This window comes from Helicoverpa armigera, chromosome 10 (genome assembly GCF_030705265.1).
Source record: "Helicoverpa armigera isolate CAAS_96S chromosome 10, ASM3070526v1, whole genome shotgun sequence".
NCBI classification, from domain to species: domain Eukaryota; kingdom Metazoa; phylum Arthropoda; class Insecta; order Lepidoptera; family Noctuidae; genus Helicoverpa; species Helicoverpa armigera.
In genome coordinates, this window is record NC_087129.1 from 4,185,727 (window position 1) to 4,473,426 (window position 287,700).

General features: G+C 36.1%; 25 protein-coding genes, 4 long non-coding RNA genes and 2 other non-coding genes across 41 annotated transcripts; 14 read left to right on the top strand and 17 right to left on the bottom strand.

The window, feature by feature from the left end:
- Nucleotides 1-9,733: 9,733 nt before the first annotated feature.
- On the top strand, nt 9,734-33,144 carry LOC110371840 (liprin-beta-1). The gene is given in 14 exon segments (XM_049841027.2): nt 9,734-10,297; nt 10,602-10,646; nt 10,649-11,229; nt 11,670-11,843; nt 16,629-16,790; nt 17,090-17,249; nt 18,135-18,261; nt 18,702-18,921; nt 19,277-19,487; nt 19,878-20,078; nt 21,440-21,551; nt 21,730-21,826; nt 29,852-29,948; nt 31,032-33,144. Coding segments are annotated over 14 exon segments (2,523 nt in total). The 5' UTR covers nt 9,734-10,020; the 3' UTR covers nt 31,091-33,144.
- LOC135117391 (uncharacterized) lies at nt 28,708-29,710 on the bottom strand. 3 transcript variants are annotated; one of them, XR_010276872.1, is made up of 2 exons: nt 29,499-29,710; nt 28,708-29,174 (listed from the first exon to the last, which is right to left on the bottom strand). It is a non-coding gene; the product is annotated as an uncharacterized LOC135117391 (long non-coding RNA). The 3 variants fall into 3 exon arrangements; XR_010276871.1 differs by having other exon boundaries at nt 28,708-29,192; XR_010276870.1 differs by having other exon boundaries at nt 28,708-29,192; nt 29,380-29,710.
- Nucleotides 33,145-33,148: 4 nt separating the features above from the next.
- LOC110371844 (testis-specific serine/threonine-protein kinase 6) lies at nt 33,149-35,592 on the bottom strand. The gene is made up of 5 exons (XM_049841031.2): nt 35,007-35,592; nt 34,320-34,928; nt 33,771-33,930; nt 33,435-33,563; nt 33,149-33,248 (listed from the first exon to the last, which is right to left on the bottom strand). The coding sequence occupies exons 1-5, from the start codon at nt 35,118-35,120 to the stop codon at nt 33,178-33,180; spliced, it is 1,083 nt and encodes a 360-aa protein (XP_049696988.2). The 5' UTR covers nt 35,121-35,592; the 3' UTR covers nt 33,149-33,177.
- LOC135116549 (testis-specific serine/threonine-protein kinase 6-like) lies at nt 34,579-39,654 on the bottom strand. 5 transcript variants are annotated; one of them, XM_021328256.3, is made up of 7 exons: nt 37,554-37,904; nt 37,293-37,377; nt 37,079-37,186; nt 36,151-36,928; nt 35,881-36,052; nt 35,649-35,711; nt 34,582-34,717 (listed from the first exon to the last, which is right to left on the bottom strand). In XM_021328256.3, the coding sequence occupies exons 2-6, from the start codon at nt 37,308-37,310 to the stop codon at nt 35,681-35,683; spliced, it is 1,107 nt and encodes a 368-aa protein (XP_021183931.1). In that variant the 5' UTR covers nt 37,311-37,377; nt 37,554-37,904; the 3' UTR covers nt 34,582-34,717; nt 35,649-35,680. The 5 variants fall into 5 exon arrangements, with proteins under 5 accessions (XP_021183932.1, XP_021183931.1, XP_063892793.1 ...); XM_021328257.3 differs by lacking the exon at nt 35,649-35,711 and having other exon boundaries at nt 34,579-34,717; XM_064036723.1 differs by lacking the exons at nt 34,582-34,717; nt 35,649-35,711 and adding an exon at nt 35,112-35,244.
- Nucleotides 39,655-39,785: 131 nt separating this feature from the next.
- Nucleotides 39,786-47,740, bottom strand: LOC110371842 (ER degradation-enhancing alpha-mannosidase-like protein 2). The gene is made up of 8 exons (XM_021328254.3): nt 47,534-47,740; nt 47,060-47,356; nt 46,595-46,838; nt 46,253-46,403; nt 45,699-45,878; nt 41,785-42,041; nt 41,294-41,538; nt 39,786-40,663 (listed from the first exon to the last, which is right to left on the bottom strand). The coding sequence occupies exons 1-8, from the start codon at nt 47,629-47,631 to the stop codon at nt 39,970-39,972; spliced, it is 2,166 nt and encodes a 721-aa protein (XP_021183929.3). The 5' UTR covers nt 47,632-47,740; the 3' UTR covers nt 39,786-39,969.
- Nucleotides 47,741-48,694: 954 nt separating this feature from the next.
- On the top strand, nt 48,695-53,714 carry LOC110371781 (cyclin-A2). Its single transcript, XM_021328167.3, has 7 exons — nt 48,695-49,075; nt 49,145-49,431; nt 49,677-49,881; nt 50,486-50,709; nt 51,290-51,494; nt 51,716-52,023; nt 52,162-53,714. Exons 1-7 carry the CDS (start codon nt 48,932-48,934, stop codon nt 52,274-52,276), a joined length of 1,488 nt encoding a protein of 495 aa, XP_021183842.3. The 5' UTR covers nt 48,695-48,931; the 3' UTR covers nt 52,277-53,714.
- Nucleotides 53,715-54,034: 320 nt separating this feature from the next.
- LOC110371782 (tumor necrosis factor receptor superfamily member wengen) lies at nt 54,035-63,813 on the bottom strand. 3 transcript variants are annotated; one of them, XM_049841034.2, is made up of 5 exons: nt 63,317-63,813; nt 62,495-62,972; nt 60,924-61,052; nt 58,098-58,232; nt 54,035-54,232 (listed from the first exon to the last, which is right to left on the bottom strand). In XM_049841034.2, exons 1-4 carry the CDS (start codon nt 63,329-63,331, stop codon nt 58,147-58,149), a joined length of 708 nt encoding a protein of 235 aa, XP_049696991.2. In that variant the 5' UTR covers nt 63,332-63,813; the 3' UTR covers nt 54,035-54,232; nt 58,098-58,146. The 3 variants fall into 3 exon arrangements, with proteins under 3 accessions (XP_049696991.2, XP_049696993.1, XP_049696992.1); XM_049841036.2 differs by lacking the exon at nt 58,098-58,232 and having other exon boundaries at nt 60,942-61,052; nt 63,317-63,810; XM_049841035.2 differs by lacking the exon at nt 58,098-58,232 and having other exon boundaries at nt 63,317-63,793.
- A 711-nt stretch (nt 63,814-64,524) lies between these two features.
- LOC110371821 (transmembrane protein 41 homolog) lies at nt 64,525-66,678 on the top strand. 2 transcript variants are annotated; one of them, XM_064036670.1, is made up of 5 exons: nt 64,525-65,082; nt 65,249-65,381; nt 65,472-65,600; nt 65,725-66,062; nt 66,291-66,678. In XM_064036670.1, the coding sequence occupies exons 1-5, from the start codon at nt 64,914-64,916 to the stop codon at nt 66,458-66,460; spliced, it is 939 nt and encodes a 312-aa protein (XP_063892740.1). In that variant the 5' UTR covers nt 64,525-64,913; the 3' UTR covers nt 66,461-66,678. The 2 variants fall into 2 exon arrangements, with proteins under 2 accessions (XP_063892740.1, XP_021183896.3); XM_021328221.3 differs by having other exon boundaries at nt 64,532-64,965.
- On the bottom strand, nt 65,725-68,992 carry LOC110371820 (uncharacterized). The gene is made up of 5 exons (XM_021328219.3): nt 67,622-68,992; nt 67,398-67,546; nt 67,108-67,274; nt 66,764-67,023; nt 65,725-66,652 (listed from the first exon to the last, which is right to left on the bottom strand). The coding sequence occupies exons 1-5, from the start codon at nt 68,214-68,216 to the stop codon at nt 66,564-66,566; spliced, it is 1,260 nt and encodes a 419-aa protein (XP_021183894.3). The 5' UTR covers nt 68,217-68,992; the 3' UTR covers nt 65,725-66,563.
- A 1,069-nt stretch (nt 68,993-70,061) lies between these two features.
- LOC110371809 (uncharacterized) lies at nt 70,062-74,317 on the top strand. The gene is made up of 5 exons (XM_021328208.3): nt 70,062-70,370; nt 71,887-72,010; nt 72,131-72,283; nt 72,368-73,561; nt 73,827-74,317. Exons 1-5 carry the CDS (start codon nt 70,299-70,301, stop codon nt 74,174-74,176), a joined length of 1,893 nt encoding a protein of 630 aa, XP_021183883.3. The 5' UTR covers nt 70,062-70,298; the 3' UTR covers nt 74,177-74,317.
- An 894-nt stretch (nt 74,318-75,211) lies between these two features.
- On the top strand, nt 75,212-82,304 carry LOC126054622 (mucin-2). The gene is made up of 2 exons (XM_049840875.2): nt 75,212-75,419; nt 75,499-82,304. The coding sequence occupies exons 1-2, from the start codon at nt 75,354-75,356 to the stop codon at nt 82,174-82,176; spliced, it is 6,744 nt and encodes a 2,247-aa protein (XP_049696832.2). The 5' UTR covers nt 75,212-75,353; the 3' UTR covers nt 82,177-82,304.
- Nucleotides 81,546-83,830, bottom strand: LOC110371830 (uncharacterized). The gene is made up of 2 exons (XR_010276865.1): nt 83,610-83,830; nt 81,546-83,158 (listed from the first exon to the last, which is right to left on the bottom strand). It is a non-coding gene; the product is annotated as an uncharacterized LOC110371830 (long non-coding RNA).
- Nucleotides 83,831-87,621: 3,791 nt separating this feature from the next.
- Nucleotides 87,622-88,491, bottom strand: LOC135117403 (uncharacterized). The gene has a single exon (XM_064036626.1). It carries the CDS (start codon nt 88,489-88,491, stop codon nt 87,622-87,624), a length of 870 nt encoding a protein of 289 aa, XP_063892696.1.
- Nucleotides 88,492-91,136: 2,645 nt separating this feature from the next.
- LOC110371833 (small ribosomal subunit protein mS39) lies at nt 91,137-103,230 on the bottom strand. The gene is made up of 15 exons (XM_064036562.1): nt 103,047-103,230; nt 102,787-102,969; nt 102,379-102,607; nt 101,961-102,184; nt 101,698-101,794; nt 98,829-98,990; nt 98,437-98,611; nt 97,970-98,100; nt 97,645-97,763; nt 97,476-97,560; nt 93,800-93,941; nt 93,348-93,456; nt 92,727-92,925; nt 92,204-92,385; nt 91,137-91,291 (listed from the first exon to the last, which is right to left on the bottom strand). The coding sequence occupies exons 1-15, from the start codon at nt 103,070-103,072 to the stop codon at nt 91,201-91,203; spliced, it is 2,154 nt and encodes a 717-aa protein (XP_063892632.1). The 5' UTR covers nt 103,073-103,230; the 3' UTR covers nt 91,137-91,200.
- LOC126053670 (uncharacterized) lies at nt 94,710-97,347 on the bottom strand. Its single transcript, XR_010276866.1, has 2 exons — nt 96,496-97,347; nt 94,710-95,520 (listed from the first exon to the last, which is right to left on the bottom strand). It is a non-coding gene; the product is annotated as an uncharacterized LOC126053670 (long non-coding RNA).
- Trnal-caa (transfer RNA leucine (anticodon CAA)) lies at nt 97,234-97,349 on the top strand. Its single transcript has 2 exons — nt 97,234-97,271; nt 97,305-97,349. It is a non-coding gene; the product is annotated as a tRNA-Leu (tRNA).
- Nucleotides 103,231-103,675: 445 nt separating the features above from the next.
- On the bottom strand, nt 103,676-104,941 carry LOC110371805 (uncharacterized). The gene is made up of 2 exons (XR_002429312.3): nt 104,717-104,941; nt 103,676-104,204 (listed from the first exon to the last, which is right to left on the bottom strand). It is a non-coding gene; the product is annotated as an uncharacterized LOC110371805 (long non-coding RNA).
- A 4,575-nt stretch (nt 104,942-109,516) lies between these two features.
- LOC110371810 (uncharacterized) lies at nt 109,517-110,463 on the top strand. The gene is made up of 2 exons (XM_064036502.1): nt 109,517-109,599; nt 109,753-110,463. Exons 1-2 carry the CDS (start codon nt 109,570-109,572, stop codon nt 110,356-110,358), a joined length of 636 nt encoding a protein of 211 aa, XP_063892572.1. The 5' UTR covers nt 109,517-109,569; the 3' UTR covers nt 110,359-110,463.
- Nucleotides 110,464-113,863: 3,400 nt separating this feature from the next.
- On the top strand, nt 113,864-121,988 carry LOC135117378 (serine-rich adhesin for platelets-like). The gene is made up of 2 exons (XM_064036501.1): nt 113,864-114,015; nt 114,717-121,988. Exons 1-2 carry the CDS (start codon nt 113,983-113,985, stop codon nt 118,404-118,406), a joined length of 3,723 nt encoding a protein of 1,240 aa, XP_063892571.1. The 5' UTR covers nt 113,864-113,982; the 3' UTR covers nt 118,407-121,988.
- Nucleotides 121,989-126,852: 4,864 nt separating this feature from the next.
- LOC110371797 (mucin-12) lies at nt 126,853-143,043 on the top strand. The gene is made up of 4 exons (XM_021328186.3): nt 126,853-127,260; nt 138,433-141,550; nt 141,628-141,713; nt 142,571-143,043. Exons 1-4 carry the CDS (start codon nt 127,246-127,248, stop codon nt 142,607-142,609), a joined length of 3,258 nt encoding a protein of 1,085 aa, XP_021183861.3. The 5' UTR covers nt 126,853-127,245; the 3' UTR covers nt 142,610-143,043.
- Nucleotides 143,044-143,085: 42 nt separating this feature from the next.
- LOC110371798 (monocarboxylate transporter 9) lies at nt 143,086-148,287 on the bottom strand. Its single transcript, XM_021328188.3, has 6 exons — nt 147,924-148,287; nt 145,892-146,150; nt 145,466-145,807; nt 144,788-145,384; nt 143,939-144,130; nt 143,086-143,297 (listed from the first exon to the last, which is right to left on the bottom strand). The coding sequence occupies exons 1-6, from the start codon at nt 148,002-148,004 to the stop codon at nt 143,137-143,139; spliced, it is 1,632 nt and encodes a 543-aa protein (XP_021183863.3). The 5' UTR covers nt 148,005-148,287; the 3' UTR covers nt 143,086-143,136.
- A 2,207-nt stretch (nt 148,288-150,494) lies between these two features.
- On the bottom strand, nt 150,495-158,168 carry LOC110371836 (uncharacterized). 2 transcript variants are annotated; one of them, XM_021328243.3, is made up of 7 exons: nt 158,011-158,168; nt 155,736-155,978; nt 153,712-153,838; nt 153,133-153,276; nt 151,518-153,056; nt 151,125-151,316; nt 150,495-150,686 (listed from the first exon to the last, which is right to left on the bottom strand). In XM_021328243.3, exons 2-7 carry the CDS (start codon nt 155,841-155,843, stop codon nt 150,541-150,543), a joined length of 2,256 nt encoding a protein of 751 aa, XP_021183918.3. In that variant the 5' UTR covers nt 155,844-155,978; nt 158,011-158,168; the 3' UTR covers nt 150,495-150,540. The 2 variants fall into 2 exon arrangements, with proteins under 2 accessions (XP_021183918.3, XP_049697026.2); XM_049841069.2 differs by having other exon boundaries at nt 155,736-155,908; nt 158,011-158,167.
- A 2,881-nt stretch (nt 158,169-161,049) lies between these two features.
- On the top strand, nt 161,050-195,591 carry LOC110371837 (uncharacterized). Its single transcript, XM_021328246.3, has 8 exons — nt 161,050-161,402; nt 172,395-172,529; nt 174,757-175,027; nt 189,724-190,007; nt 190,205-190,570; nt 190,663-191,032; nt 191,802-191,993; nt 192,393-195,591. Exons 2-8 carry the CDS (start codon nt 172,416-172,418, stop codon nt 192,527-192,529), a joined length of 1,734 nt encoding a protein of 577 aa, XP_021183921.1. The 5' UTR covers nt 161,050-161,402; nt 172,395-172,415; the 3' UTR covers nt 192,530-195,591.
- A 5,918-nt stretch (nt 195,592-201,509) lies between these two features.
- LOC110371779 (monocarboxylate transporter 9) lies at nt 201,510-215,494 on the top strand. The gene is made up of 9 exons (XM_021328161.3): nt 201,510-201,876; nt 210,254-210,377; nt 211,528-211,671; nt 211,777-212,049; nt 212,130-212,274; nt 212,494-212,641; nt 212,872-213,016; nt 213,263-213,451; nt 214,110-215,494. The coding sequence occupies exons 1-9, from the start codon at nt 201,763-201,765 to the stop codon at nt 214,235-214,237; spliced, it is 1,410 nt and encodes a 469-aa protein (XP_021183836.3). The 5' UTR covers nt 201,510-201,762; the 3' UTR covers nt 214,238-215,494.
- Nucleotides 215,495-215,618: 124 nt separating this feature from the next.
- On the bottom strand, nt 215,619-221,891 carry LOC110371778 (cytochrome P450 4g15). The gene is made up of 11 exons (XM_021328160.3): nt 221,792-221,891; nt 221,287-221,495; nt 220,776-220,973; nt 220,230-220,412; nt 219,585-219,654; nt 219,191-219,317; nt 218,284-218,470; nt 217,755-217,867; nt 217,303-217,540; nt 216,765-216,950; nt 215,619-215,903 (listed from the first exon to the last, which is right to left on the bottom strand). Exons 2-11 carry the CDS (start codon nt 221,489-221,491, stop codon nt 215,725-215,727), a joined length of 1,686 nt encoding a protein of 561 aa, XP_021183835.1. The 5' UTR covers nt 221,492-221,495; nt 221,792-221,891; the 3' UTR covers nt 215,619-215,724.
- A 4,483-nt stretch (nt 221,892-226,374) lies between these two features.
- LOC110371777 (cytochrome P450 4g15) lies at nt 226,375-233,153 on the bottom strand. The gene is made up of 11 exons (XM_049840819.2): nt 233,022-233,153; nt 231,215-231,426; nt 230,785-230,982; nt 230,190-230,372; nt 229,033-229,102; nt 228,674-228,800; nt 228,373-228,559; nt 228,146-228,258; nt 227,590-227,827; nt 227,014-227,199; nt 226,375-226,827 (listed from the first exon to the last, which is right to left on the bottom strand). Exons 2-11 carry the CDS (start codon nt 231,420-231,422, stop codon nt 226,637-226,639), a joined length of 1,701 nt encoding a protein of 566 aa, XP_049696776.2. The 5' UTR covers nt 231,423-231,426; nt 233,022-233,153; the 3' UTR covers nt 226,375-226,636.
- Nucleotides 233,154-239,076: 5,923 nt separating this feature from the next.
- On the top strand, nt 239,077-242,344 carry LOC110371802 (cytochrome P450 4g15-like). Its single transcript, XM_021328194.3, has 10 exons — nt 239,077-239,251; nt 239,457-239,654; nt 239,779-239,961; nt 240,100-240,169; nt 240,241-240,367; nt 240,579-240,759; nt 240,988-241,100; nt 241,202-241,439; nt 241,523-241,708; nt 241,996-242,344. Exons 1-10 carry the CDS (start codon nt 239,077-239,079, stop codon nt 242,175-242,177), a joined length of 1,653 nt encoding a protein of 550 aa, XP_021183869.3. The 3' UTR covers nt 242,178-242,344.
- A 512-nt stretch (nt 242,345-242,856) lies between these two features.
- On the bottom strand, nt 242,857-249,807 carry LOC110371849 (cytochrome P450 4g15). Its single transcript, XM_021328265.3, has 11 exons — nt 249,700-249,807; nt 246,243-246,451; nt 245,793-245,990; nt 245,334-245,516; nt 245,190-245,259; nt 244,983-245,109; nt 244,577-244,763; nt 244,171-244,283; nt 243,816-244,053; nt 243,514-243,699; nt 242,857-243,208 (listed from the first exon to the last, which is right to left on the bottom strand). Exons 1-11 carry the CDS (start codon nt 249,792-249,794, stop codon nt 243,027-243,029), a joined length of 1,788 nt encoding a protein of 595 aa, XP_021183940.3. The 5' UTR covers nt 249,795-249,807; the 3' UTR covers nt 242,857-243,026.
- Nucleotides 249,808-251,151: 1,344 nt separating this feature from the next.
- Nucleotides 251,152-256,770, top strand: LOC110371807 (facilitated trehalose transporter Tret1). Its single transcript, XM_021328200.3, has 3 exons — nt 251,152-251,564; nt 254,591-254,726; nt 254,809-256,770. The coding sequence occupies exons 1-3, from the start codon at nt 251,406-251,408 to the stop codon at nt 256,059-256,061; spliced, it is 1,548 nt and encodes a 515-aa protein (XP_021183875.2). The 5' UTR covers nt 251,152-251,405; the 3' UTR covers nt 256,062-256,770.
- Nucleotides 256,771-269,340: 12,570 nt separating this feature from the next.
- Nucleotides 269,341-271,133, bottom strand: LOC110371839 (uncharacterized). The gene has a single exon (XM_021328248.3). The coding sequence runs from the start codon at nt 270,965-270,967 to the stop codon at nt 269,756-269,758; it is 1,212 nt and encodes a 403-aa protein (XP_021183923.3). The 5' UTR covers nt 270,968-271,133; the 3' UTR covers nt 269,341-269,755.
- Nucleotides 271,134-281,010: 9,877 nt separating this feature from the next.
- Trnam-cau (transfer RNA methionine (anticodon CAU)) lies at nt 281,011-281,082 on the top strand. The gene has a single exon. It is a non-coding gene; the product is annotated as a tRNA-Met (tRNA).
- The last annotated feature ends 6,618 nt before the right edge of the window (nt 281,083-287,700 follow it).

Genomic DNA, 287,700 nt, shown 5'->3' on the forward strand with positions numbered 1-287,700 from the left:
TTTATTTATCTAATGGAAACATCAGTTTTTAAATAATAAATGTCGAAATGGTCCTGAAAAGCTAACTTTTCAAGTCAGTCACTGAAAACAGTTATCAACGCATGATATATGTAAGCGGCATCGTGTCTTTGTCACAGCTGTTCCATTCATCTTGTTTTACATAATAAAAGGAAATAAATATCAATATAAAATGCTCGCTTGGATGTTGTTTCTCAACTCACTTCCTACGACTGCGTCTGTGGACTTTTTATTTATGGCGTAACGGAAAACTCGATTAATTAAACTTTTGGATAATGGGGTAAATTTAGATACGTCAGGCGGCTTGGTTGTGGGAACTTGAGATTTAAGATTAGATTTTTCGATTGTTTTGTCATTTTTCGTTTAGTGATCTGGATCTTTAAAGAGGAAATAAATGAAATTCTGTCTTAGATCGTTTAGCAGGCTAGAGACATTTGCCCCATAGTGGAGTGTGAATACTACGAGTTCGCAATGGTTTCAAACATGAGGTTGTTGTAAGATAATTTTAAGAGTAAGGGCCTAATTCAATCACCATGTATGCCAGACTGTTTTGGCCCGACCGTGTTTATGGGCCAGTGGATTTAAGCAAGTTGCCGACTGATGTAAAGTCGTTAAGAAAATTTCGACATTCCCTTTCTTAGATCATACGGATAATGGTTCCTTTTATAAATGTTTCCTCATGGCGCACTTTATGTGTGAAATAAATTACTGACACAGTTCTTTTTGTGCTATAGTTTCTTAAAATAGTTCGTGTAGTAATATGGCGCGCTTCTGTGCTGTAAATTTTATCTCCCAAATTCATAAACAAAGAAGCGATTAACCTACATATTTCAGTATCCCTCGGAAAACATTAGGTTTCTCTGTTTCAACAGGCAATAATTAAGTGGCACAGTATATTATAGTAACAAGTGATATTTATAGTCACCGCCCGCCCATGAGTCCATTTGCCGCCCACCGGCCCGCAAGGGTGTCGAACCCGCGTTTTGCACACTGGGCTTGTTACATTTTACCGTGAACAAAAACACAGTAAAATATGGCCATTATTTTCTCATGCTTCTTTTCTATTTGTGTAATCCGCATTTACATTTCTTGCATTTTTTTTTGTTAATACACTCGGAAGAAAGGAAACACAAAAGATTTGAAATTAAGATTTAGAAAAGTAAAGTAAAGTAAAGTAATCTTTATTGTATTGACTGTGTAGGTTACAGGTGTTAGGTACATAGTTATAGTACAACAATCAGCCCGTTTGGGCATACAATAATTAAAGCCCATGCGGGCAGCTACATTATTATTTATTACATTTAACAAATTAAATAAATTACAATTTATCATTAAATCTGGAAATTTTGTTATTATTATAATTTATTACATACATTCTAATTACTTATTTTCTAAGAAATCCTTAATTGTATAATAACATTTTTCTGCTAACCATTGCTTTAGTTTTATTTTAAACAATCGTAGTGGAAGTTGTCTGAAAGTTTGGGGTATTCTATTATATATTTTTACACACATAAACATACAATTTCTGTGGAACAGAGTGGTTCTGCATTTTGGTAAAACAATCTTGCTAGGATCTCTTTTGCTGAATACACTCTTTTCTGACACTTTTTCGAACAATTGTGGGTGCTTTCTTACGAAGAGACCAATTTCGATGATGTAAAGGGAAAAAATTGTGAGTATTTTAGTTTTCTGAAATAGGGGTTTGCAAGAATCAAGGGGACTGGCATTACATATTGCTCTTAAGCAACGTTTCTGTGCCAGGAAAACTTCATTTATTAAAGTTGAGTTGCCCCATAATAATAAACCATATCGTAATACTGATCCTATATAACCATGGTAAGCAGCAATGGCTGTGGATTGTGTAGCCGTTTTGTTAAGCTGTCTTAGTGCGTAGACAAACTTATTTATTTTTGAACATACGTAATTAATATGTGATTTCCAATTGCAGTAATTGTCTACAGTTATACCTAAGAATTTAATGTCAGTGGTTGGACTGATTACTGTATTATTATATTGCAAAATCATTTTTTTGGTTACGGTTTGATAATTAGAAAATTGTATATATTTAGTTTTAGATAAGTTAGCCTGTAGGTCGTTGTATGTTAGCCATTGTATTACATGTCCTAGGGTTTTATTAACCTCGTCTTCGTGTTGATTGTCAGCTCGGTCAGTGTTGGGGATAATGATACATATGTCATCTGCGAATAAGATACATTGGTGTGGTGTTATATTGGGAATGTCATTAATGTATAATAAGAATAAAAGGGGTCCCATAACACTACCTTGTGGGACTCCTGATCTATTATGTCGGTAAGTGGATTTGCATGGTACGGATACTAGATTTGAGTCGAGGTGGTTTATTTCAACACATTGGGTTCTGTCTGAAAGGTAACTTTGTATCCAGTCTAGGGCAGGTCCTCTTATACCATAGCGTTGACATTTGTTAATTAGGACTGAATGGTTAACATAATCAAATGCCTTCGACATGTCTAGGAATAGTACTGTAACTGGAATTTTGTTATCAATATTTTCTGTTATGGTCTTCATTAAAGAAAATCCGGCGAGTGTAGTCGACTTGTTTTTTTGGAAACCATTTTGTTCTTCCTTGATGACCTTAAATTTATTTAAAAATGTAGTAATACGGTTATGCATAAGCTTTTCATAGATCTTGGAGAAAACAGGTATTAGAGTTATTGGTCTATAATTGGTTAATTCAAGGAGGTCATCCTTTTTGTAAAGAGGTTTAACAATGGAAATTTTTAATTTTGTTGGAAACATCCCTTGAACAAAAGATAGATTTATGACATGTGCAAGAGGTAATGCTATAATATCTGCACACACTTTTAAAATTTTTGTACAGACTTGATCATATCCGACCGATTTGGTGTCGTTAAGAGTTTTGATTGCTTTAATTACTTCTGTCGGTGTGCATGGTTTCAAAAATATGGAAGAGTTTATGTTTTCAACACTGTTATAATTTGCATTGCATTTGGTACCGTTTTTTGAAGTATTAAGCGTAGTATAGTACTCATTAAAGATATCTGCTATCTTATTTGGATCACTTACGATCTTATTTTTATGTTTGATATTTTTAATACTCTGAAAGCTTTTCATGTCATCATTTTTTTTCTTGATAATGTCCCATGCCGCCTTGCACTTATTTTTAGCTTTATTTACGTATATATTATTTATTCGCTTTTTAGACATAGTTATACACTTTTTTAGTACCTTATCAAATTCTTTGTATTTTTTTTATTTTTATATCTGATTTTGTCGTGTAACTTTCATACCTTAATTTTCTCTTTGTTGCGCAGGACTTTCTGATGCCTTTTGTTATCCAATTTGGACCTATAGCGTTAGCATTTATTTTCGTTTTTATAATGGGGAAACAAAGATTATAGAACATACAAAAAGTGTCATAAAAAACATTGAATGCGTTATTACTATCGATCTCATTGTATACATCAGACCAACTGAGACTAGACAGACAGTTAATGAATTTCTGAATATTTTCGTCGTGGTAGCAATTTTTTAGTACATACCAGAATTTAAGTCTATTTGTTTCTGTTGAAGTTGAGAATTTTAGTACTTGACACGTGTTATGATCTGATAATTGATGATTATGAATTTCGCTTGTAGTGTTTTTAATATTACTATAAATATGATCAATACATGACTTCTGTCTAGTTGGGGAATCAATGTGTGATATTAGATTGTAATTAGAAAGTATATTTTTTAGTTCTATTGTATTTTTTGTAAGTTTAAGAGTATCAATGTTGACATCGCCTGCTATTATGATTCTTTTATTTTTATTTCTGTAGGTTAATTTGTGTAAAAGTAGGGTTAAGTTTTCAAAGAATTTAGTTGCGTTTGTATTTGGGATTCTATAAACACAAATAATTAAACAATTTAGCAAGGGTATTTCGACCCCGCAACATTCGAAAAATTTTTCAATAGCCATGTCTTTACAAATTTTAATAGGTTTCATATCTAAATTTTTACGCAGTAGGATACATACGCCTCCACGCTTTTGATTTTCCCTAGAAAAATTACCGGCTAATTTAAAGTTTTTTAGGTATAGGTTTTGCTCATCTCCTTGTTTTATAAAGGTTTCAGAAAGACAAATAATATCAATGGGGTTATTCTTTGACAATTCTTCAATACTTAATTCTAGAAGGCTAAGTTTGTTCAGTACTCCGGCGATATTCTGATGAAAGACACTAATAATATCGAGTTTTCTTTTTTTATTATTGACGAAAAAATGGCTCTGTTTTGTTTTTGTCTATGTTATTTACTGATTTAGCAGATGAGGTTATTTTTGAAAAATAATAAGGTATAGTACCTTTCTTAAAGGGTGTGTCCACTGATGAGGTAGGCTGTTTATGAGGGGAATTTATTACGGGGGAATGCATGGTGTGTTTAAAATAATACGGAATTGTACCTTTTCCGTTTGTACATAATTTCGCTTTAGATACAGTATTTTCAACAACACATTTTTTCATGGGCAAATTATTAGTTTTACACAAATATTGCTTTTTATAATCATTGCAATCTATAAAGAAATTAATTTTATTACAAATCTGATGCAAGTATGAGTTATAATTATAAAGGTTGGAATTATAATATTGAAGCTTTGTATCATCAATATGTGTACAATTTGGTAAGTATTTACAGTAGTTTCTTAACATATTATTGAGTTTGTCCTCATTGAGATATTTATTTTTTAATACACTTAGAATAAGGATATTTATATTTTTAAACTGTTTTAAAATCGTTGTTAATTCAATAGATAGATGAGTGGGGTCGCTATCGTTCTCACCTACACATACAATCATATAGTCATTACAGTTATCATCTATGCTATTACAATTCTTCAAAATTTCTTGAGCAGAAGCGTTGGGTTTTATTGTTGAGAACACTCCGTATTTATTATTATTACATACTGATGTTTGTCTCGAGGATAGTAACAACGAAGCAAGATTTCTGCATTGTGCTCCACCAAAAATATGTATTTTATGTTTCACATCTAGTTTTCCTTTCGTTTGTTGTTTAGCGCCATCTAGTGTAAAGCGTTGGTATTCTATAGCGGGATTTTGTTCTTCGGTCAATTGCTGCTGCTGTTGTCGCGTAGTGGTAGAATTTGGTTTACCAGCGCCATCTATCGGTAATGTTGTTGTATCTGTACATTCGACCACAGTTTGCAAGGAATGTTGATCTTCAATGTTGTTAATAAGTGATGGGGCCGTAAATGTAATAATTCTGTTAACAGTCTTAGGTTTCGTTTTTGGAGCAGATTTCGGAGTTTTTGAGATATTGGGAGATTCGGTACATATCTTTTTAAATTGTGATATAACATTCTGATCGTTGCTCACTTGTTTTTTTAGTTGACTATTTTCAAGAAGCAATTTTTCTATTTCCAAATGGCTACTTTCAAGTTCACTCTTAAGAATTTTTATTTCATTCTTGAGTTCTTCAATGCGGCTGTGTGATACTATTGAGAGATCTGGTAAACTTTTTGCAAGATAATCTGACGGTGTTGAATGCTGTGATAGGTTCAAGTGGTTCAGTGAGTCGAAGGAATAGTTAAATCCTGATTTCCCTCTCAGAATAGTAATATTGTCCCCTGAATCCATTTTCTTTCCAATAATTATCAAACAAAGTGGAGAAAAATAAAAAAAAAGGCTTGTAATAAGAATATTATGCAGTTGTTAAAAGCAAAAATTAAAAAGCGCGGGTCGGTTTCGAACCAGCGATCAATAGCCAAATTTCATAGAGCGTGCAGTGTTTCTCCATGCGCCATCCAAGCACAGGTGCCAAGCGTGAATATTGCATATACGTTGTAAGCGTAAAGTTCGTTAAAATTCTTAGCGTCGTTTCTGGTAATTCAAATTTGACTTATGACTTGCACAAAACAAAATTTACTTTGCTCACTTATTAATGTTAGTTTACTCACAGTTGTTTATGGGTTTGTTTATTTACACTCATTTTAGTTCTTCTTAACACGAAATATTGCTGGATTTTGTACTTAATCACTTGAAAAGTTTTGTTATTCACTGGATGAAGAAAATACTTAAAAAGTCACTTTCCGTGGGAGTTTTTTTCTGCGAACACTGTCACTGTATATTTGGACACTATAGAACTTATTTATATAGTTTGTTGTTGAACTTTGCACGATTAACTATTTTAAATGAATTTTTATTACGGAGGTGATGTTTACGTGTATGGCAGCGCCATCTATTATAAAAAAAGGAAACATAAAGAGTGACAAGACAAACGTTTATTTGAAATATCTAAGCATTATTGAGAAAATGAAAATTAATGTTTTAAGTCATTATTCTTCATTTATCCAAATAATATGCAACGGGAACTGTGTCTGACCAGGGAAGAAAGTGTGATAGATTTAGCAAGGTAGATGAAATAGTTCCCCAAGTTTGCAGATATTACTTACATATTGCAGACCATGCTAAACAAAAAGTTATTTAGTATGTTTTATGCTTAGATGCAAACTATTTATCGTTCAGTAAATATTGGTTAAGTACCTACCTATAATCTACATATATGTATTGCAGTGTAGCACAAAATTCAGACATAAATATTATTTTGTTCAGATAGCGCATGTTTCGCTCCACTAATGACCGAAAGCGTTTACATAGTGATGTGACGAATTTTTAGCATCAGTCGGAAACATACGGTCGTTACGTTAATAGTTTGATTGTGAGAGCGAAATTGTGATATGTGATACAGTAAAGTGCTTCCGTAATTTATTTCACAGAATTGGTGTAAAGATATCATCTTAAGATCTCATATTGTCCTAGATATAGTTTATTATAAAACCGTGAGTATTGCAGCACTATTTTCTTAGAACTAGGTAATGTGAGTCACACAGCATAACAGACAGGGCTAATCGATTGGATACAAAGTATAAAAGAATGATAAAAGTTGCGTCTCCGCTACCCAGACTGTTCCGCGGCAGCCAGTCACTCGCTGTCAACTTCAGGCTAACTTGCCATTAAGTTTTATATTTTCTTTTTTGAACACACGCCGCAACGCAGACTTCCACTGAACCGTTTACTAAGTTACAAAAGACAAGCTTGTTAAAAAAAATAACGGGTTGTAGTCGCTAACTGAGCCCTTTCTGAACAAAACTGTGAGCGAATGAGCAACTTTTAATTACAAGAGCGATTAGAGTGAAGTGCGCCACCGTGTAACGTGAGTGACATCATTTTTCCTTGTTGCAAAAGCCATTCATTGATTAAATTTATGACTTGAAATGATCGGTTATGAATAACCACGTTGTTATATCCTCCTGGGTATAATGCAGGCAGCTAAAGGATAACATATTTAAGCAAAGTAGTTCAACATTCTTCAACGTGTAACGGTAGAAGTACAGAACCAATATATTTATCTGTATATTAAATTAAATAACAACTACCAAATTATCCTTCTTTAAGGTTTCTTTTTAAGTAAATAATCGATTCCCATCATGTATTAGAAATAATATACCTTGGCCTTTTGGGCTTAGAATCCAATTTATCTAATAAGCTGGTGTGAGCTTATTCTTAAGTGATTCTGAGTATAATGTAATACATTTTGCTACATGATACTCTTCCTTACAAAAAGAACAAAGAAATGAAATTGTGAAAAATGGGTTCTTGTGTTGTAATTTATATTAAGTACACGTAGATTCTCAGATGTAAAATTTGTTTAGTAGGACCGAATTAGGACACTTTTCATAAATTACAAAAGATATTTCGTGAAAAAATTGTGGCCAAATATGAAATTCGAATTTCTAGAGACAAGTACCGCTGAGAATTATGCAATGTCAGTATTCCGGAATCGTTTGAGAGATGTTTGCTTCAGTGCGCCCGTGTCACGATTACAACGACATTCGGTGCCTCGTCTCCTCCACCAATTTATTGAATCTCAACTTTACCCCCAGTTTTGTGCTTTTCATGACATCCTTTTCTTATCGTGACATTTTATTTCGGATAAGATCTTTTCAATTCCAATTTTCGGCGTCTCATCTGAATATAGGAAAATGAATTTTCAGTAATTGTGTTTTTTATTCAGATAATTTATTGATGTTCTGAAACTCGACACGCACGTTACTGATCATGTTTCATTATAAGACACAACATAATGTCTAACGCATACATTATGTGGCATATTGATTATGATACACGTTTTCTAACCGATTTGTATCAATTACTCTCACACGCATGACTTGATTCAGTTTCGTTATAGTTTTTTAATCGGTTGTAATGGTAAAGTATTATGCTATGAATTGCTATAGCATAATATAAGTATTTCAAATAAAATCGCTGTGTTTCTAATAGTCTCTAGCCATTAAAAGTGTAATTAATATTAATTGTGGGCTTTATATCCTTAATCTTAGGTACAAGTAACTAGACCTTTATGTTTCAAAATATCATGTAGACTGAAAGTGACTCATCATGTGCATCTCATTATCTCAAAAGGCTTTTAACGAAATTGCTGGTATTTGGCTACTCTACAAAATTTGTACGTTCCTTACATTACAAATTCTTTTAGATTTTCTTCAGGACGCATATAAATGATCCATCAAAATCTGAAGCTGGAAATACCAGCACATTCCTCAGGTTTCTATAATAAACCATTCTCGGTTGTAGTGGTTCGCCTGTGGAATGCTTTGCTAGTACTAACAATACGGTCAAGGAGAACTATCTGTCCTGGCGGTAATATAAATCTTATTGAATAATAAAAATACGGATAAACCTGCTTCTGTTTGCATATTTTAAAGAATGAATGAAGAGTTTATGAAACTATACTGAAAGAAACCTGAAATAAAATATATACCTAGTGATAAAAGTGAAATCTAAAACAAACTATTCCCGGCGCATTCAATATTCAAGGAAATCTTACAAACTAACATTTCCTACATTATGAATCATCACCCAAGTGATGTTGTTTATGTTAGTAACAACAATTGCTTCATGCAGGCAAAACTTTTCAACATGTGTCTATTTTTAGGGCATCGGTACACGTGCTCGCCCTAAGGAACATTAAAATGGCTCTTTTGTCGGATATTCTCCACGGAACAGCTGTCGAGCTATTTCCGACGACTAGGGGAGTTGTCTTATTTTCAAGATGAATTTAGTTTGATGTTGTTGATAACAAATTCATAAATCAGGATAAATAATGAATGTTGTAAATAATTTCGTGTCGTTTGGTTATCTTGGTAAACGATTAATCTAAGAAACAGTCTGTGTCAATCGAGAATGGCATGCTGTGAATGTAGACGATTGTTACAATTATTTACATTTAGTTTGCTTTTCCAAAATTCTAAGTAAACCCTAACCAAGTCTGTACACCAAATTGAATGTTTTTCCGTTAATAACAACAATATTTTAGGACTGCTTAAACGGAGAGGAATCAATATGAATTGTCTGAGTTCGTGTAATGGGGGCTATGAATTTAATCTGACGGAGACAAACGACCCCCTTGAATACCCACCGCAATTACCTTACAACCCTGATTTTACCGAGGAACACATGGAACGTGAAGCAGTTAATTTTGATCCTGGAAACGTGTGGAGCACCTACTATGGCGAGTTTTACGTTAGAAATACTTTCGAAAACTATGACGTGGGGGGGCGAGCCCGCTGCTCCCTGTACGAAGGCGTCAACTGTACGGTGAGTGCGCCAGCTTGTGTGCATCGCGCCGCACGCCGCCTACTATAACTACTGTAACGCCTTGCCGCCGTGTGTTGTGTGTACATAGACAGAATGCTGTACATTTCATCATTCCCTTGTGAAAATAACAGACTATGCATTTGTGACTGACGTATAAAATAGTATGGGTTTGTTTACATAATAAAACCCAAATTTTTGTTCAACCCAATAAAACTCGGATCAAAGCGAGAAGGGTGTCCAGAATGCATCAGGCGCATATACCGCGATCTATTTCCGGGCGCGGGCGTCGGCCCTATTCGTGTAAGCCTCGTTCATTTTGAACTAAAACATGCGCGAGCTCGGCCGCGGGGGCTCACTCGTGGCTGCCACCATCGCGGCATTACACAATCGTACCGTAGTCGAAGAGAAGCCTCGGTCGGTCAAATCACGATCGACCTCCGCGGAGATAAGAAATGTTGCACGGTCCATAAGAGAAGAAAATTTTGGTGAGAATCGGTCGCGAAGAGCTTCCGGTGGTAGTGAACGTCCTTTGTCAACTGCGTCCGAAGCCTCGGAACGTGACTCTGCTTCCGTGCAGTCCAGTGAGGAGCCGCCCCCACAGGAGAGTACGTAATTCGCGATCTGCGGACGAGTCACTGACGTAGCATATTACTGGAACTTAGCCAAACTTTAAATAGAGACACGTAGGTGACTCGTGCCGAGAGCTTGTCGCGCAGTGTCGCATTAGCGGAGCCTCATGTCCGACTGCGAATATCTTACGGAGCCCTTCGATGAGGAGCAGGAGCGCGCGGCGGCGGGTTTCGTACACCCCGCCGTGCGCTCTTATATGTACTCCCCGATGGGTGAGTTTGCGTCGCTCATGAGGCTCCAACGCGTTTTATATACTCTTTATCGCTTATCTCGTGACAGGCGGTGATTCGGACAGCCCTGATGAGGCGACAGTAAAATGCACTACAGGTCAGACGGAGCTGTGGCTGCAGCTCGCACTGGAGGATCATCTGACACAGAGTCGAGCTCTTCTAGTGCTGACGATTCTGACGAACAAGAGTACGACACTCGCGGTTGTGATGGAGAATACCGGACACTGACGCCTAGCAGGCGTCTTGATAATTCTACTAGACGCGATGATGATTTTACTTGGATGCCAACCGGAAATATGGTCGACGAGGGAGAAGAGCATGTCTCAGACGCGAGAGGAGATGATTATTCAGCAGCGAGCTTGGAAAGACGTCGACGTACACCTGGCGATAGGCAAGACCGTGATCGCAAATCAAGGTCGTCAGTGACATCTAAGCCCCCTCAACACCCGACTAGTGTACGTGCATCTCCGCGGCCGCGACGGTCACGGAATGAAGATACACCTCCAGAGCTGCAAAGGCGTTGGAACTCTTACGAGCACTTCCGATGGCCTGAAGGCGGGTGGTGGCCGCCGATGTGTTGGTGTCACGGACCTCCAGTGCCGCCGCCGTGTTACATGCACGATAGAGCTTGGCCTTCAAATCCCTCGCTTCCTCCCATGCCCACACGAACTTATAAGGTACGAGAATTCAGACCAGAAAAAAAAACCTATTCAGTCAATTTGAAAATCTACAGAGGAAATTACTTAAATCGTTGTTGTTCTCGTTTCGCTCTCATACAATTCACTATTACTCCTACTCACTAGTTCGTGTCACTAAACCTAGGACTTCGAAGGAGTTCAACAAATCAAATGTGCTCTAATTTTAATTAACTTTATTGTGCATCGTAGAAAGTGTACAAAAACAATTATATTGTGTTTATTAATATTGAAGCTGATTAACCTTACGAAAATAACTGATTAAATAATGAATAACGTCTAACACGTTGTTTTCTAAACGTTCTGTTAAACAAGATCAGAATCATGAAGCAGAACTATAAATTAAATCGCACGGCTGATTCATTCTGTGTTATGTGTAGCTTTGTTTGGTTGTGACTGTATTGGTGTTATGAACATTACAGAACGATGCGGAGGATCGCGTTCGTAGACTCGAGGCAGACAAGGAAAGTTTGCATCTACAGGTGCAAGTGCTATCGGAACAAATCGCCGCGCAGACCGAGAAGATGACGGATCTGGAGCGAGCGCTGCAGGACGCAAGGCAGAGACTTGACGATGCTGAACAAAGATTGCAGAAGGTAAATACTATTACTTTATTTATTTACTATACGAAAACGAAAGCAGATATATTAAATCCGGGTCCTCGAGTTGTGTTGAAAATACTGGGTTAACAAAATAATATGTTACGTTGAGTCTGGGCTTGTATTCAGCCTCGGCCTCGTGCAAAATTCCATTTAAAAACGCGTGAAAATTTAACTGGGCCAAGATTTAACACCAGTACATTTGTTTCTTGTTTTGCTTGTCCTATAAAACACTGACTCGTTGTTTTATTTTTGTGTTCGCATGGAACGTAATTGTATTGAAGTTTGCCTGGAATTCAACAAAATAGTCCTTAAATCCCCACTTTGCACCATTTAAGTTTGAAACTAGGCGCTACAAAGGTCACGCTAGTTCTAACAGACTTGCTTGTTTTACAACTCCGCTGTGCGCTTGTCTTGTTACTTTACAAAGTTTGGCGTTTGTCGCCCATTATTTACTGAGAGAGTTTACGATCTTATTTACTTTCTAAACAATACTTAAATTAAAATGCCCGCCTTCTATTGATTTGATTAATTTGAGTTCCAAAAACTGTTGGAGTAAATCCAGGAAGAGTGAGACATTGTTAGCTCGTTTGGATTTGCAGTTGAATTTATGAATATGATAGCAAGACGGTAAACTGCTTAACATTCAGCACGGCCTAGATCCCGGTGGAACGGGGCTATTGAATAATCATGATCGGTGTGGGCCGCACAATTTCTAGCGCGCGCCTCAGGCGGTACCCGATCTCTTTATCGCATTCAGCTCAGCGTGCCCGTCACACAATCACTTGCTTCTGAAGATTAAGTAATAGCTCGTATCATACGATCCAAACATACACGATCAGTTGAATAATTTCAATGAAAACTCCATTTAGGCTCAATTGCTACTTGTTAATGTTATCTTGATGTTGTGGAACGTATCAGGCTAGTTAGCTTCGGTGGAGCTTGTTAGTTGTATGACGGGTATTGTCAGTTGTAATCCCAGGATTACCTTTGTTATGGCCTACCTGTACCCAAACCCAGTCATATTCAATTAAGGTAATGGAATGGATGAACGAAATCCTCCTTCACTGTTTCTACTTTGAGTAAACGTATCGTCTATGTGTTCCTACATTAAAAAAAAAACAAATTGTTTAAAATTAGCATAATAAAATTCGTAGTAAAATTAATAACATTCTTTCTATAATAAATAAATAGTTACATTTGCAGTGTGGGCCAAACAAGTAACTGAGAACCGGGCATCTGGTATTCCGGTATTAAATTTTATCTATAGATTCGTATTAGTTGCGTTAGGCGTTCCATTGGAATTGGTGTTATATCTGAGGGCACGGCAGTGCCCCAGCCAAGACTCGAGCAAAGCGGGCACGGCCGTACCATCTTTTCTCGAAGCGTTTCGCGGCTATTTCAGCCCCCTGTATCTTCCATGTGAACAAAGCTAGGAGTTTAGGTTTTCGATGACCAAGAGTAAGTATTAGAACAAGCTCAGTCCCAAAATTACAAGAAATTTGAATAAATAGTTTACGAGTTATGAGCGATCAAAGTTACACCATTTTGTCACTGACTCACTCACTGACCGATCATCAAAAGTCTAAGGTACTTCTAGCAAACTTAGAACCTTCAAATTTGGCACCAAGGTAGGTTATTGGCTACATATAAAGGGAAAATTATAAAAACCTTAAAACTTAATAAAAAAATAGGAAACAAATTTATATTTGCGGATTTTCAAGAACATTGTGTATGACTTTTGACTGCATTGATAACTTTGTTATTTATTTATGTACAAAATGTTACTATTTGTTTTATTGTTACGTAGTGTGGTATATTGTTATTATGTATTAAATATACATACATATGAATAAAAAAGCTAGGTTAAAATAAAATGAATAATGATAAAATCTTTCATATTAATTCAGTGCGATAGATACTGCATGCTCGCTCGATAGATGGCCTTGTCCTGGTCTAAATCACGCTACGGTTTTTAGTAAAAAAAAAAAAAAACAAATAATTTCATGTGATAGCGCCATCTACCTCTGAAATAAATCTCTTTTATTCTAAAAGATATTCCATTAAAAAATTCGACAATTTCGAAATTGTTTAATTTATTTAAAAAAAAATTTTGTTTACGTGCTAGTTTAGGTCTACATATTTAGTTTGTTATATATTTAGTTAGTTGCATGTAAGTTAATTTAATTTGTTATATACTTAGAGAAGAAGGAGACCTACAAAAAATAAATTAGATCCCACCAAAAACATTAAATGTAAAAAAAGCCAATCCTCTACGCAATTCCTCCACCGTAAAAAGTTTTGAGATCGCATAGAAGCCAAGTCCTGTTCAACTTTATTTGTAATAATAAATCAATATTTTGTGACTATATCAATAGTTTTGTTCACATTACAATAATATTGTCTTGGCCATGAGCACAAGTTAATAGTCGCTCCCTGAAATAATGTGTAAATACCATTGAATTGATACATTCTATATGGACATGATTTTACGATTGGACTGATTGGAATTTGAGATCACCATGGACCAAACATGCGCCATAGTACATGTGCAGTTCATGATTTTGGATGATACTGACTGTCGGTCATTTAGTAACAATTGAAAAAACTAAAAGTATTTAATTCTGTGATATTAAACTTCATGATTGACTTTCACCTCTCCAAGATATGCTGTATTAATTTGTAGTTTATTGTGCTCATGGCCAAGTCAATATTATTGTAAAGTGAACGAAACTATTGATATGGTCACAAAATATTGATTTATTATTACAAATAAAGTTGAACAGGACTTGGCTTCTATGCGATCTCAAAACTTTTTACGGTGGAGGAATTGCGTAGAGGATTGGCTTTTTTTACATTTAATGTTTTTGGTGGGATATTTCATACTACACACGTACTGGTTAAATATAGAAAACAGTTATATTGTACGTAACACAACAGATGACGTGTGATTTACTATTACTATGCGTATTATATGAACGAATTACTGCCGTTGCGTGTCTTGTAGATGCAAATTACGCGAATGGCGTTGTCAAGTCGCCTGAGCGTGCGAGAATGTTGTTCGCTGTCGAGATGTATGACAAGCAAAGACGACAAGAGATTTATGTCTCCCCTGATCTTGCTCCAATAACCGTTACACATTATACAGAAAATAATGTAAGAGCACCACCCGAACATCAGGCTGTTTGGGCCGATGTAGATAGGGGCTAATGTGCATGAATCGATAATTGATTTTTATTTATTAAAATGCTATTACTAACACCTTCAAAGTTGAATGGAATTCAATCGCGTAGTGAAGCTAAAAGAAACGATGCGTCACATCCAGGCCTGGAGTTCGATAAAATAGTCGCTCCACAGAAAATAATGATTGCTTCACCTACACACATGGCCACCCGCGAGTGCCAACGGATCAATCAACGTGATAGATTACGATAGGAAAACAGTTTAACTCACAAGTAGTTTATAAAATGTTCCAAATAGAGATGTTATTGCTCTAAGTACCTATCGTATTGAAATGGAAAGCAATGTAAATTCTAAGGGTTCAGAACATACTTGAACAAAGAGCTCTTATAATTTCGTGATGTCCTTCCGTATGTCAAACCCTCATCGAATCTGTAAAAGGCATTAAATTTAGGTTTGTTTATTGTTTGTTTTGGGTGTACTGTAGTATTTCATTCCATTCGGGCCGAATTTTGGACATGAACAGTTTTATTACAAAAAGAGGTTTCATAAAAAAATATGCACACGTTCAACAATAGTTTGTAACCTCGAAGCTATTATATAAGATGACATGTCTTAAAATCGTTGAGGAGGGTATTGAGTGGTTGTAGGTGTCGTATTAACTCGTCCTTTAAACATGTCAGTAAGTGTGATTGATCATTCGCAAAATATAAACTACTTTTAGGACCTTATATTATTTCCTATCAACTACCACCAGCCGCATATTTTTATCTACAAAATGTGTGAATATAAATACTTTCCTGACTGAAACTAATAAGATTTAGCTCAGAACGTGGTCAGGTACGATAGCAATCAACGTGTTTATGGTAAATAAAATAAACTGTTCGTTAAATTCGTTCTAATTCTGTACTTCATTTACGCCCCGGGCAATGTGTAGCGCGTGTGTATCGCACGAACTACACCAGATACTCGTTTTTATTAACAGGCAACAAACGAGTAAAGACAGCTTCGTACTATAAAATTCCTATCGGATTGAACTTTAATTTCAAACAGGTCAATGCTGTTTAGACGTTTCGATTTAGAGATCCTATTAGAGGCACAGTTGGAGGAGACAGATCCAGTCCGTGTTTTATTTATTTTAGAATGGACGCTGAAATATATTTATTCCTTTAGACGTCTTGCTTTTATAGTTTTCCTATGATTGTGTTTACTGAACTTCGTATTTCCAATAAAATGCTGTTCGCCGAGCAGTCATTAGCGTCATCGCTCGTCTGCAGAAAATAAAACGAATGCTTTAGTGATGACAAAGAATTCTCGCTCATTTTATAAATTGTTTGGACTTTGAAAACGAAGCTAATGGACTGTAATTGAATTTCTAAACACTTCATTGAGTTAATACCCTTGAGCTTTGCACTGGCGTGAATTAGCGCATTGCAGCAGACTTACAACTTAGTCTGATACAATTATTCTTTCGTCTTGTTTTATACCTAAGTTGTAGGTACTGTTCAGCCAAAACTCTAGGTCTTTCGAGCGCTCGTATCCATCCGTTGCCTCTTAGCACCCATAAAAATGATGATGATGAAATTAAATTAACTTTTGCAGGAAATGCTCCAACGTTCGTCCCTCGAGACGCAGAAGTTGGAGTTGTTATCGAAATTAAGTGAAGTGAGGCTGCGTGCAGCGGAACGCGGTATTCTGGAGCGATCGCCGCCACCACCGGAGCCTGTTAACGCTATGCCTGTGGCCCGACCTGCGCCTCCAAGAGTATGTAAAGCTTTGTTACATTCAAAAAGAACTTACGGAAATGTCTTTTTAAATTGAAATCTACTGAAAAAGGCATGTTTATTTACAATAAATATGTACAAGAAAAGAAAAAAATTGTATAGTATCAGAAATAATGTCTGCATCACAGCTGCGCCAAATAGGGTCATTTCAGCAACATGCCAGACTGATTTGATATTACCATTGTATACAAAGGCTTATCGCTCTTTACTGCCAATCCAGTATAACTGGTGATATACTTAGTAATCTTTTATTACATCATCAAAATATTATTTTTTCAGACGCCACCAGCAAACTACGGTCGTCAGATCGAGCGCAACACGCACATGTACTCGTCGCTGCCGCGCTCGTCGGTGGTGACGTCAGAGGCCCGCGTGGCGTTCGGTAAACAGAACAACATGGTGGTGGCGCGCGGCCGCGGACACTCTGTGCCGAACCTAGGTCTCTGGGCACTCGCAACACGATCGCGCATGCGCATGGTTCCCGCCTTATGCCTTTAACATAGACAAAATATTACTCTAAAAAAATAAAAATTGGCCCTTTTTGTGTATTTATTGGTCGATTATTCTAAATTCACCGACAACGTAAATGCCAGTTTTCTTAAGACACTGTTTACTTTTATTTTTCAAGTACATAGGTACAATTTAAAAGTTAACAATTGTTTTAAAAACAAACATGTTTTTTTTTGTCAGTGAACTTGGTCTTAAGATAAACAAATTCCTACTTAAAGGCCTATGGAACCTAATGCAAATTGATAAATTAACCCTTTTGTGGACGATTATTTATCTATGACTGTTCTTGTCAGCCTTTGAGAACAAACAACTGACGATGTCATAGACAAGCTTTCCCGCGCTTTCCCTGGCTACGTCGATGTCGTGATTCGATGTTGTATTTAAATAGAAATTAATGTTTTAGATGTTATCCCAGCATGTGTTGCGTACTGCCTAAGCCTTGGATTATAAATTCGTTAAAAATGCATGTTGATGTATTTTAATTTTTTTTTTTTTTTCTTGTAAATTGGCTATATCGTTTGCTTCCATTTTTAAATGATATTAGAATGTGTTTTCTGTTCTCATATTATTATGCAGATACTATTCAAAATATAATGCATTCGTAGACCGGATTTGCCAAGATTCGAAAGTCAATTTAAAGATTCTTTATAGTCATTGTTACCGTAGGTGCAGCAATGAAAATGCTACAAGTGAAAACTTATAAAAGTAGGAGAGGCCTACACTTGTCCCAGTAGAAGTAATTTAACCAACCAGTATCTGTATAATAACCCCCCAACCAAGTACAAATCTTCAATCCTTTGTAAATATTTGATAGCGGAGAAGGAAGAGAGTGGTCACGGCAGCCCGGCGGGTACCGCGGCACTGCGCGCGAGGCTGGAGGGAGGCGACGCGCCAAGACAGAGAAGTACTACACCAAGACCGAGGACACATCCTATGCCATGGTATGTCTACGTTCACTAGCTCTTTTCTTTTTTATTCTTATTATTTCTTGGCTTTATAGCTTTCTTCTATGAATATACGCTTCTTAACAGACTTCCTGTTACCTATTTTACTCTTAACATGTTGTGTGTCTTCTTTTTGAATCTTACTTCCTCCCATTTTTTTGGGCCCCTATGTGCGAAGCGAACATTTTCTCTGTTTATTGCCGCCATAAGGGGGTCCCCTTTTTTCTGAGTGCCCAGGCTTTTAAGAGAATAAAGATGAACTTGTGTGTGTGTTATATCAAAAATGGTATAAAAGTCAGAGAGTAGACTGTGGGAACCTGATCTTCAAATATTGTAACACCTAAAAGTATGACAAATTGTAAAAAAACCTGTTAATAATTCCTATACGAAGACCAGCTTTTTTTACGAAACAATAGTCAACGACATTTACATTCCAGGGAAACGACAGACGTCCGCGAATGGGACTGCGAGACCACCTGCGGCTGGTTAGAGAGCCTCGGCCTTGAAGTGTACGTGGCCGGCGCCCGCGCATGGCTCAGCGGTACTAGCGAGCGCGGGGTACTGGCCGCCGCATCTCATAATACTATTGAAAAGGAGCTGGCTATTAAACATCCGCTGCATAAGAAGAAGATATTGCTTGCTCTTACAGATTTACTGGTAAGAAATGTAGACTTATTTGTTTATGGCCATATAAACTGAGTAAGCTAAAGTAGCTAGAGGCAAATCTTCGGTCTGTCAGGTATATACCTAGCTCCGCCAAAAATGGCGGCTTGGCCATAACCTTTTTACCCCTCCTACGAGTGGCTGATACTTAATAGTTTCTATGTAGTACAGTAACCCGCGTGACGTTCCAAGCTACCAGCGCCAAGCTCAGTATCAACTATAGGTCGTACGTAAGTAATCGAACTTTTGCTTCCCGAACAAAATTACAGACCGCCGACCGAGACGCAGAGTTTTCTTATACATACTTTAGGAAACATAAAAATGCAACTTTCTTTATTTTTTTTGCCAGGGCGGGCACGGAGACCCACTCCTAACCCTCGCAGGTCAGCTGGACACAGCATGGACCCTACGCTGGCTAGAAGACGTGGGTGCTTGCGGCACTCGGGCGGCGGCCGCCGACGCCGCGCTTGATGCTAGACTGCTGCATCGCTTGACGCATGCCGATCTACATGCACATCTACGTGTCACACATGCGCTACATGCCCTGTCTATACGCAGAGGTAATGTATTGGTGGTTTTGTCATTTTGTCAAATGCGGTCTAGAAAAGTAGCAGGTTTATGTGCTAGGTCCAAATAATGGTTTCTGAATAAAGTAAATGGTCTAAAGAAAAATAGCTTAGTTGGCCAGTCGGGTTGCCGTTCCACCGGACTAGAATATATTATGAAAAGAAAGTGCAGCAGGAATTGCGCGTCAAGTGTTGTCGTTCAAACCACAACGGTCAATGAAGTATGGGTCTCGGCGCGGGCAGCTGCCGGCAGCGCGCGCACGCCGCTGGACGCGTCGCACTCGTGCGGGCAGCGCGCCCTGCTGGCCGCTCACTGCACTGCCCGCTCTCTACACGATAGCAGCCGCCATAGCCCAGCTTCTACAACTATTTTGATATCCATAGGTATCCAAGTGCTCCGCGACAACAAGTTCGACCCGGAGACGATGATCCGGCGCGCGGCGGAGGGCGAGTCGGTGGGCGCGGAGGGCTCGGCCGACGCCTGCGTGCCCGCCCCGCGCCTGGCCCGCTGGTCCTCGCACCGCGTCATGCAGTGGCTCAAGGAGATCGACCTCGCCGAGTACGCGCCCAACCTGCGCGGAGCTGGTGAGTGTACTGTGGCAGTAGGCGCCGGTCCTCGCACCGCGTCATGCAGTGGCTCAAGGAGATCGACCTCGCCGAGTACGCGCCCAACCTGCGCGGAGCTGGTGAGTGTACTGTGGCAGTAGGCGCCGGTCCTCGCACCGCGTCATGCAGTGGCTCAAGGAGATCGACCTCGCCGAGTACGCGCCCAACCTGCGCGGAGCTGGTGAGTGTACTGTGGCAGTAGGCGCCGGTCCTCGCACCGCGTCATGCAGTGGCTCAAGGAGATCGACCTCGCCGAGTACGCGCCCAACCTGCGCGGAGCTGGTGAGTGTACTGTGGCAGTAGGCGCCGGTCCTCGCACCGCGTCATGCAGTGGCTCAAGGAGATCGACCTCGCCGAGTACGCGCCCAACCTGCGCGGAGCTGGTGAGTGTACTGTGGCAGTAGGCGCCGGTCCTCGCACCGCGTCATGCAGTGGCTCAAGGAGATCGACCTCGCCGAGTACGCGCCCAACCTGCGCGGAGCTGGTGAGTGTACTGTGGCAGTAGGCGCCGGTCCTCGCACCGCGTCATGCAGTGGCTCAAGGAGATCGACCTCGCCGAGTACGCGCCCAACCTGCGCGGAGCTGGTGAGTGTACTGTGGCAGTAGGCGCCGGTCCTCGCACCGCGTCATGCAGTGGCTCAAGGAGATCGACCTCGCCGAGTACGCGCCCAACCTGCGCGGAGCTGGTGAGTGTACTGTGGCAGTAGGCGCCGGTCCTCGCACCGCGTCATGCAGTGGCTCAAGGAGATCGACCTCGCCGAGTACGCGCCCAACCTGCGCGGAGCTGGTGAGTGTACTGTGGCAGTAGGCGCCGGTCCTCGCACCGCGTCATGCAGTGGCTCAAGGAGATCGACCTCGCCGAGTACGCGCCCAACCTGCGCGGAGCTGGTGAGTGTACTGTGGCAGTAGGCGCCGGTCCTCGCACCGCGTCATGCAGTGGCTCAAGGAGATCGACCTCGCCGAGTACGCGCCCAACCTGCGCGGAGCTGGTGAGTGTACTGTGGCAGTAGGCGCCGGTCCTCGCACCGCGTCATGCAGTGGCTCAAGGAGATCGACCTCGCCGAGTACGCGCCCAACCTGCGCGGAGCTGGTGAGTGCTGTACTGTGGCAGTAGGCATGGAGAAACGACGGAGGCAACTCTGTATCATGATGTCTACACCAACTCCTCTTACAGGTACATTGGACACTAGGAGTACTGCCCCAGTGCCTCTCAATAGGGCCTGCTACATGGCCCCAAGATTCTTATTTTCGACCAAACATCGAGCAATCATATAAAATATATATATTCATAGTGTCTAGTTATTCGGAGCATAATTTCTGTATTTTGATGATATTTACAGGTGTTCACGGAGGTCTTATGTTGCTGGAGCCGCGATTCACGGCGGAACTCCTGGCTGCTCTACTCAACATTCCAGCTAACAAGACGCTATTGCGGCGACATCTTACGCAAAGGTAATTTTTTAGGAACAGAAATTCGCACATCCCCAGTAAGAACAAAAAATCTTTTAGTTACTTTATTTTGCCAAAAATATCAAGATTATTGTAAATTAGGTAGTATATGAGGCAGTCAGTTTACCCCAAATAAATAACGTGACAGTCGAAACGATAAAATCTTGATGTGTTATTTCAGATTTAACGATCTACTGGGCCGTGACGTGATCCAGCAAAAGCGTAACGCCGAACAAACGCTCGGCTATCAACCACTGACTGCAACCACCAAATACAAGGTGCGTATACATTTTTATCATATACCCATACAAAATAGTCACGATTTTGTAACATAGCCAATATAGCCATGGAATAAGTTTGATTACACATAGGTCATGAATCATTTTATGAAAAACGAATTATTAAATCAAGCCGGAAGTATAAATATGAATTTCTAACCGTGGCTTCTAATTAATTCATCTTCAGTCATCACAAAATATTGGTTAAGATATAATGCAGTAAAGTTAATTATGCCCGTTTTCACCAACGAATACCTAAATTTAGGGAGCATTTACGGAACACTTAATAAGAATTTCATTTTCACCAAAGCCTAGGTGTCAAATTATAAAGCGTGTAGCTAAAGAAGTGACAGACAGCGATATTGCTGACTACATTCTGGCAAAGACACAAACGGCAGTAACATTAAAGAAAATAAATATGCAAAAGGAAAGAAATTATAATGCTTTTAAAATCTTTGTACCACACCACAAACTCGCAATGTTTTTGGATGATAGCTTGTGGCCAGAAGGTGTGTCATTTAGACGCTTTGTTTACATAAATAAAACTAAGCAGTTTTCAAAAAATGTTATGAATAGTGATGTGATTCAAAACAATCAATAATGGGTACACAAACACATAAAACTGCAACTACTTTATCTAAATTCGTCAGTTTTAATTGTAAGTCAATAAAAAGGTCAATTGATTGTGTTAGAAATTTGTGTCTTTCGGCGGATATCATAGCCTTACAGGAGACCTGGCTACTCCCCTATGACATACCGATACTGGGCACTATTGACCTTGATTTTGCATACACGGGCACGTCAGCAGTGGATATTTCGATTGATGTTTTTAAAGGAAGACCTTACGGCGGCGTCGCAATACTGTGGCGTAAAAGTGTGTTCAAAGAGGTGACTGTCATTGAGTGCAATAATCCACGTATCAGTGCAATAAAAGTGTCTATGAAAGACCGCGCATTTCTAGTGTTTAGTATTTACATGCCGACAAATGGAATAGACAATTTGGAGGAGTTTACGTCTTGTTTTGGCGAGGTATGTGCGATAGTTGATCATTACGCTATAGAATCTGTGTACGTACTAGGAGATTTTAATGCTCATCCGGGAGAACTGTTCGGTAATGAGCTAATTAATTTATGTATGGACCAACAATGGACCTGTGTGGATATGGATGTGTTAGGAAGTGTATTAAATAATTATACATTTATAAGCGAGGCTCACGGGTGTGTGAGATGGCTCGATCACTGTGTTACTAGTCATTCTGCCAAACAGACTATTAAGAATGTATTTATTAATTATGACACTTTTTGGTCAGATCATCTGCCCCTAGTCATTGAGTGTGAATTAAGTGCAATAATATGTAAAAATAATAATTTTAGTGCTAATAGAAAAAATAAAGCTATTTGGGGCTATAGAACTAAGGAACAGATAAAAAGCTATACCAAATTGTGCAATAGTAAACTCAAAATGATAGATTTTCCTGTTGAGTTAAGGCAATGTAGTTGTGATATTTGTAATTGTAAGGAACATAGAAACTATTTAGATAAATTATATAAGGATATAATAATAGCATTAACAGACTCAGCCATAAACACTTGTGAAACTCAGTCTCATACGCGTAAGAAAAAGCATGTGATAGGATGGAATAAGCATGTATGTGAAGCTCACAGGGACGCCAGGAATAAATTTTTATACTGGGTTTCTCAGAATAGGCCTCAGTCCGGTACTATATACGAAGAAATGTGTGAAAGTCGCAAATTATTTAAAAATAGATTAAAATGGTGTTACAATAATAAAGAACGGCTAAAAATGGACATTATTTCAGAATGTCGTGCCTCCAAAAACTTTAGTGACTTTTGGAAAGCAACCAACAGTTTAAACCATAAGACTGGCCTTCCAGTGAGCGTGGGAGGTGCGAGTGATAGCAGAGACATAGCGGAACTGTTTAGAGAACATTTTACCACTAAGTCTCCACTGGGTCCCTCGTCTGCAGATCCTGGGTCCACCGTGACTGGTGATTTGTATAGGGTTACTGCTAAACAAGTACGACAAATTGTGAGTAGCATGTCTAGGGGCAAGTCACCGGGTCATGATGGACTCAGTATCGAGCATTTAAAACATGCTGGTGTTCATTTACCACGTGTGCTCGCAATGTTTTATACTTTGTGTCTAAATCACTCGTACTTGCCTATGGATCTTATGAAAACCATCGTGGTACCAATTGTAAAGAATAAAACTGGAGATTTGTCTGATAAGAACAATTACCGACCGATTTCATTGGCTACAATCTTAGCCAAGGTGTTGGACAGTGTGCTCGACTCAGAACTTGATAAACATCTCAATATGCATGACGCTCAGTTTGGTTTTCGCGCGGGACTTTCCACTGAAAGCGCAATTCTGAGTCTGAAGCACACTGTTCAATACTATACGGAAAGAAGTACACCTGTGTATGCATGCTTTCTTGACCTCTCCAAGGCATTCGACCTTGTGTCTTATGACGTGTTGTGGGAGAAACTCAAGAAAACTGGCGTGCCTACACAGGTGCAAAGAATTTTTCACTTCTGGTACCAAAACCAGAATAATTTTGTAAGATGGGCAAACACCTGCTCAGACACGTACAGGTTGGAGTGTGGGGTGAGACAAGGTGGTTTAAGTTCTCCCAAGCTCTTCAACCTGTACGTTAATGAGCTTATAGTTGGGCTCAGCAGCACTCGAGTAGGATGCTGGATTGACAACATTTGTATGAACAACTTTAGTTACGCGGACGACATGGTGCTGCTGACCCCAACTGTAAGTGCAATGAGGCAGTTGCTTGCAATATGTGAAGCATATAGCATTCAACATGGTTTGATGTACAATGCTAAGAAGAGCGAGTACATGGTCTTCAAGGCCCCCGGTAAATGTACACTAAATGTGCCCGCAATAAAGCTAAATGGCATTGAACTAAAGCGGGTTGACAAGTTCAAATATCTCGGACATTACGTTACTGAGGACCTTGAGGACAAAGTTGACATGGAAAGGGAACGTAGGGCATTGGCGGTTCGAAGTAACATGCTGGCCCGCAGGTTTGTGCGTTGTAGTGAACAAGTTAAAGTCACACTTTTTAAAGCCTACTGCCAGACTTTCTACACGTGCAGCCTGTGGTTCAGATATACACAGAGAACGCTCAATGCCCTACGTGTCCAATATAATAACGGATTTAGGATGTTGTTGGGGTTGCCCCGTTTCTGCAGTGCCTCCGGTATGTTTGCGGAAGCCAGGGTAGACGGCTTCCATGCTATAATACGCAAGCGGCTCGCATCATTACTGAGCAGAGTCAGGAGCAGCACCAACAGCATCCTACAGGTTATTGCGGAAAAGCAAGACTCAAACGTCCTGAAAGCATTTATACGTGCTCAAATTTTGTAAACTGGTTTTTGTATGTTTTTATGTATGGACATTAGTCTGAAATAAAGATTATATTATTATTATTTCTCGTTATTATTAAAATATCTCACATCTATGTGTGGCTTGAGATTGTACGGGCCGAAGCCAAGTGCGTATAAGTATCTTGAATTTTACTAAATTATGTGTTTAAAAATTTTCGGGTTAATCTACATGTGTTAAGAATTACCGCTTTTTGTAGTAAAAGATAAGTAGACGGACTAATGTTTAATGAGTTCAGGCTATTGTGTAGAGTCTTTGGAATGACTCCTGTGCCGGACAATATGATGGGGATAGTTTTGGTATGGGTTACATTCCACTGCGTTTTAATCTCTATGGATAAATCTGTGTATTTTGCAATTTTTTCGGTGTGTGTGCTAGTAAGGTTATGAGTGTTGCATATGGCTATGTCTATTATGTATACTAATTTCTTTTGTTTATCTAACAAAGTTATATCTGGTCTATTGTTGTAAATGGTTTTATCGGTGATTATGGTCCTATCCCAGTACAATTTGAAATTATCGTTCTCTGAAACTGTTTGTGGTTTGTATTTATAGTAGGGTACTTTATCTGTAAGAAGTTTTGTTTGAATGGCTAGTGACTGGTGAATTATTGCAGCTACTTGGTCATGGCGGTGTTTGTAGTCAGTTTGGGCTATGGCTCTACACGCACCCGTGATGTGCTGGATGGTCTCGGACGCGCCATGACATCGCCTGCAGGAGTCGTTGTAATTGGGTCGGCGTATAATGAACTTTTGGTAGTTGGCTGTATCAATAACCTGATCCTGGATGGCGATCATAAATCCCTCCGTCTCAGGGAAGTATTATTATTATAACCTTAAAATTTGACTTCAACTTGGGGGCCCGATTGATGCCTGCTTAAACAACCCCTATCATTATCATTACAGAATACAAACATATTTTGAACCGTGGATAGTGAAATGTACCTTTATATGTTATGTAACACCAAAAATACCATGTTTAAAAAGCAAAAAAATACAAAAAAAAAATGAAACGTAAACTTTTAGAAAGTTTAGAAGCTGTGGAGGTTGTGGATATGTAAAATAATAATCATTAGAAGACCACGTACCTATCTTACGTGAAAGAGCAGATGACTGAGAAATAAGTACGATGATCATGACTTTTTTATAAGACTAGCCGTTTTCCCGCGGTTTCACCCGCGTCCCGTGGGAGCTACTGCCCGCACCGGGATAAAATATAGCCTATGTTACTCGCAGATAATATAGCTTTCTAATGGTGAAAGAATATTTAAAATCGGTCCAGTAGTTTTTGAGTTTATCAATTACAACCAAACAAACAAACATTTTCCTCTTTATAATATTAGTATAGATATAGATTATAGGTTATCACTTGCTATGAATGCACTTGCTAGGTCGTGATGTCGCTGAATTATTCAAAAATAGGTAGTCCTGCATGTCCATAATATACAGACCATAACAGATGCAAATCTGGTAATCACTGATGTAGTTTCGCGGTGGCCGGGACATCTATAGGCCTATTCAGACCTAAGCGATATTCGCTACCGTCTACGGCAGAGAAAACCCTGTGGGTATGCGGTAATATGACTGTTCAGACCTAAGCGGTATTCGCTACCACCTGCGACAGAGAAAACCCAGTGGGTATGCGATAATATTACTGTTGATGTTCGGGACGTATGCCGCTGCTGCCGCGCGGTATGTACTTCTACCCACAGCGGCAGTGAATATCGCTCAGGTCGCTCTAGCCGCGGTAGGTATAGTTATTGGCACGGATATTGAGCCCTGACCTTAACCTGCGCAGAAGCCATTTATTGGTTTATTGCCTTGTGTACAGTGCGCAAAGCGATCCCCACTCTTCCGCCGAGAGCTCAATATCCGTGCCGGTAACTATACTTGATACTAAATACCTGAGCGAAACCCGTGCGGTATCTACCTCTACCCACAGCGGCAGCGAATATCGCTCAGGTTTGAATTGGCCTTAAATACCAAAACTGCAGTAGATACCAATGATTCGAAAATGGTGAATATGGAGGCAGTGGCGGCCCTAGGGGTGTGCGAACTGTGCCATCGCACAGGGCCTCGCGCTTGGGGGGGCCTCGCGCTACAACCCACACTAATATAAAAAAATATAATTAAAATATATATATCTGGTCCAAGAAAAAAAATGTGATTTTTTTATTTATTTCTAATTCATTCTGCGTTTACTTTTTGAGTCCTCAATTTAACAAAAAGTTGGAACACCAAAGTAACAAAAACAACTGGCTCTCGATCCAGTCACGGATTCTTTTTATTTGTGCTTAATTCCGAGTTTAATTTGAGAGTCCTTAAACAAAAATAAAAATAAAAATTCGCGCTCGCTACGCTCGCGGCTGTTCACTTAACAGTGCCTTTCCTTCTAACTTGATTAGAGTAATATTATGTCCCAAAACTCAAACATTTTCGCGCTCGCTACGCTCGCGACTTCACCTTGCACTGTTGTCTATTATACAAGTTTAGCTGCTTTAGTGACCCAAAACTCAAAAATTTTCGCGCTCGCTACGCTCGCGACTTCACCTTGCACTGTTGTCTATTATACAACATTAGCTGCTTTAATAACCCAAAATTCAAAAATTTTCGCGCTCGCTACGCTCGCGACTTCACCTAACAAGTTTACACATTATTATACAAGTTTAGGTGCTTTAGTGACCCAGTCAAAATTTTTTGCGCTCGCTACGCTCGCGGTTGCTTTACTTCCCACTTGTTTTATTTTTTTCATCCTTTTTTTAGGCGAACCTAGAAGGTAACGCCACTTTTAAGTCCTTTTATTAACAAGAAAATAACTCCTAGTTTCCGTATGAACTTTCTTTTTTAAGACGTACGGACTACTCAAGTCACAATCTTTCAATACCTAGGGGGCGCTTGGGTCATGATTGCACCCCGGCCGCTACATGAGCTAGAGACGGCCCTGAATCAGTTATACGAAGAACTGAATATTACCGAAATAGTCATGAGAATTCGAATAATAAAATAATAATATCGAAAAAGCAGTTTTTCGAGGCTTAAAATTATTAAAACATGTTTAGGGAATTCGATGACAAAAGATCGACTTTCAGCCCTTGCTATTCTTTCGATCGAAAATGACGTTTCTCGTTCATTCGATTATTCTGCTTTAGTTAAAGATTTTAGTCTTAATTTTGTGATTCTTTAAATATAAACTGTATAAACAATACATTTTATTAATTTATTTAACTTGAGCATTTCTCCTCAAACATGACGTTTAGCTAAATCAAAACACCAGGTTACTCTCGCAACACATACTTTTCACGTAGGACAAAGGGCCTCGCATAGACCTGCCGCACGTAGCCTCGCAATGGCTAGGGCCGCCGCTGTATGGAGGAGCCTATCTCCTAGGTGATAGGGGATACCCTCTGGAGGTAAGAAGTAGGCTAATATTGAACATAATAAAATATATAAATTAAAACAAAGATAGTAAACAAATATTTTAATATTAGTCCTCATATGATGTACCAAACATTATCATCATCCTCCTGCACCAATTCAATTTGAGGTGGGCTGGGCGCAGCATGTTTTTACACGTCTTTCCAATTTCTCGCACCACCTGAAACTAAATAAATATAATAAATGTATAATTTTAACCCCATACTTAAATCCATCAACTCATGGAGAACAAAAATACAATGAAGTCGACAGTAAAACAAGGAACACAGTTGAACGGCAATATCTTATATTATTATACACAGATATTATTCACATTTACCTGTAAACGGTTCCTATCGCATTAAAACTATTTGTAACTGGATCCAAGCTTTGTTTTTGGATTCGTTCGTGGTCCCATCCGTTTTTTGTTTAATATTGTGTATCTATGAGACGTCAGCAATTTCACTAGCTTGTCTTTTTCTTCTGCAAGAAAGGTTTATCCTCGTTTTCTCTTCTCTGCCAAAATAAACTTATCTATTCAACAATAATAAACCCAAAATTAACCTCACTCTACACATACACATCAGTCAATTTGACAAACGCGCGAATGACATAGGTAAAAATTCACCTATAGAAAACCTCTTTACTGTTTTATTGCATAAAACATAGCGTAATGTAGTTTAAGTTAAATTAAAATAACATCACAAGAAAAAAAACTCACAGGCTTTAGTAATATATACTCGATAGACGTTTATTTCTTAAGAAGTAGAGAAAAATCATTTTATCGATAAAATATCGACTTTGCATTATCGTTTGTAGAACTAGTAATCTGTCACTTACTTAAGGGATCCATGTACAAGTGTGGTGAAAATGAATTTAGGTAGGTGTCAAATTGGGAGGGGTCCTTATTAAAAGTAGCTTTTAGATAGGGAAACGGTAAGAGGTTGTTGGTGAAAACGGGCATTAGAGAGTGGGGGGTTTGCGACATAATTTCTTAGTATTTGTAGATAGAAGTGACGTCCCACGATCGTGGAATCTCCGGTCCCTTAGTACAAGGAGCAAACTTAATTAGGGCAATTTGTAAACTTTTAAATAAGTTTCCTTTAAAAGTTTCACCTTTCAGTATTTTGTAAAGTCGGTTTCAATTTAAAGTTTTTTTTTTTTATAAATCCTTATTTGTTCGTTATCATCAGGTACCAAAGAAAAGCCAGTTCTCACTGAAGCGCAAGAAGAGTAAGGACGACCTGGATCTCGGCGACCTCGTGTGTCCGCTGCACGATGACTGCTCAGGTGACATTACCAACTCGCCAGTAAGTCGCCTACTAACATCACTAATCTGTAATACTGTAGCACTTAGCTTATGGAATCATCAATAATAATAATTGAGAAGATTTTTTTTAATTAAAGTTACATTTAATACAAAATATGATATGGGTATGGGGACCCATGGGTAAGGGTTTATATCTTTTTTGTTGTATATAACATATACTTACATATGTTAGTATAAGGTATTTATCTATGGGCCATTGATGCCTGATGATACAGTTCAAATAAAAAATAATAAAATAAATAAGTAAACTGATTCTTGCACAAAATTGTTATTGATGATTTCAGGTATTGTTTTTTTTTATACGCTTTTTGTCGTAATGGGAAGCAACAGTAGAGCGATTCCGTGAGTCGCACTTAATTTTGGTAATAATGAGATATTTACAGGAAAATGATCACTGGAATTTATATGTATTTAAATCCTATGATATGCCGAGCAACATAAAATCGCCTACGTATTTCGTGTACAGTGTGCACTTACTGAGTAAATAGCAACAACACAGTAGGTAAGGTTGTGAAATTAAAATAAATCTATTTCTTACCAATTTCTATGGGGTATATTTTTATCGATACTTCTTTAGACGATGCGGCAAAGGTATGTTTGTTTGACTGCACTATTTTATATCGAGTGTGCACCGTAGTTTGGTGGTTGTGAACTTTCTTAACAAACTTTAACACGGCAATAATCGGGCTTCCAGGCTTTTGGTGGTTTGGGTTACCAAGTAGAAAAAACTTTATGATGAAATTATTTTTTCATTTTGTTGTAAATATTAATAATTCATTCAATTGCAAACACGTAAGGGATGAAAGTTTTATAATGGCAAACTAATATATAGTCGCTGCAACTTAAATCAAGTTTCTAATGGAGATAGAACCGACAAAAGTTTTTTTTTCAAAAACAAAATTCAGTTGAGAAAAAAATTAATATAGTTTCATTCAAAACATGACAAAATATTTATATCAAATAGTGTCTGTTGGTCCTACATCCACATAGAAAACTATCCAAAATCTCTTCCAGTTACTAAACAGTGTTGCCAACTATTTCAGACGATGAAAGTAAAATCAGCAACAGCGGACGTCGCGTCGGCTGTCTCTCCCCCGCGTGACGAGGCGCGGGCGCAGTAACACTACACACTACTATAAACATGGAATTACATGAGCGGAGATGCCATAATGCAGGTAGGTCAGGCGCCTTCTTCTGGGTCAAATAGATACGGTGAGCATGACCAAAACAATCACTTAGAGAAAGTGAACTAACGAGGCATTCTTTGTCAAAGATTTTGTTGTCGGGTCCAAAGAAAGCGTGTAAGGAAGAAGACAGTAACGTTCCTCGTTTTGGCACACCCGCATTTTGGCGCGCTACTTTCTTAAGAGATTTTCCGTTATGGCACCTCCGCTTGTCATTTTGTTCTCCTTGATACTAACGCTGTAGGTATGTGCGATCGATCAATAATTTATAACTAAAAATATAAGAAACTGACTGTAAAGAATAACCAATTAAAAACATGTGTAAGGTCTAGCAACAATATTTTGAGAATTGCCTTCTAAAAAATCTTAATAATTTCATGTTCATGTACTGCATTATCAACAATTAATTTATTGTTAGTAGGTAATCATGGTGTTCTAAAATTATTGTATTTTTTTATTCTACTATAATTAGAATTTTAAACAATTGTTGCTAGATCTTTTTGCGACCTTAAAGATTCTGTAAGGTACCTATTTAAAGTTAACTCTGGCAAATCTATAAAGTAGTTGCCTTTTATTAAAAGGGCACGACTTTGATAATTGCATTTTATTATGGAATTCAGAGGAGTCAAAAGGGTGTAATTAAATTCATTAAAATCTGTTAAGTATGTTTAAAAATGTATAAGTATGTAATAAGAAAATATCCGTTGTGGTAAATGTTTTAACGGTAGTTAAAGTTTTAATTGAGGTCTTTATCTTATTTCGAGAGTGTGTTGGTGCTAAATTATATATTTTGGCGAATCGGCCCTAAAAATGGATATTTAAGATTTAGTCCTCAAAGTTAAAATTATGTCCAAGGTATACATTCAAATATAAATATACCTAATGTAGTTTTTTAAATGGATTAATGTGTATTGAATACAACTGCCAAAAATCATGAAAAATCAACTTCTTGCTGTAAGTTTTATTCAGGTCATCAATATATAATTATCAGTATCTGTTTTCTTGTTAGTGAAGGAAATAAGAATTGAAGCATAAAAGATACCATTAGTAAATGGCGATCAAGACAACATACATAACTGTTAATGTAATTCATGTTTCAATAAAAATATTTATTTTAACTATAATTTTATAGCTAAGTCATTATTGTTGAAGACTTATGTGCTGATTGAGATAATATTGATCGAAAATAAAGGACTTCACATTATCAAGCGAGCAATAGACATTCCATGAGTTTGTTTCATAATGAAATCCTTTTTAGAAGTGAACATAATCAACTGACTTTTCAATATAATAAGTATTATACAGTTGTTAAAAGTTTTGCAGTACTTAGAGCTTTTTACAAGTAATTAAGTAGCTTATTAGGAATCGACTGAAAGGCGACAATATTAATCTGGTCTCTTTTCCATTTCCTTGGAAGTAATGTACTATGTAAGAGATTATATACCGGTTTATAATATATTTACTTAGATAGAATTGAGGCGGCTTAAATAGTTGTTTCTTATAAGTCTTCATGTTTGTTTAAGAAATGTATTATAAATAATAATATAAATATATTATTATAAGCAGTTATCTGGTTACAGACAGCCTCTTGTTACGTATATTACAAATAAAGCATTTGTTTATATCGATTTGAGTAAAGTAATCCCTAATTTATGTTTCTGATTACGCACAATGTTCAAGATGAAATTTAAAACCGTTAACAAATTTTCTCAGGCAATAGTATAGTCCACAATCCTGTTCCTACCACGTTGTGCCAAATATTATAAATGTTGTAAGCCCTTTACGATAGTCCCTCGTCTTCCATAGGCTTTATAAATACGAGTTAAAAACTAGTGAGTGAATAATTTCACTAATGTATATCATTAAAACAACAAAGTCTTTGTACAATTACGTATTAAAACATTTTTACAATATCTTAAAAAATATAAAAATAAAGAATTTTAAAAGTTTAATAAATATAGAATGAACACAATTACTGATTTTCATTTTTTTTAATATTTGAAAATTATTGCGCATCGAATAACTGTTGTGATTTGACATATAGTTGTTCGACGTTCTTTAATATCTTCAGGCCCTCTGAAATGAAAATGACAATTAATGTTTAAAACTATATCGTATTTATGCTATGTATATCACCTAACTTTCAACTTGCGCCAATATTTTTAATTAAGTTAGTCGATGTAAGTATTGGTTGACAATATTCATTAAAGGATCCCTCTTATAAGAAACATACATAAAATAGGAGTATAATGTCGATTATACCTTTACCACGTCCCTTGCGCCGCAGCTCAGCGATTCTCTCCACCTCACTTTCTTCCTCTGCCTCCTTATCTCTCTTTTGTGCCTCTTCGTGTGCCTGCTTCAGTAACGAATCTTCTAGAAATGTTAACTCTGAAAACATATTAGACAACTTGTATTTATTTATGTTTATGCCGTTGATCTCTGCCATCAAGTCCTCATGTGTAGATCTTTGACAGTCATTCGTGGTTCACCAGAATTAAATGAATATTGAGTAAGTGAACTAAGAACCCGACTTGTATGTAGTTAATAACATGGCTGGGTGGGCAGGATGGATGATGAAATATTAAGGTGTATTACTTGTGAGCCTCGGATCCATCCCCATCCACGGTCCATTGAAGATGCTCCCAGCATTAGGCCGGGACTTGGGGTCAGGCTCCATCAAAGCAGTTACTTGATGTTTGCACTCAGTCGACAGTTGATTAACTACGCTTGTACGAAATCGCCATTTACGCATCACCTGGTGGATAACATTGTTCAATTCATATTTTATGTATAGGTAGCAAGTTCTGAACTACATTGGTCAGTATTTTTTGGGGAATTTTGCAAACAACCTGACAAAGGTTTGGTCTTCTTTATCTTATTAAAAACTCGAGAATGGCTGGACCGATTTGGGTTATTTTGGTTGTAAAATGTCCGTAGAGGTCCAGGGAAGGTTACGATACGAAGTTTGTTGGGTCAGCTAGTCTTATACATAAAAAAGAATTGCTGTTCGTTAGTCTTACTAAAACTCTAGAATGGCAGGACCGATTTGGTTTATTTTGGTTTTGAAATGTTTGTAGAGTTCCAGGGAAGGTTTAAACGATACGAAGTTCGCGGGATCAGCTAGTCAACAATATTTATAAGTACCTGCTTTTCATAGAGTTTTTTAACTGACGTTTCATTGAAAGGCAATGCTTTGTTAAGCATGGTGTACAGGATGATGCCAATGGACCACATGTCCGCGTGCTTGGGCAGATACGGCACTCCTTTCAACACTTCGGGAGCTGCGTAGGACAAGGAACCACAGTACGTCTCGCTCAATATGTCGTGGCCGCGAGAACGCACAGCGCGAGCGAAACCGAAATCAGTAATCTTCACATTATAATTTGATGTGATCAATATATTTTCACATTTTAAATCTCTATGTGCTATGTTCATCGTGTGTATGTAGTGAATTCCTGATAAAATCTGCCTCATCCATAGTCTGCTTTGGTTCTCTGGCACAGCGCCGTTTTGTGTCAAAAAATCTAGTAAATCGCCGTTTTCTGCGAAACGTAGAAAAATGAAGTATTTAGCTCGCCGTTGGAAAATATTTGACACGTGAACAATGTGAGGATGGTTTATTCGTATTAAGACATCTAATTCGCGTGGTAAGAACTTAGTGAGGTAGTCGCGCGGAGCTTGCGCCGTGTCTATCACTTTACAGGCCATTACAGCGTGCCGTGTCTCATCGACCATATGTGTTGATTTGTAAACCTGCAAAGAGTTTTATATTTCAAGACTTGTTCCACTAGTTGTACCTGAGCACATAATTATTCGGTGTATTAATATTACCTTAGCGTAAGAACCTTCTCCGATCATTTTCTCTAATATAAATCCTTTTTCTTGTAACACCATAAGATCAGATTGTGTTGTGCTAAGGTCTACCTTGTCTGTAGCAGGACCCATTTATATTACAGCATTCTTGAATATTTTACTTCATTTTCACTTTTATAGGTAGCATAATTATATACGGTAGGAAAAGTGTTATGGATTATAGATATTCATTTTTATTGGACTGTTGTGGGTTGTACTGTAAATTTTAATGTTGAAATTGTGTTTATGTATTTAAATGACATTTGTATTTTTTATGTCATTACTTAAGATACCAGTATTTTAATGACAACTCATACATATGTACCTACGTAAAACCTACTTTTTCGACGTACCAAATATGCAAACTCACAAGTATTCTCGATTTTAATTTATGCCCTTGGATACGACTAGCCGTTTTCCTGCGGTTTCCCCGCGTCCCGTGGAAGCTACTCTGTACCAGGATAAAATATAGCCTGTCACTGGCAGCTCATGTAGCTTTCTAATGGTGAAAGAATTTTTAAAATCGGTTCAGTCGTTTTTGCGTACATTACAACCAAACAAACATAAATGTTTTTTTAAATTATTATTATCATAATACTACGAATCAAATGATGTTAGTACCATTCCTACTTCCCAGAAAAGTCCCTCATTCCTCATTCCGTAGTCCTTTGAAGCCGTTCAAACCTAAGATGACAATGTTTTATAAAGATCTGTTTTAGAAACCGTCGATATAACATATTTGTAGAACAAAGTAAATGTCAACCCCTTAGGAATTTGCTGTGGTGACCCACCGTCTTCGCGAGTTTGTCGCGTATAGCAGGAAAAATATTAAATGATAAATGAAAATGAATACCAGGACGTTGACGAAGCGTTTACGTCAACATTGGCCTTCACTATAGATGTTTCAGGTATATTGGAAATATCTTTATCTGATTTGCCCCCCTCTGCGTTCTCCAGTTCCTTTCTTAACTGTTGTTTTTCTTCTTTGGCCTTTTTGTACGCTAATGTCTCTTGAGGTGTCCATTCTGCAAAATTAATGCCGAAAGTTTATCCACATTAAAAAGAGTGAGATTTTAAGCCTTGACTTATTTTTTATTTTACAAATATCCGATCTAAATCTTACCTAATAATCTTGAGTCCATGGCTATCCATTCGCTGTTTATAATATGGTCGATTTTTATCCTATTTTGATAGTTTGGTTCCAACATTAGGGTAACTAAACGTTTACAATTTTCTGAAAGAGAATCTATGTACCGCGAACGGAATTTCCAATTTCTGTTTATTTGTGCTTGAAACAATTGCTTGATATGTTTGTCTTCGAACGGCATTGCTCTATTCAGCATAACATAGACTACGATTCCCAGCGACCACACATCTGTCGGCTTAGGATAGTACGGAGCACCTTGCAGTATTTCTGGAGCAGTATATGATAGCGAGCCACAAAACGTTTCACTGTGAATATCTTTAAGCGATTTATCGACACAACTACGAGCAAAGCCAAAGTCGGACAACTTAGCATTTTGGTTAGCAGTAAGCAGAACATTTTCACACTTTATATCCCGGTGAGCTATTTCAAGCTCGTGCATGTATTGAACGGCTAGAGCGAGCTGTCTTGCCCATATCCGCGCCTGGTCTTCCTGGACGGCGCCCTTCTGGAGAATGTACTCGAGCAAGTCTCCGTGCTCCATATACCGCATGAAAATGAAATATTTGTATCTTCTTTGAAATATGCTGTGAGTATGTACGAGGTGTGGGTGGTTTAACTTGATCAACATATCGATTTCTCTGGGTAGAAACTTCTTGACGAAGTCCTTGGGTGCCGTGTTAGTGTCAATTACTTTGCATGCTAATATCGATAGTTTATCGTTTTTGGTCGGATTCCTGTATTCGGCCAGATACACCTGTTTATTTGATTAAAAGATTTAAATAAAATTTTTCTTTTTTAAATATTTAGTAGGTGAGGTACCTAGTCCGTCACGGACACCTAAGCTTAACTAACTGGTAGCCTAAAAGTAAACCGTTTCTGATCCCTAAGTACAAAATTAAATTACCTTCGCATACGACCCTTCGTTAACTTTCTTTATCATCTTGTAACCTCGTGTAGCAAGTGTTAGTTGTTCAGATCCGGTAAGTTTCAATTCTTCCTCCATGTGATGAAACTATAGAACAATGGAAAGTAAAAGCAAGAGTATTCATCGATTATGCCCGTAAATGTAAACGTAAAGTATTCAGCGATTATGACAACAAAAGAAAGAAAAAAATCACCTTTGATTTTCCCTCCATCAAAAACTTAAACTGATTGTTTGTGTTTTGAAGTTAAGGTAGCAAGAGACTTTATCATTTCACTCGCCTGAAAACAAAAAGTACACCTATAATATCGGTTTATTTTAATAAACATGAAAGGCTCTTAGACTGTTATGAATAATAAATTAGGTGACGCTGAGAGTGATGCCGAAAATCAATATACCTCTACCAATATTATTTTATTTACGACGTAGATTTTCTTAACAAGTGAATGGTGATCACCTTATACACAGTGCTCCTTCCCGTATGGTCGAGGATGTCACCGTGCTTCGGACCTCTGTCCTCCGAGTATCGTCGGTGGTCCTCTCTGGCTCGTTTCAGTGCTGATGCTTCTACTGCGTTCAAAGCTATTAAGATTTTAATATTCAACATTCTTTTCATGTTTAGTTATTTTTAATTTGTAACTTTTCAGTCGGTTGGTCCCTACCTAAGTACCTACATATAAACTGGCCCTCAAAAAAGAAACAACAGATAAACAAAACTACATTATTATCAGCATGGTGGAATTCCTAAATATCGACCGAAAAATTGCAAGCTATCATTAATGTATCATAAAAGTACCTAATTATCAGTAGCCTGATGGATTCTTACAAATTAAGACTTCGTTTTCAACTCACTGGTAAGCCTACTGTCCATAGCAATCCAATCGGAACTGAGCACTTGTTGGGCGGAGTGGCGCAGTCCTGGATCAGGTTCCAATAGATGTTTGACAATAGTCTTACACTCGACTGAGACAGAGCTGCCTACTCGAGATCTGAATCGATATTTCTTGCCCATCTGCTGCTCGTACAATTTTCGCATTCGCGTGTCGTCAAATGGCATAGACTTATTCAGCATCACAAATAACACCACCCCTAAAGACCAAAGATCGGTTGGTTTAGGCAGGTAGGGTTTTCCACGAAGAATTTCTGGCGCTGCATATGACATCGACCCGCAGTATGTCTCACTTAACACAGGTGAGTCGTGTTCGTCCACACAAAATCGGGCGAAACCAAAGTCAGAAATTTTAACGTTAAAATTCGCTGTCAGGAGCACGTTCTCGCACTTAATATCACGATGTGTTATCTCCAACTCGTGTAGGTATTGTATGCCTAATGATAGTTGGCGAAACCACACTCTGGACTGATTTTCGGATACGCAGCCGTTCTTCAAAATGTAGCTCAGCAAGTCTCCGTTTTCAGTAAATCTCATAAAAATATAATACTTCGTTTTTCTTTGAAATATACTATGCACGTGTATAAGGTGAGGATGATTCAAGCGCACAAGCACGTCTATTTCGCGTGGCAAAAACTTGATGACGAAATCTCTTGGAGCTTTCGACGTCTCTATAACCTTACACGCGAGCGTAGCCTTATGAGCGTCGTCTTTTCCCGAGTACTCAGTTAAATATACCTGTTGAACAATACCATAAGAATATTACGTACAAAATAGGTATTAAGTAGGAAAGAAGTTAGACTAGGCGCAGTTAACCAAGCGCAAGGGGCGCCTAGTAGGTAATACACCTTACAAACAATGCATATAATGTTATCCACCTTAGCATAGGCTCCTTCACCTACGAATTTTTGTAATTTATATCCCTTTGAAGACAAAGTAATTTCTTCTGAGGCTGTAGTTTTCAATTCTGACATGTTAACATAAACATGTGGTAAAACATCGAGCACTGTGTTTTCCACAAAGCACCTTTCAACGCACCCTTTCGATTCGCTGGTCGGCTGCTCATATTCGAAGGGAACGTATGCATTTTTATAATTTTTATTATAAATATGTTACTTCGATCACTAGAATTTATATTTATTGTTCTTCATTGTGTTACATGTCGAAAGACGTCATCGTGAATCCGTCATTGACGGATGCGACTTCCTTCTTATTTCTTCATAAAGTCTGTCAGATTTAGACTACAGAGGTAGATGTTACATCGACATGACTGCATGAACTGCACCCGGGTCTCCGGACATTGCCGTAAATAATGGCACAGAATTATCTTGCGGCCTAGTGAGATCCCTAGCGTTTATCGAAACTCTGTCAAGACATCAACAATAAAGAATACGCAGAATACGCTGACCACTGGGGTTCCATTATGTCCCAACTTCAAAATCTGTAATAAATTGATAAAGAAGAAATGGGTGCCTTTTAGGCTCAATTTTTAAACTATGTACTAGCTATTTTAAGCGGTTTCACCCGCGTTCCGTGAAAACTACTTTCCATATCCGGACAAAAAATTGCCCTTTTAAAAAGAGAATGTGTAGCTTCCCACCAGTGAAAGAATTTTTCACACAGCGGAGTTTCTGTTACGTAGGTCCGTGTAATCACTCTCATTGCTTACGACCCCGTCATTCACGGCCAGTTGAATTACCGCAAACATCTCTGCAGCATCTGGCTAGAAAGCTAAACAAGCTGCAGGTGTTTATACCTACTTATATAAATAATAGGTTTATAAATAAACTAAAAACCATGTAGTAACAGCTTAAACTTTACTGTATCAACTAACACAGAATGCTTAACAAATAAATAAAAGGTAATGTGGAATGAAATAGGTATCTACCACACACTTCCAATTACAAAAAAATAAGGAATGAAGTATCGTGAGATTTGAAGAGAATGTTACAGACATTCTTTAATTTAAAAAAATAACAAATAATTACATTTCTAATTGCTTTTTGTTTAGAAATTCGCCAGCTAACGATATCCTCTGCAGAAAAGAGGGTGCTGGGGTTAATAACAACTCATATTTGCCGACATCCGGATGAGGTGGGTACCTCTTCTCTTTACGTATTCTCTCCAACATGTGTTGCGGTTCACATTTAGTCTTAGATTTCCAGTCGCTGTTCAAAAAGTCTTGGATAACCTTTGGTAATATTTTAAAAGTTTCCTTTGCTTTAGTTTCGCTGGGTGTTTGTAATGGCTCTGGATTTTGTGGGACAATGATATCATCAACGTCGAATTGTGTCGTTGGCGTATTATTATCTGTTGAGAACGCTACGTCATCACTGGATTCTTGATTTGTACCACTGTTATTATAGTAGTTATTGATACGTTCTTTAACTATATCACTTAGACTAGATTCATTCTTTGTTTTCTCTCTCTCAGTTCCATCAATATTGACGTAACCCGTCCTTGTTTCAGTCTTAATTAAAACTTGGTTCTGATCAATTTTTTCAACAGTACCAGTTTTAGCATCTTCCGATGCATTGGGTTCTGCCTCCGATTTAGGGGTTTCAACAGTTTTATTTGCTACATTGTTCTTAGTAGAACCTTCAATCGTTGTCATGAATTTTATATTGTCTTCTTCTTCTAGAATTTGGTACATTCTGTGAACTTCACTTATGTTAATGCTGGAAGTAAGTAAATAATGATTTAATCATCAGAACTGGACTGGCAGGTTCCTGCGAAGGTGGAGGGATGCGCAAAGAAAGATTGTAGAGAGATGTTTGTTGCATCAGTTTGAGCTCAGGGCTACAAAATATTGTAAGGGAAATTATATGTCCAACAGAGTTCTACTAATCCCGGTTTTAGTAATTATGAAAACAAAATATGTACAACCCTCCAGTAAATTAAAATATACTAAGTACTTTGTTAAATTAAAATTCGAAAAAAAGTCGTGGTGGCCTAGTGGGCAAAGATTTCGATCCCAGGGCAGGCAAGTACCAATGCAACTTTTCTAAGTTTGTATGTACTTTCTAAGTATATCTTAGACACCAATGACTGTGTTTCGGATGGCACGTTAAACTGTAGGTCCCGGCTGTCATTGAACATCCTTGGCAGTCGTTACGGGTAGTCAGAAGCCAGTACATAAGTCTGACACCAGTTTAACCAAGGGGTATCGGGTTGCCCGGGTAACTGGGTTGAGGAGGTCAGATAGGCAGTCGCTTCTTGTAAAGCACTGGTACTCAGCTGAATCCGGTTAGACTGGAAGCCGACCCCAACATAGTTTGGGAAAAAGGCTCGGAGGATGGGATGCTTACCCTTGTCTGGCTTCGTGGCAACAGTAAAGCATCGTTGGATCAATTGGGTGAGCCTCTGTATTGAAGATATAGCCACCCATATCCACCACACATTCTCCGTTAGGCGTGTTGATAACCGTGCCGTGTACGCCGGGGTTGTGAATAAAGTTATCCGGGTCAAATAATAAGTACAAGTACTTCGTTGTTTCGGCGAGGAAGAATGACTCCATACGGTCCTCTTTGCGGTGGTCACGTACGTCTTTGATCTGAAAGACATAAAGAGATAAGCTAATAGGTGATCTGCAATATACTAGGACGAATTCCGGGCATACATAATAGACAATAGGGGATACATTTTATGAGAGCTGTGGATGAAGCTCTAAGCAGAAGGTATCACAGCAAAATGTGGTTTCATTAATTCTTTAGTATACTTTAGCTAGATCAGATTTAGCAGTATCATCATATTAAAAGGGCTTAATAGGTTCATTTCTATTTTTGTACTTAGTACTTACCGTAGCATAACCGCAAGGCGTCCTTGCTGAATGCTGTATACTCCTAAGAATATCTTCGCCCATCTGCAGCAGTATTGGATCTCTAGTATCTCTGTACAAGTACATTATCGACTCAATAAGTTCCGGGCGTAAGGGGTAGCTCTCTCTTGACGAGGAAGCTTCGCCAGTGCCGAGGTTGTATACCTCGGGCGTGAATCCATATTGCCTCCATACGCTGTGGTAGTTGTGTATTATACGCATTGCTGTGTCGCTTTCACCTGAAAGTCCAAGGTTGTGTAAAAATAAAAATAATGATTATTTGTGGCGCCATTGACGTATCCAACAACTTTTACCAAATTAGTTTTATCTTGCGACAAATTATGCCGCATAAGTTGTATATAGCCTGAGTAGATAGATAGATAGGGTAAAGGTGGGATAGATGCCGCAGTGGGATAGATGCCCCATTTTTAAAAAACCTAACTTCCCATGCTCGCGATTAAGAAACAACCGTTTAACTAGAAGCCGCAAGCACCCCGCACCTTAGTTAGCCACGCGCCGTCGAGGGGTGAGGTCGCGTTTCGCTCGTGTGTGGATTCATCTCCGCGACGCGACGAATTTAAAGCGAGCGTAAAATTTTTGAAGGTGAGTATTTGCTGTTGTATAACTTTATAAGTAGATATTAATTCCGTCTAATTTTTTATTACGCATGTATATAGTTTCATGAAGTATACATTTTGATGTAAATGGTTGCTCTATTGTATTCATTTATTTTAAAAAAATACTAGGGCATCTATCCCTGTCAAAAAAGATAGTTGCCCTGATTTTTCACGGTATAGGTAAAGGCCAGGGGCATCTATCCCTCCATACACCACGTATGCCCTGAATGTATTATAAGTGCTTTGAATATATATATTTAATTTATATTTGTGTTTTTTTTTTTTATATTTTTCATTTGTTTATGTATAGGTATTTACACTTTTTATTGATAACTTTTGATTAAGTTACTGAATATAGCAGAACTATGCCACAAAAATACCAAGCAAAATACCAGTGCAAGCTCGAGTATGTTCTTGGACTACAGAACAACTGCAGTCAGCTATGGAGGAAATGGACAGAAAAACCATGGGGACAAATGAAATATCCCTAAATTTTGGCATTCCACCAAGAACATTACGTAGACGATATGCTGCTAAGAATGCAGTAAAACAGTTAACAGACACTGGGTATGTAATGTAATGATTGAATGTATGTAATGAAAAAAGGCTAGTAAAGCACATTTTAAAGCTTGGAGATGCAGGATTTCCCCCAAATAGACAGCCATTCGTATGTTTGCTTATCATTTTGCTGAAAAGCTAGAGCTAAAACATAATTTTGACCACGAAAACGAAACGGCTGGAGCTGCATGGTTCAAAAGTTTTATTGACAGAAATCCAGAGCTGTCTGTTAGACAAGCTGAAGGCCTATCTGTAGCTAGAGCAAAGGGTTTGAGTAGAGAAGAAGTAAATAACTTCTATGATCTTTTGATTAAAGTCTTGACTGAAAATGATCTGCTAGACAAACCGGAAAGATTATACAACATGGATGAATCCGGAATCCAATTAAAATAAAAATTTAAATTATAAACCCGGGAAAGTCATAGCGACGAAAGGTGCCAAAGTCGTCAATTCAGTAACATCTGCCGAGAAAGGTGAAACAATGTCAATCGTAGCCTGTTGCAATGCCATTGGTAATTTTCTTCCACCTGTTCTGATAATATGAATTTGAAGATGGATTTCCAATGGGCTCAAAAGTATTTATGAATAAGAAATCTGCATACATAAATACTGCGCTTTTCTATAAATGGCTACTAGAACATGTCATCTCTGAAGCCGCTTCTTTCTTTCTTTCTTCTTTCAGATAATGACATTATTTTGTTGTGTTTGCCAAGTCATACTACTTCAGCTTTACAGCCCCTAGACAGGGCAGTATTTGGTCCATTTAAAACCTATTTAAATCAAGAGACCAATCAATTCATGCGCCTAAATCCAAACAAAAAAATCAGCCGCTATAATGCAGGAAAGCTTATCCGCAATGCTTGGCTTCGCTCTGCTACTCCTTCAAATGCTCTTGCTGGCTTTAGAGGCAGCGGTATTTATCCAGTTGACCGAAATGCGTTGCCAGACACTACATTCCTGATATCAGATACTGCACTTGATAGCGAAAATCCTGGCACATCTGGTGCACCTCATCAAGTTGATCAACCAGGCACATCTCTTACACCTCATCAAGTTGATCAACCTGGCACATCCCGTTCAGTTCATCAAGTTGATCAACCTGGCACATCTCGTGCACTTCATCAAGTTGATCAAACGTCAACAACCGAGGTTCAAACGTCTTGTTCGTTAGATCAGCAACCAGAGCTTATCAATGTCTCAGAAAGCACTGTAGGTATCTCGTGCGTGAACCTATTGAACAAAGAAACCTGTTTGCCTCAGACTTCTGCTTCTGTAGTTGGTCGAATAGAGCTCGATAATCAAGAGAAAAATATTTCTCAATATGAACATGATCATACACCACCAAATCTGAAGCAAATTCAAATAGACAGAGAATCCCCTAGTCTCTTGATGGATTTCAATATTTTAGAAGATATTAGCATTTGTGAAATTGGTGATTCTACAATTTTAGAGATTTTAGAAGCAGAAACACTTTCGAAAATTCTAATAGAAGCATCTCCTATACCAAAAATTCCTTTGACCATGTCTAAGAGAGCAAAACAGTCCGCAGATATTTTGAATTCAATAGAAAATATAAAACAAAAGAAGGACGTCGCTGAAAAGAAAGTTAAGCAAATTATATATAAGTTAGACAAGAAAAACAAGACTGAAACTACTAAAGAGAAAAGAGAACTTAAGAAACCAAAGAAAAGAACTAGCATTAAAGAAAGACAACAAAAAAAAACATTATTTTAGTGACAACGACGATGATGACCTAGCTGATTTCTGTGATAAAGAAAATGATCATTACCTGAAAGTTAAACAAGGCCGCGAACTACGAAAACGACTAATGATTTACAGTTCAAACAGTGAAGATGAAGACAATTCACCTAAAAACAAAGTCAAGGGAAAGAAAACTAAAGGTTTGCCGGTAAAGAAGACTAAAAGAGACGGACAGGATGAGCCTAAAGATACAAATAAAAATAACTGAATAGAATGCTTTGAAAACTATGAACAAACAAAGTCTAAATCCGACTGGATTCAATGTGTAATGTGTCAGTACTGGTTACATGAAACCTGTACACTTTTCAGAATTATTTGCTCGAGATGTGGAAAACTTAAAGCACTGTCCGGTTAAATATTATGATGCTAAATATAGTGTTATTTTAGTTTTTAAGAAAGACTGATTTTTATGATTTTGCATGTTGAAACTTAATAATTAATATTTTATAATAAGGGTTTAAAAATTTTCGTGAACAAATACTTTTAGAATTTTATTGTGTTAATTTTAATTAATCTGATAATGAATATAAAAAGATTTAAAAAACTGAAAAATACTTTTAATTTCAAATAAATTAAAGTAAAAAAATATATAAATATTATTAATATAATATACTTATACAGTATGAAGGGCATCTATCCCGCACCGTAAGCATCTATCCTTGCTAGTATTTTCAAGGGGGGGCAACTATCCATAGGGGTAGGCATCTATCCCCAAAAATTGAGTTCTACAAAAAGCTAAAATCTGCAAAACGTGAAGTCTATAGGTCCAAAAAGACAAATCAAAAATAAACATAAAGGATTAAACTAGTTACATTCATAGGTGTTATTAATGTAGAACCAATATTTATTAAATTAGAAGCATATTTCAAAAAGTGGGCATCTATCCCGCATTTACCCTATAAACTCTTTTGCAAAAAAGCGGGTATGATGCGAAATCTTAATTATAAATAATTGCCTTACCTACAAGGCTTAGGACACCGGGCCAGTAGGACTCGAGAGACTGGAATACAGGTAATGTAACATGTCCTCGCAACATCGTCGCCCAAACGAACCAGTCGTCTTTCTTCAAGTACTTCTCTATGGCTTCCCGCGCTTCCACAAACATTGACATCAGTTCTGGTCTCTCTAATAGAATAGAACCTACAAGAATGTTTAAATGAATAAATATGATTAAACAATATACAGGAAGAGCTAGCAGCTAACTTTTAGCTGCGCAGGTTCATCAGTCAAAATGCTGGTTGTGTTCTTTTTGTGGATGGGTTAGCATCTATTTCTTATAGGAGCAGATTTAGCTCTCAAAAAAGGTTGTGGGCCACCTCATATGCATGAGAATCAGGTATGTAAGGGAGGCATCAGGGTACATAATATGTATACAGTGGTAAGTAAGTACTCCTTATGTATGTACTTCTCTTATGTACAGCCTTATATACTTCCTTGGTTATGTATAGAAATATGTATATAGAGAGAGTACATAAGACGACAGATGATGATACAGGCTACAAAACTGTACATACCTTTAACTAAATACTCATAATAAGAGTCAACACCACCTCCAATACCAGCATCTTGTGCTGTCCATCTGCCCGTCATTACATCTATGTGATTACCAACTAGTCCTATTGGTGATTTGTGATGGTATAATGCTTGGAGAGCATTGTAGGCTATCTGCAATATAAATAATATGCTTCAAAACTTAAAATAGTGTATGCAGTACAAAAAGGTGATTTTTTATTATATTCTGTGAGGCTCATGTCAAATAGCTACCATCCATAAGCAAGACACATTGTTTCTCATAAGAGAAACCAGACATAAGTCAAACTAGATAAATCATTGAAGTAATATTTGGGTCATCATACCTCTTCATATAAAGGATCTCCAGTTAACCGACTTAATGTTCCAAATTCTATAATAAATGTTCCAACTCCAGCGGTGCATGTGACGCTGGTCTCTCCCGGTGGCACTCCAGACCTCAGGTTTATAGTACCGTAAGGCATACCAGTTGTGGTGTCAAAAGCAGCTATTAATCTTTGAGCTACATCCTCTGCCAGTCTCAGTAGTGGGCCATTACAGGGCCAGCCTGGTTCTAACTTCATGCCCGTTCTGAAATAATTATATTTATCTTGGATTTTCAAGTAAGTAGAAATTGTAAGTGAAGGGGACATAATACTGCCTCATGTGTGTGGTAAGTGGTACTATGCCATTTCGAGTGTACAGCAACATTCAGTTTACTGAAGTAAACATTTGAAAGCCCAACAGCAACCACCTAATTAAATAAAATCAAAAATAAAAAGCAATAGATACTTGTATTACACTGAACTTACTTATGGGAGAGCAGATGAGCACTCAACAGTCCTCCAATAATTCTAATATTAGTTTCAAACACTGATACATTAATATCTGCATCAAAGTTCTTCTTCTGTAGTACTATATCAACAACTCTGTTGAACTCTGTATAGTTCCCCATGATGGCTAATGTGTCTAGTGCATCTATGAGTGTGAGGGAGTAACTTCCCCAAGTGTCCACGCCATCACAGCTCAGCGGCCTCAACTCGTCGTAAGGATATGCATATCGTAAGTAACTGTCGTAGGCATGTTGAAACATATCCCGTACTTCCTCCCTTTAAAAGGAAACTAGCATTTAGTGAAGTCGTAAACAATGGTCAACACGAATATTATCATGTAACGCAGTAATGATTTAAAAGTATTCTGACACAAGGTATAGGTTTATACAATTATGGAAGGGAAATAGAAAAGTTTATGATAGAAAAGTTGTTCTTAGGGGTGGTCTTTCGTACCTGAGTTTCAAGATATCAGACTTTTTGTACACTCGAACTCCATAACACGTATCACAGCCATAAGAGAAAATAAATAATAATATAATCGACTTTATCATAGTTACTTCACAACTTGGTGGATTACTGATAATAGAAAATATTGATCTAAAAGATCTTTTAAAGATTTTTTCTGTCTGGATTGCTGTTCTTACGACTGTGAAATTCTGTTTACGTTTATGTGTCAATGTCATTGTCACATCATGACACCACTTCATTGTCAATGATCTAAAATGACAATTTTGACCCTTCGCCGCCCAACGCGCGAGTTAAGAATAGGCTGAAAATTATAAATATCTTTGTATTTGTTACATTTTATATTCCTGATTAATCTAAAAATAATTACATTGATACTTTCTCTTATATTCGGGTACACAACAAAAAAGAAAAAAAAATCTTGATGCATATAATCCTTTATAAACATAAACCAACAACCTAGGTATTTAAGTTCTAGGAATTAGAAAAGGGTAATTAAAGATAAAGATATATTTATTTTGCAAATATGGGTACAAAGTAAATGGTGTTATAAAATAAACAGGTTCTGCCATATTTTGCCATTCGGCGTGCAAACATTTACAAGTTGTTGTTATTACAATCTAAATTAAACACACTAAATTATACATCAAAACTAAGCAATTAAATTATACAAATAAGTAGCATTAAAGAAAACTAGATGAAACTCTAAACATAATATAAATAAATTAAAATAATGCTTAACAGTATACAATTAAATAGGTACCTACTTAAACTACTTAGCGACTAGTTTAATGTCTTTGTCAGATAGAAATTCTCCTATATTATAGTATGCTTTAGTAACTAAATATTGCTTTAACTTATTTTTAAACATTTTAGTAGGTAATTCTTTCCATGACTTAGGAATATTATTGTAAATGATCGGAGCCATGCAGAAGACACTTAATAAATAAGCAATCCTTTCTTGGCCGTTGGTCGGTTTGTTTTGCAATATAATTTATTTGGCATAAAGTAATAAAAAAGAGAGGAATTTGCCAGTTAAACGGTTAAAAACCATAAACTATCACGGGCGCATAGATTACAGACCACCTAATTTGCATCTCGCATTTTCATTGGTTCAAATTCAAATAAACATAGACAACAGAATAACGTAAACTGCAACAGCTGAAACTTCTAAAATGTCTGTTGTCCGTTGACGCTTCACTTGCGTTTTGAGGGTGTATTTTAACAAAATCGGTGTTTAAATCTAAATCTACTCACAATTTAACTGACAAAATGTGCTTTTAGTTCAATAATTTGCACATTTCCGCTTCGGTTGCCATTATAGCATTCGCTAGACCCGCGTAAAGCTGATCTGGTATTTTGTTAGTGTTTACGGAAGCGGGTGCAATGGCTTTTAGAATACACGAAGATCAAGAAAATGCCTCTTTGGGGTTACGAAAAGACAGCGCAGATGTATTTGCTGCAAACCAACGTCGCGCCCTCGGCGACCTCAGTCAATTTGCGTGCAACCAAAGTCGGAACCTAAAACTTGTGAGTATGGTCCGGTAAGTGTTAACTTGTATATTTTGTTCAGTTGTCCTCATCCAAAACTGTTTCTAGCCTGGATTGACGAATGGACCTTGTAAAGTTCAAGATGAGAACAGGACTATGCGCCAAATTAAGAATGAAAAGAACATCGTACCACCCGTGGCGCAATTTCGCGCCTTTAGCGTTTATGAAGACAAGCCAACTGAGGCGGAGGTCAAGAAACGAGAGCATACTTTTAAGCCTTTTGTTGTCAAAGAGACGAAGAAGGATAGCATATTTGTCAGTAACGAGAATTCAAAAGCACTGTGTCTTCAAGCTGAAAAGAAACCAGATCGGCTTATAGAACCGCCTTCAGTTCGGTAAGTTGAGAGTTCTTTGCCTGTACTTCATAACCTAACTCTTTACTTCTGCTTTAAGACCAAAAATAGGTGCTGAAATTAGTTAGAATTCCATATGACAATTATTATTACATTTTGGTAAAGTTCCTTTTTTTTAATGATTCTGTAGTAATATATACACTAAGGAAAGGTTTTATCATAGCTTTTTGGTCATAGTCAGGCTTCCAGCTTGACTTTGTCATATTCAAACTGTTACCTACTTTTAGGCCTTTGCAAGAAAAGAAAAATGTGGTGGAATCCCCTATGTCAGTTGTGGACACTAGTGTGCTCTCTATGTCCATATCTAAGAATGAGAGTCAGATTATTGATGATGAGGATGATGATGCAACCACTGCCCAGACTGACCGCGAGATGTTCTTCCATGTGGTTGAGTACCGACAGGACATCTATGAGTACATGAAGGAGATTGAGGTACTATTCTTGCTATATTTTTTTGTTGAGGATGTTCTTATGGGCATTATCTGCCTGAAGAGAGGCAATTGTAACTTTTAAGCTGCTATCAGTACTGAGATATCAATGAATTAAAGAAGGTCAACTCAAAAATAGGTCAAGATGCAGTAGTTCATTATTTTTATTAATCTCAAATGGATTTAACTAAAAGATCCACAATAATGTCCCTTATAACTTTGTTGCTAAAGTATTCTGCATTGCAAATTACCAAAACTTTATGCTTATGTAGACAACTATGCCATTATGTACAACATACTGCTAACTAGAACATTGCTTAGATTGTGAGTTTTCTATTTCTACATTAAATGTGAAATGGTGTCAATGACCAGTAAGCACATTCCATGGCCTCTTAGAATTGAAAATAAAATGCTGATGCTATTATTTCAAACTATAAACCAAGTTATAAGTAATTTAAGTTATAAGTAATATTGGAAATCAAATTCATACTTTAATGTAAATGAAGCTCAAAAACCATGTATAGTATAGTAAACACAACTTGATTATCTTAGTTTTAAATTCTACAATTTGTGTCTTTGAATATAGAACACACATTTACCAATTTTAGGCAAAGAATAGAGCCAACCCCTGCTACATGCGTAAGCAGCCTGACATCACCCATCTAATGCGCTCCATCCTCATCGACTGGCTGGTAGAAGTATGTGACGAGTACAACCAGCAGAATGAGACCTTGCATCTGGCTGTCTCATATGTAGATAGATTCCTCTCCTACATGAGTGTGGTACGCACTAAACTGCAGCTTGTGGGCACGGCTGCAACTTATATTGCTGCGTGAGTATCATTGAATTGGTTTTTACCTTTTTGCTGACAAAATTTAATGGAAATAAATAATTATAATAAATTGTAGGTAGACAAAAAAATAATTGAACTTTATATTGTACTAGCTGGTGCCCGCGACTTCGTCTGCGCAGGTTTAGTATTTCGAACAATATGTTTACAAATTGTAGCCTATGTGTTATTCTGATGTATAAGGTATATTATTGTAAAGTTTCATTAAAATCCATTCAGTAGTTTTTGCGTGAAAGAGTAACGAACATCCATACATACAAACTTTCGCGTTTATAATATTAGTAGGATGTGTTTAAGATTGCATGTACTAATTGCATGTAACTGTCTAATGAGAATCATTCGTTTGAACCATGGCTTGACTATGGATTGTTATTATGACTGTTTGTAAAATATGTAGGTATGTGACAAAGATAAAAGGTAGACTCGTAGAAAACTCCTAAAGCGTTAAGTCCGCCGTTGTGCACAAACTGGGTATTCAATAAATAAAAGCAACATTTTTGACGTCTATGGAATAGTGAAGTATTAAATCATCTAATTCAGGAAATTCTTGTTTTGTATACAGGAAATATGAAGAAGTTTATCCACCAGAAGTGTCAGAGTTTGTGTACATCACAGACGACACGTACACGAAGCGCGAAGTACTTCGTATGGAACATCTCATCCTGAAGGTTTTATCATTCGACCTGTCGACGCCAACTTCTCTTGCATTCCTGTCTCATTACTGCATATCCAATGGTCTTTCAAAGAGGACATTCCATCTTGCTTCTGTAAGTATCGCCTTACCTTGTGGCTCTACCTACGAAAATCTTCGATATCTGTTGAGTTTAGTCTTTAAGCAACTACCGCTATACAAAATTCTAGAGTTTCGTACATATACACGCGTCGCTAACATGTTTAACGATATCAAATAAAGAGAGATTGCGTGGTTTTAAAAACAATTATTTATCGTGATTTATCATGTTTCTGAAATGGTATGTTTCCCCAACAGTATCTTGCCGAGCTTTGCTTGTTGGAAGCGGATCCTTACCTTCAATACAAGCCATCGGTGATCGCGGCGAGTGCGTTGGCAACAGCCCGTCACTGTCTTCTGTGCTCGAGTTGTACAGAGGACGCGAAGTCTGATAGCAAAGAGGTTGATGCTCAGTGCGCCGCCGCCGCGTGGCCAGCCACCCTCGTCGCTTGCTCCGGCTACTCGCTCACAGACCTGGATTCTTGTCTGCGAGAGCTGGCCCGCACACATTCACATGCTTCTATGCAGCCGTACCAGGCGGTGCCAGATAAATACAAGAATAACAAGTGAGTGTCATGTAATTCAATTATCCTACTATCCTCCTATTAGTTGTTTTTATATATCAATTTACTAGGCCATCAAGAAAAGCAAATGAGCTGTCTGTAAGTACGCAATTAATTAAACAAGCATTTATTTTCCTTTAGATTCGACGCTGTATCGACGATCGAGCCCAGACCGATGTTCTCCGTGCCGAAGTACCAGCCACCGGCTCCCGCGAACAGCACCCGCCCGGCGGCTGACAATACCCGAAGCAGCTAGTAAATTCCCCAATATGATCCAATGCGTTACTTAGAATTAGACGAATTGACCGTGTGTGATCGGATGATGGACCCGAATTAGTGTTAATGCAGCCCTCGTGCTCGAATGTTATTTGCTCAGTGGCTATTTCAATCTCCCGATAAGATCAATATCGTAGAATACGTGCAAATCCCTTGGTCGCCTAAGAAAGTACAAACCAACCAAATCGTGGCCAGTAGGATACAGAATACATATTTTTTGTTGTTATATTTGTACGGCCAAAGATGTACATAATCAAATAAATACATAAGCAATTCCGCCTTTCCCGCAAGTCAAAAAGAAACTCAAGAAGCATTACATGACACATCCCTTAAAATATCTAACCTACCTCCACAACATCTGAGTGAGAGATAACCGCAGAGGCATTGTTTAGGATTTTAGATAAAAATAAGCACTGGGTTTTAGGTCCTTTGCATCCATGTTTACATTCAATGCTACTTTATATTTAACAGCCAATGCAGTAAAACACTAAAGGTGAGTACAAAACGTTCCTGAGTATTTCCAATTCGAATCTTAAGACTTGTTACATTTGTTCTAATTTCTATTATAAGGAATAGACTTCAACTAATAAATATGAGAGATTGGAATCCTGTGTAAGTTGTTATGCTAGTTTTAGATTTAACATTTTCCTATGGAAATAAAAATACTTCGACTTCTGTTAGCATGCAAGATCTTTTTACTTCTTAATGTGTATTGTGGTTTATGGTTGCATGACGAGTGGTCTGGACACGCTTCAAAATTCGTATAATTGTTACTCAATTTGCAAGATAATAAATGTTCACATTTCGCATTACCATTAATAAATATTTAATTTACTCTTCTCCCAAAGAATCTCACCTCAACAGTATTTCTAACCATTTTATAACAGCACTCGCCTAGACCATAATGAATGTACAAATTAATGTATACTTAAGTTGGTATCTATTATAAATCGTAATCATAACATTAACCCTAACTGTGTTCATTTTATCTTCGGAGGTCTTCCGCATTTTCCAGATTATACAGATTTTTTACTTTTTGCCGCTGCTTTCAACGCTTTTATTTTTATAGATTAAGTAGGTATACATACCAGAAGGACTAGGCTTCACAGTGAATCAAGATATCACATAAATTCTACAGGGTTTAATTATCTATCTCTTAGAAATTTACATTTGCAACGCTTTTGAGTTCGAGACACTTCCTATAGGAACATTAGTGCATAATTTGATTCCGATTGATAGCATTTCAGTGCGATGTTTGTTAGTAAATTATTATTTTTGAGATGTAAGGTATGTTTTTAATATTGGATAGTAGTTTTTAATGTAATTTAATATAATAATATAATCGCTATTTTTCTCCAGTTTTGTAAATGGAGGTAAGTTCGAGTACCTTTATTGGTAATTATAGTATTTTAAATAAACTTTATTGTTTTATTTAATAATGCCATTCATACATAGAATGTGGATGTTCTCCGCATATTCGAGTGTCTAGAATGTCCAAAGAAAGGGAAACCTTGAATGTTTGCCTTCCAATTATCCACATATTCCCCAGTGCTTATTACTGTGTTTACTGGCTGTCATATAGCTGGTTATATTAGTGGTGGTATAAAATGTGTGCTAGACGAGGTACGGTCAAATCTATTTGGAGCACGTCTGCGTCAGCGAGCGACGCAGCGTCGCGCAGCGCCCCAGAATGCGCAGCGACGTACAAACTGTACGGCTAAATAATTAAAATAATGAGTATCTTTGAATTCGTATATTTTATCTTAAGAAAATATATTTTCCTTAATCTTTAAAAATCTTGAAAGTGCGAGGTCATTTAGAATTATTAAGAATTATTTGTACTGTTGACTTGTTGATGAACTATTTCGGTGGTTCTAAGAGTTGTGCTTCTCCTGTGTGTACACATTGCCCAATCCTTTTTTAGTTGAATTCGGACCTGAAACAAAAACACCGTTAAATTAATATACACTTACAGAATTTGCAATTACTCTTGCGTAACGAACTATCCATTTGTGATATAAAAAGTTTCTCTGCATATAGGCAATGCTAATTGCGGTTTGTAGCAGCCATATTTGAATTTACGGCTTGTGCGCGTGCGCATGGCATTCTAAACGTTCCCCAGCTGCAGATATTATTCGCGGGCAACCTGTCGTAAAATCTTGCGGATATAAAACACTCCTTGTACGGTAGCCGAGTTACCTATCTGAATAAATTAGGGAAATATGTCTTTGGTTTCAACAGTATGTTATCATGTCGATTAGGAGCACACCTGGCTCCTGGCAGTCTAATTTTCTGCGGTTAATAATTTTCCACGTTTATTTTTAAGCTTCGGTTCATTTGTGTACAATATAAACAGTAATGTTGGCAAGTAACAAGAAACGTGCGGGAAACGTCTACAAGCTGCTCCGTATTTCCAGGAAGCTTCCAACTAAACAACTCGCTAATATTCCCATTTCAATTTGATTTAACCTTCAAACGTTCGCCAATTCTTCGTTCCGACTGATGCGCGAGACTAACAATTTAAATCTTGTTTGAAAATGAGTAGTTGCTTGTGAGACGAAAGACGCGGTGCATAAACATAATAAATCATGTGCCATTCAGTCTGCGTCTCGAGTTTGCGACGAGATATTTGTAGCGCGATAACAGCAACGTAGAGGAATCACACACCCTTTTGTTTTTGTTGTCATAAATATAGACACGTGTTTTATTATGCCATTTCAATACCAACTTTTTAAAATACCGTTTCTTCTATTTAGGAACGCTACAACACGGAAATATCGTAACGTTTTATTAGCCATGACTTCCTCCCACTAGGTCTAGACACACGGCAGTGTGTCCGCCAAGTTCGAGCAAAAAAGGCGACACACCGGCCGTGGGTTATATTACACGAACCATTTCGGGCCAAATTCGACCCCCCTGTAACTTAAAATCTATTTTATTTACGCATATCAAATTTCTAGTATCTGTTGAGACCCCCTCACTTATCTAAAATACAAAATTTCATTAATATACCTATTGTAGGTCTTGAGATATTGACGTCAGAAAATCGCTATTTTTACTATACACTGATTCACTGATTCACTTATTCACTGACTCACTCATCAAAAACCTAGACCACTTCCAATGGTCGTATTGACTTGAAATTTGGCATGGAGGTAGGTCTTTATGTCAAGGTAAAGGAAAAAATCTGAAAATGGCCAAGTGTGAGTCGGTTTCAAAATAATGAAGGTGTTTTATACCCGGTGTAAATTTATACCCCTAAGGAACTAAAACGAACTAAATTTATCTATATTTATATAATATATCTTCGAATGGTACAAAGGTTTGTATTTAGTCAAAGTAAAGTAAAAATCTGAAAACGGCCAAGTGTGAATCACTTTCGAAAATTACGAATGTGTAACTTTGATCCACGAACATAATATATGATAACATGTCATGTCAGTCAGTTGGTAAATCTAGTCATAGTTAATCTAGTTCATTTCTTTGTAAGAAACATAGTGCATATTAAAAATCTAAAAGATAGTATAAATGAGACATTTCTTTAACTAACTTCATCATAAGAAAAAATAAAATAAACAACCTTACAAAAATAAATGAAATCCCACCCAAAACAAAATGTGAAAGACTGCCAAGTTCGATAATATGGGAATGCTTCGCCTATAAAAGAAGTGAGATCTGAATAAGTACCAAGTTCCATACACATACCTCAGTTAAAAATAGTTACTTTTTAATGATGATTACTTGGCAAGTTTTAATAGAAAATTAAATACTTGATTCATTGCGTTTAGTAGGTTTATAACAAGGTGTATGAAAACTTGCCAAGTAACATCATTAAAAAGTAACTATTTTTAACTGAGGTATGTGTATGGAACTTGGTACTTATTCAGATCTCACTTCTTTTATAGGCGAAGCATTCCCATATTATCGAACTTGGCAGTCTTTCACATTTTTGTTTTGGGTGGGATAGTAGATACTCTGCTTGCTATATTATATTGATCTTGTCGTTATTATATACGAACGTGTTCAGAAAATTAATAAACTTGTACGCATCTACGATTTAATGCATCCAGCATACAAAGCCATAACACCTTGAATTAGAGTTCAGTTTACTTGCCGTCAAACCGAAGGCTACAGGAGACCTTCAAAAGTAAACCTCTATGTACAAGCATAGTAAGCCTTATTAAATAAGGTACCTATCTAAGCCCTTGGATTAATTAAATTCACCCGTTCAATTAGTATTCAGTCTCGAGTTCTCGACTGATCCGGTTAGTAATTTTCGTACTAATCGGCTAGCATTTTCACATTTCAGTCTATCGCCACCATGGGTGCCATGCCATAATGCTGTGTGTGATAGATACGGAAACTTCCATTGCGAATAAAATAAACTTGATGTCCGATGTACCCAAAATATTTAATTATAGGAATTTTCGAAGACAATATAATAGTGTTATTGACATCGTGCTCGTGAATGTTAAAGAATAAGCACCATAACAAGCGTACGAGCCACTTCCGGAGCCCCGAAAGGAAAGGAAATTCACTCGCAGATTTGCCATTCCGTGCACGATCGTGACATTGTCCCGAGTGCTCCACTGTTCCCATGCTATCTGGTTATTAATATCCAACCATGCAACACATTTAACGCTTCTGTTTGATCATAAAATGCCATTATTATGGCCACTAACGAAATCTACTTCTATTGGCTTTTAGAAAGCTTGTTGTGTTATGTGTTGCCTATTTTCTAGCAAATCCTAAAGGGATGGTATTAAGGTACTTTGAGTCAATTACAATGATTTACGAAAATCCATAATTGAAATGATGCATCATTTGCACATTAATTTCCAGGTGTGCAATGTGCATAGACTACGACCCGCAAATTGATTGCTGTGTATTTTTGTTAGGATTTTTTCTCTATAAATAAATACAGTGTTGTAAGATTCTTATGAGAAACTTACGCTGCCCGTCATTTTTTTATAATTTTTAAATTAACACAGTAGGTAAGTATTATGTAGATTGTTGCCCATTCGATAGAACGTATGTAGACTGAGATATAACGGTGGGTTCCTACCTAGTTACTACGTAAGTACGTTTCCCGCTCTGCTCTGGTGTAAATTCGGTTCGCTTCGTCTAGTTGATGTTATATTTATGATAGATGTATAAAACAGATAGCTCGGAATCTGATGAAATCTATTTATTGACTGCGCAAACATCGTGTGAAAGGAAGCTTTTGGGCCATTTCCTGGCGCTGAGTGAAATGAGGCCGGGCGTGCCGTGACGCATGTTTTTACCTCTGCATCCGTTTATAATTATAAGTTTTTTTTTTATAATAGAGTTTTACAAATGAAACCCTGCTGCTGAACCTTCAATGAACCACAGATGTCTATCAAAATTATTTGGCGAATTACTGAAAGTCTACTGACTAACACGGACTGGTTAAAAAAAGGACTAATTAGTTAGGTTCTTAATGATAAGGGATAAAATTCTCTCGCAGTTACTAACTAGGTAATTATTATTTTGCATGCTCATAAAATCCTGTTCGTCTAGGAACATAAACAAAACGTTGATTCGAAACCAGAACAAATTAACTAGCAATACTTAATTACACAAACGTTTCGTAGGTCTACCTAACTAGATCATGCTGACTGTTTAAATAGGTACAGGCACTAAAACAGTTCCTAATTAACACGTTTCAAAACAAGGAAACCATAAACTTTTACTAGTCGCTAGCGCTTTATGTTAATCTAGCTACTACATAGTCGATTTGAGCCAAACAAGAACGTTCCATTGTAGTTTTAATTACTCACGTAGTTAGCATTTCCTATGTAGAACCTAGACTTTTGTATGGAGACTTCTTTAAATAATCTTCCTGTCCCAAAAGTGTGGAAACTTAGTTCTGTCCAAGCATTCCTTATTGTCAGTTTGATAGAAAGGTGATGTATCTAAAAAAGATTGGACATTTAATTAATGTTTTTCGTTAATATTCATCGAGCTTATTCATAGGGTGTAAAATAAAAATAAAATTAGGAAGGCAAAGTGCTATGGAACAGTATATTTGCCTTATAAATTAGGTCGCGAATACTGTCAGTATCGAAAACAACTCATTATGCCCAGGTATGTAGTATTGTTGTTCGAGTAAAATGTCTGCTAACATAAATCATGTCTGTTAGTAAGAAATCCCAAACAACAATAATGATTTAACCGTGATCACGATCTTTCTAACGTGACTTGACTTTAAATTCTAAACGTTTCCATTGTAATAAAGCTGCTATTAACGACTTTTTTTATTATAGGATTTTAAATACTTCATTTATTGTGTCTATTTAATGAGTTAGGTAAAGATTCTTCAGAGAATTTAATTAGATTAAAAAATTCCATTTTCTAGGATGTTCCGAAAGGTGGTTATTAAGTGATATACAATCTTTTATCACTATACAATCTTCTATACAATTTAATAGCTAAAATACCATATATATTTTTTAATTCTCATGAAAGTAAATAGGAATTTATTTGTATTGTTTGTAGAAAAGAAACGCATTTATTTTGAAAATAACCATTAGATACACAGAAAGGCGAAACGAATCGAACCTCGGACCAATAAGTTAGGCCACACCGCTGATCCTTTATCCCACGACGCGCGCGCACCCTATAGAATACCTAATAGGTTAGCTATCGAGTTCAATGCACAAGGTTGCTGCGACCACTAGCCCGCATCTTTATTCTACTAGTTCGTCTGTAGATGCGTGTCGAAATTCTTAGATGTAGCGCTGAGCTGCATCGCTCAATAGTTTTTGCAAGCGACGTCTTACGTATCTCGCGTTTCTGGCGATTTTGCTAGTCAAGCTAAAAATAGATGCTGCTTGTAAGAAAAAGCTATCGGATTGAATGAAGCATGACACGGAAAAAAACTAAAGTGAATCAAATTTTTGCAGACGGCATTTGGCACGCTCTTTTCGCTTCGCTTTTTACCATTTGTCTAGACTTTTCCATTAGTGATGGTACCGAATAATAAAATTAAATAACAGTTCAACACACAATAAATTATCTATCGAAAGGGCTCTTTAGTATTTATTGTTGTCAAAAATCGGTATAAGCAGGAAGTGTGGGCCTTCCCGGCGGCTCGAGTGAAGCCCTGGGGCGGAAGCAGCGGCGGTCGCCTCGGCGACAAGCTTGCATTACAAATAACCCCCTAATGAACACACGTGCGTTAGTTACTGCCAGATTGGGTCGATTACCTGCCTTCCGAAGCGGCCAAGATAATCCTAGTTGGCATTGCACTTTTACCACCACTTCATAGTAACGTATCGTATACGGTAGGTGAGTATACCGTTTCGTTTGATGTTAGTGAAAATACAACTCGGTTACGAAAATGTTCGTTAGAAAATCCTCAATCAAAATAAAACGCAGAATACATATCAATTGGCATTGATTGCGTTTGCAAACAGAAATTACGTTTGTTACGTACGACACGAATAGAACATTATGCATTCAGTCAGCTCTAGTGTTCAGAAAAACATGGATTAGAATGTTGCTACGGTAGTGAAGAAGCAAAGGGCGAGAACTATAAAAAATATACTTGGCTGCTTTTACGCAAAGAAAATACTGAATGTAAACAAAAAATAAACGTTTGTTTACGCAAGGGGCCCAGGTGCTAGCACGCGTTGCTTGGATGGTCGACCTTTAAATCTTGTTGAACATCGGTTATTATGTTCATACTATTTACAGTGAAGAAATAACACTAGGTGCGTTATTGGTTATGAATAGGACCTTCTAATTTCTTGAAAAACTTTCTAGGAATCCTTTCTGTTACTTTCTAGATGGATTTATTAATAACCCCGCGTTTCACTTGGGCTGAAGGTACTCATCGCAATTTGGAAAGCGTGCATTGAAACACTAATACCGTTGTCGAAGGTATCAAGTACAGAATGGTGATGTATCGACAGAGCCATTAAAATTTGATCGACATCGAGCACACGTACGTGACGGCATCCCGTGGCCTCCATGCAGCGTATCGTGGATCCATATAGCAACAATTAGGAACAAGGCTCTTGGATACTGACCGGCTATTGTAGGACAGTGGTCAGTGGTTGTGTAGCTGTAGATACCTACGTGATATCGCATCAAGCTCCTATGTTAGTAATAATAACTATAACCTTCTGCATGTAAAGCTCATACTCAACTAGCCAAATCTTTCAGCAAAGCCTACCTACTTTCTTTCGAATAGGTAGGCACGTGATTTATGGAATTTTGTTTTAAGGTTATCAGTTTCATCTTATAGGGAGAAAATATTTTATAAGGCAACAGATTTGACCTCGAGGACGTCCCGATCAAAAATAAATAATATGCTGGCGCCATTGCCAGACAGACGCAAGCGCAGCCCACGCCCACGTAAGACCGTATTTTAAACTTGACTGGAATGGCGCCAGACGCCGTACCGAGAGGATCCCACTCTCTCGACCAGCCCGTTAATGAAAGTTATGACCGCGTAAATATTCCTTTTTCGGGAACGCTTTTGTTCTCCCAGAATCATGCAGTTAATTTGTAACCAAAATAACAGAAGCTTTTTAATTACTTGAGTCAGAACGTTCATAGCGCTTTTCTAATGCAGAGTACAAACAACAATTAGCACGTACCAAGTAACGCCTCCTTGCCTAAGTTGTGAATGTTGCAGTAGATGTGGTGGTCAGCTGCCACAACCGGCTCTGCTGTCGTTTCGCCTCCAGCTTCCATTAATTTTAATTTCGCCGTCAAATCTTGTACATCTGTAAAATTAATAAACACTTTTACAAACTGAATTTCGAATTTATAACGACTGCTTGCGTACCTACTTCATGAACCAATCGTATCATGGTCAACGTCATGGTAAAGTGAGTAGTTAATGAAAGTAACTGAATCTATATTACAGTTCTAATTTTGGAATAGTCGAATGCAACCAAAACCGTTAGCTATTGTTACGCGTGCGGTCCGCTACGCAGGTCAAAATTAGTAGCGCACATGTTCAAACAAACTGGTATTGTTTACATGGGATCGGTGCGCGCGCGCTGCCACAGAATTGGGTCTACGCCTACGCCTGCAAGCTTAGATTTATGACTTTTACATAGCTAGATAGATCTATTATTTTGATTGAACATGTCGCCTCGACTGCTGCAGTTTGAAATGTTGTCGATTTTTAACAGTCTCGCTCTTGCGGTTTTATGTCCTAACCATTGCAGTATCCGGCTAACAGTACTTTTTCTAGCCAACCGTCATAAAAGTCTCAGAACGAGCATACCACAGCTTAAGAGACGTAATGTAGATAAACACAAGTCGTTTTGTCTGTATTTACATTTCATAAACATACATAAAATAAGTTCCTACTCCTGCCTGCATAATTTCCACCAACAAGAACCAAACTTTAAATAAATAATTCGCATGGTGTAAACACGTTGGACGCGGTATAATTTGTGGTTTATTTATTCAGGATGAACGATCAGCTCGCGCGACCTCCGTGTAGTGTCGTTTTTATTATCCAGACGGCGATGACGTCTTACGAATATCAACAGTAGTATAACGAACTTTGTGGGTCGTCTAGTATTAGTTTCGGATCCAATGCAGTGGCGAGACAGCCAATAAAATCATGTTCAACAACAATAACAGCTTTGTTGTGGCGTTCACACATTACAGTAAAAATAACAAGGCGTAAATAACTGGGTGTCGCAAATATACAAGGAACCCTTTTATGATTTTGCAAAGTTCTCTATCGATACGGTAGCAGTTTCAATGAGAATGAGGTATAATTAGCAATCAAGACTTTGATAAAATTTTGGATGATCTGACTAGACTGAAACAACATCCCAATAAGAACTGAAACCAATTTTTCCGGGTAGGTATGGGCCACTATTGATTAGATTCTGTAGACTTATTTATCCTACCGATAAGGATACCGATACCTTTTCCAGATACCGATATCTGGATAAGGTTAATTAAATCGCGTTCATGTAGGTGTTTGCAAGTGCAAAGGCGAATGTAAAATCTCCATTTTATGAAGTGGCATCACATCGCTGACCTGTGAAAACTAGCGACCTCCGGACTGCGAAATTGCCATCCCACTGTCTAGTTTGAATTATTCTAATAATGTAGACGTGGCAAGTAATGTTGATGCTAACAACCGGTCTCGTCGTGATGAGATGTCAGTGTGTAAAGAGTATATCTACTAGTATCGTACCTGACTTAAGCGCTCGCTTGATGACCCTCCACTGCCTGGCATGGTACAGCGACATCACCAGCACCACGACGAAGAACACGATACAGCCACTCGCGGCCACGCTGAGGCTGGTCGTCTGCAGGTCCCACGACACATCGTTTCTAGACGTCACTTCACTATCGTAGTCCACATATTCGTACTCGTCATCACTGGATAGCAGTTCACTGATTTCATTGTTTTTTTTAAGCACCTGTTTCGGTGTATTGAAAGGAGAGATTTGGGCCTCGTACAACGACTGGCAGATAGTGTCCCTGTGGATTTCGCAGGGGTATCTGACGACAAGTCTCTTGGCGGGGTCGCATCGGGTGCAGGGCACACAGGTGCCGCGCTGCCGGTCCCACCAGCTCAGCCCGCGCTCGCAGGCGCCGCTCCCCGCCACAGACCCAAGTGCCAGTGTAGCTACCAGCAAACACAACTTGGGTATATCTCCTAGCATTACCTGGAATGTGTAATGAATATGAATATGTAAATGATAACAATCAGTAGGAACAGTGGATCTATTAATTGCCACTTATCAATGTTTGAGTCTATAAGGTAATAGATTTGTGATACTGGTACGCTCAGCAGATAACTCATGCACTAGAATAGAATACTGGCAATTAAGGACTCTCAATCAAGTGGTGTTTATTTAAAATTCAGTTAATTTTCAAAATGATAAAAATGCGATGCTTATGTAAGAAGCATCTATCTTTTTTGTGCAAGTAGGTAAATTTTCAACTCAATGTTTCTCTTATTATCAAGCTACAAATTCAATTAAATGAACGAATATATTATTGTCATTACCTCCTTCCTACTCATGTATGCTGCCTAAGTATTCATGAAGGACCACATCTCAGTACGGAATAATTATGGTCGTTTAGAAAGCTCACTTTCACCAGTGTCACTGTTGAATGATTTGTGGCCACAATTTGTATTAAACTTCTGTGTTAAATCCATTAACACTGGTTTATCACTCACACACTCACAGTCGTTGTTTTTGATAATATATGCTAATAAGAGTCGGGCACACGATGCGCTGTGGCTTGGCCGCGATCGCAGTGCGTTCTGCGCTGCGCGGGAGACGCGGCATCACACTCGACTGTTCTGAGCGGTCCCCTATCCCTCCTCCCACGCAGGATGCGCACGCGTTGCCCGCCGATACAATCGTACGGTAGATCTATTCCAAGTTGCTTTTGAGGATTTAACAATTTGTCCGCGTCAATGATAGTTGAAGCGTTTTTCGATCGGCTACTCAGATTCAATATTGGGCCTAAATAAACCGATGATTTTATTCAAATTCATTTGTTTAGACTAGGATAAACATTACCTATACCTTCTGCTTTAAGCTAAATGCCAATAAGTCTGAAAGAAAAAGATTTCTTAAATATTGGCTGAAGTGTAGAAATATGAACAGGTATAAAAGGTAGATAGCTATGTATTATATATACTTGGTGATACTTACGTCTAAATGCTAGCAGCTTTGGCTATAGGCACATAGGGCATAAATTCAGATTCCAGACATTAAGATTCGATATTCCAAAAGGTCAATGCTTAAAACACTGGTCAGTCCAGGAATTGAACTACACTAGCAACCAATTAATTGAAACGTCTATGGGCAATTCAAAAAAGTAGGTACTTTAATATTTTCTGTTCTGTAAGGTAAATAATGAATACCTATACCTATCTTAAAACATATCACAACCTAAAAGCACATTGTGAAGCTCAGATAACGATCATTCATTTTGTAATATTTATCATGAAATTAATGGATCATAGATTTTATTTTGATATAGGTATTTAGCTTCCTGGAACCTGGTTAAATTATAAAAATCAAATCATGGCTTCGTTCACAGTTAAAAGTATGATTGTTATGTTTTATTTTTATAAACAAAATGTTTTCTACTCAGGTTGACATAGCTTTCTTAGCTTTTAAATTCATTAAAAACATATAACTAAGTATTACATTGGAAATATCTGCGTAAAACATAACGTAACCTTCAGCCTCCTTCAGCAACGTCAATGTGTCAACTGTCATTAATCATAGTCACTAGTCAAGCTTTGTTCCAATTCCAAAACCAAAAATTATGCATAGATTAGCATTATTTTTATCTGCTACTCTGTCTAAAACCCTTAAGTAGAAAGAAATAAAGGATTTACTAAAACCTTACTCAAACTAATAAATTTCCAATCTGCCGATCCATCAATTTTAATGAGACTGTTTCGAATTCCGAATCTTCTTGTCACGGGGTGAATTCGTAAAATTTTAGATTAACATTTAAGTTTTTTTTTGTTAACTGTGTGATATTATATTAAACAAATAGGATATTTAGTGGAGGTAGGATCTACGGATTCTCATAATCTGTTGTGAATATAATAATTCGATTTTATTTAAGCAATAAATATGAGCGCAACTAATTCAAGAAGACGAAATTCTCGTGTGCGAAACATTCAAGGTGATATTCAAGACCCCTATATTTCCTCCACGGTCCATATCCCTCACCACACCATCACTAAACCAAGAATAAGAAATATAAGACCCGATTGTATTGGATTGTTTCATCCTCTATCAAGTACCTATCCCTCATGTTCCTTTGTTGTTTATAAGCTGTTGTAATGCGTAGTTAGATGTCTTATTTATGAAGTTCCTATTCCTTTCCTATTACCATTAAGTGTGTAGTTTTTTCAATTTTATAACCTCAACCACATAAAAGTACAAAACATTTGAAAATATTCCAGGTTCCACAGCTAATGTGACATCTACTGCTGAAGATTTGTCGACATCTAAAGCTTTAGTTATAGTTGCCATAATATTTGTATCGTCACTGCTAGCTTTGGGGCTGTTATACAGACAATTCCCAGATCTAGAAGAGTGAGTAACAATTAATATTTTAATCTAAGACTATAGTTTTGTAAGTGGCAGCTGAATGCTGTGTCGATTTTATGCTATTTTTTGTTGCAGGCATGAGAAGCAACATTTGCACTTACCATGGGACCTTGAAGATGCTAAACACTTAGGTTTAGTGCTAGACCGATATAAGGAAAAATATTTTTATGAAGTTTTATTTGGAGTCTTCCTAGTTTACATTTTGTATCCTTTACACATTTTCTGCTATTTCTTCATCAGGCAGGTTTCTGATTCTTTCAGGCATCATCTGAATTTTACAAAAAGTTATACATAAATACATCTGGATTTCCTTAACTCTTTTTTTCAGTTTGCAAACATTTGCAATACCTGGATCTATTTTTCTAAGTATTCTTTCAGGGTTCTTGTTCCCATTTTATTTAGCATTACTTTTAGTTTGCTGCTGTTCAGCCATTGGTGCAAGTTTATGTTTCTTCCTGTCAAACCTGCTTGGAAAGAAACTAGTGAAGAAGTTTTTCCCGGAGAGGGCTGCACAGTGGTCTAAGGCAGTCACAAAGCACAGAAATAATTTGCTCAACTATATAATTTTTATGAGAGTGACACCTTTTTTACCAAACTGGTTTATTAATATGTCAGCACCTGTAATTGGAGTGCCATTAGTACCATTTGCTTTAGGAACATTCATTGGTGAGTTGATAATTATCTACTTGACATACTCAAATAGTGAGTTGTTATGAAGTTTACGGCTAGAGATAACAGATCTAGTTCTGTTTATGTTGATTAACCTCGTCTATGTAAAAGCCATAAAGAAAATAAATAAACTTGAGATAAAGATCTATGTGATACACAAATGGGTACACACACATTACAGTATGTAAAAAAAATGTTTTTCAATTCAAATTTTTTTCCTTCCAGGTGTAGCACCACCATCTTTTGTGGCTATCCAGGCTGGACAAACTCTGCACACATTGACTTCCACAAGTGATGCCTGGTCATGGACTTCAGTCACAGTCCTCAGTGTATTCGCACTTGTCTCATTAGTACCAGTATTCCTCAAAGAAAAGTTGAAAGAAAAGTTTGAATGAATGCATTAGTTGATTTTTAGTTAATTTTATTTATTTATTTAATGAATGAATTGGTGTTTTGTACATTCCATTCTTGTGTTTTATTTGTATTGTGAAGCCATTGTCAGCAGTATGACCCAACATGTGCAATGAAAGTGTTGTTTCCCATAGAGTGCTGGACTGTAGGTCTCCAGTACCACCAATTGTACCAAACTGAAATAAAGTTACAAACATTTTTATTAGGTCTTTTTCTCAGTCTAGAATTAATTCTATTACCATGCCTAATCTTGTTATAACTTTATGCTATAAAAGAGTTTAACTTACGCAAGTAAGATTCTTTCAGGTCAACTTTCAATGATTTGCACTGGTGTTTACATTCTTCAGCTGGTACTAAATGTATTTCTCTAGAACCACTTAGGGCTAACAGAAATGAGAAACTGCATTCTGTGTCAGGTATACTAAATGTATTCTGGCTTGTGTCAATGATTATAAACCTTTCAGTGCTTTGCCCAAACTTGGGCACTACTTTTGGTCTAGGAACAATTTGTCGTAATATCTTGGCTACATTCATGTTATTGAATTTCCTGAAATAATATAAGAAAGAAAATTTGTTTTGGCAGGCAGTGTGAATTTTTTTTATTCACAGTTCTAATTATTTTATAACTTACCAGATGTAAAAACTCTTGTCTCTCAATGGTTTGTCAATAAACAAGTCATGGGGGCTAATATAATATTTATGATTAGTTAAAATCTTTGGAGATTCTTTGTCAAATGTGTCTTGATTCCTAAGGTACATTGTTTTTAGAGCATCCATATTAATTACTGGCTGTTCAGTCTGAAAGAAAAAACCGGTCAATTGGTTATGCAATACAGTGAAGTAAAAAAAAAAATATTTTAAATTCAGAATGTTAGCATTCAAGGGCAAATATTGTGTCCATTGTATGATGTGACCTCTGACCTCATAAATAAATGGTGCGGTTTGTTGCTGACTGACAGGATTTGGATCATTAACCTCCCTGACATTACTGACTGTGCTACAAGGCCAGCAGTCCATGTCCACTACGGAGAAGTAAGGATTTTGGATCAAGCATGTTTCATGATAATAATCTGAAAAGAAACTCAAGTTAGGAAGCCGTCCAAATGTCACTAGCTTTTTCTTCAAATTCATATTAGAATATTTACCAGTTAGGGAGGGGAATAATGATATAAATGGTATCGATAATTTTCTTAGTAGCTTCAAACCAGGATAAATATACTCTTGTAAGTTACAAACAATACTGCTGTAAATAGATTTGTAATTGTATACTACACACACTCCTATAATTATTACTACTAATATAATTCTAAATTTGGTTGCAGGTCGTCGTGGAGTGTTAGTCTCTGGGCTTCCAGTATTTTCTAGTGATTTAAGAGACTTAAAATACATTCTTTTAAATTCCTCTTCGGTCATCCCGGCGTCAGTACACTGTTTCTTGAGATTTTTTATGGAGTTTGAATATTCTTGTATGATTTCTTGGTTCGACATGACTGTAAGGTACTCATTAATGCTACATGAAGTATAATTAGGGACACGAAAAAAGTATCGATGCTTTGTGGTATCGAGTACATTCCAGTTCGATACCGATACTTTTGTACTCGATACTTTGCATTCGATACTTTTACTCAATAAGTACTTTTTCCCAGGTATCGTATCGAATGAAGAATTTAATTTAACTGCGCGTTCTAGCTCACTCGTTGAAAATAATAAAGACGAATGTCTTAAAAAAAGAAACGACATTTGATTTCTGGAGCCACCATAAGAAGTTGGCACACACTAAAAAACAAAATAATAAAGCAAGTTCTTCATCTTCATCACAGCCTGAAATTTAAGGATGAATTAAGCTACTACTTATCGGCACAGGTTTCGCCACTTTCAGTAGATCCCTTAAAACAATGGGAAGATATGAAAGTAGTATTCCCAAAATTATATAAATTGGCACGAGAATGAATATATATATCAATCCCTGCGACGTCAGTACCTTCAGAACGATTATTTTCTGAAGCACGAAGTACCATCACAAAAATTCGAAACCAAAAGGCTCAACAAACTTCTATTTTTAAGCGACTATGGAGGAGGAATGGGATCTTTAATCTACTACGCGGGTGAAACTGTGGGACACTGCTAGTATTTAGCATACCTCAAATAACTTAATATTGTTTCCTTTTGCTACATTTTCGATTTGTTTCATTCATTCCATTTTCTATTATTCTATTAAATTTGTGTACCAATACCATTTGTTTTTTATGTCCTGCTGAACTGAAGTAAAACGGACATTATTTACTGACTGACATTGACCTAGCAAATTTTGATCTAAAAAGTACTCGATACCTTGAAGTATCGATACTTTTGTTTCGATACTTTAATGAGTACGATACTTTGTTATCGATTCTACTCATGAGTACGGTATCGATACTTTTGCTTCGATACCGTGTCCCTAAGTATAATTTCAGTCGCAAAAAGCTGAAACTTTATAAGATTCAATAGATCCACGACAACAACACAACAGCTGATTTGTTTGCTTTTATGGCTTTTGCTGTCATTGCGGCTGTCATCAATGTCTTTTTGACAGATGCTGACACTTGTAATAAAAGTTGCCAGTCTCTGTCCTCATCGTTGGATGCAAGGGATGTGCAAGGGCCGATTGATTCAGGATTTCAGCTTACCTCTCTAAATGATGTAGTACAGGTCTCGCAAAACTCATCTTAATGCCATATCACTAGTCCGCATTTACATTCCGACCATAAGTAGGGGCATGCATCTCATATACTCGGTTTCTGTGCAGCAACTCAATGTGTTCCGTGACGACAAAACGTTTGGCGAGAACTTTTTAATAGTTCTTTTATGCATTTTAGGTACTTGCCTCATTTATCTAGGAGAAACCTATTACCTATCGAAGTTTTACAAATCTTTTTTTTTCTTTTCTGACACTTCAAGGTACGGTCAGCAACAAAAATCCATTTTAAAAAACACTTTCAACAAAGGCTCAACTTGCAGAACTTGTGTTCATAACTCTCCGGTGTCCAGGTAATTTCTATCCGTAGTTGTGACAGAAAATAACTAAGATAACATAGATAGAAGGTATGTACATATATCAACGTAAATGATCTTGAATCTGTACATCGTACCTATCTACGCAATTCAATATCTTGAAGCAAACGGTCTTGTATCGTACATTATCACGCACCGCAATCAAGTGGCAAGTTGATAAAGCCTTCTATGTAAGAAAATTATTAAATTCGCACATGGTATATATTTCTTGCTCGACTTTTTTGTGTGGACAGTTCGGTCGGCTCGTCTTCCGTTGACTGTACCCATTTGATGATAGGACGGACATATCAACTTTAGATAGAGAATATAGGTATGCTGTGGATATGACGGTTATTTCAATACTTGGTCCTAATCTGAAACCCACGCCTTGACCTACGGTAGGGTTCGCAACACAGGCACTTATCTAATGCAGTTTTGATTGCATCCGAAAAAGTAAACTATATTCCGTTAGACAAAAACAATTAGAAGCTAATATTGGTTTCTTTCACTGAGTCGATAAGATAAGACAAAGTAACTACGTGTTGAGGCCTTCTGATAACACGGCTGATGTATAGAATGCTGTCAATACGACGATATGCTCTCTTACGACTACAAGTTTTAAAATAAACAACATATTTTTTTCACTCCAAAACATTGTTAGTGCGGTTAAAGTTTAGTGGTGTTCGTGACTCAGTATTGCTGAATCATGTGATGTAATGACTGCAAAGTTAAGTGCAATTTTACATGGATAATGTCAATAAAATTCGGAAAATGCAGGAAAAAGGAGAATAGATGGAATTTGGTGCAAGAGCGCATGGCGCGACGTGGCGCTGGCCTCTACTGCTATCGGTCGTGTTATTGAACGTGAGTTTGTGAACCTTAGCAAATATTACTTTTGATTTCTTGAATAATATTTGCTGAAAACATTTTATTTGACATAATATTGCCATTATCGGTTATGTAACTATTCACTAAGAAGATGTAATCCTTTTAAATGGTTACTCAGCCTATGGAAGTTTACCATGTCATAAGTTACCCTTAGAGATCATTGATTTCAAGTGTCCATGAATTGATATCAATGCTATTGTGACGTCACTCGCTATCGCGACTGAGAAAACACTTAGGTTACTAGATGCACAGGTGTGTGATAAGGAACTGCGTGATTTGTTCGAACGTCACGCGATTTAAGAAGTATCTTAGACGTGTTATTAAAAAGGTGTTTTATTAATAATGCAGGCGCTTGGTATTTAGTGCTTTATTTGTTGCATAGAGGTAGCCTTGAAAGTACATAAGCATTGTCTAACAAAGGCTTTTAAATTTTTTAAAATCTTTGCAAATTCTGCAGCAAATTCTTTCTAGTTTTCCTTGTTTTTTTCCTAATTATCAAAACTAAAGTGCTTGTTAATATTGAATCATTATTTAAATAACTAATTAAGAATAATTGTCAAACAGCTGATGTGGTTTCCCAATTAGTCGTACGTACAGTTAGGTCGGTATGTAGGTAGTGTAGATACATAGGTACTTATTTCAATTTATTAATGGTAGTGACATAGTTACTTATGTATGTAAAGGTATCATGGACGCACTCAGTTGATAGTAAATATAAAATTAAATGAGCATGAGTATAAAAGTCTCGTGAATGGGGAGAGTTGTATGTTTCATTCATTGATTAGGTGCCCATTTTGGAGGTAGGTATTTCACAACTTTTTGATAGAGATCTCTGCAAAACACGTTTAAAGTGATAACAACCTGGTTTTGATGTGATTGTGCCGATGCATGATGCAGAAATAGCCAGAGAAAGATAAGCAGAAATACAGTAAGTAATCACGATAGATTTTAATCAGTCCGAAAAATAGCTTGATCCAGTACATGGGCACTTAGTTCGTTGATTTAGCCTTGAAGTGATTAAAGTATGCACATGTCAATCGCGAAATTACGTTGAACAATGTTATCTCTGCATCACCTTAAGGTTGACTGGAGAGAATGCCCATGGCATTAAGTCCGCCTTTGTAATTGTAAGATTGCATAAAGTTAAATAAATAAACAATAAAATCTGCAAAAGGTGCTCATAATTATTGAACACACCTTAGGTAAGCACTCTGAAAATAAGAACTAGATTATTACAAAGGATTATCAACCAGGTTACTGATAAAATAATGCAATTGGCGTGGTCACCTACTCTGCGCTATAAATGGTCATAAAGCTATCAAGGATTCGATAAGTATTTGCCGTGGACAATATTGGTCGCAATTCAAGAATTAAGACACCGATAGTATAGTTGCAGTAACGACTTGGAACCACGACATTGAGATAGACCTCCCGAACGATACCCCTAACCACGGGTTATCTATCGCCTCTATAAAGTTTATTATCTTTTCAGATCTGCCTGCCGAGTCTCGTGTACGCTTATGGAGTGATATTAGTATATTTGAATGAACTACAAGTGCCAATCTGGCTTGGGCTCTCCACTCCAGCAATTTATATACTCACCTACAATCTTACACGTGAGATTTTTGTAATTTCTTTAAAATCACCATCCTCGTCTAAAATTGGGATGTGTGCTTTGAATGTTCTAATGTTAAAATGTATATTGTCGACTAACGAATAATAAAATATGGTTCCAGAATGTTGGTGCAGGGAAGCAGCAGACTCTTGGGGAGGGCCTGTAGGCTACCGCGTCATGGCGGCTCTGGGCCTAGTCATGGTCGTGGTAAGCCTAATCGTCTGCGCATTCATTCCATTTCGGGCGCAGCCGTTGGTGTACGGAATCCTCGGAGGTAACAACTACCTATCAATAAACTGCTATTTTTTAAACACTGAATGGAGAGATTTCTAACAAATATTTCCTTTGTTCTCTACAGGATTTGGGTCATCACTGATATCAGCTCAAGTGGATGCAGTAGTATTTGACACCTACGACTCGCGACTGGGAATCATCCGAGGCGTATGTTACGCCGGCCAAGCAGTCGGACAGTCTCTTTTCCCGCATATCATAGCAGCACTGATAGACGCATATGGATATTCTTTCTCATACATAGTGCTCGCAGGCATAATCCTTCAGACGTTACCAGCTATTATGTTACTGAGAGTCGACGAAACTGTAAGCAGACCAATTTCTTTCTCGAGATACAGCGATGTTGCCAAAACATACGCGGTATTTAGTAATGAAGGCATGGACAAGAACTTTTACACGACTGAGTTGCAACTACATGACATGAGCCAAAAATGTTGGAAAAGTCCTTCAGATGATAACCTGCACAGGGAACCAGATTTTACTAGTGATTTTGATGACGAGGGCGATATAGTCGCTACAATTACGCCACCACCTAGTCCAGAAGAAAAGAGAAGAAATATATTTGGCGTAGAAATACTTCCAGAAATTCCGGAAGAGAGTGAAGAAAGTGAAAATGAGGAGCCGTCAGAAAAAGATAAGAATTCTACTATGAATAAAAAGCGACTAAGTGTTGCTATCAAGAGACTGAGTACATTAGGCGATAGTTTTGATGATTGTATATCCAAACAAATAAGACGAGATTCGCAAACTGATGGTGACAGTATTGAACACAAGGAGTATTCTGAGGTCGAAGTAACTTATGAGACCGTATCGCCAGTAACAGATATCCAAAGAGAAAAAATATTTAATTCATTTAGTTTTCGTTGTCAGTCTGCCTATGCCAGTATGAGAAGAAGAATATGGATGCCTTCGTATAGAGTTTATACGTTACGAAGAAGACTGACATTTTTCATGTACAACATAAATGATACGTTTATCAAGCCTTTGACGAGATCCTTGACATGTTGGAAGTTTTATCCGTCATTACTGTTGTATTTCTCTCGCCTAAGCTTAACGTCTGTGACAATGGTATCGTTATCAATGATTGCTTCTGAAATGCACCCAAAGATATCAATTTCCGATGCGAACTTCTTAATGACATTATACGGATTTACTTGGATATGTTTCTTGTTGAGTACACCGTGGCTGGCTCAAACGCCCAAAAGGAATTTTAAGTACGTCGCACTCATTGGCTTAATCATTTCATCATTAGGATGCTTTGGTACGTTCCATTTTATTTATTTATACAATTTATATAGTTTGGAAGCATGCTAAATTAAACTAATACTATCTTGTTATCATTTAATCAACCTTACTACCCGGTTGCCTTTCCTATAGGTTTGGCTGTTCCAAATATTTTAAGGCAGGTTAATGGTTAATCAAAGACTGGTTAGTTGTTAAATAAATTGTACCTAAATCCCTTATGTATTTGCACTACTTTTCTATTTTCTTTACTCTTAGTTATCAGACTTCTTTATTTGTTACAGTCTTAGCGGACGCAGACAACCATGACTCTTTCTCTATTGGCTGCGTGATAGCTGGTTTTGGATACGGAGCAATATCTTGTTGCTGGGAGACAGCTGTCCAAGACTTTGTTGGTGCCAGAAAGTGGCCGAAACTTCACAGCCCTCTAGAAACGATCTCGGGTACTCTACTAGCTGTATTTGTATTTGGAATATCTTTCATTGTGGATCATGAAAGAGGATTACAGTTCGCTATGTTTATTTTAGCCATAATATTATCTATTATAAGTTTTCTATGGTTAATAATAGCGGTGACGTATATCTACAGAACGAAATTGAAATCCGTAAGGATAGGAAAACGGTGGATGTTTTAAAATGTTTGAGTTTCGACTCTTTGGTATTGTGGAACAAGTTCTTAAATCATTAAGCTCGTGAGATGCAGTTGTGATATATAACATTAGGCGAATAAGTTATTGTAATGCAAAATAAATCTTAAATTATATTTTATAAATAAGTCTGCTTTTCTTTGTCCTTAAGTAACCCAATATGTATTTGCAGTAATTGCATCTTGGGACGAGAAAGGGCGATACAATACTTAAAAAGTACTGTACCTTTGTGTGCTTAGTATTTAGGGACTATACTGTCATATGTTTTCCATACCTGGTCAAGAGATAATCTTAAGGTCAAGTTGAATACGTGATTATAAATTTTACATTGTAATTTAAGGGATTATAAAATCGAGTTATAAACAATTCCATGTGCGGATATAGATACATACCTCTATGTGGTATATAAATACAGGTATTTGAGAGAAACAATACAATTAGGCTTTATTTAGACAGATATCAAAAAGTGTCGTCAAATGTGGTGCAAGTACGCAGTCCGCATTTTTTTAATGAATCACCTTTCAGAAGAATTCAGAATATTTCCGTATATTATCTACAATGTTGTTATAATATTATGTATGAGTTATGACTACATGTGACTCAAATATTTTATAATGCTGACGTTTGAAAAGAGGAACGTGTCAACAAGGTGTGTTTTTGTGGACTTATTTTCGCCCAGAAAACGCTTTCCCAACAAGAAGCCATAAGTCCAACTTTACCTAATTTATTATAATAGATGATGAGAATGATCTTTTAAATGAACACATTACTTTTCATCACCTCATTTTTCAATAATAAACATGTAAACATGATAAAATTTTGCACACAGTTCAATTTATACCAATCAATCGAGATGAATCTCGTTCCATTTCTGGGTCTCATAAATGCAATTTCGAGAGCACAAATAAACATATTTCTCGAAGAATACTTTATCTTAATAACAATACGTACTGAAAACCCGCAGGAAATAAGGTGTCAACATTATTTGTCTTCTGTCGGCCTAATCTACTTCGTGATGTAAGTAAACGAATCGTTCTTATGTTAACAAAGCTCGTTTTATGCCGTCATTCATATTTGTTGGGAGAAACACAAGACCGACATTCGCGAGAAAACCTCATGAGATAAACGACAAGCGTAAACGAAATTAAAACGACTAGACTTTGCCATGTTTCGAATTAAATTATCGAAGATGGCTTACGAAATGAACGACCTTAAAGGAATTTTATTTCTGGTGAGTGTAAAAGTTTTGTTATATCTATAGAGCAGTCATGAAAAGAATGTTCACCTTAAACAAAGTGCTTTTCTTTTAGGTACTGTTCGCTATGCCAATGGTAGCGCCCCTAAACATAAACTGCCACGGCAAAGCCTTCCACTGCGTCAACTCCACACATTTCATGATATGCGTGGATTTGGGAGGGGGCGTGTCTACAACCATAGATGATTTCGTCATACCATGCCCAGCCACAACAGTGTGCCATGAAGAAAATACTTTTGAGTGTGATTTTCCTAAAATAGAAGTGGTACCTCCACTTCAAGTTCTTGGTGTTTATGAACAAAGTGAAAATAGTGGAACTAATTCAGTGACCGATAGTGTAACAATACCAACGACAACAAGTGATATAATAAGTGAGTTCATAGAAAATATTACTGCAACAACTTTGCCGACACCTGAAGAAGTAAAGCCTGAATTGATATTGGAAGAGCATATTCAACAACCCACGCAAGTTGATAATGGTAATACCACAGACACTAGTTTGCAAGCGACTTCTACTTTTGTTAATAGAACTAATGTCACTACAAGTAATAACCAAACAAATATTAATACAATAATTACTTCAACATCAGCTTATTCTAGCTTTGACAGTGTAACAGAAACTTTGCCTGATAATTTAACCGATGCGGTCACAGGAGCTACTGATTTAATTTCTGTTTTACCAGAAAATGTAACTATTACTACATCAGTACCCGATGTTTCTACTTTAAATTATTTAAATGCTAACATATCTCCTACAAATTACCAAAATGAAACTCAAGAAATAAAACAAGATGTCAATGCTAAAAATTTGACAAATACAATTAATATTGTCCCCGAAGCAAACAGCAATAAATCTGTTCAAAACCTTACAAAATCAAATTCTACTACTGAAAGTTTAACAAAAAGTTCCATTTATATAGTATCCACTGAGAGTGTGAATATTTCGGAATCAGTTACGGAAGGTGGAATCGTCCAAACTACGACTGATATGTCTTCACTAGGATTGGTGGATTTAATTTTAGGCACCCAGACCACAAATGCTATCATGGATACTGCGAACAATAGTACAAGTAATTTTGATAACGATGTAACAACAGTGGACCCATACACTAAGCAAGACACCAATGATAGTGGTAGTACATTATTTTCAAAAGCCGCTATGCCTACAGAAACAATATTAACGGACATGCTTATTTCTAATGAGCAAATAAGCACGACTCCTTCAATAAATACGAATTTAGAAGCTTTAAATAATACTGACATAAATTACAATTCTTCTACGGAATTTAATTTTAGTGATCAGATTACAACAACTGAAAACGTTCCAGAAATTTCTACAACTGCTACACAATTCTTCGATTTACAACAGGAGACAGTTTCAAGAACGCAAATATCTACGACTCCAACTTTTGTTGAAGTTCCCACCACCATTGACCAAACTAAGGAAATAATTTCAACTGAAGATTTACCAATAGTCTTTAATAATAATTCGTATCAGATAAATACTGATAAAAACCAATCATTACTATCAGAAAACAATAAGAGCGATGTTATAAATACTACTGAAATGATAAAGACCCAATTCGGTGTTTCAAGTACAGAGCCAACTTTGTTTCTGTCAACTAGTGCTAAATATCCTGCAATTGAGACGCCCACTGCAGAAAAGCCTCTACAAGTATCACGTAATGAAGTCTCACCGCATGTTATAAAAGTAACAAATGAGTCATCAGTTACTGAGGGCCCGTACATTACTATTAATGAGCCTAAAACAGACATTGTTCAGAACAATACAATTTTATTAATTTCTACAACTACATTCCCAAATACGGTTCCAGAAGCCGCATTAGTCACAGAAGATAACCCTATGTTTTCAACACAGTTCACTGAACTAATAAGAAAGTCACCAGTAACAGACATGCCCCATACTCTTGTGAATATGCCCAAGCAAGAAACTGTTAAGAACACTTCACCTGTTCTAAGTAAAACAACAGAGACCGCAAATGATATGAGGTCAAATTCAGCCACAGAAGCAAGAGATAACTTTGTATTTTCAAAACAGTTCACAGAAGTATCAAATAAACCTACGAAAAAAACTATTCAAAATAACATAGATATTACAATGGATAAAATAGAGATCGCTAATGATGTGATGATTAATACAGCCACAGAAGCAGTAGATTCCTCTATGCTTTCAACGCAGCTTACTGAAGCAACAAAAACGTTCCAAGTAACAGTAAAGCCTACTCTTGTGAATGAACCCAAGCCAGAGACTGTTGAAAACGATACAGTTGTCACAATAAGTACTACAGAGGCAGCAAATGATGTGACGTCAAATTCAGCCACAGAAGCAATGGTTAACTCTATGTTTTCAATACAATTTACCGATGTCCCTAATAAGTCACCAGTAACAGGCAAACCTCCTATAGTAAATGAACCCAAGAAAGACATTATTGAAAACAAAACAGATGTCACAATGAATCCGTCAGATGTCTCAAATAATGAGAGGACGAATTCAGCCTCAGGAGCAGTAGATTATTCTACGTTATCAACACAATTTATCCAAGTCACTAATAAGTCCCCAGTAACCGACAAACCTAACACTGTTAATGAATCCAAGCGGACAACTGTTGAGAACAATTCAGTTTTAAAAACAACGGCTTCTTATGACACAAAGCTAACTTCAGTCACAGAACTCATAAATATTTCGACAGATACAGAGTCCCCTAATATTGTTAATGAACCCAAGCATGACACTTATGTTATGAAGAAATATTCAGACACAGAAGCCAAAATTAACTCCACATTTTCTGTACATTTAAATGAAGCAACCAATGAGTCACCGGTAGCAGATTACATAGATATTAGGAATGGGTCTAATCAAGATGGTGCTGAAAACAATCAACTTATAATAATTCACACAACAACAGTTTCTGGTATCCTTAAGAAAGAATCAGTAAAAAATGCCACGGATAGTTCCGCATTTTCTAATCATTTTACTACAACTGAGTCACCAGTAACAGCCTATCCTAATATTGTTGATGGACTTCAGCAAGTAATTATTGAAAGCAGTACAGTTTTATCGGCCTCTACAACAACGGCTCCTAATGACATAGGATCAAATCCTCATACTATCAAGCAAAATATTGTTGTAAGTGATAGACTTTTGACAAGTTACGCAACGGCTCCTGAAAGCGTGAGGATAGAATCAGTCAAAGAAGCCAAAGATAATTCTGAATTTTCTTTAGTGACAACTGAGTCGATCTATCCTAGTAATATCGCTGTACGCAAGCAAACAATTGTTGATAATAGTAAAATTTTGATGATTCATACAACTACAGCTCCTGATATCGTGATGAAGAAATCGGATACAGGGGCCATAGATAATTCTGCAGATTTTGCACATTCAAATGTTAATGAACCCAAGAAAGAGAGTGTTAATACAAGTGCAATTTCACCAATATATACAACATCGGCTAACAATTACGGTACAGAACCCAATGTCAAGGACTCAACAACAGTATCAGATCTGGTTACAAATGAACCAGCAGGACTGATAACTGAAAAGAATACACGTATCGACCATGTAACAGCTAAAATAGGAAAAACTAACCAAGAAAATATAACTACGGATTTCACGAATCCTCCGAAGAATTTAGAGACGACTACGTTAGGGCAGGTTTCTACTACTAATGAAAGGGTCGCCACATTCCAAGATGCAGTTGCAACCACTGCCAATGAAAATAATTTAAAAAATAGTGTGTCTAAACTATTTCGACTCAAAGTTGCCGACATCAATAAACCTAATAATATTGCATTTGTAAATAAGGATATTGGCACCGCTTCTAATACGGCCATGAATCCTGACGCATTACCAATAATAAATCTACACGAAATGCCTTCTTCAAATAAGTTTGTGGGTGCACCTACCAGTAGCTTGCCAGAAATCGTCGATACAGTTTCTAGAAAAGATTCCACAAAGGTGTATGAAAAACTATTAATGGATGGCCCACAAAATGCTGATATTAATGGACACGCTACGACGGAGTACGTACCCGAAACTAGTACTACACATGCCATAGATGGTATCGATTATACTAACATTAAAAAAATATCGAGTTTTGGGGTGAATACACAATCTATTATCAGCGTGACTACTGAAACAGCGTTTGCATCCCTTGGAACATCTGTTGATTGGAGTGTGTCAGATAAGACGGACAGAGTCAATACGGAAACAGTACTTTCTGAAATTTCTACCAAAACTGATACTGAACCGACAAGGTATACAACCGATAAAATTGCATCATCAACAGTAATAAACAATACAGATAAAAGTATCAAGATAGTGTCAGAATCCGATTTAGTGAATTCCTCATATGCAATACCAAGTAGGAAGTTGGAACCATCGAATTTAAATCCATTATTATCGCCTGATTATATAAAAACAACAAGGCCACAAGACTCAAGCATTTACATCACAACCTCTGATTATAATCCTGCGGATTTCACTCAAGTTGAGCAGCCGATATCGAAGAAGTTTGAAGTTTTACAACAGAAACCGACAACGATTGTGGATTTATTAAAGTCTGTAACTAATACGTATACATTACCAACGGTAAAAGAAAAAACTGCTAATATTAACCGCGTGTCAGTGACTGAGGCAACACTGCCCAGAGACACAGTCTTCAAAGGGATAAATCCAACAAATCAAGATTTTAATTACGTGACTGAAAAAAATATCATTTACGTTCCCTCGCAGGACCCAATATTAAGTAAATTAAACAAAATACCTAAAGTGGATCCTCAATCTTCAATAAATAAAGGTATGGCTAGCAAAACTATTTTGCCTAAAACATTTAAGACAAATGTGATAGGAAACAACGATATGATAATAACTGACGCTAGTATATTTACAATGAGTTCAACATCACCGGTACCAGCAGAAAATAACTTAAAAATAAATAAAGAATTGCCAATTTCAAGTCCAAAACCAACGGAGACAAGAACAACAGAATATTATAGTGTAAAGCCAGTGCTACCAATAACAGAAGTTCCATTTGTTAAAACCACTACTGTTGCCAGTCAACCACGCAAAATTGCAACCCAAACTATACCTAAATTAGTTGGTGAAACCAACAGTGATATACTCAAAACTACAGATTTTCCAAAATTAACGATTCAGATAGAAAATAACAAGTCTACCCGGTCGATAACAGGCAAAACAACTGAAACGGTCAATTTAGTAACGGAACCAGATTCAATGGTAGAAACTATCAAGGTGGAAGCAATTCCGAACCCAGTTATTTCTTACACTCTTACAGACAATAAGTCGACTGATGGAATTAAAACAGGGAAAAGCAAAATTGATCATGAAAGCATAGTAATTGGAAATGTTTACAAAAATAATGGAGCATCTAAAACCACTGATTTTAAGTTACTAGAGGACAATTCTAAAGTAGAAGCTCTAAATCCAAAAAGTGATTGGATAAAATCAGATATCGACGTGGATATCGCCAAAATAAAAGAAACATCTATTGAAGACACCACTAAGTCATCAGGCTTCGCATCCAAATCAGGTCCTGCAATTAAGACGTTATTACCGATACCTACCGCAACCGTACTGGTTAGGCCTAAGGTAAATCAAACAGCCAATTCCATTCAGCTCTCATCGGTAGCAATTCATCCTACAATTGCGACTCAAATCGAGTCAACCATTCCCAAAACAGAACCGAAACCTATCACTAAAGAAAATCAAAAAACAGTGACAAATGCTTTCATAACAGCAAATAATAACACTTCAGATGGGGAATTACAATTCCAAGAACCTTTAAGAAATACGACTGATAGTTATCACATGAATAATGCAAAAGCAAACGTTACTACATCATATCATAAGTTATCACTTCAAAACAATACGTTCAATGACGATTTAGCAGAACATTTAATATCAACGAATCACACTATTACGACAGAAGTACAAAATCATTTGAATGAAAGTGATAAACAAAGTAATAAAACTAATTATTCAGTAACGTCAAATATAACGAGTACGCTCTATCAAAACATTACTGCTTTAAAAATAAATTCAGGAGATAAAGGCAATAGTTCTATTTCCGTATCTACTCCACAAGTTTTTAGTTGTTTAAATCGTACTCGCGGTAAATACTCTGATAAAAGAGATTGTAGAAAATTCTATACTTGTATAGGCAATCTCCAGCCTATGATAGGAACTTGTCCAAACAACACCGTGTTTAGCGAAATTAATAAACAGTGTACGAGAAATTTATCGCATTGCGTGCGAAACAATCAGTTCCGATGTTTATTAGAGGGAAGGTTTAGTGACTTCTTCAAAGATAATATTTATTACATTTGTGTTAAAAATAATATCCATGGTTTTATCCGGTATAAACTAAAATGCCAGAGTGGTTATCATTTAAACAAGGAAACAGTTAAATGCGAAAAAGACGAAGAGATATCAACTCAATCAGCATCTTCTATTAGCGAAGCAAATAATGAAGAGAGTACTACAGTCAAAATTAAAACTGATAAAATTACCAAAACAGCTTTTGAATGTGAGAGTGAAGGTAAATTTCCATACGATAAGGATTGCAAAAAATATTACGTTTGTACTAAAATTAAAAGTGATTATCAATGGAAAATCAAGAAATGTCCCACTGACGAAGTGTACGATAAAAAGAAGAAAAAGTGCGTAGAATCTGATAGCGGGGAATGTTAATTGTTCAAATACAGGATTACTTTATTTTTGAAGTATTTCAAGCTTGTCCGTCTTATGTAGATATTGTAAAATAAACTAATGTATTTTTAAATTTACTTTAATTGATTTAACCTTAAGTTTTTTTTTTATATAAAATAAATGTACCTGTTTACAACTTATATATTTACATAAATGCAGATCTTTTATTTTCTCCAAACAGTAAATACTGCAGGCGTGTATTCAGTCTTCGTGTGATGAAGTATTGATTGTATAGTTACATTCGTGGTCTTCGGGATGGTGCGCCGCTGTCTACGATGAACTGGTCCTCATCATCTCTTTCTAAGGTGACGCAGAAATTATTAGAAAATATTGTGCATCGAATTGATGATTCACCTCTCACAGGTCGTGGAGGGCAGAAATACGTTACAGTATTGGGAGTATCCTCTTGTGTCACTCTAAACTTATAATTCTTGCATTCGATAGGCATGGGTCGCTGTCCTGAGAATCGATTGCTCAAGCTTTGTTTGTCATCGCTAAACAGGGGATCCTTTCGGTTATCAGATCCAAACAATTCGGGATTCGTTTTCGTAGAGTTGCTTACGGGACACTTGTATTTTTGTGGTGATGTGCAAGTTCTGGTAAATCCGTTAAAAATTGTATTTCCTGAACACTTGAAGTTTATGCCTTGGAAACGACTTCCATTGGGGACGCAGAGGATGTATCCTTTACATCCTGGGACGTTGGGATTAGCGATTCTTTCGTTTCGATGGCAGCGGAGGCTTCTGGTTAACGCTGGGTCAATGAAGTTGATGGCATCTTCGCAAACCGAAGTGGACTCTTCGTTGCAGAAAGTTCCGAGTGGACAGACAAACGCAGGTCCAACTAATTTAGTTCCTTCACATATTCTCACCCTATTGTTTCGTTCGCACGTGAACCCGTACTGACCACATTCATAGTTCGGGTTTAGATAATACGCTTCTGTTAAGCTGGAGAAGAGGGATATCTGAAAGATAAAAATATGATTCTATAGTTCAAATTATACTCCGTGCTAAGTTATAAGGATATATATTACTTTTCCCTCGTGCCTACACACGTGAAAACAACAATCTCGCATGACTTTTTCGGTAAATCGTCGTAATCTCAAACTCAAATAACATAATCCCAGTTTACATTTCGAATGGAAAAACAGGATTCCTCAGCAACACTAGACTATCACTTTATCAGTGTAAAAAAAAATAAGATAGCTCGTAATATTTTATTGCGTGTCATAATTTTTATATTGAAGGTGAAGATCGAGTAAAAGACAAATTCTTCTATAAAGAACACACAGCGTGTTACTGGGATGTTTGTTTCACCATTTAAGGATAGCCGTTAGAATCTTTATTATCGAAAATTATTCACCCTAGTGGACATTAAATGTATTAGCTGAATAAATAATGAAGAAAAGTACTTACCGCTAACAAAGCTTTAATAAGTTGTGCACTAAACATTTTGAATTTTGACCACAGTGTCCTATGTTGCTTTTCTGAAGTTCGGAACACGACTAACGGGCAATAACTACTTTCTTTGTGCTACGTGAAGAGTCAATTAGCGTATTTCACACCTCTGGGTAATGTGGAGAAATGGGTGACACATTGTCACGGATACCTTGACAAATTCGAGTGTTTTTAACGGTACTCGTTTGTATGGGGGCTTCGAAGTAGGCGACAGTGATAAATGATATCTTTGTTTTGTGACATTTTTGTATATATGGATGACCTGTTTTTAGGGTGTGGGAATTCGTTTAGTAAGTTTTCAACACTATTGGAATCTTAGAGTTTTCGCAGTCCTGGGTAGCAGCGTCTTAAACTACTTTTCTTAAGCTCCATCCTTAAAAAGGGGCATTTTCACATCCAAATAGTCGGTGTTGCTTCAATGACTATTTACTACTTTTTTCCGTCCTCAAGCTAAGATCAGCTGACCGTACTCTTTAACAGGTGTGATATATTAATAACATGTACTTACTTACTGGTTTAGTCAAACAAATATATCACTTGCATTTTTCACTATGCGTCATGTGTAACGGCAATGGGATCTATACTTGGAAACATTACTGTGTAAACAGTACCTACTATGTTCTAAGTATTTACCTACCGATTGTAATTTGTAGTATGATAACTGTCAGTGACAGTGTAAATTTATTTATTTTTTTTTTTATTTTATGTATCTGGTTCACCAACAATTGTTTATACAAGAAACAAGAACTTACGAGCTAGTACAGTAGAATAGCGGTTGTACAACAATTACTTATAGGTAAACTCAACATTTCAGTATAGACATGCACGTAATTACTAATTTACAAGTACAGTGAAATTAAATAAGCCAAACAGTATATATAAAAGTGATAATGTACATAATTACAAAAGGAAGAAAGCGATAAAAGTTAACAAATTTAAAACAACATCAATTGACATTACAATAAATTATCATCAATAAAAAATAATAAGTACGAACAGAAAAACTAATACAGAAAAACTAAAAACTGTCAGAATTCAGTCAGGCCCGAGAGAATAGACTTTTTACTTTTGTGTGAATGCAAGTCGAGTCTATCGCTACAGCCATTGATGACCTTACAGAGCCTTGCGCAGGGAGAATTAGCGCCCAAAACTGTTTTTCGCTGGGGTGCATACAAGGGTGTGATAGGACTGCGTGGAATTCTCGACGGCACACGAAGCCTAAACAGAGCCAGCAGCTGAGATGACTCAATTTTGTGAGAAAAAATTTTGCACGCAAAAATAGCATCATTGAGTTTACGACGCGTATCTAAAGATTTCATTCTGAAATACTTCAATCTCTCCTCATAAGAACGTATTTTTTTGACTAGGCCATTTGAAAACGCTAAATGCCAAAGAAAACGTTTTTGAACCCGCTCGAGTCGCAAAGAATGCACGGCATAGTGAGGTCGCCATATCACACTACAGTACTCTAAAATACTCCGGATTAAACTATTGTACAGTAATATTTTTGTGCTATTGTTTTTGAATGATCTGCAAGTTCGTAAGACAAATCCCATCATTTTGGAAGCTTTTTTGGTTATGGAGTTGACATGTGGTACGAATGTTAATTTTTTGTCATATATTACACCGAGATCACGCATGGTATCAGCTTCTTTTAAAACAATGCCGTTAATTAAGTATTCAGATGCAACAACATTTTTCGCATTTTTTCTTGTAAATGTCATTTGGTGACACTTTTTAACATTTAGGTGCATACAATTTTTATGACACCATTCAACAAGCCTATCAAGATCACTCTGAAGTGCTTTAACATCATCAGGACCAGTAATTATCTTAACAGCTTTTAAGTCATCAGCGTACATAAATATCTCAGAGTGATGGAAACAATTGGAAATGTCATTAATAAAATAATTAAATAAAACCGGACCCAAATGCGAACCCTGAGGAACTCCGGAAGTGACTCCCCTGAGAGATGATTGATAGCCATTAACCGCAACAAAAAAGTATCTTTGCTGCAAATATGAATTCAACCATTGTAACATTAAACCAGATATACCGTAAGCGTGCATTTTTGAAACTAGAATATTGTGTGAGACTTTGTCGAACGCTTTACTAAAATCTGTATAGATAACGTCAGCTTGTTGACCGGAATCTACCGCAGCTATTAACATTTCAGTGAATGGCACTAGATTAGTACTGGTGGAGCGTTGTTTTACAAACCCATGCTGATTTTCATTTAAGTATAGTTTAAGATGGTTATGTACATATGGGCAAACTAGTGATTCAATAATTTTTGAAAATGCTGATAAAATCGAGATAGGTCTGTAGTTAGATACAATTTCTGTTTCGTCTGATTTATAAACAGGAACAATCTTAGCTATTTTCCACTCTGAAGGAAATGTACCGGTACACAACGACTTATTATAAATTAACATAAGAGGAAAAGCTAATTCAGATGAACACATTGCTATAAATTTAGGGGGTATACCATCCGGACCTGCACCTTTATTAGTATCAATGTTTTTTAATTTAGTGTGTATGGTTTCGAGGTCTAAAAAGAGTTTATTAAATTCTAAGCTGTAATTTTCCAGCATCTGTAACTCTGCTGACTTGTGTTCATTGGAATCATTCATGTTAGGGCTATATACGGAAGAGAAATGGGTAGCAAAGAGATCACAGATAACAGTCGGATCCGACGAGCTCATGTTACCATCCGACATGGTGTTTGGAAATACACTGGCTCCTCCCCTTTTACTTTTAACGAATGTCCAAAAGAGTTTGGGATTTCTCAGAAGGTCTTGTTCTATTTTTTTTGTGTAATCATTGTAACAATTAGTGGCCACTCTATCGCATTGCTTTCCGATAAATTTCATTTCAATGGCATCTAGTGGGTTTTTATATTTATTGAAACGCTGCCTAATTTTGTTTTTTTTATTTAAAAGTTTTATTAAATAGCGACTAAACCACGGTGGGTACTTTTGACATTTAGGCACACTAAAGGGTACATATTTTACAATGGCTGTATTCAAAATTGCATAAAATACCTTGACCATTTCATTCACATCGCTTAGTTCCTGAAATAACTCATCCCATTTCTGTTCCTTTAAATATTCCCGAATAGACAGATAATCAGCTTTGTGAAAATTACGCTTTTTGTACACTTTGTTATAAGGTAATCCAGCTTGTTTATTGAAATACATAATAATTTCAATAGGCGGATGGTGACTATCAATAATACTCAAAGGAGTCATGCACTCATTTACACTTGTTACTGGATTTGTTGAGAGGACCAAATCTAAAATGCGACCCGCAGTGTTTGTGACGTAGTTGAATTGATTGAGTTTGTTAACAAGAACAAAGTCAATCAAAACATCAGTCATGATTGAATTTGACTGAGATACGTGCTTATCTAATTTCCAGTCTATTTTGCCTAGGTTGAAATCACCAATTATATTAATGTGTGAATTTTGAATTTGTTCAATGACTGAGTTGCAGTTATCCAAAAATGATTCCAAGGAGAACCGTCCCACTGGGGGTGGCAAGTAAACCGCACAGAATACAATACGACTAATGTCACGTGACCCTGGCTTTTCTATGATCACCCACAAATCCTCGCAGCTACTTTCCCAATTAGAAATGCGTTTGGATTTCAGATAATTCCTGACAGCGATCAGGACGCCTCCGCCCTCCCTACGACCTCGAGCACAGTTTTCCCTATCCCTTCTGTAAACTACATACCTATTATCAAAAAGCTCTCCATCCAATACTGAATTATTAAGCCAGGTTTCAGTGAGGATGATCACATCGTAATTGTTGCAGCGGATGTTACGATAAAATGTGTGAGTTTTAGTCCTCAGGCCTCGACAGTTCTGGTAATAAATTTGCAGATTATTGAATTTACAGTAAATTATTTACAAATACAAGACAACGAAATCAGAATATATAAATATGTTTAAATGTGAATGTTGCCTCAGACCAATTTGCTCAAAGTGTCCGAGTTCTTTATGTGAAAGTGCTCTGCATTGTCATCCTTTTTGACGTAGATCCTGCCGCTCCTTACCCACACGTACTTGTATCCTACCTCCCTTGCCCTGATCCTCGTAGCCGCGTGGAGAGATTTGTTACTTGCTGACAGATGTTCAGTTACATAAACCGGGGTTTTGCTACCGCCGATGCCGAGATCAGAGCTGTTAAGTTTATTGTCCTTATTCTTTTTGTTGTAATTTATGACCGCAGCTAAGAGCTGATCCCGTACTCTTGGGTTCGCGAGCTGGACAACAATTGATCTCGGGCGGGGACTAGAGGTGTTGAGCTTGGCAACACGAGTTACATGTGCTATATCGTTATCCTTTAGGACACAGCCGACCACTGAACCAAGTTGCTTTGTTACTGTATACAAGTTTTCCTGCTTGTGCTCGGGCAAACACTGGAGTTCAAGGTTGTTTGATCTAGCTTGCTGTTCAAGATAATTCAACTTGAAAGTAAGATCTGCTACTGTACTCTTTAGTTGCACATTTTCATTATTTAGGGATTTTAAGGTATTCTTTATCGTCACATGTTCAGTGTTCAGCTCATCAAAAACCTCCGTATGAAATGTAAGGGCAGTCTTCAGCTCATCCATGTCTTTTTTTATAGGTTCGAGTTTGCTGTTGATGAAACTGACAATTGTGCTTTTAAATTCCTTGAGTATTACATCACAATGTTTCATGACGACCTCTTCCACAATGGATCGCACCTCCTCTGCAGTGACGGATTTTACTTCCGGGGGAGAGTTTAATGCCGGGCGTTTGCTACCCCTCGTGGAAGACACATTACGAATCGGAGTGCAATCTTTTTTCATTGATTTAGGCAGGAGACTTAGACATTCCGGACATTTCCAGTTGCGATATTCATCTGACTCGCTATCAATCGGGGGAAGAGTAAGACAGTGGAAATGAAATAATTTATTGCATTTAACGCAATTTGACGACGTAAACAGTGCACTCTCAACAGTTACGCACTGGTTTACAACAAACAATTTAGTACTAAATGCTAAAAAAACAAAATGCATTAAGTTCACTTTGCCTAATGTAAAAAACCTAGGTCCTAATGTTATCCTTAACAACGAAGTTCTTCAAACCGTTGCATCTACCGTGTTTCTGGGTATAACAGTTGATACAAAACTTCAGTGGGGTTCACATATTTCTAGCCTCGCGGGAAGGCTTAGTTCTGCTGCCTATGCCGTCAGAAAAGTCAGGCAGTTCACTGACGTCGACACTGCGCGATTAGTGTATTTCAGCTATTTTCACTGCGTCATGTCCTACGGTATTCTATTGTGGGGCAAAGCCGCTGATATACAGAACATATTTATTATCCAAAAACGTGCTATTCGTGCAATATACAAGTTAGGTACCAGAACTTCCCTCAGAGAGTTGTTTAAAGAGATTGGTATTCTCACTGTGGCATCACAGTTCATCTTTGCCAACATTCTGTATATTAGACAGAACCTACATTTATATACCAAGAAAAGTGAAGTCCATAGCATTAATACTAGAAATAAGCATAAACTGTGTGTACCCTATCACCGGCTTCATAAAGTGCATGACTCATTTCTGGGTTTAGGTATTCGTTTTTATAATAAGCTCCCTCTGCCCTTACTAGAACTGCCGTTTAATAAATTCAAAGTACAAATTAAGGCTGTTCTTATAAAAGGCATACTACACCATCAATGATTATTTGAATGATAAAAATAGTTGGTCGCCATGATGAACGCAAGACAGCTATATTATTTGGATAATTTTAATTTCTCCCATTTAATCTCTTTGACTCAATGACATTTATTTTGTTTTTATTTATTATTATTTTTTTAATGTTTTTACATTATTGACAAGATACATTCTTTGTATTAATTCTTTGTTTTGGATTTTAGTAAATAAGGACCACTACTTCGCGAGAACTGATAATTTGATCTTGATATTGAGTTGTGTAGCAGTGAGTACGTCATGCTCCCTTAGACGGCACTGCTTGCGGTAGCGTCGGCGGACGGTTGCCTCCCTCCCTCAAAATGCGCGAGGGGGCGATGGCTGATCCTCGCGTTATGCTCGTGAACGGGTGCTGCTTGTGGTGCCAGGTCGTCTTACTGACTATATATTAGTTTTTTTTTTTAATTTTGTAAACTCATTTTATTTTGCTTATGTTCTGGCTGAGCGGTCTAATTTACTAATTTACTAGTTTACAAAAGAATAGCACATGTAGGTGGGCACTCCCTTAAATCCTATTCAGTGTAAATAATTAGAGGCTATAATTTTATTTTCATCAAACTTATTAAATGCTTGAGTTAGTTAAGGTATGTAGGGTGAGTGCTAGCTAGCATGTGGTGTATAAATAATTTTTACTGTAATTTTGTGTCAATATTGCATATTGTCCTCTATTGTGGAATACAAATTACATTGTATACAAATGTACATATCAAACATTGTTTAAGGTTCTTCTAACCTACAGACAGACATGTGTTGCTGGGGAGTTTGTTGCGCCACTTCTTCTTCCCAGCAAAAACACATAGGAAGTGGTGAAGGGTGGGCGTTTTGGGGGCTGTCTATTGTTAATTCCTGACGTTCAAAAAGTGCTGTCTTGCAGCCAAGTTTGAATAAACGATTTTTGATTTTTGATTTTTTGATTTTGCAAATTATTTTTTGCTCATTTTCATTCGCGCTTTCATTAGAGCAGCAACCCCACGAGCCTTTCATTGAGGACATTTTTAAAACGGTCTTTCACAGTAATTATTTTCAATAAAAAATATATAATTAATAATATGACTTAGTGCACACGAACAAAGTCCCAGTGCAGAAATCGCACGCTAATCAATGCCCACAGTGAGTGAGCGTAGCTGTATGTCGCGACCAAAAGGTCGTAAGCGCCGTGTAATGAGTGTCGCTTACGCGTTTATATCGTGCGTTCCAATATAATTTGTGACGGGTGGGTAGGCGATTAGAATATTGCTTAATCAATACTCAAATTGATTGTTCCAGGCCTTATTTATCACTTTAGATCACAGTATTGTCCAGTCACTAATTTAGTTTGTGTCCAATGTCACTTTTCACTGTCATTTGCGTTTAAAATTTCACTATTAACACCAAAATAATTTATTTCTTAGGAGCGTTGTAACTACGTGACTATATCTGTTACCTCCGAAAAACGTAGGATGTAGGAAAAAATTGCTTATACTTTTATTATTGCTCAACTGCACAACACTGCATGATTTTTTTTTCAGTACTCGAATTTTATTTACTTCACTATGATTTTTTAAAATGGAACATTAAGAGCCGATTTTCCAATGGCCAGATAAATTTTATCCCAAGAATATGTTTCAGGTTTTGGCAGCTTATGTACAGAAAATGTATCAATTTGACATTTTTATTCCTTTGATAGAAGATAACTAATGGTTGAAAAATCGGCCCTTGAATAACTGGCAATTTATCTGGATTCATATATAAATAAAAAATATAATTGTAAATATTAACTAAATGCATTTAATAATCTAATCATACTGGTATATACAAATAACATAACACTACTCATCATCGGACGAAGAGTCGCTGTCACTATCTGAACTCGAAGATGTTCTTTCTGAATCTTGAATCACTGGAGCACCGGTTTTTGCTCTGCAAATAAATCAGTTAATTATAACTCACAGTTAGGGTTCTTTTTTTGTTTTTGGGGGCACGGGGAGGGGGTGAGGTTTCCATTTGTACGTTTAATAGAATATCGGGTTTTCATCGAAGTAACAAAAGAAAAAAAAACAGTCTGTGGTATCTACAACGTAGGTAAAACATACGAGCAAAATAGCCCATGTGTGTCTTTTCTTGGGACCGCCCGATTATTTTACTTTTCTTGAGTTTAGAAAAAAAAATTAAAATGTTACAGAAAAGTCATTCATATTGTTTGTCCTAGCTAGAGCAAGGAGCGTCGTTTATTTATGACATAAAATACAGGTAGGTATTAAAAATACTACATAAATAACCAACAAAATGCTTACCATTTGTAAGGAAGTAGGGGATGGGGAGGGGAAGGTTTTGAACGTTGGAGCGCCCTGGATAGTATAGTTTAAAATAAATTCCAGTAAAATTGGATCTTCGTTCATGAGTTCTACTTTACATAATATTAGGATAGTAGATAGGGGGAGGTATAAAATAAATAATCTTTAAAACCAATATATGTATGAAAACATTAAAAAAATGCAGGTGATATCATCCTCCTTAATAAATAATGCATTTAAGCAATAATGAGTACGCATAAACAAATGTACGAACGCCATTCTTTTATACTTTTTATAACCTGATGGAAAGATGGAGTTTTCAGGTTTTTTCCCAATTTCTATTTCAGAAGTATATTGTCCAAATGCCCACCCTGTATAAAAACTATGTATCATTTGATCTTTCCCTATTTTCAAGTACGTATTTATAGGTTAGAATTAGTAGGTAGGTACGCAGGAATCTTCAAACTAAAATCAGCAGATTAAAAAAAAGAACGTCACACACAGCACATTTTCTTACAAAGCAAATAGGTACACTTACAAATTATAAGCTTCTGCGACGGCCAAAGCCGCGGGATGCAAGTTGCCAACCAAAGTGGAGTGTTCCTGAGTGAGCAAGGTCTGCACTTCTTGTTCGGGCCGGTTGAGCATCGTGCCTAACACTTGCACACTGGCAGTCATGGCTTCCTCGAAACCGCATTCAGCTAAGTATGTTACGGCTGCCTGTTGATTAAAAATAAAAATAGGTCTTAAGAAATGCGAGTAGTTTTACCAATGACAAAAAAACTTCAAAATATTTAGCGAATAGAAAAAACGCCACCATTAGCACCGAATAGCAGCGGTTTTCGGATCATCAACCTGATCACGATTTTTGATCAAAAGTCAGTTATTTTCTTCAAAATATGGTTTGTTAAGAGTGGGTTTAATTACTCAGCTTTGTAGGTCAGAATTCATCGCGTTTTAGACATAATGTGTTAAGTACCCATTGCTTCTACGCATTGAAACACCTTCATTTCATATTTCTTATTTTTTACCTACCTTTACGAATTACAAATTTAGCTTACCGCAGCAACACCAGGTAAGCCAACACTGGCCGCTTTCTTCGCAACATCAGCGATTGCCTGCGGTCGTTCGGGAACGCCGGCCGCCTCCTCACGACGCAAGCGATCTAACGCTTCTTCTATGTTCTTCCAGTGTGGATCCGCCTTGTCTTTGGTGTCCGAACACATTTCTATTATGTTGCATATTGCTGTAGCTGATAATCTGGGAAAATGAGTAAGTATGATAATATGCTAAATAATCGTCTCGAAAAAGTATGTTGATGGTTTTCCCAATTCAAGATGCAATGCTTACTTGACCATTTTCAAAAACGAAGTTCAATTTCTTTGGTTGCAGAATATGGCCACCCATATTCTTGCGAACGAGATGTGATAAATAATAAAAGAAATATCGCCATAGTCAGCCTTAAGCCATGGAAATGTAAAATTTGTGTTAGGTATCACTTGATTATAGAATTTAATTAACCATCATTATGTATCACGTAGACATGCCAAGAAAATTGAAAAGGTTTGATAATAATTGTGTACTACATATTACGTTTACCACACACGCAATATGAATTCAAATTATGTACCATCGGTATATAACAATCAACTATCCTTGCAGTAGAGTAGCTTGATACTCACTTTTGTACAGGCGATCTGATGTTCTTAGCCTCCTGTTCCTCAGGCGGCACCTGGCCGAAGCTCAGCATGTCGGCCGCAGCCGCGCGCATTTTACTTTTTACTTCTTCATCTGAGAAACGAATAGATAAACTTGTGTAAGTTACGATGGAAGCTATACATATTAATGACAGAATAGTTTAATTATAAAATTAAATTCAAATCATTTATTTCAGGAAATTATTCCCATATTACACCAATATTATACCAATTAAAGAAAATAAATAAAATGACACATAAGTCACAGACAAATAAAGACATTAATTAATCTACTAAATCATTCTGCAAATTCATTTTTATTATATTCCCTAGTATTAATTTGAAATTATATGTAAGTTTGGATGAAGCTCTTAAACACACTTCAAATATAGATTAAATCCAGAACTCTCATTCAAAAGGCATATAAGTATCCTTACCTTGTCCATGGTAAGTGTTACACATAGCTTCCAATAGTTTTTCGACCAATTTAGCTCGTTTTCCATGACCGAATACGACGAGCTGTGACCACGCCTGAGCGAGACGGTCGCCGGCACCGCCTACTTCCAGGGTTTTTATTATCTACGAACAGAAGAAAAATATGGTGAAAATAGTGTTCATTTACTGATATTGACAATAAAAAAATATGTCAGGATGTTGTTACTGAAACCTGTTCCTTGTTAAACATTAGTCAATACGTAATAAAGTTAAAATAAAATTTATTCTAACAGTTGCACAACGAAATGTGTGAAGCTTTAGAGCCCTCGCACATTACGGCCACCAGTCGCCGCCACTAAACGCGACCACCAGTAGTTCGGCTAGACCACTACACGCCGCCACCAGTGGCAGCCACTAGTGGCCGCATCAAGCCACCAGTGGCTGCCACTTGCGTCAGACACTAGCTGCAAGTATCTCGACAGAGGTAGACGTGTGTTGCCCAAGAATGGACGCACTCTTGATTTCGCTATTGTTGCTTATTATTCTAAAACGTAGAAAACGGCGCCGAATTCAGAACCATCGACGACCAATTCATCGGCGTCACTGGGTACATCCAATTCTGACATCACGCAATAAAAATGGACAGCACAAATTGCTGTTCGAAGAGTTAAAATGTTATCCAGATAAGTTCTTCAAGTATTTTAGAATGAGCGTGAACTCATTCAATGAATTACTTAGCGTTTTGCACGATGACCTCAAACATCAAGATACACGCATGAGAAAAGCATCTCTCCAACAGAAAGGCTGGCTATAACTTTAAGGTAAGTATCATTCATTCGTATCATTTTGCTTCTATTAGTTTGCGACTCACGTGGATTCTAGAACGTAAAACAAACAATTAAAAAAGCCAAATTGAAATAGAAATTATTTATTAATGAGAATTGAAAAATCGCAAACTAAATCAAGTTACATATCGCAGATATACAGTTTTTATAACAAATACACATTTACTTTTACATAGTCAGTTGTCAAAAAGATGTTCATTTATATCATCTGACAAAACAGAATTCATAGTATTATCAGATGCAGATGGCGAGCTAACGGAAAAGTCATGCTCAAAATTTGATTGATATCCCATAGAAGGTGGACGCGAAGCCGATTGATATCCCAAAGCAGATGGACGCGGAGTCGGTTGATAACCCGAAGTAGATGGTTGCATAGTATGGTATGAGCGTGGTTCCTGAAATGATGATGTGAAATATCCATGTTGTTGATTCTGTGATGTTCGCATATACTGTTTATATTTTTTTAGTACCATCAATACATCGGTTTGAGCATCCAATTTAAATTCATTGGGTATTTGTTTAAAGTGCGGGACCAAGGACAAAGCAAAGTTATGGTCAGCGTCTTCTTCATGCTTGTTAGAATGACGAGATTGTAATTGTTCTGAAATACTAACAAGTATATCAGTTTCTGCTTGAATGTCTTCATTATTTGTCTTGTTCTTTTTGGCCTTTTCTCTCAGTCGCATCGTGTACCTCGTTCGGTAATGGGCTGGGATCACGTCGTGTGTCAGCCAAGTTTTTTAAAAAAGATAGTTGTTGATAATATATATACGGCTTGCGACTCGATGATGCAGATCCACTTTTAACGCTCATTTGTTTAGAGTGTTCTCTTTTGAAACAGTCACGAAGGCTTTTCCATTTTCGCTGCAACTGGGATGCTGAAACATAAAAATAACATAATCAAAGGTTTCTAATCTGTTCTTTTTGTTGCAGGTACCTTGCTACTGGTTGTTCATTTGGTGATTTTGAATTAGTATATCGATGTGGTGCGTCAACTGCGAGATTGATTGTAAAAGAAACATGTAAATTGATCTATGCATCACTTCAAGATATCTGCGTACCACAACCAACTGAAGAGATGTGGAGTAAAATAGCTAAGGGTTTGAAGAATATGCTAACTTTCCAAATTGCTGTGGTGCAATTGATGGAAAACATATAAGGATTATTAAGCCTCAAGATAGCGGATCCTTATATTATAATTATAAACACTATTTTTCCATCGTACTTCTAGCTATCTGTGACGTGAATTATAAGTTCACATTTATTGATGTCGGCTCTTATGGGAAAGCTTCAGATTCGACTATCTACAAAGAATCGAAATTATTCAAAAAATTGGAAGACCAATCCCTGAATTTACCTGCACCAAAAGCAATTTCTAGTAGTTCTGGTCCTGTAAACTACTGTTTTGTTGGTGATGAAGCTTTTGGTCTTGCAGAACACATGTTGAGACCTTATTCAGGAAAACACTTGAATATTGAAAAAAGAATTTTCAACTATAGGCTTTCTCGAGCCAGGCGTCATATCGAGTGTGCCTTTGGGATATTAGTGAATAAGTGGAGAATACTACATCGACCATTGAATGTGTCAATAGATTTCGCCGAAGACATCGTGAAGGCCTGTTGTATACTACACAACTTTGTTCGTCAGAGAGATGGATTTAATTTCCATCATACATTGACTGTACCAGGACTTCACGATATCGATAACGCCCACGTGCAATCTCGTCGTTCATTAAACACCAGAGATATATTGAAAGATTATTTTATTAGCAACGAGGGAGCTGTACCTTGGCAAAATAATAAAATATAATAAATATATAATAATAATGTAAAATAAAATTGTCCAAAACTTACCTGCTTTGTTTTTTTCCGCTACATTTTTTTCACTAAAATTTGGAATAAATTTTAGGCACAATTCCTCCCAAGCTTCAGTTTTCTTACCCCTGTCGCTATACAAATCTGACTTTAAATCCCAAATAGCGGGTCGCTCTTCGACATCGGAAATAAAAGCGTCTACATCAAAATGAGGAATCGGATCCGTGGACATCATGCACGTGCATTCAGTACGCAGCTTACAACAAGACTAGACCCGGGAGACGGGATTGGGGAGCGGCGCGCAGGGGTGGGAAGAAGCCGGCAACTGTGGCCGTGTATGCGCACGAGTCGAACGACAAAACGCAGCCACAAGTAGCGAGCGCGCTCGACTCTCGCAGCTTGTGGCTCGGACGCGGCCACTCAAGCGCTCAGTGTGCGCCGATTCTATATAAAATGTATGAAGAAACGCGTCCGCAGGTTGTGGCGGCCACTAGTGGCTGAAGCGTGGCCGCCACTAAGTGGCCAGTGTGCGGGGGCTCTTAATGATACATATTTTATGTTAAATTATCCAATTAATTGACTTCATAAATGAACAATAAACTACATATTTAATCTAGGTATACAAAAAAGTTTACTCCGCATATTTATAATTACGCAACTCGTCAACTCACAATTTTATTATTCTCATTGTCTCCGGTATGAATTATTCCAAACAAAAATAAATACTTTTTTAGTTTACTCGGATAGGGAGCCGCTATTTCGCCGCGTGCCTCAACTGTCAGGATGGCCGAGCGGTCTAAGGCGCCAGACTCAAGGTTCCCTTGCTCACTGAACGTGAGTGCGAGTTGTTCTGGTCCTCTCTGAGGGCGTGGGTTCGAATCCCACTTCTGACAATATCTTTTTGCTGTTTTTACAACATTTTTATCTCAGGATTATTTAATTACCCTACAGTTAATATAATTACAATTTGCGAGTCGAATAGTAACACAAAGTTTAGCCATATTATAATTTTAACATACCTCTTCCATTACTGATGGTTCCGGCACATAAACGTTAGGTACCAATGTGTCTAGGAGTTCAAGGGTTTTTTCGAAAGGTGCATGCCTGTGATACAAAACAAAAAAGTATAAAAAAATTAATATTATAAACTATAAATATGAGATAATATATGATTGTATTTGACATTACCTGCAAGCAACTGTAATATAGTGCCTATAGTAAATACTCTCTTTGTACGCGTCTCCAACTAATTTGTAGTTGTCTCCTTTCATAAGCAGCGCGTGTAATCTTTCAGCCATTGTAATGTTCTGAAAGAAATTTTTGACAAGGTTTCATAATACTATATATTTTTGCCTTGTATCACACATAAATCCCAGTGTTTTAAACGTTATAAATGTGTCTGATAATCTAAATAGCATACAGAAATAGTCTCGTTTTTTACCAATGAAATATTATATTTTTTGAAGTTTTTTTTTCTTATTGTATGTATATTTATATGTATATTTTTACATACCTGTAGATGATCACTGCACACACCCATTGCAGTTATAAAGAAATTAGTATCAGCTGGTTCTTTGGCTTCCAAATTTTCCCTTTGTTCTAGCTCATTTATTATCGTCGACAGAATATCAAAACGGGGCCCTCCTGCAATTATGTATTTATTTTTGAAAATATATGTATTTCCACTGGATAATAAAACTGGTGGTAAATAAAAAACTATTGATGACATATTATTATGTAGACACTAGCTTCCACTTGCGTCCGGAGGCAACATACTTCCCGCACATTGATAAAAAGTACCCTTTGCTTTCATCTGATATACTACATATTTAAGCTACATTACTACCAAGTTTCATCATGATATTAATTAGTTAGCTACAAAAAAGTGGAATCAGTATCTGTGAAGACTGAAATCTGAAACATTGATTTAAAAATTTTAATAATTTTTATTGGTATTTAACCAATAAAAATTGTACTTACTTTCTTTACAAAAAACGCAAAGGAGGTAGTAATATGCAGCGAGTCCGGGCTGTATACCCACTTGCCTAAACTCGGCGACTATTTGCAGCGCCATCTGTTGTAGGATTTTGCCGCCACCCCACGCGGATAACGAGCGTAAGCATGACGATAGAGTCTCGTCATTTGGTGCTATACCCTGGAAAAATATAATGAAAAATTTGATGTAAAATATAATATCTTTACTAATATTATGAAGCTGAAGAGTTTGTTTTTTGAATGCACTATTCTCAAGAACTACTGGACTGAATGAAAAAATATTTCAGTGTTGGACAGCATGTTTATCGAGGAAGGCCACTTTTTGACCGGGTTCGCGAAGAATGAGAGAAAGATGAAAAACATAGAATTAAACTTACCTGTTCATTCATTTGTACCAATATCGAGCGAAGAGCTTCAATGCGCAAGGTGGTACCTTCTCTCAGGAATCCCACACAACCCAACAGAGCATTAAATACAGCAGTTGATAGTGGAATACCCTTTTCTATAGCCTCTTGTGTTAACGCGTGAGCTCTTTCTGCCTGAAATGTAAATGACAAAACATATGTAGTCAGACCTTTTTAGTGGGGGTTTTACCATTTAATTATAACAATAACCAATCCATTTTCAGTTGTCAATCCGCTGATTTGATCAATGGTTGGCAATTTCGCGACTACTTTAGGTATGATTTTTGTTATAGTTAAATGGTGCTTCTCCCTGTATGTTAGACTTCTCAATTTGTAGTCTCAATTTAAATGGGAACTATATTTTTTGTCACCAAAATTTATATTTGTCATCAAGTTGTATCACCTAATAAATAGATCTATCGCCACGAAATATTTTCGTTCTCAGATAAACAAAGAGTGTTCCCAGGTATGAATTATCAAATTATTGTTAATATTAGGGGTTAAAGTATGAAATTGCCGTTTTATTCTAGTAGGTTTTTGAATTGCCATAGAGTCTTCATGGTTTGAGGTTTTCGAATGGAACTTTTTTCACGTGGTTTCTGTGATGTTCTTCTTTTAAAAAATGTGAAACATTTGATTATCGATGTTCAATTGTTTTTGTTATTCAACTTAAACAAGAAAGATGGATACTGCGAAAATTTGAGTAATTTTTGAATATGAGATGACGCGGAAGTAAACGGCAGAAACAGCCCGCAATATCAATGCTGCATTTGAAGAGGTGTCTGCTAAAGAACGCGCCGTGCGATTTTGGATTAAACGCTTTCGTGGTGGAAACTTCGACTTGAAGAACGAGCCATGAGAAAGACCGCCTGACAGGTGATTAACGAGAAATTAAGAGAGACGGTGAACGCCGATCCTAGTCAAACTACCCAGATACCCAGCCGAACACCGAATAATGTTGAAAAAATTAGCAGTAAAACAGCCACGACTCATGAATCGACCTTCACCGCTATTGCTCCATGACAACGCGAGGCCTCATACAGCAAAATAAACCGTTTTAACTCTTCAGGAACTGCAGTTGGAAACTATTCGTCTTCCTCCATATTCGCCAGACCTTGCTCTAACGGACGACCATTTTTTTTTGTGATTTGGACAATTATCTACGTCACAAGAAGTTTCTTCCCAGGAGGCAGAACAAAATTCTTTCACACTGTTTGTGCAGTCTAGATCCTCAGAGTTCTATCGTAAAGGCATAAATGACCTTCTTATTAGATGACCGCAATGTATAGATAATAATGGCAACTATTTTGATTAAATAAGTTTGTTAAAAATTAAAAAAAAATACAATTTAGGTTTTCAGTACAAATCGGCAATTTCATACTTTAACCCCTATTATAATGTGTAAAATATGAGATGGATTACCAATAAAATTGTAGTGCATTACATGAATATAAACTTCGTTCTTATAATAATAGTTTTATTACTTAAATAATAGCTTGGTGCTCAAAATGGTAGATCTGTCACCAAATAAATCGATTAATCGATCCCTGACTGCGACTCCTTTTTATTTGTTATTTTGTCACCAATACAGTAGTTACATTTTATTTCGTTCAGTTATTAAAATAATGTATTCGTTACCAACTTAATACATCAGTTTATAATTTTAATGAAAAAATGTTCAAAGGGAAGAGGAAGGGAAGGGAGACAAAGGACAATGGGCACAAATATATGGGACCTGGTATACCCCACCAATAGGAATGTCATATATATCATTGGATAGGCCTTTTTATGTAGAACAATATTTACTATGACAGCTTTGCTGAAATGTTTGTCCGTTCTGAGATATAGATCAAAAACTGTGCAAAAGTTAGAACTAAGTAATCTATTGATACCTCAAGTTTTTAAAGGAAAATCTAAGTACTAATAACTTTAAGTCTTGTAAGTACTACTGTGCCCGTTAGGATCCATAATTGTTACTATCATGTAGCATTTCAACCTTTTATTGTACCAACTGGATGTTGGGCGTAGTGAGAAACCGCACCAATAGGAAAGTCATATATATCATTGGATAGGTCTTTTTAACTGGAACAGCATTTACTATGACAGCTTTGTTCTATTGTTTGTCCGTTCTGAGATATAGATAACAAACAATCTTAAAACTGATGCTAATCAATACTGTAATCTGATTTTCTTTCATACAAGACTTACACTTAGTAGTTCTTAGATTTTCCTTTAAAAACTTGAGTTATCAATAGATTACTTAGTTCTAACTTTTGCACAGTTTTTTTTTTTGATGATGACCACCCTACATTTTTAGATCTTCATGAAATTTTATAGTGATATAATATATGATTTATTGGTGATCTCTTTAAATTTGTTTGCTTAAATACTATTAGGACAAACCTATTATAATACATACAAAACCATTTTTTTGGTACTTGACCCGATATCTCCAAGATTTTCGGTAATTTATTGTGGAATTGATTTTATATTGTTTGGTGACTACATTTGGTGACAAATCTACTATTTTGAGGGCAAACCCTATTATTTAAGAAACACAAAATGAATTAAATTGGTGACAGCTTAAATCATACCCAATTTAAATTGCATTTGTCCTGAAGGTGTGTTGTGTATATGGGGCATATTCCTCTCAACTAGGCATAGGGCATAAAATGTATGGTTCTATGTAGGAAGATAAGTGTTGCTGGAGAGTTTCTTCTGCTACATTTCGCCAGTAAAAAACAAGGAAAGCAGTGAAGTATGCATGTTTTGTCAGTTACATTTGCTTAAACGATTTGGAGTTTGATTTATTAAAAGATATTGTAGTCTAGTTCTAAGTTACCTGAAAGTATTTTGCCATGCCTTGAATCATGGCGCAATAAGCTTCAGGCTTCTTTGGGTCCATTGATTCGAAAATCTGATCGGCTAGTCCACCAACCCTTAAAATTGTAACAAAAAAATATTATTGAGAAATTTTTCAACTTCTTTAATATTTATTATTATGAAAATATGATTTATTATTTAAAAAAAAAACAACAAGAAAAGTTGCTATGTTAGCACCAAACAGGGGGCCTAATTTCTTGAAAAAGAAAACTAAATACATACCTCCAAGTAGCAGCCTGTTTATCCCTAATATTAGCAGCAAACCATCTCTCTTCAAGCCACTCCATCGAGTCCGGTTCCCTTTCATTGTAGAAGCACAACAGTTGAAGGAATTCCAGTTTCATTTCCTCACTAACTGATGTGGTGCCTCCAAGCAGTTTGAATATTGTTATTGAGTCATCTATCAGGGCATTCTGTATAGTGTACTTTAAGTCTTCCTCTGTTACCTAGAAGATAATTTATGATTTTCATATATTGTTATTTGCAGTTATAAAAGTAGTTTCTATTTACCAACAATGCCTTTTTTATGGTTTTTATTTAATTAGATAGGGGCATGGTTCCAAATCTTGTCTAGGTCCCTTTGATATACAGGGAATTGATTTCTACTATGTAAAAGCAGTGGTATAAATACACTACTTACTTTGCTAGCATCATTGTAAATGGGTTTTGGTGAGAATGCCTCAATCTTAGGGTCAGCGTTGAAGTATGGTGTTTTCATTTTGGTTGGTGGGTCCCACTCCCTAGTGGTGAATAGATCTGCATGTTCGTCACGGATCCACGCAGCCGCCTTACGACCAGCCTCGGCTGACAATGCATACGCTCGTTTGCGGAAGTTTGACAGCGGTATTAAGTAGGGATCATCGTGATATCTGGAAATGTTTATGTGACATTTGTTGTATGAAATAAATAATGCTAAAAAGTGTATAAGTAATGGAAAGTTAGAAAGACATTCTGATATAAGAAACTAAACTGCTAACTAACTTTGAATTATTCCACTCTGCCATTTTTTTATTATTTATTGTGTTAGTGTTAGAAATGAATGGATTACTTGTAATGTGCGGCTGTTGGATCAGTCCCGACGGTAGCTGCGAGAGCCTGTAGGATGTCGGTCGGCCCTCTCGGTTTGCGCGGAGGAGGAGAGATACCATCACTAGATTTACCGCTCTGAGGAAGCTTCTGTCCTTCCAGAGTGGCCAATGAACGACAAAGGCAAGCTAGCCTTGTCCATTGTCTGCAAATAAATAGGTTTTATGTAATAAATATAACTTTTTATTAGCGATAGCTAACCTCAAACAGTGGAGTACTTACCTCTGAACAACAATGTTCGAATACATTGCTCACTGAATTAAGTTAATTTCTAATTTGTCTCTGTGGTTTAAAAACACAGACTGAGTTACTAAAAAGGTTTTTAAGAACAGTATTTATCACTATTCACACAACATAACCTAAATCTTAGACGTCAAACTACGACAGACAATGTCAGTTTTTGTTTTGACATTTAAAAGTATCTTCTTGCCATTTTCCAATTCTATAGTTGCAGTTGCCATTGCCAATATTTGCTTTTAAAGCTGTTTTCCGCGGGAGATATTTTCAAGAGACTTTTCCACACAACTGTAAATTAAGTAGTAGTTCCAGAAAAGAGCTATCTTGTGTTTTTATCATAACTCATTAATTATTATACTGAAACCTTTTAATACTGGAAGTTTAACAGACAGAAACATAGGTATAATACCTACCTGGCGTTACTTTGTGGAAATCCATGACATTAAATTAAATGAAAGGAAAAATATTTATGTTTTAATTTCGCTAGACAATCAACAAATTGTCTTAATATATAGCTACTTAATTACTTTCGTATGCTTAAGGTACCATAAAACATGCTTAGGTCAGTTACAAAATAAAAATACATAAGTAAATGTTTAAAATTAAAATTCAAATGCATTCATTAAATTTTTATTAAAATTACAATAAAAGTAAGCAACTGATCAAATACATCAACAACAGCAAAGAAAATTGCGTGATATTTACTACAGAGGCTCCATTAATTTCTACGTTTAGAGGTATATTTATGCAAGAAAAGTCAGTACTATTAACACATCGTCCTGCAAGCGGATTAAAAAGCATATCTGTTGGGCATCCAACTAGTCTAGCAGTGCCTAGGCCAGTTAATCCATTCACACAAGCTACAAAAGACGAGCAATCCGTACTTCCTGGGACGGGAAACATTCCAACTCCAACACTACTACAGTTGAAGTTTGAATAACATTTGTAGTTAGTTGAATTGGTACATTGTTGTTCCATGTGACTGTATAAAGATCCCATAGGGCACACAAGCTTGTATTGTGTGAAGTTTGTGAGACCGCCCATGAGACACATTGTGTAGCCTCGACAGTCGTCATTTTCGTCGTTCACGAACCTTCCTCGAGCGGTACATTCAGATGCCTGGCTTACCCCGTGACTTAATCCCTGCAATAAGAAATGATGCCACTTATCAGTAATTAAATTAGGTACCTGTTATCTAGAGTTAAGACTTTAACATCTTTGCAGAGGAAGATAACAAGTATGATTATGAGTTGTGATGAAGGTTGTGCACCCTTTTGCCTACACTATCAAAAAACATAGGCTTATGATACTAATTTATTTCAGCTTGATTAACGCTCAACACAGTAAACCAATTGCCAATTGATATGGCCAATTAGGTTCGTTAATGAGACATCATCATTTAAGATTGATTCAAAGGAAATAAGGTTTGGGCACTTAAAGATATCTAAATGCAAAGTTCAGTAGTACCTATAGCAATACCTAAATCAATATTACCAAAATCCAATTAAGTGTTTAGCCTCAAGCAGGGTAAGTAGGCACAGAAAGAATAATAAATTATGATAGGGCTTTACTACTGATAACCGTTAAACTGTTTTATCTTGCTGTAAGTCTTCCATGCTGTATAAATAAATAAAATATAAGTCTTAGGTACTTACAAAGAAAATTAAAACAATAAAACAGTATTTCGATTCCATGTTGCAAAGGTCAAAACACCAATGGATACAATTTATATAAGTGAGCAATAAAATGTCTAGTTTTCTTGCAACTGTTGTATTATTCACGACTGTTCTGTTGTCTGGTGTACTCTGTTTTATGGGTGCTCTGCCAGATAGTTGTGGAAACTAAAGTAGTCGTTACCTCCTGTAGCCGTGAATAGGGGTGAGAATTTCTGTTATCGATAGAATGTTACAGAAGCCAAATTAATGTATGAGGTTGAAATGTGTTCTGTAAAATTGTGTTTGATAGAATCGTCTATGTTAAAATATAGGATGAATTTAAATTAGGCGGAGCGCATCAAAAACTATCGCTCATTCCGGGATCCTATGTGTTCTTTGTGGCAAGAAGGGGTGTCAAAGCACAGAGAACCTAAGTAGATTGTCATTAATATTATGAAAAAAACAATCTTACTATACTCCTCTGTAATTATTTAATGTAAATAGGTAAGTTTTGATTGATGCTTAGATTAAGTTGAGTAGGTATTATTTCTGCAAATAGAATTTTATTTCTGCAATATAAACCATAGATACCTATTTAATAAATATAGAGTATTTTATAGTGTCAGTTATCGATCTCTACAGTGCACCTCTATGTTGTTATGAGATAAAAACGATAGCATTGTTTGATTTCAACTCTCAGTTATCAAGATGGTTATTAAACTTGTTGGCACAAAGATGTCCTCTCATTTAATAGCAGGCGTTAGTTTGATAATTCGGTGAAAAATTATGACAAACAAGTTAGGAATGTTATTTGGCGTAAGTCGGTAGGCATCGTTTCCGGAATAGATATTTGAATGCTAAATAAAAATAATTGAAATATCTTTAATAATAAATAGGTACATCGGGATGCTATCACAAACAAATGCACTTACCTACATTTCGAAAGTACTCACTTTAAAGGGGACGAGGGTTTAGAGACTGGAGCACTAACAGCTTCTTGCTTCAAAACTAAGGGCACTTCTGTTGTAACGTCGAGTCTCTTGAAAGATAATATCCAAGCGAGAGGTGAAAGACTAATCTATGGAAAAACTCGTCCGTGATAGCGAAATATGCGATGGTCATTGTTAGAACAAGGTAAAAATACCAAGACACAAAACTGGCGGTCTTCACTGTACAAATAACTTAAGAGAAGTGCATGTAAAGAAGGTGATAACTAAAACTCTTCTCAAGTTCAAGCCTTTGAATCTGTGCTAATCGTTAAACAAATATGGCTAACATTGACATGCTGGACAAATTGCTAGGCAATTTGGGTTAATTGGAGATAGGATTAATTGATCCTGAAGTGAAAAATTCAGGGTCGCTTACTAATAAGCATTTGTCCGGGGTTTCCTCATCCTTTTGGGTATGTACGTTCAGGCACACCTTAATAAACAGTAGCTAGTAACTATCTCTAAGGGATCCCGTTTATAATCATACTAAATAAGATTACCTAAATTGGATTAGGTGGCCGTTGCTATAAAATAAAGTTTTCAACAAACTATTTCGCAATTTTCGCTGTAAAAATGTTGAACTGATGATGAATTTAAATTGTAATTAAATCATCGGTAATATTTCTTCTAGTAAGTACGTCTACTAGAGTTAGACACATGCTGACCTAAATTAGGTCCAAGGAGTAGATAGCTGTAACTTCAATCATCACGCAATTGGAGAAAGAAGCTCTTGGTCCAGCGAGGTCACTTCTTGGAGTTTCAACGTAAATGCGGGATTAAGCACTAATAAACCAATTCAATGTTCATCAAATAGCTTTAGCTGTCTGTTATCTTGACGATTATGTTAATCTCATTTGACCTAATAACTTAACTAACAGTTAGGCATATAAAAGATGGCATTTGAACGAAAATTGCATTCACAAAACAATCATGAAGATCACTATTGCTTTTCTTGTGATTATTGTAAGTTGTTCCTATTTAGTTACATAATATTGATTGAATTAGTACTATTTTCTTATCTGATATAATTTGAGAGAGTTTTTGGGGTTTTGTGGAGACGACTTACGCACGAACTCGACTTAAGATGTGCTTGTCCCTTTCCAAATTAACTTGTCTGGAGTTTGGAACGGATTTAATTCAATAGTGCTATGATTGTTACGACCTCTCGGTCGCCAGGTACCTTTATCAATGAGCCATTATTCATTGAAAAATTACTTCTAACCGATTCCTCATTATTTTCTAGAGCCTGTGCTTCGCCTGGCAAGTCTACGCGACTGCCAACTGCACGGCAACGGGCCCTGGGCGTTACAGCGAGCCAACTGATACAGCCTGCAAGAACTACACCCTGTGTGTCTACATCAGTGCCAACAATACATACTTGGCATACAACTATGTGTGTCCCACGACTTCTCTCTTCAACCCTAACGCGGGACTCTGTACCAGTAATTATACTTGTACTACCGCAGCTGGGTAACTGTCGCAAAACCCTAGGATATTTGCCTTGTTAAAGCCATGTATTCACTGAGAAACAATTGTCTATAAACACTGTTTCAGAAACAATATCGACGTGTTTCTGAAACAAATAATTTTGTTTCAGAAACATATAATTGTGTTTCTGTGGACGATGTGGTCGGCAGAGTTTCCGAAACATTGTTGCTGTAAACATCTGCGTGATGTTTCAGAAACTGTGTATCTGAAATATTGTTTCCCAGTGAATACATGGCTTAAATAAAGTTTTTAGCTCTTGATGAGTTCATGTATTATTTTTTTAAACTAAGCAGTAATTTATGTTATGTAGTTTAAATTATGTTAGTAAAATTGTTACCATAGATACCTATATATTAAAATTAATGTTTTCCTGCACTCCCATCAATCAAGTAATGTTTCATGAACTTCTCAGGAATTAAAGTTGAGACGGCGGCATGTCTTGACGTTATGGTTTATTTCATCGCAATCCACCCACAAACTTTAACATTCATAATAAGTATTAGTAAAAATTAATGTAGCGTATAACTGTAAACTACAACTTAATAAACTTTTTAAAAACGATGTATTATTTCAATTATTTACCTACATTCCAAAGTTCCAGCACATATTACAATTATTTATGTTATTATTTATTCAAGTCAAGAATGCATAAGAAAAAATCTTCTAGTTTTATGATGGTCTAGGAACAATGCAATGGAAACATCGACCTAACCGACTAGATGTATGCCTTCCTAGCAACGCAAAATAAATATTTTGCTTTATACATAGCTATTTACGCAGAAGGTAACCAAAAGGCGGTCATAAAAAAAGATAAAGATGAAAAAAAGATAAAAGTCATTTATTCAAAGTAGGCTGAAAATCAGCATTTTTTGAAGGTCCACATTACAAAAGACAGCCCCGAAGTCCTTCGAAGACGAAGAATAAATTGGCTGGTGAAGTGATGATGACCATTTTTATTAATGGGAAACAGACATATCATATCATCAATACCCTTAAAGGAAGTAGATAGTTTCGGTTAGTAGTTCCATGTTTTAAGGTCTATCGAATATAAACGAGAGTGACTCCATCATTGATACTTGTTGGTATTTTCATGGTATTTTCCTATTCGTAAGAATGACGTTGATATCTAAACACGAATGAATGATCAACGAGTAATAAAGCTTATCTTTAGTGTGTTTAATTGTTGATGTAATGCAGATGGTGTTGTTGATAGTTGCAAACTTATGCTAAGCACTTTTTAGAGTTCCGTAGAGAATTTCCAATAACGATAAGTAACTATGGCATGTTTTGTATGTTTCCAAAACTGGTGTCAAATTGGAAAGGATTTTTTATCTGAATTGCAATAGGCAATGCAAGATAGCGTTAATCTTACCGATCAATATTTGGAAAAGGTTCCAGTACCTAAGACAACCAAGTGAGATTCAAAAACCCCACACAAACTCACATTTCAGCACTTCAGCGGGTGGCCATGTCAGTAAGGGGAAGAAGAAGGAAGAGACAGTATAACAAATTACCTATGCTTTAGCTATGCCAATTGATAAAAGTAGGTACAGCTCGGCAGTAACACCTAATGTTAACCAATATTTGACCACTACAGGAATTAATTTTCATGATAAATAAGATGTGATTTCTGTAGACAATTAAACTGCTGAAATAATTTTAGTGAAAAGACACCGAGCCTGTACAAATGCGTAGACGATGTGATGTGATCAACGTCATTCTATTATCTTATTCTATTGTTTCGTAGTATTTCGTCTAACACTGCCAATTTAATATTTTTGATATGGAACATCAAATGATTCAACAACGATCAATGATACAAGGAAATGAGGATGTTTGTAAGATATGGCATTTATAGTCTCAGAAATGAAATATTCAAGGTTTGCCATTTTGGCTGGTTTGCTTTGGGGTAAACGCACTTTTGATGATGATTTGGCTGTCCAAATAAAATTATACAATTATGGTAAGGTGCAATAAAGGAAGTGTAGGTGAGGTAGCGTAGGCATTTTGAAGTTTAATCAGAAAAATGTGGCAAGTAAATAAGTTTAGAACTTTAGTTCTTCGTGAAGAAGGAGTCCGGTTTAAGATCAACTGAAAAACCGGCAAAAAATTAAGGAGATCGAGGAAATGGATCAAATCTTCGAGTAACTACTTATTGGGTAGCTGTTACAAGACCAATGTGGCAGGAATTTTCTAATGGGAATCTTTCATTTGCATACAGGTGTGGTTTACCTTACTCAAGTAATGAAGGAGATAATCCAACAATTATGAGATCTGCAGATTACCGTAATCTTGCAATTTACGTATTCAAGTTTACAATACAACGCTTTGGTATATAACCAGAAAGGAGGCTCAAGTTTATTTACAACACAAAAAATGGCGAAACAGATCATTATTATAGTTCTTGTGAGTATCCATTTAATTTTTTAAGTGAAACTGTAATCGTGAAAATTTTACGCCTTATAAAATTTGATGATTCGCTAGCTTTGAAAATGGGCTCGACGTAAAGGCACCTAATGCTTTAAAACTTACTATTCTTATCCCAATGTTATTATCTAGATGCTGTCGGTCTGCGCATGGCAGGCGCACGCCGTCGTCAACTGCACGGCCACCGGCGCCGGTCGTCAAGCCGACCCCGACGACGCGACCTGCAAGAACTACACGCTCTGTGTCTACGTCAGCAGCACCAACAGCTACGTGTCCTACAACTACGTGTGCCCCACTACTTCACTCTTCAGCCCCACCCTCGCCCAGTGCACCTCCACATACACCTGTACTGCCAACACCACCAACACAACCACATCAGTCTGCACCGCCGACGGTTTTATCGCAGACCCCAACTCCTCAAACTGCTCCTCTTACATAGAATGTGTGAACATCAACGGAACTTATACCGAAACCACTTACACCTGCCCTGATACTACTTTCTACAATCCTAATACAACTCTCTGTGATGCTAGTTATAATTGTACGACTACTAGTACCTTCACGTGCACGGCTGCTGGTAGATTTGCCAATACTGATGATACAACGTGTCAGAGTTACTATTACTGCGTACTCCTGGCTAGTGGGGCCTACACGCAGTACAATTATACCTGCCCCAGTACTTCGTTGTTCAACCCCAATAGTGCGCAATGTACGGCAACTTATACTTGTACTAATTGACAGGACTACATCTTATTTCCCATAAATGTGCAATTTTTGTGGTAAACCTTAATATTGTTAATTATATTATTTTATTTTCTGACTAATATATTTCATGTGGTACTATTTTTGCCTTTTACTACTAAACTACCGTACAATAGAATCCTTAGCCACGTACTACTATCCTAGCGTACAATAGAATCTTTAGCCACGGAGTGAAAGAAGTTTTAAAACAATCCTTTGCGATTGTTAGGTGATGATCTCAATATTATATTTATTGATTACAGAATCTCATGTGATTGAATTTCATATATCGATTGTTGTATAATCCATTGTGATAAATAATAATAGTGATTTGTTTGTTTTATATTTTTTCTAGTTATAAAAAGGATGCGTACGATTAAACATGAGCTAGTTTACTATTAGCAATACTATGGTAGGGTGTGGTGATGATGGACCGAATCGTCATTCCTTTATTGGTAAGTATTTTTTTAATATTCATTTTAAGAAGTGATAAGTGAATAGAAGAAAGAATAAAAAGAAAAAAAATCTACTGTTCGCTAGTGTCCAGACTTTGAGTAGATAACTGAAAAATTAATAGCATTGTGTGTTCAGGGACTTTACGTCTATTAAATTCTGTTCGACAAATGAATTGCAGTGGCAAATTACACGCAAAAGATAATTTTCTTGATCCGTGTTAAATAATAGTCTTATTATTATTTCTAGTTGTTATGCAGCATGTGGGTTGTGCAAGCAGCCGTCGATTGCAGATCAAAAGGTGCTGGTCGATTTGCAGACCCGGATGACGACAAATGTAAAAACTACACTCTATGCATTTACGTGAAGACCTCAGACAGCTACCTGGCGTACAACGCCGTCTGTCCGAGCATATCGCTGTTCAACCCTCACGTGTCCAGATGCACTGCGCCTTCGAACTACGTGTGTAACCGGACCATCCCCTTGCCCAACCCTGTGCACGCCACTACTTGTACCTACGACGGGTTCATCGCAGATCCTGAGCCGACCAATTGCACTACTTACATTCAGTGCGTTAAAATCAAAGGTGAATTTACTCAATTGAGGCATCGTTGCCCTCGGACGACGTTCTTCAATCCAAATACGACATTATGTGAGTCAAGTTACACCTGTACCAAGTTTCAGTGTACTACTCCCGGGAGGATAGCTAATTTGGCAGACTTCACCTGTCGAAAGTATTATTACTGTGTGCAATTGTTTAACGGTACTTTTGCTCAGTTTAACTACAGCTGTCCTGAAAATTCATTTTTCAATCCAGCAACTAAATTGTGTACCACACAATATGTGTGCCGGTAAAGGTGTTCATGTAAATTATATGTTTTAGGTTTTTTTTATAAAACTGTATTGGCCCGTGCCTACAAAAAAAGGATAATAAATTAATTTATCATGTATTGTAAATAAATAAAAATATTTCTAATTCTAATAAAAATGGGAAATGGGTCCAAAATAATAATAAATTAAAATTACTTAACTATGAATAAGTGCTCGTATTTTATTCAGAGAACCACAAAACTAATGCTGTCGTATATGACTTCACAACTAGAATATGACATAATTATATTAAAACAATAGATATTTACCTACGTACATTAACTATTCTTGACGATGCCATAGCGGTATTTATTAACCATCTACTCCATTTTGTTTTGTCATCCAAGACAATCGCAAGAAAGAAATATCCAGAAGTCAAGGAATCTAAAATGGCTGTAAGAAAAATCGTAGCTGTTTTATGTATTGTAAGTTTTGTGTTGTATTGTAAGTGTGTAAAATTTTGATAATCTAAATAATCTGCAATATGGACAAGACTCAGATATCTGAGGGGCAAGATATGGTCCATTAATCACTTGGGCATCTTTTTCCTAGAAACATGTGTGTAAGTAAAAAATTGCAACATTATAATACTCCATATTTCTTCAAACACATTTTCTTTGTAGGTGTCATTTATTTCCCTCATGGAGGTCCACTGTGCAGTGCAGTGTAAATCAACGGGACCAGGGAGACACGCCGATAAAACAGACACATCTTGCAAAAAATACACTCTTTGCGTCTATGTGAAAGCCACAAACAGCTACCTTTCCTACAGTTACGAATGTCCCGGTACATCCTTGTTTAACCAAAAAACTTTTAAATGCACATCTAATGGGAATTACGTCTGTCCTAACAAACGCGGTTAGAACCTAAGTAGTGATAGATATTGTATGTTACACGAGTGTTAAAAAAGGGAAATAATAAACAATTTATACAAGTTGATCCGTTTTATTTGCATAAGACTTACAAAATTGTGGTCAAACAAAACTTTTTCTAAAAGGTCTGAGTATAATTCTCTTACTCCTGCTGTTGCTGCTCTATGCTTGGTACGCCTGGTAGATACAACTGATTTTCAGAAAAAGGACAAACTAAAATCGATCATAATTTTGTAGACGACCTTTTATTGATGTTCTTCATTACGCTTATATTTATTTATGCAGAAACAAGAAAGCAACGTGTAAGCAATTCATTGATGTGTGGGTGTACTGTCAATAAATGAATAGGCACTTTACGACCACAGTTTGATAACGTGTGTGATAGTGTGAAATTGTGATCGCCATTCCATTCAATGTTAGTAAGTAATTTAAGCATTTTCAGCAACGCGTTGTTCAGGTAATCTTTTGATGTTAGTAATAGTTATTTGTTTTACAAGAGTGCAAAGTTGCTTTTTAACCGCGGGCTCAATTTTGATGACCGAGCAAGCGAAGGATTCTAAAATTTGAAACACGAGCGTAGCGAGTGTTTCAATAATTAGAATCCTGAGCGATAGCGAGGGAATCAAAAGAGCACAAGGTGAAAAATCTTTGCACTCGAGTGCAACACGTAACTTTTCATCCCACCTCATCGAGGAAATTACTAGATGCTAAAAAACAAAATGGCGCGCACATATGAGTATCAAATTAAAAAGAAGTACCTATTAAAGATCATTTTATTTGAAAACTCAGTTTAAAAATGAAACGAGGTTAAAAATCTATGTAAAAACAATAATAAAAATTACTTAATTAATTAAATAATTATTTTAATCAGTATTTTATTTGTTTAATATGTATTTGTTTGAAAAGTCTTAACAAGATTGTTACAAATGGAGTATTGCACACGATGTTCTAAATTCAAATCACTTTGCCGCTCTAGAGGATAAAAACGACTTTTGCGCTCAGTTATCAAAGGGTAAAACTACTCTTTCCGAGATGGTGGGATGAAAATGTAAGTTATTGCACTTATAGCTAAGTAAAACAAAATGATCAGTCTGCTTTTCGATACATATTTGTTGGTATTAAGATGTCATCATCTTCCTTACGAGCCTTTTTTCCCAACTGTTTTGGGGTCGGCTTCCAGTCAGTATTAAGATGCTAAACATAATATTTTGCTAATGGACAAACAAGTTGATAGTGGAGTGATGAGTATCTGGAAACTGTTTGTAGACTTTTCGGGATTTAAGAAAACAGATAATAATGAACTAGTCCGTCATGAGCACAATCTTTTTATTAATGCTGTTAACTTAAGAACAACGAGATAAGCGCATTATCTCTTGATCTTGCTATATATTCTTCAGTGCTTCAATAAAATATTTAGAAATTCAACATGCTAAGAAGGATTAATGTAGCTGTTTTTCTCGTAAGTACTTATTTTCCTATTATTTTTATTATATAATCACGAAACGGTTCATATAATTAGTAAATAGATATCCATATATCCATGTAAGATGTTTACAAACACGCGCATAGGTTATTTAACTAATAATTGTGAATTTCTAATAATCAAATAATTATTATGCTTACCTACTACATTCATTTCCTTTTTCTTGTTTATGCAATATTTTTATTGTTTGTAAGCAAATGCTTACATTAAAGCTAGTGCATTTACGGTGTACCTAATTTAATAACTAATACTTGGAATTACCTACACATAAAATGCATTATAGAGGTGTTTTATTAAAATTAATATTACAATATGAATTTGTTTATTAGTTACACTTTCTTCCAAAAGTAAATTATGTAAGTAAATAAATAGGTAAATGGTAAAGTTACCTATCTACGGAAATTGTTAACATCTGTGTGAGCGGTTTGTAAACTTCGTTCGTCTCCAGGGTAACACTTCCACGCCAAATCTCATCTCAATCGTTTCAGCCATTTTACCATGAAAATGAAATATCTACTACACATGAAAAAAGGATGTTCATTTTTTACTTTTCTTTTGTAGTTACGTTCCAAGGAATAACCTTGTTGACAAAGTTTTTCAGTAGGAATTTATGTAATAACAAAATAACACAAAATTATCCGTTTATTTCTATTTAGACAAAAATTTCATGGTTTCAGCTTTTTATCGCAGTATGGAACACTCAGGCAGCTACAACTCAGACATCTTCAAGCGACAGGCAATCATCATCTGATAGAATCAATTTATCAAACTCAACTGGGTACATAACAAATGTGACTTCTGTTGTCGTATCTACCGCATCAAAAAGTGCAAACACCAGTGATGCGTCAACCATTGATGATGGATCTATCACATATTCTGCTAACGCAACGGAAAATTCTGTCATAGAGAATATTGCCAGCGCAGTCAATACTTCAAATGTTGAAGCCACTTCGGAAGCTAATGTTACAACGACATTATTATCGAATTCTACGATAGGCAACTCTAACGTCACGATATCTACGGATACTTTGACCACACTAACTTCGAGCTCAACTAATTCTACAAATGCCACTTCAGCTTTGTCTGTTGAGAGCTCACTGAATACAACAGACCAATTACAAATGAATATAGAGAAGATCTCTGATAACAGTACAGAAAATTCCACATTGGATTCTTTGAGTTTATCTAATAAGATATTTAGTTTTGATACAGCAGCCTATACAAATTTCACGGAAACGTCGGATTCCTCTATTTTAAGTAACTCAAATTTTGTTAATAGTACAAATATTACAGACACTTCAAGTTCATCTGTATCTTCCGACTACTTAGTATCTCATGATGTAAATGCAACAAGCTTCGCAAACTCTACGTTTATTGCAGACGGAACAAATTCAACCAGTTTTCTAGAATTAGAAGAGACAGATATTTCAGACACTACGAATTCTTCACGATCAGCAAACATCACTGGGCAAAATATTTATAATTCCTCAGCAAGTAACATAGAAATTTCTAATTTTACCATAACTCAAGATGCTTCTAACATATCGACTATAAATTCAGCAAGCTCAACAGATTCAAGTTATGAATTAGCTTCAATAAATTCAGTAAATTCAACGGAAAACGAGACTTCGTCATCTTCACAAACGTTAAATTTGTTGAATTTGACAAATAGTTTAAAAGAGAATACGTCTTTGGCAACACAGGATACTTATATTTCCAACACATTGAATACAACAGCGTCATCTAATACGACTTCTGGTTCAGAAGATGAAACTTCGGAAAATTCAGTTAAGTCCATGAGTGATTCTAAATCAGATAATTCAAATATTACAACATCGATTGATCGAACAGACAATACCAGCGCACAGTCCACACGAAATTCTTCAGAAATCCTCTCATCCACAAATACAAGTGATTCCCAAGCAGTTTCTAGTTTAAAAGCCAATTATTCGTCCATTCTGACATCCAGTTCTGAAAATGAGAATTCTGCTAATTTGACAGAAGCTTTAGATTCCTCAATTTTGAAAACAAATAATTCTACAAGTAGTTCAAATGCAGAAAATGTTTATAATTCATCATATACAACGGGCGTTTCAATATCACCGTTAGCGAACTCTACAAGTTTTGTAGATTCTGAGTATGATTTGGATTCCAAAAACGAGTCTAGCTCATCGAATGCAACAGAAATATCTACATCTGAAACTTTAAATTCAACTATTTCTAAGGATGACACGCATTATGCTGGAGCTTCAAACTTTACTGCATCTGTCGAAAGTAGTAACATTAACAATTTGCAAGGTTCTATAATTTCTTTAAAATCAGACGCGCTTTACTCTTCAAATTCATCGTTAGCGTTTGATATTTCTAATTCAAATAATTTAACAGATAATTTGGATAGTTCTATATTAAAAATTGAGCATTCAGTAAATTCAAGTAACACAGAAGATACGGACAATATTTCTAGCTTAGAAACTGCTGTAAAATCAGGCACATCAAACACTACAGTTTCAAATAAATCAGCAATTCAGACAAAAGTGAATGATTTCTTACGTTCAAGTAATACGACTGATGTCTTAACTTCAGAGGCGATCATTTCTTTAAATTCAACAGCAGTGTCAGATTTATTGAATTCAACTTATACAATTATTAACACAGAGTTATCAAATTCTGTAAGTGATAGTTCGAACACTACTAATACAATTGAAAATTTATCAAACTCTACATCTACTTCAACTAGTGCACGATCCTCGAGTACGTCATTACCCACAAGTAGTTCGAATTCGAGTAGTTCTGTAGAATCTACTGAATCTGCAACATCTAATAACAATAACTCTGTAAACTCATTAGCTATTCAGAATACTACAACTTCAATATCAACCGAAGATATAGAAACAACTTATTCTACGGATACCATGGCTGTTAAAAATTCCACCTCAGTTACTGATACGGAAATCGACACAATTACAAAAAATAACACTGGAACAACAGTTACTACAGTCACTACGGATAGTACTAATAACGAGACTGTAATAACAATTGTAACTACAAATATGACTATAACAGTTAACGATGATTTAACAAATATAACAGAAATTATTGTTGTGACGAACATAACAAGTAATACCAATACTACAGAAAATACGATTACTAGTGATATCACTGACAAAATAACTACTGTTATTTTTACGAATACTACAATAATAACAACGATTTTTGATGGAAATGAAACTACGGTTACCACTTCAACTTTGAACAGTACTGACATTATTGTTACTACGTCTGTTAATGACTCAACAAATTCTACAGCGACTATAATTTCTAGAAACGATACCGATAGAACTACTTCCGTGAGAACTTCTAATGTTTCCAATAAGACACTCAGCAGTGAATCCACGAATACGACAACATTACTAAGAGTTTTAAATGATACAGAAAGTACTGATACTGACGATTCATCTGGCAATAACACAAATTCTACTACGTTCTGCACCTCACAAGGTTACTTCGCAGATCCTAGTTCCACGAATTGCACTTCTTACATTGAATGTATTGAAGACGGAGACGAGTACACTGAAACGACATATACTTGTCCTGATAATTCTCTATTCAATCCGAATACAACTTTGTGCGATTTTGACTACGAATGTCCAACCGATTCAAATAATTCAACTGATACTTCCGACACCGATGATTCATCTACCAACAACACAAATTCTACCACCTTCTGCACCTCACAAGGATACTTCGCCGATCCTAGTTCCACGAATTGCTCTTCTTACATTGAATGTATTGAAGACGGAGACGAGTACACCGAAACGACGTATACTTGTCCAGACAGTTCTCTTTATAATCCTAACACAACTTTGTGCGATTTTGACTACGAATGCCCAGCTGATTCAAACAATTCAACTGATACTTCTGACACCGGTGATTCATCTACCAACAACACAAATTCTACTACCTTCTGCACTTCACAAGGATACTTCGCCGACCCTAGTTCTACGAATTGTACCTCTTACATTGAATGTATTGAAGACGGAGACGAGTACACCGAAACGGCATACACTTGTCCCGATAATTCTCTTTACAATCCTAACACCACCCTGTGCGATTTTGACTACGAATGTCCAACCAATTTAAACAATTCAACTGATACTTCTGACACCGATGATTCATCTACCAACAACACAAATTCTACTACCTTCTGCACTTCACAAGGATACTTTGCCGACCCTAGTTCTACGAACTGCACTTCTTACATTGAATTAGACATGGGCGCCGCCCCAGAATTTTGCGGCGGCGGCGCGCTGATGAATTTGACACAGCGGCGGCGTGACGCCGGCGGCGTGGATGAGATATATGTATGATAAAAAAAACTTCAAAAATTAACAGATTTGCAATTCCTTTCGATTCTCCTAAAATTATTCTTGCTGTCATCCTTATAGTCATTGCCATTTCCCTCCAACGCTCATTTACACTCCTTTTTATTCATATTTGCCATTTCAATCATCTTATCTACCACCGCATTTCTAAATTCTTCCGCCAAATCGGCCCTTTCCAACCTGTGCCATTTTATGTTTGGAGGTAACTTTTCTTTGCCCTTTATTGACTTTATTGTAAACGCCACTTCCATAACAAGGGGTCTGTGTTGCGAGTATATCAAGACCCATGACCATAACCCTAGCCGGCATGCCCCTATCAGTCTGCCCCCACTTCCGGTACCTTGGTTCACTTGTCCAAAGTGACGGTGAGGTAGACAGGGACGTGATGCATCGGATCAATTCTGGATGGATGCAGTGGCGACAGGTAACTAGCACTATTTATGACCCACGGATGCCCCTCAAACTGAAGGGCAAAATTTACAAATCCGTAATAAGACCTGTCGTCCTGTATGGATCAGAGTGTTGGGCATTGAAAAAGAAGGATGAGAATAGAGTGCATGTAGCAAAGATGAGAATGTTGAGATGGATGTGTGGGGTTAACAGAATGGACAAAGTCAGGAATGAGTATATCAGAGGAAGCCTGAAAGTAGCGTCAGTGGCAGAAAAAATGAGAGGTCAACGTTTGTCGTGGTATGGGCATGTGATGAGACGGTGTGAAACGCATGCCACAAAGAGTGTGTTGAGTAGACCGAGGAAAAGATGGATTGATTGCCTGAGAGAGGACATGAAGCAGAAGGGAGTGGATGTAAGTATGTCTGACAGAGAGGAATGGAAGAAAAGACATGTTGCGCCGACTCCAAATGACTTGGGAATAGGGCAGGAAGATGATGATGGCTCGAGTACTTGTAGCGGGCAGCAGAGCCCTTGCAAATGTAGACAGCCATGGAAATTTTGCCTTCTTCTCATTCCAAAATGATGGAAGGTCCGCATTTTGGAAATGGGTCGATCCCCAATAGCAGAAGCAAGATATTGCCAACATTCTTGATCTAATGGATGATCTTCGATTCCATGACCAACAGCACTATGTTTTTTGGATAGTTTACTCAAAATTGATGAAGAACTATTAATATTTAAAGAAACTGAAGTGTCCGTTTCATTCAGATAGGCAGTCGCTTCTTGTAAAGCACTGGTACTCAGTTACATCCGGTTAGACTGGAAGCCGACCCCAACATGGTTGGGAAAAAGGCTCGGAGGAAGAAGAATATTGCCTAAACAATCGCGAACAAAATGGCACGTCTTAACCTAACTCACGCCGCGCAGCTAATGTCGGCGGCGGCGGCGGCGCGCGGGGGTTTCGCGGCGTGGCGACGCCGGCGCGGCGCCCATGTCTACATTGAATGTATTGAAGACGGAGGTGAGTACACTGAAACGGCATACACTTGTCCCGATAATTCCCTTTACAACCCTAACACTACCTTGTGCGATTTCGACTACGAATGCCCAACCAATTCAAACAATTCAACTGATATTTCTGACACCGATGATTCATCTGGCAACAATACAAACTCTACTACCTTCTGCACTTCACAAGGCTACTTCGCTGACCCTAGTTCTATGAACTGCACTTCTTACATTGAATGTGTTGAAGACGGAGATGAGTACACTGAAACGACATATACTTGTCCTGATAATTCTCTATTCAATCCGAATACAACTTTGTGCGATTTTGACTACGTATGCCCCACGGATTCGGATGGTTCTGATGATTCCTTCACATGCTCAACATCTGGAAGATTCGCCAATAGCGCTGATACATTCTGCCAGAGTTACTACAGCTGTGTGCAGTTGGCTAACGGAACCTTTGTCTTGAGTGAATACACCTGTCCCACTGGATCTGTATTCGACCCCACTAACAAATATTGTACAACGAATTATGTTTGTGCTTCTTGAATACTTTTTTTTCAGAATCTACAAGCCGAATGTATTCTACGATATTTAATGAATCAGTATTAATTTTAGTAGCGTTAATCCTATTAAGAACATCTCACAAGTATTCATTTTACTTTATTAAACACTTTATAGATCTTGGCTGCTGGAGATAATTGTAAGCTGCCGTCAAAATTATGTATGTGAAACTTTTCTTGTCTAAATTAAAACATATAGAAGTTAATATAACATTTATTTTCTATTTTAAAACACCTGGAGATTGTTTTTTTAACGGCAGAGAGTACGTAATTCATGCGTCAAGTGTATCAATAATATGATGGTGGTAAGCTAAGACTTTTGGAGCGTCTCCTGTGCAAATGTTTCCACGATACATTCCTTAAATACCTCGCATGCTTTGGTTTGCTGCGTGTGGTTCTTCTTCTTCGTTTTACGTCTTCTAGAAACTTGTCTTTTGACTTTAAATCCGGCAGCGGTTGTGCTTCATTAATTAATATGGTTGCGAGTTTTCTCGCTGTCCCAAGGTTTTGCTTGAACTTTATACTGGAAATATTATTTTCGTTATTACTGATCTCCACTAAGTTTATATAAGGCGTCATTTTTGCCGGTACCAAACTGTAATTAAAATTAGTCTTCTTGATAGTAGCGTAGTAAGTTCGAAAATAATTTTCTCTAGCTTTTTTTATGAGTTCGGGAGTAAGGTATTTTGATTTAGCTTTGTCTCTTTTCTCTCCCACGGTAACAGTGCTCATGGTGGTCTCAAATTCATCAGTAAGTCTCTTATCAACATTGAGAGTAACTTGTTTATTAGCTATGTTATTGTCGCTAAAGCGTTTGTGATTATCGTTTTCGAGTTCAGGAAAACTTGTAACTAAATACGTTGATTCATTAATGCGTCGCACTTGGTATGTTTTTACACTAATCGAAAATGTTGTGAAACTGTTGAAAACTAATTGTATAAATAATATATATCTTGTAATCAAAGAAATCATTAAAGCTTGATCCTGTTAGACTTACTCGTCATTTTGACATAATATGACAAACGTCTCACCTGTCTTACCATATAATAGACTAAAGACCGACAAAGACGAGACCAAGAATAAGCAAGAAGTTGGTAGGTTGAAACTTAATTTGAAAATTTTTGGTACTAGGTAGTTCTATTTGAAAGATTAAAGAAGATAAATCAATAAAAGGCAACGTGCAGTAAAAGTCCTTAATATTTTTTTTGTATGACTAACAGCAAGATACTGAGGTAAAATCCTAAAGACCCGGCGCTAACTGAGAAGCGTGATATTATCGCCTATGGCTCTTAGTAAAAAGTGAATGAAAATCACACAATGGACGTCGAGAGTCAGCTCCCATCCCGCGGAATCAAGGTCAAATTTGTCTGGCAAATCATCCAAATACACTTTGCATCTCAACAAAGACTTACAGAGTAAATTCTACTTAATATACTTGTTCTTTAAGTTGGAATTCGCTAGTGATGTGTCTTTCTTATATCGAACTGAAGAAAGAGTCTGAGATAGTTCCCGATGCTGTTATTGTTTTCAATGCCACCGAGCTCACGCTTCTTAATTGCCATTTCCGGTAATGAATAAGAAAGCAATGGAGAAGATTATGAAACGGCAGTCAGGTAATGATAAAGTTCATAAGGGCAAAGTGATATTATAAAGTTAGGAAAATTCTGCCGGCTTCTAACAATTAACAAATTGTTCTTCGATGAACTCTTTCAACTGATTGTAAGTATACAGTAGGTAACTTAAGTTACTTTTGCAGTAAGACCTTCAACATTGCACGCAAAAAGGCAGAATCATTAAAATTCTTCGTAGCATTCTTCTGATTATTTTCAGGAAAAACATTTTATTCTTACTAAATAAGTTAGTTTATAGTCACTCATATTTCAAATAGACAGGTAAAATATCTCAACTAATATTCTCCCAGTTATTCCAATAAAATTAATCAAAGTATACTCCATTCCCTTTCTGTTTACTTAGAAGCAATATTGTGATATGCGCTTGGCGCTTTCACTCGCGTGACTTCTACACTACAAATTGATCGATATGTTTCAAATTCCTTTAATTTGTTGTTGAAAACTGTCATCAGTTCAAGAGAAAACATGGTAATGATAATTTCTAAACCCGGCAGTCTTTTACGAGTCACTTTCGAGAGGTTTGAGCATGCGTCATCGAGGCATCGTCATCGGTCATTCTGGCTAAGTACAGGTACTTATATGCGTCGTTTGTATAACCCAAACAATCGGAATGGAAACATCATGAGACTGCGTGACGGGATTTCTAAGCATTATCATCAGACACGGTACCGTGATCTGTGTCCGAATTTGCTTATGTTGTGTGTAAGAGGTAATTAATATAATTTAGAGCTTGCGTGAGTGTGTCCGCATGACAAAAACGGTCTCTACGTTTTACATTACCTGCAAAAACAAATATGAAGTCTTTGGTCAAGAGAAAACATTTTGTTGCTGCCATTACTAAAATTGACCTTCAAAAGTTTTTCAGCCTAATTTCAACAAATGCATTTCTATATTTTTTTCTATTTAAACCTTAGGTAATATTTGAGTGTTTCCCTAAAACCCAAAGGAAATCATATCAACATTAGGTAACAAAATTCTAGAAAATTACATAGATCCGGGTGTTTCCCCCATCAGTTGATAGCTTCTTAAGTAACAGAATTGGCTGTGTGCGTCCAAACTGTCACAGCTATATTTCTTGCGGCGTCTGCCTTCCTGCACACTAACGATGTCACGCACGAAGAGATTGCAGCGAATATTTTGCGTAATAGTGGTATAAAGTTGCATCTCACATGCAGGTGATGCAGGTCTTAGCACTTTATTGCCTCATAGTTATATCTTGTGTGATTTGTTTGGCACGAAGATAGGGGAGGTGTTCAAAGTTTGTCACAAGGAAAACCCATGGTCTGAAATGCAAGTATATACCTAGTTTAAACAGAATAAATCTGAAGTTAACTGCAAATTGTATTAAAAATCATTACCTAGCAAACAAAAACACAGAGAGAAAAAGCTAAATATGTCATGATTACGCAAAACTGCAACTGCAAACATTTCTGCAACACAAAAAATCATGAAACGAATCTTAAACATCATGTAAAACATCTTTGATCACAAGTTACGTATTCCGAACATCCAAAAACATGATCATGAATAAACATGCAAGTAACATATATTGCAAAAAATCAAAGAATGCACAAAATGTGTATCCGAGTAAAAGTTCGCTCATATTCAACGCATGTGCGGTCTCGGCCGTTATTTGCGAAAGCCAACTGCTTTGTAAATAAAGCGCGTAGTTGCTCTTCGAAATTTAACAATTTCACTGAATAACATCGTATGTTGGAATACTAAGTGGTTATAAGTTTCGTAACATCTGGACTTTTCAAACCGCTTGTGGGTTTTCGATATTTAAACTTATTTGCATTGCTCTACTTTTGATCGAGTTTCAGTGGGTTTTACCATTAGTTATCTATATTTCTTTTAACGCAACCCAATCAATGCTTTTTCTACGGATGTTAAAACCTTAGGAATAACGATGTTATTATGTGAGTGGATGTCAATATGTTTGTCCGTCAAACAGGCTCGTAAATGTGGAGTTTTTAAGTGTCCTTAAAGATGAAGCTTTGTGAGTGGGTAGCTGATTGTAAACATTCCACTTAAAATAAGTTTAATGATTGCCCGGACTACACTAGGAGACCGGAATGTCATATAATTTTACGTCTATCTATAAGGTAGTTTTAGTTTTATGGACCAGCAGTTTAGTATGAGATTTATATGTACCACATAAAAGGTGGTACATTTTGCAATCAAAACTTAACTGGATCAATGAAAACCTTGATGGGTTTTCCTGAACGGAGTAGACCAGACGTGCGGTTAAACATATGTAGGTTGATATTGTGACACTAAATGTATCTAGGATTACGTATTACAATTACACGAAGTATGTAAAGATATCATACTTACTCAGACGTATGAGGATGCAGTTTTGATTATTTATGAATCTGGACCAACTTCTGCAATCTTTGAGTGCCAGATCTAAGATAATTCACTAGAAGACCGCCCAACTTCATTAACAGATCTATTCTCGAACACCTCGTGATATTGGGTTACGTAATACCAAAAGTAGGTAGTACCGGACGTTATAATATATTTTCACATGAACTACTTATATTAGTTCCTCAGAGGAACGCCAACAAAACATCGATTTAAAAGTAATTTGATCGGTGTGATGTATGCGCGTGCGCTAGTTGCCTTCCGCAAAGCGTTACGGAAAGGCGATGTCTCATAAATAACTTTTAATATGCTAGTAATTTGCACATAATGTGTTTTTTTCATACAATATATTGTACTACTTTTTGTTCATGAATGATGGGTCGCGTGAATGCTTATATTACATAAATATTCTGTCAGTTTACGATGTACGGTGGCACCCATAAGGTACTTACTATTGTTATGCATATGATTTATGACTTTGCATATGTGTAACAGTGAAATAGAAAAGAGCAGTGTGGTGATACTTTAAGCTCATACACATTGTTTTCCCCTGAAAGACCCAAGTTACCGGCTTGGCTTAGCCAAAATAAGGCCCGTTAGATGATGTGATTTGAACAATGTTATTTCTACCGATGGTTTATCAAAACCCAGACATAGGGAGTAGGTTCAAGCAATACGAGTGATCGACGATAATAAAGTTAAACCAACTAATCACATAAAACCCGTTTTCTTGGCTCCGACATCTCTCAATATGACAGAGCAATAATATTGATTTGGAGTTTTCTTCATCCATTTGATAGTTTACACAATTGTTTGATAACAAATATTTGTGATGAACAAAATATAATATAGTACAATGAACCGGAAAATGAAAGTAGTGGCCAGGAACAACTCTTACCACGAGGAAATTACAGCATAAAAATATAAGGTATCAATCTAGTCATTAGATGATAATCGACTTATAATTGAAGTTGCACTGAGTTAATCTGGTTTAAGTTCCTGTATCTAACACGAATGAATGCTTGATTAACATAACTTTAGTTTGTTTATTAAGTCGTTAAGGTATTGAGCAATATATTAGCTCAGCAGATAGTCAAATGACTTCCTTACAAGATTGATTGGTTTAAATGAAAAGTTGGGAAAACCCATAGATATTAGAAGGATTAGATTCCCATTGAAGAATAATACATTACCTATATTGTCAAAGCCATACGAAATGTTGAACTGAAATGATGATTATGTCAATTAGAAACATATGAATACTTAAACAGACGTCACCATACATAGGTGCATACATAGGTGCTAGAATCCGTTATCATTTTCACCCTTAATTTGGGAAGTAGACAGTTAATAGGCTATCTATCATTTAAATAAATTTTCAAATTGGACCAGTATTTCCAGATGCAGAGTACGTTCTAGAAAATAAATAAACTGTTCAGCATTATGACATCGCAAGCATAAAATATAGGACAACGATTATCAGAATTTGGAAACTCCAAGGCTTAAAAGTCTTAACGAATTGATCTAAAAAAGTAATAGTTTATCGAATAATTCTCAAGAATACCGGCCGAAGTAACTACCGTATTTCTTCACGGTTTGTTACTAGATCATCATTTAACTTCATATCGTCTAACTTTACCTCGTATGAGAGGATTTAAGTTGGTTAAGGTTCGGAACAATAGCTGGAATCTACATAAACTAAAGGATCAAAGGAACCAGGAATCCAATCTCATGACCTCAGATTATATTATAGAATCAGATAATTATAAATATTTCATTCTTTTATTGTTATCTGATAAATATATCATTCTTTCATTATTATCTGATGTCATGGGATTCCATTCCTGATATGTCCTTTGATCCTTAAGTTTATTTCGATTCCAAAGAATTTTTAGTAGTTTACGAAGTTAAGGAAAACCGTAAAATATTTGGGATCGATGTTCATTTCGTAAGACATTTAATTCATGAATTTATTGAAACAAAAAGAATATAAAGTAAATTTATCCTATCATGTCTCTATTAATTTTATTACTACATCGTTGATGTCTATCTTGAAACTATCAATAATCACATAGTTTATGTCTTCACGTGATTTATAGATATTGCTAAAACATACAATTATAATCATGTTCGAGACAGTTAGCACGTAATAATTTATCGTGATATGGATCTTCTTGTGATGATATACAACGTACGATATATTTATACTCAGTTTTATTATTACAAAAACTATGATATATTAAAACTTTATTTATTGAAAATTAATTAAATTATGGACCTACAAATACACGATAAGATTGATAAGTATATAATGATACACAATTTAACATACATACTTATCCTCGGCGGGAATAGTTAAGTTTAAAAGTTATATAACTTGGCATACTTGGATATTTTTTTCCTTACCATAAAGGACCCAAAATCGACTAAGGGATTAAATTCCTAGAGTGATTGCGGTGAACATTAAAAATGGGTCAGCAGGTACGGGCTCCCGGCGGGGCGGCGTTGTGTGCGCGGCGCGGCTGCGCTCATTCGCTTTTTGCCCACCTTTCGACTCACGCGCAGCGCAGCCTCCACCATTGTTCGCCACGCGCATTTCTCTCACGTGGGAACTGTTGACTTCTTCGTGCTTTACCCGCGGCGTCATTCATCTACATCGCCGGTGGGGACCGCACGTTATGCCATTGCGAGTACGCGAGTACTTCAAGTGCGAGCTTTGTGTTATCGCTCGACGGTGACTGTGATATGAAAACTGAGGATTATCGGCATGTCGGGTGATGTTCCGGGACGTTACCTGGTGAAAGTTGAGTGATGATCAAATAGACACAGTGATTGGGATCTTGCTGACTGATAAGAGGAGACATGGCCGTCGCGCCGGTGAGTTATACTCGACTATACAACTTAATAGTTCACGCCGAGCTTCATGTAAAGCTTAGCTTTTTACGTTAATGATAAGGAATTCTTGTTAAAAGTTTGACCGTTGAAGTTAATGTTTTTTAGGGTTCCGTAGCCAAAATGGCAAAAACGGAACCCTTATAGTTTCGTCATGTCCGTCTGTCCGTCTGTCCGTCTGTCCGTCTGTCACAGCCGATTTACTCGGAAACTATAAGTACTACAGTGATGAAATTTGATGGGAATATGTGTTGTATGAACCGCTACAAAAATATGACACTAAATAGTAAAAAAAAGAATTGGGGGTGGGGCCCCCCATACATGTAACTGAGGGATGAAATTTTTTTTTTCGATGTACATACCCGTGTGGGGTATCAATGGAAAGGTCTTTTAAAATGATATAAAGTTTTCTAAAAAACATTTTTCTTAAAGTGAACGGTTTTTGAGATATCAGCTCTCAAAGTCGTAAAAAGTATGTCCCCCCCCCTCTATTTTTATAACTACGGGGTATAAAATTCTAAAAAAAATAGAGGTGATGCATGCTAATTAACTCTTTCAACGATTTTTGGTTTGATCAAAGTATCTCTTATAGTTTTTGAGATAGGTTGATTTAACTGTAATTTACGGAACCCTTCGTGCACGAGTCCGACTCGCACTTGGCCGGTTTTTACTTAATCTATGTAATGAGATATGGATCTCAAAGAGATAATCGTCATTATTAATTTCCTTTAAAAAGCGTCATGAAGCTATTATGAGTTTAATTGATAGTTTTATGCCTATTGTTTATGTCTTCTTTGATATTTTATTAAATAACTTATTTGTAAGATGACCATTAATTGAGATAAAGGAATGCTTACGATTGTTATTACTGGAGCTGAATGCTAAAGGTGCCCACCTGCGCACTATTCCACTATGATAGCTTTTAATTCAAGAATATGTTTTTATAAAACAACTTCAATATAAAATTATGTTACCGTACTTCTCTACCAGATTTAATAGATTAGAATAATGTTGATTTTATATATTTATTTTATAACTAGGCGTTTTTTAGATTTATATTTTTTTAGCTACTGACTAAAAAAATATAAAACCATTTTCTTGTCTAGAAAAATAAAACACAACTACAGTAGGATACAACACAGCACAAACATTATAACAAATTAAGGTCATGCCAGGAGCAATAAACGAAACAAGTAAAACAAAAAAAAAATAACAAACCAGTCATAACGAGAAAATATTTTTTACGAGTGTTAGTTGTCAAAGTATGACATATGAAGTCGAAAAAGTAAAATTAGTCAGCATTTACGTAAAACAAGCTCACTTTCCATTATCTTGAAAGCACTTGAAAACAGTAGGCTTCACCTGTCTAATCTCTGATTACTTAACGAGCTCTTAAAATTAATGAGGCTTTTCTCAGGTGCCTATGTTGAAACTTGTCATAAGGAAATCCTGTAGTGTGTACCTTAGTGTAGTGTTGGTAAAATGTTACTTTTTGGAAGATTTTCTAAAAGCATATTTGATTTGAACAGGTTCTTGAATTGTTTCCGTTAAACATGGCTTTATAATAAAGATAATGACTCCTTGATACGGCACGTATTGTGAGGAGGTTTCTGTCTCTGGGACCCTAACCACCGGTACCTTGGACCCTGTGCCCGATATCGGTGGCAACCTATTTTTTATATTTTTAAATGTTTTTTATTTTTATATTTAATATTTAAAAATGTAAATTATATGTTCTAAATAAATAAATGACAACGCGTAATAATGATTAAAATATGAAGAAGTTGTGCACATACAAAAGATCATAGGTGATTTGATTTTCAAATTATGGTTCTTTTTTGACTCGAAGTCCTATTGATCCGCAGATCCGTCTGATTCATTAGAACCATGGAAGTATGGGAGGTATTAAATATACATTTATAGCCTCTAATTCCAGGGTTTTCAAAAAAAGTATTAACTAGATATTGCAGATTTTACCTTCCTTGTCCTTATCTTCCTTATGTCATATTATCATCTCTATATCTCAATAGATATATTTTTATACAAATGCTGTTTTCATAGATAGGTAATTGAACGCTGAACTATGAATATGAACCGATTTGTAAAACACGTACCGTACACAAAAAAAGTTAAAAGCATTTAAATGGTCCTCAACTTCCAAATAGGCGTTAAAAGTTTCTTAATTGCTTCTCAACTTACTGTGACCGTTGTAACTTTGGGAGTTCAAATCAACAGTTGAATTATTCGGCTTGGTAGGTGACAATACTAAGGACTGTCAGAACGGTATCTTAATATAAACACAACCCTTTTTTGTGAAACTGATGAGAAACCAATGAAGGCTTTGAAAGTCACTGATAAGTCTGTTTGTATTTGTTGTTAACACGGAAAGAGTTTTACGACTTTTAATGGAACCCTTTTACCACGGTTCTGTTGATTGTCGGAATGGTCATGTAGTGGAATTAAAGGCTATTGTGTGACTTCGATAAGTCTATGATAGCGTGTTTGTTTTTTTGTTTTACGATATTCTTTTGTTTATGGTGTGTGGTATTATGACAATGACATATACAGTTCCTGTCAAGTAGTTTTGCTATAATCAAGAGAATAGCCTCAGAGAATCGACCCCAGAGAATAGCAAAATTATTAAAGAAGAGCTGTATTATGATTTTTTCATACATTTTGTGTATCGTGAAGTTATTAGGAGCCTACCTTATTACCGTACCTTGTTTCAGATCAGTACATGTGTCACTATATAGGTACATATTGATATACATAGTACTACATATTTGTTAATAAGAGGACTTTTGTCAAGAAACATTACAATTCAGGCACGGTTCATTAGTTTGCTTTGTCGACTTGACTTTGGATACGACTGTACGAGTGAAATCTGAGAACGAGTTTTATTTGTGTATGCTCATGATGGACGAGTGTCCCGTCTAAATAAATATAAATGTTGATATACTGTTGTTAAGGAAAGTGTTGCTTAAACATTGGTGATGGCATCGCTGTTTGGGCTTCATACTTACTTAAAATAAAACCGTTTAAAAAAAAGCAAGTGAAGCTAATATAATACCGACGAGTTGAGAACCTCCTCCTTCTTGGGAAGTCGGTTGAAAAGAGTTCACCCAATTGTGTATTGGAGGACTAACCCCAGTCGTAGCGATTATAAATGGTCATAATAATACACACACATGCCATTGATTAATATTGCTTAGATAAATGAGCTAGTTCAATAGTTTTTTTCTAGTGTCTATTTACTTGGTTTATTTATTTCTAAATATTATCCAAGAACTGGAGTAACTGCTTACTTAGGTCGCGTCAACTATTCAAGCACGTGTTCAGATGTAGTTCTAAGAATCTACACATTTCTCACGTCGCATATTTATTTTCGTATGTATGCACTTTAGAATAACGAGCATGATTCTAGACTTCCACTTTAAATATCAACAGCTGTCGGAGTACAGTAGACTGCACATCAGTGGTAACTGTCATGCACCTTAACTCAATAGTAATGAGTATGATTTTCTCTATAAAGCTGTTACCGCTGACCTGAAGTTGACTGTACAAAAGATTATGAGATCCGGTGAACAAAGTCCTGAGTCATCGCAGAATTTCTTCTTTCTTTGAACTTTCGGTTAATATAAATGCATAAAATTATCGTCGCCGATAATCTTTTAACTTGCCGACGCTGTTAATGATTCGCCGTTTTATGATTTGTTAATAAGGCTTCTAAGTGATTGGACAATAAAGCGAGGTCAGATTTCTATAATATTTCTAAGTGATTCATTACTACTTAGTACGTATTTATAAACATACGGCAGGAGATGAGAAGAACCTTATTTTTAAGCGAATGCAATCAATGAATGAAATCTCTTTTGAAGATGCGGTAAAATGACTGCTTAATTTATTCTGCATCCGATTGAATTCATTGAACGTATTTTATTGATAAAATATCGATTCCATAACATAAATATTAATTAGCTGATAGGCAGTAAGCGCCGCGCATCAAACGTACCTTTACGACGCGACTGCGCGTGAGTTGCGTGTGATTCACTTTCCATTTCGATACATTTACTTGCTCCAGAATTCCCCGATACAATGTCTACCGCCTGTTTGACATGTTTAACATAATTCAAACATTACATTTGTCAGTTGTGGAAATAAATTAGCAGTTCAGGAAACACGTGTCTGTCTGTGACTGTAGTGTCATTTGATATCAAAATATTATCGTCTATAATACTATGTTATGACTCTCTAATACGATATGATATGATATTGTAAGACAGGTAGCCCATTATAGCACGGGCGATGTTTATAATGTTAACTTCCTGGTTAAAATTATAAAGACTGTCTATGACATCAAGGAACCGCTATAGATGCAATAATTAAAGCTGATGAGGAAGGGCATAAAATATTTCACACCCGGACAAATAGAGTTATTAATTCAGAACATCACATGAACGTGAATTAGACAGTTGTCTAACAAAGCCTTGTCTTTATTAGCTTAAACTGTTGGTAATAACGATAAGAGAGAAGTTTAGAGTAATTCCTCTAACAAGTGACCTACAAGAGAACAATACGAGCTGTCAAGTCAGTGCACTAGTCACAGATCATTGTGCGATTGTTACATCTGTGAATCCGCTTGTAAGCTCGTCGTGAAAGCGCTTCTCACAGTAAACGATATTACTGTGATATTACATTCAATGTAAGCGTCTTCATTTCAAATATGCTGTTTTCTCATTGTAAGGTAACGCGTGTAATTTAATGTATTCACGTAAGAAATTGTTTATAGGGTACAGACGTCGCAAGGTCAACCTACGCGAGTCTGTGAATTTTACCAATCGAATCTTAACCTCCCAAGCACTATTGGTATTAGGATGAAAATCTATTGAAGAAAGACAGATTGAGGTAGATTTATCGCGCTGTTGTCTGTACATCCTGTATATTAAAATTGTTGTTTATAGCGTTCGAAAGATACGATGTTATCCAAACACAATATGGCGGAATGTGACAGCTTCCTATATTCAACAATTTGACATAATGTAACGTAATATTGTAAACAAAGCACGGAACGTTGGATGTAATGATCGTAAATGTGCGACTAACAACCGACTAATAGTCGTTTGTAATTAACACTGTCACCGCGTCATCACTTGGATTTATTTATGAGGCAAAAAAAATATTTATTTACGTAGCAGTTATGTATTCTTGAAGACATAATTAGTACCCTTAACATAAAGTAAATAACCACAGTATTGACCCTTAGGTTATAATCTGTAGTTGGAATCCTCATAAAATTATATACTTAGTCCCCTAAATATTCCTCATAGTACATTTGAATTTATGAATTCTAGAATGTCTTGTCTTGGCTTTTGTACGTAGTAACTATTCAGTAATGTGTGCTTTTGTTTTCTCATAGCTGCATTCATATAGATTTCGGTCATAATAAATAACCGTAGGTAGGCTCCGGAAAACTGAGTCTAGAAATCATGTATTTTGTTTTGTCGTTGTATTCATTCAGTTGTCTGTTTTGGATCGAATAGTTTTTACACTGTAAGTAAAGTTTACATTGATAGAGTGTCAGTGTACACGCACGGACGCTTGCTTCCGACAAAGCAACATTGTTATGCCGATTATTTAATCGTCTTTTATTTAACGAAGCAACTACATAGAAAAGGCATTAGGTACTACCAATATAGAATAGTAAAGAAATATCTTCGATACTTTTAAGTATTCAGGTGCTTTGGTTTCCTGTAAGAGAATAAAGAATAAAAGTATGTTCTGGAACATACCTATATGAATGCACCAGCTTGAGACTAAGAAAATCGTTTTTTTCCTACTTCTAATCTATTACGAGATTTTTGCAGCCATTTGATAAAATATTGCGTTACCTAAGACAATCGAATTAATTTTACATGCATTTACTTTTCATACATTTTAAGCATACCAAAAGAACAATTCAAACAGAAAAGAAAAGCGTATAAAAATAAAATTATTGCAGCTAAAATTACATACACTTGTAGATCATCAACATCTTCGACCTTTCACCTCGTATGAGGCAATAATACTCTAAATATACTACGCTCGACCCAGCAATGTTGTACCATTAATATTACCACTTTCGTTTGCTTGTTTAATATTGTCTACGGTAAATCAAACTCATTGAGATAATGGCTATCGTTAACTATATTGAGTTAAATCATCCATTGTAATGATTGTGTTTGTTTAGACATCCCATTTCTTACAGAACCTACAGAATTTTAATCTTTGCTTTAACAAACAAACAATCTAACCTTCACAATTTTTATTTACTTACTACTTAAATATTTAATGACTTTAGTCTCAAATATATCTCAGACTATTACCCTGTACACATACAATTTATATAAGACTGTTAAATTGAGCAATACAAGAAACAAAACAGATCAATAACAAAAGAAATGATTGTAAATTACAACAATAAGATCCCAGTCTACGATGCACCGATGCTTCGTAAACCCATACCTGGGACAGGTAAAGCACCACAAAAAATAGATTATTTACGGCTTCAATCGTACCGTATGATTGCACCGCTGCTTTCAAGTTTACTCACGTGATTCGGACACGGGTCAATGCAACTGTCAATCATCATATTATGTACAGAATCGTATCTGTAATCAAAGAATCATTTTGAATCATAATCAAGTTCAATGTTAAGGCTAATATCGATCGGAACGCTTACAAAATAACATGTGGGTGTTCCGTGTTCACCGCATGAGGAATCCACTCTCAGTTTCTAAATTGTTCAGGCCTGGCGCAATGAAGTTATAATTTATAGGATCGCTTTCAATAATTGTGGTGTTCGGAATAATAAATTGTGCATCGGTAATATTAATTGAAGGTTATAAAAATATTCACATTATTTCTGATGATGTAACTTTTTCTATATCGGAACCTGTTGTATGTACTTATTTTATTTCCATATGAATAGGATTCGTTGAGTTTGATAGGGCTGTGAGATTCAACCTATTATTCACCTCGTATGTTATGGTTGTTGAAAGTTGCCTGATCCAGATTGTCTTCTTCCTCCATATATTTGAGTTTACTATTTGCCCGTAGTGTTATGCAAACCAATGCTAATTCTAAACACATACAGTTAACAATCAGAGGTTACGGGTCTAAGATTAACTTGGCGACATGTGAACTGCACCGCATTATAGCTCGTCTAGTCACGAGCCATGCTTTCTCTGCGTGTTCCCACCCTGAGGACTGAAGATAGTGAACATCCGTCACTTTGTTGACAAAGGATCACAATAGTATTGTCATTTCGCTAACAATGTTCTTATAATGACCCCCTTGTTTGACGTTCGTGATCTTCACCGGTTTTCTTTTCGTGTTTAAATTGTGTAAGAATATTTTCGATTTCTACCATGAGAGTCCTGAGAGTTGAGAGTCCTACCATTAGCTCTTTTGTATTGTAAGTATTATTTTGTTTGATTTTATTGATCCGCTTTTAAGAATTTCCATCATCTGAACTGTCGATATTTTTGACCAGAATTCAGAAATTAGACATAGGTATCTCAGCCGACTACTCGCACAAGCTGTGTGCATCGGGGCCAGTAAGATTATTAGTAAGAATGAAGATTTATTGGTGTCTTTTTAATATCTTACTGAAATTGCCCAAGTACCTTTAAGTTTGTTCAATCCTTTTTTTCTTTCTTCGATGTATAAAAATATATTTACATTCTAACCACAACTAGAGCGTCTTAACGATTTGGTTTCGACCCAATAAAAACAGTGACATAAGTGGCGTAACTAAATGAGGATTTCATACACGAATCACGTTTACATTCAATTGCTTACATACATGTTTTATTTGAGGATCTAACTGATTCGAGTAAGTGAGGACGAGAATGTTTGTGTTGCAACAGTGAGTTACGAAACAGTAGTAATGGGAGGCTCCACGGTGCCCCGTCGAGCTTAGCCCTTTGCCCCTCGCCATGAAACGCGTTTATCCTACAATCTCTCTAAAGCAAGCCACTCGCCATTATCTTTAGCTTTCTTTGGCATTTAGAACGTCTGTTCGTACAAGGTCCTCCTTCGTTAATCTAGAACTGGTATTTAAATGGCTTCTTATGATTTGTTTTACTGTTGCTTAGTTGCTTTTCTATATTTGATGTTGCCTTGCTCATAATATCGTGATAGTAATTTAAGACTCTCATTTAAAGGTTAGAGGAAAGTTGTTAATATTATTAGCTATCATAACTTCAAAAATTTGGTGATGCTTGCAAAATAGTCATGGTCTGATATTAAAAAGAGCCTCAGGGCTTCATGCTTTTTGTTGAATCAGCTTACTTATATCTGCATATAGCCTGACTTCAAAATCATATATTTATGAGCATGTAAACTATGCTGATTGTTTGGTTACGCTGCTATTATATTCAAATACTTTACCGTTTGGGCAGGTTCTAACGTGTCAATTGTCAGTGGAACAATGCAGTCCACTTTTACTTTCAACCTGACTTGTATATTAAGCATAAACAACGACTGATTAATGTGACTTGTTATGTTTGTTGAGGTTTATTGATTTATTGACAGTTTCCTTGCTTCCCGGAGAAAGTTATATATGGTCACCAATACATTTTCCTTCGTAGTGAGTGCTAAATTATTTGTTTAAACTGTATTCAGCAGCTAGGTTTAGAAATTGGATCGCAGCTACTGCAGCGACTGTTGGTAGAAGAGAGTCTATTGCCGATTGCTTATCTCAAACTCGTCAACAGACAGATAAAGTGACCACAGGAGGTGATTGACACACTAAAGAAATCTTCACAACCTACCACATACAACTATCTACGAAAGTAAATATTCACCTTACTTTTTTAATATCAACGATGATGATACCACAAATTGAGACGTAGATCACGATTGTCAAGTAAAAAATCAAGTCACGATCGATTCATGACAGGCAAAGTATTGGAACTGTCTCTTCAGCTTTCAACGAGCCTATTGTCGCTTCTACTTTGTAAATATTCTGTGTCAGAGTATCAGGCCGCGTTGATTGAAATGTTAGGAGATGAATAGGTAAGATTATTTTATTTTTCATGGCTCCCCAATAATCAGTTCTTTGTCGGCTCTATAATGTGTTTGATTCTCTATTGACGTTCATAAAAAAAAATGGTGAATAAAAAAACTCTAGGAAAATATAGAGCTTAATTGACCTCAAGAAAGGTAGACTTACAATGTTCACGAATCTTATTCATCGTGCTCTTATAGCTATTAATGATGATTTGCATATAACTCTTACCATTAATTACGAGAGAAAACACAGTATTACAAATTCCTAAGGAAGATCGGTAGTTCAGCAGTAAGTACGCGAGTTTATCCAATTATACAACTAAGTGGTGATCTAAGAATTCCAAGCCCAAACTTGATTCACCTACTTAAAGTTCATTTTCACTTTCAATTGTTTTCGCCTGTGAGAAATAGCATCACCGTTTTATGTCATAGGAAGAAAGCATTGTTGCGTTTTGACCGCCTATTAAGTAAAAGTTTGGTACAAGAGCGTGCGAACTGATGCGGGCTGGAATGCTTCATTTTCGTGATAATGACCTGCAAATATGAACAAAGGATTTCTTACGAGTAATCACTAGTTATTTACGGTGGGTTTGGAGAAGAAATGACGTACGGCTACCTCTGTTCCACGAATAATATTATGTACCTAATACTACTCATACTGCCTAAGAATGTAATAGAATTAGAAAATATCTACAAGTCAGATACCATGAACGTACAACATTATAAATGGCTTCATGATGGATTTACGGTTTGGATCAATGTGAATCATGAATCATAATGGCGATGAGACAGTCGCAGTTCATTATCCAAGTAGAAGTGTGTCTAGCGGTTAGGCGTTACTTTACTTTTTATGCATTCGCTATAACGACGTGTGATTTATCTTCGACTCGACAGCAAATGGCAATTAAATCTGAATAAATTAATAATTGAATGGGACTGCTGTGACCTACAGAGTGTGATGATTTAACAGATAGTATAGTAAGTTCGGCAAGACGGCTGGCAGGAGCTGGATGCGAGAAGCCGAAAATCGATCTCAGTGGCGTGCACTTGGAGAGGCCTATGTCCAGCAGTGGACTGCGATAGTCTAATAATGATGATGATGATAGTAAGTTCAGAATAGAGACGTGTAGCGAAGACCAAGAGTTTGAACAATATTGAAAATAGCTTAAGTTTCAAATGTTAAATAAAATTTTATTGTTACTGGCTGTCTGGATTTTCTAAACATTTACTTTCGTACACGTATTTATTCTATGGATGATGTGCATTCGCATGTGGTTAGCATACTTGTATTGTGAAGTTTCGAAAATCGAACGCAATACGAGCATTGAATTTTTCTTAGTTCATTTGTTTACAGTTGGTGCCAAACACGCATTTCAGCATGATAGGACTTCAAATTATTCTCAAGCAGTATTTACTGTAACCAAGGATTGAAGTAATATATGTAGGAGATACATAATATATTTAAGGCTTATGTAATCTTCTTGCTTACTTGTAAGATGTCGCAAATAATTCAAACTGCACAAGTGGTTGCAAATATTTGGTCACTTGGTTACTATGCTTTGCAGTAACTTATGCAATTTACAAGGTGCGTAATAATTATGTTATTAATTAGTTACTTACTCTCACGGCACTGACCTCTGACACTCAGTACATCATTATTATCAGTTGTTTGTATACCTATCACTCATATACAACGACAGGATAGGTACCTAACCTATGTGGTCTTTATTCAAGTTCTTATTGCTTCTGAACATACTTCAAGAAAATTAAAGGCTTCGTCGGCTTAACCATCAGGTGTAGTCAATACTTATAAGCCTATTTTACACAATTTACATTGTAATAAGTTTCTAATAAGAAAACATCTAGATCATAATTCAATTCAAAACGTGGCGTCTTCCGATCGCGACCATTGACGGTATATTATGAGAAAAGAGAAAAGTGCAAAGAATGGCAGCTCGTGGGAAGCGCCTACAATGGCCCCGATATGTCACGACGAGTGTTTCACTATATTTTCTAATTGTTAAATTAAATATACTCACTTTGAACTTAAGAATGTCAGTAATTATCCTGATAAAAAAATTTCAAGATTTTTTTCTTATTTTTCAGATATTTCCGGTGTTGCTAATAGCTGTGGTCTCAAGATGTAAGTGCGATCACCCAAGCGGGTTCAGCACCCACAGCGGGAACAGTGCAGCGCAATTTGGATCGCTGCTCAAGCCGCCTCCGCCACCGCCACTGCCGCCCATCGTACCAGTGCCGTTCCACAAAGGCGCTGAGAGAAATCAGCGACACAACTCAGATATCGGCTATCAATACCAAACGCCCCCACCCCCACCTGTAGCTCCTAGTGAATTCAAATTCCCAGCTCCCTTCTACAAGCAATATAATTTCAACTTTGTCCCACCTCCTCAACCGTTTTCAACAACGCCATCTCCATCATTATTCCAAAAAGTTTCTGGATGGCTTTTCCCTTCGCAACAAACTAGTTATGAAGGTTCATCTATATTTAATAACGTAGCTCCTATAAAAAAGGATTGCAATCCTTGTAATTTAGTGCCATGGTTACCAGTAATTAGATACAATTTAGGAGCTAAAAATGTATATCACAATTCATTGCCAACGTATGGACCTCCTAGTCCTACTGCTTATGCTAATTTGTTAAAAGTGAATCCGCAGCCATTCAATTCACAAAACAAAGACAAAAGGCCGCCGCAATTATTACCTTCGGTGCCGCATGCGAACTACGGTCCACCTAAGCTATATAACGGTGGTTCAGTTCAAATTGTAAGCTCAACTTATGGACCTCCTAGTGCTACTCATACTTTAGATATTGTCTCTCCAAACCCTCCTAGTTCTACGTACTCTCAGCCAAGTTCATCTTATGGTGTTCCTAGTTCTTCTTATGGGTTACCTAGTACTTCGTTAGCGTCTCAATTTTTATCAACTCCATCACAAGGAATATCAAATAATCTGTATAATTCACCAAGCTCAACATATCCTCCACCTTCCTCGTCATATGGAACACCTTCTCCATCATACGGAGTTCCTTCCTCGTCTTATGGGACTCCTTCTTCGTCGTATGGAACTCCATCACCATCTTATGGAACACCGTCTTCAACGTATGGAACTCCTACCCCAGGATATGAAACTCCACGTCCTATAATCACAAATTTCCAACCAGTCACTCCAAATTATGAACCCGGGACACTTAACAAGGACTTACCCCCACAAAATGATGTAGAATTATTAGACGATATTACACCTAATGAAGAGTTACAGTTGCCAAAAGTTTCACATCCAACTACATTTAAAAATTCTTACGGTGAACCTATCACAAATACTCATCTATTTGATATATCATACCCCGTGTCAGCCACAGCTGCGGAATCTTCTAAAGTGAAAACACAAGTGTTGCCAAATGATAAGCCGAAAACTTCAACACCAAATACATCATTTGCCTTGGCTAATCCAGCCCCATTTACACTAAACAGGGGTAGAAATATTCATACTTTACAGCCTGTTGCACTTCCTAATCTGAGTGTTTCACCTTTGCCCCCGATATTCAATGCACGACCTTTTAGACCGGTGCCACCACAGTTTTCTCCAAATATTCTGCAAGGAATCAATCAGATGCAGCAGACTAATAGTAATGTACGTGTAGAACAGAGTATACCCGTTGCAGAATTTACTCACTCGGTTGACTACCCTGCTACAATTATACAATCACCTATCATTGAAATAGATCCCCCTTCACATTTAAATCAATCAAAGGCGTACAGAAATATTCCAAATAGTTATGTAGTAGATGAAATTAGAGATATATCATCCCAGGCTTCAGAAGACCATATATCAGCAACAAAATCGATTCCAGATGCAAGTTTTGAAAGTACAGGAACTGATGTAGGTAACGAACTTTATGATACTAGTCTTCCTGCAGATTTAAAATCTGTTTCTCGAGTGCCTTCAAATCATAAACCGAATTTTGCTGATCTTAGAGGAGTAAATGACAATGATGTTGATAAATACCGCTCAGAAGCTAATTTACAAAATATAGATTCACCGCTTTTATATCTTAAACCAAGCGCTCCACATAAAAACCACGGAAACTTTGTATTAGCCATATCATCACCTGTTCCTGATAATGAGTATGAAATATATGATGATATTCCTACAACTGCGGCCCCGCAGACTCAAACCAGTTGGGATGAAAGCAGAACTGTTTATAATGAGGACACATCTTCAAAAAAACAGGAAAATGCGTACAAGACTAAGATTGTCCAAATTATCGTGCCTTACACTACTGGAAATAAACAGGCAGAAAAAACCGAAGATATCGTACAGATGTCAGAGGACTGGCCCTCTACACCAAAAGACGAATATCAAGCACGGAAGGTTCCATCTAATACGGAAAATTCTCGTACAACTCCTATAACAGAAAATTATAATACAGCAACATCAACAACAGAAGACACAACAATTGTCGAAAATTACGATTCTGAGCGTTTAAAAGACTTCTACGATGTAAAGGAACCGCCGTTTGATATCATTAAGCTCCAACACACCATAGATGACTGGACAGAGCAAGAATATGCTAAACAGTATAAAACGCCACAGCGAACCCGCAGCAGTGAAAAACATGCCAAGCAGATCCCTGACGACTACTTTACGACTACCGTTCCAAGCAATTATGTAACAGCAACAAATAATTATAATTACGACTTCTATGATCACGAAGTTTCTAGTAGTGTTCAACACACAGTCACCGATGAGAGTAACAATACTGTTAGTAGGCCACGGAAAGAATATAACACAATAGAGAGAACAAAGAATAGATTCAATAGTGGTAAGAATGAAGAATCAAGTGAAGTGCAAAAACTTCATATTTATACAGCGGCATCATCTTTCCGCACCACAAGTACATCTAGTACTACCACACCAGCCCCTTGGGGTAAAATTCAAACATCAATTTCACCGCTAACGAAAGAAAAAGTTTATGTGGTAACTTCGAAACCTTGGAGAGATTTACGAAACGTTTCCACCGATTGGTATGAAAAAGAACCATTCGAATCTAAGAAAACAGGTGCAGATAATGAATTTTCAGCTTCTAGCAATCTTCCGTTTAAGTCTCCGAGATTTATGAATCGGCCGTCATTTGGCTTTACGTCGGGAGGAAAGATTGAGTCCGATTCATCGTTTGGATTTTCTAAAAGCTGGTATCAAAGCAGTGCGTATAACTTTTTACCTAGAACGTATCCTTATACTTTGTGACCATTTTAATTAATATCAATATTTTACTTTCAGTAAACGAGTTGGAGACGCAACGGGAGAGCAATAGTACGTCATTGCCAGAGGCTTCCCAACACAACGTATCCACTAATTTGGACGAGGTTTTATTCTTAATTTACTAACATTCAGGTTTCTTCAAAGAGCTCATCACAATGTGAACTTTAATGAAGTTTTTAGATATAAAACATGTTTTAATGCCTGTAGCACACCTCCGGACAACTGGCGGACAACGGGCGGAGATGTAGACGGCGCCTAAGCAAATGAGCGAAATCATGTTAGAAAGAGACAACGTCATAGTCAGTTTTGTACGTTAGAGCAGGGAATTTCGCTATTGTTTCGCCGCCCAACAACTCACAACTCACAGCGAAACTATGGCGGTTTCGCCCTTTGGGTTTCGCAGCGGAGGTGTGCTACAGGCATAAATAATTTATATTTTTACTGTATTCCACTCTAAAGATATTGGAATAGGATATATTCTGTGATTGTAGTCATCACATATCGTAAAGCGCCTGTAGGTATCTAATCTATACTAATATTATAAAGAGGAAAACTTTTTTTGTTTGTTTGTTTGTTTGGTTGTAATGAATAGGCTCAAAAACTACTGGACAGTTTTTAAAAATTCTTTCACCATTCGAAAGCTACATTATCCACGAGTAACATAGGCTATATTTTATCCCGGTACGGGCAGTAGTTACCACGGGACGCGGGTGAAACCGCGGGAAAACGGCTAGTCAACTATAAAATTATTTAAATACCTAATTATATCACGTGTAAATAAGTGCACTTCTATTTCTTTTGTTTCTATTATAACAAGCACTATAGCACTTCAAACCAGACTTGTGATTTGAATTTTATTTTTCACCACAGCAAAATATAATCCTCTGGGAAAACTTCAATAGTTATCCAAGATTTTTACAGAAATTATTACTGTATTTTTATATATTTTTTCTATTTTCAGGACACGATAGCCACGACTGCAATTCCTCATAACGGCTGAAAGTGCGAAATAGCGTCACGTAGAACTATAACTTAATTCGAATATTATGTGAAAACAAGTGACAGTGACATTTAAACGATACAACGTACAATTGTGGTTAAAATGTGGTGAAATCATCAAAATAAGAAGAACGCGAACCAAGTGTTGTTTTTATTTTGATCAATTATTTTTTTCATAAGTGTAAATGAACCCTAGTTAATAGGTAAAGTTAACCAAAGTGGGACTTCAATAGAAATTCGATTTATATATTATTTCATTAATTTTAAATGTAATCATTAAATATCCATCCTCCATTATATTTTAGCTTTAATTTAAGAAGATATGTTTTCAAGTATTACTTATATTGATATCTAAAATTGTAATTATTTTGAGTATTGGAAGTACCTACTCGATTTTTGTAAATATTGAATTGTAAATAAATGAATGAACAATGATCAATTTTCACTGAACCCGAAAATGAAAGTCATTAACTTCTGAAAATAAAATATACTTAAGCTATAATTGTACAAAGGTAGAAGGATTAGGTACTATGCAGCTGGTTGTTCATTCTGGTCTACCACCTGTTGCTTGCGGTCTTTTAACCTGAAGTAGATGAACTCTGCACTCCAAGATATGATGGTGATGAATGTCACGAAGTTCAGCACGATGATCGGCATTATGTAGGATCCAGAAGCTTCGCGAACACGAGCTGAAATAATACAAAAGTGTATTTTAGATAAATCTGAAAGCAGTTCCAAAGTAGCTTATCTATGCGGAAAGAAGCACACTAGAGTTTAATGTTTATCTTTACAAATGAATTTGTGGAAATATTTCGAGGAAAACAAAGAGCTAATTTAGATATAAAATAAAACTAAGTGATAAATCAGTATATGTATAAGTAGCTACATATGTTCGGAAGTATCTTTTTCTCAAAACTAACATATTTTTTTGATATTTGTCGTTTTCGGACAAAACAATGAAATTAATATTTCAGATCAAAGATCAATATACTAAAATGATAACGGCAGACGCTTAATTAGGTTTAAACTAATTAACGAAAACAACCGTATTGGGTATCCCTTGATATAATTTTAAGGCCAATATGTCACTGACAATATTTATACAAGAGGTTAGAGCACCTACTTATATCCCACGAGCTATTGCGATTAGAATAGTTATATCTGGTGCATTATTCATAATGCTTCCATCTTTTACAGCTATTAAAGAACAACAGAGTAGGAACCCTCTAGGTAGACTGGAAGCCAACCCCAACATAGTTGGGAAAAAAGGGTCGGAGGATGATGGGAGTAGGAACCACAACCTTATCAATGACCATAAACAGCTACTTACTCAATAAAGTTCCAATAGTGAAGATAGTAATTCCGCTGAAGAACATTTGTATCCCGGACGCGAACGCCAGTCTATGGATGGGCACGTAGTTAGGAATCACAATGTTCACGTACACTGTTCTCATAGCCTTGGTTATTCCTAGGGCTAGGGACACGAACAGCATGCCCATGAAGGATGATGTGAACAGCATCACTGAAAGAGAAATAAATAGAGGTTTTGTAGCGACATACTCAGATATTGATAGATTTTTGGTTCGATTAGAGACTACGTAGGGAGTTAAAGTATGAATTCTATTGACTGGGACAGAGTTTTGCTGAATTCAAAAGCAGCTTTGCATTTAAGTGACACGAGTTTTTCTTTGGCTTTAATAAATAAGCTATGATTAACTACTAGGTTCTTCATTTATAAGTAACACTTATGTAATTCGTGTTATCAGTTGTTGCGCCACTTAATAATCCCTACTTTAGATTCCTCAATAAATATATCTCCCCGTCATGAAGAAAACTAAGTTTCTTTAAAATTTGACTTTCAGCAATAACGAAATTGTAAAATGAAACGTCCTTGTCTCCAACTGTATCAGTAGTAAAATACGACTTGAACCCTATCTTGCATACATCAATAATTATTCTTGCATTAACAAAGCAATGTTTAAATAAAAACAGTTTAACGACCTTTGAATGTCATTGATATAATTTAGTATAAACAATTTGTTTACACCTTTATCATTACCGTAAGACAATGATACAGAGTGCAGACGGTCATTTACACTAAGTGTACCAACGCTGATATAAACACAAAAGATAAATCCTGAAATTGATTTAAACTTATCTTTGCTATCACGATACTTACTACTTCTGGTGAAGATAATCATAAGCAAGCTGACCATGTACATGATCCTCGGTGACTTATTGCACCATTCACCGATGAAAGGGGACACAAATCGAAATAGCGTGTCCGAGAAACCAATGACTGACATTAGTTTTGCTATATCACTTGTTTCAAACTTCATCATGTCTTTGAGAATAATAGGTAGCAACAGTGAGAAATTCGTTTCTACACAAGCAGCTATTGACAGACCAAACACAATGTTTACAAATATAGGGTCCTTCAGAAGTGTTAGGTCAAAGAACTGGACGAAATGTTCGAAATAACCCTTTTTTTCTTTTTCCTTAATCACTTCTTTTTCTTGAGTATTATTGGTTTTCAGATTTTCAGCTTCATTAAATATATTAATTGAACTGCTGAGGTTTATTTCTTGAGACTCCCACCACTTGTATCGTGCTTCTGACAATGGTACGTCTTGCTGTTTGTTTAGTATATCTGGGTGCGATATGGCATTTCTGGCTTTCAAGCTTGAATTACTATTTAGAGATCTCATGGATAAACTCTTTGATGGGAGCACACCGTTTTCCCCAGATCCTTCTAGCAGTGGTAGTGAAGCGATACCTGCAGTCAAAAATTCATACTTACCATTCGTTATGAGAAACTCATCAAATAAATATATTCAATTGATAAAAAGGAACGTACCAACAGCCTTAGATGAAGGAGTTATACTGCCGTTAGGTAGATCTGCCTCTGGTTCATTATTAAGGGGCATCGCTTCTTCTGAGGTTGGTGGGTCCTTTAAGTACCACTTAGCAGGCCTGAGTAAGCATGCTGCTACTAGTGAGTGGAGACAAATAGCGCTTATAATTAATACTGCGTATCTCCATCCGTAAGTATACATCAAAAAGCTCATAAGTAAGGGCATGTATATAGACCCTAAGCCTGTTATAGACATGCCCACGCCGACAGCTCTTCCTCGTTTATCTTTGAAGAATGAATTTATTGCTAACGTGAAGGCTGCCATTATTGCAGCTACGCCCATTGCTGAAATCAAAGATGATGTCAAGTTTTACAATTATGCAACAATTTAATCTATTAATGCCAACGCTATCTATGAAATATACTTACAACATATAATACTGTAAGATAAAATAAACTGCCAGAATTCTGTAGCTGCAGCCATGATCATTAGACCACCTGATATAAATATTGCACCCAGTACTGCAACCTTTCTGTACCCGAAACGACTCAACATGGGTCCTCCGAAAAATGATAAGAGCATTCCAATGCTGTGGTTTAATACAATTACAAAGGTTACTTGTGTAGCTGTTAGGTCAGTCTCGTTCAACACCAAAGCAAATCCTGCGATTAAGGGTAGCACAACCACCTGAAAATTAGATTTTTTTTCGTAAGTAAGGCTAGAGAGTACACCTATCTAGTAAAATAACAAGAACAAGATTTTAATGTCCACGAAACTGGACGGCAAGAAAATTAAGGAAATCGATGGCAAATAAGTTATCTGGAAATAATGAACACGACACCTAATGTTAAGCTACAGTTTGATTACAATAAGGGTCAATTCACACTGAAAGAGCAGCGGCCGGCAGCGGCCGTAAGAGCACGGAAAATGTAAGAGCGCGGCGCGATGCGGCGCCGCGCGGCGCCGCGCGGCCCGCCGCGCTCACGCTCAATCCCTTGCAATTACGGCCGCTGCCGGCCGCTGCCGGCCGCTGCTCTTTCAGTGTGAATTGACCCTAAGAGTTATAATTAACTGCATTCAGACGCGAGGAGTAAGTACCAGTTATAATAAAATCTTCCTATGGATATTACATTTATTCTAATTTTGATTACAATTTTTTTTTATTTCCTCGAAGATTATTATTGGAATTTGTAGCATTTTTTAAGTTATCTAAGAATTGAAGTCATCCTTTTACATTGCCATTATTTTATGCAATTAGGATTCCATTTACGCTACGTGGCTGAAATTATAAACAAAACCTGCAAAGCTTAGTAGCCGCTAACTTAGCCAGAATGATAAACGGCCAATATTATGTCAAATATTATAATATTTTTATGATTTGGGAAATTTTATCAATGATATCGGCTTGTTCTTAAGATTACATAATGATTGGTGATTAGTTCATGAAATATCTTAAATTGTCCAGCGTTGACTAATACAATTTATTACTTATTCATAATCAGAGACTATTGAACAGGCCATTCATTACTGTAACTAGTCAAAGGACCAAACAGATTGATGCATTGAATGTGTCTGTCATTGCATTTGTCTCGTAATATTTTATTGTTTCGTCCAGATATCATGTCATAAAATAAAATTTTGATTATTTTAACTTTGTTTTGTTTTATTGTTTTCCTCAATACATCTCATTTGGCTGACTAGAAAACATTGATGGCTTCATCTGGCCTTACATTGGCAGATTCATTTTTCTACTGAATATTAAAAGCCTATTTTGTTTTAAACTACTTAGGGCTTGTAAAAATAGAAAATGTGTGAATTCTTACTAGAAAAACACTTTTCAGGTTTAACCTATCCTTAGCAACTGCGCTGATACCTATACATCCATCCAGGTCAGTTACTTATAATATTCATCGTTAGTCAACCAAAATTTAAGACTGCATCTTTAGAGAAGACAGTTAAGTATTTGGTTTATCAGGTTTGAACCCTCATACTTTATTATGACATGCGGGCTCCGTAACTTCCAGACCACTACAGCATTCATTTACTCAGCCTTATTTATTGTTAGGTTGATGTCCTAGTTACAGCTATTTCTGGTCACAAGTCTTTGTTAAAGAAACATTCTTTGATAAGAACGATACAAATGTTGTTTTTATTTTAAGACTTTTTAAACAAATTTGTTCACGCATGACTAGTGTGTCTCAAAACTTCTTCAACGTGAGAGTAATACATAATAAGACCCACTATTTAATTGATAAGACCCGTCCGGTAATTATAATTAAATATGATAAACTTGTACGTGCGGTGGTTTAAGATGGTTGATTAGGTGTAAAATGTCTCAATAATGAACACAATTGAAGGATGAGTGAAATTAATTAATTTGAAGTGCTTTATTGAGTTTAAAGCATCTCTAAAATTATTTTTAGGAAAGATGTAGTGAATGTTATAACAAAATATACTTACATTGTTCATAGCGTAAGCTATAGTCACGACCCATCCATAACCCCCATCAGGGGGGACTTTATTTGTTTCAACATTCGACATTTTCAGTTCAGAATCACTAATCACATTTCTTCAAACAAAACTTATATCTAATTATGATATAACACTTTAAAACAACGTCAAATCACAAATACGGCACATTTTCCATCACTTGTTTGAATATTTCACAGTTGTTTTAATAAAGATTGTTGACCTCTGGTTCAATTTCAATTTGATTAGCAACAAACTAAATACGTGAATGTTCGGAGCACCGTGTACATGTTGTGTAGTGTGATGACAGACACTGTAGGCGCATAGCAAATATTCACATTCGTTATCGGTTTGACTTTAGTAATGTGTCTCGTTATCGTTAAAATGTTATTACGTGCTCACACGTATTTAGGTCTATCTCAGTCAATTATCAAAATCAATGGATCTAGCTATTTTTGTTTTAGAATAGTTTTGAGTTTCTTTCCTTACTTGACCAGTTAGTTACATTAATCCTAAGCGTTATCAGTTAATAGAAATAACATTCTGAGCATTCGTCATTTTCTTTCTTTCATGTTTTTGTGGGAAAGCTATTATTTGACGACTGATTCGAACATGTCATGTTAATTAACCCAAAATTTTATTTGAACTGTACTCAGGTGTTGCGTAACGTGTTGTAAAAAGCCTTTCAATGCGTCTACAATTATGAAGGAGTTTCATAAAATCCTGCTATCTTTTTCAAACGAAACAACTTGGCTTAAATACTTTTGTAAATACAATTATTATTTTATTTGACCAAGATAATAAGTTATTAGGGTCGCATTTTAATGGTTGAAGCAGCTTGGAACAATCATTATGACGAATTCTACTAATGAAGCTAACAGGTCAGAATTATCATACAAGTTGATTGATGGAATAGTCAAAATTACCTCCGCTCCGTTGAACAAACCTAATCGCCGATTAAACGGTGACGCAGTCTTAATTTCACTATCATCGGTTATCTTCGATAAATTGTGGCATAAGAATCATTTCTAATGGGGATTATCGTTTTATTGATAAGATCTTTTTTTTTATGTTTCAAGCATAATTTTTGAAAAGTAGCTATTGCCTCTTTTTTTACAAGGCACAGGTCCAATCAAATGTAAATAGCCATTTGTAAGTAAATGCACAAAAGACAATAAACGAGAGTTCCACGAGAGTACCTAACAATTATTGCTTAGTTAGAATTGACTGATCAATTTTCCAAAATGGAAATTAGAGAATGGAGGAGAATGAGAAATCGAGGCCGTCGTCGAGGAACGAACCAAAAAGGGAAATTCAAGGGATGATCTGTTATCATAATTTTCTTTATGCAGAAAAATGGATAACTTATTAGTTCGATGATTGATACCAACTATGAGATTTGTAGGTGTAAAACTATGCCATCTATATTTTATGTACCTTGTAATATTGACGTTATGTTATCATTTAATAACTAATTCATAAGATTGTAGTTGAAATGACCTCATTTCGTAATCTCGTTGTGCACCATTATCTAATTGTCAGGGGAAAATAATGAAATATAGAATTTCAGTCTTACGTCCCGCATATTTTTAGTATGTTTTTTTTTCAAACCTGGATTGTCTAGTAGATTTAAGTAATTTAAACTTTTAAAACACTAGGAACCTTAACAGAACTTTGCACATTTATCATTTAAATATTTTATGTGCAGGCAATACATTAGAATATTCTATTCTTATAGTTGTACTGTCTAGACTAAGTTTCAGAAGTTCGAGTTCAATTCGAATAATTAAGGTGCCTACAAAAAAAACAATGCAAGTGTATCTATCAATCAATGATTGCTCAGATAATAGACATTGGCGCCAACCATAGTAAAAAGTCCAACATGTATTTTTAGAAGGGGTATTTTTATAAATATCCTACACATGAAAATAGACTTGGATACCTATTATATCTTAAAGTACTTTTCACTCCTTATTGGACACATTTTCACTGACACAACAACACAAAAATTCCACTGTATATTTTCACTTTCACTATTTTCAATGTTACACGCATGACAAAGGGCACACACGTCAGAGATGCGTCTGCGCACCGACGAATTCCGTTTGACCTGTTAACACTGCCATTGCTCGGTACAAACGACACGGGTTAATCAAAATCCGGCCGCCATTAACCAATGATGCATCATTGCTCTATAGTCATACAAAGGTTAAGTATTTCCTTCATCTCGCTGTAAATCTATTAGTGGATAAAGGAACAACTAGAAGTCGTATTATTTAGTGTCATCGTTATTATTTAGTGTCATCCTTTTTCATTTTCACTTTCTTTCTCAAAATCTATTTATATTCGTATCTTTATCGAGTTTTGTTGCTTTTTGTTTGTTTTCATGCACTTCTAAATAATTGTCTGGTGCTTCGAAATTACACCCGGTGATTTTCAAAAATTAAATTAAATTAATATGTCATGTTCATGCCCTTAGATGCCCAAATTTGGCTTGTTAGAATTTATTCAGATAATATCGTTATTGTTATCAAGTTGAAGATAATTAAACAAAATACACAGTAAAAAATAAGATACAATTTACTAAAATATAAAACACTTATTCTAATTAAGCTTTAACATCATCTTCTTCAACTTTCTTGTGTCGTCTTGCTGTGATGAATTTCTCGAGTCCCCACGATAGGGCTGTTAGCCAAGTGAATATGTTGAGACAATGTAACGTCACTGCCGTAGACGCATTGTCTTTTATCCAACCTGCAAAAAAAATATTCGTTAGAATCTATCTGCTATCACTTTTTTTATTCCAGTTTCACTGAATGCAGCAGCTGAATAGTCAAAAAAGTCAAATCTTTATTTTCATTTTGGCCTTTACCAGCACATATGAACGTCAAAAATGTAAATAAGTTTGATTCTAGAATAATAAACTTTTTTGAGGAGACATAAGATGATAAATATGACAGACATCCCTCAGCAAGAGCGAATGAAGAATCTTAGCTTAAGTAAAGGTAAGATCAGACTCAGAAGGTAACCCATATTCGGGCAATAAGCAGCAGAGAAGTAGTTTTTCACAATAGCCTTATAATTCTATGTTCTAAACAAAAAAAAACTGTTATATGCTATAGGAGGTAAAAGATAACGACCAGTTATAAATATATATTTTTAACATCATAACAGAAAGTAAGCAATCCTTACCAACAACAGGTCCTAAGGATAGGTACACCATTCCAGCAGTTATCAATTGTATCCCAGTCGCTCCAGGCAGTTTATGCAGTGGCACATGGGTGGGTATGACCAGAGCCATGAAGACAGTTCGTAAACCCTTGCCGAAGCCAATCATTACTGCCACTAGAAGAACTACGTAGTACTTCTGACAGTATGCTAAGACTGAAAGAATGAAAGCTTGGATGAGTAATAAGAAACAGGCACATTACAAATAATTCTTGAAGGATTTTATAGCAAAGTTCATCATCTAATATTAGTATCAGAAGAGCTTCAACGATTTTAAAGAATTACTCCAAAAATGCTAGATAACCATTGAAATAATCAGAAGAACATGTTATATAAATTGAATTGAAGTTTTCTTACCTACTCTTCCCATAGCCATGGACATTACTCCGAAAAGGAAGAATGAGTTGTTGTCCCATCCAATTTTACCAGCAACGAATGGTATGCAGAATCTCACACAAATGTCAACTCCAGCCAGAAGTGACATAAATAAAGCTACTTCAGATTTAGTTTTCCCATAATCACCCAGAATAAATGGTGTTAAAATTGAAAAGTTTAGTTCATTAAAGTTAGCAAGCGTAATGCCCAACATCAAGTTGATGAAAGTATAGTCTTTCAATAAATCTAAGTCAAAGAACAATGCAACTTTTTGACAAAACGTTAATTCCTCTTCTTCGTCTTCCTCGACCTCTTCCTCTTTTTTCTCCTCAAAAACATCATCATTTTCATTTTCCTCCACTGGTGTTATCAAAAGTTTTATTTTGTCTGGTTTGTCTTCACTTTCTTTTAAATATTGCTCTAATTTTAATGATGCCTGTTTTAATACTTCACTTTCGTAATTAAAGTTGTTAGATTTCCTCCTGTGTCGTGTACGATACGACTGGTTGCTGTGGTTATCTTTCAAATATTTATTTTCATCATTATCTTCACTCTTATTTTGGTTTCTAAGAGATACATTACTATGATTGTCTTTGTTATACTTTTCACCGTACTGACCATCCATTTTAAATGACTTTATGCTTTTACTCCCAGCAAAATGTTTTTCAGCTCTGTCGGCTATAACTTTAGCATGCGCTGGATCGATTTTTTCCACCACAGCTTTTTCGTCGGCTTTCAAATCTTGTGGGGCTTTCAGTGTAGGACAGTCTTCTATTTCAGATTCAGGAATTTGCGTTTCCAGAGTAATGGAGGTTTTTCGTTTTGGTTTATAAGTATCACGCTCTTGAGCCAGGGCACCCAAATTCGCAGCCGAGTTTTTCTTAGATTCGTTTAAGTACAATGTTGACGATTTACGTGAACGATTTTCAACTAAATTCGTCATTGAGGGTTTCTTTGACGCTAAACGTGAATTCATTTGAGAATTTCTATTCGAGCCTTCTCTTGAAGAGAGTCTGCTTTTGGATTGCCTGGATTGACTAAAATAGCCGTCATTGGCACGCAACATCATTGGAACACCAGGGTCTGTGATTTCATAACCAGGATTCACTGGATCATCCTCATTGTATAGATATTGACTTGAAAATGCACTTAAATTCTTAAATTTTGATACTTGGCTAAAATATCCACTCTCTTGTTTTTTGTTCTCGACCGGAGCATCTTTCGTTTCGGTCTTTAACAGTTTCTCTTGATCTTCATCTTTATCGTTTGGTTTTTTAGCGTGCCATTCTACTGGTTGAAGTAATAAAGCACCAGCTATGGCATGTAAAGAAATACCACTTATAATAAGAATTGCTCCCGTTTCGCCAAATGCTGCGAAAAGAGCTGTGATAATGTGTGGCCACAGGATTGGCCCTAGACCAGTCGTCGTCCATGATAGTCCAGTTGCCAACCTTCTTCTGTTTTTCCAGTAAGTGTTTAGAGCAAGGGCATTCGCCGAACTGCTTATACCGTAGCCAGCACCTGAAAACAGTAGAATAACATTTTTTCATTTGGAACTAACGTTTTATGAATAAGAACTTGTGAAAAAGTGACTTACCGTACAATATTGAGAACGATATAAGATAGGTGAGGAAGTTGTAAGAAAAAGTGGTCAAGATCAAAGATACGAACACAATTATTGCTCCAGCTAAAGACACCTGTCTGTAGGTGAATGTTCTGAATACAGGACCATTTGCTAAACCTGAAATGAAAACAATTGGGAAAGTTACACAAGTTAGTTCTGAGATTACAATGTTCGTATGAATGCGTGGAAGAACATGGAGTCTACGTCAATATTCTGATAAATTCAAGTGTTCAAAATATTTTCATTATGTTTATCGATCATTAGCACCACTTTTTTCTTCTGTTCATCTTTGTTTATATTACTGTAATGACGAGTCTTAATTTCATAGTTATTGCAAAATTACACTTTATACACGGTGATAACTTATGATAACTTTTAAATCCTCGTAATGTTAGTACAAGGTAAATAAACAAATTTTGTAAACAGATCGAAGTTTGTAGAGTAATTTCATTGGTTGTTGATGATAAAGGTATAGATATAGTTGTAATGACAGCTAATTATGTAGGGGCCGGTATGGTATCAGAGAGTTACCATGCAAGGCGCGTCACGCACCGACGCAAGAGGTCAGGGCAGAGTTCATGTTGATTATAGTGGTCGTCTCCGAACTGCTGATGCCGAGACGGGTGAACTTGTCCCGGAACAGGAGCCCGAACTGTTGCAGTATCGGCAATGCTGACAGCTGGAACACGACATTTTACTAATCAGTCATAAATAAGACTTTGCAGGCGCTCTTTGTGGGTGGCCTGCAGTGGACGACGATTGGCACATATGATTATGACGATTAAGTGGATATTTAAGAAGAATATCAGTCGCAACATCAGGTACCTAGTAGCTCAGTATCAAAGCAAGTGGACGTAAATAAAGACTATTAAACTATTAATCTCTATAAATAAACACGACTACATAAATACGAGTAGATCGTTATAGAGCATCTTCTAGGTAAGTAATTAGTATTTATTCCGTAGGTAGTCTTAGCAATATAAGGATTCTCTGTCTCCGCATTGTGATTACCAAGGTATCTAGTTTTGTGTAGGTATTTCCCTAGTTTTTCTTTAGTGAAAAGCTTCAAAGCGAAGCGAAACCAGAGAGTGTATGACACATAAATAATCTACTTTCAACTGAAATTCTAAGTATTTCCTTATCTCAAAACGTAGTTTTCGCTTAGCGGAATACTTAGTAGTTATCAGAAAAGTCTAGACACTCCAAGTTAAAACCACGTGGCCTAACAACGGACTAGAAACGACTAGCCGTTATTCAACTAGGTATTATTCCTTTATCTAGCTAATGAACGCTTAAATAATTTATAATAGACTCTCCGCGGTTTCTGAGATCACAATAAATGCCATAAACAGCTATAACATATGGAGTATTTCATGATTATGCACGTTTGTTTCTGCATTTTCCTTAACAGCAAGCTAGACTTAGACATAAAGTGTATGAAGAGAATAAAATTATTGTTCTACAACGGTCAGTTTTATTACGTGTTCTTGGTTTTATGGAACATCAATGTAGAAAAGCGAAAGTAAATGCGACAGTTCCATATCTTCAATTTGCAAAGGGACGATATACACAGACAATCTATAAAAAAAACAGTAGCATCTACTTCATTTATTGTTTTGATGCAGACGTTATCGCAAAATAAAAACTTATCCTTCATTAGGTATACGCTAATCAAAGAATATATCAAGATACGTCACCAATCCATCTTAAACCTCGATTGTATTGTTATTGATAACTGCACATTTATAATTAAGGCTCGACGTATTTCAGTAGGTAATTATGTTCTGATAATCAAATTTCCTCCCACCATATGATTGATCTCAAATTATGCGTAAGTAAATGGAATACGCAAAGCTGAAAAGGGCGATTTCTGGACTCATTTTTTACTGAAAGTTCAGTTTTCCCCCTAAGAGGGACTCTGATGGAGGAAAAGGGGTTTTTGGTGAATAATTGACAACAAAATGAATATCCCAGAAAATAATAAAAAATGCTTAGAAACATCAAACATTTTGGGATATAGATAATGGGCCTACATAAGGAGTACATATTCTTAGTAAGATCTATGCAAGGATTGATATGGCCAGTTTCTGTGCTTCTTTCTCCCTTAAAAAATAATAAACGAGCCACCGACAAAGGAACAGGCCTAAGTATCTCAGGTACATTTAGAATTTAGCATAAACATTGACCACAGTGAAACCTTCATTAATAAACGAAGTAACTTAAAATACCATACGGAGAATAACAGATGCCACTATCGCGTACGATCATGCACATGTAGCACAGCCGCAAAATTAGGTAAGGTCAGTCATGTGGCGGTATAGTGAGAGCTCGCGTGTAAAGTACACGATATACGATTACATTTGCCTGTGTTTATTGTTCAGGCTATAAAACAAAATGTTATATCTATGCAATAAACACATAGATAAGTGTCGTAGAGAGCAACATTTGTAATTTGCCGGCTTCGTTGAGTACCACAATACCTATGGCTGCATCATTGTTAATTGATGCTCATTTGTTAGATACTCTGATAATACTAGGTGGAAGTGCAAAAATAGATATAAAAGAGAACAACTTACGTTAGAAAATCCCGCAGCAACGACGACCATCCATCCCCAGCCACCATCGGGAGGGATGAACTCCCCTTCTTTCTTCAACTTCGTATTTAATTTCTTAGCCTTTGTCATTTTCTAAGTTATCTTAGGCGCTTATGCGAAGCCCACTACAGTCTCCGTTTACGTTGCGGACGAAACTGATAAGTTTTAAAACAGCAATCACTTTAATATGACAAATGAATCAAATGAGTTGGCATGTAATGTTTCCTGGAACAAAGAGACTAGTTCACTATGCAAACATATTAACTTGAATGACTAAAGCCATTGAACGTTTTGTATGGCCGGTGTGTACCCGTCGCTAGTCTTATCTAAATGCACACTGTGTAAATCTGTGTTAGTAAACTGCATCTACCTCATGCATGCCATGGTTATAGACGTGTGGTAGACGCACAACTATGTACAATGTACATATTATATACAGGGTGTCCCTTGATGTACCTGTGGATCAAATAGAATATTGGATGGATATGCGCCAGGATCATTCGACGAACACAATAGCGATGCTATAGGTACTTATGTAAAAATACCATAATTAGGCATAATTTTTGGGAAATGAACCCTGACCATGTCCATTGATCCAATCCCATTTGACATAGGTATACTTCGAAGGACATCCTGGATGTATTTATATTAATCTGCATGTTTAATCAAGGATTGTAGCGTCGCTGCCGCAATAAATGCGTTAATCTCTCTCGCGGAAGCAGTTCAAAGTATTTAAAGCATTATGTAGTTGCATTCGAATTCAAACTTCAGTGAGCATCAATAACTTCGTCTATAAAATGTTTATCGGCTTATCATTATCGAAGTAATTGAGCAACGCCCTTATGTTATATCAGTCTTTGTAAGCGTGACAACTTAAGTAGCTCGCCATGAAACACATCAAATTATAATTGGGGTCATCAGACATACAAATATTTATAACGAATATCAAAAAATTTACGTAACGCGAGATAATTCCAGTACAACACGCTTCCGAGATAAAGAATGATTCTTTTCATGTCAAATAAATAATGGTATGTATTAGAGGTAGAAGTCTGAAACCTGATGATGATTTACATGAAAAAGTAATATGGATTGTTGATATTCATATAGGTACTTTCCAGCCAGAAGTCAATAAAAATATCATCTTTAGATTCGCATTAATATAAAAAGGAATGCAATTGTTATTCATGAAGATCAAAATTTTATATCGATTCCACTTTGAATCCATGAAATGCATAGAGCTGATAGGAACGTAGGTAAAACATAACTAGAATAAATTAAAACTAGAGTAGAAAACAACACCTAGGTCTTTACATAATACCTGAATGATTTATGAATCAGCTGTTGAATAAGTACCTATGATAAAGTTTTCCTGTGATTATAATAAACCTGTCGGAAAACCTAGGAACTTCACGTTTCTCATAATACTTTATAACTACGCCTACTTAGATGAAGTTGATTAACTATGCATGTAAAGTAGATAATATGTTAGTAACGAAAAAGCTGCAGTATCTTAAAGCCACACTAGAAGACTAAACCCACTAAAGGTGAAAATCACAAAATCTTGCTTCTTCTACTTTGTCAATAACAACCAATTGCATCGGTACATCCATCCAGCAACCATCCAACTTAAACGATCCTCTTTTCATAAGTGAAAACTGTATGAAAATCTGATGCTTCAGTTTCCAAGCTTATCGCTAACAGACACCCAGACGCGACGGAGGCCTTCGTTTTATATAGCTATGATAAATTGCTTCTAGGCCATCTATTTTATTTATTTTTATTTTATTGATGTCTGATGATTTCCGACCTCAAATTCTATGAACCACTCTTTCTGCAAGTTGCTTCGAATGAATAAGAGTTACATATATCCATACAACTAAGCAACTCTATTGATTTCCAACATTGCTCAATTAATTTTATGTACAGATCGTGGCCTGCTAGATTACTATCTATAAGTTACTATATTACATCCAGATTAAAAAATATTTATTAATTATTAAAAGTACCTATTACTTTTATTGGAGATGTTTTTATAACTAAAACCAGGCCTATATTTAGGTACATTAAAATGTATTTAAATGTGTGAAGTAATATTTGTGGGTTGGGAAAATCCCGGTTATAATATGAAAAATATTAGTTAGAGTTTAGTTAGTATGATGTTGAAATGAATAATTAATTTTAAGTGGACACTACAAAATAAAAATAAATAAATAAATGGAATCACATTTATATTATAATTATGAGCAATACTTACCTTTGTTTTTATTTAAAACTGCGAAAACATTTCCCTTATCAATTCGTTTCTTGATTTCTTATAGAAAAATATTACGAGTTTTAATTGAGCGCTATTGACGCGTTCCAAGACACGCTCGCAGTGCGTGCTTCCGTAAAATGAAACATGTTAATGCGAAGTTTACTTATCTGCCTATGAATGTTTAGCGCTAAACGGATACTTACTTTAACAACAAGTCGTAAATGATAATTATGTACCTCATAAAGAGATTTAGTTAAGACTAGTGACAAAATAACCTGCTTACATTATTTGCGGACGAAGGCTAGGCGTAGGCCTATATTTATTTCAATGATATTCAAGATAGGTACCACTCTACCCACATGTATAATTCAAAACTTCTGTAGGCTGAATTTTCCTTTAATTAATGTAATAAATGGCATCTCAAATAAATAAATAGATAGACAAAAAATCTTCATACAGCATTTAAGAGTAACGATAAAAATAAATCGAGGGTTTGAATTTGGCGCACTAAAATTGTATTGGTTAAAACGTTGGCAGCGCCGTTCACAAACAAATTATGATATCGCACCGCTAGCGCCATCTTTTATTAATCTATCGAACTATATTCTGTTACCAGCATGACCATTATACGTTCTCGATATGTACAAATAGAGCTTTGATCTTATCAAAGTTCCATACAAACCGAGGCTTTAATTTAGGATGTTCGAACAAATAATTACTTATCTTTTTCAAACTATAAACTATGAAACTGTTTTCTGTTTCATAAATTATTATTGTTGAAAAGGAAACTTTTTTAGTCTATGTCGGTTTTATCTATGGGTGCAATGGGTGCCCCGAATAGATAAATAATAAATATTTTTTAAACTAAACAGAAATTGTAATAAAATTATATCTATGTTAACAGGTTTTAATGATATAAAAGGTTTTAATTTAATTGAAAAAAACGGCCTACAGCCGCAACCTTCATTATATTTTTTTTAAAACTATTTTTGTTGATTTTCTTAACACTTAATGTTTTATACTCGGGTTTATAAATTAAGTAATATAACAAACTATAATGATTGAGAGTTCAAATACTTTAACCAGTTATTCATAGCATTAAGTTTAGTATTGAGGGCCTCAATTTGTGAGCCGGGTTATAACTTGTGTATGTAGTTGTACCTTGTATGTACAACACTCACACTTAATAGTTAACACACACAAATACATTACGTACTTATGTGATACACACACTACGATATACTACATCAGTGTTTCCACATCGAGGGGAACTTCCCCTTTTGAGGGGAAATTAGGGTCAAGAGGGGAGAGAAAAGGGGAAAGACTATAAAAGGGGAAATTGCGAGAAATCGTAGATAAATCCTTTCGGAAGTCATGAGGGTTTTCGCGTATAATAAATGATGGCTCTAACTGCTACATGATTGGTGAATTTTGACATTGTCTATCAACGCTATGCCAAAAATATTCAAGCATGCACCACTCGGACGAACCTCACAAGTCACGCCGGCGTATTGCCATCTAGAGGATTTTTCATACGCGAAATATTATTTATGGACTCTACCGTGGACTAGCTAGTGTGTCAACTGCCTCGTTGGTCTAGCTGTCGCAAGTGCGGCTGCTGAGCACGAGGTCTCGGGTTCGATTCCCGAGTCGGGCCGAAATCGCTTTGTGGGTTTTAGAAGACTTTCACAAAGCAGCCCGGAGCCTGGAAGTTGGTGATTGATACACCCGTGCATCGGAGAGCACGTAAATGTCGGTCCTGCGCCTGATCTCTCTCCGGTCGTGTCGGATTGCCGTCCCATCGGGTTATGAGAGTGAAGGAATAGGGAGTGCACCTGCGTCTGCGCAAATGCTCGTGCACTATAATATGTCCTGCGCAATTGGCTGATCTCCTTAAAATGAGAACAGCCGCCGTAGCCGATAATCGGCTAGGAGGACATCAGTGTGTCACCGTATAAAAGAGACTGCGACAAGCGACAACACGAGCTGGTGGCGTATACTTAGTATACTTACCCTTATTTCAATTCTGTTTGAGGCCTAGAATATTCTTGCGCCTGTACGACTGGCGCGAGGAGGCACAGCGTCGGGGGGAAACCCCATTGCCGCGGCAAGTTCTCGCGCAGCGGGTGGAACTCCGGCGCGATCCGGTGGCCTGGGTGGAGTGACTGTCGCAACCCAGTGCAGGGCACGCCACCATAGTGGCGGTAAGTCACCTCTTTGAGGAGTGGCTCGGGAGGAATCACGGCGCCCTCACGTACCGCATGACGCAAGTCCTCATCGGACACGGTTGTTTCGGGATGTACCTACATCGAATCGGTCGTGAGGAGGCGCTCGGGTGTCACCACTGTGCGGACAGCCCCGAGGACACAGTTGAGCACACAGTCCAGGAGTGCCCTGCGTGGGAAGGACACCGCCGGGTCCTCGTCGAGGCTTTAGGCGGCGGCGACCTTTTGGGGGTGCTGTCGTTTTGTATATTTGACGTGAAAAAGTGCTAAAAACTAGCCTTGCTTCAATAAACGTTTTTGACTTTGACTCTGACTTTAGAGAGTTCGTACCTCTCATCCCGGCCGCCGCGCCAGACCAGGTAGACACCACGGGCGCCGGGTGTCGCGAGATGTCAGCAACCCCAGCGGGGCCCAACAGGGCCAAGGTCTGCCGGGGCTGCGGGATTGTTCGAAAGCGTTACCGCGGCCCTGGTACACAAAAGGTCTACGGCGGAACACAACGGTTTTTAGTCAGTAAGAGCCTGACAGTCCCTCACCGCTGCTAACCTACAGCGGGAGGGGTCATTTGATGATTTCTGACATCGTTAAAAAAAAGGCCTAAAATATTATGTGCAAAGATGAATGTGCTGACAGCGTAAACTGATTTGAAATAAAAAATAAGTATACAACTCCAAGTTTTTATTATAATATTTCTGGTCAGTCTGACCTGAAAACTACAGCAAAATAATTTTTGAGGGGAAAAAAATCCGTAGAAGGGGAAATCTGAATTGCCGTGTGGGAAAAGGAAATCTTTCCAGTGGAAACACTGTACTACATACACACATAGTTTAAATACACAAATGTGAGAAAAGTGATGGTAGGTCGTCGTTAGTAGAAAGACGGACAGATTGTTTTGTTTTAGAAAAATAAGTGTTGCGTTACCTAGGTTATAAAATTGTGTTTCTGATTTATTAATTAACTGGCGATCTTATTAAGTTCATTAAATCTAACATAACAAGTAATTTAGCACATAACTTTAAGTTTTTCCGACAAGTATCGTACTTATTTTATTTGGTTTTAGAACACGAAGTCGAAACAAGTGAAATTCTTTGTTTTTATAAACTTGTAGATGGTGTTATGTTAACGCTGCAATTTTGAAGAGACTTTATGGAAATTATTTTCGGAACGGTAAGTGCCCTTCTATCACAAATGGGATATAAGGATCCCTTGACCTTTATTGCTGGCTGCCTACTTCCTAAAAAAACTAGGAAGTTTCAAAGAAAATCAGGAGTGTGCATCTTCTTCATTGTGTCGATATTTTGCATCAAAGCATTATGTTGACCCTCTGTCCATACTTTGAAATGTATTATTTATACAGTGTGGGTACAAACTTCTAGCAAAATTTTTATTTGACTTGATTGACTTAAACATCATGAAATGTATGCTGCTCAGTTGTCATTGCACAAAATTATTATTACTACTACAGTTGCCTACAAGTTGTGAGAACTTTGAAGAAGTGTCTCCTCAAATGTGTAATACTTAATATAGTACATAAAGTTCAATTTTTTAATATTTTATTCCTCATTCAACACTCAGACTTTTTATCAAACCAGTCTCTAAGGGATACGGTACTGTCAGCATTTTGCTAAATGCTGGCATGGCATACAAGCACTACCTTCTTTTGTTTGATTAGTTCCTTTGTCACACACAATATACACCCTTTCATACAAAGAAGGAAACCCTAGACTCTAGAGATTTACTGATATTCTATTTTGATTATCTATGAAGTTAATTGAACTTCTTTGGGCAGGAATGGGATAACTCCTACGGTCATGAAAATCATTGTCATTTTATCATCAATCGTTTCTATAATGGCTATTCTATTTATTGTTTTCAAAAACAATGAAAAAGGAATTTGAGGTAAAATTGTTTAATATTTTATTTACCTTTAATTATTTACAGAAGTGGTAAATAAAAAATATTGATCAGTTTCCAGATGTTTGTATGTCTGGTAGAGCGATAAATGACTCATCTGCATTATTAATTAATCTAATGATTGTAATGAGTGCAGTTCAAATAGAATAAATAAAATACTTGAGTACAGCTTAACAGTCAACATTCAAAGACTAAATTTTGATTAGCTACAATATTTAAAGGTAACTTCAAATTCTGATGCAAACTCAATGTTAAAATATCAATGCTCTTTGCATTAATTTTATGTGATCCATTGTGTATAAACATAAAATTATAAATTATAATGACTACTGTCCCTAATGTGATATTGCCAGCTGTTTATTTTGAATTATTAAATCAAATTATAATATTGAGAAACCAAACAGGTTTCATTTTTGACACCACTAAAGTTAATGTTCATTTTGAAGTTAACTTGTTAATGTGCAAAATAATAAAGTTTTCACAGCAGAATAATAGGTTAAGTGCAAATATTTTTAATAGCGACCTGTAATTAGTATATTTTTTGTATGACCAAACACTTCCCAGTAATCTATGATATTATTTACAAATTAATTATGGTCCGGTGCTTAATTCACTAAATTGTTTGATATCTGAACCGGGAAACCCACAGAAAGCAATCACCGAACTTATCATTCATGTGTTGCTTTAACTTTCCTGTCAGCTGATCGGGGTTCCCCACATTATAATTTTGAACAATAAAAAGTTATGGATTGCCCGATTAAATATTCATTTCATTTTTCAATGAAAGCGAACTCGTTAATATTTCCAAGGTTGCTGTGGCACTGATGTATCCCATTGTTTTTCACTCCGTAATATTCCATTCCGCATTCCCATTATTTTAAAGTCCAAGATTTTACTAATAAAAGTCAAGATTTTACTTTTGTGCAGTCATTATTTGAATTATGGGTAAAGTAAGTACTAAGTACCTAGAAGTTATTAATGCATAGTTATATGTACATTGCCCTCATAATCTGATCGTAATTTATTATTAGCGGTTTTTTTTTGGCCAGAATATAACAAAAAGCAGTGAGTCACGATACTCGCAAAAGTATACGTGCGAGAGGTCTTGTACGATCTCGTGTAGAGAACTAAGTAACAATACGTTTGCATTTCCGAAAGAAATCCCAAGTGTTAGACGTATGCAATCCATCTGTGCTGATGCGACATTAAGAGAAAGTCACTAGAAACTGTGAGTCCTAGATTGACTACGTACACTGCGTTAATGTCCTCAATAGTCTGTACTTTTTTGTAAATACCGGTGATCGATATACCTACCTAAGTAAGTGAAAAGTACGCCCGAACATGCTAACAGATACCTAAAACTATTTTTTTTTGGGTCAGTTTTGTTTATCTTCTTCTGTCAATCAACGCAGCAATCTTTGAAAGCAGATTCTATTATAAGCACAAAGTCCAGATTTGATTAACCGCGTGCATTGTTAAAATGCGGCTCTGTATTAGTAGATTATTGTGCTTCCATGTTTAAAAAAATGTGTGTTTAATGGTGTAGAAGTTTCAACGTTCACCATCCTCCTTGGAGACACTTCTTATATTACATGGACGGTGTTAACGTTTATAGCCTCGTACTTAGAGGTGCTATCTAGGTTATCTAAACTATTAATTAAATACCTAGTTGTGAGTATAGAATATTTAGTTTCACGTTGAAGCGACTAACCGTTTCATGAAGACCGTCACCCGTGGATATTGTTGCCAACTGGTTAAGAAAAGCTTGCTAATGATGAAAAATATTTTTTTAAACAGTTAACAAATAAAACCGGCGAGATTTAAATAGAAATTAGAACCCGCGACGGTCCTTGCTAAAAATAGTCCATTAGAAATACAAAGCACCATTGATTAAAAATAACAGGTTTTGTAATTATAACAGGCAGTAAATAAATTCAGTTAATTACCAATCAATACCAACTTGTACGGTAGTTTTATAGCTAATCATCCATCTGATGATCAGTCTAATGTTATATAGGTAGTAATGAGCTCGCGGAAATCAGACGATCGGATCAGTTTTGAGTTGTATCTGATTAGCTAGATTAAAATCTGACCTGAACAAGTCTTTTAATCAAAACAATAAGGTTAATCACCTACATTCCCATAATTTCAAATGTCGACTTGTCCTCTTTTTAGACGGGAGGTGGAAAACGATTTTCCTCTTTCATTTTTCTACTAGGTTTTCTTATATTTCAGAACGAGAAACTTCATGTTTCTAGATTTAAATATCGATAATTCTTCGGGCTACGGTAGTTTGCTAATTGTCTTGTTAATATTCTCATTGTGTAACAAGTCAATGACATGAGGAAATTCCGAGCCATTTCGGAGCGCACCAAGGACTTTACTTTTTGAATCCCTATAGTGGATCTCATTGAATGAGCTTGCCCAAGTTGCCGATATTACTATGTGTTACAGAAAGAAAACCTTATCTAACAAACAGTAAAGATAATTCAACGTGATTGTTCTTTTGCAATAAAAATCATATTATCGGCATTGATAAAATAGGTACTTCAGTATTGTAACCTTATAGATAGGACAACGTAAGTAGCCAATTGACCGAGATTTTGTCAGAGTGATTAGCAAAACAAATGAACTTAGTATTTCTATTGTAAAAAGAAAATGTACCTACATTATTCTTTGCGATGAGTAAATTCATGTTACTGTCACACAATGTGTGTCAAAATAGTTTGTTTGGGTTCTCAGTTTTTTTAAGTGTTTTTCTTACATATGTAATGGTGTTCAACATTGCTGGTCATAATCAAATTTCTGATTGGAATACTTCTATACGTAGCCAATAGTGTGAATATTTAACGATATCTTAAATAACAGTTTAGAAGCATGCCATGTTTCGCTTTTGTTTTTTTGCCAACACTGGGTTATCGTCCTGCTGCCACAAGTTGTATGGGCAGTTTTTTGTTCCTTATAGCAATCGTTACGTAACTTCACATGCTAAAATATGTTTGAGCTCAAGTACAAGGTCCTATATTCTTACCATTATTTGCTCTTCATTCAATCATTTAATGGAAATTTTGTTTTGTTGTTTTTAATTAAATTTCTGAGATATTGGCCTAAATACCACTCTTCCATAATTCTCTGTTGGATTATATAAAGCAAAAACTAATACCCCTAACTTTCGATAACATTGTTCTTTGTTCTATCTGAACAATCTACTGTTTATTTAACTCTACACACACTGCGTCACGGGATCTTGTTAGACGGACGTATTGCTTCCAAGTACCATTTAAAGTATAGAATAAATATTTCAATATCAAATTAGTATATTATTTCTTTTAATCCCATACCTCCTATAGGTTATGGGCCCAGTGCGAAAAAGGACATTTAGTAGTGAGAACATTCAGTAGTGCGTAGTGACAGTAAAGTGCATAGTTGTAAATAAAAATAAAGTTGTGACAATGGAAAAAGTGAAAAGAAACATTAAGCCTTTTAATGGAGAAAAGTACAGTGTATGGAAATTTAGAATTCGTACACTGCTTTCAGAGTTAAACTTGCTCAGTGTTATTGACGAAGAAATTCCTGGAACGCGATCCGCTGAGTGGGAAAAGAATAATAAGGCAGCCAAAAGTATTATAGTCGAATATTTGGCGGACTCATATCTTAATTATATTAATGAAAATGGGACTGCTCAAGCAGTTTTAAACATTTTGACGCGATCTATGAAAGGAAAAGTGTAGCAACTCAATTAGCGCTGAGAAAACAATTATTGGGATTAAAATTAAAAGCCGATATACCCTTGATCAAACACTTCTCAACATTTGACGATCTGCTGACAGAATTATCAGCTGCTGGAGCTAAATTAGAGGAAACGGACAAAGTAGCTCATTTATTACTTACTCTCCCGAATACATATGATGGCGTTATCACTGCAATTGAGACACTATCTGAAGAAAATATCACTCTCGGTTTTGTAAAACTAGACTATTAGATCACGAAGTAAAATTAAAAACGAGAGTCGTGATACCAGTTTAAAGATACTCCATGTTGAAGAAAAATATAATAAAACAGATACAATCGCACAAAACAAAACTATTTGAAGAATACAACATTCAAGAAAACAAACAAACAAAAATTTGTGAAATGTCATTACTGTGGACGCAAAGGACACAAGAAACAGGATTGTTTCTATTTCAAAAGACAGACAAATATACAAAACAATGCCCCAGAAAGGACAAGACAAGTCCAAACTATTGCCCTGCAAGAGGGAACGACCTCGAATTCTTCTTTTTCAGGATTTGCGTTCATGACAAGCGCATACCATTATGAAAAAGACCACTCGACAATTAAATTCCTATTAGATTCAGGAGCGTCTGATCACATCACAAATAGAGATGATCTCTTCACATCGTTTGAATGTTTAAATCCTCCTTTAAAAATTTCAGTAGCTAAAAACAATACATTTATTTCAGCAACTAAAAGGGGAAACATAAATCTTATCAGTCAAACAGGAGTGCAAGGAATACTTACAAATGTATTGTTCTGTGCCGACATAAATCTTATCAGTCAAACAGGAGTGCAAGGAATACTTACAAATGTATTGTTCTGTGCCTAAGTACCATATAATTTAATATCGGTATCAAAGATGCAGCAAGCAGGATTCACCATAATATTTGATGACAAAGGCACACAAATTACAAAGGAAGGTAAAATCATCATGAAAGGTAAGACATTGAATAATCTTATAGTTCTAGAGTTTAAAATACCAGTAATAAAAGGGGAATCCGCTTCCCAAGCATGTTATGTTAATGAAAATAAATATGAATTATGGCATCAACGCCTAGGACATATAAGTAAAACTAAATTCCTGCAGTTAAAATGTCATAATATGATTGATGACTTAGATGAAATAAATACCGTAACTCCAAATGATAAGTTGTGTGAAGCATGCATAAATGGGAAGCAGACTCGCCTGCCTTTTAATAAAGTTAAAGACAAAAGTTACATTAAACGCCCTCTGTTTATTGTGCATTCAGATGTTTGTGGTCCTATAACACCTCCAACAATAGATAACAGAAATTATTTTGTTTTATTTGTTGATGAATACACACATTATTGTGTGGTGTATATGTTAACTTACAAATCAGAAGTGTTTACAGCTTTTAAAGACTATGTCGCTAAAAGTGAGGCTAAATTCAATTTCAAAGTAGTAAATCTTTATAGTGATAACGGTGGTGAATACTTATCCACCGAAATGAAAAACTACTGTAGAGAAAGAGGCATAAGCTATCATTTAACAGTTCCTAGGACCCCACAGTTAAATGGTGTTGCAGAACGTATGGTTCGCACAATAACAGAAAAAGCTCGTGCTATGTTAAATGGCACTAAAGCATCAAAACGTTTTGGGAAATGCAGTTTTAACTGCAGTTTATTTAATAAATATTACGCCTACGAAAGCTTTAAGTCAATCAAAGACACCATACGAGATGTGGCATGATAGGAAACCAAGCGTTAAAAATCTCAGAGTTTTCGGTTCAACTGTATATGTTCATAATAAAACCAGTAAAACAAATTTGACAATAGGTCGTGGAAAGGAATACTGGTAGGTTATGAACCCAATGGTTATAAAGTTTGGAATACAGAATTCGAAAAATATGAAACTGTAAGGGACGTTGTAATTGATGAGACTAATTTTATCGAATCTAGGCCTTCATTACGACCTGAACGGAGTAATAATACATATTCCCAAGACGAAACTGATAATGACTCCGTAACAAAATCAGTGTCTTATAAGTCTCATAGTTCTGGCCCTAAATCAGATAGCTCTCAATCTGATGAATGCAGTACAAGTAAAATTCGAAAAATCGGTAGTCATGAAATACCGAATGAACCTGAAAATGAATCTGAGAGTAGTTTGAAACACAAAAATCAGGATAAACCTGATGAATTTTTAAATTTACGAAGAAGTGAAAGACTGAAAACATGTTCGCGTAAATCATATAATGAAAATGACTATGATGTCTATAGTGCGTTATCCATCACAAGTAATATACCAAAATCATTAAATGAAATTAAATCTCTGAACGATAGGAATCAGTGGGAAAAAGCAGTCAGAGAAGAACTCAATTCTCTTAAGAAAAATAATACATGGACATTAGTACCAAAACCATTAAATAAAAATATTGTAGACTGTAAATGGATATTCACTATTAAAATGACGTTTCAGGTCAACCTTCAAGATATAAGGCACGTCTTGTCGCTAGAGGTTTCAGTCAAGAATATCTTAGTGATTATAATGAAACATTTGCACCAGTTGCTAGAATAGCAAGCTTTAGATTCTTAATTAGCTACGCAAATCAATATAATTTACTGATTCATCATATGGATGTAAAACAGCATTTCTAAATGGTACACTAAAGGAAGAAATCTACATGAAAGTTCCTGAAGGTGTAAAATGTAAAGATAATTACGTATGCAAATTAAACAAAGCTCTTTATGGCTTAAAACAATCAGCTAGATGTTGGTACGAAACATTTGAACAATGTCTCAAAGAAATAGGTTTTCAGAACTCCCCAGTAGATAGGTGTATATATATGAAAGGTAAAGGAGACATTTCTAAAATATTTACGTAATCTTGTACGTCGATGATTTAGTTATAGCATGTGCAGATTTGCAAACAATGAATAATTTCAAAGCATATTTAATGACTAAATTCGAAATGACCGACTTACACGATATCAAATTATTTTGGGCATTAAAATAGAGAGACACCATGATAAAATTACTTTAGACCAAAGTGCTTACATTAAAACCGTTTTGAATAAATTTAATATGAGTGATTGCAATCCTATAAACACACCGATGGAGCTTAAATTAAACTATGAAGCTCTTAACGCTGATAAGAAGTGTGACGCACCATGCCGTCACCTGATCGGTTGTTTAATGTACATTATGCTTTGTACGCGTCCGGACTTAAGTACATGCGTAAATATTTTAAGTCGGTACACAAATAAGAACAATAAAGAATTGTGGTTATGCTTAAAGCGAGTTTTAAGATATATCAAAGGCACAATTGATTTGAAGTTAACATATACAAGAAATAATTACAATAACATCCTAAGTGGATATGTCGACTCAGATTGGGGTGGCCACGATTGTAATGATAGGAAAAGCACTACTGGATATGTGTTTAAATTATTTGATCAAAATACAATTACATGGTGTACAAAGAGACAAACATCAGTAGCGGTCTCGTCTACTGAATCCGAATATATGGCTTTATATGAAGCTGTTAAAGAAGCATTATGGCTTAAGTCTCTGGCAGAAAGCATAAACTTAAAATTAATAAGCCCATTATTTTATATGAACATAATAACGGATGTATTAGCATAGCTAATAATCCAACAAGTCATAAAAGGTCCAAACACATAGATATAAAATATCATTTCTCTAGAGAACAAGTTGAGAAAAATGTAATAAAATTAAATTATATTTCCACAGGTAACCAGTTGGCAGACTTGTTGACAAAACCTTTACCAGTCGTGTCTTTTATAAGACTGAGAAAAGGATTGGGTATAGAATAAGTTTTAATTTAAGTACAATTTCATTATGAAATGGTCTGATCAGGTTTTTCTGGGTTTTCCCTGATCCTGTGCAGCAAATGTTGGACCATTATTGTACAGTTGTCCCAGACCTTACTTGGAAGTATAATATGTTACGTCGTATTTATAAGTTGGTATTCACTTTGTAATGTTGAATTGTAGACTAGATACTGTATAGTAAACTAACGAATGACTAAAAGTTAGGGATTAATTTTTGAGGGGGCGTGTTGGATTATATAAAGCAAAAACTAATACCCCTAACTTTCGATAACATTGTTCTTTGTTCTATCTGAACAATCTACTGTTTATTTAACTCTACACACACTGCGTCACGGGATCTTGTTAGACGGACGTATTGCTTCCAAGTACCATTTAAAGTATAGAATAAATATTTCAATATCAAATTAGTATATTATTTCTTTTAATCCCATACCTCCTATATTCTCTTCATATTGCACTATATTTTATTACCAGACATGACATCGGAATTCTTGATATGAATACTATAATTTCTGTAACTGGTCGTATTGTGACTATATTGTCCATTATTATGTCATCAGACGAATAAATTATTTGATAGCTTGTGATATTGTTCCGAGCCGGGAATAGTGTTTCGAGGAAGTCAAAGGCAAAGAAAGACAATATTTTTCAGGATATGCTAAATGTACTAGTCACTTAATGTCCGTATTCTTTTTGAATTAAGCTAATAATAATATTAAGATAAGACTTGTTTGTTCACGTGTGGCAGATTATAAGTAGTTTAACATTTCATGTGTTTGTTGAGTTAGGCGACATACTTATATCACTGCGAGGTCACCGTTGGATTTATATGGGATCGTGAAATCTATTTTAACCCGTCCCTAAACTGTTCTAAAATATGCTTCAAATAGTCTTTATCCTTAATGTTTAATTTTCGTGTCAAGTGACTAGGTTGTTGGTACATTTCGCACATGCTGAGAACTGGGTTTATAAATGAGATACTGTAATGTGTTCAGTACATCATTTTATACACACTGAGCGTCTTCATCCAGCCATTTCGCGAGACAAGAGAATGCTGCTGAGCCCGTGCTTAATGTGTACTGTGCAGTGGCTGCTTGTCCTTCATGCCTGATACCTAATGCTCTTCAATGCTTGACGTTCTCCAAGCATGGTTACCTGGGCAAGCCGATATAGGTAATGTCTGACCGATTAACAGCCGTGACCACCAAACTTGCCTCTCAAAACGGAGGTTATCCACGGTGAACTCTCCTTGCGTACCTACCTTATGGTGCTTCTTGACAAAGTATTGTAAAACTAAACATAGCTAAGCAGATTAGTATTATTTTGTTGTCATTGTAATAATGTAGGTGAAAATGACAATAAAGTCCACGTTGTCGTTGTGTAATTAAAAACAATGTATCCAATTACATCAGACAACAGTTTTGTCATGTACGTCGAAAGCCTTGCAAAATGTTGTTTATACTTTTATGTTCCTATTAAACTGAAATGACACTCACTTTTCTAAAATTATTGGATCTTGCATTAAGTTATGGAGCACGTATGTTGACATTCATGGTCGTCTGCCTTTGTTTTGCATTCAATCCAAGTATGTATTACGCGACGTTTGGTGAAATTCTGAATCGAATTTGGTGTTTGAAATGTTGTTTTGTGAACCTCAAGGTCTGCCCCGTTTTGCTTCATCAACAATGCACGTAGTGTACACAAGAACTTAATTCAATGTAATGGAACGTTTTTTTATAGTATCACGTTGTTCATCTCAATCACCATTTCCAAGAACCTTACTGGTATGGTTGTGGAAATTCACAGTCAAACCCCCAGTTAAGTTCTGAACTTAGCAACAGCATTATAGTATTGCCATAATATCTGGTTTCGCGTATTTTATAAATATGGATGTGAATAAACTGTGATATTTGACCAAAACAATTGTATTGTTATTAGTGTATGACTATAAATACCGCGTGTAATCGTTGTAAATTTTGTCTCTCTCGTAACATGAAGTTAGCGTGTGGCGGCCGAAGGCGTTGCACGTGGTGACTGAGTGAGTGGGTCGCAGTAGCACGTGCTGACTTCGTGGTTCTTTTTCTCATGAAGCTCAAGTTATATTTTATGTTTATTGTTTGGTTGCCGGGCTGTGGCGGCCGGCCGGCAATCAAATCAAAACACATGCTATCGCTGCGCTGTACTGATAACTCGTCGTGCCGCGATGAGTCTAAACATCGACACTTAATTTGATTGTGATAGAGAGTTGCCGTTTAATCAAACATGACACGATACTTGTGAAAATAAGTAGGACTGGACAGCATGAATTGATTTGTGATAATAAGTTATTTGGACATGATATAGGACTATGTACCTAGATACTTATATGACTATGTAGATGTCAAGTCTTTGATTGCTTGTTTAACATTTACCTATCACTTTGCATTTATGTACCTACATACCTAATTTTGGAAAATCCACAGCTCATAATATGGCTATGAACTTATGAGGATATCATAGGTATATTTGGATTGGATGTTGAAATAAATTGCACAATGAATAATGAGTGTCTGTTTGCCGGCTGCTACTGAACGAGCACTGCCCATATCTGGTCGTAAACACAAAGCAAACAAAATCAATGCATTACTAACCTTTGACAATCTCTTTGTTGCAGGCTAGGTGACAAAGGCTGAAAATGACTGTGGAGAAGAGCAAAGGCCTAGAGCCAAAGAAGCCACCGGCGACGAAGAAGGTGGCCCCTGATGGAGGGTGGGCGTGGATGGTCTGCTTAGGAGTCAGTTTAGTTAATGTGAGTTTCAACAAAAGTTTACAATTAATGTACCTACTATCAATTAATGAGATGTCCTTAAAGTTTTCCTAGAAAAAATCAAACACATTAGGTAGGTACAAAGTTGTAATTCATCATGCAGTGATAGGAGGCAAAACTTATTGTTTTGGTCGTTTCGATTTTTAACAAAGTGGATCCTACATATCATTGGTTGATAGTACAGCACCTATCGGTTATTGTTACTGATGAATCAATAAAGTCAAAAAGCGTTTTGAACTCAACGAAGAACATCAATGAGAAGGAAAACATTGGGGATATCCATACAACAATTTTGCGTTTCAGTTCAACGACTTTTGGAGTTTTTCTCAAAATATTTATAGTCAATAACAGTTCCCTAACAATTCTATGTAGATAAATCTTTATCTATTCTCGTAGTTACATTCATTTCTGCATTTGTCTATACCGACAAAGCGAATTCCAAAGGTCAATAACCGTCTCTTGCGTCTACGTGTACGCGAGTAGGTACCTACAATTGTCTGGTGCTTGATATGTCAAATTCGTGTACTTAATTCATTATCAGTTTACCCGGTTCATTCGAAGTCATTAAAACAAGTGCAGTATTGTGAAAGGCTTTTTACTTTTGGTCTGAAGTTGCTCAGGGTTCGACTCTTTCGATTCTTTGGTGTACGATATAAACAAATTCATTAAGTTTATAAATATTTTTATTAAGGAAAACAAGGATTGCATGTGACCTACTCAATTGCAGTATTTAATTAAATTGTTATTTTTTTTGACGAGCGAATATTTTGACAGCCTTTAAATAAGCCACAAAGAAACTACTTAATTGATTCATGATCCTTAAATAAACTTGAAATAAAGACTGCGAATGTAATCCGGGGGAATACGTGTTGTCGCAATGTGTTGTCCAAGTGTTTTTATTTGTTTAGTTAACAATAGGTTTTAAGCATAATTGCATTGCCCATTGTCAGCCTGTAATACTGCTGCATATGCGTTGATATATTTCAAGTGCCCATTGTCGAAACGTGGCGTGGACTTGGAGAGGCCTATGTCCAGCAGTGGACTGCGATAGGCTGATGATGATGATGATGATGATGATTGTCGAAACGATGAAAACATACTTTAATTAAATTACTTACTTTAAATTAGTAGTGAGTCCATCCATAACCTTACACCAAAGCACGTTTATAAATTCTCTCAGTAACATTGCCAACGTCGCTTTATAAATCTTGAAAATATGGATATGGACGTCAGATGGTTATTGAAGGGCACTGCAATGCGTACGTGACAAGATCTCGAAGACTCGACTCTCGACACAATAATTATGATTGCCTAACTAGTCACATGCTCTCCTACTGTTGACACAATTACTGATCGAGCGATTGTGTTGAACTCTGGAAGATCTAGCTATCTTCTATTATTTTGTTGCTCATTCTTCACATAGGTATACAATTTCCATTGATCCGTAAGCGATACTTTCGATAGCGACGGCGTAAACCACTTAGGCAGCCAACCAATATGCCTTTTACGACCGTTTTATTACATCAGCAATACGAAAATTCTTTTTCCGTGTTTACTTACTCGCCTTTCTGAGACAGGTTACCTTCATTATCCTAGTTTATTCTTTACGGAACATGTTAATTGCTGTCCTGTTTCCTTTTGAGTACGTTTAGTAGTTGTTATCATAATTAATGTAAATAAGATTCTGTCCATATTTTTTTTAATATTGAGATATTTCTCAGACGATTTTCGGCATGGCAAAATCTTGAGACTAGATACTCGGCAAGAGAATAAAAATATTTTTTGATTGAACGAGTTTCTGATATCGTAATGAAGTGTGTATTCCGACCTTGAACTCACTAGACTTGAAAATTTATTATAGATGGTACAGTGTTACACGTGCTTCCTGTCGTCCACGTTTTTGCAGATATTTAAAAGTCACGTGCAAAAAGAAAAATCAAAAATCAATATCGTCCAGAAAATGTCAAAGATGAAACTGAAAAAGCACAGATAGCAAAAGTTGTTTGTGCGATGAATGATGTTTGAGTTGGATATGGAGTGTAAATATGCTCACGCCTTCACTGGCCTCACCTAAGAATTTTAAAATCATCGTCTTTCCTGTAACCTTCTAGCAAAAAATATGTACTCCACTCCAGATCAATCTTATGTGGAAAACAATTTTGAACCTACGTAATTTCGAAATCTGAACCATAACAATTTCTGTTTTCAGTTCTCGACGCGTTCTCTAGAGCCGTCCTTCGGTCTGCTGTTCAAAGACTTGCTAGACGATCTCGGCGTCCACACAACGGGTGCTTCAGTCATCGCGAGTACTCTAGACTCTGTGGTTAACTTCTCTGGCTTCTTCGTGGGGCCCGTGATAAAGACCTTCTCCTACCGGAAGGTTTGCTTCGTGGGATCCACGATATGTGCCCTGGGTTTGCTGTTCACCGCACCAGCTGCCAGCATGGGCCACATCATAGCTACTTACAGTATTTTGGGAGGTGAGTTTTTGTATAATTTAATAAAACGTGTTCTACACCTATTTACCACTTTTTGTCTGTTTTGAACAAGGTAGAGTAGAATAATTTGAATAAATGATAATTCATTGATATTCATAGTCGATTTGGGTTACCTACTTGATTCATAATCATAACTCATAAATAATTAAGATGAAGGTATTGCGTGCGTCTGTAGGTAATCATGTTGTTTAGATGTTGTCTGTTTTGCTTCACAGAAGAGCAACTGAAATGCAAAAATAAGTTGTTCTCGGTTTGTACCTAATATTCTTTTGATCCTTTACGTATATTTCGAGATGGTGAAATCTATTTCTTCTATTAAAGCCGTTATACAAGCAATTTACCGCAAATGGCAGGGTATTACACTTTACACCGAGCTTATTATTATAACCTTAAGCGTCTTGAAGGTTTCTCGGAAGTTTTCCTTTATCATTTCACTAAATGATCTCGACTCATGCGTCTCACGTGAGTAAAATCGTTTCAATAACCTCGTTGATTACATTAATCTTAATGTTGGTAATAAGTAGTTACTTACATCTTTGCTTTTTGATAGATAATCGTGATATTTTTTAGTTTAGACCTTTCAGAATTTTATCTACGTCTTCTATGTAGCTTTCTGATGTACCTATCCCACACGGGTGGCGAGGTCAGCTTTCCTAATCTCTCTGCGACATCTTGGACATGCTTTCACATACTTGGCACTCCATCATATCTTTTAGTACTACACTACACACCTCCATTACCAACATTTATGACTATCTGGTGGGTTGAATCTAAGTAGAATTTAATTTCAAGGGAAGATTATTTTACTGTACCTATTTTGTGTAGTTCAATTTTTCTTCAAATATTGCGTATTTCAGTAATTTTATTGATACCTGTGTAGGCAGGTTATAAAATTCTAACATTCTCTTTATTAATAGTGATTTTTACGAATTTGATATGCACCCGTGACGAAACATCTGATTGGATCTGATACCTGATTGACTAAATCGTATTAGCAAAATAAACTGTTTCCCAATATAATTATTTCTAGACGCGCTAGGCTTCTGATGGCGCTTGCGTATCGTCTCGTATTATAAGGATTCAATAAAGGTGAAGTATTCCGTATACAGTATCACTTTCATTGAGAAAAGCAAATTAATATAGAACGTGACTAAATAGGGATTCTGCTGGCCTTAGGTGGTGTCTGACTCATACTGTGACATACTCAGCTCTGCCTTTGTAGGGTTTTAAAAGACACGCGGATTAGACACAGACGTTGGCGGAGAACTGTTTCATCATTATGTAACTTACCAGCAACTGAACAAAGTATTGAAGGATAACTGCGGAGTTAATTCATGAGCAATAAAATTTTAAACCCAGCTATTATCTTAGTACTATTTATAAATGGCATACACAATACAATGTATTATGACAAGTCTTTAAACAAACAGTACCGAACTAATTTACCCTTTTTTATGGGTCGTAACGTAAATGGTCACTAACGATTTTCATTACTAAATTCTGTCTCTTACGTCATCAGCGATTCATGTAATTACACAGTGGCTGCTAATCGGAGTCATTATTATTTCAAGTAATTAATATTTCCTTTCCCGGTTGCTGGAATTGTTTACTTACGCGACCTATTTGTAAAGCCTGACCAATGACTGTTTTTGAAATTTTTTCTGCCGCCAGGCGGCGCTTCGTATGCGTCAGGTCCAAACAGCTGTCAAATAGTATGGAATTGTAGGTGCCGAACTTATTGTTTATTGAAATTCTGTTATATTGGAAGTGTTATTGATTTTATTATGGACTACGGTCAGAATAAGGTTTCCGAACTAAAAATTGAGCTAAGAGAGAGGGTGCAAAAGTCACTGGTACTAAGGAAAAGCTTGTTGAAAAATTTGTTAACACAATATGATTTAGTTTTTTTTATTTACTCAGCGGGCGTGCAGCGCGTGCACCGCACGCGGGCGGCACGTCCTAGGGGGCGGCAAATCTAGCAAGATATCACGTAATTTTTAAAAAATACAATATCTTTTTACTAATGATTTGATTTCAATATTTCCGAACACAGCAATAGCGCTAAGAATATTACTTACACTGCCGGTTTCAGTTAGGTAGGTACATCTTTTGAAAGGACATTTTCAAAATAAAGATTCTTAAAAACGATTTAAGATCAACCAGTGGCGTAGCGTGGTGCAAATGCTATTTAGGGGGTGGCAAAATTAAACCCATAAAATTTCGGAAAAAGCCGCCCTAGCTTTGGTCGTCTCCTATAAATTTTGACTGTTTCACCTTTTGCATCCCCAAAAAAATTCGCGCTCGCTGCGCTCGCGGCTCCATGTCAGGTATCTCATTATATCTTTGTTTAATTGTTGAGGCATTCAATTCCGAAAAAACGTTTTTCGCGCACGTCCGTTATGGCTTTTTATGATATGTTTACTTCATGAAAACTCTAAGGAAAAAATCGCGCTCGCTTCGTTCGCGGCTTTTGCACTTCACTTCTGTGCATATCTTACTTTTTGACTTTGCTTTGACAGTGTTTTTTATTTGTTTTGTGTCCTTAGACTAAAAAATTTTCGCGCTCGCTCCGCTCGCGCTTCCTTACATATGAAATGTGTCTTATAAATTGACTTTTCAACGGGAAACGCACCAAATAACATATTTTACTGACTTTTAACATTGTTATAGATATTTAAGTGCGTTAGTTTAAGTTAATCACAATCTTTCAATACATAGGGGCCACTTGGGTAATGATTGCACTTGATTGCACTGCATTGATGCCCTAAGCAATTGCTTAGTTTGCTTATGGGCTAACCCAGGACTGCTTAGGTTACTTTGAACATTTCAAGTAAATAAAAAGTTATGTGTAATGTATGTTGTGTATTGCAATAGTTATTTATCCAAAAGTAGGTGGGTTTTCTGCAATCAGAGCGGTGCATGTACATATTTTTTTCTGTTGGACAAGGAAGATGGATATGAATGGGTGGGGGGGGGTCCGGACCTCCTGGATCCGTCCCCTTCCCCCCCTTCTATATTTACGTATGTAGTCGTAGGGCGGTATAATCAGTTTTGCATGCGGGCGAACAAACAGCTAGCGGCGGGCCTGACTATTCATAGTAAAGATAAGCACTTTGACAGTTACCTGGACCTGACGACTCGGTGCTGCCACCTGGTGGACGCCATTTTAGAAAACCCTCATTAACTGACCTACGTATTTTTATAATGTCAATAACCGCTTTTATTGTGATCAATGCTGCCACTTTTAAAAATCAATGATTGGGTTGAAAGCAACCCTTTTTGAAAAAAGGGTCGGTTCTTTTATTGTGAGCTAAAAAGCGAGGTACTTTTTAGACATAGGTAAGTATTTAGTAGAAAATTAAAATCGACAATTCCTCAACCCCCAAACTTGAGTCCAACATGAGTCCCTTCAGTAACTTTTCTAAATTAGGCACAAAGTTTTTAATTGAAGTACTTATGTTCATAATAATATGTACGGTAAGTATATTATGATGCAGAAAATTATGTTCAAGGTAGCCACACTGCCGCCGTGTAACCGATTTCACGCATATTGCAGTAGACGCGTCTTAGATTCTGATGTCACGATACTGACGTAAGGACTTGGATATTGAACGTCATTCCTGTAACGTAGCCTGAATTTATAACGCATTTTATTGCAGTACCTAACTGTGTCATTTTATTTTATCATGCTTTAGAAATCTTTCGAAGGAAAGTCCTGTATATCCGTCTTCAGAGCACCGCATATTTACTTACATATCTCCATGAAAACTCAGTTTATAATATGAGGAACTAATATTAGTAACAATATTGATACAAAATAGTCCATTACTTCAGTTTTGCCACAACTCTTTATTAGATCAAGTTGGCATAATATTATTATGTAGTTAAGTAATACTGTTATGGACCATGTGATTAATTCGGGCATTATTTATAATGCCCGGGCATTATGAATAATGTCTAGCTTTATCGGGCCACATGATTAATAACTATCTTAACTTCATTATTTATCACTTGGCACGGGCATTATTATATTGCTACATGATAGTTGGGCAATTTGATAATAAAGCTATATTTTATGCGGTGCGAGGGTGGCAGTTGTTCTAATAAATAAATCCTGTTACTTGCTACATATTTTATGATTATTGTTTTAAATTATATGTTCTATTTTAATGGGAAATTATAAGTCTAGCCAGAAAATTATTAATTGGACAATTGTCATCTAATTTACTAACTCGGCCTCGTTTTTCTTGATCTCATTTTTCTTGGCTCGTTTTTTTTATGGTAGAATTTAATTTGGATTCAAAACATTGTATTAAAAACTGAACTTAGTGACGAAAACGAATCGCTGCAAAACCGACTCCACGTAGTCTTGTCTGCCCTACCCCTAGAGTGCAATTCAAAACCGCGTAGGCACGGAGGGGCGAGGCTGCGGCGGTGAGCGTGAAAACCATCTGCGACGATAAGCTCGCATGGGACCGCCGGAGCCCCGCAGCGCCGGAGCCGTGACAGAAGCCATGCTTGCTGCATGTTGCATGCTTACTTCTATGCTCTGTCAATTGATATGGGATGTGTGAATATGTTTGTATTACTTTGCCCAAAAGGTCACGGGCAATAGGTATAGTGCCCGGTCAATTTGATTGTTTGAATAATTATTATCAAATTGCACTCTCATATTGGGCATTATTCATAATGACCGGGCATTATGTATACTGCCCAATTTATCACTTGGTCCATAACAATACTACCCCTGCATAACTCAAAGACGCTTGCATTGAATCAATACGCAGCAATCCGTGGGACGTTATGACGTAAGTAACGTTATACTTGCCTGTCCCATTTATTTTGCAACATCATGCAATTCAATATAATCTATGACTAAGTATAAAAAACTCTTTGAGTGGGTAAAAAATTGCATTTATTTCTTATACGCTTAGCCACGCCAGTATTTGTATCGTTCAAGGAATGATTTATATCGTAAGACAGTTTCCTTCACATCGGATATTAGGTAGTAAATTACCATATAACTTAATTATATTGTCCGTAGTTTTCGATAGACAGACAGACGTTAATACAGGAAAATGTAGTGTTTTTATTAAATCATAGCTTCATGACATAATGCCCTTCTTAGATTTATCTACTTAAGTTGACAGGCTCACACCTTAACCATAAGAATTAATCTTATTATAACGACGGCATATACCTAACTAACTAGTGCTTGGTACCTATTCCTCCAGCAGTTTTGTAATTATTTACGGATGTTCGATTATAATTTATGACTTACAAACACTAATTGACGTTTGTTATGGCAGACTAATTAAATATTGCACTTATAAGGTGCAATAACAATTATAAATTAATTGTGCATTATTTATTTAATTACTTATAGTATTACTCATAACAGTTAATAAGTAATAGTAGATAGCAGACATGCAGCTGCCTTGCGGAAAAAGTCTTTATAAATCCAATTAAAACTAGTAGCTTTCAATGAAAATACCATTAGATCGCATCTGTTTATCTCACCTTGGTACTATGGTGGCCATAATTATGTACGTAAATTAGCGAAGACCGACATCTGTCCTTCAGAGATTACGACATTGCCATTTGAATAAGGATATCGCTACGGTCATATTGTTTTCCTCGTGGAATCGTTTTGGTTTGGTTATATTATATGTAAAACAGCCAGACTATATGTTGACTTTACTGAAGGCAGATCACTAAGCAGTCGTAAAAGAGTTGACAGTTGACGTCTGTTTCGGCTTAGTCACTTGCAAAACAATTCCCTATTATTAATTTAAATAAGAGTCTAAGTGCATTAAAAACTTTATTATTATTTACATAGTGATAAACAGCTATACATAGTTTACAGTGAGCTTCAAATAGTGCGACCTTGGGCTGAAAATCAACAATTTAAAAACAGTGTTTTGGTGAGAACTTATACAGTTACCCGCCAAAATAATTTATTTGGTTTGCTGGATGTGAGTTCTACAACGTTGCCACAGACGATAACAAAGCTCCAATCGCGCATCACTATCAGCGCCATCTGTCGCGACATCGGTGACAAGCTGCTTTCCGATCTGTGTAGTGGATCTCTTGTATCGCCATCTAGCGTGCCGGCCTGGAACTATTTGTGTAACAAGAATTGTACACCTTAAGGATGCCAGGTATCCAATGTGGAGGTTGCTCCCGCTTTGCCTCGCAGGTAGATGGCGCTAGGTGTGGGAAATGCAGGGTTCTATACTGCAGAATATGTGGAGGGTTCCCTGCCAAAGCCTCCGTTCCTCCTACTTGGCGATGTCCCGAGTGTAAGAAAAATACTGTTAGGGACAACAGAAATGATACCCCAGTCAGAGGCTCCACGCAAATTCCTCCTAGCGATGACGCAGTGATCTCGAACCTGGACTCCAGCTCACCAAGTAGGAATGTAGCGTCGCTCAATGCCGCCTCCACCACCACTCGAGAGTTGTCACCTGTACCTAGAAATGACCTGCACGTAATCCTTCAGGAGTTGAGAGCGGTTCGTGCGGAGATACAGGTGTTTAGGAGAGAAATGGAGGTGGAAATGTCGGAGCTTAAATCCACCCTGAACTGCTGCAGCGCGCGCGTCGACGGTCTAGAGGCCAGGGTAGACGCACTTGAACAGCGTGCTACTTCGAGGCCGAACTCCGACAACGTAGGCGAAATAGTGGAGGAGCTGAGGCGAGAGCTCAATGATAGGGACCAGGAGCTTCTTGCCAATGACATAGAGGTGTCCAACTTGCCGGAGGAAAAGGCGGAAAACCCTATCCACATAATCAAAGCCTTAGGGCATAAGTTAGGGATCAGCCTAGACGATCGTGATATCGTCAGTGCGGAGCGTGTAGGTGGCAGGCAGCTCAACGCAACAAACTCAGCGGGACCAACTGTATCACGCCCGCGGCCGATTGTGGTGCGCCTTGCTCGCCGAGACCTGCGTGACCAGCTTATGGCGAGCGCGCGAGTGCGACGAGGCGCAACTACGACGGACCTTGGCATGCCCGGGCCGGCGCAGCGGTTCTTTTTTAACGAGCGGCTGACGAAAGTTAACCGCTTGTTATTTCGTCAAGCACGGGAAGCGGCCGGGGCTCTTGGCTGGAAGTTTGTCTGGACCAAGCAGGGCCGCATCCTCGTCAGGAAGGCGCCGGGGGATAAGGCGCAGAGGATCCGCACGGAGGGGGACTTGTCCCGTGTCTTCGGCACTGAAATTAATACGGTTAAGCTTTAGTAAAGTCCACCTTGATGTATTTATCTTTTTGTATATAAACTGGCTAAGTGATTGTCATTATCTTTTCTGTACCGTGCTCAACCATAGACTGGATGTACTTAACACACTTGAAATCTACTTAACACACTTAACACAAATGACTCATCACTCATCTGCTATAAATTATTTATTTACACTATATTTACAAATTTTCTTTACACTTAACTATAATTATTTACATATCATATTTTCACTTAACCCTAACCACTTACAAGTTTATACATACTTCCCATACATACATCCACTTTACATCGCCACGCTATTGTTTAAACTGGTACCATGCCCATACACATGTAATGCATACACCTAACGGTATCTATGGCTCCTAGTAAATACATTAAGTTTGGTCTATTTAATGCTGGATCTCTGGGTACTAAACAGGACGAGTTCTTGATCGCCATGGGCAACCACTCTGTGGACATCATGGCTATCAATGAGACATGGCTACGCAGTGGGGAAGAGGATCGTGCTCCCAGTATCTCTGGGTACAAATTTAAACATATACCTAGACCTATTTCTACACGAGGAGGGCGTGGCGGGGGTGTGGCTTTTTATATTAAGAATGGTATAAACGCAAGAGTCAAGGCTCACCCTGAGCACTCGACTGTCGAGCAGCTCTGGCTGGGCCTCACAGTAAACAAAACAAAGCTTCTTATAGGGACCGCGTACCGCCCGCCCTGGCAGGATTTAGAACTTTTCCTCGATGCCATAACTGCTAGTATTAGCGCCCTAGGACCATACGACAACGTCATATTATTAGGAGACTTTAACGTCAACCTGCTTAATTCAAACAGCTCAAAGACTAGGCAGCTAATGGGATTCTTCGGCAATTTTAATCTGGTTCAAACTGTCACAGCAGCCACACATTTCGTGAACGACAGTTGCTCATTGATCGACATCATATGCACTGATGCTTTCACACGAAATGTCGAAGTGAACCATATTAGTGAGCTTGGTCATCATGCCTTCATCACCTGTGAAACAGTTTTCAGGAAGCCAAAGTGTAAACCAAGGATTGTCAGGTTTCGTCCTCTCGCTGACATCTTGCCAGATTATTTTGAGAAAGACCTGAACGCGATACCATGGTCTGATATAGGAGACTTGGATGACGTTGATGCTATGGTTCTAACATTTAATTCTTACATAACTCAACTCTTCGATCTCCATGCCCCTATGAAGACAAAGACCTATTATAAGCGGCCTACACCGTGGATTACCGACAATATTCGTCTAATGTTCAAGCTTCGAGATGAAGCTAGACAGAGAAGTCGCGAAACAAAGCTCCCACATCACAGGCAGTACTATCTGGATCTTAAGCATGAGGCAGCAGCCGCTTTAGTGAGGGAAAAGTCCGCATACTTTACAAAAAACATCAATGAGCTAAGTAAAGATCCCAAACTATTATGGCAGAATTTAAAATCAGATGTTCTTCCTGACCATAAAGATAAGCGGCTGCCAAGCCATTTTGATAACCCAGATAGTATAAACGCCGCCTTCTTGAATGTGCCAGGGAATTGTAGCGACAATATCTCATTGAACCACTACTTCAATTCTTGTAGGCATAGTCCAGCCAGGTTCTCCCTTACTAGTACCAACCGGCAGACTGTTCTGGGGATAATCAAGGGTCTGGGGTCAAAAGCTCAGGGTATTGATGGTATCAGTCTGGACATGTTGACACTCACTCTGCCAAACACTCTACAAGTCATCACTGATATCATCAACAAGTCCATAGAAACTAGTACATTCCCCAGCCTTTGGAGGCGTGCTATCGTTTGCCCTATTCCAAAAACTAGTGACCCAGTCAATCTGAAGGACCTAAGGCCTATAAGCATCCTGCCCTGCCTATCTAAAATTCTAGAGCGTGTGGTATACCTCCAGGTAATCGAATACCTGGAGGCAAATAATATTTTGCCCGAGTTACAGTCGGGATTTCGCAAGGGTAGAGGGACTGCAACTGCTTTGATGGATGTAGTGGGCAATATTCTGGAGGCACGCGACCGGGGGGAGGGGTCAATCCTTGTCTTGCTGGACTTTTCACGTGCTTTTGATGCAATTAATACCAATTTACTGCTGTCCAAGTTAACTTACTACGGTTTTGATGGCGCTGCGGTAGATTGGTTTAATAGCTATCTGAAGGACAGGTCCCAGCTTGTGCAAATCCACAAAGAGGACGGTACTATCATCTCGTCCCCTCCACTCCCAGTGTCTAGGGGAGTTCCGCAGGGATCGATATTGGGCCCATTGTTGTACATCCTCTACAGCGCTGATATAGTTAAATCCCTTGTGAACTGCAGATATCACATGTATGCGGATGATATCCAGCTGTACACTTCCTTCAAGGGGGATGATGTGGTAGCTGCAGTTCAAAGAATAAATGAGGATCTGCAGCGGATAGTTGCTTGGTCGGAGGGAAATTGTTTGCTGCTTAATCCCCTTAAGTCCAAGTTTATGGTGCTAGGTACAAAAAAACAGGTCACCAATATAGTAGCTGCCAAGCCTGAGATAGTCATTCAGGGGGAAAAAATTGAACGCGTAGAACAAGCGTGTAGTCTGGGCCTAACCTTGGATCCGGAGCTGCACTTTGAGGCTCACATAAACAACATCGTTAGAAACTGTTTCTACAGACTAAAGGTACTATATGGTATCCGTAATTTTCTTAGCCTGCCTCTTAGGAAACAACTTGTTGACACTCTAGTCCTATCTAAGCTGAATTACTGTGATACCGTATACGGGCCTTGCTTGCTTGCTAGGACAGATAGGCTGATACAGCGGGTTCAGAATGCCTGTGTCAGATTTTGCATCAAAGTCCCCCGCAGGCACCACGTAACGCCATATATCAATCAAATTAAAATGTTAAAAATGGCTGCCAGGCGAAAACTGCATCTTGCTAGCCTAATGTTTGGAATTGTTTCAACCCATAAGCCGCACTACTTATTTGAAAAACTGACATGGAAAGAAACGTGCTACAGACATGGTCTTCGCTCCATAGTTGCTCCGCTTAGGGTCCCACCTCACAAAACTGCAGCTTTCAGGGGTAGTTTCAGATTTGCAGCCACACACTGCTGGAATGACCTTCCACCACCTTTAAGGGGCCTGAAAACAATACTAACTTTTAAATTCAATCTAAAAAATAAATTATTACTCGAGCAACTTTCTCAATAATAAATGTAAAATATTTTCACTTACCTTATGTGGTTTGGCCCACAGTCCTTGGGGGATCCCCAGCAGTGTTGTGGAGTGGTTTGGCTGCCTCCTGTCTGCTTCACTCCATATTCATCCAAAGTATATCACTTCTGGACCTGTTCAAAGGCATAAATTTGGTATCACAACAAATTCTTATATTTAAATTAAATTTCAAATTATTTTATCTCACAATATTTGTTTTAATTATCTTGACATTGTTTATCACTATTTCGGATTCTATTTTGGACTTACCTTGAACTATCATTGGAATGCATTTCACATACTGTGTCGCATGGTCATCCGCAACGGGTCAGCATTAACATGTTCGCCCCACACCACACTAATACTTATGATTCACACAATAAACATATCCACTCACAACCTCACAACACAATACACTTATTACATCACTCGATACAATTTCCGCCATCATAATTGCATAACAAGATATCTCTTGCGCAATTGGCCGGTTAACCTAGCTAGATCTTCATCTTTGACTTTGACACATTTCTGACATTTCATTTGCCGCGCTGTCTATGGTCTGAGACGCTCACTGGGCAACTTTTTATTATTCACAAGCTTTTTGTCTATGTCTTTTCTCTTGATATTCTCGTATTATGTTTGTTTTTGTCTATGGTTTGTTTTATATTCATTGTTACTATATCTGTTTACTACGTTTCTGTTACTTTACTAATTATGTATATATATATTTATTTATTTACCGGATTCTTGCCGAAACGGCGTCTGTTTGTATAGTCCCGAGGCAAAGTCATGTGGTGGGTCAGCGCTGAAAACCAGCGCTGTTGTCTCGTGCCTGCGTGTGCGTGACACAGCATTTATGCTGAGCGCTGCCCCTTTTTCACGCATAAGTGACGCAGCTGCAGCGCTTTTATTTTTGTTTTACTGTTAGTTTTGTCTCTAGATTTATTTGTTTGTATTTGTGTGTGTTTCGTTTTCTGCGTCATTTGTGTGTAAAATAAATGGTTTTTCTTTCTTTCTTTCTTTCTTTCTAAAAAAGTAATAAAATTTCAAAGGAAATGTTTATGAATAAAAATAAATAAGACAATGGTCTCCATAACTTAAACAGATCTAAAATTATCTCCACGAAAGAACACGTGCAACTATTTACTTAAAAAAAAAACTCTATTTGTTTTAAAGTAACCAGAAAAAATTGCATGTAGCTAAGAGGTTTCACCACACGACGGATATTACTGTTTATCTTTATTTGATTGAACGTCAAACATTGTACGTACAATGATGTCCTTTTGTGGAAAAGTCATACAAAAGTCGTGGCACCTTGAATTGTCATGAAAACAAATGACTGAGTAAAATCATCAAATAAAGGGTTATCTATTGTAGTCGCCCAGCGTCGCAGAAAATGATAGGGTATAATTTAGGCGGTCACCAAAAATATTTTTAAGAATCTAAGCTGAGGCACCAAATAAAATAAACAACTCCAAAAAAAATAAATTGACTTTATTAAAAGGGCACTAAATTATATAATATGATGATCCAAAAAAAATAAAATAACATCAGAAAAATCGCAAATCTCGCACAAATATTATTTTTGGTTCCCAAAATGGATTAATGGTCACCAAATTCTATCCAACTAAAAGATTAATATTACTACCAAAAATCAAAGTTAGTGACGAAAACGAATCGCTGCAAAACCGACTCCACGTAGTCTTGTCTGCCCTACCCCTAGTAGTGCAGTCATTGAAGCATTATTGTTACGATTTTTTTTACTGTGAACCGATTTGCATGAAATTTTGGAATTTGGTTCATCTTACCCTTAACTTCAAAAGTGAATATGATTTGAACTCCGCCACCCCCCCTGGGGGTGGTTGCCACCCCTTCTTTGGGGTGAATATTTTTTTTGCAAAATAACCTCGGATATCGATAGAAGACCTAATTTTAAGCAAAAGTTGTTTTTAAAGTTTAAACAAAAATCCAATACTTTTCAAGTTATTGGCAATTGAAAATTCGCAATTTTTTCACGTTTTTCATCGGTTTTTTGCAAATATCTCCAAAAATATAGGTTTTATCGAAAATTTATAAAAAACAAAATTGTAGCAGGTAAAACAACGAACAATTTGTTCTTTTAAAAAAGGTCCTAAGTGCAATATTAAGCTAGATATTAAAGATCAAAGCCGTTTTTTATTTTGTCTGAAATTTAATCGTTGTGGTCAATGCCATGTAGCGGCGAGTAGATGCATTTTATACATTCTAATACAAATGGGTTTTGTAGTCCTTGAAATAAGCTTTAAGATGAGCACTATTAAAAGTCTTTTGCACGTAAAATAAGTGAGCTGTATTGCAAATAAGGGGAGCATCTTATATTTTTTCTTTTAAATCAATGGGTTACATAAGTGCCATTTCCAACAAAATTAAAATTAATCGTATTCCGCCTAGGATTAACTTTATTATGAAGAGTTTGATAGATAGTATCAGTTTGGCTACTTCAGGACAGATATTTTTCAAAAAAGTCACGATTAACGAAAAGAACAAAATTTCAAATTAAAGAAAAACCCACTTGTTTTTCATAATATCTCAAAAATTACGACAGATACGTATAAAAGTGTACTGATAAAAAAATTAGGTATTTTTCTGACAAACAATTTGGTTTGTTTGTTTTTTCTGTCGAACAAAAATTGACGGAGATATGATTGTTTAAAGAGCGCGTGGCAGCGCAATCACAGCCTCTCTTAAGTCCTTTAACCCTTCACCGTTTTAGAAAAAAGTTCTTTACTATATATTGCAATGATGGATGTTGTAGCTCTCTTAATTACTTTTACAGTGGTTTTTTATAAATTGTGATAGCATGAAAATTGAAGGAGTTACGGTCCAAAAACTTGTCATATTTTTTTCTACTTAGTAACTGAAAACTTCGGAGTGTCAATATTTGGAGCAATGTGAAAGTAGGCAATATAATAAAGAGTCACAACTATTATAATGTGTATATATGTCACCGAAAAATAATAAAACTCGTAAATTGATCAACTTACTAAAATAATAGATGGCATAAACTACGTCGATTAAATTTCAGACAAAATAAAAAACGGCTTTGATCTTTAATATCTAGCTTAATATTGCACTTAGGACCTTTTATAAAAAAATAAATTGTTCGTTGTTTTACCTGTTACAATTTTGTTCTTTATAAATTTCCGATAAAACCTATATTTTTGGAGATATTTGCAAAAAACCGATGAAAAACGTGAAAAAATTGCAAATTTTCAATTGCCAATAACTTGAAAAGTATTGGATTTTTTTTAAAACTTTAAAGACAACTTTTGCTTAAAATTAGGTCTTCTATTTATATCCGAGGTTATTTTGCAAAAAAAATATTCACCCCAAAGAAGGGGTGTCAACCACCCCCAGGGGGGGTGGCGGAGTTCAAATCATATTCACTTTTGAAGTTAAGGGTAAGATGAACCTAATTCCAAAATTTCATGCAAATCGGTTCACAGTAAAAAAATTCGGAGGTTGGACCGTATTTTTCGCTTCAATGACTGCACTATAGAGTGCAATTCAAAACCGCGTAGGCGCGGAGGGGCGAGGCGGCCTGCGAGCTGAGGCGCAGGTAGTTTTAAGGCTCGCCGCCGCGGACTGCGGTGGTGAGCGTGAAAACCATCTGCGACGATAAGCTCGCATGGGACCGCCGGAGCCCCGCAGTGCCGGAGCCGTGACAGAAGCCATGCTTGCTGCATGTTGCGTGCTTACATTTAAACTGAGTTACACACAAATTCATATAACAATAAATAAGCGACGTACGTTTGGGAACCCCAGTATATTAATTGGTATTTAAGAAATATTCTAGCGATCGTTAGCTTTTTTCGTCTAACAAAAATGACCAAATTAGGAGTCATGGTATTTACATAATTGGTTACATCTAAGTAGTGACAATATATAATATTTGGTCTAAAGTGTATTTTAAAGGCGTCCATATATTTTTTTAGTAGTCAATAATACGAAAAAATGGTTTTATGTAATAATATTTTTGGAAACGTTATTTGGTGACCATTTATCCATTTTGGTAACCGTTTAGAATTTTTTTGGTAGTAAAATAGGTACTTTTTTGGGTGGTGTTTAAACACAAGCCAAAATGATATACTTAGGTGTTGAAGGTTTTATAGGGTTCCTATAACATTTAATAAAATCTAGTATATCAATTCTACTAATCTACCTTACCTATAACCTTTTTTAAATCTCTTTCCAGGATTTGGAGTGGGTCTCGCATCGTCATCCTCGTTCGTGTCACTCAACCATTACTTTTCTAAAAAGCGTGGCCAGGCCGTCGGTCTCTCGATGGCGGGAACTGGCTTCGGGTTGATGGTGATGCCTCAACTAGTCAAGCTCTTATTAGGAGAATACGGGTTCAGATGGACAGTCGTCATACTAGGAGCTTTGGCCTTCCACGCTGTACTAGGTTCTTGTCTACTACAGCCCGTCAAAAGACATCTCATTGATGAACCCGTTGACTGTGAAATGCAGACAGTTAAGGTAAAAAAACCACATGTTTGATTTGCACGCTTTGGACATTGTTTACTTAAAATGTTGATTTAATCACTTGGATGACGTACATCCGTACATGCAACACCCACGTTTTATTTTTATTATTGGCTGATAAAATTTTATTCGGCGCCTCAACGACTTTGAAAGCGTTATTTTACAAACTGATAAGGTCCATCTCATTTCAGGAAATGGAGTGTATATTAGAGAGTGATGAAGAAAACGAGGATAAGTTCGAAATAAATCCGCTTGTTTCGCCTGCAGTGCCAAAGATAAAGAAGCAGCGATCTCACACTAACATGAACCATCCTTCGGTTAGGACGATAGGTTTGCCGAGGGCTAAGACCTGTGACAAGCCGTTACAGGAATTTGAGAAGTTTGAGATAAATAACAGATTGTATCCTGGGCTTACGACAGCCGCGTCAGTGGCCGCCATGCCCCGAGTGACGTCTAGCGGCAGCATGAGTGAAGCGGCACGCAAGAGAAAAGTCTCCGTCATTTCCAACATCTCTAACATGGATTTCACTGGCAGTTACTTGCAATTGTATCTTGATGTGAGTAATTTTTGATGAAGAGAGAATATTAAGGCTAGATAAAAAATCTATACGTATGTTTATATGAATCACGTCTTTCACATTCTTTACAGACGGTGGTAGACGACGATGCCATACAAATGAAGCCAATCAAGAAAGCTGAGCCCGAAGAAAAGAAAAAGGGATGGTTTAGAAGATTTATTGCTCTAATGGACTTAGATTTACTTAAAGACTGGTCGTTTTTGAACCTTTTACTAGGACTCTCGCTCTTTTGGAGCGGGGAACTACAATTTAGGATGTTGACTCCATTCTTTATAAGAAGTTTGGGCTACAATATGAATGATACGGCGTTTTGCCTGTCCATGACTGCCATAACTGATATTTTAGTGCGGTTGATATTGCCGCCAATATTTGACAGAACGACGATTTCTAAGAAAATGATATTCTTTATTTCTTCATTCTTCTTAGCGGCTACGAGATCTGGTGAGTACATAAACTACATACATCAACTTGATACTTTGTAGAAACCTCATTTCAAATATACTGGCAAATCTATAACGCGGGACATAAAACGAAACTGTCAGTATTATGTAGATGTATTGACACAGTTTTAACTGTTCGAGGAAAAACAGTAACGCTTGTAGGTTATTTAAAGAACTCATTTCAAGTACTGACCACAAAACATCAATACTTGGAATACTTGGAGTGCATAAATATAATTATATTGCAAGGGCAGCTGTAATTGATATAGTCCGTACATTCGTTTACGAAATAACATAAAGTGTGACATCAGCTTATTACCTTTACAACGTTTTACGAGCCTAGGTCATGGAGCCGTAAATGAATCGATAAGTCTAGTACAAGATTTATCGTGTAGGTAATATTCTTTTATGTACATTGAGAATACAATTCGATAATGTTATGGTTTCCGACCAATTGAATTAAACTAGCGGAAGATTTTGTTACGTTTTCTTGCCTTACTTGTCTTTAGGTCCAGGGTAGATAAAATATAATTTTTGACCTAAACCTAATTGAACTTCTAAGTTACTCTTTCCAATTTTAAGATCACTTTATTTAGCTAACTTTATGGGTTAAAATCATTTGAATTAATTGAATATCTTAAATAAGAGATTTGACGAGGCCTTTGTCCTGATGTAATGCAACTATGTTTGATATTAAAAATATTAGCAGTAAAAAGTAATTTGTTCTACAGTACTTCAAGTTATTTATCTATATTTCGTATTCTTTTCAGTACTAGCAGAGCAAACAGACTGGGTGCCCCTAATGATCTGGCTGTCAATCTGCGGTTTCTTCCGAGGCATGTGTCTCAGTAACTTCACGCTGACCATCTCGGAGTACTGTCCTCTTGAGAAGCTACCAGCTGCCTTCGGATTGCATATGGTCAGCAAAGGAGTGTTTGTGGTGGCTATTGGGCCGATTATTGGTAAGATATTTTTGTTGTTATTTTGAAAGAATGACAAGATCCAATAGTTAAGAGGGAATAGAGAGCGGACCTATTTACCTGGTACTGTTCATTATTTGTTTTGAAAAGTTGACCCGAGCGCCAATATTATACAGTAAATGAAAAAATAGGTTCATAATAATTCATGATTATACTTACAATGAATAATTGATTACAACGAATTAATAATTATAATTAGCTTAGATACTTACTTATCGGACTATGATAGTGAAGGAAAAGTGAGTGCACGTGCGCAAATCCTTGTGCTCTTTTATATGTCCTGCGCAGCTGGCTGATCTTTTTCTTAAAGGAGAATAGCAATCGTGGTCGACAGTCGGCTGGAAGGATCATCAACACTAATATTTTTCCTCCTCTTTCCAGGTTATGTTCGAGACTATACCGGTAGCTTCGCGACTTGCATTCACGTACAAAATGCTCTCATCATGTCGTGTGTACTCGTTTGGGGCATAGAGTACGCCCTCGCTTTCACACGACGCAGGAAGGTCGTGCAAATATAACCACAAGAATATTCCAGAAGCTCCATTATAAACAGCTCACGTTACAATGACATGACTTTGCCTTCAGAAGTTCGAGAAACATGTATGAACAAAATAGCAGATTTCAGAAGGTTACAATTTGACGTGAACTGTACTGTAGTCTGGGTAATCCACTATAGCATCTCTGTTTGAAAATGCTATGCTTTTGTAAGTACAATATATAAACTGTACCGCTAGTATATTCTTATAGGCAGTGCAGCTGATTAACTCCATCAATTTTATGATATTAATTATAGCAAGATAATATTAAATCAATAATCTTTTATTCGAGAAGTTATATAAAAATATTCAGTCCATATCGATGTCATATCAAATTTAAACTGATTTTACTTGAAATGGATTTAATTGGCTGCATTGTTTTCAAAATCGGTAAAGTCCGCTATGGCATATGACAAAAGTGGGACACACTAAACTGCTATAAGCGGACTTTACATTAAATACAGAGCTTGTATTTAGAATTTATTGAAAAGATACCCTAATACGTATCTTTCGAAATTGACGTAGAAAAGAATTTATTTTTTCAAAAAACCTCTCTAAAATTAGCTCTCTACCATAAATTGGATTGCATGCATGGCTTAACAAATTATGGTAATAATCATGAACATTTATTAATTCAAATAAACTGTAGAAATGATCATATAATCTTCCGTATAATAAATATGTGTCAAAGCTTAGATGTAATCGCTAGAACCAGTGACTTGGAAAGTGGAACATCTTACATATACTAGTTACTAAGAAAGTCACTTTTAGACATTGATTTTAACAATTAATATTTTTAGACGGCTGTTTGTAGTTCGGAAAGTTTTGTAGGTGTGTATTTTTAGATGATATTAATTTATACACTTAACTTAGCAGTAGGAAATCTATCTTCTAAAGACAGCCCGAGTTGGAGGCGAGAGAGGGCCAAGACATTTGTAGGACAATGACTAACTAACTCTTAGACAGTGAATGTGTAGATGAATAAGACTTCATTTGGATTGAACTGCATTTCTTAATTGCTTTATTTTATACATGTAGTAATGACTATAAAACATGACTTAATGTTCTTGAATTTTCTGGTAAATAAACTCTGTACTTATTATTATATTTCTGACCGCAAAAAGCGGGGTACACGAATAGTAGTACTTATTAATATTGTTTGTGGTTCGATAATTGCCTTGCTATATTTGTTCGTCATCAATCTAAAAAAAAATATGTAAAAGACTAACTTTTAAAGTCATCCGGTTTTGACATCATTTAAATATGTAGTGAAGGAATAATAAACTATTTAACTACTACTTGAAAACATGACTTACGTGTTCGTATTAGAATTTTAGACTTTGTTGTTTTGACATTGCAATGTTCGCTAATTGACTCATCAAAATGGTAAGTTTTGACGACATACACAATATCAAGTGTTATGGCTTATTAGTCGCTGACGCGATTGATTGTGTAATTATTTACTTTGATTATACAACAATTTATTTTCCTATGCAATGATTGCATACTGATATACTTAGTAACTGATATTGCTTAAATATTAAGCTGATTTAATCCATCACTTTGAGTACTTAAATATTCCAATTTGAGCATCAGTTGCTATCAAAAATATATCTTCCAATATTTCGTCTTCCAAGACTTATAATATTAGGATCTTATACTGCAACGTGCGCTTTTGATGTGTGATTTAATTGACCAAATATATCGTGTACTTACGAACGTTTGATAAACATGTAGTACTTACATTAAATAGTAATTAATAAGCAGTTATTGTACGTACTTATATCTCTTATTTTTTTTTACTACTTGTAGGAAAAATTATAAGAGTGCCATTTGACATCTGTTGTTTTTAACATAATAAAATGAAATAATTAATGCAATCAATTTTTGAAATGTATGTGCCAATTGTACATAAATATTTGTATGACGTAAATAGGTAAATGTTTAGAAACTTTACAATATATTCAACAGTACTTTAATCAACTTGATCATGTACTTATAACTTTCTGTGGGAGTTAGTATGAAAAAGTAAATAATAATATTTCGATTTCAATTTTATGAAGTACATAAAAAGTCTGTAAATACAATCGAATTGTTTTAACGTTGGTTTATTGACCTTCTGAAAGCTAAATAATAATCTGGATTTTTTTTAATGGTAATTGATAATATGTGTAACAGTGTAACACGTATTTTTATTAAAATGTCTGCTGTTTTAATTTCCATATTAATTATGGATGTTATACTGTGACTTAAACATTAAGTTATTTTTAAATTCGCCTCAGATTAGAGATAAAATGCATGATTAATTCGTAGAATATAACAACAATGTCTTTCTATAGTCACTATGGAAATTAGTGTGACACCAGATGTTTGTCTGCCTTGAATATTTATCATAGTATCGCTGTTGTCTTCTAATATAGACGACTACTAAAATAATAATTCTTTAGTAATAAAAACAACACAGAATGTAGTTCACACCTTTTTTGCCACAAGTTTACATATTCGAGACCAGTTAATGTGGCGGATTCTGACATAAACCTGGGTAATAAAAAGAAACCTGCATTATTCATAAATATCTACAGTTTATAACACGGACTACACGAGTTCGATCTGTGCGATTGTTTCATATATTTTTATGACAATAATTTTGTTGAGTTTTTGGTATTTAGACGTAATGTTGTTGAAAAGCTTTGTTTTAATATCAGTTGAATCTGTTATGAAATAATGGATGTCTGCTTATTATAATACCGTAGGCTTTAAGCGTTCATTCATTTGCTATCATTCTGATACTTAGTATCTTAAGAACTAATGTTCATTTGAATAGTTTTAAGTATTTTCTGTAGAAATAAAGTACAATATAATTAATTTTACTTTAGCATTATAATAAGCAGACTTCCTATACTTTTATGAATGGTGCGAGACTTAGCCTGTATGTTATATACTTAACCTATTTTATTAACCATGTAAAATTTATAGGAAACATTTTATATAAAAGAATGAAAAAAGACAATGCATTAAATTAAAGTAAAAGGTGGTTACCGAGATATTTTGTTTTATTTTTAGTCAAATAATGCATTTAAACCTCTTAAACCATAATACATAATTTGTCTGTACATCGTTTCGGTCGCTTAGGTACAGATAGACTTATGCGGAGTTCTTCGAGAGCAATACCGCGGCCCTGCTACACAAAGGGAGGAATGTTTTAGTCAGTGAAAATCTGACTTCTGACACTCCCTTTCGCTGCACCCACAGTGAGTCCCCCCCCATATGATAAAAATATTGTATTAGAAAATCACTTCAATGCTAAGGCATCAATTAATTCAGAGGAATTTATTATTTGTTTGAGATTTATTTGAATGTCCTTTAATAAACAAAACATCCATTAAATTACCAGTCCGTTCGTGTGCGTACATCTAGTTTTGTTAATCATCATTGTTTTATTAATTTAATTCTTATAAAATGGTTGACATTTCAATGTAGGGTAAATCAAGGGCGTTCACTAAAATAGTTTTCGTGAAGTGTAGATAACAAATAGAAGTTCCTGAATATAATATGATTGTTAGCGCCTGAGAAAATTAAATTAGCAATCTTGCACTCGAATATCAAACGAAGGTCAATATTGGGAGTGACCAACCGGTGGTTCTGATAAACGGATAAACACTTAAGTAATAGAAGCAATTTAAATTAATTTCCATATTCATAGTTTATGAATGCGTCACCTTCTAAACAGGATGCATTATTGTTTTACATAATTTTTAGCATTCATAAATATGTTGCGGTACAAGTAGGAAAAAAAGACTAACTCAAATCGCTCAACCAGTTGAGTAATGCCTTGAACTTAATATAGTGTTACCTAAATCACACCTAAATCTTAATGTTGAATTAATATAAAATCATTTCGGCTGTCGTAGGTAAAGCTACAGCAGGCTTCTAGAGGTCATTGAACTGAAAAAAAAAACTACAGATCGTGTGAACGATATTAATTAGGTAATATTATAATTTAAACATGCACGATTTTAACGCAATACCTATGTGCAATTATGGTAGAGACTAGAGATATAAAATTGTTCGAATGATAATCATCTAAGTCGTTACTATAGAGGTGGGGTAGGTACCTACCTACTTTTGTAGGGCATAAGAAATGATAATGAAGAGAAAATGTCTGTACCAAAATATGGAATCCACCTAAACACTAGGGCAACAAAAGTCAACGGGAAGTAGGTCCTACATACATATCTAGCTAAATTGAAAGACATCTAATTTTTACCAGCTAATTAAATTGTTGTTAGTGATTACCTAGTTTTTGTATGAACTAATAGTTAAGATATTATTCTAGAATACTTAAGTATAGGTACCTACCTAGCTATATTCTAGAATTCGGATTCTAAATGTTACTTTTTGTGTTAATTTAGAACCAAAGACATTAAACATTTTAGAACTGATCGTTTTTATGTGGTATTTTTGTGGTCTTTGCCTGCCAATGTAACAAGAATCGCGACTGACGAAAAAACCTTAATTGTTCTGCATAGATATTAAAGTCCCTATTCAGCTACATATCCTGCCTCGTAATTGTAGAATATACTTATTTACGTCGTTAATATTTTTTGCAACTTCTCGAAATCCCATGATGGTAGGTATTTTCTAGAAGTGTGACAAAAGTTTGTTTTGATTTCACGTTGCTGCAACAAACAACATTGCTACTTTGTAATTTTATCATGCAAATTGCAATCACGTTTGAACTTTGTGATAAAATAGAATAAATTAGATCAAACACGTTTGTGTTCGTAATTAAAAGAAAAAGACAAGCAACCTTGTTTGGCTTAATATTTGAGACATCTGTTGAAAATACTAGTCATCGTGTTTGAAAAAAAAAAATGGTGGAATTCTATGCAAGCTTTATTATCTCAGGTATTCTTATATTTCACAGCCAGGTGGATTTCGAGGCTTAGAGATTAGTGACAGCTCTCTGCATGGGTCGATCGACCAGACATAATTAAGGTTAAGCAACGCGTAGCACGTTTGGTCTGTGGATGGGTGAAGATCAAGACGACTTCCTCCGTGTGTCCAGAACATTTTTGTGGGTCGCTGTTACCATTTTAAAATAATTGACAGTCGTTTAGGGTTGTCAGAAGCCAAATAACTGGGTTGCGCAGATCAGGTGGACAGTCGCTCAGTGTATATCTAGCGCAGGTACTCAGCTGCATCCAAATCAATTGGCAGCCGACCCCAACATGATGCCGACGACGTAGGAAAGCTACCTTAGCAACAATAGCAACTAACTGCTTACACGATTTAGTTACGCTGGCGTGGTGTAGTAAATGATAGTCTATGATATTAGAACGGATTAACTTATTTTTATTGGTTTCCCGCTCGTTCACGCTTCATGTGACACCTAATTTTGAATAGGTAACTGGATACGGCTACTTGAGTGTAATTTTCAAAGGCGATGAAAAGCGACGAAGTAAAACGTATTGAACGTTTTTCTCTAGATCCATGAAGTAGGATCTTAATATGCTGATATGTTAAGACGAGAATTATGCTCAATACCTATCAATTTATCTCACAATTTGTCTGAGATCAGTTAAAAGTTCGTTATTAACTGTCAAATCTTAAGTGGATAGATAAGACATTTTTTTAGTGTAGGTAGTTATTCAAATTCCATACGGGTAGGGTAGGAATAGCTATCAATTTAGGAGATTTATCGTCTGAAATCTTTTCAATTTGTGTTTAATTTTTATTATATTAGGTAGCAGGTAGGGGAAAGTGGTTACCCTTCGTACGCTTTTTAGATTTTATTTTTTTAATTTATGATTAATAATCGAATTTATCTAGTTTATAGACCTAAGTATAACAAATATATTGTAGTTTGTTACCAAAAAATCCGACACTATTATGTCAAAAGGTTATAGAGTTATAGTCATTTTTCTACGATAAGATATTTGTACGAACTTGCCCCATGTACGGGGTACGTTCGTACAGTATTTGGGGTACTTTCATACGCATGGGGTAGATTCATACAGGGTAATTAAAAAGCCTATTAAAGCCGTTAAATTTTTATTAATTATTATAAAAAATATGTATTTCTCAAAGAACTAACTTAATAATATTTGACTTGACTCATAGTCGATAAATCTTTCTTTAGAAAAATAACAAAACATTAAATCATTCATCCTTAGTTTACTTATTGATAATTCGTAGGCAAGTTTGCGAATTTGTACTGTTGTAAGCCCATAATGCATTTTGCAGCAATTAATAATGTAGTCATTTAAGCGTGTCTCTTCTTCCAAGGAGAGAACTTGTAGACTCGTGAACTTAGAATGCAATATTCGTGAGGGTCCATCGCTGTTAGAGCCTTCGTTGAATTTCTTGACTCTGCTTTCCAACGTCGAGGTCTTGATGTTATACTAGCTTCCGCCAGCGGCTTCGCCCGCGTGGTGTGTTGATAAAAAGTAGCCTATGTGTTAATCCAGGGTATCACCTATCTACATACCAAATTTCAATCAAATCGGTCCAGCCATTTTTGCGTGATTGAATAACAAACATACATCCATACATTCTCACATACTTTCACATTTATAATATACTAAGTAGGATATAAGTAGGATTTCAACGCGGCTTTCCTATACGACAAGCGTCCATGAATTACGTCGTCAACTGCTAATTATTTTATGGACTCCTCATCCACGTCTTGAGTACGAGTAAGGAATGTAATTGTGCTTTTTGCCTGGTATTTTAAAAGTTTACTATATTTTACTTCATAAAAATCTAATTATGATATTGTGGTGGTTAATAAAACCTGAAGAAGAGCGTTCGTATGCGTACGAATGTGCCCCCTGTTTGGCTGTACGAAAGCACCCCCCCATACCTTGCACAAAATTAAAGTACAACTTTATACAAATTCTAATTTAGTTTGAGAAATATAACAATTAAAGCTCAAAATAAACAATATTATCATTAATTAATCATCACCATATTGTCAAAAACATAACAATTCTACTAACAATTACGAATTACACCTAAGGAAAAAATTTACTCACCGCGCGCGAAAACACATTACGTCTTGTCAGCCGATACACCGTGGTGCGACTGTCGCGCCACTCCGCTAACAATATGGCGGCTGGTATATCTATGCACACAAGCAAAGGCGTGTGTGTGTGCCGTTTAGTTTTTCTGCTATACTAACTGTACGAATGTGCCCCACGTACGAATGGTGACCACTTTCCCCTAAGTTAAAATTCAAGACGGCAGGCTAATAATAGGTGCTTTATTAGAGAAAGAACTTACCCAAACTTTAATTCCAAAGATATGGAAATTATTCGCTGACTATAATTAATTTGTATGAGGGAGGAAGTGAAGTGGTAACGTTACGAGGAGTGTATCTGTATCTTTTATTCAATAAACAAAACTAACTAACCTTGTAAGCATTTTATTTATTAACGTCACAAATAGAACAGATCAAGCACTTTTAATAATGCAATGTTTGACATCTTCAAATGCTGGGCTGACTTAAGTACCTGACTCGGATTAACGTTGGCTGACATTTTAATGTTTTATCAAATGTCATATGATAAATACTTAACGTGGTGATAAAATTTGCATAGTATTGGAAAAAACTTTACAATTAGTATGGTAATCGTCTATTATGTTTAGTAGGTAGGTAGTTACATACCTACATAGAAATGTGAAGGAGGTATGAGGAGGGAAGAGATGTGTTCTATAATTTAGATTACAAAACACTACTAACTTATTTATCGTCATCAATCCTGCAAATAAGTAGATATGTAGTATCGAATATTAACTTTTACCCAAATGTGATTAAAGTTAACAAAGAATGCCTAATATTATGAAAAACCTAGGTACCTACCTAAAAATTTTGATAAATAGATGTTTAAAGAATTATTAATTAAAAAGCACCAATAAAAATTATTGGCTACAACCGTGAGAAATGCTCTTTCATTAATGTTATCGTAAAGTTTTATGATATTCGTCTGATGCAGATTAAATATTATGACTTCAGCGGTCACTTAAGATCTAAGTATGCAATATACGAGTTCACTTTTCATCATAATAGGTTTTGGACTTAATTTAAAAAAAATCATTCATCATTTTTATAACATACCTACCTTATTACCTACACACAATTGCCTGCCCATAGCTCCAGTTGAATACTTCGATTTTATGCAATAGGTAGGATTCAACCCTTATAAGTATTGTTTCTTAGCTATAACTATCAATAGACTTACCTAACCAATATTTTATCTACCAACCAAAAAGGACGACTCAAGATTAATCTCAAACTCCTGAGTGCTTATTTGTGTGATCTCTAAGAAAGATAGAATTAATTCTTGTTTTCTGTTTCTGCGAAAAAAGTTTTCTTTTGCCATTGGGGTTTCTAAGTGACACCAAATCGCTGATATGAAAGTAAGTACAATAGGTACTCCCACTCGATGTATTAATAATTAAACTTGCAGTTAGTTAATTGTTTAAATCACTAATGTGACAGCTAAACGGGGTGAATAAACCACCATTCCTACTTACCCAGTCACTTTTTTTGTCAAATTAACTGTAAAACAACCTGTCATTATTAATTCATTCATTACAGATGAGAAGCTCTTATCTCAATTACAGCTCGTAAAAACTCTTCGAAATTAGTTTAATTTTAAGGATCAATGTTCAACCTTAGTAGGTAACTGTTACGCAATATTATGTCAAATTTTCCGGTTGTCCATGTTGCAAAACTTTGATCTATTGTATGAAATTATTGAGCAACAAATCGCAAATTGGCATTCTTAGAGACACGTGCGAAACACGCTTTGAATCAATCAGCTGTAATGTTCATTGATCTCAACAAATTTATATGGCACCGAGCCTCATAAGGGTTAACTATCAAAAACTCGTCTTTTTTATTAATTAATATCATTAAGAGGTAACACAATCCAAAACAAATTGATTATAGTTGCGATGTGCTTAGCACATTCTCCGAGAGTATTTTCATTGTAGACACAGTGTCGTGCGGACGTGCGTTTGAAACTGTCGCTCGCATATAATGCAACCTCCGCAACGTCGTCCTTTTTAAATGAATTTGTGTTCAGTCATTAAAAATAAGTAGCTTGAATAAATAATATAAAAGGCACACATGAATTCTAGAAGATAATTCGTGATAAACCACTGCCACCTTTCAGTTCAGTGATCTTTTAATATAGTGGTCCTTAAAAATGGATGAGGCTTTCGCGCATTTGGAGAGTGATGAGAAGAAGTGCAAGAAGGGTTTAGTAGCCCCGGACGGGGGCTGGGGATACGTGGTTGGTCTTGGGGTTGGATTTACCTTCGTAAGTGTACATTATGTTACTTTTCTCATACAATTTCGCACATGTTTAGTAAGAAAGCCGGCAAAATTTTCAACAAAATATTTGATTGGTGAAATGATCCTACCAAGTCATGATTCGTATTTAAATTAACACATGACAGGGTCGGGAAGTCAGAGCCAAGGCATGCAGCACTAATTGGCTACCGATGCACAATACAGCTGAAATTGTGCGAATTCAATCAGAGCTACATATCTAGACGTATTCGTGGATCTCAATTATGCTCAAGTTATAATTTACGTAGAGTTTTTATCACACTTAATTGATCAAAAAGTTTTTTTTATAGATAATAGGAAACCAATGTACCACAATATCATAAAAAATACCGCAAATGATTTTATTGGAGCTGTTAATTAGACAATTATCAATCTTTGGCCAATGGCTGTATCAGAAACTTTTAAAGAGTTAACTTCGTTTCTGCTAGCAGTTTCACCTGCTTCCTTAGGATAATACTTCCCGTATACTCGGATAAAAAGTACCCTATTTTTTATTCTGATACTTTTATGATGATATTAGCTAACTACTTTCAAAATTCATGATAATCTGTTCAACCGTTTGCGTGTGAATTAGTACCTAACAAATTCACAAACTTTCGCCTTATAGTACCAAGGATTAGTTGGTGTCACAACGTGGGGTTTATCACACTAACTTAGAGTTTTAGGCTAACTGAACGTAATATTGATGGCAATAGCAAGAAGAAGCCTGAAAAAAGTTACTATATAGCTATTCGTAGGCTACGAGTCGTAAGTACTAAGCTGAAAGCTAACATTAGGTAACTATTATGCAGTATACGAAAAAACTATAAAGCGGATTAGTCAGTCAATCAATTATTAATCAATGCAATTTAATATGTGAGAACCGTCAGTTAATTTAATATCTGCATATAGAGTAGAGCAGTTTAAATATCAATTACTTAATTGATGTGGTCAAGTTTTTATCAGAAATTAAGATAGCATAATTATTTCACTATTTCATAATAATAAGACATACAACAAAAAAGATGTATTTAATGAATAAATGAAATATTTTTATGCAGATTTAAAAAAAAATAAACGATGCAAAACCGATCTATCAGGAATGGAATAAAGCAGTAACTAGTTATTACAAAAAAATACGCAGGTGGTACCGGATAGGTGGAAAAGTCAAAAATTAAAGGAAATGGAGAAAAAACAAAATACCTACAAATAATAATTTCCTATGTAGGTACATAAAATGTATACTAGCTTTCATAAAATGTAAACTTAGTCTAGAATCCTGAAAGTTAACAAAATGTTTAAAAGCTTAATTTATGTATACCACTATACCCTAATTGTGTATGCCTCTATGCCTATAGCTGCCTCTCGTGTGTTTTTTACTTTTGCACGCCATGTTAGCCATGCCGTGCATCTGAAAAAGTTGTAATAGAAAAATGTTGCATAAATTGATATTTTTATCGGCCTTTCTCTCTATCCCTATCCATCCACATTCATACTTAACAAACTCTTTATTGCACGCGTATCATCCCTCCTTATTGCATGCCCAATCCCATACCACGATAATCGCTTGCTTTCTGTTAAATATAATATATACTGTATTTTCAGACTATTCCTTATGCACTTTATACATTCTTTGCATTTTAACTAAATAATAACCTTAGTAATAAACTTGTGTTGTTTTTTAAAAATCATACATTATACATTAGCAGTTTTCATCCTGAAATTAACGTACCTTAATTTCAGGATGAAAACTGCTAATGTTGCTGTACCTATGATGATATTTAAAAAAGGTATTTTTAAACTGTCGCGGTCGGAAAGTTTAAAAGTAACGATAATTTTTCAAGTGGTTGAATTGATCTACAAATTGATTGATTATTATCTGACATTGTAACTTAATGAACTTTTTATTAGATAAACTTGTGTTACTTGATATTGCATCGATTAGGCATATTATTTTCTACTGAATTTTATATCCGGGTGGTAAAATCAAAGGCTTTTTATCTTATCGATCATGACAAACAATAAAAAAGCCGCAGGTGGTAAAAAATATTTTTGATATCTACATGTAAACTTCAAGTTTTATCTTATTTTTTTTATTTATTCGCTACAATCAAGCACTGTTATGGTTATAGATACTATTTACCTACTCAACATGTTTTTACTATGTATTTTAAAAAGTTACCTAATTTGATAATTTCCTATTCTTATGTATTTTCTTAATTTACAATAACTTTCCTCTTCTGTAGTACCCTAATCCGAACATTTTTTTTAAATTACTGTAATTATGTCAAATCTTTTTGTAGTTAAAGGTTTTCTACAGATAGGTATTATATATTAGGGGGTCTAATATATATAGAACAAATGAGTTGATTAAAGCTTGTCATAGCAACAAGAATAGGCGGATTTTATTTTTAGCGATAATAACTTTTCTTGGTAGGTTATTCAGAAAACTGCGGGGAACATCTAGTTTTCCATATATTACAATAAATGACGGGGATTCTACAGAATATATCACATGGTAGTTTTAAACTATTCATCATTAAATTATAGGTAGGTATTATAATAAGTCGTGGTGGCCTAGTGGGCAAAGAACCAACCTCTCGAGTATGAGGGCGCGGGTTCGAATCCAGGTCAGGCAAGTACCAATGCAACTTTTCTAAGTTTGTATGTACTTTCTAAGTATATCTTAGACACCAATGGCTGATAAAAAGGTGAAGGAAAACATCTTGAGGAAACCTGGACTATATAGTCTGAAATCGCCAACCCGCATTGAGCAAGCGTGGTGATTAATGCTCAATCCTTCTCCGTGTGAGAGGAGGCCTGTGCCCAGCAGTGGGACGATAAATAGGCTGTAACTAACTAACTAGGTATTATAAATCTTGTTAGATTTGCGCTTTTCTACAATGTTCTTGACTGCTAATGTTAATGTGCTGAGCTGCCAAAAATGTGATCGAGCTTTTAAAAAAATAACTTATATTCTTTTCTAATTTGCTATTTGAAGAGAGTAGAGTTCGAAGAGTATTTAAGTCTCGTCTTTTTGTTCCCTATGCTTAGGTAATAAAGTACATAAAGGTCATTGACCAGGATGGTATTTTTGTTAGCCTATATGAAACTGAATACGAAAACGTTTATGATGTTAATCGATCACAATTGTAACATGAATCATAAATACTTATTCTCTGTGCGAAGTCCGACACAAAATTTAATTTCTATGAGATGATTATTTCCGGAAATAAAAAATCGGTAAAAAAACTTTTAAGTTAAACGGTTTTATCTTATGTGCACTGAAAACTAGAAAATAAAAAAATAGTTACTTACCTGTCAACCTACGTAGGTGGTCCCGGTCATATTAGACTAAAATAAAAACGTGGGGCCCATTAACTATTGCTGTAGTACTCTCTTCTAGAGGTATAATAGGTGTGGATTGCATCGACTTACTATAATCGTAACTGGAGATTTTGACAATCAATAATCAGCCGTAGCTCATGATCTACCAAAGTATAAAGATATGCTTTGCCATAGGTAGGATTTTACAGGGGCCCCACGTTTTTATTTTAGTCTAATATGACCGGGACCACCTACGTAGGTTGACAGGTAAGTAACTATTTTTTTATTTTCTAGTTTTCAGTGCACATAAGATAAAACCGTTTAACTTAAAAGTTTTTTTACCGATTTTTTATTTTCTAGTTTTTAGTATTTAATGAAAATGCCTACCGAATATTCTTCATTCTATCTAATTCATTTAGTGCATCATTATAACACGGTCTCTTACCTGACAATTTATTACAATCTAATTCCTCAATACATAGCCCTTCCAGATACTTTTTTTTTAACGACCCCAAAAATCATCACATGACCTCTCCTGCTGTGGTTCAGCAGCGGTGAGGGAGTGCCAGACTCTTGACTAAGAACCGTTTTGTTCCGTCGTAGGCCTTTTATGTACCAGGGCCGTGGTAACTCTTTCGAACAATCTCGCAGCCCAGGCAGGCCTTGGCCCTGTTGGGCCCCGCTGGAGTTACTGACAGTTTTCTACTTGTGAAGCCCTTTCATTTGATACCCATATTGGTGGGATTGATAAAAAATTGTTACCAGCCATTTGGTAGCGGCGGCCATCTTAGATTTCAATTTTGTATAGTAAATTGTATTCTACTTGTTGAGACCCATCAACATGGGTATCAAATGAACCTAAGTTATCCGCCATTTTGTAGAGGCCGCCATCTTGGATTTTAATTTTATATAGTACATTGTATTCTACTGGTTGAGAACTTTCATTTGATACCCATATTGATGGGATTAATAAAACCTACGTTATCCGCCATTTTGTAGCGGCCGCCATCTTGGATTTCAATTTTTTATAGTAGGTATATTGTATTCTGCTTGTTGAGCCCTTTCATTTGATACCCATATTGATGGGATTGATAAAATCTACGTTATCCGCCATTTTGTGCCGGCGGCCATATTGGATTTACAATGTTATTGATATTACTATATTGTATTGTCATCGGAATTAAAGGTGTATACAAAATTTCAGATTAGTCGGTTGACAGGAAGAGGGTGAAATTTGAATTACTAAATTTGACCCAAGAATGAATAAATAATAAAACAAACTGGGTGAGCTAAATAAAACCGTTTAAAAAAGGTTTCAGTATATGATTTTCGATTATTTAATTTACAGTATTTATGTAGAGGTATATAATACACGATTTACATATGATTAATTTGAGTATTTAAGTTTTCTTAAATTAATAGCAACTCAACTGAATCTACGTTCTATCAAACATAGAAATAAAGTAAAAGTTTTCTTGCGAAAAATAAAGCTGTATGGTGATTTGTTAATTAAAACGAAGGACTATGAAGCTTCTATGATTAAATTAAACTAATCTTTACCTTACGTATTGCTCTAGTTTATCTTTATGTTTTTCCGTAAACAAGTGTTTTCATACTTCAGGAAATTATGATTTATTTGTGTTTTGATTTTCTTGCAAGGCCTAATCCTAGGGATTAAGAAACATAATGTTTTGATCTTGCACTTTATTGCAGATAATTACTTAGTTGACGTAGCAGTAAACGCTTTTAGCTCAATAACATAGGAAATAGAAAATAACAATTAAACACTAGAACAACAATGCCTACCTTGAAGGTATTTATTATTGAAACTAATAAGATAAATGGAACTAAGGCGATCATTCATTTGTTTCGTAGTCTCGTTTCATAAAAACTTGACGTCTATAAACGCTTTATAAGTACTGTTTTAATTTCCATTCATGTCATTAAAGGAGATAATCATTTGGAAGATCATACTTTCGGTTTTTATGAAATTAATTGGAGTGGCTGCATTGTTGACTTTTGTAAATGGGAATGACGTGGTTACTTTATCTTTTTTCTTTTTTTCCGTGGAATTACCCTTGACATTTTAGTGTTATCGATGTTAGTGGACAATAACTTTCGTGAGCGCCGTTAATGTTCTATTTATAATTCATGAATGCGGCTTCACACGTGCATATTTGGGAAACGTGTTGGACTAGTCTGGCTCAGCCGAAATATGTACAGTGTGCTGCATATATTATACTCGTAGGTAGCAAAAATTATATTGGTCTTACATTCATTACTACAAGACTAAAACAGATAATTGCCAATTTCTATTCTAAACGGTGCCATTTAATTTACCCAAATGGAGAATAAGAATTAATAACACGATTTTGAGTTTAATATTTTGATAAAGATCGATTTCTGATGTTCCTGATACATATTATTTTAATATTTCTTGAGTTTAATTGTATATTACTTAGTTTATACATATTATGTTATTTATAAGGTATTAAAATTCCTTATCATTGCGGCAATACCTAGGAGTAAAATAAACTTTAAAGCGAGTTTAAAAAAAACTTGGTTACGACTATAAGCATTGAAAGAAATCCTTTTCAATAACATTTTCAGAATTTGTTTATTTTCAAATTATGAATGACATTTTTTCAGCTATAATTTTTATGCTAATAAAGTTAAACATATAGTGATATAACTACTATAGGGGAGGGCGGGGTTCGACGTTCCGATTTTGGAGTAGGAAGCAATATGAACGTAATAAATAGATCTAAAACCATGAATCCTGCATAAATAGATGCAGAATGTATCCTAGTTTCAAATTATGTAGTCCAATTCATTGAAATAATAATATATGTTAGCGCAGTATCATTTTTCTGTAGCAAGTCGACGAGGAACAACTAGCCCCACGAAGGGGCTGGTTGTTCCTCAGCTGAGGTAAGTTGTTCCGCTTGTCTAATCCAATCATTAATAATATAAGATTAGTTGAAAAGGTATGTATAAAAAATTAGGCAAATCTAACTGAATATTTATGAAAGTTTTATTTATAAAAGTACAAAATTTTAATGTTTCTTACTTATAATGGCACAAAATTTTAAAGTTTTTGAAAAATCAACATCACGATTTAAAGTATTTTTTGAAAAAGAAACTATTTAAAAAACAGCTTAAGATTAGTAACCATCTCTAACATTTATCAACTTTGACAAAACGTTTAATTAACAAAAATACAAAATTCTTCCGCTGCAAAAGCTCAATTGAAACCTTGCCCCGTTCGGTTTTTCGTTTATAGTTTCTCATCCTAAAACAAAGATTTAATTTTATTATTTACGTATTTCATTAGGGAGCACGTTGTTCCGCGGAACAACTAGCCCCTCGACAAAGGAACTTTGAACCCCAAATCCCGTTTTCAATCTAACCTAGAATTATAATGAAATAGGTTATAAAAAGCTAACAATTATATTAAAAAGATAATCACCATAGTTTGTCCAACTGATACTAGCAAGTAACAAACGAATAGCTTGAAAATTTATTGAAATAGACCAAAAAGTTTAAAGACGAAAAAATTTACTTACGTGATGTTTTTGGTCACTAATCCATTACCTCTCTCACACGCCGACACAGCGTCACTAAAATGGCTGACGCAATAGCGGGATGATTTGACGTTTCGCGACGCACTTCACACTTATTGCTATCTCTTTTCGTCATGGAGTTATTTAGATCGGAACAACCTACCCCCGGCACTTTGAACCCCGGCTTCCCCTAACATATAAGTAAAAAAACAGAAATAAAAAACGAGACTCGTGAAGTCACGTTTTTCTATATCAATATTAGTTCCAGAATATGAAATGTATTAACCTAATTTACTATTGTGTAAACTTGAATCAGCAGTATCAATACATCGTTGTGATATAGACTTACTATTTGATTACCTTACTCATAAAAACAACAGTTTGCTAAGTTTGCATTTTGGTGTAATAGGTAGTTTTGGGAATTGTAAAAATTTGGCCAAATTCGGATTTGGCGAAACCTAAAGGACTGATAGTTTATTATCCTTTAGCGTAGGTGCTTTTGCAACCGTTGTTTTGTTACAATATTTTTATCGAGATAATACAGACCAACAAGGGTCAAGGGCCAATGATTATATCGCAGAATCCAAAGAAAGTGAAAGAAAGTTTTCAATTAGCGTCAATTATAAAGATAAAGACAATTAATTTATTATGAACATTGTTATTCAATTGAAGCAATATAAATATGTAATTTACAGCCTTGAGTACTGATATGACAATATTTATGTACATTTTATCATTGCTTTTTTAAGGTATTTCTACTCTGAGATTTATGGTTTCCAATGAACTCTTACAACAATTCTATAGTTTTCGCTTCTATTATGGCTCGTTAATTAAATAATGTGGTTCTGTTCTAATGATTTGAGGCGTTACCTACTAACAGCCTACCTTGACAAATTATGTGGTCAAGGTTAGATTAATTCTAGTTTTTCTGCAACAGATATTATTGTAAAACACCTTTAAAGTAGTACAGTTCGTGACCAACTCTTTACTCTAAGTCGTGGAAAAAAGTGTTTCATTCAACTTCTTAATTAAATTATATACCTAGCTCTTGAAAGAGGATTATTTTGTGAAATGAAGACCAACACCCCAATTACGTGGCACGCGGCGATCCCATTGCCATCGTTTTTCTTAAAAAGATTAATTGTAGATCAGGCGTCTTATCTCACGGCCGTTTGTATTGAATTTCGATTGATTTGGCGCAGGATTCTAGGGTCTTGTACACTTTTGTGGTGCCAATATTGGAAAGATGTACATTTCTGATTTGGACATACATGAACATTATAGTATAAAGGAGTATTTATATGCTAAGTTATGAGTTTAATCATTTACCCATGAAAATGACATGAAATCACAGAGAGCCCTGTTGGACCATTGGTAAAAAATTGGCTCGCTTGAAAATTTTCATCAGATATCTTCTTCTCTTTTAACCATTACTGTGGTGAGAAATTTTAATTTTTCGTTGTTCTTATGTTTCAGATGTTGGGTTTCGGGTCTTCCAACGCGTTCGGCATATTGTTTCACAACTTCTTTGTGGAGCAGGGCAGCGGTAGTGGCCTGCCACTTGTCATAGGAGTTTACAATGGAGCTCTTTCTATTTCTGGTAGGTTAACTTAACGAACTTAACAAAAGAAACTTAACACTTATAAATAGATTTTGACATATAAATTGTATCTTGTGATTGATATATAAAAAGTACCTTCTCTAACTCTGTCTTCCATTAGGACCAGATAATGTAGTGTAGTATTGACGCTTTAGGAAAGGGTTATTCTTTCGTAGGTACTATGAAAATTATGTCTTGTGAGTGAGGCCTTTCTATTTCATCATCACTAATGTCCACCACTATTCATACGATAGCTATGTGCCTCTACTTAACCTAAATTAGTTCTTATTCGGATGCGTTAGACTGTGCGTAATTCCGGGCCAGTCCAAGTATTGATCATGGCTCAAGTTACTATTTCTAATTAAGGATAGGCAATGTAGCACAGCTCAAATCGTTTAATCAAGTCGGATTGGGCAAAGAGACCGATGGTATGTGATGTTTCAGTGACCTGCTTTTTAGTTCAATTTTAATTTGGTGGGGTGATTGTTCCTACTTATACTTAAATTACCATAGTTGATTGAGTTTAGATGGTTGCTATGGACTAACTCTTCAATTTAATTGAGTGAAGCCTGTTCAAATTGATTGGGTGGTGTTACTACAGATGAGATGGTTTCTTTCATATTAAAGTAGACCAGTAAGTAACAGGGACCATCAAGATTTAAAACAAAATCAAAACGTTATTAAAAGTAGGTCTTATGCTGTTGTAAAAAAACAAGTTCAATAACATAATGAAATGAATACGTGTGGGTATAGTTCTTGTTGAATTTAGCTGTGTTTTCAAACCTCTCTTAATCTGTAAACTGATACTGTCCGCAGTGTAAGTGACACCATTTCCGTGAATTACTTCACTCTAGTGTGATACGGATCTTTTACTAGTTGACTATGCAACGGTTTCAAATTATTCGTATTAATTTAGGATTCGTTTGTTATTCTACACCTCATTGTCTAAACTAGGAAGGAGACAATTTGATCAAAACGTTTATATTGTTTGTTTATATTATGTAAAGAGCATATATTTGCGTAAGTAATTTATTAAACATGTTCCTAAAAATAGACCCTTGTTTAGGAGAAGATGGCCATGAAATTATCGTAAATCGAGTATTTGACGTCACCAAAATATCTAAATAATTTTTATATGACGTATTTCCAGGTTTCCTGGGCGGGATAGCTTTGAAGCGATATTCTTTTCGTCAGGTGGGCCTCGTTGGAGCAGGATTGTTTGTGCTCGGAGACGCGCTCACAATCTTCGTTCAGAAGACTTATCAGTTGGTCTTCACATTCGGAGTTATTAGAGGTAAAATAATTGGCACCAATCAAACGTTTAGCAATTTTTTACCTTCTATTTAAAATTCAAGTCCAAAACTACACTAGACTCTAAAAACTTGCTACTTCTTTTCAGGAGCCGGATTCGGAATGATGATCCCAGTCAGTTTTACGGCCTTTAATTGCTATTTCACCAAGAAACGGACGGCAATGATGAGCGCCAATCAAGCAATGAGCAGTTTAGCCTCTATTACCTTCCCGATGTTGGTGACGTACCTTCTGTCGGAGTATGGTCTAAGATGGACCCTCGCTTTAATCATGGCAGTTGATCTACACTTGGTGTTTGCTATGCTAGTCATGCATCCTGTTGAATGGCATATGATTAGATCTGACGAAGTTATTGAAAAAGGTGCCGATATTATATTTCTGACACAAGTGCTTGTGATGTTATCTCATATTTCCCGAATATTAACGAATTCTGTTTTTTAGAGTTATGTGATATAAATAGTATTAAAAAGAAAAGTATAGACAGTTTCGATGAGTTCTCCGTGCGAATGCTACCCGGTGGTGAAGAGGACGTGGAAATAAAAAGTATTAAGAGAAGAAAAAAGGAGTCTAGAACAATTAATTTCGTGTGAGTATTACAAATCAAATGCCTGAAGTACTATGGAATTTTTAGGCCCAGGAATGCAGTAATTGCACATAATTGCTAAGACTATCACTGTCGAGCACCGAACTGACCCATTTCTTTGGGATGACAATGCTCTGAGATAGGCAAGCTTATCTTTCAAGTGTGAGGATTTTCTAATCTCACATGTGTCACGTATTAAATATGCTTTGAAAATTGTTTCAGAAAGATTGTGTGTGAAAATGTAGAATTGGACTTGTTGAAGGACCCTAAATTCGTCAGCACTTTAGTTGGACTCGGGTTTGCCTTTGTGTCTGATGTTACATACTTAGCTATGGAACCAATGCTACTTTTCTCGTATGGATTTTCTAAGGTACGCATTAGATGCTAATATATGTCAATGTCTAACGTGTAGGAAGTAGGTATGTCTTATCTATCATGACAATTTATTCTAGATAACCTAAACTTGACCTTTTCAAGAAACCATTTAATTTAATAAAACCATATCATCTTTATCCTTTTCAATTAATTCAATGTAGGTATCATCACCATCAAGGTTAAGATTTGGAACGTATTTTTTAGAATTATGGTTTGTTTTTTCAGATACAAGTAGCGACGTGCGTTATGGTCGGGGCTGTATCAGATTTAGTCGCAAGATTAGTGCTTGCTGTTGTCACTTACTTCTTTGTAGTCGACAGTCGGCTGATTTTCTTCGTGGGCACGTGTGTAACCGTCTTCCTAAGAATAGGTAACTATAATTCTGGTTAAAAATCATTTAATAAAACTAACTGCTTATTTTAAATTTTTAGTCGATTAGTCAAATTTATCTTGTTGAAATCCTTGGAATTCCTTATGTCGGGGGTCTTATTATGTCGATTTATGGTTTAACTTATTTTTATGGTTCTGTTTTTTACATTATGATTTCACTAATGAATAGAATTAAATCTATTATTTTAGGTCTATAGTCCGTAATGATTTGCATTTCTCGTTTCAGCCTTGGTGACGTCAAGCTCGATGTGGTTTGTTTTCGCCATTACTGCTGTATCTGGTCTCGTGAGGTGCTCCGTCCAGGTGTTGTTTCCCCTTGTGCTGGTCACTGCGGCGCCGGATAGGTTCCCAGCGGCACTGGCACTACACATATTGTTCTCTGGAACACTTATGATGTTGGCTGATCCTATGATTGGTGAGTAGTTTATTAGTGGTCAGATACAAAAAGAAAAAGGCGACTGTCGAGTATGCTTCGTCGTCATTTCCAATAAATATATTTTGGGTTTGCGAATTGATAAAATAGGCTACTATCGTTTAAATTAAAATCTCATCTATTATCTATTAATGAATATTAAATGACTCATTAGATAAATTAATGATATTATCATTTTTAATTTACCGGTAGGGCCAGGTGCCTATTATATATATTTTTTAATAATGATGATTATGCATTGTCACATGATTTATTAATTTATCTATCAAGGTAGAATAATCAAGTAAAATCTAAATGCATTTTCGCGGATTGATGAGTTTATTTGTCATGATAGTCACGTTATGCATTATCTTCTCCGGAAACAGGTGACTAACTGGATAGCTACCACTTTATCTTGAAACAATAATGATTTTATCTCTGAAAGGAATTATCACTTTTTAACTATGGTTAGATATGAAGATAGGAAAAGTGGGTTATTATCGAACGGCTGAACATGATTTGGTCAGATTAATTTCTAAGAGACTTTAACTACACACATACATTATTTATTTTTGTACGTCATATAGATTCAGTCCATTATTTTTCTAAGTCATGTAAAAATTACCTAGGTATTTTTTCAGTCATATTTTTTTCTTTCCAGGTGTACTATATGAAACTACAGGGAGTTATGTGTACTGTTTCTTCGCAATGAGTTTCTGCTGCCTAGTGTGTGTTGTACTATGGACTATTGAATTTATAGTGTATCGTAAGGGTAAGAGTAGACCTTAAATATAAAATTAGTAGAACTTCCAAGTACTATTGTAATTGTGCCGTAAGTCTTAAACGTTTTGAAAGAAGGCCCAAAAGTGATATGCCATTTGTAAAAATTGAAATCTTTTTAATAACCAGATTTCTTTCTAGTTAAAAAATTACAAATTTCGATGGGAAAGTTCCTTCACAATAATTGTTTTAAGATGTGAGTGAAACTGCGGGCAGGAGTTAGTTGATTTGTAGTTTAACAATTAATCTTTGAGATAAAATGTTGAGTAACTTTATAGTTTTATCAGTGTGTGAAGTTCCTTCGTCTTACAGTTAGTATTTGTGGTATATGATAAGGTACAAAAGGGATTTTTGTAAGTGTATAGTAAAGCCTATTTCATATAAGAAATGATAATAATATGCGTTAATTCTATTTTCGTACTTGTTACCAACCCGTGCTATTTGTGCTAATATCCTTTTATCTCATGTAACCGTAGATTAAGGTTCCATAGGGTAAACGAAATGACGAATTTATTACAAACTTTTTTATGAAATTCCCAGATAGGGAAGGAACGCGAGTAGTTAAGTAATTACCAAAGATAATTTTATATAATAAACTCTTATGTACCCTGTATTGTTTTCATATTTGATATTCTAATTCCATTTATAATTGTTATTTCATATGTATTCTGTTTAACAATTTTATATGCGCGTTACTGAGTATATAGTATTGTAAGTATGTAATGTGAAAAAAGAAACATTTTGATGAATACTGATAAGGAGGACCGTCTCTTGTGAATTAAAATAAGCGTATTTCTTTTAGGCAGTAGACCTTTAAAGGCATAGTAAATATGGCAAGGCCAATACAGTGCATTCGGATGAAATAAAATAATTTATGACGTTCATATTATTTGATTCCGCAATATAGATTTATTACTGACTTAACAGGAAGGCGATACCATATACATGCCATTGTATGACATCGCCTCTATTAATTTTATTTTTGTACAAAAATGTAAATTAAACTATTTAATTTTTATCTTTATAATTTTTAAATTATAAAAATGAATTTAAATACTGTAATTTATATGAAATTGATTTATTTTTTATTAAATAGAATGAGTGACTTGAAGGTCAAGACTTTATTCTGATTTCCTTATACCTTGTAAATATACCTAATTGTGTCTAAGTATTTTTTTTGTATTATTTTTCCAATTACACGACAGGTTCCTAACGGCCTGTTATAGGGGATGTATTGCGGGCAGAAATTAAACAAACGTTATTTTTCATTTTTAATTTATTTAACGACTGAAACTTAGCTTCTCCGATACTATTACATAATAATTTACAAACATTAATCAGGTTGTATACTAAGTACGATTTAAAAAAGACAAAGAAGTTTATTTTCAAATCATTAAAACATGTTTTCAGTAAAGAAAAGCCAGACGTCTTTATTAACTTAATTATAAATATTTCTTAATTAGGACGATAATACTACTTTATAATTATTGAGTGATTCAAGCTGATGATGGTACTCTAACTCTGGGTTCGACCTTCAGTCTGAAGCCGTCTGATCTCTTCAGAATAATATCGGCTTTCAGTTGGTAGTCTTTTTCAGGTACCTCTGAGATACACTTGTAATTCCTCAGGATGGTTGAAAGCAGAATCTTCAGCTTCAGCAGCGCGTACTTGCGTCCTGAAAAGTAAGAAATGATAATGTGAGTTTGTTTTTTTATAGGCTTTTATGGGAAACCGCTGGAAAGAGTTACCTTTTTTACAACTTTAAAAGTAGGTAGTAATTTAACTTTATATTATAATAATTTTCGTACATTTTAATCTAAGGTGTGGTTTATGGATAAGGAATTCCCAAATACTAAAATAAGTACTCCGTTTTGCTAAACACCGAACAAGAGTATTTACCTAAGTAAGCAGAAAAACGTTTGGGAACTGACAGGTCAAGGGTAGCTTTAACGAGAAGTCGCAGAAAATAACTTTAAAGTTTATTATTATTCAATACCGCGAAATTATGAAAATATCAATCATCATTTATGGCAGTTAATAATGATGATAACAAGCTCACAAATTAAGTGAGATATTTAAGCATTTAGACATCTTTAGTTATTGCAAATTATAGTCACGCAAAATCTATTTCGTAAAAAAAGAATTCCAATTAATAAATTATAAATGCAAATATTAAATGGTCCAAAATATTATATAGGCATTTAAATTGTATCGTTACAATGTGCGTGTTAAAAGTTCATGAATTTAAACTCTTTGAGGAAAAAGGTACCTCTATAAGCATAACGCTCTTATGAAACGGATGTTTATAAGAATAATCGAATAAATAACTTGATTAATGTAAAACACAAATGAAATAAGTTATTGTTTTATCAAAGAAAGTTGATAACTTTCTTGTCAACAGTACGATGATAAAACACGAAAGGTCTGTTACTGTTACAGCCTTTTTATTGTCGCACTGCAGGGCACAGGCCTCCTCTCACACGAAGAAGGGAACTGCTAAGCGGTAATTATATAAGTATAAAGTCCTATTACTAACCGACACAGCTTCTAGGTCCAGCGCTGAATGGAATATAGCTGTAGTAATGCCTGTTGGCCATGTTCTCAGGCAAGAAGTTGTCAGGGTTGAAGGTATCAGGGTCCTTGTAGTGCTGAGGGTGACGGTGGATGCCGTAGGTGCACACCACCACTGTGGCTCCAGCTGGGAGCGTGTAGTTGTTGGTAACTGGTACATAGAGAAACAAAGGTTATTAATCAAGTAATAGCCGATCTGGAAATAAGAGAAATATAGAGCTATTGTTACGGGTTCACATTTCTAGTTTTGTTTATTATGCGTCGTATAAGGATTTCTTATTTTTAGTTTGTTAACGTGTTTCGTCCCAAAGTTTTAATCCCTTCGATCGATTTTCTTCAGACCTTTGATGTGACTAATCATTGAGGTAACTTGGTATATTCGCGTTTAAAAAGTTAAGCGTCGCTTAAGCAGTACCTATCAATTGAATCACTAAACAGATAAGCATATACCGAATGTTGTGATGGCACCCTTACAAAATTAATTAATGGACTAATTCTCTTACCAATCTTAGCGTCTCTCTTCAGTTCCCTGGCAATGATGGGCACTGGTGGGTACATCCTCAGGGTTTCGAGGATCACACGCTCAAGGTACTTCATTTGAAGAGTATCGTTGAAGGTGGCTGGGCGGTCGGAATCACCGAAGATTTCGTACAGCTCATCATAAACTCTTTTTTGCACATCTTGGTGGAGACCAAGGAGGCACAGCACGAAGCTGGAACCAGCTGCTGTGGTGTCGTGACCCTGTGATCAAAAACATCATTATAACTTCTTCTTTTCTTACTTTTATAAGTAGAAGAAGAAGAAGAACCTTTTACTGCGTCCTTTATAGGACGTTAGGTTTCTAAAAGCTTTCATTCTTCTAAGGGACTTCATACAGATTCTTGCAAATGTCAGTGACCTTATCGATTGGATACTCATTTGATGCTGTTACAAATTATTTATCTTTTATTCTTACCTCAAACATGATGGTGTCGACTTCTTCTTTGATCTCGTGATCAGTAATATTGTGCGTTCCATTTTGTGCAGACTCAAGCATCAGGTCCAAGAATGCCAAACGTTTTTTCTCTCCTGTAATATATGGATCATTAAAAAAAAAACGTGAACAAGTCTTCAAACCTTTTTTATTGCAATCAATATTCAATTATGCAGAATATTTTTTGCCGAACTGCTTTTATCTGGATTTTACTTTTTTTAAAGCTATTTGAGAGCAAATAGGTGTCATCCGGTACAGTGGCAAGGAACCTTAAATGTCATGATCATGAATCTAATAATAAATATAGGGGAAACCCGAATTTTAATCTATTTTGTCTTGGCGTAGATTTTTTTTTCAGAATTGGCTATAAAACCGTTTAGCATTATATCTCGAAAACCTCGTTAGAGGCTGTCAGGCGGATGTGAGAAAATTTAGGGACTACTTTTCTTGTAAGATAAATTTAACATTCAATGATAAACTGTACGGTTGAAGAATTTCATGCTCGACTTACCGACATCATTCTCGTCATTGAAGTCCAAGTCATCACGGTAGCCCTTGAACACGGTATCAGAAAGGGTCTTGCTGTTATTTGCCAGAACTTCACCGGACCTCTTGCCGTCCGTCAACTCTTGTAGAGTGGGTGGGATGATACCCTTTGCCTTGTTCTCATGGTAAATCTTCTTCTTCAGGCTAATGACCTACAAATTGGAAACAATGTCGGATTGTAGTAAATGCAATGTAGACAAAGTGGCTAAACTTATAGGTTCCTTGCGTGAGACGACAGTGTCTATTGGAAAAAAAAGGCTAGTAGGTATTTGGCTATTTGCTATTTGGCTGCAAGTAACTAGTTACTTGTATATATAAGTATAAGTATTCCAATCTGTATTTCAGATGTTTTGACGACAATGCTTCAAAGGCCAACCCAACATATTGAATCATATTAAATACTTATTTACACGCTTATTTATTACCTATCTATACCTCGTAAACAATTCGCCAAACTTTAAATTGCAAACAACAGTCGTTAAACACTACGATTAAATATTGTGTAACAATTGGACTTTCGACTTGTATGACGAACACGCATACATGTTCCTTAGGTATCAAACCTAATTAATGCGTTTGCAAATTAGATCGGCTACGCATAACGTTAAATTAGTAACTTTATTTATTGACAAATTAATTAAATGTTAGTTTTGGGTGGTCCGCTATCTATGTTTGGGGAAATTAGAGCAAAGGAAATGATTTGATATATTGCTTATTACGATTGTGAACCAAATTGTTATTCGCTTTGTAGTTAACGTATTCCTACAATTAACACTGAAAGCCTAAGTAATTAGATTCTGAATAAAATTAACAATTTTAATATCCAATGGTAGAGGCCCCTTACGTAAGACATGATTTAACTAACTACGTACCTTATTTGTGAGTCCGTGAATAATATCCAAAAGTTTCTGTTGAGTTTTAAACAGCGGGTGCAATTTGAACATGAAGTCCAGTCTAAGCCAGAACTTGTAATGTCTCTGATGGATGATGTCACACATCCTGGAAAAAAGTAAATAAACAAACATTTTAGTAAGTACATAATTGGAAGGAAGATTCATTACAGGAGCTACAGCAACATCAACAAAAATAGCACGGTTCTCCTGGCGTAATCAAAGCTAAATTAACAATTTAATAATAATTCCTTAGTTCCGAATTCCGAAAGCATTTTCGAATTTCTACTTCTGCTATGTTTAGGATTTAGGAGAATTAATTGGGTCTAAAGAAAATTCAAGAATGTTGCTGCCATATAGCACAGGGTAAACTTACTTCATGACAGCCATGGCATAGTCGAAGCTGGATTTATCTTGAGTTTTCTTTGTGATACCCATAGCAGTCTCTGGAAAATAATAGTCATTAGGTAAGTTCAAGGTTTTTCAATCATTATAGGTATAGAAATTTACAATAGAGAAAACAATTGGTAGTGTAGGCAAGGGTTACTAACTAATTACAATAATGAATAAACATGACACATTGTCGCAAAGTATTTTTTTTGACAAAATTTTCAATGCCTCGTAGGGAAAATACTGAATCTACAATTCGATGCAAATATCAAACTGTTACTTAGAACTGTTACTGTTACCATTCGGATAGTTTGTAACTTAGAACCGATCTTTTAATAAAGTGAGAATTTAAGTAAAACAGATAACATATCGACTGGAAGTTGGCCACCCTTTTCCATATTTGGAGCTAGTAGGTATCATCAGTTTACTGTCTCACTGTTGGGCACTCAAGGCAAAGGGTTCCTTACGATGTTCGTCTCCAAAGTCAATGTAAAATCAGCGATCTAGACATACTTAGATTTGACAAGGCCACATCGGTGCATGACAGCATTAGAAGTTACACATTCAACTTCAAACAAATAACATCTAGCTGGTAAACAAATAAGACTAGTAAATATAACTAAAAACTTACCAAGTAAAATATCAACAGTGACGCCGCTCATGTGGTCGTGAACATCGAAAGTTTTGCCGACTTCAGATCGTAGTTTTTCCACCACATTCTTGCTGTTTTCATTGAACACGTCGACGAAAGATTTCAAAATGTTGATGTGGAATGTTGGAGCAATCATTTTTCTGTGTGAACGCCATTTTTCACCTTCAAAAGTATGGATAAATGATTTTTTGGTAAAAAGATATACACATGAGATCTCCTAGCATAATAATTTATATAACAAAAAACACATAACTAAGGAAATAAGAGCTTTTGTTGGAACCATGAATAGAATGAATAAACATCCTCTCACTACCTTAAACCACTTGACACTAAAACCTTTAATTTCGGAAAACTGTTTTATGTTTGACCACAATTTAAAAACTATAAAATCCAACATGTTTTAAAAGCTGTATTGGGCCTATTTAATGATTATGTACAAAAATCTCGAATCTTCCATGGAAAGGCTGACGAACTAAAAGTAGGTAATAAAATTATGAAATGAAGCAGTGGAAATGAAATTCTTACCTGAACTGATGAGAAGACCCTCTCCAAGCCAAGGTTCGAAGAATTTGTAATCTGAGGCTTTGTCAATGTGGACATTACTGTTCAGGATGACCTCTACATCTTCAGGGTTTGCGAGGAAGATAATCAGTTTTGATCCCAACCAGCCACGGATCACGTAGCCGTATTGGTCGGCGATATCCAGACCGATTCGGATAAATTCTGCAAAGAAAGCGAATTAAGATTGAAATGTTTTGGAAATACGTCGAAATTAAGTGAAGTTAAGTAAGGGAAAAGTTACGTTGTCATTGTGTCTGTTTAATGATGAAGCGGTTACGCATTCCACTACGGTCAAACTACGGTAGATCTAGAATCTTTAAGTACACTATGTTATAAACATAGCGTAATTTACGTTTTAATAATGGGGTAAGCTGGTATGAAAAAATTGTTCTAGAACAAAACACGGCTGATAATGAATTAGAAGATCACTGATTAACTTTCTAGACTATTGCTTTGAGAATATTGATGTACTCACGTTCAGGTTTCTTGAACAGCGCCATGAGCGCGTTTCCGAAGAGTGGGAAGGCGGTAGGTCCTGGCAGGACATTGCCCATCCTGTATATCCTGGACTGCTGCTGCCATCGGTGGAATATCCACACACATGATGCGATTATCACCAGCGGGTAGAAAACCAGCCTGGTAGAATTGACGTTCGGCTCGACGTCCACCACTGACGTCATTTTCCTGTAAACGAAATGCAATGTAAAAATACTGACTGTGATGACTCTTCAAATTCACTGTAATGCGAATTTTGTGATTTTAGTACGAAGCACTATTTCATGTTCCCAATAAAGATTATTGCAAACTTTTTGTAAAGTAAGCGTTGTTGCGTAAATTTTAAACATTTGCTGTATTTGATGTTTTTGTGAAAGCAAGTTTTTTAAAATATTGTAATCACTAAATCAATTTTTTTTTACGTTTTTAGGTTATTTTTGGAGATTATATTTTTTGGCACATAAAATTAAAATTTACCACTGTACCTAGTCGTAAGATAAATAAGTCACAAAAAAGATTTTTTCCTAAATTATTGTTTTTAGCACGGTCTTACAACCAGTACTGAGAAAGCAATTTTAATTTGCCTTCATTTTATTTATATATCGGTAAATGCGTGTCACAGTTTGAATAAATTTACAGCCATTTCACGCAAATACCAATTATTTGGGGTAGAACTCAGCGATAGACGAGTATTTTACTTCTATATTGCTATATTCTGTTTCAATATTATTCTTTCTTAGGATGCTTCTTAGAAGGCTTTTTGATTATGTAATCAGAAATTACAGGCCAAAAAATTTGAGCTATTGATTTCGATGTAGTAGGTATTTTGTAGTACGTTACAAAATATAAAGAAGAAATGAAATGATACGCAGTTGAGGCCGATGAGATCTTATTGTCTCATTCGGCCTCAACTGCGTACAATTTCGTTTTTGTTGTTCAAAAGTCGAAAAATACGAAAATCATGATCCACAGCATTTTCGTTAGCTAGACTTACTTGGCAGGAATACTAGGTTAAAAAATAAAATAAAATAAATGTAAGCATCAGATTGTGAACCTACTCCTTTTTCGAAAGTGGGTTATAAACTTTTTCTAACGATTTCCGTATTCGACGTTTTGGATAAATTACTAGACCAGTAAATGACTGCGACATTTACATAATATTGTATTACGTGTTTCATTGTTTTAGTTACTATTACAATGATCATTTCTGGGTTACTTAAATCCGAAGTGTTAAGTCACATTGCATATTCATTGATGTCTAATTTTGAAAAAAAAACCCTTATGTACTTTAGATCCTTATGTATCTTTTTATTTTGAACTGTATTTCATGGACCCGAACCGTCATTAATATTGGACAAAATAACAATACAATAGTTAATTCCTTATTTGAGTCATGTAATCGTTATTTATAACATTACATTAGTGGGCTTCGCGTATCGAGACCTTTCTAGTTTCTAGTTTAAGTGCGCGATCTAATAACAGCCTATCACAAGTTATAAGTAACAGACTACTTTCAAAGAAAACTATGATGAAATATGGACATGGGTCCAAAAGTAAGGTAGGTTAAGGTCACAATATGTCGTGCTCTTTGGTTTAGGTCCAACGGAGCAAATGTGCGTCATATTGGATTCCTGAGGAATATGACTCAGTTTTCATATGGCCCTGTAGACTGCAGTAGGGTTAGACAAGCCCTTCTGTCGAGACTGCGCGTCGGCACCCGTCGCATAGTATACTTAGTACAAGAGCTTGAATAATCAAAACTGAGTAATAACATATTAAAAAAGTGTAAAATAAAATAAAAGTATCGTTAGTAGTAGCGTGTGGTGATGTCCAAAAGATAAGACGTTACGAAACGTGTTTCTAAAAGTGGTTCAATATTTTTAAAATATATACGATTAATATTGATACATGTTTTATTGTTTTAGGCTCTAATAAAAGCTATTAATTAAAGTTAAGTAGTTTTTTTATAGCTCATATATTCCATAAAATTCCACTGGATACAGGAAAGTTTTGGCGATATGCGTCATCGGTGTGGTTTATTGGCTGTTAGGGCCGAACTTATTGTTGCTATGGTATAGCAAACCCATATGAATTTGGAGAATTTGCATCCATTTACATGCGTTTGGTATTTTATTTCTATATCATTATGTGCATGTAATGTAAGCCTATAAGGAATTGTTGCACTTGTGTAACTTCTTTTTTTATGCAATTTTGTTACGTAAAGTGTAAACAATTGTTGGCTAACCTGAATAAATAAATAAATCATCAATACTCTATACCATTTTTTTTTCTAGCATTCCAAACTTTATAAAGGTTCCTTCTGTGGCAACTTCAGTGTAGAGTCTCCACTTCTGTCGAGAAGGAATGAACATTTGTCACCACGCTTGCTCAAGGCAGATCGGCGGTTCTAGACTTTCCAAGTTTCCTTGAGATGTGTTCTTTCACCTTTGCGCAGCCATTATTGCCGAAGATATAACTTAAAAAATTACATTGGCACTTGTCTCATCTAGAATCAAACCAGTATTTGAGGCAATCAAATAATTTTTAGTAAAGAATTTTTAAAGGCCTGATGATGGATAGTGATTAACCATAACGCACATCCTAAAATTGCATGTTTCTTGTTGATGTAACAATTACTTACCAAAGTCGATTTTTTAGTTCTTTATGGTTCTACAGAAGAAAGGGTGGATAGCATCAAAAGGTTTTATTACGTGATTTATATTCTTGCCTTTTCTTGTTACTTAAAATCAGTTCGAGCAAGGAAGTTTGACAGAATCCGTAATATCTACTTTCTCTTTTCCCTAGTGTTCTAATTCACAGGTAGCATACCTATTTACCGATAAATAAAATGTATCGAATGTTCCCTTATTTGTTCCGTATCAGTGAACTTTCAATAAAAGAGGTCATGACCAATAAGAACGTTGACTGCCCTTGTCTAATGTAAAACAATATGACATCACAATTCGTTCCGTTAGAAGTAATAAACATAGTAGGTACACTTATTAGCCTCGTGATATGTGATACTTACCTATGCTATCATTTTGAGTCATTACAAGGTTTTGCTGTTAAATAATGCCTAAATCAAAATCATGAAATGCCTCCTTGTGTATCACGCGTTCTGGTACCAGTACCACGCAATCTTCATGTCAACTGACAGTCCCGGGTCTGATCTTTATCCAGTTGTGTCGGATTGCCGTTCCATTGGGCTGTGAGAGTGAGGAAATAGGGAGTGCATATGTTTTTCTAGTTTCAGCAATTTATAGGTATCCTACAGGGCAATCAGCTCTTCTCTGAGGTTGTCAGACCAAATTCAGGAAACTCTATTCCCTAAAATCTCTCATCCAACGTCAATAAACCAAAAATGTTAGAAAGTGAGCAAGCTATTAATGAATTAAATACAAAAGTTTTTAGCATACGCATCGGGGTATTTCACATCTTCCACTCTTTAGATATAACTAACATGGACTAAATTTAACAGAGTGTAAAAAATCATTATGGTTCGTATTTGTATAGAAATAGCTAACTTGTAGAATATTATAACATTGTGTTTTTGTGCGCAATTTAACGATTGCTCTTATTTTAAAGTCAGGCGTTACATATTGGTAAACGCAATGAGGTAAAATAAACAATTACAAAAAGTTATTTGTCCTTTATTTATTTAAGTTTATAATAAGAAAAAATAGGTTTTTTGATGAATTCATTTAAAAATGGTTGGATTCCATAAAACTAATTGCCAGGAGTTCTTTTTTTAATAATTTAATTAAGTTCGTTAACTATCACAGGCATGAGAACATTGATTTATGTGAGTACATAATCTTATATTAGACTGAATCTAGTTTTGTGTAAATAGTTAGCTAAAATACCTACTGTCTAACCACTATTAATAATTTATCTACGGTATAAAATTTCTTTAGGTCCACGATTAATCACCCTTGTTAGCGATTGGTTCTTTAGCAAACTTACCATAATTTACGATAACATATCAATTTTATACCTATTTTATGCAAATAAAATAACTTTTTTCTTTAAATAAAAAAGGTTCTGTAACTCCACTACCTACTTCTTGATTTAGGCTGTCTTTCCACTGAAATGGAGTAAGCCTGCGGTACGATGGCAGAATAACGAAGAATGACAAAATACATAAGAATCACGAACGGTGAAACGGAGAAATATGTACTAATTGGTTCTATTTTATGCAATAAAATAAATTATTGTATTGTTCAAATGTCGTATACTAAATACTTAACAGTATCGTTGTCAACGGGATCGGGAGCGGGGAAAAAAAAAGCTGGTCACATTACCTAAATTGCCAGGCTCGATGGCAATGCAAATTCTTTGGCCGATGGGCCTGCCCTTTGGTCACGAGTGGACTCCACTAAGCGCGTGCTGATTTTTCGTGGTCTTTGGGCACTTGGGCCCTAAGGTCCATCAAACGGCACAAAGATGATGTTTCTATTCTCTATTCTTCTCTATCTATTTGCTATGTTTGAGGTTTAGTGTTCTCATTTTTTTTTTGTAACGTAATTTTGTAGATATTATGTAAATCGCATTCAGTATCAAATCATGCAATGCTATGAGACAATACTTCTACTAATACTTCAGTGTATAGGCAGCCTAACGTAAGTTTTATTGTAGGTAGTCTTTTTTAGGATTAATTTGTAGGATATATTTAGATAAGATTTTATAGCCTACCTATTACTTATTATTTTATATTTGAATAATATATTTTTTCCTCATAGGTTTTAGCCATGACGTAGGTAGAATGTAGATTTATAAATGTCCATTCATTCTATTAATAATAAGTTTATGCGTTAGTAAATGCGTAAAAGGTTAAAAAACCTTACCAATCATAAATCATTTCATATGCTTCTTAGTGCAAAACTAATAAAAATGGTTCTAGATTACTTTTTGTTTGGGTGGATCCTACACGATGAAATAACTAAGAAATGCGGACCTTTCTAAAGGAATGGGTGTATGAGTTCTATAGAATAAGTTACTATCAGTAAACTTGAAAGTTTAATCAATATTATTCTGGTTCACTACTTACATTCTACGAAAGATAACACCATTGAGTGCCGTAATTTTAATGAGCCTCTTTCCATTAAAAGTTACAAAGTGCATGACAGAGTTGATAATAATAGGACAGCATATAAATAAATGACTTATTAACTTATTTACCTACAAAAATACACTAGGAAACCCTTATGAGTTAAATAATGTAACTTAATAGAATAATGTCTTAATGATAGTTTAATATCGCAGTTGAACATTGTATAAAACGCCAATCCCATTCAGGTATCCCGTCAAGAGATGAATGTTTATTGGTTAGTTTATGCAACAACAGTTGTGGGGGTAGGGACCCTCTGCCTGGGCTCAATCTTCAGTCTGAAGCCATCAGTCCTCTTGAGGATGATGTCAGCCTGCAGTTTGAACTGCTCCTCAGTCACATCAGAGGTCACCTTGTAGTTTCGCAGCACGGTCGCCAAAAGAATCTTCAGCTTTAGGATGGCGTATTTACGACCTGTAAACAAGAAATTGAGATTGTTAGCGTCAATTTTCCTTTTGTAATCAGTTCATGCTAATAACTAAAATATGAATACTGCTTAGTAGACATTAGTTCTAGCGAAATCAAAGTCAAACTACAACTAACAAATCAGGACATTCCTAGATTCGATTCTGCACAGATTTTATTACTAGGTATACTGACCGACACAGCTCCTGGGTCCAGCACTGAATGGAATGTAGCTGTAGTAGTGCCTGTTGGAGGTGTTCTCAGGCAAGAAGTTGTCAGGGTTGAATGTGTTAGGATCCTTGTAGTATTCAGGGTTGCGGTGGATTTTAAAAGTACCAACCACCACGGTGGTACCAGCCGGCAAGACATAGTTCTTCGTGGCTGAAAAAAGATTGATACACATGTAGACGGTGAGTCAATTCAGCCTTGTAACCTAATCAAATTTCGCTGTGCGTAATTATAATTTGTTTCTTACGAAAGGTTAAATGCTAATGACGTCAGTAAATCCATAGTTTTTGCGTCAATTGCTCAAAAGTTAATCTGATAGAACTGATCAACTAAATTCGTTATTGTTACGTCACTTGTTGCTAGACACGTTTCTTCCGAGTGTCACTTGAGTCTACTATAATAGATGTTTGCAAATCTTCCCGAACCAATTCGTTTGGCAAAATTGATCTTGACAGATCGTATACATAAAATTTTTTAATAAATATATTAGTTAAGATACTCCGCAATTGTTAAAAAGGACCATCGATAATTTCACAAGCTTACCAATTGTAACATCGCGGTTAAGTTTCCTAGCGATGATGGGCACTGGTGGGTACATCCTAAGAGATTCAAGGATGACTCTCTCGAGGTACTTCATTTTCAGTGTGTCAGCGAAGGTGGCTGGTCTGTCAGAGTCGCCGAAGATCTCGTACAGTTCGTTGTAAACCCTCTGCTGGATCTCCTTGTGGACACCCAAGAGGCAAAGCACGAAGCTGGAACCAGCGGCGGTGGTGTCGTGACCCTGGAATTTTTAATAGTAAATTTTTTAAAGTATTTTTTTTTAGTAAATTTTAATAGTAATTTTTTTCTTATGAACAGAATCACAAGTTTTGGTGTTCAAAAATATATGTTAAGGATTTGTATCTATTTGCAATCTTTGTTTGCGGTCTATAGCAATTTGCCAACACACTCATTTAATAATTTCTTTATATCTAGACTTATTATATACGCGAGTGTATTATAAACCAGTCCATTTAATAAGCTACAATTTGCAAAATTAGCTTATTCTAATTTGCGTCAACAGATTTTAAAGGTGGGATTAAAACTAGGTATTAATTACCTCAAACATGATGGTGTCGACTTCCTCTTTGATTTCATGATCGCTGATGTTGTTTGTTCCATTCTGAGATGATTCAAGCATCAAGTCCAAGAAAGCTAGACGTTTCTTCTCACCTGTTAATAATATTGAATTCAGTTAATATACCGCTTTATGATAAATCAAATATTTACTTTGTGTAGTATTTGCACTGAGGTCCAAAACTAGTTAATAGATAGCAATAAATATACCAATGTCATTTTCATCGTTGAAGTCCAAATCATCACGGTAACCCTTAAAGACATCTTCTGCTAGAGTTTTGTCATTGGCCAACACACTGTCGTTGGTGTCAGGAGTCCTGGTGAGCTCCTCAAGAGTTGGTGGGATCACGCCCTTGGATTTGTTTTCCAGGTACGTTTGCTTCTTGTTCTTGATAACCTGTCAAATAAAGAAAATAAGGTTGTGTGCGTCGGTTATGAATTAAATGAAAATAATTCGATGTCTTCTAAATACTGGAGTCTGTATTCGTGTTTTGTCAATTCCCAATCTTACCTTGTTGGTAAGTCCGTGAATGATGTCCAACAGTTTGGTCTGTTGTTTGAAGAAGGGTGACAGTCTGAAGAGGGCGTCGAAACGAAGCCAAAGTTTGTATTGCCTCTGGTGGATAATGTCGCACATCCTGGAATAATTCATAGGATATAATTGTTGAAGCCGACCCCAACATAGTCGAGAAAAAGGCTCGGAGGATGGATATAATTATTTATGCATCAGCACTGTAAGGTAATTCTCCAAATTGCAGAGCAACTGACCCAAAATTATAATAATTTCATAAACTTTTTTGTTTCATAAGTGGTTCTTAATTTGTTAATTGTGTACTATCTGATTTAATAAATGTTATGCAATAAACTTACTTCATCACAGCCATAGCATAGTCAAATCCAGATGCATCTTGAGTCTGCCTTGTGATTCCCATTGCAGTTTCTGTAAGAAAGTTTTCACTATCATACATTTATTCCATGAGGGGTTTTCCTTTGCTTTAAAAAAGTTGGATGAAGTTTACAACTAATTTGCCATTTGTTAAGTAAGAGTCTTTTACAGTTCATTTGGAGTGCTCAAAATTCAGTAAACTCAAAAATTTCGAGTAGGGAACTTAGGAATAGGGTTTTTTTTTGTTATCTGGGGTTTTAGCATGCCCAGTATTCGTGACCAAAAACCAAACAAAGAAGTCATTACATTCGATTCTGTAATTAGTAATAACATTTCGCATTGTTACTTACAAGTCATGCTCACTAGTTATTCACTATAATTAGAAAGTATAATCAGCTCTGAATAACTTCTACAGGTCACCATTGCTGTTGCAAGCATAAACAAAGCAAGCAAAAGTTAAGGGGCAATTAATTTGAATATGTAATTTGCTATTGTACTGAAATATTAGTTATTATTTATGTTAATATTGGTCAATGCTAATTACATAGATGCAAGAATTGTAAGTAATAAGGTTTATGTTGACGTAGAATATAATATTATCTATATTGAACTAATTGTTCGTCGTTATTATTACACTTTAATATTAATATAGCTTTCAGTTCAATGAGCTCTCGTGATTAGCATGTTGTAATTTAATTAATTTTTGTACCTACACATTGTACGAATACATTTCAAACTAGGGAGTGAGTGCTATGCATGTCATCATATTCATCATTGGATGAATTTATTAAGCCATCAGTCCCGGCTACTACTTGTACTTCTGTGATTTTTGATAGATGTTACGAGTATCTAGAATTCAGTATTACGCAAGTTGGATACTGACGCAACAAAGATGGGAAAAGGCCGGTAGTGTTGTGCATATTGAATAATCTTACTGTTACTGTTACAGCCTTTTTATCGTCCCACTGCTGGGCACAGGCCTCCTCTCACACGGAGAAGGATAGCTGGCTGTTAAAAAGGTGAAGGAAAACATCTTGAGGAAACCTGGACAATAAAGCCGCATTGAGCAAGCGTGGTGATTAACGCTCAATCCTTTTCCTTGTGTATAATCTTAATTTTGACAAAATGCTAACAGTCTTACCAAGCAAGATATCAACAGTGACACCGCTCATGTAGTCGTGGACATCGAACTCCTTGCCGATCTCAGGCCTCATCTTCTCCACCACATTCTTGCTGTTCTGGTTGAACACGCCCACGAATGACTTGAGGATGTTGATGTGGAATGTGGGAGCAATCATCTTTCTGTGTGAACGCCATTTGTCACCTAGAAGTTTTCAAATGTTTAGATGCTTTGCGAGCAACAATTAAATATAATGTAAAAATAAGTCTATAGTTGAATTCATGATCAGAACCATGATATTAATTTTTTTTTGCAAATGCCTGATTAACAACTGTATAGGGACTTTAAATGTAATGTCGATATTTTTAAACTATGATTGAACATCGTCTATTTATAGGTTAAAAAATGTTAATCAATATACAAATTGCGATTGGTACCCAACGTGGCTATTTTATTTTGTGTTTGTGTAAGTATTCAAAACCAAAAGTGTTGTGTTTTTGTTATTTGACGTGGATTAGGTTTAATAATGCAGTATATTTTTTCTCTTACACAAAATTTCAAATGGCTATCTAATTTTGATAGGAAATTGCCTGTAACTTTTAGAATAAATCTTTACCTGTGCTGATAAGTAGACCTTCTCCAAGCCAAGGCTTGAAGAATTTGTATTCATAAGCCTTGTCAATGTGGATCTGGCTGTTAAGGATGACCTCGACGTCGTTGGGGTCAGTGAGGAATACGATCAGGTTATTGCCGAGCCAGACTCTGACCACGTTACCGAACTTCTCTCCATACTCCAAACCGAGTTGAACAAGCTCTGAAAGAAGAAGGTGATTTTATGAAATAGTCTGAATTTTGAAATATTTGAAGATGATGGACATTGCATGTCATCTTTTCACTCACATGAATAATTTTCTTACTCACTGATAACTAAAGGCTTAAACGAATTTTGATGACATTAATGGTCAAGTAAGCTGTTATTATGATCTCTTTTTAAATGCAATATTTATAATCATATTTAGAAGTACTGTAAGAAATATAATATGTACCACTTGGTTTCTTCGTTAACACCAAAAGAGCGTTTCCAAGGAAGGGAACGACAGCTGGTCCCGGGAGTTTTTCTGCAAATTCGCGCAGACGAGACTTTTGCTGCCATCTGTATAGGATCCAGATACTGGATGCCAGGAATAGGAGGGGGTAGAAGATCAGTCTTGTGTTGTAGCTCGTCACCTCGGTCTCCTCGACCAACGTCGTCATTGTGCTGAAATTGTGGGAAGACGTTAGAATATAGGTGGGTCGCTCACGTTCCGAGAAAATTACGAAACACTTTATAGACCATGAACATAAATGTGTTGTAGCACTTTGTATTCAAATATGTTCATGAACATGGTCTCCTTCCTCTTGGAACCCCTTCAAATCAATTTAAAATAGTTAACATTTTTAGTTAGAAAAGCAAAAGATAAATAAAATTAGGCTTAGGAGAATTTTCTGGCGACTGGACTTACTGATATATAAAAAAAATGTTCAAGGATAGGTGCAAAAAATATTTAAATATCTAATGTAATATCTTTTGTCAAATGAAATATGAATAGAAAGGGGAATATTGTGTTCTGCCTTGAGCAAATGTTGTGAGAAGGAGCTGGGATAGTGAAATAAACCATTGTAACATAATTTTCCAATGTGCACGTGTTGCGTAGGTATACTTTCAAGCATTAGCCATGTCACCGTAAAATTACAAAAATCGTAAGATTACAATCTATCTCGAGAGATTGTAAACTGTCGAATTATTGTGAACCGTAACATCTGATTGCAATTTAACGCATTATTTTTCGCTATATTATAATCTATCGATGAGAAATTGTCAAATTGTCAACTGTCCGAAAGCTCTCCCTGATTGGTCAGTCTTTTTGTAAGATCGACCAATAATCCGTTCTGTTCCCGTAGAGTTAGGAATGAAATAGAGGTGTCAGTTAAATAAAATAAATGCTCTTCAAATATTCTTCAAGTATTTATTATTTAGTACGAGTATGTAATTAATATTCCTGACATATGGAGAGAACAAATTGTAACGAAATATTTATTCTTCAAACACAAATTGACATTGGAAACATATTGATTTCTGACACTTACGCGAATATTAGACATTTAAATAACTTTTACGGATTTTATCGCGGTTATATTATATTATTTAATCCCGACGTTTAAAACCGACCACGATAAAATCCGTAAAAGTAGTTTTATTTAAATGAAATTGGAAAATTATAAGAAACTTTTATAAAAAAAAAACAAAACAATTAGGTAGTTTGTCTTCAAACACAAATTCATTCCTAACTCTACGGGAACTCCATGGCAACAGAACGGCTGGTCGTGATTGGTCGATCTTACAAAAAGACTGACCAATCAGGGAGAGCTTTCGGACAGGTGACAATTTGACAATTTCTCATCGATAGATTATAATATAGCGAAAAATAATGCGTTAAATTGCAATCAGATGTTACGGTTCACAATAATTCGACAGTTTACAATCAGTCGAGATAGATTGTAATCTAACGATGTTTGTAATCTTACGGTGACAGCCATACGGTTTAAGAAGTACAAGTTTTTATTCGCATCATACAAGTATACTTTTCTCTATTGCATATAGCTTGCACATTGCACAAATGCACTAATAGGCACTATGGAAATTTTAATACGCTTTAGGATTTATCGTAATTATTATTTACTATTTATATTTACTTATGCACTTAGATTTTATCACTAAACAACTTCTTAAATATTAAGAGAAAACTGTCACATCTGATTGAAACTGCCGTTGCTGATATTTGCTTGGGTAAATAATTACACTATTGCACTTACTTGTTTTATTTAATTTCTATAGTGTCAGTCAAACCTATCACCCAATGGTCCAATCACAATTGACCTAATAATTTTAAATTACAATATATATAAGCACGGATGATAGTACTTACGCATGCCAGCAAATTTATATTTGTTAATTTCATTACCTGTTGTATATTCTGCATAATTTAATCGGATAATGTCTTTCCCTGGTGTATTATTCTAAATATTTATACAATCAAAAAAGAAATTCAATGGGTTTTCTGAAAAATTTACAGTAATGTTTAGTTTTAGGTGATTATATATTATTCTTATATTCCAATGATTATATTACGTCGAGGGGATGGTCGATATAGTTTAGTAAGGCTCTCTGTAACAGTAAAGGCGAACGTTCCGTTTGCTTGAATCATAGCAGGGGGCGATTTTTCATACATCAGAAAAAATAGCGCAAATATTTGAATATGCTCGGTTCTTGCTCTTGACAATGTTAGAAAATGTTAATTCATTATTCTGCATAATAGCATAACACTTTTAAATCGTGTGTCGGTGACAGGTGTATGGATACTTGATTTACCCGTGGCTTCGCTCCCACTTTTCAGACTGAAACCTTGATTAAAAATAAATTGCGGTGTAGTGTAAATAGCAGTCAGAAAACTATGCAGGTTTCCTTTGGGTTTCTTCAGCTAGCCGGGGACTGTGGGATCATTCAAGAGTTACTGCGGCCTTGGTACACAATTAGCTCCAGAGGGAGCAAAGTTGGGTTGCAGTCAGCAGAAATTAGTGAAACTCTGCAATCACACTCTTTTTCAAAGTTCAAGTTAAATGTTTAGGAGTACAAGCTGTGTTAAGACTTACTGATGAAGTTGATGTAGTACCCAAATGAGAACTATTCACCTAAATAGTTCTCTGAAGTCTAGTTGTATAAGATGTGAGTCCAGAGTGCAGCAGCATTTCATAATAAGTTTGTACTGAACAGACTGACAGGCTGAATTTTTCTTGTGTAGTAACTGAATTGAAGCAAATATTTAAATTACTTACTATTAAAGTAATTGTGATTTATTCTTTGAATATGCGATCCACCGAAAATGAGTTCAGTTAAATAAAGAATTTCTTTTTTTAGCCAAACGTGTAAACTACTGAGTAGTTTTTTTGTTTGATATGTAAGCAATTGCAGGTTAATTTAAATTTGTAAATTAACATTACTGTAAATGTTTTAAGCTATGCAGCAAGTACTATGTATTTGACTAGGCCAAAACACTGGAGTTACATCAGCGTTTGTATCTTTGCGTCTGCTTGTGCTACTATTACTCCTAAACGGATATGCTGACGTGTAGTGACGGTTTTTTGACAGAATTCAACAGTGTTTCGATGGTTTGAAGTGAATTTAATTTATTATCTGGCTATGTAAAAAGCTTATTCAGCAAATACAAGTTCATTGGTCCAATAAAAATGCTTTGCCTATTTTCTGTTTGTAAACATTCAACAATATCTTTGATTATAAAATACCAAAGCTAAAACTAAATAAAATTTTTAAAAGGGTTTTTCAGACGATTATTGAAAAACACTTCTGTTAAAAAGTTTGTGCTATAAAATGTGAATCCTGCCTGTCTGGAAAACATCTTGATAAAATCTGGACTATAAAGTCTGAAATCACATGACAATCACATTGAGCAAACGTGTTGAATAACGCTCAATACTTCTCTCTGTGACAGGAGGCCTGTGCTGAGCAGTGGGACGATAAAAAAGGCTGATGACTATGATTGCTGCCTATCTTTATACTTAGAAGCAGAATATGGCAGAACAATTGCAACGTTAAAACTTTAATTAATTAAACGAATTAAACTGTCATTAATACTTACCTACTTTGTCACTAAAGTAGAAAAACTATTATTCATGAATGTTATTTATATAATACCGTGAGCAGTAAATACGTTTGTTGCATGTTAAATAATCATTGTTTAATAATGAATGAATGCTATCCATATTTAAAAGAAATAAATCCACATTGCTATTTAAGGCTAGCATTTTTAGAACTATGTATATCAAAATCTTGCTTTGATACTTAGTTTTAATATTTCCCTATCATAAGATCATTTGTAAAACAACACATATAAAATCCTGCTTTATTATAATCTTCTAGGCACTACAAGGCCCTTTTTACGTGAGAAGCTTCCTCATGTCGTCAACCACATTAACATCAAATATTATGATAACTAGCAATATGTGTGTGAACGTGAATGTTCGGATGTATTGATGGGATGATGTCTATAACTCTTTCACGCAATACCTAACTTTAGAGGAATATAGCTAACACATGGGAATATTGCGCGATGTAATTCTTAAGGTCGGTAACACCACGGGTAGCAGCTAGTCAAATCAAATCAAAACTCATTTATTCAAACTTGGCTGCAAAAAAACACTTTTCGAACGTCAAAAAAAAAATACAAAACACAGCCTCCAAAACGCCCACGCTTCACCACTTCCTATGTGTTTTTGCTGGGAAGAAGAAGTGGCGCAGCAAACTCCTCAGCAACGTAGTATTATTATAAAAGAAACCACTGTTTATAAACAATCGCATACTTTTTTAATTTATACTGCACTAACTTGCATATACCTACTTGAACTATAACAATAAGTACACAAACAAAGTTTAGGGCAATATCGTCATTCAATCTTTGACCTGCCATGCGTCAGGCACAGTCGACGTAAAATGTTTCTATTAAACAGAAACATGTACGTAACTTTTTATTTATTATTGTCTGCTTTGCCGTCATAATATGACGCTAGAAGCATATTTGAGTTGGTTTAGATGTAAATATCAATCCACCCTTGGTTTTCAAAAGTACCTACCGGCTTTAGTGCCAACTTAAGACCATTATTTTGTTCGGGATGATGGTTAAAGTCTGGTACTAAAGCCGGTACTTTTAGGACCACTTTTATAATAAGGTGGAATATGTTAAAAAAAACGCCGCTTTATCACCACCTTTTAGCGGTTTTAATTTTCATACAGTTCATTCTATGTAGGTATGTTATGTAGTACAATGTTAACGTGTCTTCCGAAGCATGGAGGAATATATTGCGACAAAGACCCTTATTCGACTTCTTTATATCGACGGTAAAAAGGCAAAAGGGGTCAAGCGCCACATTTTGCGATTTTTACTTTTTTATTGACCCCAACTCCACTATTTTTTCTCTTTCGAATGGTCGTAGTATCGTTTTCCTAGCATGAAAAAAAGTCGCTTGTACCAAAGAATTATTTGTACTGAAGTGCCAAATCGATACTTACCAAAAGTGCTCAAGCGACACCAACTTTACGTTTTTGTATCGCCTTGTCATTTGGCATAATTTTAAAAACAATATTAGAAGTAAATATGTCGTTTGTATCCATTTTTCTTTTATTTGTTTAATAACTATAACGTCGCTTACACCAATAGTAAAAATTGACAACTAAACATAAATTGGCGCTTGGCCCCTTTCTTAAATAATTTTATTTTCATTACGTTGCATTTGATCCTCTCAGCACGCGCGGCAGCGCCCTTGCAAATGGGTATAACTGACATATTATGTCTTATGTAGGTACTTGAAAGCAAGTTCACGCGTTCTTGAAACGCGATCGCAGTTTTTAACACAGATTAAAATTTTATATAAAACATGTCTGCAACTCCAAAAAACGTGAAATTGCGAAGTGTTTTAGGCCGAAAAAGACTTGCTAGTACCAAGAAGGTTATTTGATTATAATGATAGCAATAGAGAGGTCGAATAAATTTAAGATGATGTGATTCCCCTACTAGCATCGGTAAATTCAACCTCATTTTATTTATTTTATAAAAATAAATTTAACGTTTCTTAGGATAGTTTTTAGGGTTCCGTACCCAAAGGGTAAAACGGGACCCTAATGTTTTCGCTCCTCTGTCCGTCCGTCCGTCCGTCACCAGGCTGTATCTCATGAACCGTGATAGTTAGAGAGTTGAAATTTTTACAGATGATGTGTTCTGTTGCCACTATAACAACCAATACTAATGAAAACTAGAATCAAATAAATATTTTGGGGGGCTCCCATACAAAAAACGTGTTTTTTTTAAGAACTGGTAATAGGTAGTAGGTACGCGTTTCATGTTGGATAATTTTATTACGAGACAACTTGAAAATGTGTTTATCGAGATATCTTAACGATATTGGTGTCAAATAAAAGTTTAGACCTTTTATTTGACACCAATTTATGTATAAAACCATTTTATCCGTTTTTGAATCAGGTAAATCGGTTCACGCGTTTAGGAAATCATTAAAAATTAGTAAAAATGTAAATAATCATAATTTTTACCAAATTATTGTGGCTTATTTACTCAAATAATTTGATAACATGCTGTTGTATGTCCTATCAGTTAGGTAACTGCTGTTTTTTGGATCTCAGTTTTGTTCCTTGTATTGTTTTAGTTTAATACATAATTCATAGTTCTATTACCTACCTGCTGTGCCAAATATAAAATAATACTGTTAATTATGATATTTTAACTTAAGCCAAAATCTGACTTAGTTCTATGATCTGTTGTGCCAAATAAAATAAAATACTTTACTACTTTATACACATGGAGCTTAGGCCAAAATCTTAATATTCCAACATTCAATATTGGTGCTTGACCCCCTCGCAAATGCGATAAACATGGTAAAAACCTGGGGTCAAGCGACATCTATCTTTGAAACTATTGATCTCAGGCTTATTTTGATCTAAAATTATTAAAGAGCATTGTATTTAAGTAAACTTTTCTGAAGATTGTGATGTGATTCAATAAAGCAATAAAGAGATATTATTTTTTAAAACTTTCTTTTTACTCTCCTGAACAATTTGATCTGTGGTGCTTGACCCCTTTTGCCTTTTACCCGTCGATATCAACGTCTTTATATAGGTACGTTCGGCTGTTATCGCGAGCTCGACGCGACCAATCACGAACTCCTCTAAAAATCAGCAACTAGGTATGTGCCTATTAAATAACTGTAGTGGTAAGAAAGGAAGTTATTTACGTTGCGTTTAAAATATCAATACAATAATACATATAGATCCGGTCGTTACTAGGCATTATATCCAATCTAGGTGAGGGTTAATCAGTTTTAGTTATAATTATAGAAAAATAGGTAGGTAGGTAATAGGTATCCATTGTTTACTTCAACGTCAAAAAATATTTAAGAATTATGATATTGTAATCAATTTAATGAAAAAATAAGACACGCTTCTTCACCTTTTGATTCTTATTATGATGAGATTTTCATGTAACGAAGCACTTAGTTCTATCCTATTGTTAATTTGAATTCTGTCACCCATCATGGAATATTTTCTGAGAAAGTGGAGAAATATAGTGGACCAACAATACTATGCATATGATAGAGGTTGCGCCATATCCCGAAACCAGAGGGTCTTTATCTGATTATCTCAGTCTTGCAGAAGCCTCCCTGAAGAGTTTCCTTTCCGTCTTGCGATGGCTCAACTAGAAATGAGACAGATTTCATCACGATCAAATGCACCAAATGCTGATTATCTGCGCAATATACGAATATGTCTGTAACTAGAATTTTACTCATAAACAGAATATTAGAGATACAGATGAGATACAGGATTTAACGTGAAAACAGTGGAAACTAGAAGGCAAGCTAGAAAAGCCAAGTGAGGGAATAATTCTTTGAGGATGTGAACAATCCATTGTTGGGCCGTCCTCCAAAATATCAGTGAGTATTAGTTATTCAAACGTAGATATTGTTGGCATAGGTACAAACCTTAATGACAGCACTTTTAAATTGTCATTGATTGAGCTGTTTTCTAAATGTCCTGCCTAAAGTTATAAAAGATGCATCCAAGTATTGAGCAATCATTTTTGTGAAGGTTTTTCGAGGATATATAACTGAGTGGTGCATTGGTGCTTTAAATTATTTTTTAACAGCTAATCAGGTTAAGTAAGTCCGACCTTCTTATATTTTGCTACTAATCGGAACCAAGAGAAATTAGAATATTTATACGTTTAATTAGCATGATTAATTTTGCTGTGCGAGGATTTTTGCGACTCATTCTTATTTTTCCAGCAATATGGATACTCTGATGCTGGTATTCTACCCTCTGCTGCTAATAACGACTGTTCTATGGTTGATATATAGATGGCAACAGCAGACAAGACTCTTCAAGTTGGGCAATGCTTTACCAGGCCCACCTTGTGTACCATTCGTGGGAAATGGACTTCTCGCATTAGGGAAGCAACCTGATCGTATGTTGTCTGTTTATTTATTTGAAAAAGTTTATTAGCTCCGGGTTTTTTAATCCATGGTTCATTTAATCGATATTAAAACCTAAACATTATTTCGGACTTTCTGAACTTTAATAAAGTTTTTCATTGATGAGATGTTTGGCCTTAGCTGCACCTTAACTTTTTAAATATTTAATAATAAGTTTATGGTTTTTCCTTGTTTCAGAAGTCGTCAAATTCTGTCTCGACTTGACCAAGACGTACGGCACAGTTTTTCGAGCTTGGGTCGGCTCCAACCTGTTAATCTTCCTCCTGGATGCCGATGATATTGAAGTCATCCTCAACAGTCAAATACACATCGATAAGGCTGATGAATACAGATTCTTTGAACCTTGGCTTGGTGACGGCCTTCTTATCAGCACTGGTAGGGTTTTAAAAATGGTACTCCAAAATGCTGCCAAGATTCATTAAGCTTTCAACTTGCCCTGAAGATTGGTGAGCAAACCTTGTGTAGGTTAAAATCAAAAAGTTTATTAATGATATTCCAGGTTCGAAATGGCGGTCTCATCGCAAGATGATAGCTCCAACATTCCATATCAACATTCTGAAGTCATTTGTGGGAGTATTCAATCAGAACAGCAAGAATGTCGTTGAGAAAATGCGATCAGAAATTGGCAAAACGTTTGATGTCCACGACCATATGAGCACAGCAACTGTCGACATCTTACTTGGTAAAGTGTCTTAGTGTTGTTAGGTGAATTGATTTTATCATTGCTGACTTTTATTGGCAGTGTGTAAATACTAGGGTAGCACTACTACCTAATATAAGAATTCGAATACTTGAAACATAAACAGTAAATGATTTTCAGAGACCGCAATGGGAATCACAAGAAAAACTCAAGATGAATCTGGATTTGATTACGCTTCGGCTGTTATGAAGTGAGTTTTAAAATACTCCTCCACTCTCACTTTTTGTACAAAATACTATCTACGACTATGTTTATTTCCAGGATGTGTGACATAGTTCACCAAAGGCACTACAAGTTCTGGTTACGATTTGATTCGCTTTTCAAATTGACTTCGTTATTTGAGAAGCAGAAGAAACTTTTGGACATCATTCACGGATTAACCAATAAGGTACTTGATACCTAATAGTTTTGATTCTTTGTTTGTTGTCCTGAGGCGAGGAGTTTTATATTTCGAGTGCGAGTGAAGCTGCTGACCATTTTGCGGAGATACCTATGACGCAAAATTGCAGATATTTTTTATTTTATTGTTATTAGATTATTGCTATATCAAGCTTGTTTGATTCATTGGAAAAAGTCTATTTGTGTCTGTTTATTTCCAGGTTATTATGAATAAAAAGCAGATATACTTCGAAAACAAAGCCAAAGGTTTTATTCCGCCAACATTGAAGGAACTGACAAGAAATCTAGATGACGATAATACTAAAGAAAACAAAACTGTCTCAGATACAGTGTTTGAAGGATACCGAGATGACTTGGATTTCAACGATGAAAATGATGTTGGTAAGAATTTATTTCTTGTACAGATAACTGAAAGAACGTTCAAACAAAGTTCAAAAAGGCTTCGGGGTTTGTACCCCGATTAACGAAATAATAAACGAATTCATGAGGCATCAAAACGAGGAGAGGAGCATCTTAAAAGCACTTGTAATGCCCACAGAATTGTGAGTACTTTGTTTGTCGTAAAGTATTAATCCAACATTGAAGATAGTCATGATTTTATTTTCATAGGCGAGAAGAAACGGCTGGCTTTCTTAGATCTGATGATCGAATCTGTTCAGAACGGAACTCATCAGCTGACTGACCACGAGATTAAGGAAGAAGTAGATACTATTATGTTTGAGGTATGTTTACCTGTACAATATGAATCTAATCCAAGAACTTATTTATGAAAGAAGTTAACAGTTCTTGAAGCTTATTTAGCTATGTACTTCAAATGTTTCAGGGTCACGACACCACAGCTGCCGGCTCCAGCTTCGTCCTCTGCCTTCTGGGTGTCTATAAAGACATCCAAGCAAAGGTCTACAACGAGCTGTACGAAATCTTCGGAGACTCAGACAGACCAGCCACGTTCGATGATACTCTTAAAATGAAGTATCTTGAGAGGGTGATCCTTGAATCTTTGAGACTGTACCCACCTGTACCCGTCATCGCTAGGAAACTTAACCTCGATGTTAAAATTGGTACGTGTTGGTATGAATACATGACCCCTTAAACAGATACTGATGGTATAATATTTAACTGAGCTTTTTCTTTTCTTCTCCAGTAACAAAGAACTACGTTCTACCTGCAGGCGCCACAGTAGTGATAGGAACATACAAAGTCCATAGAAGTCCTAAATACTACAAGGACCCTGATACATTCAATCCTGATAACTTTTTACCTGAGAACGCATCGAACAGACATTACTACAGCTTCATTCCTTTCAGTGCAGGGCCCAGGAGCTGTGTTGGTTAGTATCTGTGACCTATATATATTTTGCTAACCTGAACATGACCAGGTCTCTCCTTAAGAGAAAAGGAGAAATAACGGCCCGCTCAAACAAATGATTTGAATGATATTGCTTGAGACAAACAAGTCAATAAATCGATTAATTCAATTCAAAGGGAGTGTAATAGAAATCAGGTGTCTATCAATTGCCAATCGTAGAGCTAGCAGGTCATATTTGCAAGGTTTTCCTAGCAACAGCATATGGCGATTATAATCAGATAATACTACTTCTATTAATTTCGTTTGCAGGCCGCAAGTATGCCTTGTTGAAGCTCAAGATCTTATTGTCAACAATTTTAAGAAACTATGAGTGCACGTCTATAGTACCTGAGAAAGACTTCAAACTCCTCGCTGACATTATTTTGAAGAGATCCGATGGATTTACAATCAAAATTGAACCTAGAATAAGGAAACCTGTAAATATGGCTTAGAATAATCGTATTTTGAAGTTTAGAGGTAAAACGATGAAGGCAAGTTTACTAGTATATTATATAAAGGTTTCCTTATCCTAAGGTTCAATATGACCTCTCAAAGTCTATAAGGTTTATCAATTTGAGAGATCCTAGCTTATTAACATTATGTGAACCTATTTTACTATTTAAATAAAAAACGAAATGACTTGTTTAGGTGTGAATAATCAGCAAAACCTAATACTACCTTAACCTACCGACGACGATATTTGACTTTGTTACGAAAGTCAAAGTCAAAACGCCTTGAACAATTGGATAAGCAATCCTTGAGAAGAGTCGCTGAGAGCGTTTTGAGGAGATATTAATTGGTAAGTATACCTATCAACAAAAAAGTATGAGGTAACAGTCTTTTCATTAGTAAATGTATTTTTTGGTACTTGCCAACGTTTTTGTTATTTATTGGTACCTGCTCAAAAATTTTAGTCGTCAAACTACACCGTTTGATGGCGCCAATGAAATTATGCTGGCAAAATATTCACTACAGAGCGAGCCGAAATGAGCTTTGAAGATACTTAATTTTTTGAATATATGATTTGAAACGTCCCCAGGGCGATGAGGCAATTACTGAGTCGAATTATCACCAAAGCAAATAAAAGAAACTTTCTTTCAAGATAACGTTTATTTTGAGGCATTTATTCAATCACCAATTACTGTTATAGTCCTTAAGAAATTGGTGCGAAAACAAACACCACGAACTTTAGCATGTTCCATATAAAATTATCTACATAAATACTTAACGATTTATGCAGTAATAACAATGCACAATGCTTTAAAGTATTGTTATACCATACATCTCAAAATAGATTTACTCTAAGCTACATCTATAGGTTTCCTTATTCTAGGTTCAATCTTAATAGTAAATCCATCAGATCTCTTTAAAATAATGTCACCAAGGAGTTTGAAATCTTTCTCAGGTACTGTAGATGTGCACTCATAGTTTCTTAGAATCGTTGATAGTAAGATCTTGAGCTTCAATAAGGCATATTTGCGTCCTGAAAATAAAATTGACACAATTATTGTCACCACCATTACTATGAGTGAGAGGAGCAAACACAACCTACTGAAGATGACACATGATAAGTATATGGGTCAGCAAGCTTCAGGTGATTGGCAATTGATATTTATTAAATGCGATTTCTTTTGAATTGAATTGGGTTGTAATTTTCCATTACGTTGAAATACAACACAACAATAAAGCTACGTCTGAGTGGGCTGATAATTTTATAGCCGTCTTTCAATTAGTGTAAATAGACAGGTCATGTTCATGTTTTCTATAACATTAATCACGTGTACTAACCAACACAACTCCTGGGCCCTGCACTGAAGGGAATGAAGCTGTAGTAATGTCTGTTCGCTGAGTTTTCAGGCAAGAAGTTGTCAGGGTTGAATGTATCGGGGTCCTTGTAGTATTTGGGACTTCTATGGACTTTGTACATTCCGATGACTATTGTGGCACCGGCGGGGAGAACGTAACTGTTTGTTGCTGAAATTATATAAAAAGTAGTCAGTTGGTTTAACCAGATTTTGTGGACATTGGATGTTTTTTGCAAGTCAAGTCGTCAAGATAAAGTTACTTAAATATTAACGAACTGTACTTACCGATTTTAACATCTTGATTAAGTTTTCTAGCGATAACAGGCACTGGTGGATACAGCCTCAAAGTTTCGAGGATGACCCTCTCAAGGTACTTCATTTCAAGAGTATCAGCAAAGGTGGCTGGTCTGTCTGAGTCTCCAAAGATTTCGTACAGTTCGTTGTAAACTTTCGCTTGAACGTCCTTGTAGATACCCAGAAGACAGAGGACGAAGCTGGAGCCGGCAGCTGTGGTATCGTGACCCTGAAACATTTTGGTTTCCCACGTTCATTATGTTTACAAACAGAGATGGATGGAAATCTCGAATGGCTAAGCATAGTAAATTATTCGATTATAAGAGATTCTACATACAATACTAACCTCAAACATAATAGTATCTACTTCTTCTTTTATTTCGTGGTCAGTTAGCTGATGGGTTCCATTCTGAACAGACTCGATCATAAGGTCTAAGAAGGCAAGTCGTTTCTTCTCACCTTTGAAAAAAAAAGAGATAATGATTACATCAACTGAGACAACAGCATGAAGGTTAAGGATTAAATGGTCATATACTCCAAGTGATTAAGATTTTATAACTCCAAAATTACGTAGTAGGATCATAGCAGCTTTACGGATTTGTTTATGATTATTGCGGACTACGGGTGATTACCTGAGGCTAATTACAATATTCCACTGTATATAGTGACATAGTTCAAGGTTCTCACGTTTTTGCTAAAACATGGAAGCTCCATGCTTATCTTCTAGAAATAACAATAACTGCCAAACTTACCAACATCATTTTCATCATTGAAATCCAAATCATCGCGGTATCCTTTAAATACAGTATCGGACACAGTTTTGCTGTCATTAGCTAGTACATTATCATCATCTACAGTTCGAGTCAGTTCCTCCAATGTTGGTGGAATAAAACCTCTCGCTTTGTTTTCGAAGTACGTCTGCTTTTTACTCTTAATTACCTGAAAAGATTTAATCATCGAGATTATATAATCTATCATGTTATAATTGGATGTTTGTATTGGGTTTATTGATCTCTATTGCGTGATGACGAGGTTATCGACATACGTAAGATCCAAAGCATGAATGCAATGATGCGATAAAAAATAATTAGGTATTTTAATTTTTAGTGAACACGCTGGATGAACTCAAGCGGAAAACTATAAACATGTTAGGAGTACCTTATTAGTTAATCCGTGAATGATACCTAAGAGTTTCTTCTGCTTCTCAAAGAATGACGTGAATTTGAAAAGCGCGTCAAATCGTAACCAAAACTTGTAATGTCTTTGGTGAATAATATCACACATCCTGAAAAAATACATAGGAATTTATGTAGATAGTGTTACAGTATATATTATACAGAGGAATCTGAATGTAAGAAATCTTACTTCATAACAGCCATAGCGTAATCAAAACCTGATTCATCTTGAGTTTTTCTTGTGATTCCCATCGCAGTTTCTGAAAAGTGTTATATGGATGAAATGATGTTGAAATCTTAAGGTATATTGTTGTGAAAATAATAAACAACATACCGAGTAAGATGTCGACAGTAGCTCTACTCATATGGTCGTGCACATCAAACGTTTTGCTAATTTCTGATCGCATTTTTTCAACGACATTCTTGCTGTTCTGGTTGAATACTCCCACAAATGACTTCAGAATGTTGATATGGAATGTTGGGGCTATCATTTTGCGATGGGAACGCCATTTCGAACCTGGAATATCATCCAAATATGTTCGTGCTTTTTTATTACAGTAACTATTGTTTTATTTTTGCTAGTAGAGTAACGCAGAGCACATCACACTAAGCATAAGACTACAGAGATTCATTCTAAACATAAATCATGTAGAAGGTTTAGAAGAGAGGTTTAGGTTATAATAGGCTTCTAACTGACGCATAGCATTGCATATCAAACATCAAACAGTTTCGCAGCCATAGGAATTATAATATAATAAAACTGAACGAATGTGGATACTTAAAGTAATATTACCTGTGCTAATAAGAAGGCCGTCACCAAGCCAAGGTTTAAAGAATCTGTATTCATCAGCCTTATCGATGTGTATTTGACTGTTGAGGATGACTTCAATATCATCGGCATCCAGAATGAATACTGCCAGCTTGGAGCCAAGCCATCCTCGAATCACTGTACCGTAGGTATCAGCGTATTCGAGACAGATATTTACTAATTCTGAAAAAGAAACATAATTTGGTAAGCATTGAAAAATAAATAAATTCGAAATATAGCCTCTTGCTTCTGGGCCATAGATTCCAAACCACAAATTGGTTGGAGAAACTATATCAGTGAAAGTGTTCATTAAACACACTTCATTATGCCAATATAACAGAGGTCCCTAAATATTAATAGTAATAAAAAAGTTCACCCGAGACGCGGGTGAAACCGCTAAAACAGTTACTTACATAGAACTTATAAGCCACTTACGGTCTGGTCTCTTTCCCAATGCTAAGAGAGCGTTTCCAAAGAACGGTACATGAGGCGGTCCTGGTAGAACATTGCCCAGTTTGAAGAGTCTGGTCTGCCGCTGCCATGTATGTATTAACCAGAGAACAGTCGTAATAAACAAAAGAGGGTAGAATACAAGGCGAGCAGTGTTCACAGTTTCGGTGTCATCGTGGAATGATACCATGTTGCTGAAAAAAGAAAAGAAATGAATAACTGGGGGTTTGATAGTTTGGCCTACACACCATTGCTAGGTACACATTAAACGAATACTGTTTCAAAATATTTGGTAAATAAAATCGAGGTAAACTTAGGAATCGTAGCATGTAAACAAATGAGAAACACAAATGATGTTTACATTTTTATTTGCTGAATTAGTACCTGCTTAGTTCAAAGACCTAAAGGAAGACGTTCTGATATTTATAGCATGAAATGCTTAGTTTGTTGACCTACTTATGAAAATATCTAACTAAAGTGCATTCCTCTCAAGTTCGTCACACTTACTTAGATGTTACATATTTTGTTTAGTCTTATTTATTAAGTTCAATTCATCTGACAGCAATCCCAATTCTTATTCATACATCTTTCTTTATGAATTAAGGCAAGCTAAATGTCTCTAAATCTTTTGATGATTTGCTATTATTATAAAATAAAGTCAGGGTTTACTGAATTACGACAATATAAAGCGCAATTTAATCTAAATCATCCAGTTGTGATTGTTGATGCTCCTGAATGAAATGTTAGGCAATCTGATCAGTTCCTCTTTGCTATAAGAAAATTTGCAGGTACTAAAGGGTCACTCCTATCGAAGATAGCCACGAAAAGCCCTAACATTTTATATTATAACTTTAATCTTTTGACAAACAACAGACTACATAAGTATTTTTATTTCTCTATGAAATATTTTTTGATGGAAGATGGCATGATTATTAACGATAGAATCAAAGTGTAGTGCATAACATAGAATTTATTTGTAGGTCAGCGATAACATAAGTGTAACTAAACAAAGGACTTTTGTTTATAAATTCGGTTAGTATTGGTTTAATTAAATATTTGGTTTCAACTGTCTGCATCAAAATGATTGGACCAGTATCTTAGTAGTCATTAGAATCATGTGTATCAACAAATAAAAAGAAATTTACATTTTGATAAGTCTATGTCATTATCAACAAGTAGGTACACTAAATATTAATATATAAATGGTTTAACGCCACCCTATACCTTTTTTTTTTTTGTTGTCGCTGGGCTAAAAATGCTATTACGCATCCCCTTCCCATCGGGGGACGGGAGAGGGGTATGTGGGACTCCCCGGTAAAGACGTTCCCGGTATACCCACTAAAAAGGCCCAGCGGCACTCCGACCTCACCTGAGTGGAGGGGGTCTGGGAATCCATGGCATCCAGTCCCCCACCGGCGATTGCCCGCCTTACGGCAGGCCCCTCATACCTCCCCCTAGTGGGGAAGGGTCCTTATAATGGCCGGAGCGCAGGGGTTGATCCTTGTGGTGCAGGCGGTGGCGCCCCCGCGCCTGTCGCCCGCTGATCACCCCCCGGGGCGGATGGGGACAGACGTTGTATTCGCCGTCTTCTACCCCTTCTTCGTCTACGGAGCGGCACCGCTAGAGGGTCGTTCTCCCGCATGCGCTCCGCCGCTTCCTTCTGAGACATGACGTCTTCACAGAAGGAGGCTACCGCTTCCCATGTCTCCTCACTTCCCAGCATGGCAGCAATCACGCTGGAGAGCGAGAGGTCATTCCCGACCACCGCCATCAGAGCGCGGCGGGGTTCTGCCCACAATGGGCACACCTGAAGTGTGTGCTCTGCCGTATCCACCGTAGCTTCGCAGTGGTGACACTGTGGGGTCTCCTCCCTCCCAATCCGGTGCAGGTACGATCCGAAGCAGCCATGCCCGGACAGCACCTGCACCAGACGCATCGAAAGGCACCCATGCCGCCGATCGAGCCAGCCGTTCAGGACAGGCCCGATGGCATCCAGCGTCCAGCGACCGTACGTTGCCGAGGCAAGATCTTCGGCCCAGTTACCTAGGCAAACTTTGTTTAATTTGTTACTTGGTACTACTATGTATTTTACTTAACAGCAAAAACAATATTTAATGTAAAAACTTTTTTACACTCAATAGCAATGATAAATTAGTCGTGATAATGTTGTATATAAATATTTTCGAAGTTATTGAGAATATATGTATACCAAACTATTTCGTTTCAAATAATTCACATTATCTATCTTTTTGATTATCTGCTAATAGACCGTTATAAGATAACATTTGGAATACTATGTCCTCATTAGCACAATTTAAAATAATTATTCATTGATTTATCTATTCGATGTTTATGTTATTGTTTGATTTGTTTTCAATTTTGGTTTCTAGGACACCGCTGTTTACTACTGACGTATCTTTTTACTATTTGTCGTCATCCTCAGCTTCCATCTCGACATCTTTATTATAACATTGTGGAATGTGGAAGGCCATATCACGTTTTATTATCATCAATTTTAGTTGACTACTTGGAAAGTCGGTTTAAACTTCCACTTAAAAATGAAAATGAACTGAAATTATCCTTAATTTTGTACAAATATTCAAAAAATTTCGGGCGGTCACTTATCCCCGGGACACATTGTATAGACCACCGGCTAAGAGAAGCGAATTGTGGATCATTTTCAATTACAATTCAGGCCTCGGACGATCACGTTGAGTATTTGTAATTTCTAAATTCGAATGTACCTATAGTACATTAGAAAAGTCCCATGGAGTTGCATAATTACTTTATATTAAAGGTCACATAGTTAAATCAACCAAGCATACTGGATGATTCGATTTGAAGATGAACAGCAGATAGATTAGCAGATAGTCTAAGGAATAGTAGAAAAGTAAAGTTTAATGACCTATATTCTGCTCACTATGAAAAAAATACTTAAGAAAGATGTTTTCTGAAGAATTCGTTAAAATAATGTAGGCCACAAATAAAGATAAAAATTAAGCCCTACCATAAAGCTGAACTAAAACACAGACATTACTAATGACATTAAGATAAGAATACTGAATTTTAATATACCTAAGTAATTAAACCGGAGAGAAAACTGTAAATGCAAGTAATGTGTGAAAGTTAGAAAAATCTCTTTGTTTCCTAAAGTTCTAATTATACTTTAAATTTTCTTCTTCGAAGAGTGTTTAAAAAGGATGATTAGATAGAATAGGTAGATGATTACGTGGAAGATATTTAGAATAAAATCGGATGTGATGCGGTAGGTATGTGGTTAGTGGAATTTTGTGGCAAAAATATAGGAAGTATGGGCAAACATCTGTGATGTGTCAAGGGTTTTTATTATTAAGATGACTTTGAGTATGCTCATTAAATGCACACAAAAGCATCTTTTCAGAAAATATGGCGCACAGCAAAAATATACAAATAAAAACCATACCTCCATCGCAAGTCGAAAGTCGTCACAATTTGGTTGACGGTCCATTTTCCTAGATTTAAAATGGCGTAACACAACACAATGCCTATCTCACGCATGGCCTTAGTTATTGGAGATTAGAAACTTAATGATAACATAGCTGAAGCGGGTCTACCTGCAGCTTGCATCAGCCACTGTTTCCATCGTATAATTAAACGCACGATTTCTTGCTATAGGTAGGTTTTAATCAAAATACGATTTAATGGGTAATATGAATGTGGAAGGATGGAGTGGTAGAGGCAGACCGAGGAAAGATGGATTGACTACCTGAAAGAGAACATGAATAAGAAGGGAGTGGATGTTAGTATGACGTCTGTTAGAGAGAAATGGGAGAAAGACACATATTGCGCTGACCATAAATAAATTGGAAACAGGGCAGGAAGAAGAAGATTCTGTGTATTACAAAACATCATCTTGAGTCACAACTATAGCTTCAAAATCCGAAGCATATTTTGTAAGTCCATTCAGTGTTGATCCAAGTAAGTGAGTGAGCAGATGGTGAGAAACTTTTTTTGTAGTAGTACGAATTATGTACATCCTTTGTTGGATTCTACTACCTCTTCTAGCTGCCCTGAAGTAGATCTCGAACTTATTCAGGAATTATCCAGTCCAGATAATAATCATTTCTGTAAATACACCAATTAAACTTAATTCTTAAACAAACACATTTTGTACGGTATTGATGTTGTTGTCATAATAATTAGTACTTGAGTAGCCATTAACTGACATTAGTCTGTTATCGCGATTAAGATAATCGTATTTGCACATTAATACAAAACGTTTTAAAATTAATGGTAGTTTAAGTACTGGGGTCGAATTAAGGGTAATTAATAATTTGTTTAGATAGCAGTTAGCAAAAGAATCAGTTCCTAAACCTAGGTTTCATAAAATGACCTATTCTGCACCTATATTTAAATCTAGTGCCGTAACATCATACCTTATTGTAATCGGCTATGTTTCCTGAATTGCTTAAAAGGTGAAAGAAAGCAAAGTTATTTTCGGAAAGTGATCAAAAATCCAAAACAGAGAACAGCAACTGTTTTTGATTAATATCATTAATAATTTTCATCAAAATCATTCGAAACTCGATACAAATGACATTATTGTAGGCACCTTGATTTCATCATGCCCTGAGGAGAACCAGGGTCAACCCTTTATTTGTAATGGAGCTTGGGTTTGCAAGGTCGTCTAAGTATATTATATTACAATTTTATTAGTCATAAGATTAAATTATATGCATAATAATCTTTGATACTCGTCGAAACGAGAGGAATGAATCAATAATTAAGTTGTTTGTCGAAATATCTGGCGACGATAACACGTGCCTCAAAGCTGGTATTTTCCTACAATTCAAACTTTTGTGTACCTTGTTCTGTAAATAAACAACGATTGTTAATATAAAGCTACCCACATTTTGTCTCGCTTCACACTTTAACTGCACCGGGAAGTGAAAGACGTCCTACTCCCGTCCAATTTGAAGCAAGTTCATGTTTATGACAAAACCAGTTTTATAATACGGTCCCGTCCAAAACGTGCAGTGCATTCGTAGTATTCATTATAAAAATACAAATGTCATTACGCGACGGCGTCGACGGTTAACTTGAGTGGGTGATAAGATAAAACACAATCTCCAAAGCGTTCGGAGGTTCATAAAGTCGTTGTTTCGGATCATGTGTGATGCAGTGTCACGGAAACATTCTGAGATGGGTGACGGAACAGTGCCAGAGTTAGAGAAAATCCATAAAAATGGAACAACGGACAATGGGAAAGAACTTAGTGCTTCTAATGATGAATACCTCAATAACCAACGATCCCCGTTTAGGAGACAGGTGTGTGTTCTATTTTCAAAAATAAGTGCTAATTTTCGAATTCGAAATTCAATTGTGTGTGTGATGTATGAAAAGTTTATTTATCGTTTGAGGTAACAATGGATACAGGTTTGATATGTTTTTGTATAAATTAAAACTTAAACGGATTAACCCTCACCTAGATTGTAGATTATACGGATTAAAGACCGGATCTACTAGTGTTTTGATATTCTTACGTACATTATCAGTAAATAACTTCCTTTACTTCAATTATTACCATGTAGAGGTAATTTAACGGTGGTTGTTTAAAGCCAGATTAAAATGAAATCAATTACCTTCATCAGATAGTTCAGATTTTTTGTGAATTTATTTAAAAATACATATATAAAAACAATCACATTAATTACGTTTGAGTGTTTTCCAGTGATGGCATTTGTAGTCTAGCTCATTTTTTTACGATGATTTCATCTACCTAAAGTATCAATGAAGGTACTTCCATAAATTATACGCAGGACATAAGCCCTGTTTGACCAAAACAAGCTACTTTCACTTAAAAACCAGTTGAGAGGCTCAAATATTTTTATGTAGATTAAAATAAATAACAATAAAGAGTATGGAAGGAGGAAACGTCTGACGCCTTCACCAAATAAAATTGGGATAAGGGAAAGACAACGATGAGGAAGATTGCCAGAGAGTTTGTATCGCCACTTCTTCCCACCAAAAACATATACGAATAGTCGTCAAGGGTAGGCGTTTTTGAGCTGTTTTTTTGTACATTTTTGACGTTGAAAAATTGCTGTACAGCCATGTTTGAAGAAATGATTTTGATGAATGGAAAGTGTTGTATATTTCTGTGTAGGTATATTTATTTTTAGTAATAATGTTTTTTTTTGTGTTATGACTAAACACTTGTTCTATAAGGTTTGTTGTTTACATCAATGAAAATGTCAAAGTTTGTTGCTCACGAGATGCAAGTCACCTCGAAATTGTTTATTTCGTTTCCAAATAAGAGTATTTGGAAACCTAAATAGATCATTATCTTTATTTTTCTGGTCTTCAGATGTCCTACAAAGATATAATAAGAAAAAAACTTCGTGCCTCTTATGAATAATAAGATGAGGTGTTTGCCCATAATTAATATTTATTTGTTTCCTAACTATTTATTGCTAGAGGTACAATATATTTATCATTTCATTTTTCTACGATAGGATCAGTGGATCAGATTCTTAAAAAAAAACACCGTAAAAAAGTTGAATTCACATTTGTATCTATTTATGCATGCCTACAACGATTCCCTTCAACGAGTCCAATTTTCTTACTCTCCAGAGACCTAGAGGCTGAATAGACATAAATGTGATGGGTATGGTGAAAACTGAATACGGCTTGGTTTTTTCCGAATCCCACAAACGGATAGTAAAATTACTGGAAATACCTAGCAATATATGTATATTGTCCTAATCTTTTGCATTATAGCTTAGCCGTATTATCTACTATCTACAGTCGTGCGATTTTTATGCCCAACCACGTGAAAATAGCTTTAGAAAGGTCAATTTAAACATAATATTTAGGTACGTCAAAAGTTAAATGAGCACGTTTTGTAAGAGGTTTCCGAAGCATTAGAATTAGCATAGCCATTCAAGTTTTTTCCGTAATATATCGAGTCATGAATAAATTCATGATTTTTTTATTTCATCGTAAAGGAGTATCAAATTACCATGTGGCGCTGTGATCTGTGAGAAAACATACTATATTTGGCAATTAAAAACTTTCACAAATAAATTAGCACTTGATAAGGTTTGATGACAGGGTTAAAAAATAGTGATTCTAATGAGTCCACCTCTTAGGTTACCAAAAAATATTGGACACATATTTTTTATTTTAATAAAACGCAAAAAAAACACTTAGTCATAACTCATTAAAGGTTGGGAGTGTAGGTTTCTAAAGTTCCGTTGTATTAGCTGCGTTGTCAAAATGCTCACCTTTTAACACTTCCCACGTAATAGAGCAATCATACATTGTATTAGAAGCTGTTATACATCTAAAACTATACACTTGTATCATCTGTGCGTTATCACAAGAATAGTGCATATTTTGCATTGTTTGTCTACTATTAGATAGTAGTAGGTTACACGTGGTTGTACTAGTTACTAGATAAATCGCAAAGTTCACTACGTCTGTCTTCTTACAATGTATTCTGCTTTCTCTTACTATTGTGTTAGTATATTCCATAAACGAGGAATGAGAAAAAGGCACATGTGGCAGTGATGTAAACGGGATCAATAAAGTAGGAATGTGAGTAGCAGAGATAGTTTGACAGTGGCAAAAAATTATAGTTGGTCGTTTGGGGTGCTATGGGAATAATATGGTGAAGTATGAAGCATGAGCTTCTAAGAGTGTGTTAGGTATGAATGTGGATCGGGAGAAGCGCAGAGGTACAAAGTAAGTGAGGATGAAACGGCTATAACTCGGGACAGGGCAGGAAGAAGAATAACATTTATAAAATCATGCGCAAAGTAAAATCTAGGATTATTTTTCCCAATACAAGAAACGAGATTTATTTCCTATACTGGTTTTATTATCTAGCTCCTATTTTCTGCTACTGGCTGGATATATCTGGCTTGCGATCTGGCACGTGTAACTAACTTATTATTTGATGAGACAGGCTGAATATAATTTAACTGATACCTTCTGAAGATATAGCTGATATTATATGTTTCTTAACAAACATTTAAAAAATACCATTTGCCAACTGGTTTCGGTTAAAGTAATTAGGTACCTACTTTGATATCTGGTTCACCATTAACTAAAGCACCATAAAAAATTTTTTAGCTAGCACATTCCGAATAGCTCATAATACCATTTAATGACTTATTTAATAACTTGGCAAGGCCAAAATATCATAAAATTCAGGTTTATCAAGTAAATATGTGATGAAATCTTTCTCACTTATGAACAAAATCTAAAAGGGTATCAAATTCTTCAAGCTGTACCTTGCTTTAAAATATTAGTTAGAAATAAAACGTTTAATGTATGGTTATTGTTCACAGGCTATCATCTCATTTGGTGTGTTCATGCTCACCCTCGGGGCTGGTGCCACTTCAGGCATCTCCGCCATTTTAATTCCACAACTACAACATGCAAAGGGGAAAAAGGCCTTCTCCGTAGAATTGGTATCATGGGTAGGTATGTATATTCGACTCTGATCAAACTATATTTTAAATATTGAAGGCTTCATTTCTTAAACAATTTTTTATTTTTCTTTCAGCTGCCATATCATCATTGGCTCTCTTCTTCGGTAACCTGATGTCGGGATACTTGATGGATAGACTTGGAAGAAGAATGTCTAGTCTACTTCTGGCGGGCACATTTGTGGCTGGCTGGTTGATTATTGGGTTCTCAAATGACCTCATGTTTCTAATCTTAATAGGAAGATTTATCACGGGGCTATGTCAAGGGTGGCTTGGCCCTCTTGGCCCAGTCTACGTAGGAGAATTTAGTAGCCCTGCTTACAGAGGATTGTTCTTAGCAGCTTTATCTTTAGGAATAGCAGTGGGTGTTTTCATGTCACATTTATTTGGCACTTTCCTGCATTGGAGTATATCTTCTTTGCTTTGTGGATTATTCCCACTGATTGGTGGTGTTATACTTTATTACGCACCAGAATCACCATCGTGGTTAGCGTCTAAACAGCGAATTGATGAATGCATAATCTCGTATCAATGGTACAGAGGAAACAGTGCAGCTATGAAAACTGAACTTGATAAAATGATTGCTGATATTTCAGCGAAAGGCAATAATCAGAGTAAATTGCAAATTATAGCAGCAAACATAAAGAAGCCAGAGTTTTATAAGCCATTAGGTATTATGACGACCTTCTTCGTTATAACGCAACTTTCTGGAGTCAACGTTATTTGTGCGTACACTACAGAGATGATGAAGGAACTCATTGGTAGTGGTTCGACTAGTTCACACGCCTACGCCGCTATGTTAAGTATAGATGTGTTACGATGCGTGTCACTCGGCGCTGCTTGCATTATGCTCAGGAGATCAGGTAGAAGGCCCATGGCTATATTCAGTGGAGTATTCACATCGTTATCTTTAATTTCACTAGCTTTGTACCTGTATCTTAACGACTCTGGTGTCATCCATCACATATCACCATTCATTTCATTAGGTTTAATGGCATTCTACATAGTAGTATCCAATTTGGGAATATGTCCACTGCCATGGAATATGGTTGGTGAACTATTTGCCGTCGAAACTAAAGGAGTGTGTTCAGGCATTAGTGTCATGATGACTTCTGTGGCTTTCTTCGGAGTAGTGAAGACGGCGCCATCCATGTTTAGAAGTATAGGTCACCATGGAACGTATCTCTTCTACGGGTTATCCACCCTGTGTGGTACCATATTCTTATTTTTATGTTTACCCGAGACTAAAGACAAAACTTTGTTACAAATAGAGGAACACTTTAGGTATGGCAAGAAAAAGAATGATAGCAAAGAAACAGATAATATTTAATGAATGGAGTTTATAAAACATCAGCACATAAATTGTATGGAATGTTATCTGAACGAATTTAAATTCGGATCTCCAACACTTCGATGTGATTGCGTAAGTCCTAAGGTTATAGATGTCAGTTCAAATGAACGATCAACGAAGCCATCATTTTTATCATTGGAGTTGCGTAAAACAAAGTATTTTGTTAAATACTATAATGTAATAGGTATACAATCTTTATTGTAAATTATTAGTTGAGGTGTGATAAAGACAAGTATCAATTGTGTGAGTATTTATATGTTTCAGATAGCCTAGTTAGATATGTTAGTACAATTTCAAATTGTTGAAACTGGCCATAGTATAATTTTATTAAAATAGATGAATGATATATTTATGAAGGTTCCCACGGAGGTACGAAATACCGGTTAAAATACTGGCTGGATACGTTTTACTGTCGCTGTGGAGTAATTTCGACCGGTTTCTTTTGTTTGATTGGCATGTAGTATCACAAATTCACCAATAAATAACAAATTAATATCTCTATTTGTACCAGTATTTGTATCCATTGCAGTAATTCTATCCGATATTCCGTGCCTGACTGAAGACGGCCTTAATTTATTAATTAGTGATTTTATCGAATGGAGTTATGACTGTATTAAATAATAATTGAAATTAATTTGTGATCTAAGTTTAAGGTTGTACTTATTCTTAATAGAAAACCGGTATCAAATATTTGTTTTATTTTGATATATTCAAGAATTACGATGTCCTGAAACTATTTACTATTTTTACGCGCACGCCTCTAGTGGCGACATTAAGAAGCTGTCTAAGAACGACACTGACAGCCTTTTCTATACAATTTATGTCACGATAAAAATTGTCACTTTTTTTTTTTTAATTTGACGTGCGGTATTTTGACACAAAATGTACGGATATCTGTCAAAGTGTCGTTCTTAGACAGCTTCACAATTTTGACACTAGAGGCGCTAGTTAGAATCTTTGCATCGCCAATAGTACTTTGCATCGCATGCTCAGTGCCCCTGGACTTAGGGACCAGCACCACATTCCGGCTTCGGCATAGTTCATTACAGGTAGGACGCACTCCATCAGTCACTTATTTTAGGTACGTTTTTGTCACATTGATATTTTGTGGGTTGCCACTTGTTTGATAATAAATTGTTTGTAGAATTGAATTTATGCAACAGTCATCATCATCGACAGCCTTTTTTATCGTACCAGTGCTGGGCGAAGGTCTCTTCTTACATGGAAAATAAATTATAGTCGAATCTTAGTTCAAAGATGTCATAGAACTGATAGTGAAGTTATGTAAATTGTAACATTTGTAGTACGAATGATTGATATTTAATTAAATTGTTATAGCAATGATAAATTATGCGATGTGTCAAGAGTTCATTGACACGATTAGTTATTTCACAATAATTATTTCGTTTGCTAAACATATTTAGTGGTTTCCATGTGTCTACATAAATGTTCTATAAATATAAAATATTCATTGAATCTGTCTGATTTGGTACTTTATGACATTAATATCATTTTTATGCACTGATTTAAACACGCGATGACCTATTAGACCTTGTTTTTGTACCTACATTCGGCTGTGACTAAACTAGAAGCAAAAAAAAATCGTAAGCTATCTTACAAAAACCCAAGTTACCTATATTACCAGCTAAATCAACTACGTAGTACATAATTTTAGATCGGATTTGTGATGTTTCATCATCATCATCAGCCTATCGCAGTCGGCCATAGGCCTCACCAAGTGCACGCCACTGAGATCGATTTTCGGCATTTTTGTGATGTTTGTGTTTGTAATTTTAGATGTACACCATGTTAGGTTTTTGTTTAGAACAGAGGGCCTAATTTTGATGATGATTTCGATATGAAGAAGGCTGGATTAAAACCATTCTAGAGAGGTATTAGAAGGAATCTATTAAATTAAAGAAAGTATTTAATTAGATAACTGTAATGGGTTTATAGGTAAGGTGTATTTACGTAAGTTGACCAAAGATTATTTAAAAAAGGATAGTGCCTATTCCAAAATCAGTTTCATCACTAAATACTTATCACATTTTCTATGAACTTAAGATCTTAGCAACAATGTGATGTCATCACATCTACAGTTGATATCATCAGATAAGCATGATGTGACAGATTCGTAAAATGTTATCGCTTTCTGTAATAATGCGTAAGTAGGTATTTTATTTCATACCTATTTTTATTTTTATGTTGCTAGGTTTAACCAAATAGTGGATATAACCAAATTCATTAATGTGATACATGCCGTATGTTAATCAATAGACAAGAACACATAAGGACTGTAAAATAATCGAATGAAGTTCATACTTCATTCTTATACAAATTATTGAAATCGGACTGTCTTCATAGAAGTTGAAACAATTTTTTCTTTAAATAAGAGATAAGTTCCATATCTTTTTATGACGTTCGTATAGGCATTATGGTCTTAGTTAGCAAGAAAATATCGATAAATGCAGTAAAATGTGATTAACGTGTCTAAAGGGGGAGTGATGACTTTTATTTTTTCAATGCGGTTTTGTAACCGTATGTATTTTATGTTTTTTGTAGATTTGGAAGACAAGATTAGCACTGTACAGAGCTAATTACATCTAGAAATGACGGCTGAGTAACTCGCGTGTGTCTTGCGAATGTGCGATGTGAATTTAGCGAAGATTTTTTCTCCTCTCAATGAACGAATGAATCAAAGAAAAAGAAAACTAATTGAGTACCGATTAATATTGTATCAATATACCTATACATTTTAATACGTAATGGTAGTAGGATTAATTATGATGTAAGTAACATAATTAGAATTGACTTGGTCAATTAAACACAGTACAAGACTGCTATTAATTTTCACTACTGTTCCGTACGCACACAGCGGAACAAATGGATTGATGTAAGACACAAGCTGTTTACCTGAAGGGTGTCCGTCGTCACAGTGCAATTAAAATAGTAGGTCAATTTCACAGTCCGTTAACTAACGCTTAGTCTACACAAGTGTCGGCACGCGTCTCCTTCATAAATTATCGATTCTTCCTGTGTGACACGTGGTCTAAGGCACCAAGATTCGCTACATCTGTGAAGATTTTTTCCAGATTCAAGTTCCCACGTTGGTACGCGACATGTTCGGGAACAAAAAACAACCAGGAAAACATCTGGGGAGTGGATTAGTCTATTTATAGAGGACTTGAGTGTTTATGAAGTAAAGTGTGAGGAACTTGTTAATGAACATGTGCGGCGCTTGACGGTAATGACGTATCGATGTTCGATTGATGGCTGAAGGTTCCTCATTCAAATGCAGATTAACTGTGAGTTTGTAAGGCAAGACTTCATCAAACAGCCAATCGTTCATTCAAACAGCCAATAACAATATTTGGTTCTAAATTCAAAAAATAAAGCATGCATCAACAAATTGCCTTTATTTGCATGTCAAGTGGTTCCTGTGTTCAGTTGAATTTATCCCGTTTCGTGCTACTTGCATATCATATCATCGGTATTAAAGGGCAATGGACACGTGGCCGAACGGAAACCATGCACGTGCTATCAATTAGAAGTGGAATAGATAGAAAAAAACCTTGACTAGTATTTTATTGAACCCTTCGAAGTAGGAGGAGTTGTTACGTTTAAGAATGAAAGCGAAATCATAAATATTACCCTCTGTTTGTTCAGCGAGTTACAAAGGGTTAATAATAAGAATCTTTCCCTTTCTAGTTTCTTAAAATTTAATGTTTGAGGCGGGGATGTTTTATATCAAGTTTATAATTTACTGATATCATTTTAAATGCTCTGGTGATCTAGTTAGGCCTTGGTTGGCTTTAAGCGATTTAGATAATTTTGATAAAAATGTGGTGCAGTTCAAAGTCGTGTTGCGTAAGTAAGTATATCAAATTGAATACGTCAGCTATGAGTGTGTTATGACGGGATTAAGTTTATCCGTAACCTTGAATGAAAGTCGAGATTACTACATATTTTGTGGTTTTATTTACAAAGATAAATGAATTCTCAAGTTTTATTACTATGTATTAAGACGGTTATTGTTGCATGCAAAATAACTGTAGCTATTTTTGTACCGTACCTATATATTTGCCTTGTCTTTGAATACTCTAAATTTTTATCATGAAATTGTACAAACAGAATTTTTGAAATATAGGTTACTATATTTCAAAAATTCATAGGTTTACTATGCACCATTTACATGTTTCTAGTAATCTGATATAAAAACAAAAATACTAATTATATATTTTGGAAAGAACCTGATAAAACCAAAGACGTCATGATCAGAGTATTTATTTTGAAGTGCATGGCCATAAATAAAAGTGAGCTTTTTATCGATGTTGCAATTTACGTGAGTGATACCTATATATTTTGAAATCTTATCACTTTTTATGCAGTATATTTTTATACGTAACTGTGCTTATAGTTTTTGACACACTAAGGATTGTTATCTCAGTAATAAGGATGTTTTGGCTTAAGTTTTGCAAAATATGATAACTATCAAAAATATTTACAACAATGATAGTGTCATGTTAACATATTCGCGTATCATACGAGATTTAACTATCAGTATGGGTTTCTAAAATTAACCAGATATACTTATTAGGCATTGGCTTAAAAAATAAATGTCTTATTAGGTTTATAAGGCTTAGTGCCATCTCGTGCCTATTTTTGTCCTGTTACCTAATTATAGGATCAGCCTTAACCATTATATTTCTAAGTCAAATGCACGTTAGCCACCTTATTATAAAACGTGACCCTAAAAAAGTACCGGCTTTACTACCCACTAGGAATATACCATCGTTTTTCATAAAGTTGATGTTCTAACTAAGCCTAGTACCAAACCCTTACTACCAAAACCGTACTTTGTAAGACCACCTTTTAGGTTTTTACTCTTTTGCAAGGTGGTAGGAATTCTTGGCGTGTAAACGTCTATTTAGATATTTGTTTTATATTATCAGACGATGCATCACATTGCATTTATTTACTATTACGCTTGTCTGCAGTATTTATCTTGTTATCCAATGAATCATATGTTGACATGTTTAATGTGCGATTAGAGATAGCTATGACCGAGTGTTCTTGCTAATAATTGTTTATTGTATGCGTTCTGCGACCTAAATGTTTGTCTTGATAGAGCAGAAATCTCATTATTTAGTCATTAAAATCATACTTAGGCGAAGGACTTGAGAAATGACGTACCTATTATATCATATCAGTTCTAGTTTCCTCGAATTGTAGGACCAATGTGGAGCAAGTGTATAAATAGAAATTTGCTTTCTTAGTTGAAATTAGATACTTATAGACCTTTAGGTACTGCTACTGTTCAAGTGTACAATATCTACCTAATGTAAATTAGCAACTGCTGCGGTCCTAAAACCTAGCTTTGCTCTCTCGAGTCTTTAGTTGTATTACTCTCTTTAGGTCTGCCTTGAATTATTTGTAAGGGCCACAATCTAACGAACCTAAAACGATTGACGAATTGGTTGCTCCTAAATCAGTCCCTATAGTATCAACCACTCCAGGTATTTATAGGGTTCTCCTTTAAAGAAAATAAAGTTATCATCAAATCTCATCCTCCGAGCCTTTTCCCAAACTATGTTGGGGTCGGCTTCCAGTCTAACCGGATTCAGCTGAGTACCAGTGCGACTGCCTATCTGACCTCCTCAACCCAGTTACCCGGGCAACCCGATACCCCTTGGTTAGACTGGTGTCAGACTTACTGTCTTCTGACTACCCGTAACGACTGCCAAGGATGTTCAATGACAGCCGGGACCTACAGTTTAACGTGCCATCCGAAACACAGTCATTGGTGTATAAGATATACTTAGAAAGTAAATACAAACTTAGAATAGTTGCATTGGTACTTGCATGACCTGGAATCGAACCCGCGCCCTCATACTCGAGAGGTTGATTCTTTGCCCACTAGGCCACCACGACTTTTTTTTATCATCAAATCTATGAATACTAAATTCGGTCTCTATTTTGAACGTTGTAATTTGTAATTTTAGTGTAATTTGTAAGGTCACGACATTAGACACTGATATGTAGTGCGACTTAAATATTATTATTTCCGTTTGGGAATATTCCAGATTACTTGTTCTATGCTCACTGATAAAAAAGTACTTAAATACTTATATTATTGCTATTATGACCCGTATCTTTTTAGGGTTCCGTACCCAAAGGGTAAGACGGGACCCTGTTGTTTTCGCTAATCTGTCCGTCCGTCCGTCTGTCACCAGGCTGTATCTCATGAACCGTGATAGTTAGAGAGCTGAAATTTTCTAGATGATGTATTTGTGCCGCTATAACAGCAAATAATGAAAACTAGAATTGGATAAATATTTTGGGGGGCTCCCATACAACAAACGTGATTTTTTTGGACGATAAATAATGGTACGGGACCCTTCGTGCACGAGTCCGACTCGCACTTGGCCGTTTTTTTTTTATTTAAAGATTCATAAAACAAAACTAGTGGTTGTTCTACAGTAGTACAAACTTATGAAGGAACAAAGTTTCATTGTCAGTCTAATGAGTCAAGGTAAATGCGGCTTAGAAATAAGTCAATGTCTTTCATTGAAAAAAAAACCGTTATCATGATAGATGTACTTAAAATATGTGATATCCATCTACAACTTATGTATCGAGACGATATTGTGTAATAGATAGAGTGATATCGATAAAATGTCGGTAGATATGTAGGTGTATATTATTCATTTAGTTTACGATGACTAAGTATTTGATTTTAGAATGAATTGTGATAAAATAGTAAAAATTTAAACGTTGGTATTAGTTGGTATATTGGTAACGGTGCTATCAGATTTTGTAGGTTTTTTTTTCAATAAATAAAATTCTAAAAACATTTAAATAAATATTTTTTACTAGCCTCTGCCAGCGGTTTCACCCGCATCCCGTGGGAACCTCTGCACGAACCCGGATAAAAAGTAGCCTATAGCCTTTCTCGATAAATGGGCTATCTAATACCGAAAGAATCGTTAAAATCGGACCAGTAGTTCCTGAGATTAGCGCGTTCAAACAAACAAACAAACAAACTCTTCAGCTTTATAATATTATTATACTTAGATTATGTTTATTCACGTTTACCTGAACAATAATTATAGTCACACTTACATGGGCAGCACGTATGAATGGGTAACAACCAAATATAATTTGTTCTTTTAACAAAAAAGAACAAATAATAATAACAGTGATTATCAGCAATATGAATATTATTCGAATAGTGCACACGTCATATAAATAATTCAGTAGCACACGTGACTGTGCGCGCGCGCAATGTGTAGGAAGCAAGGTTGACATGCGCCCTAGTCGCGGAACCGACATGTGGACCGTGCATTATGTTACCCGTGATTCCGGCGGGCACCAGAAATTAGTATAACTAAAATAATAAAAATTATTTAGTTGCATATTTTCGATTTTATAATAAAAAGGTAAAAAAGATTTGTTAGTAGATATTGATTTGATTTATAGATTGATTTGATAGTAGAGTTCTACTAATTGGTTCGAAACTTACTAGGTACTGACATGGTTATAGTTAAGAACTTATCGATGTCTTATACTTTATTCATGATGTATGGTGTAGGAAAGTGAGCAAACCTGGAGTGAAATCGCCAATCTTCTTTATTTTAGCAACAGCAGAGATCAGTTCTTATCTATTATTTTTATTCGGGAAAACCTTTGCCCCGATACTAAATATAGTTTGATAAACGATAAACCTTAAATCTGCTTCATGGACAAATAATGATATTTTCAAAGAGTCGTGCTAGCCCTTGAAAAGTATTTGATATCGATGGATTTTATAATCAGTTGACAACGACTTTATACATTATATTAACATAATTACAAAGGTCAAGGTACGATATATTTATTTTTTCTATATGGCAAATAATTAGGCATAATCTATATTTAAATTATAATTTATTGATATGACCATCATTTCATTCGGTTATTACGATGTTTTACTACCAAAGATAATTGGAAAAGATTTAATAAATGTGTATTGATATTTTGCATACTAAGTATTTATGTTTGTTTGTCGTGTTTTCAAGCCAAGATTACTGAAACCGGCTGTAAACATTACTGAAATATGAACATAAACTGAATTACTTTCACAACAGAAAAATTCTTCGATTTTGCTATAGGTAAGTAGGCACATAGCATATAGTTTGAGTAGTAGTACTTGTCTATACATTAGGTACGTTAGTCGTGTCACTTAGGTCATTACTGAGAATATTTGAATTAAACACAATTGACAGAATTTCCTTAAATTAAGTTGAAATAATATTAGCGCTCTGGTAAACAGCAAAACTGTTTCTTTTATGAAGAGTTCGAATAGTAAGTTGACGGTTGTCAATTCATAATAGTAAGTCGGCATAACTATCTATCTATGCCTTTAATAAATTGGAATCAATAACATGATTCAGACGAATTGATTGAATTCAAACTGCTCATATGTTTACGCCTACAACCAAAAGGTTTCGTAAACAACCCACTTAAATAAAAATAGAATTAAATGAATTTAAACTCAACTATGAATGATAAACATCATTATAACGTGAGCTATGGTAATTTACCATATGCGACTAAAAGTAACATTAAACGTTTTGTAATATGTTCCACCGGATAGCGGGTATCCGACACATGACTCGTTTTGGTTTGTTCTATTTTGAGTACTTTAATTGGGTCTTTCGTAATGCACGTGGTTTTGGAAAAGCACTGTTGCTTAACTTTTTAAAAGCACTGGTGATGTGGAATAAGTTGCAGTAGGTATAAATATTTGATGTTCTAAAGAGTTTTCATAATTTTTGTACTTCTTCACTGGTCGCGGAATTCATATTTTTAGCCCCCGACGCAAAAACGACGGGGTCTTATAATGACATTTTTTGCCAAGTATAGTTGTAAATGAACGTACGATGCTTATCAGGTGTGAGTAACAGCGAGGTTAGTGAAACTTGAAATCAGAAAATAAACCAGAAAAATCCAAATGCGACCTTTACTTGTGAACCAATAATTCAAATACTTCACTTCACTTCTGCAGTTCACTTTAAAATAAAGCTAACGTAATCAAAGTCAGTCAAAGAAACCATCTGTTTTGTTTACCATCAATCGAATTACACTAATTATGAACAAACAAAAGCATATGCCACCGTGACTCAGTTTTTCTCCACACGAAAGCTAATTTGTAGTTTTTGTTGTAGAATCTCTTCAGCCAGATGGTGGTGCACGCCGTATGGCGTCAGACTTGGTCCTGGCGGGAACATGGCGTAATTTCACTGTCGACTATCTCATACAATCTGGTCCCGTGTCGGAAACACAAAAAGATATATTGTTGCGTTTCGTTAATTCTGCTGTTTATGTTTTATTTTGTTTTATGGAATGTGATTTCACTACCATAAGGTAAATATGTTTCGTTTGTTGTGCTCAATAACTGGGTACGGTTAGGATAGGACATGTCTTTATTTTCCAAAATTCTCTTTCATCATATTTGAGTTCTTTTTTCAGTAATATAAATAATCCCATATCTTGGTAAGACTTGTAAAACACGCCGATGAATACGTTGAAAATACGTTCAACAAGTAAAACACAGTTAAATAAATCTGATCAAAGTGTCAAGATAGTTCATGTAACAAGATATCTTGTGCAAACACTCCAAAATACGTACACTGTGTTGCGTAATTTTTGAAGCCTAGTTCTTCTATTTACTTGAATAATAGAAGGAAAAGATACACAGTAAAAACTTAAGCTCAAAGACAATTTTTGAGATCGCATCTTTGTATCTAAGCATGACAGGGCGTGACAGAGGTTTACACGTGCAAAAGGATTTGCTGTTGCAAAAGAATGTCATCTCTGTTAATTAAATAAACAAACACAGTTTTTTGGGCAGGTCTTTACTTGCATCCCCGAGGCTCTTTGCATAAGCCTCACAGATTATTAATACAAAAATATACGTCATCCTAATCTTAGAACACGTGGATGCACGAACGATGTGTAGAAAAAGTGCTTATTCAGTTTCTTTAGTGAATTCGGTAGTACCCTAAAGGTAAAGTCCGTTTTTTGCTGGTTCCCATGAACCCTGTGACAATGGCGTCGACCTCGCTGAAAGACTTCGGGGAGATCCACGCAAGAATAAATATTATACAACAATAGGGTAGCTTCTTTGACTTTACTTTGCCATGTTGTCAGACCGAACAGTCTTGATCGTTCGAATTCCAACGTCTTGACATAATAGGGATTTATTTAGACGCATTCTAAAAGGTAATTTTTGTTATAAAATAATGTTACGAAATGTAAAATCATGTTTATTATGAAAGTTATCAGCTATAACGATGAAATACGTAATCTCATTTATCAAAATTAATCTATATAGGTAATAATTGCTGGCAATTAAAATAAAGCCGGCAAACCTTAATTTTGGGTGTGAGAACAATAAAATTGACATCAAATAACGCATCATAATGCACAGGTATTAAAATGTTTATCTTTTCTACGAATAAAATCACGTGTTGGTTCAAGTATCACGGTATGTAAGTCGCGCTATACCCAAGACAACAAAAGGCATAGCGGCTCGTAACGGACTTTTTTCGAAGCGGCATCGATCAGGATATCTTCCTCGTAGGTTTTGTGATGCAAGGGACCCGCCATTCCCACGCATCGCGTAACCTGATTACTGACTTAATATATTGCACTGAAGAATTTTGTCACGTGCGATACCGGCGGGACTCGCATATAAAATGAAATATGTATAAGAAAGTGTAATTAGTGGCCCTTTTATTTTTAAGTACATTGACTTTATATTAAAAATGTTAGTGTGGGTATATATTTTTTTTTACATTATGTAAGTAAAAGTGGAAGATTGGATTAGGCATTTGCCACCTGGCAAACGGACACGCATAAATGGAACAAAAAACAATATACACAAAATAAGAAATACTGTCAGATCCGAAAAGAGGCTATAAATATTAATAAATAAAATATAAGTAAAAGTGAGAAAATATTTTAACACCAGCGTGGTATTTAGTTCTTATCATCATACAATTCCTGATCCGAAATCACACATCATTTTTCCGAATCAAATCTTTTTGGTATCTTGTACGAAGTAGGACGTGTCATTGTAGTTAAGCAAAAATACTGAAACAAAACTTCAAAACAAAAGACGCACTTGTTACCCAACACCAAGAAGGAGTTACTTACAAAGTTCCACAGAACAGGTCTTCAAGCGTTTTAAGTGCAGTAATAATCTACGCAGATAATGATAGTTAAATAAGCGTTCGTTAAACTATACTGCTTCTGCAGATAACGGCACTAAGATATCGGTCTAAGAGGACACTTGTTTTAAAAGTATTACGGCCACTTGCTAAAGAAAATATGCGTTCTTAGCCATTTAAAAAGAACCGCCTACAGTTTTAATTTAGAAATGCAATTAAGAAATGTCTTTTGCAGTGATCTTACGCTAGGTGTGAGTTGTCTTATCTCGATAAAAAAACTTGATTGCATTGGCCTTTTCCAAGAGAAATTCCTAACTAGTTTGTACAATAAACGTATGACAATAAAGTCATAAAATGTAGTCAGACAAAATGAATCATGTTGATCTAGTTTCTTACTCTCATTTGTTGTGACGAATTACCTAAGTCATGTTTAAACATCTTTGACTAATTCGTTTGCTGAAACAAAGCAAATAATGTAATTTGAATTCTTTACTGCCTTTGTTTTAGTGTTGAAGTCATAGCTTGATTTAGCTTTGTCTAGATATAAGTAGTGAGTTCATTGCAGATTAAAAATGGTAAAACTACATTGATGTCATTAAACTTTTGCGTAAAATTGGTGCACCTAATAAAGTATATTATCTATTTACCTATCAACTATTCAAGTTAACAAACACAACGCTTTTATAAAATTATATGTTTTATGTATTTTAATTTAAAAGACTTCAAAACTGGAAGTTCACCCACTTTACGTGATCGATATTCACCCATGTGCATCAAAAACTTTAATCATTTGAAACAGCGCCTGACGAATGGAGCGTAAAATATTTAAATAGAAGTCAAAATAGCGTGGAACTACCCCATGAAATATGGCGATTTTTCGATACATATGGAAAAAATGAAGGAGAAATTAACATTCTCGTCGGCGGATATAAGGAACGTGCGTAACGAAACCAACGAAGGAAGAAATAGGCAAACCTTGTTGTTTACTAACTTTGAAATTGGTTGCATTCTTTTTCAGCGAAACTTCCGCTATTTTGACTAGGAGACGCGCTTTTGTAACATTTGACTGAAACATTGTCACGGTACGAATTCATATTATTTTAAAAACTTTTTTGTATTTTAAATAGTTGCAATGAAATTAAGTCTTTTGGATATTTTTTTTTCTCATTGTCCAAGCCAAACAAGGTTACTATGAAACATGTAAACAAAACTATATTTACGTATTCTAATATCATTGAAAGTGAAAGTTAGAATTAAACTAATCTGAATATCTTAAAACGGACTGCATAGAAATTAAAATCTGAACAGTCAACCCTTACAAAACCGTAATCAACTCGTTTGTATGGTTCTCCCTTGAAATTTGGTATTTTTTACCGGGGATAACGGCGGCGCATTACAATCATAATAGCGCTATCGCCTTACCGTTAACGGCTCGGGTTTAGGGCTGAATCCACTGATTCTTTAACTAGAGTTTAAGATGTAACTTTGACGTATATTTTAAGTTGTACTACGAAATACGATTATTAGGTAAACGTGTGCAGTGGAAAATAGAAGTTAATTTGTTTTATCTGTTGGATTATTTGTGCTTGTTTGTGTGTGTATGGTCTCAAATAACAGATGAAATGTTATATTCTGTAATTTTGTACCGAAATTAATTACATGAGAAATGTAAAATTAAATAAATGAAAAGCCATTTTTTTTCAGCCCAAACTATTTCTTATAATTGCAGCCAAAATTAATTCAGAATAGTTTAACCACTAGTTAACAAGAGATTAAGATGACGGTGTAGTCGAACGTGGCGGCTTATGTTAAGCTGCAAAGAGTGGGTCATTTAACTGTCAAACGATTTGGTTGCAGCATTAGCATAAGAGGGTTGAGGGTTGCTATTAACTGAATGTGTTGTAAATGCCTTATTAATGTCATTGGCAATCGATAAGTTAAGGAAAGAGAATGAGTATAATGAGACTAGAGTAAATTTAACTTTAGTGGGCATTAACATTTGATATGAGTATTTAAATAAATAAAAGAAAACAAGGAATCAAGGAACTAAATCTTTTATTGTCATAAAGTAACTAAAATCTAACATCACAATGTTTATTATAATAGAAGGCACTAAGTTTATTTAATCAATTTGTATAAAGAGGTGCCCTTTCGTACTCATATTTACAATATTTGAACTAGGTACCTACTATTGAGAGGTTTTCTCTCTTCTACGTGAGAATACACTGAAGTCTAAGCCATTGAACTATGTAACATTACTAGAATAACATAAATGACACGATCAATGTACAAAGCTTGAAGTGCAGGCTCGCCTGACCGTTACGACACACCTTGCGCCCGCGCTTCAACCGACTTTGGCACCAACAGCTGTATGTTATGTTTTTCTAAACTACACTTCTACAGCAATAAATATCTGGAATTAAATTTATCTAGACAAGAACTACGTACAATAAATTACAGTTAGTTCTTATTATTTTTCAAAACTCGCGCTTGTTTAGTTTTCTCTTGCCACCATTTTAGAGTTTCCTCAAATTGTTCTCTGTCTTCTGGTGTCACTTGAATATCTGGAAGCTCTTTCTTTAATTCTATGTCATCGTTAAATTGATCTTCAACAAAAGAGCTATCTTCAGCTTTGAATTTGTAATCGTTGTGAGTTAAAATTAACCCAGGATCAATTGATGGCAAACTGGTATCTTCAGTAAAGTTATGATTAAGTTGCTGATTCATAATTGCTGAATATTTTACTTCGAAATCATTGTCGTTAACATTCACATCAGCTTCATTCAGGTAATGTCTTTCTGGGATAACTGTGAACTGTTCTGCTGCATTGGGAAATGCGAAATGTCCATCCATTAGATGAGGATTTATATCTTCATGTCCAAGAAGGTCTGATGACGGAGTAAGAGGTTGCCCAGCACCTTCTTCTTCTTCGTACAAATTAGGAGTGGCCACTAACTGAAATTGTTCATTTCCTTGTAGATCTACATATTGCTGCCGGCGAAGATGATGGGCTCCGTCAATTTCATCTTCATCCATGTCATCGTCGTCACCAGCGGGAGAATGTATTATGTAATAACTTCTTTCTTGACTATTTTCTCTTGGTGATGAGGATGCTGGAGAAGGGAAGGATTCCATTGACGGGCGTGATGTATTTTCTTTATCATGGCCAATGTTCAATAAATTTTCCAAGTTTCGTATATATTCCACTGCCATACGCAAAGTTTCCACTTTACTTAACTTCTTGTTAGCTCCCCGGTTGGAGTTAGCATTCTCGAAGGCAGATGCAACTTCTTCAGGGATGTGTCGTCGAAGGGCGGCAAATCCATCATTAACTTGGCGCACTCTGTTACGTTCCCGCGCATTTCGGCGGGCAACTGCTAGTGGAGTAGGAGACCGCACTGATTCTTCCGCACTATTTTCATTAGGACGGGACTTCTTAGCCGATGGAGCCGATGATGTTACGGGCTCAGCAGCACGAACTAATGACGTCACTGACACGGTTGCCGGTACAGATTGGAATTTTGGCTTCTTTCTCACTATTATAATTTCACGTGTGGAGTTTTGATTGGCATCATTGTTTGTTATGTTCATGGTATTATTCACGGATTCTTGGAGCACCTGCGACTTGCCGAGCGGCGAGTTGCGGAAGACGACGACGCCGATGGAACTCATTTCGGCAAGATGAGTTGCCGTTTTCTCATGTTACGATTGTTTACTTTGTGTTAGATGCGGACTCGGGTTAGATTGGATCACGTATAAAATAACTGTTTTCTAGTAAAGTGGAGTAGAAGAATTCGATGGCGTCAGAGCGCCGGCCGCGACAGGAATGGCGCGTGCCGTGCGGACGCACCTGGGGTGGCTCGCGGGGGGATCAACAGGGGTACTTACGTTTACTAGTTGCACACATGCTCTTTCAAAGGGCGGAATGGGGCAGCGTTTCGGTTCAGTATTATTAGAACGTTGAATTTTATTGTTATAATTTCTGTTGCATATTTCTGTTGCAGTTTGAGTTTTTGATCAGATTTGTCTTAAAGTAATTAGCTAAATGTAATGATTCTTAACTATGACAGTTAAAATTTAATTATTATACGGTAGCGTAGATTAGTGGCTCCTATAGCACAAAAAGTGTGTGTAAAATTTTTACACTTGGTAAAGCTAAAAATCTGCAAAATTACACTATTTACTCCAAATATTCCACACAATATAGTCTTGAGTTTTTGAGTAAAACCATGTATAAAAATCAGAGACAGTTGCGGTACCGAACCGCAACGATGCCCCAAAACCTGAACAGCATAAAGGACAATATAATTTTCATGGGGTGTCGCACCCAACTACCGGTATGTCTGTGTGCGTAAGTTGCAGTTACATACCAACACATATACTTTTATTATGTCACACGCACACATAAATGTTTAGATCACACATATGTAGTAATGGAGCTAAAACCGTTCGCGTGTTTCAATGGAACTCCGAAATGATTGCGCCAGCGCAGGGGGTTGGTAATGGAACATAACTTTGTAGTGCTAAAGTACTGATATTTCTTTTAATGTTTGTCGTTTTTAAATATTAAGGTATAAGGTATATTTAAAGAATGATTTAACTAAACCGCACTTAATATGTGAATACGTGCAGCTAATAGTTTACCTTAAGTACTAACTATTTTGTTAGGTACTACCAAGGATGAGAACTTCTATTTTTTACATGTATTTTTCAGCTTTAAGAAGCCATTAATTCTCTTGAATATAATGTTGAACTAAACGACTTCTCCATAGATAAAATATAATTAATCTTTTTTTCTATCTAACCGATCGGTTTGTATGTGTGTGTGTACACCCACGCCAGCTGCGTGCCCTTTAGCTTTTGTGTAGTGGCACGCGCCACTATCCTAGTATGACCATTGTTGCATCTTCAGTACAACTGCACATCATAACTTTACGCTATTTTGATTCTTGAAACTGATGGCGTAGGGTCTACTTTACTGTGTGCTGATGAAAGAAGTAGTGGGATTGTAAACGGGATTTTTTGATCCGTTCATAGATAGAGGTTCAAAGGTTCATATGTATTAGGTTTAATGATATAAGTGTTGTCATCTGCTCAGTCATCAGAGTATTTTAAGGTCTCCGTTTGGTTTTACATAAGGCTATTTCCTATCTGAACACCGAAACGAAGTTACGAAGTAAAACGAAAGTCTTGTAAATGTTGTAATTTCTCATACCATTACTTTTTACAAGGATCGATTAACGAGACAGCTTAACTAGCTTTCAAAGGCTCTGAGATCCTATAAATAGAATACCGAAACCAATGTCTCGTTATATAATAGGTACATAATTATAGGCCAAGGGGCTTATTTGTGAATACGATTTAACATAAAGGCAAACTAAGATTTAAAAGCCTTGAAAGGAGTAACATTTTGCATTTCTGTTACTTCGTTGTGGCTGTAACAGGTGGCGACCCCTAACGAACACATTCTACATAATGAAGCCAGAATTAATGCCAACCTGTAGGTTTCCCCTCTGTCTTAAGCCAAAAGGGGGAAACGAATCCTACTTACATATGTCTACAATGCTAAGTGAGTGCTCTGATAATTAATTAATCACATTCTCTTAAATATATTTACTTTTATAAGATGCAGGCAAGATAATTATGGGTTGGTAAAATAAAATCTATCACCACTTAACATCTTTTGTAAGTTATTATTTGTTCAGTGTGTTTTTCAGTGCGTGCATAAGTTTGGATGTAGGATACACTTTCAGCGCCAGAAGGTAATGTGAACTATGTACTCTTGATGGGAGCACCAACCAGATAAGTTCCTCTGCTCTTCCATAATACATAGGACACTACCAGTTATAGGTACATAAGTAAGATATGATTTACTTTCTTATAATTATACAACAGGAAAATACAAAGGAATGAAATAACTGTACCTACGTTAAGGATCGAAGATTAGGCCCATACATACCTAAAAGTATAAAATTCGAAGCGCCTGTCAGTTTCACAAGGCAACGAATCGCAGCGCATTTACCTGAGATCAAATACTTGATAGGCGTATTCATGCGTAGAAGAAATAAATAGGAGCATTCAACTATAAACCTACACTAAGACATAATTATATTTAAGAATATACATTCAGGTGTTAAAATTAAAAAGATACATTATTTTAAGAACAGATTTAAAGCTCAAGAACCACAATTAAATTTAGAACATTCGAGCAACGAAACATTAAACTGTCTATGGATTACTGAGGTAAAACGAGTGGTGCTCCTAATACTCGAAAGTGCATCCTGTAACTCAAGATGTCGCGTTTTTTCGCGGCAATCCGCTCAGTAAGACGAACTCCAAGGCTCACCATCTTGCGAACATGTGGGATCCGTAAGTGCGACTATGGTGCATACTGTCCTGGCTATATTTAGCGTGGCCATATGGTAATTGCTGGCAGTGGAAGGTGTATCGAATTGAAGATGCCATGATTCGAAGGAGGTTTGATCTGTCAAAACAACTGAACCCTTTTTGAAAGTATGCTGTTTAAAATTGGAATGCTTTATTTTTCTTGCGGTGATTCATTAATGTTATTGAGGATGACGGTTTAGGGTAGACTAAGGTAATTAATTATACTGATCATCGCAATGTCTGTAGGTATTTCTATTCATTGGTTGTAGTGATCGCAGTTCAAAACATTTAACTATCAGGTCAGAAATAATCTTTCAGAATCTTAAAAAAAAGTTAGGCAGGCATCTAAAACAAAACAAATCCTATAAGCCAAGTCTAGACCAAACAAACTCACAAAGACCAAAGAACCTAACCTGTACATTCATACTCCAAAACAGCTGTGTTATGAATAGTTCCCAATACCCAGTTACCTTCTAATGCTATAACCTATCTCAATATAGGACACCTTGAATTAGCTAGGCTATTGAGGGCTTCCCCGATCCAGACGAACCTATTATTAGAAATACAGAACGCGAATAAAAGGGGAACCTTCAACTTGAAAATTAAATAAGCTAAGGTCAGTATAACAAAGATGTCTGGAGCCCTTAGACTGCATCTAGACGACTAGACCAGCCATTCAATAGACGTTTTTATTGCAAAGGGGGAGTTGTAAGCATATCCGCTTCAAAATATTGGGTATGATTCTGTAGGATAACAATGAGACAAAGATGCCTTTGATACCAATAAGAATAAGATTTATATATGAAAGTAAAAGTTTTTAGTTTATTTGGATTTGATTAGGAATGTGGATTAACAGGAAAGATGATTCAGCGTACATTTGATAGTATCTTAAATTTCATGATTAATATTTGAGTTAAATATAAATTAACCTCTGCAGTGTTGCATTCAAAACGTATCTATCTTCTGATGTTTCCGATTTTTTTAAAGATAAGTCTTCCAAACGAGTCTTATCCTAATAAAAAAATTTGTAAAAATATATAAACTCTCTGTTTCCATTAAAATTCAGCTCTCCACTTTGTTACAATTTCTAGGAACAAATACTAGGAGCAAGTTTTCATTTCCAAGGCTTGTTGTTGTATTAAAAAGCCGTCTGGTTCCCATTCCATGCATTTAAATATAACAAAATCTGGAGTACATTTAAAAAGTGTTCCAACAGTAAGAGGTGCATTCATTGGAACCGTGGTCCAGACATAATACTCCTTTTATTCTCTTTGTTTAACACCACACGAGACGTTTGGACCTGCCCCTTCCTTCAAGACCTTAGAACTGCATTCGTTTTCAATGAACTCTTTGCCAACTTCTTACAATAAAACAACATTACTTTTGCGTTCACGAAATTATTCCCCCATTTTATTCCCTTCTCCATTCACACAAACTGTGATTAAGGTCCTCAGAATTGTCGTTTGGATAAGTTTGCAAAGGTACAAGATCAAGTTTTTTCTTTAAGTTGGTCTGTGTGAGTCGGTCTCCTGAATTCAATGGTAAAACCGTTACATGCTGTGCATTAACATTTTGTTTGAAAATAAGAGTTATTATGGACTATTGAAGCAAAAAACGTGAAAGTGTTTTTGAAGAAATTATGATTATAGATGATATATGTTGATAGTTTAAATTTGCTGAGTGCAAAAAGGGTGTCTGTATTGTTTCAGTTCTGAAATAGAACTTGGTTTGGTTAATATCCAGGTAGTACATAAGCTAATGACTATTGTACATTAAAACTGTAACAAAACTGATAGGCTACACTAAAATCAATTCCAACTTTAATCAAATTTAATTCGGTATTATTATTCGACTAACTTAACCGACCAAAAAATATCAGGAAACAGGCAGATGTTCGGGCCCGCGCCGATTTACGCACACATGCAAAGCTTTCCATCCTTCTCTTTACACCTAAAACTGTAGTTGTGAGAAAGAGAAGAGAGATATCAATAGGGGTTGTGCTGCGTACAGCCACGTGATCTCCTCCCTGTTGCGCACGCACACATACAAGGACAGGGAACCCTCGATCATTTTATTGATCTAGAGAAAAAATCTCTGCGATTAATTTTGTTACTGGCCGCAGTACTGGATGAACGTGATTTGTAGATGTTATTTTAATTATAATCGTCGCTCGGTGATCGATGAGTATACAATGATTAATATTTTGAGGATGTAAGCTGGTTTTTAAAGCAGATAATTTTAAATGTTTGTAGGGTGTAATTTTAATTTTGTTTTCATAGAACCATAATTGTAAAAGTTATTAAAACAAGGTCGGAATTTTCTTGAGTGTAAATACTGAAAGGTACATATGACTGTTGTTGGGCTGTATAAAAATCCAAATCCCAATAATTATACTGCCGGGTATCTAATAAACATTGATGTCAAATTACAGTCACAAATTATATTAAGTAGAAATGACCATCACATTATTTTAGTATGTAATAACTTGCAACATTTTCCATAGTAACAGTAGCCGCAAAACCGGATCAGTTTGGTTCCGAAGTGTAATGACTGCATTAAAGCCAACTTTCCTGTTAAGTGCCCATAAAAAGCCGCTTCCGTAAACACTTAGTAGCGCCGACAAGCCCATAAAGTCTACGATGGGTCTTCGGCAAAATAATATCATCATCTCATTGGCTTCCGACAATTTGGAGTGTGCAAGAAAAACAAACTACTGGACTCACGTATCGAGTTACATTACTTAAACTGTCGTCAGCTACTACCACCCACACAGATCCATTTTTTACCAATCTTTTTACCAAATATGTTTCCTGCTACAAAAACAAACAGAGACATTTATTGAGTCGGAAATTTTTGTTTAAATGTCTAGTTGCGAATGAATGATGGATTTCGAATGACTGTCGACCCTTGACGGAATGATGCTTCCGTTCACGAAATTATATCTTGATGTTATGATAGGTGAAGGGATGAGACAACTGATTTGTCATTTCATTGATGGCAGTCATTTCGTTATTAGTAAAACGTGCCTCTTTCCTTGCACTGTGGTTAGAGCGAACGATATCATTTACCAGAATTATAGAACGGTACTATCAAAGGTTTATCTGTTCATCGATTTGCGGTAAGTATATCAAGTTATACGAAATTTTGGAAGCGAAAAAATTGGGCTGACGGAGCGTAGGCAGCGATCCTAATCGATGTCCATCTGTAAGATTTCGTTTCACGATTCACTGATGACGTTGCTATTAAAACCCTTCCCAAAAATTTCGATACTTGCTTCTACTAGGAATGCGTTTTTTAGGGAACTTGCACTCCCCAATGTTAGTTGGAATTACTTTGTGGCAGTCCATCAGATATAACCACAGAATATTTGAACAAAAAAAGCTGGGGACTACCGTGGACACCGCTTTGATTTACGGGAAATAAAATTTTGGGATCTTTTTAGCGGCGCAATTAAAATATTTAACGAACCTGTCGCAGTGGGTGGTGGGCGACAGTTCTCACGAGCCTATTAAATATAATTTTATTTGTTTTTGTTACGATTTATGAGTAGACGCCATCGCATTGTTTGTAGATGTGGACACTTCGGCCAGACTTTGACGTGTTTTATGATGAGGAAGCTCGGACACTTGTCGCCAATATGGTTTTTTTGTTTGCTGTTTTAGTTTCCGATATAATGTTTGTGTTTTTTTACGATCTAATATTTATGTGGATGAATAGATAATAAAAATAACTTTTTTCTTTGTTCGAATGCATAAGTAGACGGGACGAGGAGGTTGGAGATGCATCAAAACTGCCGACAAGTTTAATATCACGCCCATAAATTGCTAACATTTCAACAATACAACCCTTTTATAGTTACGTTATTCATATGTCAACATTCATAACCACGATACTTATCAACGGCGCGCATACGCATCTCAGCTAAAATAAAATTCTGTTATAAACGATTTGTGAAATGCGTTGTCAGCATGACGCGAACTGAGTTTAGTGAAATCAACTTTTTTCTCCAACAAAGGGTAGATATAATAGTTTTGTCCCCTGGACAATGTTGTGATGAGACGTCTTAGTGGATTCACAGCATGAGGCTGACGGCGCGTTCACTGTTTGGAAGCCACCACCCGCTTTGTAATGTTGCTCAGAATTAACATATTATAATAATTTTTAACCCCATACATCGAGTCATCGCAGACAGTTGGAGATAGCAATAAGATCGTATTAGTTTATGTTTATAGTTTGAGTAGCGGTGCATGTCAAGCCGTTACAATAAATTCAAGCGTGCACTAGTGGCTGCAGCAACATAAGTGCCGAAGCTGTCTTTAAATCACTTACCGTCGAACGCACGCCGTCTATTATGTTATCTATTGCAATAATTTCCGAGGCGTTAAAATGAGCCCGGCAAGGGTGTCGGCGCGCAACGAGAACAATTTAATTGAATAAAATTAGCCAATAAACTGTGCTCGTCGAAGGCCGCTACAATGGCATACCGCCTCCGCAGCACGGCACTCGTAAACAAGCCTTATTTACTGGAGACTCCTTAGGGAATCCGCATTAAATGCCCTCAATATACTGTTGGGAACGTTTGCGTACATTCATACCTTAGGCGGTAATAGTTTTTCGATCCCATTGTGGGAAGAAGGTGATATATCTGAAAGACGTAATGTCTTGCTGATTTTACAATGCCGCGCTCCTGACGATTTGTATCATGACCTTATTAGTCTAATGAATAAAAAAGAAAAAAATACTAAATGAAAATTGAACCAGCGGGTGTCCCGTTGTTCAATATCAATTATGAAGCTTGGACAAAAAGTTCGTAGCCTGCGGGAGAGCAGTTTGCAAAACCAGCACTGAGGTCTCAATCAAGAGTCCAATTACTGGTATGCTCACTGAACTTTTATGTCTTGTACCCCGAAATGGCATGATTCAATACCAAAAGTAGAAAGGAATATATAGTTGGTATATTTATTTAGTAACAATTTTACGGACGATGATCTTCTAGAACATGCTTAGAACTAAAGCCTATACAGATGTTGGGTACTGTTGTCATTTTAATATCGAAATTAATAACAATAAGCATTGCTTTTTTATAAATAATTCTTAGTCTTTGCGAGCATTACAACAACATTTCTCGTAACCAGTTTTTCTGGCTATCATCTCACAACCAGATACCTAATAATTATTGTTTTTATTAATTAACGAGCCGAAGTGTTCAAAATTAAATTTTTAATGTAAGAAACCTCGAAGCTCGTCATTTTAATGAGTTTTAGTGCGGAAGCGAGCACGAGCCATCGGCAGTCGATGTTCGCGGCGGCTGCGCACTGAATGTTAAACAACGCGTGCCACTGCGCCGGCGCAGCCTCTCCCGCCACGCCGCTCAGCTGCATCAAACTTGATAGACATCTCAACACCACTTAATAAGCGGATTCCTCACACCACTTTACTGGTATACTTGGAAACATCGAAGTAGTTATCGAAAAAAGCGAAATTTGCAATTTTTTTCTCCATTGATTTATTGTCACATGTCTTGCAATTTTCTCGCTCGTTATTCCTTATGTGTGCAAAACATATTATATTCCTAATTAGCAAGCAAAAATCAGGAGTACCTATACAATTATAAATTATAAAGGGTTTCGCTATTTGCAACTGTTCGTGTGACAAATGCTGGCCAGCCGGAGCTTTGTCGGCAGCAGTAATGAGACACTGCGCAAGCGGGAGACAAATTTATCTCATAAATATCTTTGGGATGCGTCGATCTGCATCGTTAATTTACTACACTCGATATCGATATCGTAATTCATTCACATCTTTATTATGTCATTTATTCAAAAGTGTCACGATATATTACTGAAACTTCATTTCGATTGGCGAAATAAAATCCACTTAATTGACATTAAAGGGAAAAAACCACTTCGTACGACTCTCTTATCTTAAACTTCTTAATTTGAGTTTCGCCGTCAAGTTTAGGAGAAGGCCCTTTTTCAAAACTTCAAACCTGACAGCATAAATGACGAATTCTGAGTTTAACTACCACTTGTATTTACACATTGCGGTGGAATGCTTGTGGCTCGGGGCTCGTGTTCCTGAAACCTTAATTTGCTTGAGCGCTGACATATAGCGGGGACAGAGGGGTGCCACACACGCCGCGACGCCCAACCGCCAATTCTTTATGCAAATACCAACAATATCTGACCACTTTACTTTTTAATACAGGAATCATGTTATGAAATGGGCGGCTCGAGATAACGTTGCAAACTTCGCTCTGCACTGTTACAGCTGTTATTAAGACAACACTTAAGGGTTTCTTCAATTAAACTTTGAGACATTTTAATATTTGCTTTCAACTAATCTTTTGGTTTTAACACAAATTCAGAACTTGTTAACAACTTGGCGACCGCTCATTATTTACTAAACAAACAGAGATAAGGGTCGAACAAGCTCGAAGATATTCGGAACACTTTTTAAGATTTGGCAAACGGAAAAAATGTCGGCATTTTTTTGTTGTTCACCTGTTTTTATGTCGATATCGCACAGGTTTTGTACCACCCGTGTTCTAATAAACACTTATCGGAACTTCATCTTAGGAAGCAAAGAATTATGGCATATTTAAACAATTTATTGCTGCCTCAGAACAAGGGAACTGCTGATAAGCCTCTGGTTTAGCGATAACGTTCTTTACGCTCGCAAGATTTGCCGAAATAAAAGAATTATGGAAATGACAGAAACAGAACACGTTTTAATACATTCAGATAACATCAGAATTAGAGCTATGAAACAGCTGGTTTTATTACGAATGAATCGTTAATAACTATTTGATTTATACAAAAGCTATTACCAATTAAAACGAATGCGTTTAATACATATCTTTATAAGGTCTTGCAATATAATTGCATAGCTCTGACTATTTTCCATCAAAAGATATGAATAGAAGAGTGATACTAATTAAGTCATTGACAGAAACAAATTAATGCTGTTTTAAATATTTAACGAGTTATAATGAATGGTGTTTCACAGCTGATTGCAGATTATAATGTCATAAATTGCATACAAATTGTTCATTGCTATGATTGTCTACGTTCTAATCATCATCGCGAGTTTTTGTTGTTCTTTTGTTATTGCTGTCACTGTCAATGGAATTTCATTTAATATTTTGCGAAATAAGGAATAGCGTCAGCAAAAACGTTATCATAATTCAGCGAAAACTGATTGTAGAAAGTATAATGTGATGAAATTAGCTTCATATACAATAGTAAAATGTAGATCAATTTCTTTATCTGTAACAGCTGTAAATAGACGATAGTTAGAGGAGATAATTTTCGACTAGCCACGACACAAGCAGAGTGGCGCAGTGGAAGCGTGCTGGGCCCATAACCCAGAGGTCCGTGGATCGAAACCACGCTCTGCTAACAAATATTTTTTTTGTAATTTTGATCTATTCTTTTGTTATCAGGGAAATGTGATTCGATATGCAAGATATTGTTGGATAAGATAAGCACTTCTATTGCAATTATTAATTTTAATTGCGTAATTATTACGTGTAGGAATCGTGTTTTCAGCTGTATCTTCTATGTATAGATTTGCGAGTACTGTTTAAATGACGGTGTTATTAATTCTTCCGTAAAATTTTGTTTTTAGGTTATGAAAGAATGCATCGTATCATTTTATACTTCTGCCGATACGCTTGTCCACCTACTAAACATTTTGATCATCAAACAAAATATCGATTACAGATTTATCGATAGTAACCCGATCTTTTCTGCCGACCGTGAATCCATGAGCACGCTTTGACGTCTTAATCCAATCAAGCAAATTAGTTATTATATTACTATGAAGTCATTGACGAGTAAATTATGTGTTTATTGATAGCTGAGCGCGTGGTCAAACGATTAACATTCACTCAATTAAGGCAGGTCGGGGATAAATAATGCCCATTAATATTTGGCGGTTATTAACTTTTGTTTTTGTTACCAGAAAATGTAATTACCGTGAAATAAAATAAACTTGAATGTCCCATAATTTTGACATTTTATATTTTTGATGATACTGTCTCGACTAATTTTGATAAATCCGGGTAAAATGCTACGAATTTGTGTCAAATAAATTATATTGTAGTTATCAAATCGAAACAGATTTTATTTGTGCAACTGACAATCTATACCTACACCAAACAAAGCCATGTCTGTAATTGTAACTAGACTAAGTACAACTTTGGAGATGTTTTATTACCTCTACGTTAAGCTTATAGGTATTAGTTATATCTAGTTGGAAAACCATGGCCATATCTTTTAGTCCAATTAGATTGTACAAAAAAGCTAAGTATGGAGATAGCAATATTATCGTGTCATGGATTAGGAAAGTGTCAAAACTATCTTTCAACGATAGAGTTTAAAATGACACCATTAGCAAAGAATGACCAGCGTTTCGGAGATGGTCACTATAAAGCTATTATTAATACATATCTTTTTTTACCGACTTGTTATCTGACGCAGGAATCCTTTCAATCCATCCGTTCTATTGTTTTTGGACCACTTTTTTATGTTGATATCAATATTTTTTACGATGGGAGTAACGATAAAACAGTGATTTGTTCCGAACAGATATCGACCGAACGAGATGCCTTCGGGCACTTATGATGCGTTTATCATTCAGCGGCAACGTTTCTTTTGTATGTAAATATTTTATTGTTACGTAAAAAAATCTTATTCTTTAAAAAGTGGATCACATAAATTGTTGCGCTCATATGGGTAAAGTTAAGGTTATGGGAATATCGGAAAGCTAAATTATATTAAAAGCAATAGAAAGTGTATTGATCAAGCTTACTACAAGCCGATCCGACGTTAAACACATTTTAATGGAGACATTATCCTTTTCGCAACATATTTTTCTCGTCCTTATCTTGTGTACAGAGGTACCGACAGTGAAGTTCCAACAATCGGATTTGTGCTAAGTAGATCATAAAATATCGATCACATTAATGGCGGTGGGTTTAATGTGTCGAAAATGCTGTGAGAGTTATATTTCTTTCCTTAAAAAGACGACCACATTCCAATTCACGGTTGTAACTTAAATATTTTTGAAAACAAGTATGTATAGGTAGGTAATATAATAATGTATAGTATACATTGCACTATAGCTATCGCTCATTGTTCTAACATCACGTAGTAAGTAAATGGGATCTACACGGAATATCTTAATAGGGACTAGTTTTAGTTGAGGCTATGATGTTAATATTAATAAAATATTTCATCGCTCGCTGATTAGAATTTAAGTGGGTATCAAAACTTCTGATCTCTTGACGCTCCTTTGTATAATTTTTCAATCAAAGGAAAATTCAATCACAACTCCTTTTAAAGTAGGCTTATTAAATTTCTATTTCAAACATCACATAATAATTCATTTTAATTGAGTTGTTAATCGGTACATACAGTGTTAGTTCTCGATTTGAATATTTGAATTTGTATATCGATTATCGCTTTGGACACATCGGATGATTGATATTGGTCCCGATATAATTTCATAGCGGATTCCGCGGCGTGGTAGGAATTAATAGAGTTGTTTGTTTTAGTGGCGCTAGTGGGCATCGCCGCGGGCGCACCGCATCGCCTCACCTTAATGAAGTGTCGAATTTTGTGTTCTCGTGGAAGTTAGAGCGACTGTACATTTGGTGAAGTCACTCTATTATAGGTTATATACCATATTGACAGCTTATTGGATACGAAACTGAGGCGTTGTTATTTTTCAGCACCACAACCTTATTGAAGATTATTATTTTCAATGACTATCTGTCGTGTCATCTTAGTATCTATGCAAAGAGACTGCTTGTACTGAATGCAGGTAATACGTTACAAAGAACTATTGTTATGAACATATGTGTATGTCTACTTCACAAATTCAAATTATACCGCAGCGTCTTATTGGAAAACTATTTGCGAAAATTAACCCCGACACCACAAATTACCATCTTGTTTCATTCAGTTATTACTCAAGCTACTGTACCTATAAGCACCAGTGTAAACGTTCTTTAACTAACTCGCTTCTGAATTAACTTTCGGATCGTCGATCGATAAATAAATATTTATACTGCGTTAATGATAAAGAGTTTCTTAGATTTAATAGATAGGTAACAAGCATGCCGTCGCCTGAGGCCGCATACATTATATCTAATGTTCCGTGTTTAATTGTAATCCGTTCAGATGTTTTCGATTGATTTGTTAGTAGCTTTGCTTTGTATTGTTCCTATTTTTAATAGACTTCAGAGATAAGTCCGATGGTATTATAAAGTAAAAATTGATTGCAACATGAACATGATTAGAAAGTGCATGGCATTCTGTCCAAAACTTCATTACATTTTCAAGTCTTTTTTAATGTCTGTGTTATTTAGCTAATGGATCAATTTATAAGCCATTTAATCGACAAACAGGATGATCACCCTTTTATAATGTCGTTATAAAGTTGGCAATTTTCTCAATAATTTGATAAGTTAAAAGAACATAATGTGTTATACTCCATATGAAAAAAGTGTAATAACAATATAAATTTATTTAGGTATACCTACATGCCGCATGCGATTGGCGACATTGAATCATTTTAAACTGGCCGTAATTGTACCGTGGCTTGAGATAGCCCGGCAATTTGATGATAAATGCTCCCGTAAGTTTATACGCTGGTCCACCGTCACGGTCCTTATGAGTTAATTAACGACAATCATGCAAATGACACGCCACACTCAATACGCAGCACACGCTTCCAACTGCAGTAATAAGTGAAAATCGACTCATCGAAAAAACATACGGCGAGCTTTAACATTAAGTATAATTTTGTAGTTAACAAGCGCAACTACGTGAAGAAATTTGAAACATCGTAAGTACCGCGTAACCAGCTTCTAGAAAAAACAGTTATAAATATCGTCATACTGTATACGGTCATGCGTAATGTAACTATATCACATTTAGAAGATTACTAATTCGTATGCAAAAAGAAGCGAGTGAAAGAAATCGTACGGTCACGATCATACGCCTCCCCAAGCGCGCTCTATTAAAATTTCCATAACATGTACTCTAACCATACATTAATCTGAAAGCTCGCCTCACTCAAAGCTATCTCGCATGCATCACTACTATCTGCTAAAACTTCTAGTTGCTGTGAAAAAAAACTTTAATAATTCCAATTAACCCTAATAATAGGCTCCGGGCAGTGGAGAGGCAGCGCGATTAAAAAGACAAATCCCTCAACCACTAGACTACAATAGCAGGTTGCGAGCATTCCGTCCGCTGGAAGCCTGCCCTTTATTAATAGACCAACGACCGGTAGCCGCCACGGTTGCCATACTGAGCGAAAGATATGATTAACACAAAGGCGATACATAATAAGCGATATTGGGACCAGTTCGGGGAGCTATGGACATAATATGTAACCGCAGCAGGTTTTCGATCATATCCATTACAGGCTAATGCTCGTGGCGGCGACAAACGCACGCGTTCACGTTTGCTTTTCTTTGAAATGCGCTAAGAAGCGGACCCTAAACGTTATCGGTCCATACTGTTACGTCTAATACTCCAAGATGAATGCACTTATGGGCTATGCTACTTTGTCATTGTGCATGCAAGTGCATGGTCGGCCTTTTAATTAACGTAACTATGCATTTCTATGGCCACTAAAGGCTTAGAGACGAGTTTCTTAGAAGCTTTTATATTTTAATTTCTGGTCCAATTAAGACAGCAAGTTTATATTTATTTTTTATAATTTATCTAGTCGCTTGATAAATTAAGTTAATATATATAATATCAGAAGTAAATTCTCTTCGCTATCATATCAGTTGCATACAGTTTTCATTGTATAATGCATTATTTTGTTAACCCTCTAGTGTAGTAGTTATACCTCTAGTCCTGTTAGATAAAGTAAAAAGAACATGTGAATAACATATTAAATTAAGGCAGCGTATTTATAGATGCATACAATATGCCTATTAACTAATGAAAATTCAAAAGGTAATCTTTAATATTTAACTAATAATGATTAAAACTGTACAGTACGTTAAATTGCCCAACTTTAGTAATTAGCTTTAAATTAATTCATCGAAAGAAATCATTTACATTACAATTAGCTAATGAAGATAATTCGCTATATAAACGTCAATATCTCTCTAGAAAATATTAGTTGTACGCCAGCGTACATAATCAATTGAGTGCATTCTACTGTAGAAGATGAAGTGGTATATTTTGTTAGTTTTCATGTTACTGTTAATTGATAAAGTGTTAATGAATTCTTCTGCAGAATTTGAAGGTGCTGGTGATGGCTTGGATACTGAAGACGGTGATGGACTTGAAGAAACCCGTGTGCTGCAAAGCATGCTAGTTGCCGGATGTGTACCAGGAGCCGTGAGAATTGGAAACTACTGTGAATTAGAAGACTAAGCAAATACAAGTAGTGAAAATTGTAATATAGAAGATCGAAAGCCTAAAAAATCAACCAATAAAGAAAAATATCAGTTTATCGTTTCGTTACAAGTTCAGGTTTTGTTACTTTTTTCGTCTGAATAATACCGTGGTCTTAATCGATGTAATTACAATTCCCGCAGATGTATATTAGATTGTACACGCAATATTTTATCGTTATCTCGTGATAAATACACAGAAGATGACTGTAAATAATATCTCAACGACAAGAGAAGTAATTGGATGGGCTTCCACATCGATCAAGCCACAATTTTGTATGAACAAGCCCATGTTAATTAAACCTGATGTGAGCATTTAATAAATAGCATTCATGTTAATTGTTTAATAGACGACGTATTTAAGAGTTCTTGTGTTCGGAACAATTAACTTTCATATTCTTAAATATTGTCAACAATGTTAATTCTTGATATTATGTTACACTACAATGTATTAATGGAATTAAATTGTGGTAGCAAAATACCCATGGCTAAAAATAAATATCAGGTGTTATTACTAAAAACATGATCAAGTAGCTACTTAAATAAGTGTATAAGCAAATACAATACAAATTAAAATGCAAAAAGTAATTCTAACCGCAAAGTTGCATTGCACATACCTAATGACGAGTATCCGCCAATTAAGCGTCTGCGCATGGTCAGTGACAAAAACTTGTCTTGTGAGCCTTTAACAGGCGCTACCGAACTTAATTGGACGGTGGTTATCGAGTGGTGGTTATTGTGCCAACTGGCAATGGCGAATAATCGAAGGACGCAAGCGGATTCCACCTAGTCCAGTCTCAGCTATGCCATGATCTATTTCTGTCTACCCCAAGACAAAAACCGCCGTGAAATTGCACCGCCCAACAAAAAGAACCAACACCAAAATTGGAATTTGAAATTTTAATTGTGCTGTTAGAGCCTTAGTTGCTTTGCGTGTGCGCAGCTGAAACGGCCATTACGTTTGAAGCCTTAAGTCAATGTGATTGATGATTGGATAATTTTAATTGAATAGAACTTAGGGCTATTTGGTTAGAGTTGAATCTTCTTTATTAAATTACATGCTAAATTGGTTTTGTATAGAGTATTATTGGTAATTTACATTGGGATAATATCCAATTAGGGTATATTAAAATCCCATTTGCTATAGCTACTCAGGTAATTGTGGATAACTTATGACTACTTATGGGCTAGTTGAAGTGTCTAATTGGTAAAAATAATATCTGATTGTGGTGTATGGGTGGGTAGCTTCATTTGAAAATCTGAGGTTTCAGTCGTACACTTGTGAAGTTATACTGAGTTAATGTAATTAGATTCCCGACTTTTCCACATGGTTTTCAGGATTCACAGGCAACCTAAATTCAGATGAATAAAAGTTATCAGGCTCATCAGCACCTTGGAAAAATTGTCCAATGTTAACAAACAAACCGACACAGAAACATACGCATATATTAGCAAGGACAAGGCATATGCGACAGGTTGAAGGCATCGTGTATGTAAAGCGAGGCGTGCGTCGTCGGCGCGGAGTGGCGGCGAGTGGCGCGTGGCACTCCTGCGCAGACTGGTTCTACCGCCCGCGACTACCACTCACGAT

Excerpts from the sequence above, each read along its gene's own strand:
- LOC110371844 (XM_049841031.2), bottom strand. The coding sequence starts at position 35,120 with ATGGGTCCTGCTACAGACAAGGTAGACCTTAGCACAACACAATCTGAT. Across the intron at positions 34,929-35,006 it reads GAGAAGGTTCTTACGCTAAG|GTTTACAAATCAACACATAT; the intron begins GTAATATTAATA and ends AACTCTTTGCAG. Across the intron at positions 33,249-33,434 it reads GCGCAAGGGACGTGGTAAAG|AGGGCCTGAAGATATTAAAG; the intron begins GTATAATCGACA and ends TTTTCATTTCAG.
- LOC135116549 (XM_064036723.1), bottom strand. Across the intron at positions 36,053-36,150 it reads CATGGACTCAAGATTATTAG|AATGGACACCTCAAGAGACA; the intron begins GTAAGATTTAGA and ends TTAATTTTGCAG. Across the intron at positions 35,245-35,880 it reads AACGCTTCGTCAACGTCCTG|TACAACCCACAACAGTCCAA; the intron begins GTATTCATTTTC and ends TAAAATTTACAG.
- LOC110371842 (XM_021328254.3), bottom strand. The coding sequence starts at position 47,631 with ATGATAAAGTCGATTATATTATTATTTATTTTCTCTTATGGCTGTGAT. Across the intron at positions 45,879-46,252 it reads TTATGAGTATTTAGTTAAAG|GTTCTATTCTATTAGAGAGA; the intron begins GTATGTACAGTT and ends ACATTCTTGTAG. Across the intron at positions 40,664-41,293 it reads TGCCACGAAGCCAGACAAGG|CATTAACATAAGTGAAGTTC; the intron begins GTAAGCATCCCA and ends ACTTACTTCCAG.
- LOC110371781 (XM_021328167.3), top strand. The coding sequence starts at position 48,932 with ATGGCTTTTAGAATACACGAAGATCAAGAAAATGCCTCTTTGGGGTTA. Across the intron at positions 50,710-51,289 it reads GCTGCAACTTATATTGCTGC|GAAATATGAAGAAGTTTATC; the intron begins GTGAGTATCATT and ends TTTTGTATACAG. Across the intron at positions 51,495-51,715 it reads GGACATTCCATCTTGCTTCT|TATCTTGCCGAGCTTTGCTT; the intron begins GTAAGTATCGCC and ends TTTCCCCAACAG.
- LOC110371782 (XM_049841034.2), bottom strand. Across the intron at positions 61,053-62,494 it reads CAAGCGAGCGCTTAAGTCAG|ATGTACAAGATTTGACGGCG; the intron begins GTACGATACTAG and ends TTAATTTTACAG. Across the intron at positions 58,233-60,923 it reads AGGCAAGGAGGCGTTACTTG|ATACATCACCTTTCTATCAA; the intron begins GTACGTGCTAAT and ends AATCTTTTTTAG.
- LOC110371821 (XM_064036670.1), top strand. The coding sequence starts at position 64,914 with ATGAGCGCAACTAATTCAAGAAGACGAAATTCTCGTGTGCGAAACATT. Across the intron at positions 65,382-65,471 it reads CAATTCCCAGATCTAGAAGA|GCATGAGAAGCAACATTTGC; the intron begins GTGAGTAACAAT and ends TTTTTGTTGCAG. Across the intron at positions 65,601-65,724 it reads GTCTTCCTAGTTTACATTTT|TTTGCAAACATTTGCAATAC; the intron begins GTATCCTTTACA and ends TCTTTTTTTCAG.
- LOC110371820 (XM_021328219.3), bottom strand. The coding sequence starts at position 68,216 with ATGTCGTTTCTTTTTTTAAGACATTCGTCTTTATTATTTTCAACGAGT. Across the intron at positions 67,024-67,107 it reads GACAAGAGTTTTTACATCTG|GAAATTCAATAACATGAATG; the intron begins GTAAGTTATAAA and ends ATATTATTTCAG. Across the intron at positions 66,653-66,763 it reads CCTGAAAGAATCTTACTTGC|TTTGGTACAATTGGTGGTAC; the intron begins GTAAGTTAAACT and ends ACTTTATTTCAG.
- LOC110371809 (XM_021328208.3), top strand. The coding sequence starts at position 70,299 with ATGGAATTTGGTGCAAGAGCGCATGGCGCGACGTGGCGCTGGCCTCTA. Across the intron at positions 72,011-72,130 it reads ACTCACCTACAATCTTACAC|AATGTTGGTGCAGGGAAGCA; the intron begins GTGAGATTTTTG and ends ATATGGTTCCAG. Across the intron at positions 73,562-73,826 it reads TTCATCATTAGGATGCTTTG|TCTTAGCGGACGCAGACAAC; the intron begins GTACGTTCCATT and ends TATTTGTTACAG.
- LOC126054622 (XM_049840875.2), top strand. The coding sequence starts at position 75,354 with ATGTTTCGAATTAAATTATCGAAGATGGCTTACGAAATGAACGACCTT. Across the intron at positions 75,420-75,498 it reads TTAAAGGAATTTTATTTCTG|GTACTGTTCGCTATGCCAAT; the intron begins GTGAGTGTAAAA and ends CTTTTCTTTTAG.
- LOC135117403 (XM_064036626.1), bottom strand. The coding sequence starts at position 88,491 with ATGAAAAAAGATTGCACTCCGATTCGTAATGTGTCTTCCACGAGGGGT.
- LOC110371833 (XM_064036562.1), bottom strand. The coding sequence starts at position 103,072 with ATGTATTCGAACATTGTTGTTCAGAG. Across the intron at positions 97,764-97,969 it reads TGTGCAGTGATCATCTACAG|AACATTACAATGGCTGAAAG; the intron begins GTATGTAAAAAT and ends AATTTCTTTCAG. Across the intron at positions 93,942-97,475 it reads AACCATCAGTAATGGAAGAG|ATAATAAAAACCCTGGAAGT; the intron begins GTATGTTAAAAT and ends TTCTGTTCGTAG.
- LOC110371810 (XM_064036502.1), top strand. The coding sequence starts at position 109,570 with ATGGCGAAACAGATCATTATTATAGTTCTT. Across the intron at positions 109,600-109,752 it reads AGATCATTATTATAGTTCTT|ATGCTGTCGGTCTGCGCATG; the intron begins GTGAGTATCCAT and ends GTTATTATCTAG.
- LOC135117378 (XM_064036501.1), top strand. The coding sequence starts at position 113,983 with ATGCTAAGAAGGATTAATGTAGCTGTTTTTCTC. Across the intron at positions 114,016-114,716 it reads TTAATGTAGCTGTTTTTCTC|CTTTTTATCGCAGTATGGAA; the intron begins GTAAGTACTTAT and ends TCATGGTTTCAG.
- LOC110371797 (XM_021328186.3), top strand. Across the intron at positions 141,551-141,627 it reads TAAAAGCTGGTATCAAAGCA|TAAACGAGTTGGAGACGCAA; the intron begins GTGCGTATAACT and ends TTTTACTTTCAG. Across the intron at positions 141,714-142,570 it reads TATCCACTAATTTGGACGAG|GACACGATAGCCACGACTGC; the intron begins GTTTTATTCTTA and ends TTCTATTTTCAG.
- LOC110371798 (XM_021328188.3), bottom strand. The coding sequence starts at position 148,004 with ATGTCGAATGTTGAAACAAATAAAGTCCCCCCTGATGGGGGTTATGGA. Across the intron at positions 144,131-144,787 it reads GATTATCTTCACCAGAAGTA|TGATGCTGTTCACATCATCC; the intron begins GTAAGTATCGTG and ends TTTCTCTTTCAG. Across the intron at positions 143,298-143,938 it reads CACTATTGGAACTTTATTGA|CTCGTGTTCGCGAAGCTTCT; the intron begins GTAAGTAGCTGT and ends GTATTATTTCAG.
- LOC110371836 (XM_021328243.3), bottom strand. The coding sequence starts at position 155,843 with ATGACAAAGGCTAAGAAATTAAATACGAAGTTGAAGAAAGAAGGGGAG. Across the intron at positions 151,317-151,517 it reads CATGGCTATGGGAAGAGTAG|TCTTAGCATACTGTCAGAAG; the intron begins GTAAGAAAACTT and ends TCATTCTTTCAG. Across the intron at positions 150,687-151,124 it reads ATCCTTAGGACCTGTTGTTG|GTTGGATAAAAGACAATGCG; the intron begins GTAAGGATTGCT and ends TTTTTTTTGCAG.
- LOC110371837 (XM_021328246.3), top strand. The coding sequence starts at position 172,416 with ATGACTGTGGAGAAGAGCAAAGGCCTAGAGCCAAAGAAGCCACCGGCG. Across the intron at positions 175,028-189,723 it reads TACTTACAGTATTTTGGGAG|GATTTGGAGTGGGTCTCGCA; the intron begins GTGAGTTTTTGT and ends ATCTCTTTCCAG. Across the intron at positions 191,033-191,801 it reads CTTAGCGGCTACGAGATCTG|TACTAGCAGAGCAAACAGAC; the intron begins GTGAGTACATAA and ends TATTCTTTTCAG.
- LOC110371779 (XM_021328161.3), top strand. The coding sequence starts at position 201,763 with ATGGATGAGGCTTTCGCGCATTTGGAGAGTGATGAGAAGAAGTGCAAG. Across the intron at positions 211,672-211,776 it reads CACATTCGGAGTTATTAGAG|GAGCCGGATTCGGAATGATG; the intron begins GTAAAATAATTG and ends ACTTCTTTTCAG. Across the intron at positions 212,275-212,493 it reads TCTAGAACAATTAATTTCGT|AAAGATTGTGTGTGAAAATG; the intron begins GTGAGTATTACA and ends AAATTGTTTCAG.
- LOC110371778 (XM_021328160.3), bottom strand. The coding sequence starts at position 221,491 with ATGACGTCAGTGGTGGACGTCGAGCCGAACGTCAATTCTACCAGGCTG. Across the intron at positions 220,413-220,775 it reads GGGTCTTCTCATCAGTTCAG|GTGAAAAATGGCGTTCACAC; the intron begins GTAAGAATTTCA and ends ATACTTTTGAAG. Across the intron at positions 219,318-219,584 it reads TATGCCATGGCTGTCATGAA|GATGTGTGACATCATCCATC; the intron begins GTAAGTTTACCC and ends ACTTTTTTCCAG.
- LOC110371777 (XM_049840819.2), bottom strand. The coding sequence starts at position 231,422 with ATGACGACGTTGGTCGAGGAGACCGAGGTGACGAGCTACAACACAAGA. Across the intron at positions 228,801-229,032 it reads TATGCTATGGCTGTGATGAA|GATGTGCGACATTATCCACC; the intron begins GTAAGTTTATTG and ends GAATTATTCCAG. Across the intron at positions 227,200-227,589 it reads TAACCGCGATGTTACAATTG|CCACGAAGAACTATGTCTTG; the intron begins GTAAGCTTGTGA and ends ATCTTTTTTCAG.
- LOC110371802 (XM_021328194.3), top strand. The coding sequence starts at position 239,077 with ATGGATACTCTGATGCTGGTATTCTACCCTCTGCTGCTAATAACGACT. Across the intron at positions 241,440-241,522 it reads TAACCTCGATGTTAAAATTG|TAACAAAGAACTACGTTCTA; the intron begins GTACGTGTTGGT and ends TTTCTTCTCCAG. Across the intron at positions 241,709-241,995 it reads AGGGCCCAGGAGCTGTGTTG|GCCGCAAGTATGCCTTGTTG; the intron begins GTTAGTATCTGT and ends TTTCGTTTGCAG.
- LOC110371849 (XM_021328265.3), bottom strand. The coding sequence starts at position 249,794 with ATGCGTGAGATAGGCATTGTGTTGTGTTACGCCATTTTAAATCTAGGA. Across the intron at positions 245,260-245,333 it reads TACTGTCGACATCTTACTCG|AAACTGCGATGGGAATCACA; the intron begins GTATGTTGTTTA and ends AACACTTTTCAG. Across the intron at positions 243,209-243,513 it reads AGGGCCCAGGAGTTGTGTTG|GACGCAAATATGCCTTATTG; the intron begins GTTAGTACACGT and ends TTTTATTTTCAG.
- LOC110371807 (XM_021328200.3), top strand. The coding sequence starts at position 251,406 with ATGTGTGATGCAGTGTCACGGAAACATTCTGAGATGGGTGACGGAACA. Across the intron at positions 251,565-254,590 it reads GATCCCCGTTTAGGAGACAG|GCTATCATCTCATTTGGTGT; the intron begins GTGTGTGTTCTA and ends TATTGTTCACAG. Across the intron at positions 254,727-254,808 it reads AGAATTGGTATCATGGGTAG|CTGCCATATCATCATTGGCT; the intron begins GTATGTATATTC and ends TTTTTCTTTCAG.
- LOC110371839 (XM_021328248.3), bottom strand. The coding sequence starts at position 270,967 with ATGAGTTCCATCGGCGTCGTCGTCTTCCGCAACTCGCCGCTCGGCAAG.